Source organism: Strigops habroptila, chromosome Z (assembly GCF_004027225.2).
Source record: "Strigops habroptila isolate Jane chromosome Z, bStrHab1.2.pri, whole genome shotgun sequence".
NCBI classification, from domain to species: domain Eukaryota; kingdom Metazoa; phylum Chordata; class Aves; order Psittaciformes; family Psittacidae; genus Strigops; species Strigops habroptila.
Window position 1 is genome coordinate 39,545,292 of NC_044302.2, and position 288,358 is coordinate 39,833,649.

The 288,358-nt window shown below is 38.1% G+C and overlaps 1 protein-coding gene across 4 annotated transcripts; it reads right to left on the bottom strand.

Annotated features, from left to right (window-relative positions):
• Positions 1–83,091: 83,091 nt before the first annotated feature.
• PRR16 (proline rich 16) lies at positions 83,092–231,070 on the bottom strand. Of its 4 annotated transcripts, none has more exons than XM_030470433.1 (5): positions 230,834–231,070; positions 126,056–126,928; positions 123,599–123,699; positions 122,920–123,059; positions 83,092–84,941 (listed from the first exon to the last, which is right to left on the bottom strand). In XM_030470433.1, the coding sequence occupies exons 1-2, from the start codon at positions 230,993–230,995 to the stop codon at positions 126,170–126,172; spliced, it is 921 nt and encodes a 306-aa protein (XP_030326293.1). In that variant the 5' UTR covers positions 230,996–231,070; the 3' UTR covers positions 83,092–84,941; positions 122,920–123,059; positions 123,599–123,699; positions 126,056–126,169. The 4 variants fall into 4 exon arrangements, with proteins under 4 accessions (XP_030326293.1, XP_030326292.1, XP_030326295.1 ...); XM_030470432.1 differs by having other exon boundaries at positions 122,906–123,059; XM_030470434.1 differs by lacking the exon at positions 83,092–84,941 and adding an exon at positions 121,628–121,704.
• Between the last annotated feature and the right edge of the window lie 57,288 nt (positions 231,071–288,358).

Below are 288,358 nucleotides of genomic sequence, written 5' to 3' on the forward strand. Positions count from 1 at the left end.
CTGAACAGTGACTTGGAAGATGCTCTGATTAAAATGCATGACTGTTTAAGGCAAAGCTTATGTGCTTTGCTAAGTTTATAAAGATGTAGGACAGTGGAAGTTTCATGTATCCCATACATGGACACAAATTTCACATATAAGTAGTATTTATCACTCTGCAACCCTTAGACAACACCACCAGCAAACTTAAGGTAAAACAGATGCAGGTCACTCTGTTACATTGTCAATAGTGGCAGCAGAAGTAAGAGCAATATCAGAGGTCTTTTCTGATGACAACTGGTTGTTTCCCTGAATACAGTTGTTTTATCAAGTGATACTGCCACATTCTTCTGCTCCAGCTGGCCATTAATTCTGCCTTGTCTTTCCTTGCAGAATTTTTTCCTCTGGACACTGGTTGCAGTCTTTCCATAGATGATCTGTTTCAATGAAACAGTAAAACCATCTCTATTTTCCAGAAAGGCACACACAAGAATATTGGGTTTAAATTTTATTTTACTAATAATTTCATTTTACTAATAGTATTATGTATTTATTTAATATTTTTTACATCGTGTCTCTGTAGAAATGTAAATAGTGAGAGGTGCCCTCACCACACCATGCACCTAAACTCACTTTTATTTTCTTTGTTCTTAATGTATTAATGTAGTACTACTGAAGTCCTTAACTTAAGACATTAAGGCAAATCCAACAAGCACACATGATTCAGCAGTTGTATTAGAATATGCTCAACACAAAATTGAACTAATTACTTTATGTTCTAAATCTATCCTCCTAAACCATAACACCTTCAGTATTGCTTCTTAATTGAAAGAGAGATTTCTGTCAGTATTGGTTTCTGCACTGTTTTGCTATGACCAAAGTATGATATCAAACTTAAATACACTGCAACTACATAGTGCCAACTTGTGATCCAGGAATGGCACTAAAACAGAGTATGACTTTTGATAGTACTGGGCACTTGCAGAACACAGAAGTGTGCAAACATTCTCATAACTGTCTTCTGAGTTAGGTAAATATTGTTTGACAGAGCTAAGATTCAATATCAAGATATCTTTCATTACATTAATTTCTGCATGTTTACATATTTTCCTGTCAATCTCTAGCACTGTTTTGTGAACCCTTAAAAATAAACTTATCTCCTGAGAAGATGATTAACTCATGGAAATACTCTTGAATTTAATTTGAGAGTTGCTCATGGGAAAATATACTTCAGAGATATCATGTCTTGACTTACTAGGTGCTTAATAATGAGATTTAAAATAAGAAGTGAAAGTAGTTTCAGGCATGAATGAAGAGTCAGCATATTATAGTAATAGAACACTGAAGATGTTGTTTTCTAAAGTGTGCCTCCCACTTTCCCCCATGTCTGTGATTTTTATTCTACCTCTTTGCTCATTCTTCCCTTCCCTCGCCTTCCCCTCTCATTCCATGCTTATTTTGTAAGTTGTCACTGAAGGCTGAAATAAATTTATATTCCCAGGGACATTTCTCTGGGTTTGAAGTGTAAGCGCTGCTGAAACAGTCTGGAAAAAAAAGTAAAAAAGAAACCAAATTTTCATGTCTTGATTCATCTTTTGAAGACGCAGCTTCAAGACCATTTTATTAAAAAGAAACCAATGGATATACATGAATTTTTACAAACTTCTGTATCCATTTGTACATCTGAAATCTGTGTTGATTTACAGCATTTACCAAGATCCAAGCTAATTACCTTAGGAAGGAACTGATAGACCTGTCAATGATATAGTGAATGACGCTTGAATTTTTCAGGGATGTGAAGTATGAGTTATGGTTTCGAACATATTGACAGCCTCAGATAACAGAAAATAAATGGTTAAAAGTGTAATAAATGCAGCTATATGGAAAAGTTTCTTTTTTTTTCCTGCCAGCATTCATTAAACCTCTACTGGGAAAAAGCATTTTCTTGCCCATTTGGTCTTTGGCTTTCCGAAACTGCTAACAAGTGTAAGTGAAAAGGTTGTGTTGGCATCCATTAATTCTGCAAAGATCTATAGCGTGATTTTTCTCCTTTCTACAAGCCAGTGAGGAATTTAGCAAATGTTGGGATGTAGTACGCTCCATTAAAGTTGAACAGTGAACAAATTAACGTCTCCTGATGATCTTTGCTACTTTAATGGAAGATGTGTAAGGCTGCAGTTTTATTTCTTTTTCTAAATAGGTCCTTACAAAAAAAAATACATATTTCATATATATATTTTCACATAATTCCTACATTCCTTCTGCACCCTCTGCCATATTTTATACAGGCAGTACAAAAATATGTGGAAAAAATCAAGAACATGTTTATTTCTGTCCCCATATAGCAACCTACCATTAGTGTGTTGCATAAAAATAAAATTATAGAAAAGGAATTGAGAGAAAAAAAATATCATTATATATATACACACAAATGCCATAGTGCATTCACAGAAAATTATTGAAGATAAAAAAGACCTGAAATAGCTTTTTACTGATGGTATTTTGAAACATTTAGTGCCAGAAAGTGTGGCAAACCTGAAAAATGAAGTAACAATATCAGCTTTCCCCTGTTTGAATGTGTGTATATATACACACACACACACACACACACATACACACACATATACACACTAGGAGGAAATAATATGTTCAAAGACCAATCTTAAGTAAATCATATACTAGTTAGTAACAGCTTATGGCATCAAAATATGACCACTGATTCCAGCTGCCATGCATCTATGACAATAAGCAGAATTAATGATGAGTTAAAAAAAAAATAACACACATCTATAACAAGACTAAGAAATGCCATATTTTTTACATCAGCAAGACTAGATTTACTTTGCAAGAGTGATCTACAGTTATAAATCTCTAACAGTGTGGAAAAAAAATAATTAGGAAAGCATTTGACATTATAGTGGCAGCTTGTGGTGAGAGAAAATTATTCCTATTTTTCACCTAAAAACATTACTCAGTGATGGCGCTCAGAAAGAAAGGGCTTGCAGCAAGCTCAAATGGAATTGAAATCTTATTCCTTTCACTTTTCTATGCTGAGAGAGAGATTGTTCAGGAGGAAACCACAAGGGGAGGTAACACCAACAACAGCAAAAATGCATCCTGAGCTGTTTTGTCAATAGCATAAAAACATGTATAGAAACAAATCCTGGTAACTTTTCATTTTAGGCTTAATAATTATTTTTTTTAAGAGAACAAACTTATTACATTATATCAAAATTTAGCCACTTTCTTTTCGTTTTCTGTTTTTGTATTTCTTTTTTGGTTTTGTGGTTTTCGTTTGGTTGTTTTTTTGGGTTGCTTTTTTCTTAATAAATTTTTGGCTTCAGATTAACAAGTCGCGAAAAGACTAAGGCATTCAAACAGACAAGTGTGTCATGAAGGTCTGGAGATACATTGCCCATTTTTTATAAGAGAACAGAAGCAATAATTCGGTATAACTTCTGAGTACAGAAAATTCAATAATCAGAATCGTTAAAATAACTCAGTGGAAAAAATATGCAACTCAGTCTAATTAGAAGCACAAAGCAAGATTTTTATTCTTTAAAATTGTAAATGGCCAAGTACAATAGAAGAAATAATTTTTAAACATGCCAGAATATTTAATAGATACATCAAGGTTTATTTATTTATTTATTTTTAAACAGGGTGATGATCCTGCAGTATGAGAGAATGGGAACATGCTTCCTTTATCAGGGAAGAGGATATTAATAAGGTCAACACCATAATTCTGCTCTCTACCCCTCCAATTCAGCTATTTAAAGAAGTCTTAAACTAAGAAAATTACAGGACCCTGAAGTAGTGCTACCATGTCATCCTCGTTTAGGAAGGATGAAGTTGTAACTAACCTTACGCAAATTAATTTGACATTTCCTGTAAAGCCTGAGCAAAAAGGCAGGTGAAGGAAAGATGACAGAAAGTTGTTACTGGATTCAACTGAGGGCTTCAAGAACAAAGGCGCTGCAAATGTCAATCTACAAACACAGAAAACAAGTTTGCCATACAAATGTGATACTACCAACCAGATATGAAATGCAAATAAGGCAAAATTAATTTACCTAGCTTCTACCTAGCTAGTAAATCACTGTAAAAGCTAGCTTTAAAGAAATTGCTAGTGTGAGAACTGTTTGCTAGTCAGTAAGGGGATTTCAGTATTTGGACTGGGGAAGACAGCTCTTACGTGATTGCAAGATGAAACAACATTTCTCAGATAATTTGAAGAGCACACCAGTGTGTAAGCATAACTCAGACATAACCAAATTAGTGTTTGCCAACTGTGCTTTAGAGCATGAGAAAAAAGCTATTTAGAGAAATAGCTCTATGTGTTCCTTGCAGCAGCGATATACTGGTTTTCTATTATGATTGAAATTCACATGTTAAATTTGATTGCTGCTCTTTCTACTACAATTTTGCCACTGCAACAATGACCTATGTCAGGTCTTTCAAAAGAAGATGAGTGCAAGCTTACCAACTGCAATTCGAAATAACCAACCCACAGAGGAAGTTAATTTACATGCATTGCCAGTGAGAGGTGGCTTTATTCCCAGACACACAGCATATGCAAAAAAGGTAAGACAGAAAAGCAGACAAACTCCTACGTAATTTCAGAATGTATATTCCCTAGCAGAATGTTCATGTTGCTTAACTGAGGCATTAGCTCACTTTCAGCCAACGTGTGTACAAATCACAGACCTTTCACTTGAACTTTTCCTGTATTCACATATTGTTGTGTTTGCCAGCAATGGTATTCATGCACCCAAACAATGAGGTAGATTTGAAGACTAATCTGTCTGAAAAGTTTCTTTTTTTCTGTTATCAACTTAGTTTATGACAAATCAATTCCCCTTCAAACTCACACAGCAGCTTCATGAGCTTCTTTCAGTGGCAACATACAGCTATGTCAGTATAAAACAACTACGGAACATCAGAAGCCTGATCCCTCTTAATAATAAAAGAAAAGTAAAACTAATTAAGAGCTGACCTCCCTCTATGGACTGTGATATAGAAAATAGTCTGGGTTCCTAAAATGGGTGCCCTCCCATAGACTACATGAATGAGTCTCACTTTCCATGCAAACATCTCTCCCTCTCTTTTTTGTATTCTGAGTGCTTGGCTTCCAAAAGAAGGTAAGCACTGGTCATACCACTATTTCATTTAAAAGTTAATTTCTACTTCCAATTTTTTTGGGAAAAAAAAAAAAATCATTCCGATTTATCTGGATGTCATATTATTTTTGAATTATAAGAGTGAATCAACAGGTGTACAAATTTTGCAGGTGTTCATTACCCTGTAAAAATTGGAGAGTTTAAGATTCTTTGTTCAACAATGAAATCATAATTGTGGTATAAGAATGACTTTAAAAAAGTCCTGTTTGTTCTCTCCTACTCATTAATTCTGTCAAAAAAGCTGACACAGTTTTTCCCAATTTATGTTGTGTGTAGGAGGTCAAGTTAGGCTGATTTAATAATTTTTATTTCCGCTACCAAAACATATAACAATTTCCTGTGCTGTTTCAAAGAATTTCCAGATAAATGTATCAGTCTTTCTTTACTTTATATACAAAGACAATTCTTCCAATGTTTCTCCTTTCTTTCCTTCACTCTTTGCCTAATACCTTACAATTTTCTGGTAAGACTAAGCCTTCTAGAGCAACTTACTGTAGAGGACTTTCTAATATTCGTTTAGCTTTTCCACATCTTTTAGCTGTTGTGCCAAACTACTCCCATATAAACAGTGGTTTGGCATTACACTGACTTGCAAAAACCAAGAAAGACAAGTGCAGTTAAATTTTTTAATTAATTTATGAGATGCTTTAAAATGGGGTATTTTTTTTTAAGTAATTTGGCTTTGAAGTAGCTCAATTCTAATGAAGGAATCTTGTTGGCAGACATTATTACTTTCACTTGGCACCTTCTGAAGATAAAAAAGTAGTTTAAGTGTCTAAAAGGTATAGTAGTAGTTCACTTCCTTGTATATACACTCAGGTTACTCAGCTCCAAGGCCTATCATTCTGCTCTTCATCAGTTAATAAAAGGTTAATAGTTCATTAGGCTCAATTGATTCTTTTTGCAGATGTCCTTATGCACAGGAGAAGCATTTAAGACATATTACAACAGCTTCCAGTCAAGCACACCTATGTCATAACAGCTAGTTAGTTCTCATGTTGCTATCCATGTCGTTTTCCATCCTGATCAAAGAAGGGTGTTAGCCCAGTGCTAAATAAATCCTTACTGACCTTGTAATGTACACATTCCTCCTCTTTTTAAGAGGTTAAGAGACTCTACCGCAGGACTAATTTGAGCTAGGTTAACTTTTGGGGGTTTTTAAGAGCTAGATCCTTACTTCTATCCCAGACTGCTTTGGAGAACAGGTCTAGGTAATATGCAAACATGTGCACAGAAAGCAGTGTGTATCAACATGACATGAAAAACTTCTGAACGAAGACCAATGATATCCAAACAGCATCGTTTACTCACAGCAGCATTATCAGTAGGTCAAAACTACTGTTAGACTATACCCTGATGTCCTGGGTTCAGCAGTAACAATCATTTTTATCCTTCTTAGTAGCTGGTGCAGTGCTGTGTTTTTGACTTTAGTCTGAGAACAATGCTGATAACACACCAATGTTTTTAGTTGTTGCTAAGTAATGCTTACTCTGATCAAGGACTTTTAGTCTCATGATCTGCTAGTAGGGAGGGGCACAAGAAGCCAGGAGGAAGCAGAGACAGGACACCTGACCCAAACTACCCAAAGGGGTATTCCATACCACAGCACGTCATGCCCAGTATATAGACCGGGGTTGTTACCCGGAAGGCCAGATCACTGCTCGGGTCGGGCTGGGTATCGGTCGGCGGGTGGTGAGCAATTGTATCCTCTCCCTTGTTATTTCACTAATCATTATTATCATTGGTGGTAGCAGTAGTGGTTTTGTATTATACCTTAGTTACTGGACTGTTCTTATCTCAACCCGTGGGAGTTAGTTACATTCTTTTGATTCTCCTCCTCATCCCCCCGAGAGGGGCTGGGGAGAAGGTGGCAGGGAGTGAGTGAGCGGCTGCATGGTTCTGAGTTACTATCTGGGCTTAAACCACGACACCTGATTTCAGAGTAACTTAATCATTTGGCCTTTATTTTAAAATTATTGTTAAATACTGAAATAAATCTTATTCATCTTTCAGTGCCAAAATTCATGAGGTAAGAAAAATAACTTCCCTTAGGCAGGACTTTTTTTTTTTCTCCTAAGATTGAAGACTAGAGCAGAAAACAGAGGGTAAAGTTGACAAATCTTTAAGTACTCATCTTTGCAACTCTATTGGTATTTTCTCTTGTTGGTCAAGACTAAAGTAAAATCTAAAAATAGGTTTTCTCTGAAAAAAAATACGTAAAATGCAGATGCATTGTCTTTTAAATCATTCCTAAACTAAATAATCCCTGACACTACTGCACATCACGTCATAAATTCAGCTTCTACACCTAGGATGTTCCAAGTCCACTCAAAAGGCAGTTCCTTGAAACTGGCATGCTAGAATATTAAAATCTAGAAGGTAGAAAAAAAGAATTGAAATCCTAATTCTCTTCTAGAATGTGTTGCATCAGAGACCACAAGTACCAATCTGAGTGGATTGCATGTGAAATACCTCATAGGTAACTTAAATAAATTGAAAAACTTATTTTCAATATGACAAACTAACTGTGGTGGTTTTTATTTTCAATAGTATGCCTTGTATCACTCATATTTCACCCAAATAAACAGGGGAAATGAATGAGAGATCAAATATAGACCACTTGTGGTAGACCAAAGCCCTGTCAAACTGCCAGATGTAAGTGTATGAGTTCTCGACCAGCAGGTAAATAGACCAGGGAGCCCAAGAGAAGAGACTGGGCATCATCACGTTGTTTTTGCCTCCTCATTTCTCTGCAGTCTCTCTATCTTGTCCTTAATACATGATGGGCAAATGACTAAATCCTGCTCCTGAATGTTAGCCACATATATCATAGAAGCAAAATAAACAGCTATTTCCTGAAACAGCAAGAATAAATACAAGCTATAAGCAGTACTAACACTGTAAATCCAATATTCCTAAAAAAACTCCTCCAACAACACTTCAACTTTCAGTGAAAGGAGCATATCATACATTTGTTCTAAAGACAATATGCTTTGTGATACCTTGAATTATTCCTACCTCTTGAACAAATTATAAATTGTTTGCTAACTCTAATATATGATGTCTTATTTGGATACAGTCTTTTGATCACAGATTCACTCAGTTTAATACACTTCAGATTTGAAGGAGTTTGATTGGGTCTCAGCTGATTACTGATTACCTTATCCAAAACTTTAAGAAAACATGTAGAAAGTGAAGAATTTCTGATTTACTGCGGAAAGTCGCACACCAGCTGTCTGCTGATGAAGTAGGAGAAAAAACAGACAGCACTTGGAGAAAGGGAAAGGTCAAACTCAGTGTTTATTTCAGAAAAGAATCTCTTTGGGACACACATATAATCATTGAATCATAAAATAGTTTAGGTTGGAAGGGACCTTCGAAGGTCATCTAGTCCAAACCCCTGCAACAAGCAGGGCCATCTTCAACTAGATCAGGATGCTCAGAGCCACATCCAGCCTGGCCTTGAATGTCTCCATTGATGGCACATCCACCACCTCTCTGGGCAACCTCTGCCAGTATTTTACCACTCTTATTGGAAAATTTTTTTCCTTACTGACGAGACGGACAATATCGGAGTCCAAGCAACTCTGCAAGAGTTATAGTTGAAGACTTTTATTTGAATCATCTGCTCCAATATATATCCTTAAGCCCTATTATCACACGCCTTAAGCATAGCTGGTTGATTACATTTGCTTTCCATGCGCCATTCACGCGCTCTAAGCTAATACATGATTGGTTGGCTAGCTATACTGCATTACCGCCCAGTTCCTGGTTATCGCAACTGTCCATTCTGGTTTTGTTCTTGCTTCGTTGCTTATCTTCCTCATTCCACATCCTTATCTTCCTCATTCCATGTCTTCAAGTGTCTTTAGATGCACTTCAGGGTCAGGCCTACGTGACTTCTGTCAAGTACACAACTCTTGCACAGGGTCTACTCCATTTCCATATAAGCATGCCCATTTTCTTCTAGAAAGGATCCCACACCTTACATCCAGCCCACATTTCCCCTCTTCTAGATTAAAACCATCACCTTGTCCTATCACAACAGGCCCTGCTGAAAAGTCTTTCCCCATCTTTCTTATAAGGCCCTTTAAAGAACATGCCTTTTAAGGCATTGTGCTGTTGAATCCCAGCAAATATATCAGGATTTTGCCATATTTTGAACATCACCCTGACACTGTGAAATAATACTTTAGGGATATATGCTTTTTTTTTTATGTTTTCAAACACAATTTTAGAAATTCCGTCACTAGCAACAGTAATAATTCAATATAGAACCACTGAGTACATTAGCATAGCATCCAAAAAGTTCATAATATTTCTATATATGAGAAATGGCTGAAAGAATTGAAGTCATTTAGTCTGAAGAAGAGAAGGCTCAAGGGAGACCTTATCACTCTCTACGGCTACGTGAAAGGAGGATGGGAGGTGGCTGATCTTTTTTCCCAAGTAACAAGGGCTAGATGTAACAGCCTCAAGCTGTGCCAGGGGAGGTTTAGATTGGATATTAGGAAAAAATTCTGCACCAAGAGGGTAGTTAGGCATTGGAACAGGCTGCCCAGGAAAGTGGTGGAATCGCCGTCTCTGGAAGTGTTCAGAAACTGTGTAGATGAGGCCCTTAGTGACGTGATTTAGTCGTGGACTTGGCAGTCCTGAGATAATGGTTGGATGTGATGATCTTAAAGGTCTTTTCCAACCTAGTTGATTCTATGATTCTATGATATCTACAAATGCAAAATATATGCATAATTAAGATGAAAGTACTGTCTTCACAGTTATGTATTATAACAATATCATTTGAAGTATTTCAATGACTTAACATGGGCACAACTTAGCAGGACTCAGTAAACGGAATAGAATAAAGAGGTCCTTCTTTATGAAAGTCAGGTCTGCATGTTGTTTTCATATAATTCACCAGTCTATTATTATTTGTTAGATTATTGCTTTCATTCCAACATTATAATTTTTTGGGCCAATTTTAATGGTAATATTTCCTTTATAATCCTTTATCCCCTTTATGGAACCAATTGCTGGGATTTTTCCTGTAGTAAACTCACTGGCTAGTCAAAGCCAGGGGAAAAGTTGAGGGAAGGAGGTGTGGCTCGGAAACACAACTATTTCTTATGCCTGCAGCTGAAACAACAAATCTTGGGCCAGCTGGCGCAGACATCGGGTAGACACTTAATAGAAAAGTTTCTGAACCCTTAAGAGCAAGAAGAATATTAGCTGAAGCAGAAGGGGTTAAGTTCAACTTCATGATATGTCAATGAACTAAGGACACCGTCATATCACACTTGGACACTCCTCAACTATGAAACATTCAGAGAAAAATACAAAATGTAAGGAGTAAGGAAAAGAGAGGAGTATTTTATTCTCAAGAAAACTTTGCTATTCATCACAAAAAATACTAGAGTAGTGCAGTTACCAGACTCCGAGAAAAAAAATTTAACTGTCACTGGAAGTAGGTAGCTGTGAACAGGCTAATAACAACTGGGAAGGTAGCTGAACCCAGGAGATCACAGCATGTTTACCCATGCAAAAATAATTGTCACCAGACAAGTAGTTTGTTTTCACTCCAAACATCCTTCTCCATTAATATATAAGATTTCTTTCAAAACAACTTGGAAGTTGGCATCAATGAATATTCAACCTTGAGAACAAAATGAATCACAATAGTTTTTCCAGCCCACCATTCAAGTAAAAAAAATTACAAAACACTTCATGTTTTTTAACACAGATGAATGTGCAATGGCTTGTAAACTATCTCTCAGTAAAGTATCTGTCTTCTTTCAGATAAGGTCAGGATTTTATTAAAAATGTGGAACACATGAGTTTATTGCCTTACAGAACTTTACAAAAGAAAGTTAGCTGCTGGTCATTTATCACACTATAAGAGTTGTGGATCCTTTTATCATCAGTTCAGAGAAGATTTCTCTGTTTCATTTCAGTGGTAGGAAAAAAAAGGTTACTAAAAAAAAACCCCACAGAAGTTGGCTAATAGAATTTTGCTTTAGGAACAGGGAAAAATAAAGCGATCTTTAGTGAAAATAGTTTTGTTGGTTTATTGAAGTGTCAGGTACTGATGAATTAAGGGGTTTTATTAAAGATTTTATTTTTTCACCTACTATGAAAATATAAAGAAAATAACACTCTGCTCCTGTGTCCCAACTGCAAGATCAGTTAGCAAGCCATGAATTTACTGTCTGTTTTCTATGCTGTCTAGGGTCAGTACTGTAGGTTAGAGTCTGTCAGTTCATACTTCAGCTGATTTTCTAAGTTAAGTTGAGAAAAAAAGTTGCACAGAAGCCCATTTTAAGCACATACTCCACTTCTCACATTGTAATTTGCTGAGAAACACATCTAAAAAAACCCTCATCATCTTCATAACAGCATAACAACTGAAGCACATAGGTTAGAAGCATATACCAGACACATTTCATGTTAAAACTCCTGTTATCACTTCATATAAAAATCCATTTGTTAATTTTGCTGACTTTGCTAGTTTGATTTAATTCTTTTCTTCCCCCCTTATCACAGTACAGAGAATGGCATATTTTCAATGTGGAATAGATTTTCTTGGCAAAGCAAAATAAATTCCACATTCTGTCAACACTTTCCAAATTTTCCCCATTTCCATACCACTGCCTATTTTATTTGTTCATTATTTTTGGCTCTCCACCACAGCACAAGGACAGAAGCAGTTTCAGATCCTTCAAGAGTGTATTTACTTAAAAACCTAATGATTGAGGACACAATTCTCCTCCTCTAGCACAATGGTTTACATTTTTACCTGTGCTGAGATTTTCTCTGCTCTTCCTGTTAGATATTCTGTATAGAAATCCCACAATGCACTGCACAGTGATTATAGGACTGATCTTGGCTGTGTGTTAGAAACTGCTTAAAAATGAAGTAAGAATGCAGATTCTTATGAATAAAACAAAAATTCAATACATGTAATTTCTCAGGGAATAAAAGTACCCTAGCAGAATGGTTGAAGGAGGAGATCTAATATTACATCTGAATATTACAGTTCTTATCTACACTCTAATTAAAACAAAAAAACCACTAATTCTCTTATTCATAGGTTATTAGTTTTGGTATTAAGACAATTCTCTCTCCTGACATTTTCTTAAACCTCAAAAAAAATACTAGGAAGGGTTAATTTCAAATCACTGTCTTACAGTAAAGGGTGAAGTAGAATTCACAAACTCTCCCATTGAAAGATAAATTGAGCCATGTGGGAGATCACCTGGCTTTAGGATGAGCATGGAAAGCCAAGAATATGCAGTGGGTGCATTAAGCACTGTCTATACAGATCAGTTGCATCCAGAAATCCAATGTGTGAAAACAAATTCACCAATAAACATACTTATCTGCACAAATCATCTATGATTTGTCAGATTGTCCTATACAATTTGTCTGGGATAGAAAGTAGCAATGGCAAAAAAAAACCATTAGAAACATCTGAATAAACGTGGCAATGGAAAAGTGTGATGTCATTCTGGTTCTGAGTAATAAGAAACACCTTGGGTTTTCAAAGCCATCTTTGATAAGAGAAGTATAACAATGACTGTCTAATACAATGAAACCCTAAGAAAGTCATGAAATGTCTTTTCAAGAGCTTGAGATAACTGCTGAGACTATGCACATGAGAAAATACACAGTGTGTAAGTTTACACTGGCATTTTAGTTTAGGAATAATTCCAAGAACTGCAAAACCTTCACATCATTTTCACATCGTTATCTCCATAGTTTGTGATCTGTGTTTAGTTAAAATCCTTTGTAGCAAGCAAAAAGAACCAAAATAAATGAGAGCACTTGTTACTGTATCGATACAATACAGTATCCAATTTACTAGTAAACAATGGAGATGATAGCTAGCAAAAAACCCTCTTTCTATCTGTATGTCAATTACTGCATTTTTAAAAAAGGAGAGACAAAAACGATGACAACATTTATTCTTTTCTTTCCTTTTGACTTTTAATAATCAAAGTGAAACTTTCCTTACTTCCTGTATTGGAGAAATGTTATTTTAACTAGTTTTCTGGTGTCAAAAAATAAATCATGGGTTATTAGAGAAAGTCTGTAAATATCCCAGTCCAGATAAATACATTTACATTGTATTGTTTCTAGAGCTATCTAATTGTTATCTAATGTTATCAGAATTTTTTTAGCTTCATATACCTTTAGGATGTGGATTCAAGAATAGAACCAAATATTAATTTAATATTAATAAAACATAGGCCAAGAAAATCCATACAAATGAAGATGAGAATTTGAATTCAATTAATAGTATTTTTCGCAGAAAAAGCTGCATGTCCTGGCCCAACTACACTTGAAGGAAAAAAAAAAAAAAAGACTAAAAAAAAAAAAAGACTAAAAAATCTTAATTTTTGAAGTTCAATTGCTAAAAGAGAAAAATCAAATAACTAACTCAAAGTACTCCAGTTAAAATCCTTATGAAAGAGAACCTCACCAATTAGCTAACAAACTAAAAATATGAGAGATAAGGGAAATCTAATATTCTGTGACTATTCAAGGTCTCTTATTTAAACATTAATTTTAGCATTTATTCACATCCCTAAAAGGAAACATATATTTAAGTGTTTTGGGTTTGTCTTCTTTAATTCAGTGTATAGATGGGGGAGGGGGAGGAGGGGAATTGAAAAATCCTAAAAGTTCTTTTGAAAATTACTTAAGACATCCTAAACTATGCTTACAACTGCTAAGATGGAAATGATAAGATGTAAATACAACTATTAAACAATATAGCTGAGGAAACATCTTCCTTATCACTCCTGCTATATAGATGATAGTTTTGATGCTGACATTTGCAACTTCCAGCCACTTCATCAGAAGTTGTTGCTCCTCAGAGCTGGATAACTAAGCACAAAAATAAATGAACCAGTTTCAAATTAACCCTATTGAACCAAGAGAAAATGCAATTTACTGTAGTAAGAATCCTTTCACTTTTCTGATTTCGCATTATATCCAGTGCCCTACATCTGCAACTAGATGACACTTTTTATTCACATCATTTTAATTCACATTGTTGAGGCTTCATTTAGATCAACTTCATGATATTTCAACAGCTTTGTCCTTCTGTTTTGATTTCTAAAAACATCTATGGTTCTTCAGTCCTGCAACATGATAATGAATGGAAGTGATAACATTAACTTTAGTATTTTACTAGTCTTGCAAACAATTTCATTTATTTTTCCTAAATTTTTCAATTTTTTCCAAAGATACACCTACTAGCAGACAAATCTTACCTTCCTTTAATGAAAAAATATAATATTAATAGTAGTTAAAATTTACAACAACTATGGTTTTCCAATAAAGATCAAGCGAATGACATGGAAGCCAATAGAGGACAAGAAAAAATATTTTATTAAGCAGTAATCTTTAGCAAGTTTGGAAGATTTTAAAATAACTTTTCACTTTTTTGTAAGTGACTTTTCAGTAAAACAAGACAGTCTTTTTTTAAAAAAAGTAGGAAGATTTTGACTGAAGAAAGGCATCTCTTTCAAGCAGATGCTTAGCTCCAAAAAGGAAAGAAATTATCATTTTTCATTCAAAAATTCTAACCTTGCAAGAAGAAATAAGTGGTTATATGCTCACTCTTGCGTAAGTAGCAATTTGTCTAAATTTATAATAATGGTTAATAAAGCATCATAAAGATGAACCAACTCATTTAAATAAGGATTTGGAAAATAATGTTTTAATCAGAAATAATTAGCATTCAAAGCCCACTGTCAAGTGGCAGAAACCACAATATTTTGCCACCTCCCCTCTGCAATTCGTGGCAAAATATATATTGATTTTAAAAAATACAGTGAAAGATAAGAATCATACCAGCATATTCAGCATATAATTAACAATTACCAAAGTACAAGAACAGAACTATGCATAATATATAGAACTGTAGTTTCTGTACATATTTATTATCATCACTGGTCTCAACCCTTAGTAAGCCTATGATCTGTGCTGAAAAGGACGTTAAATAAGAGCATATTTACAAAACACACCAAACAATCACTCTTATTGCACATAAAGCAACTTCACAGATTCCCTCAAGAGAATCAGTAATGATGGTTCATTGACAACTGGTGACATTAGGCGTCATGGAAAAACAATAAAATACTGATTGATGGTCTCCTGGAAACCCTAACTTCCCTGTAAAATCTTATTTGTCACTGCAAACCGTGTAATCCAAGGTCTTTATTTATGTGCTACATATTGTCTAAGGAGCAAAAATTTTTTTTCATTGCAAAAATACTTTCTTTGTATTAGCTTTCTGGCCTACTTTGTTATTCATTAGATACTATACCAAACAGCATTCACTGTAAAGTTTTACAAGTAGAAGACAACAAATCACAATCTGCAAGCTAGAGCAACAATTCTGCTGGAAAACACAACTTTGAAAGTGTATTTATTCCTGTATTGCTACATATCTGAATCACTTGTCAATAGAATTGTATAACCTTCACTTTGTTAAGGAAGTATCACCCTTACACAGTTGCTTTAAAAAAGCCACTGCATGACTGTCTTGCCAGTTACTGGTTTCTATCAGCTCAAATCTTATGTTAGCTTTGTAAGTTCCCTTCCATTTAATTAACGGTTGTTTCTTCTCGCATTAAGTGATGGTTTCCCTGCCTATACTGCTGGGCATTTGTGGCGTAAAGATTGATAGTAACTTGATCTCTACAAAGACAGTGAGCAAACCCTGAAGTTGCTCTCCACCAAAGACTTTCAAACACATGCGTGATATAGTGAACTGCAACTTACAGTGACCATCTGTCTGTAAATCCCAAGTGAATTCATTGTAAACATGAACTATTCTTTCTCCTTTTGCATTGGTATAAAGTACCCCAGAAAGCACAAAAGGACACCAATCAACCAGGTAACCCAATGGACAAGCTAATGATGGCTATTTCTAAATGTTGGATGAAGAAGCATCAAGAAGATATTTCCTCCTCTCATTCCTCAGCTGGCTACACAACTAGAGTTTTCATTCCAACAGGTATTTTCTTGTCTGTTTTCATCTTCTTCAGTTACACAAGATAGTTGTATTAAAACACACGTGCAAAGTTTAGCTACCTATTTGTCATGTATGGTGTGAGAGAACAGGCAACAATTACACCATAGCATTAATATAAGCTATCTAATATAATTCAGAAATAAGGCCTTAATATTTATGTTTTAGAAAGTTTAAGAATTCACGTAAGTTACTCTGGATCATGATAAATAACACTCAAAGTGAAGTAATGGATCCACCAGAACAAGAGGAGGGAATCCTCATCTTCCACAGTTGCTTACAAGCATTCTTGCTAGTGAGGATGTTAGAGCTGAAGTATGGGCAGAAATTCAAAAGTTTCTCTTTCCAGAAGCATTTCCATAGTGTCTGCAGTATTTTAGAATAAGTGGCTCTTACCATGTGTCTACAGGGGTATAAATGCAATATTCCTACCACTCTGCTCTTACAGGGAAAAAGTTGGGGCACAGTAATATTGAAAAATATGCTGTCAGCAGAATTAATAGAACAACGCTTATAGAAGTTATTCCTAAGGATTTATAGTCTTTGTCACTTACCATCTTGCTTCTGTTTGTTGATAGAAGCCTATTTCTCCTATTCTCTAACATTTATCAGATACAAATGACATGACACCTAAGGGCCATGTACAAAACAAGAATTAGAAAAGAAAGAATAATAAAAAAGAGAAAACCTTTTAATACATTATCTTTCAAAAATATCTACATTACTTAAAATAGAAAGTTTTACTGGATAATAACTAAGAACAAAATAGGAAGAACTGCATATGAGATCTACTTCTCACCATCATGGCATTAATTTCAATAAAATTTCTTCATTTGTTATAAAAAAATTAAACTTCAAACTGTTAAACTAACATAACTGTTAAACTAGCATAAATTTTTAAAAGAAAAAATCTGTTTCTTATCACTCCTTCATTTTTTTTTTTTTTTTGTTACTTACCCGTAATCTATTCTGTTGTTTTGCCCATGTGCTTGCTGAACCAGGTGAGTTAATACCTGTTTTAAGAACCAGTGGTGTTCTTAAATCACAATTTACTTTCAACACATTCTCTTTCTCCAGCAGCACACCTACTAGCAATTGCTCTGACAGGATTATTTACTAGATCTATTTAAACCCCTGTAAGTTTACTTTCTCACTGACATGTATTAACTGAGCTCTGAAACAGTAACATCATGTGATATACAGTTTAAAAGCAAAAAAAACCCCAAAAGTTCACAGTTACATAAGAAACATGAATCCATTTCCCTGTAGGTCTCTAATGTACTTCAAGTCATCCACCTCTTGTCAAACAGTTTAATGGATGACTTAGCAAGAACCTAGTGCTAGAATTTTGCTCCAACTTAATTCCTTCTGTATTTGTATAAAAAATTGTTTCAACAAGTTATCCAACTTGAGATTAAAGCATCCATGCAATGCAGCTTCTTTGCACTATATCATAAGATAGCTACTCAATGGAGCAGCCTTTTATTGCCTTATCCAAATTTGGTTTTGTTACTATTTTTCTGAAACTGTTAACTTTCAATTACATTTCACACAATTGACTGAAAATGCAACTTGTATTTAAGGCAATCAAATCATACCACTTTTGCCAGTTTAGGCATCTTTCAAGTCAGCGAACCTATTTAATCATTAGCAACTAGTTGCATAATGCACAGTAGCTCTTCTTCCAGTACTTTCACACATAAGCCAAGATCAGTTAAACGCACAGCTCTGCATTAACTGTCTTTCAGCTTCAGATCCAGGCGAGAAATTCTTCCAGTTACCACTTTATTGCAAGAAATGGACTCTTTGTGATTTAAATGGAGGTGTAGCTGCAAATGGAACAAAGCTCTCAAAAAATAGCTTTGAAGAAAACTAACCAGAGTACAAATTTCCTCAAGACCCAGACTTTTTTAGAGCATATTTGTAATATCTGAGCTGGTGCAGCTGAAAATGCAAAAGCTTTCAAAGGAAACAAGTTATACCTGTCCCCTGGCCTGGAACCATCAAATTCACAGAGAGTCATAAATGAATTTTAACTAACTTTCTTATCGAAGAAAATAGAAGTGAAGTGCATAAGTTAAGGCATATAATACCAAAGCAACTGTATATAAATTACGAAGAAGGTCACCTATCTGAAAGTAATTGCTTCAATGACCTGCTCAGTTTGTCACAATTACTGTGAAGCTAAATTACTCTTTGAAGTTGTTCTACATGTGTCTTTCTAGCCACAAGAAGTCAAGATATCCAGATTTAAAACACATGTTCTGCCCCACAGGTTTTTTTGAAAACTATTGTCACTGGGTACTTAACTGTTACAAACTCAAAGTTTAGAAGAAAAAAAAGTCTTCAGGAAAAAGGATATAGTCCATACCATTCTGTACTATCACTGTATTCAAAGATTTCCAAATTGGGCTGTCTTAAAATTCTTTTTTAGATGTAGCAAGGGAATAAAATTTCTCATGATTTGTCCTAACTGAAAGATCTCTAGTTCAACATGTTTGTTTCTTTACCTGGATCTTAAGATCAGATTCATTCCACTGTTACTCCACAGAATGCCATACTTGAATTTTTCTATTATTATTTTTTTTGTTAATATCATTTTAAAATAATAATTAATTATTGATTAGTTAATTTTTTGTACTTGTTAATATGTCTGATTCTCATAGTATTTTGAATAAAGTTAAAGCATTCAGTACTACCTAAGCCGCAGCTATGTGACCACCTGGGAACTAGAGAGAACATAGTAACATTGAGTGCAACTGTGAAAGTGAAAATTGGCCGATAATCATGGTCAGAAAGGAAGGAAAGAAGAGAAAGAAAGTTCTTATTTGCAGTACACAAATTCACAAATAGGCAATATATGCAGGACAAATTATAAGACTTCAAATGAATTTAACAAAGATTTTAAAATAATTGCACATATTCAGATAAACTCTTTACAGGGTTCACAGAGAAGAAAACGTATTTCAGCATCAAATGCTAATTAAAAGAAGTGTATACTTTGGGGTAATGAAAGCAAAACAGGAGTATCAAAAGGATACATTATCCTTTTCAAAATTCTATCATCTGAATTCCAAAAGAATTAATTCTGCTATATTCCTTTTTAAACTCTTTGCTTTCTGTTCAGTTTTAGAAAACTTAACAGATGCTTCAATGATCTGCTGTACACATTTGACTCAGAAAAGATGAATTGAAGATGCAAAGAGTTTTACATTGAAGACACAAATAGTTTTACATTAAAGACAGTCCAATGACATCCACCGCATTCCATTCCCTCCCTGTGGTGGGCTCAATCCTGTCTCTGCCCCTGTGATCAAGCTCTCTCCACCTTCCTTCTGCCACCACCACGCTCATCTGACCACGCAGGGAAATTAGCCAAGGAGCTAAACTAAAAGGAAATTAACCCCATCAAAACCACTGACTCATTCAATGCTGATTTAGCTCATTTAAATGCTCTGGTTGAACACCACCAGCTGCATAAGGAAAGCATTACAAAAGCAGAGTCCTGTCGGGGGCAGGCAGTCCTTTAGCTGACATTTGAACCTGTACCCTGAGTAAGACCATTGCTGGGGCTACTGCAACACATGTGGGATAAATTAAGAAGTTGTGCACTTTGTAAATCATCTTTTCAAGCCAAACCCCATGGCTCAGTGAAGTACAAAAAGGTCCTGAAAATACCCAGATATATATATCTTAGAAGGAAGCAAGTCCTATTACAATTTGTCCTTTCTTTAGTACATAAATTTTATCTTTTGAAATGTGTTTTTAAGTCAAAAAATGAAAACACACAACAAAGGGGAATACTTTCTTTTTCAAATTTTTAAGTCAACTTGTAAGTAAAGCTGTTATTTACAAAAACATTACAGTATCACCTTATTTCTTGTGTTTAATGCGTGCATCCCTCACAAAGAGGTTGCTATTCCAAAGTATGAACTATACTAAAATGAAAGAAGGAAAATGGAATAATGACTGCTGCTCTTACTCCCTCTCCACTGTTATTAGTAATACTAGGTGGCAGGTTTCTGATTAAAGAACCTTACTTCAGTTCTGTTGTTTTAGTTGAGTTGCCCAGTTACATTTTGAGACTATAATAAGTCTACTTCTGAAAGCAATGGTGTCTTGCAGAAAACAAAAATATTATGATCTCCACATGAGTTCACTTATAAGTTTAATTACAGATTAATTACAGTTTTAACCTTCCCTTATATTGGAGTTACTCAAACAAATGAGGAAAAAAATACGAGCAATGAGGCAATACAGTTCTGGCATTTTTTTCCTTTTATTAAAAATAAGTGTATTATAAATATTTTCTTCCTTTTTTTTTTTTGAGATTTAGTGTCAAGTAGACATTAAAATTTTGGTTTTAAGGCTGCCCAAGAAAATCTGTTTCATGTAATAATAACGATAAAGGTAGGATATTCATAATGTTCTGACATTAACATCCAATAATTAGTTACACACCTTTAGCACATGAATTCTAATTAATTTAAAATAGTCTCTGTCAGTTTTTATGCTACGTGACTGAGGACTGCATATCAAAATGAACTTGAGTAAGGTTCATCATGTTCAAATTAATGTTTTGCTCTGCTTTCTGCAGAAAAAAAGTTCTGTCAAGGGAGAAAAATCACAAAACCTCTATGCACACACACACAAAGGCAAAGGAGAAATCCACATCATTGCCAGTTATGTCTCCCATCAGTTTCAAGTCGCTGCTGATCATGAAAATGACAGCAAATATGACAGTGAATGGCAGTAGTATGGAAATGATGAGAGGTAAAGCAGTCTGTTAAGGGAAGTTTTGTCCCAGAAGTGCTAATTTTATATTTTGTTTTTCTATGTGAACTTGCCTCCAAATACATACACTTCTCTGTGTGTTTTGCACTGCATAAAAGATTAAAAAAAAAAAAAGGCACGAGAGAAACACAAGAGTAAAGGGCAAGTACAGCCTTCTGCCATGAAATTTGGAGTGTAACACAGCACAGAGCAAGTGGCAGCAATGATTTTATATGGAGATTTGATGTTTCTCTGTAGTCTGTTCTACTTTTCCTTCATTAATCCCTCTCAACAATATGCTAATGAAGACGGGGTCACTGGTTTTGTGAAGTGTCATTTAAACTGTTTTAATGAGCTCCACACCAAAAATGCATAATGTTTTTCCATCCCGTCTATATCTTTACAGTGTTTATTTTATTTATTACATATTGCCTAAATTGGATGGAATATCTCTGTCAAAAAGAAGAGACCATTTGTTTTAAATGATGCCAAATTTACTTTGGACAGCATAACATAAACTATACACAGAAAAAAATAATTGTTAGAAAGTAACACAAATAATAAAGTTATATCTGTCGGCAGAGAAATTTAACCCCACCTCATTCCCTCATCACCACGATGTGGGATGGAGGGAAGCTATTATACAATAACTTACTCAGGATATTTAGGACCAGAGAGAGCTACAGCAAGAACACACAGAAGAGGCACAGAGAGTATTCCAGGCACTTAACTGGTAGCAAGGGAGTTCTGAATTATCTGCTCCCAAAACTATTTCTAAGCTTGTTTGCTCCTGAAATCAGTATAATGAGAGTTTAAAGTAGGCCATCAACAATCCTGAGAGCAGTTACTAAAGCAAATAAACTCTCCATCCTGCCCAAATGTCCCTATTACCAGGATAGAAAGTCAAGGAGAAGCCACTTAAATCACTGATAATTTCTGTACAGGGGCACAATAGAAAGCATTGAGGTTTACTTCCATTCAATCTGAAGCTAGAGTTTAACATTTAGGACACTTCTCAGCATTCAGGGAACGCGAAGCCCACAACACAGCTTTTACCATGGGGGCCATCCAAGTTGATATCTTGGATCTACCATTAGGTCCTTCCGCATTCGTATTTAAAAAGAGAGACCCAGGACTTGCTTGGTTCCTTAGAACAACAGGAGAGTTGGAGAGGAGGTCCATGTTCAGAATCACAAAGAGGTGGATTCTGGGAGTCTTTAGCCAGGGAGCCAGGGCCCAGAGATGGGTGGCTTTAGAGTGAAATTCTGCTCACCAATTTAGCAGTGAATCTTCATATAGCTTTCACTTCAGCTTATTGGATAGGGGAACGTATTATGCCTTTGGAGCAAAATATGTAAACAATGGGATCTATACTGCTGAATTTGAATGTTTTCAAGTTCAAAGTCTGGGCCATGTTGCTTAGCATTATTTTCCTTTTTCAAGAAAAAAATATTTAGAAAGAACCCTTGTATATAGAAAATACTTTTCCCTGTGGCTGTACATTACCTACTTTCGCAAAGCCAGCTTGTTCTTTTCATGAGAGGTATTTATTTTTTTTACATTTCCATACAAGCTTGTTTCTTGCGCAGCTGTTGCTAATGCTATCACCCTCTTTCACTGAAAATGGGTGATGAAGTGTTCTCCAAAGCTCCTTAGTACTACAGCCGCTATCCTCCAAAGACAAAAAATTGCATTTACACTACAGGCAAGACTTATGCTCCTGCTATGCTAATAGCCTCTCTTACTGTATTTCAAAGTATACCAGCATGTTCATAACTAAGTAACATCAAAGGATAATTTTAATATTTACAGAATCAGAGCTTGACATAGCAGATCTCTTCTTGTCCCTTGGAGATTTTAAGAAAGATACACAAAAGAAGGACCAAAGCTCAGGATCATGCACACGTAGGGGCTGCCATTACATAAAATAAGATAGTTTATTTATCCATTTAACTCCAAACAAAAGAAGAAAGTAGACCCAGCCTCTCCCTGACCCCCACCCCAATAACCATCCATTAAACTTTCTTGCTATTTCTCACCTTCATTGCTTGTACTTTGTCATAATCTTCTCCCTGCTATATCCTCACCCCAGCCTGTCCCTCTGAAACACCACCAACTGCTGCATGTGAGCCCTTGGCCATAGGCAGCTAATTGCTTCTAGCTATCTGCTGAGCCCGTGCAAAGGGAGAGGTTAGGGTGCTAGGTGCCCATTACAGGAGTGTCAGTGCTTTCTGTCATATTGTGCGGAGACTTGTTTCTTTTGCTGTTTTCTCGATGCTTAGAGTGATTCTGGCATATAAAAATACTGGAAGTCCTCACTTGTATATTTATCTTAATAACTTGTTGCTACATAATTATTGTTAGATTTTAAAGCTTCTTCACCTATGTATCAGTGTAGCTCAATAGCCTTTAGCTATTAAAACAGAGATCACAGAAAACAAACCTACCATTAGTGGCTTTATGATATTAGGCATAACCTTCAGCACAATAAAGGAGATAACAGTAAAAAAAGCTCAGAGATGATATTTCAAGAGGAAGAGAAAAATGACCTGAACAATAACAAGACTGAACTGCATTAGAAATTTGTAAAGAACAAAGTCAACCATAGAAAACATTAAAATTTTTGAAAATAAATATTTTATATTTCAGAATATTTAGTAACCTGAAAAGTTTGATTAGGACTGAAATATTATATGTAACTTTATTCTGAATACTTAGCTGATAGGTAATGTTATAGAGTCCTGTATCTCCTTATTCATGGATAACTAATATTACTTAGACCATAATTAAGGAAATGTTTGCCTAGCAGCCCAAAAATGTTTTAGAGGATTTTTGCTTTAGAGCATTTTTGCTACATTTTTAGAGCACTTTTCTACATACTTTTTCCTGTACTTTGCAGTCAGCAGCATTGATGCAAATCAGCTGTATTAAAAATGTAATTAACAAAACCATCTGCATGTGTAAACAAGATTTACTAAATCATATTTGTGTTAGTTAGAATTATAATATTACATCTTTAATTCCAACAATTTTTCTACGTACCATTTTTGTGTGGTAAGACACGTACAGTTCAGGGTTTTTTTCCAGGTTCTTCCATTTATCTATCACTCTAATCTGAAGAGTGTTATATTAAATGACAAAACAGCTGTTTTTCCTTAGCCTCACCACTGTCATTTATTAGCCTTTATGATAATAAAAGCCACAAGAAATATCTGAATTCCTAAACATAATAGCAGAACAAAAACTATACCATTAAAAAAAAAAACAACCAAAAAAACCAACAAACTTGCGTTATTGTGTTTTTCTTCTCTATTAATTTTTAGAAGATGTTAATGATGCCACACCTTTATCGGAAGATAACAAATTCTGTTTCAAAATTATTTTCACCAATTTCAGGGCAGCCACTGAGTGAAAGGGATCTTAGGAGTGAGCCTGATATCTAGAAAAGTAGCGGACAAGAGTATTTTATCCACATTGTTCAGACAAGAAAACAGCATGCCTATAAAACTTTTAAAAGACAATAATGTTATCTGAATACTGAATTCCTTTCTTTCCATGTTAGGATGAGAACTTCAAAAGCTGTGTTTGGTGACAGAAAAGTAAGTAAAGAGACTAGTTTGCCTGTAGACAAACTGGAACTCAGCCATAGGATTCAATCATGAAATCAAGTTGGAGTATTTTATACATATGCATATTTTAGTCATTAGATGGAAAAACTTCATTTCCAAGGTCCTTAAATTAAACATTTTAATATTTTCTTATCCATTAATTACATTTTAGTATTTTCTTATCCATTTTCTGATGTAACTTTTTGAATTATGAATCCAAGACTGAATGACAATATAATAACATGTTGGTCTTCTCCAGAGGGTCATTCACAAACCTTACCTTTCGGAATAGCAAAGAATGGAAAGAGATTCCTGCTGATTCTGGGAATTCATCTGGATACAGTTTATATTAGTGCACACGGCAGTTTCACAGATTTTCAGATTTGTATTTAGCAATTCCTGGAGTTTGGGGTGCAGCAGAAGTTTCAGTGTGGAAGACTCTATTATTATTGGCAGTTGGCCAGGAAAGCATAGCCTTACTTTCTAGCCTCTTGGATGATTCCACTGTGGTAAATCCACTGGCCATGAAGACTGTGAGGCTGTATAAATTGTGGTTTCTGGAAACTACTCAAAGACGTGTTCTAACAGCAGATGCTATCTGATAAGAAGTGATATGCTGGTCTGAAAGCTAGAAGTTTTCCCCAGTATTTCCGGTTCAAACAAGGAACTGATTCTGTATCACACAGTTGACATTGTTTTTTAGAGCAATCAGGATGAGTAGATTGGTTCCATTACTATTACTGGCAGTATTGGATTGACCCAGTAGATTATCAAATATACAAAGCTTACATGGAGAACTAGAAATTCTGTTTGAATAGTCTTGGTTTCAAGACAAATCAGAAAGGACAAGGTATACCTTACTGTTATAATCTTCCTTAGATATTTGCTGTTGGGCAGTGTTTGAAACAGGATACTGACTAGCTGGAGCCTGCCCATCTTCTCTCAAGTCACGGTTTGGTTGCCTTGCCTATATTTTTGTCTCTACTGTATCACCAAGAACATTTTTAGAAACTGAGATTCAGAACAATCTTTTACAGAAATGTCAGAATGTAAATCAGTAGTAATGGTAAGAAGCTCTTTGAGTCAATTTAGTTTGAATTTCAATGAGATTTGTATTTATTCCTTTACATTTGTAGTAGAACCTGACATACCAATACTTAGGTTAGAGCCTTCTTAAATACCAAATTTCTGTCCTCCAGAGTTGTCCACATAGTTTTCTGTACTCAATTTTTTAATGTGTTTTCCCTCTTCCTCCTGAAACATTCTGCAAAATCTTAAGTCAACAAATTGAACATTGGACTCACAAGAGAGCAGAGAATATGGTCACTTAAGTGTCAGGATATACAGTATAACAACAGGAATACCATAGCATAATTTGGAGTCAACTGATGTCTCAATTGCATTCCTTCTGGAAGTCAGTGCCAGCTACCTTACTTCCTAATTCCAAATATCCCTAATTTAGAGAAAATTTGTTTTTAAATATTGTTTTATAGCTGAGAGAAAATATAGAATTTCAGTACTACACACCTCAAATAATTCTCTTCTTGTCTCTTGTGATGCTGCTTAAGCAGTTAGCATGTTTCTCTTCCAGAGGGGAATGTATTTACAAAATGTTTAGGAAATTCAGCAACTGACATCAGTCAATTTGCAAAAAGGAAGCTGAAATAATAAATAAAGTTATAAATCACGCATATGTGCAGAGCTATTCATGGTCCATGAAAACAATTTCAATTATCAGAAAACTAGGTCTGGTATTAGTCAGAGGAAGTTAGAAAATAAGGTTCAGAGGTGCGTCCTGTGTTTGTGACTGGCCTCTAAATGCACTGCCTAAGGGCTGTGCATCACCAGCTAGCTAGCCAAAATTGATTTTTAAATGGAGAGCAAATGGTAATAGAGTGCTGCTCCAAAAACTGTGAAGAAAACCTGACATGCAGTATTAGCACTGGGAGGTGAACTGAGAGACATCTAGCTTTGAAGAAAGCAGGTAAACACCTCCTTTACACAGACTCTGCTTTAATCATGTTTTTTAATCATACTTAACCCTGTGTGGGGAAAAAAAAAGAAAAGGAGAAAAGGATTAAGTTTACAGTAGTATGACATTTTGCTCCTGGAGATAAAATGTAATTAAAGGACATATACCTACATGTCTGCAATCAGAAATTGTAGTCTCTCATCCTACTGCACATCTGTGCCTTTCTCATTCATCCACTGTGCTTGTAGTCAAGACTCTAAATATATAATATCCTGAATAATAGTGCAGTCTTGATACTTATGAAGAAAGGAAAAACCTCCCATCAAAAAACTGGTTGTCACTTTCGAGGTATATAATTTTAAGATACATGACATTATAACACTTTTCAGTTTTACAGACTGAAAATTATACGTAAATATTAAAATATTTATTGTGTAAAAGTAGAATATCATGCTGTTATAAATATTTGTTGTACTTATTTGAATCCTAATTTTGGTTTATAAATATGCGTTACTCAGTGCTCACTGCATCATGAAACCATCATGTAGGAATTTCTCTTGTGCATTACATAGCTTATCATAGAGATATGTTACACAAATCTTCAATGTTCATAAAGACAAGAAAGAATAACCACTCTTCATGTAAATAATCTAGAATTTATTCTTTCTAGGTTTTAATTCTGTAATATTTACAAGGCACAGAAACCCCAGTATTGGCGCTACATATGACTGAAGTACACAGCTGTGCGTAACAGTATCCCTCAGACAATCCTGAGCCTCTCCAAACCTCTATCCCAAAAGGTCCCCAATTCTCCAAAGCATAGTCTCTCCTTCCTCTACACATTTATTGCCCTGTATCTTCCTGTTTTCACCACACGTTAAAAAAAAAAAAATCCCAATTAGCTCTTCCTAGCGTTTTCATTCTATTTCGTTATGGGTCTTGAATTCGCACATTTTAACGGTACTCTTCTTACTTTAGTTTTCAGAGTTCTGACCAAGTTGTCAGGAAAAACATTCATAACCAGGTTCTGCACCCGGGCAGCGATACCTTGCCACAGTGCAACAGCCCAGGTGGGTTTACCTCTGTGTTGCCAGTTGCTCTGCTTCCATTGGTGCAACCACCTCCACAGGGCATTTGCCACCATCCATGAGGCAGTATAGAGATAAAGTACTGGCCATTTCTCTCATTCAGCAATGTCCAAGGCCAGCTGGATGGCTTTCACCTCTGCAAACTGATTCGATTCACTCTCTCCTTCAGCAGTTACTACAACTTGTTGCAAGGGACTCCACACAGCTGCCTTCCATCTCCAATGCTTTCCCACAATACAGCAGGACCCATCAGTAAACAAGGCATATTGCTTTTCACCCTCTGACAGTTCATTTTATGGTGGGGACTCTTCAGCACACATCACCTCCTCCTCTGGTGAAATTCCAAAATCTTTAAAATTCTCAAATGCCATTGTAAGTAGCCTGAGGGAGAGAGGTGGAGAAGGTGCGGGATAGGTTGGCCCTCCAAGAAGGAAAAGAAAGAGGTCTATTGACTTCTTATGAATAATTTGCATTAAATGGCTCTCAAAATATAGAAGTGATGCCAATGCTGAGAATATATACCAGATCAGTTTTGTGATCAATAATTCTATCAATTCTCAGCAAGTATCACAAGCTGCTATCATAAAGTACAACAAAACAAGAACCTGAGCCCAGGTCCCAAAGCTGATAAACACTAAAACAGCAAATACTGACTGCAAGTAAGGTGTGACATAACAAAACTCTGAGACCAAGTGCAACAACTCCGAGAGCAAATAAATCAACATTGTGATCAGTAAATATTAATCCAATACAATGAATGCTTATAACAAATTTGTTTTGACACACTCTGCTCAGATCTGTTATTATCTCAAACCTTCATGCCCCACATTGGGCACCAAAAATGACTGTTGTGGTTTAACCCAAGCCAGTAACTCAGCACCAAGCAGTCAGAAAGAATGTAAACCCCATGGGTTGAGATAAGAACAGTTCAATAACTAAAGTACAATATAATACTATTGCTACGAATAATAATGATATTGGAAATAACAAGAGAAGAGAGTATAAAACTAAAAGGGAAAAGAGAATATGAGTCAATAAACACAAGTGATGCACAATAAAACTGCTCACCACCCACCGACTGATACCCAGCCAGATGCGAGGAGCGATCTGTCCCTTCCAGGTAACTCCCCCCAGTTTATATACTGGGCATGACGCGCTGTGGTATGGAATACCCCTTTGGCTAGTTTTGGTCAGGTGTCCTGTCTCTGCTCCCTTCTGGCTTCTTGTGTCCCTCCTCACCCCTCCTCACTGACAGAGCATGAGAGACTGAAAAGTCCTTGATCAGGGTTAAGCGCTACTGAGCAACAACTAAAACATCGGTATGTTATCAGCACTGTTCTCAGACTAAAGCCAAAACACAGCACTGCACCAGCTACTGGGAAGGAGAAAAAACAACTGTTAAAGCTGAAACCAGGACAGCATGCTTCCAGAAGACAGAAGACACAAAATTTATTACATTTTTTCTAGGATCTCCAAGAAGTCTGGCTTGATCAATAGGCTGGAAGGCTGTGAAGCTTCCAGCAAGTCTCACGTCCTAACCAGGGTTCTCAACTCATCTGCCTCATAGTACTTTTTTCTTTTCAGAAGAACGTGTTTTGGTTATTAAATCTTCCGAAGGAAACATAGATATTTCTTTTTCTTCATTTGAAGCATTTTTTTTCTCTAATGGATTTTCTAAAGAATGGAGATTAAAGCTTTTGGTAAAAAATTATTATTTCTTATTTTGGCGGGAAAATACCTTTATTCTTAGAGTGTAAAATATATGCCCCTTTAGTTTTACTGTTCTTGTTAAATAAGTAAAAGATTGCATCCATTATGTTATACTAGGCTTTATCCTATATAACGTTGATATGGCTATGTAAACTGTACTTTTGCAGAATTAACAGCATGTACTTTTAGAAAGAAAAATTAACCATACCTTCAGCAGGAAACAAAGTGTTCCATTGTTCAGCTCTGTGCATGGTTATGTAGACCCTATATATATATGCTTCATATGTTTTATATGTGTATGTATTATATATACAAATATATAAAATACAGATATACAGGGTTCAATATAGTTCTCTAAAACTCTATATGCATGAATAGTTACAGTCTATGTTGTTTCTTATTATTACGATCCATGTAAAATACTGCAGACAGCAATGCACTTCATAGCATATAACCTCAATATAACTGCCTAATTGAAGTTTTACTTTTTAGGCATTTTAATAGAATAAGAAAAACTTGTGTTTCCTGAGTGACTTCTATGTCTGAAATACAAAATATCTTGCTGGCACAAATGTGAGTTGTATCATGGAAATGGTCTAAGGTGACTTATTTTAAAGCTACTAATTTCAAGGAGGAGTTTTGGTTATGCCTAGATTTTAAACAGTGCCTTTAATTGAAAATATGCTCCTATATTTCTTAAATATTCAGAGAAAACTCTTTGTATATGAAAATCAAGAAGCACTTTGCCACTTTTCCCAGTTATTGTACTGGAATGCAATTTCAGAAACTAGTGCGGATGATATTCCTGTTCCTTTCCAGAATCTGATCTTATTGGTTAAGTAACCTTTGCTTTTTTTTTCAATTATGACTGTGTCCAACATGGTATGTGCTGTGGAAGTAAACTGCTATTAGGCTGATCCATTAGTCTATCTTGTATTTTTGAAAAAGAAAAGTATTTCTTCATTTACAATATTTTGTCACAAAATATGTCAGATCTTTAAAGTGCTAGAAAGAAAGCAACAATTATACTACAACTACCAGCCTTCCATTCTTTAAGCAGCTCAGATGGTTTCTAATTTCTGGGGTTAGGAATGCTGCTTTTAGTAAATTTGTTCTCCAAGTCACCTTACATGCTGCAAATAGAGTAAGCAGATGTTGCTTATTTTTCTGATATCAGAGTCAGTCAGAACGCGCTCAGAGGTACTAGTCTCAAGTGAATAAAACAGCCTCTGTGATATTGCTTTTTAAAGACTAGTAGTATTTGTTTGGAACAAGAAGATATATTCTAATTCTCTTGACTAGGAAAGCCTAGAAATGCAGACTATTCATCACAGCCAGAAAAAAGCATAATCTCCACAGCAGGGATGAAGCGCAGCTGATATACTGATGCCTGTCCATAGGTGCAGGTGAACTGCCCTTTAGCTATTTGACATACCTATTGTAGGAATAATGAACTATCAGTACTTGAAAGAAGTATCTGAAAAGAACAGCTACTGCCAGGCCAAAGATAATTTTGCTGTAATAAACGTTTTGGAAGGTGAGACAAAATGTTTTGGAAGTTGGATTGAAGCACTGTCTTCAACTTTTCCTTTTTCTGTCTCTTTAAATTTGGAGAAGTAGCTGCAGAAATAATTTTCTTTAAAAGAGTCTATCAGTACTGTTTATACAGATGACGATGTTAGCTACTGCACATTCAGTAAAGTTACTTCAAATTTACATTTTTCATATTTTGTAAGTTGCCCAAGTTTTCCTCCTGTCTTCCCAGAAAGTTACAGTGTGGAAATTTGTGTACCAATAATTTGTTCCTAAGAGCTTCCCACAACAATTTGTGAAGTAACTATTTGAGAGTTTTGAATTTGGAGGCAGATCTTCTTTTCCTAGATAGGTTTCTTTAATGAATATTATGCCAGATATATAAGGTAATTTTGAAATGACAAGTCATGAAGAGTACCATAAAACATACCCATTTCTGCCTTATTCTTACCACATAGATTTCTAGTACTTTCACAAGCCAAGGTCTTTTTTATTTCAGGTTGAAAGGAGAATTTATACATGCAGTTTCATAAAGAAGAGAGAGGAGTTATAAAACTTCTCCAAACTACTTCCAGGAGTTTTCCTGCTTGTTTGTATGTACATTTTTAAATTGTAATGTGTCACGAAAAATATCAAAATGATTCAGTAGTAGGGTGTTTAGCTGATATTTCTGCTTTCCTTATTTATTCAGTGGATAAATATCTCCAGGGGTGATGTTCTGTTTATCCTCCAGGGGCTTGATCTGCTCGGTTATATTTTATTATTACTACTTTTATGATGAAATCTAACCAGTTCTGTACTGGAGACAGAATTTATGCAAGTTTCCGTAATTTTTGCCTAAAGTGCTTCCAAAGGGATACAGAAAGGTTTGCGGAGTCTACTGAAAGATAGAAATAAAATAATAATTTTTGAGGTGTAGCATCTTTCCAATTTTCAATCTTAATCTCAGTTTTCTGGGGAAGAACAAAGTTCATTGTAGTATGCTTGTGAGGTTAAATACAAAAAAACCAAAAAAGTCTGGTGGTATGTCACAACAGCAAAGATGTAATTCTACTTTTTTTTGTGCTTAGCTTCCAGTCTTCCTTTTTCTGTGACAACCTGCAAGATAGTAAGCCATGGGCAACAAATGGGGTATCCATTTGTGTAGCTTATATGGCTAAGCACACTTTGAGGAAAATGTGATGAATCACATATCTTGTGCTTACTAGCAATGTAAATGTTTCCTTAAGAAACAAAAAATTTTATTGTGTATCATTGTGTGACCTGGCATGTGAATTACTTCAATGTTTGTTTGACTTTTTTAAGGCATTCGTAGTGCCAGCTCTGGTGAAATGCTTTTAATGGTATTCTATGTCTCATGGTGAAATAATTGGAGCTGTTATAAAATGTAACTCATTTTCCATCAAAATTCAGTAAACAAACAAATAAGTGGTTTCCAAAAACTATTTCTCATATTGAATTTATTTGCTTTTTTTTTTTTAGCAAATAATACAGAAGAATACAAGAGAAGTTTCTCAATCAAGTATTACTAAGGGTAACATCTGTTTAAAACATATTCGTGATTTTTCTATTCAATTGAGTAGTCCTGCTTATAAGTTAATTTTAAGCAGCTTTTGTAAAAAGTAGGGAGATATGTGCACTGCCTGTATCTATAGGTGTCTAATTCCACGTGTCTTTGATTCCTTCAAATTATTTTCAAATCCATTATTCAATATCAGCCCAGTTTTATAAAGCTGTAAAATCAAAGACATTGTGTTTCAACAATTTCCATGAAAACTAACAACTGGGTAGAAGAGTGAAATCTAATTTAGAGACTCAAGCCCTTTATTAAATATTAGAAAATCTAGAAAACTGTTCAAAAATAAGTCTCAGTAGTCTTAACCATGAATTAGTATTTTATAAAATAGCTGATCAAAAAAGGGAGCAAAATTAATAATTACTTAAATTTTGCAACTTCCACAACTTCTGTTATGGAAATTGCATAGCCCTGTTTATCTATGCAAACTCAGAGAACTCTCTATCATATCTTCAAACTGAAAATTTCAGATTCAGAAATTCAGAAATTTCTCTGAAGAGTATTTTAAGTAAACGAGATGGCCAAACCCCCCTAAAAATACCTTGCATTAAACCACTATAAAACCTGTAATTACATAATTCTTCCACTCTAAGAGAAGAACATTATTTGCAATCATCTACCACAGGTGACATGAAACTGCAAAAAAAGGACTCCAAGTGACTCTCAGATTTTAATTTAAAACAAACAAATAAAAAGGTTTTCCTATTTGTAAGATAATCATAAAGTGGCATCATTTGCTTTACGATTTACAATCATTTATTTAGAAAGAAATTACATGCTGTGAAAGATTAAATCTTAAATTTTAGGCAGGAAAAGGGACTATGAGCTTCATAACCTCAGCAATGGAAAAAGTAATGTGGAATTCTATGCTCACTAGAGAAAGTAATGAAAGCTTGGACTGCTTTGCACATGAGAATATATTTTATCATAAACACTGAAGTAGTGGATAATAAAATGATTTTTCCTTCTGTATCAGATGTGTGATGGGATATATTTACAAAGTGAAAAAAAAGAGTCTGGGATACATAAAGTTCATAGTAGAAAGATATGAGAACAAGTAAAAGAACATTATTGTGGGTGATTTCAGCAATCAGTTTTACTCTAAGGTACAAATCTGGCAAAGGAGATTAAATGTAATAGTAGACTTTAGTATATTATTAGACTGCCTAATTATAAAAAAATGCCAGACAAATTAAGTCCTTGAACTAATACTCAGTAGCCACAAGAAAGCATATCTGATAGAACTTGAGGGTAAATAATCAGCAGTTTTATCAACCTTAGGAACAACATAGAAGCAAAACTGAAAATACCATAAAAACATAAAATATGCAGCCCTGTCTATTGACAGACCTCAGAAAGTTTCTTACTAATATGAAATAACCATGTACTTCTAAAATAAAAGAAAATAAAAGAGAAAACTGGTATTTATGCCCTCGTGCTAACCACTGACTAACCACACTGCTACTACTCACGCCTTATTGCCTCATTGGAGGGTTCATTGGGAGTTGAGATTCTACAAGTACAGAGAAGAAAAAAATAATATGCTGGTGTTGAATGAAGACTGCATTGAGCAGAAGAAAGCTAAACCACACAGTCACAACAGCTTTTCCATCTAATAGAGAAGAATGAAGAAAGAACCAGGATCAGGAAACAGCAGAGAAGTTTCAGTGATTTGTACAATGATTGAAGTTAATGTGGAGTTTAGAGCCTAGTGACAGTAACAATGTGCTTGCAGCCTTCTCGGTTTCATCTCAGTAGAATTTTCTCTGTCCTGCCAGGATAAGAGTGAGATACTGATTTAAAATAAATTAGAATTTAAAACTGGCCACTAGAAGTTGTAAATCAACAGGGGAAAAAAATGGACATGGGACAGATTCTGCATATGTGACATTCTGTCTTTATTCTATGTACTAATTTTGACAGTATGCATGATCCTTTTCTTCATATTAAGTTTCTCTCAAATCATGTGGACTTTTTAGGTTTGTTCGTACCTTAGATTCAACCCCGGTATGCCAAAATCTCTTGGGAGGTATCAGCATTGTGTCAGCATTATGTCAGCATTGTTCGCTGTGATTAGCATGTTTCAGTGGCATTGAAAAAATAGCCTACAGCTTGTGACTTGCTGCACTTCTTTTTCTTTAAGACATCGAATTTGATGTATAAATATGATAGAAAACCAAACAAAACAAAAAGCAAAACACAAACAGAAAGGCTCTATTTTTTCAGGGAATACGAGCTGAGAGGTGAGACACTTGAATGCAAGTCTCTGGTCCAATTAGTATTTAGTTACTATATACAAAGTGGAATAGAATCCAGAATAGTACCATGTTAACAAAATTGGTGGAGTAATTTATCCCAAAATACCACCTAGTATTATCTGATTATCAGTATTATCTGATTATTACAGCCCCCCCCCTTTTTTTTTTTTCTGACTGGACACAGATGTGGGGTAAAAATAGGTCTCAGGTATACTGAGTAGCGTCTGCTGTACACTGAGCAGCTCTCTTAATCCATAGGCAAAGTAGCTCTTCCTTTTCCTTGAACTTTTTTCTGAATAATGCTTAAACCTGGCCTGTCATTCCCCTTTCCTTTTTACTTTGTTTTCCTGCTTTTGCATTTGACAAAATGTTGTAACTAGAATTAAAGTATTTTATTCAGAATAAGTGAAAATTTCACCTTCATTAAGGAAGAATTCTTAAAACACTTTTTGGTTTTCTCCTGCAGGAGAAATGGAGTGTGATTCATGAGAGTTTGGCCTGAAAGAAGCTCCAATCCCACATTTTCAGTTCAGGCCTGATTATTCTTACAGGTCATTCAAAGACGTTAGCTCAAAGTCATCTGAACCACTAAACACTGTATATATAGTATGGTCTAGATGAAAAAGAAGTCTGGATGAGGACATTAAACTGACTATGGGAAAAGAAGCAAGTACTCAAAACTGAAGAGTCCTCCAGCCAGAAAAGCCATTTGTAGAATATGTTGTGAACAGCATCTACTCTTCATTCTTTTACCTGTGTGTTACATTACCATCGCAAATGGTAACACCAGTCTACATCCTTTCACCTTGTTGCTGCTAAAAAATACTTCCTCCAAACATTTAGTTTGACCTTTCTTCTCCTCCTTATTTGAAGCACAGCTGCGCAAAAATGAAAAGAAAAAGGCTTGATTAAGGTTACAACTTGTTCTTGTATTGTAATGACATTTACAATTACTATAATTTGCTTCTTTTGAGAAAATTTAACCTTTAAAAATAGGAAAATCAAACTGACTAGGGCAATGAGGAGAGAAAAAAAAAAAAGAAACAGAGCTAAAAGGAAGTGTACAGTAAAATGTCATTCCCTTCAGGCAAGATCTATTCAGAACCATAATTTTTTTAGGCAGAAAAATGAGAATAGTAAAGTCTAATGGTAATAATAGTAGACTGGATGTGTGAACTTGCATACTCACAATCAAGAAAAACATGTCAGAAACTGCACAGTTAGTAAGCAAACAGCCATGTACACAATGATTCCTATTTCTAAGATTTATCACATAGAATTTGATTACACAAGTTCTCATAAGAATAATATGTGAAGATACATACAAAGGATAAACATATACACACAATGATTTCAGTCAGTAAAGAACCACATCATGAATAGAACCACTGGATTTTAAAGAAAAATAACATGAACACTGACAAAACCTGACAGACTAAGCCTTATTCCTTAATATATTAAAATAAATATGATTTAAAATATGATTTGCAATGATACAGTTTGCAGAACAGTCAAATCCTTTTTTCTCCCACTTTTTAGCAAAGAGGTGGCTTCTGTGAGAAGCTGCTGGAAGCTTCCTCCATGTCCAACGGAGCTAGTCCCAGCTGGCTCCAAGACGGACTATATTATAAAACTTGTCAAATTTCTTTATTTTTTTTTCTGCTAGGTGGCTTACTCTTCAGTTATCTGGAAGACATGAATAATATCTTCAGCTGCTGACTTAGAGGCATCTTTTGCCTGGGCAGTCTGGTCAGCCTGGTCAGCCTGTTACTTCCAAGATATTTTTATTTAAAGATAGCTGTATGTCACTGCTCAGAATAGAATAAGCATATGTGCATAATCTAATGTAACATGTAATATAAATTTTAATCTTCAAATGTTAAGTACTCCTTCTGTAATTCTGAATCTCTAGATCTCATACCCATGTGTTTCAAAGTGCTTTCTGTTTCATTTTCTATTTAATATTTCCTTATTAATAGCACTAAATCTATCCACCTAGGGATTTTCAACTTCTCTTCTTCCCCACCCCATACATTTAGACAGCTATCTATTTACATATTAGTCCTTATTAATGTTTCAAGCACTGTGGAGAAATATGAGTCTTCTCTAGAAAAACTACACTGTATAAAATTTTCCCTTTTAGGCTATCAGAGGTAGAGAGTCATTTACCATGCCCTGTGCTTAAGTTTGGAAACCAATCTTAGAAGGCAATACATCAAAAAGTTAATACTACTGATATTCCTAACTCTTTTCAGAAACGGTAAAAGAAATCCACCTAAAGTGTTCTTCATTGTATATAACACAGCAGTCAACTTAGATGGACTTGGGAAAAATGCCCCACTGTGTTTATTCCAATGAGAAAGAAGCAGAGATTCAAAATGTGACATCAAATACAAATACGCAAAACTTGTTAATTTTGGTAGTTTTTAACTGTCTGGGAAATCCTCTAGAATGGTGTTTAATATTGTTATTATAAATTGAACTAAAATACAGGAGCTCAGAAAATAACAATGTAAGATTAAACCTCAGTAAGTGAAGCTTCTGTTTAGGAATCTCTTTCTAAAAATTCTAATTTCAAATTACTGTTTTCAGGTCAGATCAATTTTACTTTAGATATTCACCACTTTCTCACTGAAGACATCTGAATTTTTTAATTGAAATTGTGGAAGACACAAAGGTGGGATGTTTTATTTTCCTTTTTCCTTCTCATCGTTCTTCTTTCTTCATTTTGAAGTTCCCCTCTCTCATTGATTAAAACTGTGTGAAAGCTTGGTGAGAAAGTATAATTTACATACTTTCATGTTTGCCCTAAAAAGTTACAGCCAATAAGTAATAGTTTACATTGTCACAAAAAAGGGGTGTGCAGAAGAGCCATCACACCAACACTTTGACATGTGAATTTCTGGTCTCCTGGAACATGGAAACAATGCATGTATATGATCAAAAGAATTTCATATTTGCATGCTATTTTGTGGTACAGGTCTTGAGAAGATGTCTTAATAAGATTTCAGACCATGTATGCCTTGCTCCTTGAAAATGTGTATTTATATAAACTGTCCGAATATAGAAAAATATAAGCCTAAATAAAATTGTAATGTGAACTGAAGCTCTTTTTGAGCACTTTGAATTATTTCTTACTAGTTTTTCACATTGTATTATTTTGTTTATTAGAAAATAAATTAAATAACCACTCCCTGGAAATTCTGATGAAGACCTTTGCTATGAATCGTATTTGGCTATGACAAGGTATAAATATGTCTCAGACACATTTAGGCAAGTCTGAAGAGATCAGCCAGTATTTCATGGCATACTGATCACTTATCTTGTCCTACAGAACTTTTTAAACCATTTTATCCAGTAATTTCTGAATGCATTAATTCATTATACTCTTAAATGCAGTATTTCATTGCTGGCAAGTGCTTTTTATTAGTTATTGCATATGCTGTATATCTGTCTAAGTTTCTCACTTATTCTCTGCCAGGGACATAGTAGTTTGTATCAATAGAATGCTTTAACTGAAAGGAAAACTTGCAAAAGGAAAGCATAATCATTGAATTAAATTTGCTCACAGAAAGAACAGCTTCACCCTCCTGTTTCAAGAAGCTGAGATTGATATTATTGTTGTATCTCTAAGTCATTATTACAAAAAATGCAGTTGCAAGGCTAATGAACTACAATCTCAGAGATAAACTAGACTGAGGTAGGCTTTCATCACTTCTTTCAAAGTTTATTAGTGTTACATAAATGAAATTTTATTTTAATAAGAAAAAAAATCTCATGCAAATGCAGCATTACAGTGGTGACAATTTGTGAATGTAATTCTAGTGTTAATTAGTGTTATTTAGTGTTAACTAGTGTTAGTCAGTGTTAACTTGGGCTGGGTCCCAAACCCCTCTTTCTTCCTTCAGTTATCCAAATATTCACCCTCTCCAAGCTAACCCACTAAATTAAATTAGAAGTGTCACCGAACCTCAGCTAACATGCTGAGCTGGCTGCTCAGCTCTCAGCCTTAGTAATACATTAATTACTTTTCCAGGAAGCAGTTACCTTGAAAATCCATCACCTCCAATGCGCTGAAATTGCTAGGACTGTAATTAAATCCACTTGCAAATACAGAAATTCCCAAATATATACTTATCAAAGAAGTCCTAAAACACCATTTTGAGAGAAGCAATGCATACATCACAATTTCATCCTTTTCAAAGCAATAACATGCCAAAATTTGATATTTTAGTCATAAAATAATGACAGATTCTGACCAATATTTACATTCGTAAGTATATGAGTCGATTCTAAATTTGGAGCAAATATCAAAAAAGTAAGTAAAGAATACCAAAATGTTGAATAAACAATCCAAGACAGTGGCTTTTGTATTTCAGCTTAATGCCACCCCTAAAATCATGATAAACAGTTGGTGGGCAGATACATTGAATAGTCACAAATTTTTGTGGAATTTCTGAATAAAAAATAGGTGTTTGACTACGTGACTGACACCAAGAAAATAGAATATTTTTTTATTGGTTCTAAGTATTCATTAGTCTTTTGTAATTTTGCCTCCTATATTCCACAAATATCTCTGGTATAACTTCATGTTCTAATAAAGAAGAAACTCCAGTGAGGGTGGCCAGGTACTCCATTGTTTAATATCTTTGGTCAGTACCACAAAAGGAATCACAGGTTTCTGTTTGCATCATAAAGAATGGCTAATGGATGCTCTCCTGGGTTCTTCGAGCTCCAGACATAAATGAATACTGGAATCTTAAAATAGAACATCTTGAAATAAATCTCATTCATTGCCTGCCAGACTGAAAGTAGAATTGTTTCACAGAGTAGCTAGCAGAATCTGCTTCTAGAAAATATCAAAAGTTTGGTCTAGGAAAAGTAATATAAAAAGATATTTACTTTTATACATTTTTTATTCTGGTTTTGTATATCTAATTTTTGTTTTAAACTGCATGACTTCACCTGGTATGTTGTTTATACACACAGAATTGCTCACCACCTCACATTCTTGAATCTGCCATTACTTAGTATTTATAAGCAATGTCAGCATGTGCCAACACATTTATAACTAACATTACTGAAAATAAAGGAAGAAACAGACATAACTGAAACCCACACTATTGGATTATTCATTACAGCTGTATCTACTTTGTAAAGAACTGCTGTGACAAAACAGTTGTGCTGTCGAAGGTTATGAAAGCAGCATAACCACCTTGCCTGGATTCATGTGTCTGCTTCTCCATGTGCCACTATGCTTTTCTGTATGTACATCTGTTGTGGCTTAACCCTGGCTGGCAGCTAAGCCCCACACAGCCAGTCTTACACTCACCCAGTGGTATGGGGGAGAGAATCAGAAGGGTAAAAGTGAGAAAATTTGTGGGTTGAAATAAAGACAGTTTAAAGGGTAAAGCAAAAGCCACACATGTAAACAAAACAAAACAAGGAATTCATTCACCACTTTCTATCGACAGGTGTTCAGTCATGTCCAGGAAAACAGGGTTTCATCAGAGCTAGCAATTACTTGGAAAGATAAACACTATCACTCCAAACACCAACACTCCAAACACCCCCTCTTTCCTTCCCCCCTTCGTTATTCTTCCCCAGCTTTCTTTGCTGACCATGACACCTTGGCAGTTTGTGTAACCAGTTCTGGGCAATACATTGTTGTTTAGCTGTTGGGAAGCTGATGCTGCTGCATTTTGGACCACATTCCTCCACATGGCTATCATTCAGATCTTTGGAGACCTTGTTGTCATCCAGGTCACTGTAGGTAACTTTCAGCACCACTAGTTCTCCTAGATACTGGAAGCTTTTCTCAGTGCTGGTCCACTTCCCTTGGTAATTCATGAAGTCATCCTTGAATTGATATTTTGCCTTCCTGATTAACAGGAGCTGCCTCCAGAGACTGCAAGTTGTTGTGCCTTTCTAATTTCTCTGTCAATTCCCTGGTCCCTAGAGAGGGATCCCAGATGTTGGGCTTCCTTACATTCTAATTTCTGACTCTTGTCCCCACAGTCCCAGCACTGGAGCAGCCGGGCACAATCTGCTCACCTGGCTGGCAGCTGAAATAATTCTGCATGTCTTCAAGGTTCTTTCAAAGTCAGCAGTTTCCTCCTATTGGGTTATTTCTCTCACTTCTTCCTCCCATTTCTTTGCTGAAGGACTGGCTTCCTGTTTAAATTTTTCCTCCTCCTACTCCCTTAGCAAGTGATGATATAGACCCATTAACCTTCATGTCCAGTGCTTCTTTTTCACTACTGGAGTGATTACTGTAGTTGGGGTTTGCTCCCTGTCTCAACTGACTTGTTCTTGTAATTTGGATCCCTCTCCCAGTCATGCCATCCTCAGAGGTGATCTGGGTCCCTCTCTTAACCACAGTGCTCCAATAGTACTGAACTGTCGCTCAACAGGCACAGGCCAAGCCTCAGAACAGTGCTAGAAGCTTCTGTTTTTCACTGGGGTAGGCAAGGCACCCTTCTATCGGGAGGTGCATAAAATCACAAGGATTACTTGCCTGTTCAGGTATAAAATCACAGACTATAGGAGGTGGTAAATGCCCTAAGTATCTACCCAAACACTTCCACACCCTACCACCCAGGGTCCAACCGCATCAAGGCATGTTTCACCTCTCCCAAGTTGTCTCCTCTTATACCAGGATGACACCAGATTCCACAAAACTGACAATAAGCTGACAGTGTTAGTAGTATTAAATAGCTCACATAAGAGTGAACTACAGCCTTGGGAGCCTGCACAGCAAAACTACCCACACTAATTTTGGTTGAGAAGTGTATTGTCACCTCCTCTCCAAAGCATAGCTGCTCCAGCACAGTAAAGGCAGTCAGGGCAAAGCACATAGCCGTTGTTCGTATTAACATGTTTCCTAGCTCAGTAAAATAAAGAGGTGAGCAGTACAGCAAATAAACAACCTGAACAGAAACCTGTCAATTAATACAAGCCTCATATTGGTTGCCAAAAAAAGACTGTGGTGGATTGACCTTAGCAGGCCACCAGGCTACCGCCAAGCCACTCTCCCACTCCCTTTTGTTAGCAGGACAGGGGGGAGGAAACAAGATTAAAATCATGTGATTCAAGATATGGACAATTTAAGGAAGAAAAGCAAAAGCTGCAAGTGGAAGAAAAGCAAAGGAACAAGATTTATTCTCAACTTTCTACCAGCAAGCAATGCCCAGCCACTACCTGAATTGTTATAATTGTTAATATACCATGGCATATAGTAAGTTATTCTTGATATAATGTAGAAACTTTTGACAACTTTAATAATTATTTCCTACTGCCTACATGACATGTACAACATATTTCTCTTGAGCTGAATTTTCTTTTAACAATTGCCGTGGTTTGAGCCCAGCCGGTAACTCAGAACCACGCAGCCACTCACTCACTCCCCTCCTTCTTCATCCCCCCACTCCCGGAGGGATGGGGAGGAGAATCGGAAGAATGTAACTCCCACGGGTTGAGATAAGAGCAGTCCCGCAACTAAGGTATAATATAAAACCACTACTGCTACCACCAATGATAATAATGATAAGGGAAATAACAAGGGGAGAAGATACAATTGCTCACCACCTGCTGACCGATACCCAGCCCGACCCGAGCAGTGCTCTGGGCCTTCCTGGTAACTCCCCCTGGTTTATATACTGGGCATGACGTGTTGTGGTATGGAATACCCCTTTGGGTAGTTTGGGTCAGGTGTCCTGTCTCTGCTTCCTCCCGGCTTCCCCTCCTCTCTGGCAAAGCAGGAGACTGAGAAAGTCCTTGGTCGGAATAAACATTACTTAGCAACAACTAAAAACATCGGTGTTATCAGCGTTGTTCCCAGGCTGAAAGTTAAAAAACACAGCACTGCATCAGCTACTAAGAAGGAGAAAAATGACTGCTATAGCTGAACCCAGGACAGTATCCACACCTTATTCCATACCATTCATGTCATGCTCAGATCCCACATCTCTCAACACACCATCGCCCCTGTCACATATATACACATATATATACACCCACACCCACACACACAAAGAAAGATATCATTCTCCTAGTCCATGGACCAATCCCTATAAAATTGCTGAATTCATCCAGTCCATGATGTCAGGCTCCGTCTCTTGTAACAGTCTTTCAGGGTAGGAGGGACGGTGTGTAGTGTTGGGTTGTTGTCTGCTGATGACACTGTCAAACTCGTCTGGTCACTGCTGAGCTCGTCTGGTTTCCTCAAAATTCATTCTTTGTTGAGGTGACGATCAGAGGGAAGTCAGGGTCAGTTGCTGGTGACCTGAAGATATCTAGCGGGTGGGCTATAAAAGTGTTATAGAGCAGGTAACAGCAGAGAATTGAGTTCATTGGCTGTTTTCCCCCAAAATCAAATCCCCTTGAGGTACACAACGGATGTCCCCATCCATTAGACTGCACTGGCCATATGGGGCTATTAAAGGGTGAGCGGGTCCTGCTGATGTCTCCTTGGCTCTCCGGTCTACGAATCAGCTTATGGATGGGAATCAGGGAGTCTCTGTTGGTGCGATATTGCTGCTGGTGCACTGTTGTGGTCACAATTGGCACTTGTTGTTCTTCGACCTTCAGCAACCCCACAACAGAAGGATCCTCTGAGAGTCTGGGCAAGGTGGACAGCTGCTTAATTTCCTCTGTTTCCAAGGCAGCGATACCAAAAGCCCATCTATACCCTCTTGGGTCTCTGAAGTACCCTCTCCTGAGATAGTCTATGCCAAGGATGCATGGAGTCCCTGGACCAGTCACAATGGGGTGCTTTTGCCACTTCCTCCAAGTCAGGCTGATTTCAGCTTCCAGCATAGTTAACGCTTGGGATCCTCCTGTCACTCCAGAAATAGAAATGGGTTTCACCCCTTGACGCCTTGATGGCATCAGGGTACACTGTGCACCGGTATCTACTAGAGCCTTATATTTCTGTGGGACTGATGTGCCAGGCCATCTGATCCACACAGTCCAGTAAACCCGATTATCCCTCTCCTCCACCTGGCTGGAGGCAGGGCCCCTCTAATAGTGATCACAAGATTGTCCTCTCATGTCTTGTAAAAAGGGATTAGTATTCCTCATCACAGGAGCTGGAGTAAAATCAGCTCTTCCACTCCATCTGGGAAACTGCTCACCTGACACTGGAGCAGCAGCTTTCATGGGAGGATCATCCTTGACCATTGTTCTCCTCTTCAGTTCACGCACCCGTTGCTCCAGAACTGAGGTAGGTTTTCCATCCCACTTTCTCATGTCTTCTCCGTGATCCCGCAGGTAAAACCATAGGGTGGCTCGTGGCGTGTACCTCCTATATTTTCTTTCTCGAGCAGTAGAGAACCTTCTGTTAATAGTTGAGACATGGGCTGGTAGACGTGGGGAGCTGGATAGATCGGATAAATCGTCTCTCAACTGTTTGAACTCCTGCGACAGTTTTTCCACAGCTGAAATGATGGAAGGGGTGACATTTTCTTCAAACTCTTGGAGTTGACGAATAAGGTAATTCACTGTTGGGGATATTCCGTCATTGCAGGTCATTGATGCCAGTGTGTGGGCATACGATGGTGGTGCATTCCATGTAAGTTTCCGCCACATGGGTCATGTACATTCAACTTCATCTGGATCTGCGGATGTGTTCCCGGCACCCAGCCTACGATAGATCATCTCTAGAATGGCTGATTCCCTCAGGGACTGGATACCTTTCTCTATCGTGGTCCAGTTGGCTGAGCAACTCGTAATATCATCTCTGTAGGGAAACCTTTCCTTCACAGCTGCCAGGAGCTGCCTCCAAAGGCTGAGGGCTCGCTTCTCTCTTGCAATCGCTTTGTCAGTCCCTCCTTCCCTCACAAGTGATCCCAGCTGCTTGGCTTCCCTACCTTCTAGTTCGTGACCGTGGGCCCCATTGTCCCAGCATCGGAGCAACCAGGTGACAATGTGCTCCCCTGGAAGACAGGGGAAAACTTTTCGCATATTCCGCAGGTCAATTGAGGTCCGGGTTCGAGAAGTCACCTGTTCTTCTTCCGCTTCCTCTTCCTCTGATCCACATAGTAGTAACTCTTGTTCAGGTCCTGTTCCGTGTAGTAATGGCGTTGGGTTTTCACCTTTCTTCACTTCACGGGTTGCTCTGTGTGCCTCTCGTTTGCTTTTGCTTACAGGGGCAACAGATATTGCCACAAATTGGCCGTTTGGTTTAGCTGCAGTGGCTGTCACTGTGGTTGGAGTGGCTGCAGCATCTACCACTAGGATTGGAGTGGCTGCAGTGTCTGTTGCTGGGGTTGGTGCAGCTGTTGTGCTTGGGAGTTGAGTAACACCAACAGCTGCATTGTCTGTTACTGGCGGGGTTTGAGTATCTGCTGTACTTGTCACTGGCGTTGGTGTAGCTGCGGTGCTTGGAGTAGCCACATTGTTGCTGTCGGAGTTTGTGTAGCTGCTCTGCTTGTTACTGGGGTTGGTGTAGCTGCTGTATTTGAAGTTGGAGTAGTTGCGTTGTCTGTTGTGGTCAGGGTTTGAGTAGCTGCTGTGCTTGTAGTTGGAGTAGCTGCGTTGTCTGTTGCTTTGCCATCAGGTCCTGAGACATTTTTTTCACTTTGAAGGTTAGTGTCGATCAGGGCTCTGTAGGCATAGGCCAAGCCCCAGCACATTGCCATGATTTATCCCTCTCTGGTATAAACAGGACGACAGCACACCTCGTTTAAGCGTTTTACTAATTTTTCCAGTTGTTGCACTTGTTCAGTGTTGAACATGTTCAGTGATGAAGTTCCAAAGCACTTGAGGGACCCATTGACCTAGATACTATCCCAAAGTATAGAGGTGATGGCCACACTGGAAGCGCAAGCCAGACCAGTTTCATGATCAATGAGTCTGTTGTATTACAAGTCATTACCATGAAGTACAGTGAAACAAGAACCTTAGCCCAGGCCCCCCAGCCGATAAACACTAAAACGGCAAACACTGTGTATAAGTAAGCTACAACATGCTGAAACTCTGAGTTCAAGTGCAACAACTCTGAGAGCCAATAAATCACCATTGTGACGAGTAGTAACAATGAATGCTTATCACAAATATGATTAGACACACTCTGGTCAGATCTGTCGTTATCTCAACCCTTCGTGTCCCACGTTGGGCACCACAAAGAACTGTTGTGATTTGAGCCTGGACGGTAACTCGGAACCATGCAGCCGCTCACTCACTCCCCTCCTTCTTCCTCCCCCAGCTCCCTGAGGGATGGGGAGGAGAATCGGAAGAACGTAGCTCCCACGGGTTGAGATAAGAACAGTCCCGCAACTAAGGTATAATACAAAACCACTACTGCTACCACCAATGATAATAATGATAAGGGAAATAACAAGGGGAGAGGATACAATTGCTCACCACCCACCCACCAATACCCAGCCTGGCCCGAGAAGTGATCCGGGCCTTCCAGGTAACTTCCCCTGGTTTATATACTGGGCATGACGTGCTGTGGTATGGAATACCCCTTTGGCTAATTTGGGTCAGGTGTCCTGTCTCTGCTTCCTCCCGGCTTCCCCTCCTCCCTGGCAAAGCAGGAGACTGAGAAAGTCCTTGGTCAGAGTAAACATTACTTAGCAACTGAAAACATCTGTGTTATCAGTGTTGTTCCCAGGCTGAAAATTAAAAAACACAGCACTGCAGCAGCTACTAAGAAGGAGAAAAAATGACTGCTATAGCTGAACCCAGGACATGCAGTCAGTGTTGTCCCCTGCTACTTTGCATAAGCCATGTCAAAACTTAGACACCTTGTCTATTATGGATTTTGTCACCTTTTCTAAAATGCCAGCACCATTTGCTCTGCTCTTTGGTAATTTGCCTGGGAAATGTGTCTTCCATTAGCCATTTCTGTATGTTGAAATGCACATTATTTTTTCACTTTCTTATGGAAAAAGAAGCTTGCAATTTATGGAAGCGGACGAAGACATTATTGTATTTATTAGTGCAAATCTCAGGAGATATCATATTGCATTCTAATGGTTGTGCAAATTGAGCTAGTGTCATCAGTTTTTACAGGGGAGATAAAACAAGTTAACAGCTACACTCATGTTCTAGCTGACCTCTTTGCTTTCTTCCAATTTTTCTGGAATCTCATATTTGATACTTGGTTATTTGTGTCTCACGCTTCTGTTTGGTATACCTTTGAGAAAAAAATAAAAGAAATAAAATCGTAGCTTCTGTCTACAAACAAATGTTTTGAACAGGAAGATCTATGTCAGTTAGTGCAAATTTCCAGTCAACAGATTTAACATTTCAGTGTGGTCTCATGTGTGCCTGGAGCATAATAAAATCAAATTATGTTACTTCTGCTTTTAGATATCTCCTCTCAAAAAGCTGCAGGCATGAGGCTTCTAGAGCATAATCAGTACTTAACACCCAGCTGTGGAAGCTGTTTGTTTATCTATCACCACTGCAAGTGCACAGTCAGGTCCTTACTAGGCATCTTGAACACCCACTACAGTTAGATAGCTGAAATACAGCTACACCAAGTTTGGTATCCACAGATTCTAAGCATTTTGGTGAGTTCAATAACCTAAACCAATCTTTGCACTCATTTTGCTCTGTGTGAACTCCCCAGGAATGTTCAGAGTGAAGAGACTGCTTATCAGTCTATTTAGCATAGCACTTTACACAAAAAGGAGAAAATGCAAATAAAACCAAATCAAATAAGATAAGGAATTGGCTGGCTGGTCACACTCAGAGATTTGTGGTCAACTGCTCGATGTCTGAGTGGAGACCAGTGATAATTAGTGTTCCTCAGAGGTCGGTATTGGGGCTGATCTTTTCAACATCTTTGTCAGTGATGTGGACAGTGGGACTGAGTGCTCCTTCAGCAAGTTTGCTGAAGACAATAAGCTGTGTGATTTGGTTGACACGCTGGAGGAAAGGGATGCCATCCGGAGGGACCTTGACATGCTTGAGATGTAGGTCAATGCCAGCCTCATGAAGTTCAACCAAGCCACGTGCAAGGTCCTGCACCTGGGGCAGAGCAATCCCAAACACAACTACAAGCTGAAAGAAGACTGGGTTGAGAGCAGCCCTGAGGCGAAGGACTTGAGCTGATTGATGATAAGCTCAACATGAGCCATCTTCAGTGTGTGCTCACAGTCCAGAAACCAACCACGTGCTGGGCTGCATCCAAAAGAGTGTGACCAGCAGTTTAGGGAGGTGATTCTCCCCATCTACTTCACTCTCATGAGACTCCACCTGCAGTCCTGGACTCTGGGGCCCCCAACACAAGGGGACATGGACCTGCTTGAGTGAGTCCAGAGGAGGACCACAAAGATGCTCAGAGGGCTGGAGCACCTCTGTTACGGAGACAGGCTGAGAGAGTTGGGCTTATTCAGCCTGGAGGAGAAAAGGCTCCAGGGAGACCTTATTTCAGCCTTTCAGTACCTAAAGGGTGCCTACAAGGAATCTGGAAAGGAACTTTTTACAAGGGTGTGTAGTGACAGGACAAAGGGGAATAGTTTTAAACTGAAAGAGGGGAGATTGATTGAGATTAGATATTGGGAAGAAATCATTCACTATGAGGGTAGTGAGACACTGGCACAGGTTGCCTGGAGAAGTTGTGGATGCCTCATCCCTGGCAGTGTTCAAGGCCAGTCTGGATGGGACTTTGAGCACCCTGGTCTAGTGGAAGGCGTCCCTGCCTGTGGCAGGAGGGGTGGAACTAGATGATCTTGAAGATCCCTTCCAATCCAAACCGTTCTATGATTCTATGATTCTATGATATTCCATACACAGCATACTTTGAAATAATAAACATGAAGTCCTCTTACTCTGCTGTTCTTATGCAATTGCTTTCAGACTAGAACTTGCACTTTAAATAATAAGGTTCATGTGCATAAATCCCGAATTTCTTTGAAATGTGCTTCTAACAAACCATTGTCCTTTTCCATGTAGCTCTGCAAGAATAAAAGCCTAGAGTCAGCCTCAGGGCCTCTCTGAATAAACAGCTTTTATTCAGCCTCAGGGATTGTGAAATGTAATAGGTGTTTTAGTGAAAGGCAAATATCAGTAGCCCACTTCTCTTTACTTCAGTTTGCAAACACTAATGTGTTGGGCGGAGAAGAGATTCAGAGCAGCCCTGCAGAGAAGGACTTGGGGGTGTTGGTTGATGAGAAACTTCACATGAGCCGGCTTCAGTGTGCGCTTGCAGCCCAGACAGCCAACCGTATCCTGGGCTGCATCAAAGGAAGCGTGACCAGCAGGTCAAAGGAGGTGATCCTGCCCCTCTACTCTGCTCTCGTGAGACCTCACTTGGAGTATTGTGTACAGTTCTGGTGTCCTCAACATAAAAAGGACATGGAGCTGTTGGAGCAAGTCTAGAGGAGGGCCACAAGGATGATAAGGAGGCTCAAGCACTTCCCATATGAAGACAGGCTGAGAAAGTTGGGGCTGTTCAGCCTGGAGAAGAGAAGGCTGCGTGGAGACCTCATAGCAGCCTTCCAGTATCTGAACGGGGTCTACAAGGATGCTGGGGAGGGACTCTTCCTTAGGGACTGTAGTGGTAGGACAAAGGGTAATGGGTTCAAACTTAAACAGGGGAAGTTTAGATTAGGTATAAGGAAGAAGTTCTTTACAGTGAGGGCGGTGAGGCACTGGAAGGGTTGCCCAGGGAGGTTGTGAATGCTCCATCCGTGGCAGTGTTCAAGGCCAGATTGGATGGAGTCTTGGGTGACATGGTTTAGTGTGTGGTGTCCCTGCCCATGGCAGGGGGGTTGGAACAAGATGATCTTAAGGTCCTTTCCAACCCTAACTATTCTATGATTCTATGATTCTATGTGAACTGATTGGCATTGGGAGTCTTCATTTCCCCTTTGTGATTCCTTTAATATGTTTTTCTGTTAAGCTTCTTATGATGGAGCATTTGACCTGTTTCCTCCAAGAGGATAGACATGGCCAGATTAATCAGAACAGAACACAGATATCACCAGGGCTCTTTACTGACCCAGCAGCTGAGATGTCTGCAGAACTCTGTGACTTAACTCTGAGACCTATGCCTGTTTACATTCTCTGCTCAAGTCCTTCCACACCTGTATGTTCAGGACTGAACTACAATTCTGCCCTTACCCAGCAAGGTACTTCAGCCCCAGTGAAATCACACAGTAATAAGAGGAGAATTAATATGTATTTTTCCATTGTATTTACTTACTGAATTTTGCTTACTATCCTCATTACTATGAACACTGGCATTAAGCAACACAAAATGCACCCTATGAAACTATGTCCACTTTTTGTATTTTTACTTACATTAACTTTGGAGTTTTCATGTCTGCTACAAACCTAATGAAACTCAGTGTTCTGTATTTTATCTCTGGTCTGGTGAGTGAACTGTGTTGTATAAATTTTTTGCTAAATAAATGTTACTGTGGAGAACTGATCATTATTATAGTAATGCACCTCACAGACTTACACTGAAGCAAGAAGATTTCTTCTGTCTGTTCTGCAGCCTTAGGAATGGCCCTTTTTTTCCTTACCAAAATGATGAATGTACAGAAAAAGGCTGGGCCACATTAATGGAGATTTCTGAACTAATGTGTTAAATCTATTGAAAATATAATGTTCTCTCCCCTTATATGAAAAGCTAAATCACAATAAATGGACTAGAATACACTAGATTTTCTCTTAGGAAGCTCTACTTCTCAACAGACCAAGAAAATAGAGGCAGTTCCTTTCCTTTCTATCTCTCTAAACCAGAACCTGTAAAAATACATACAGCACTGCTGTATTTTGAGTCTAGTCTTTGCCAACTTATCTAGATGAGATTCTGGCTTGTATGAGTGGGCAAGTAGACTAAATGGCAGAATGCAGGCTGTTTGGCTATTTAGGAGACTCAATTTATGTCTTACATTGATGAGCAACATAAAATTCCTCATTAGCTTGAGTTCTTTTTGGAAAGGAGAACCTCACACCCAAGAAGTTTTGCAAATTCACAATAACGAATAAAAATGGCATACGTGCATTAGAAATTTCTGCACAACTGCTGAGGTTTCATCAGAGTTTCCTTTCCTTCTCTCTCATGTACAATTTTCCAAGTAAAATTCCAGAATTAACTGCTCTGGGCTAAAACCTGAGCTCCCCAACTCAGTATAAACAAGAAAGGAGATCTGTTCAAAGTTTCCACATAATTCTAACCACTTCACAAAAACAAATTAAATTGAAAGCTTTACAGAATAACAAAGTGTCCAAGGTTTGAGTGTGTGTCATTTTCACTTCTACTGCTAGTACAATTGAAGTTTTGTTAGTGCTATGAATGGATGTTCTCAACACTTTTGCTTGTGTTATCTAACTTCTTTGCCAAGAGAATTTCAGCCTGTGAAGATCGAGGGTATAATGCATTTGTTAATTTTAGTGAAGAAAATCAGAAGACATATATGCAATGGCAAACTGAGCTTTAGATACTACGTTTATGATTAAACTAGCCTCAGTTCGGCATCCGCAGGAGATATGCCATGCCATTCAGAAATTACAAGTGGCTGACATCAAGCAAAAATTATCTACAGTCTGTATAGTGTGCAATGGCTGTAATTGTGTTAGAAGATTTTACAGGCACAAAAATTGTCAAGATAATCTATTTGAAAACATATTTCTGTATACCAAGCTGTGAAGAAAAAGAAAAAATAAAAAGACGAAATAATTGAGAATTTTTCATCCACCATTTTCTAGCCATTATGGAATTAGTGTGTAATCTACAGTAAGAATGCATTACAGCATAAGAAAACTGGAAGTTTACAGTGTAATGCTTTTCCAGATGTGTTGTTTAGATTCAGATTTTTTTGAGTCTTACAATACGCTTTAATTTAAATATTTCAGTGAAAATTTGGCACAACTCAAGATTTGAGAATCTGCGCCTTAACACCTTTAAAAAAATACTTTTTTCCCCATTTGTTTTCTTATTTCTTTTGTAAAAGTAAATCCCCTTCTGCAATACAAGGTTATGAAGACGTCACCAAACTGATTTTAATACAATTTAGCTGTTTACAGATAATAACAGGATAGACTAGAAAAGAGCATATGCCCTTGCATGCAGCGCAAACCAAATATGCAGAGGAGTTTTCATACTCCATACCCAGGACTTATGTATGTGTATGTGAAAGGCAGAGAGAGGATGGGCAATAAGTCGAAGAAGAGGTCTAAGCTAATCTTTTCCTTTTTAACATGAATCATTACCACCAGGTAATTCAGTGACTCAGTTCCTGCTCTGTATTCTGTAGAACTGTGATAGCACTGTTTTTTTTTTTTTTTTTTTTTTACTATTTCTCACCACTCTCATCCCAATTTACTAGTTTTTAATGCCAGTTTTCTTAAGATAAATGCTTGGGAGATGATTAAATGCACAGCAAATAGTATGGCCAAATATGAAGGTTAAGATTTCAGCTTATTTTAATTGCACTCAGGATTTGAATTTTAATTCAACTTGCTGGTGCTGATGATGTTCCTGTATGGGGGGAAAGAAAAGGAGTTTGTTGCATTGTTAGGTGTGTACAGCTCCAAAAAACATATTAAACCAATATTTATTTACCTCTACCTTCTGTGCAGACAGAATTTCAAGAGGCTGCATCTCCTAACAAACTCAGAAAACACTCCTAGTGGTATGACTTCTTTCGGATTTCTATTGTTTAAAGCCAAAAAATTCTTCTTACAGCTGAGTTAATTTACAGACATACACACTTTAATCCACTGCTTTCAGTGTATTTAGTATATTTAAAGAATACAAGATATAACACAAGACACTGATTATACACTTGAGAAGCACCAGAATATCTCATTTACTTTGCACAAAGCAGTCTCTTTTCCCATGCCAGTAGAGTTCAGTGTGAGAAGAGATGAAATTGCTGTGAGCAGCATACTTTTTATTGATTTGGATAAAACTTTTCCATGTAGATACATGAACATGAGTATGTACGTTTTTCTCAGGTTCAACTCATGTAAATCTTACTCACTTTTGAGATAACTTTTTAGAAGTTAGGAGACAATACCATGTTCTTAAGTGCTATATCACAGATGGTAGACTAGATAAGATATTTAAGGGGAGTTCTTAATTTGTGGAAGACCTTTTTGTATATATCAGCTGACATTGCAATTATATTACAGTAGATTTTGTAAATTACTCTATTAAAATAAACGTTAGATCCTCTCCCAGTAGACTGTCATGAATAATGTCATTCACAGTGCTTGTAGCTCTACAGACATATATGACAGTGCTGAGATTAACATTAAATTTGCTTAGATACAATGATTATTTAAAATTATATTCACCATAAGACAACCAAAAGAGGGCAGTTACAGAGGTTGATTAAGAGGGAGAAGAGATATTTTTCTAGAAATAACTATTTTTTTTTTTTCCTACAGTGTGCATTTGGCCTATTACTTTCTGGGCGAGATGATCCTTCCAGCAAGTAATATTTATTTTTAATTTTTATTTTTTATTCTCACATAATTTATTCAGTCATGAGAGAAATAAGCTGTGCTTCCTATTCACTTGTTCTGACTACACAAAATGTATACTTCCTCATAACATTTGTGATGGCCAGAAAAAATGATGAACAAGGATAAACATTAAAGCTGGAATGCCCTGTCACAAATTTGATTCAAAGAGCTTAATCCCTTTTCAAAGCATTAATGATGACACTAAATAAACCTGGATGCAGAAAAATGTCTTTCAATCAAATCTGTAGATTACTGGAAACTGAACAGACTTGTAAATATCAAAGAGAACAAAAACAACAACAACAACAACAAACTACCAATGAAGAAATTAGCAAAAAGGAGAACCACAGGCAGAAGATCAGAAAAATGTTAGGATATAAAAAGGAAGACAGCTTTCTGGGACATCAGAATCAGTCCCCTGATATTGAATCGTTACATATAATCTACTAAATAAATGTTATTCATTATCCATTATCTTGTTATACTTGTACATTATCCCAGGCTGTTCCAGCTTTTTATACATCACATTCTTTTATTCTGAATTCTTGCAGCTGGTAGTCAATAAGAAGGACATGAAAAAGGTAGTGTCTAGGCAGAAAATTAGATTCATTTTCATAGAAACGTGAAACCAGAGGAGCTCAACATAACTTAAACACAAAAAAGAACTCACAGAGCTCTCTTTTAATAGTTTGTTGCTACTGTTTAACCTGCCTTATTAATGTGAGAATCTAAATGATTTTATGCATCAAAATTTGTTGCCAAGTTGAAAGGAGTGAAGAGAAATACTATAGGTAAGAGAAAAGCTCATTTAAATATATTTAAGATACTAATCTCTCAGCATGAAAGCAAGAGAGCACCAACATGTATAGAAGCAGGTAGTTTGGGAATTAACTAAAGTATAGTTAAAGGATGAGCAGTCAGATCCATAAGAAGTTTGCACATAAACCCCAATCATGATAAATACTACTACTTAGGGAACATTCAAGAGTTAAAATATGCAAAAACTTAAATTGCAAGTTCAATTTCAACATAGCTTGAGTGTACACATGTAACCCATAACATATACTGCAACAATCTTTTCAATTGAGCATGGATTTCAATTCTGATTATCTGTAAATTTGCTTGATCTCAAATGAATATAATTAAGTCATCAGAACTACATTTTAGAATTGTTGGGCTTGGTTTGGCTAAAGAGCTGAAAATTGCACAAAGCTCCAAGAAATATGTTCAGCCAATCCACCTACCCAAAGAACTGCTTTTAGTTTGACACTGTGCAGTTTCCTATACTGGAGTAGCTCTCCATTCCCTATCTGTGATGAGAATTTAGATTTTTTTTCTAGGAAAACTGAATATACAGCTGCTTCCAGTAATTTTAACCCTAAGAAGAAATCTTCTACCCCTGTTTTTTCACTCACAAGCATGATACACCTGTGAAATTCTGTTAAAAAATGCTGCGTACTTAAGTGGCTAAGGCAAAACCAGATGTGTTCCTCAAAGTGCTAACATTGGAGGTATTTCTGCAAGAATAACTTGTGGTCTGAGTAGTGGTTTTTTCAGGTAAAACATACCAATATGGTTATTCACGCATTTCTTGAAGATACGAATCTCAAGATACAGTGTTTCTTAAGATAAATAGAAACGTCGTTCCTAAAAATTATGTGAGATTTTTCTTTCATGTTGTATTTTATCAAAGGAAGGCTAGTAGATTCCACAGCTTTGGTTACTCTGTACTATCACATACTAATGTATGAAGGGATAAAAATTTATGCATACGTCGGGTTTCCTGGTGTTCACTTACATGTTATTTTTTAATCAGTTCCAGTGCTGGATTTTACTTCCCCTCTCACTACAAAAACAAAGCAAGAGGCAGCCTTCTGAAAAAGATTATATACCAAAAATCCCAGCAGCTAGAAGATCTACCAGTACCATCCCCTTGAAGTCAGCTTTCCAAAACACCATGGCAGTGCTTAGCTGGTCCCAGACCATGGAAAGCGAGAAATGCAGAAGAGCAAATATGGCTGTACCTGCAACCCACGCAACATGAGGGACTCCAAACAGCTGGCCAGCAATAGATCATGGGGCCTAAAAAATGTAGCCCCTCTCTCTCCGCACCGAGGAAAGCCTTTTTCTCCCATTATGATATGGCCTGGCTGTGTGCCACCCCCTACTAGGGCCCACAGGGTGCCTTCTGGGTGGGGATGGGATGGTGGGCTGCAGGTTGTGGTACCCAAGCTGACCCATGTCCTGGCAAACAGAAAATTGAGGATGTTCTGGGGCCCAGATGGCATTATCTCATTGGTGCTTGCTGGTCTTGTACCATCCAGTGCATCACTCACTGTGTGGCTGGCAATCCTGTTCATTTCTGTCTGGCATAAACAACTGAAGCCTGGCTTTCAAAGAGGCTCTGGTCCTGCAAAAAAATGTGTTCAGGCTTTCAAAAGAAATTAGACGTTATTTGCTGGACAGTGTTGGGTGAATGTTGATTAGTTCAGTGATGAAACCAAAGCTGGAGTCTTTGGAAAGCTTAATAATCCATTACTGAGTTGTTATTGTTTTTTTAAAGAAGTCTGGTTTGTACCTTAACTGTAAGTTGTACTATATTTTGATTTTTTAATTTTTTTTCAGAAAGCTTGGACAGAACTAACAGAAGATCATCTGTCAGTTCAGTGGTTATCTTTTTGAAAATTAATCAACCTTTGATTTATTCAATATTAATCTAAACCTGTGTTGTAGCCAGAAATTGTGTAAACCTTCAATGGTTTTATTCATAATATATGCTCAGCTACATTTTACCATCTCGTCAGACTTAACTAGTGTTCTAAATAATACTGAGATATAAAACTGTTGGAAACCAAACATAAGGAAAGTACTGAGAAGGATGGGCTGAGGCAGGAGTATGTTAAATAAATAAAAGGCAAAGTGTGTGAGAGAATTACATGTTACAATAACAGCTGGAAAAGAAAGGAAAATTAATTCCATGCTGATATAATGTTCTGTTCCATGTTCTGTTGACTGCTATTAACAGAGGTTAAGCTGTTGCACGGACAAAGTCAAAACCCTCATTGCTGGAAAAGTGGAAAGAATAGGTATAAAATGTGGAGTAAGGTGAAAGGAAGAGCCAAAAAAAAGATTAGTTAGCTACTTTTTCAGGATTCCTTTAAAATATTTTGTAATTTGCTCAATTTAACAAATTATTTGCAAAATTTTTTGGTTGTTTCCAGTCAATTTGGGATTGTAAATGTATCATAGAACATGGATAAACAATTTATTTTCCTAATTAAAAAGCCATTTTTGCTCAGTGATAATTTTCAGTAATGGTGGACATGTGAAAGCAGTTCTTCCATTTGAAAGAGGCAGTTTTTTGTGTATATCTTAGTTTCGTTCTTGAAAATTATAAGTATGGAAACAGAATTTAAAGGAACTCCTTCCCAATTCGATAAGTTAAAATTATGAAAGAACCTCTACTGAAATGGTAAATATTTATCACAGGCTTTTGTAGAGGGTAGCCATTTTAAAACAGTTTATAGAAAGTAAAAGCTTGTAAATTCTGAAGTGAAACTTTTTTTCTAAGCTTTCTAAACACACAAAGCTTTTTCTTTGCTAATTTCTGTCTCAGTTTTGAAGCTTGGTAATTTCTTAAGAGCTGCACAGTTGCACTAAGACCTGTAGATATTCCAGAAAATGAGAATTCTAATAAAAACTAAGAAATGCATGTCTTTATTATAAAAAATTAACATGAAAATTTAAAATATAGCTATTGAAAAATGTAGCTGTATGTTTAGGATGTTGTTCCTCTTACCTGGTTCAATTTTTTCCTCAAGTACCTTCTGTTTGTAATGGTGTCAGTAAATAAAACTGTTGTGTGCTTCTGAATATCATTGCCTAATAATTCAACAACTGAAAAACTGGATCCCATGTATCTCTCTGCCTAAAAGGTAGGATAACCCTTCAGAGACTGTTCCTTCTGGTTTCCACATCTCTGAAATGAGACATCTGCTTTTCAGTTTCTTCTTGAGAAAGAAATCCATGACCCTCCCCCAGGACTGTATTCATTGGTGTCTCTGGATTATTTTTACCTGATTTTCAGCTGTAATACATTGCAATGCCCAGGTATGTGGCATTTCCAAAAGTTTTCCCTGAAAATGCTGTGAATGGTTTTAGAATTTGGAGTCACAGTAACAACTTTTTAAAATTGTGACTATTGGCCAAAAGGTGCACACTTCTCTGAGAAAGGATTTTAAGCGAGTTTTATATGTAAACTATCTTGCTTACACCTGCTGTTTTAGTCCATTATTTATGTAAATGTGAATTGATACTTTTGCCTCGACTATTTTGCAAGCCAAGTGATGGACCACTTGCTGCAGATTTGGTGCTTGATCTTGCAGAACCCCAAACTCACAAATCCACATGGATCAAAGCATTGCCATTTGAGATCAGATCTAGACTCAGGAAATGAACATTAACCCACAAATTACACCTGAACTAATAATGCCCAAGTCTCAACAGGGCTCCAGAACTGTAACATCTCTGTACCATGTCTGGGTTTAACCTAGATTACGCCTGACAGTTCAGTGCTTCTGCTTTATGTTGCCGTGTGCTTTCCAGGCTAGGGTTAGGACAGATGAAGTCTGTAACCCACACAATCCCTCACTGACATTGTGTTGACAGTTTGTCTAGGCTTCATAAATCTTTCTCCTGTATCTTAGGTTAGACGACCATTTCTGCGCTGTTAATCTCTTTTATTTCATCCTTTGCTTGTATATTTCCTTTAATGACTACCTGAGTAGAAAATAACCCACCAAAATGAACATGCACACAGAAGCAGGCATCATCTTTATTAAAATAAAACAAATACTCCCCTGTCTGTCATCCACAAATTTACCATTGTCATCATGCCTTCCCATTGATCAAATTAATTCACGTTTATGGTAAAGAGGCCTCAATTTTTAAGGAGCCAGAGGTATTTTTTCCAGTTTTCCACCTTTCTCAGTGAGGGAAGCTGATGCAGATGTCAGTCATGACAGAAAGACATAAACTACCCCTGTAACAGAATGTGTCGCTCATTCAAAAATCAGCAACATCTTGACCTTCTAAGGCAACAGCATTCCTTGCAGGTACCAGTACATCCAGACTTGACAGTTGTGACTGTACAGACCAGGCAATTCTTAGTAGGCTGAAGTTCAGCTGCATTTTGAGAGCCAAACTCTCTATTTAACACTGTGGAGAAATTCATTTGCATATTTCTATTGTACTACTTATACGCCTGGAAGCAATACTTGCTTGCAATGCACAGTTTTCTTCTGGCACTTCTATTTCATGCTGCACAACTTTATTTTCTCACAGACCACTGACAGATACTGAACGATAAAAAGTGTTCATTTCAAATGTTGAGTTACTTCAATAACATAGATCAAAGAATTTTCAGTTAAACATAGTTTTGGCAGCAAATTAGCTCAGGCACATATTTCCTGTGGAACATGTTGGCATCTAATTTGAGACAAGCCAGTGACACTCTGACTTTGACATCTGGGAAACATTCCTGGTATCTGATCTGAAAGAGTTTCCTAGAGCTGCAAAGACTTTGAGATGGCAAAGGGTTCCTCAATACGTTGGTATTGCAACATTGTGATTAATTGCCTTCAAATATCTAATATAACATAAAGATGTGACAGGACAGCATTCATCATATCTTCCTTTTTCTCTCCCCCCTTGGAACTAACCATGTTATCTGTAACCCTGAATCTTGCACTAGTGGCTACTTGATGTCTAGGGGTGATACAGCCCTACTTATTTGGTCAGAATGCTTTTTTTATGCCTCATATATTGCTGTCAATTAATATGTGAAAAGCTCTTGCAGAACTTGGTATATTTTATTTTGCTGCACCTCTCTAGCTAGTTGTAACTCAGAGAATATAGCCCACTTTCTTAGGGATTGTGTATTTATCTATCAGATAAATGTAGCTTTCAAGTCCAACATGATTTATGGAAAATTGTGTTTATAATGAATAGTCCTGCTAGAGAAAAATAGATTACCTTTTGTTACACAAAACCCTATCAGTTTATCTCTGTGGTCCTCAGTGTTATTCCAAGTATAATTTAGGATAATTTGGGGAATGATCCTTTGTATAACTCAATACCTCTATATTGATCTCAAGTCACTGTTTACAAATGCTCATGACATTAAAATATACTTCAGAAAAAGGAAAATTACCATATAAATAACTTCCAGTCCTAATTCCTTTTCCTATTTTCTACCTACCCAGGCTCTTTCTTGTGATATTTTCATACAAGAAATCATATGAAATTTACATTTTATTATTATTTTAATGTGAACTGATTTTATGCAACTTGACTAAAAGAATAGAAACAGGTAATGAAATAGGCTGGTAATGATGTTCTCACTGAAGAGTCAAGTCTGCTTTCATTTCCATCTGAGCACTGCAGTGTTTTCATATGGAAGTTTAAAAAGTGTACAATAGCATCACATAATTTTGGCAATTGTTTTTTGGTTTTGGGTTTTTTTTTGCTTATAAGACAAAAGAATTTGACTTGTGTGCTGGGATTTTCTCTACTTAATGTTGAACTCTAGTGACTTCAGTGAATAGCTACTGTAAATTAAAAAATGTGGCTTAGCTTAATTTATATTGATAAAAACATACTGGTATTCTGCCATCTTAATTTCCTTTGGGATACACTGTTCAAACCATAGTCACACTGCAACCTTCAAAGTTTGGAATGCTAGCAAACAGTCTGATTCCTAGGTAAAGAAACCAGCAATGAGTAGTTTCCAAAGGATGCCTATCATTTTTCTCCTTACTTCCACCTCCTTCTCTACCTGCCTGCAAGGTGGCTGCAGCATGGATTGTGTCTCAGCTGTGTCCTGGGACTTAGCTGAGCTGTACCTTTGACCAGCGACACAAATATCACATTTCCCTCTCTAGGGGCTTTGGAAGCTTCACATCATTGAGCCCTTTGCTTTATGTCAGATTTGGGTGATGGTGGGCAAGAGTTCAAAAAGTGAGACATGGAGGCAGGTAATAGAATTTCATAGGCCTTGTTTCCTCAGGGGCCTATGCAGGAAACCAAATGAAGAGCACAAAGTTCAAATAAAATAAACCAACATGTGTAATCTTATAATCTGTATGTGAAAGCTGATTCAGTGGAGGCAGATTTTAAATAATAGCTGAAGAATATGAACTATATGTGTATTTTTCTCTCAAGGTTTCAACGAAAAAACAAAAACTATACTCACTTAATCTACACAGATTAACATGTCATTTAGAGGGCCAGACCTGTGTTTTTCTGAATTAGTGCTGGCTGATTTTTAATCTATGGTGTTTTAGGCAGAGATTTAACAGACGGTTTGGATTTTATCTAATCTGTCATGGCTGGCTGTTATATTGAAAACAACTCAAAACCTGAAATAAACACATCTGGATTAAGAAGATCAAACATTCAATAACATAATCTGAACTAATGCCTGCTCTTGCTTGGTTTGCTGAAAAATGGAAAAATAATGGGAATATGGGGTCTTTGATTACAAAGTCAGGACCAGCTACTTGATTCACTATGACAACATCTGCAAGCCAAGCTTCTTTGTCCTCTGCCCTTTCCCTCCCTACGTCACATACAGCATATCATCTAGTACAATAAGAAAGCAATTCAGAGCTCTCAATAGGATGACTAGTCTCATTTTATTGGTTTACCGGCAATATGCTTGGTCCTAAAGCAAGACCAAGAAATACCAGCATTGCTTTTACTTCATTCCTGATGAACTGCAAATTTTGAAATATATTTTAGGTTGTATTAAGACGTAAAGTAGTCACAAAACCAATAATTCACTAAAATACACTTGCTAATAAATAAGGAAGGAAATCAAATTATCTTTTTAGCCATTAACATTATTTTAAACCCCATGGAATCATTATGAGCTTCATTCACAGTTTTAAAAGTATGAACTGAAATGGTTAACTTCCAACACTTTGGTTTAGTCTTCTTGTAAGTGGATGAAGTTGTACATTGCTCTGTCCTGAAGCAGCAGAAAATCTAGAAAAATTGAATTTAGGTGCAGTGTTCCAACTCCTTGTCATAAAGAACAATTGCATTCTACAGGTACTCAAACTTTGGGATGAACATTATTCCAGGAGACATAGTGACCACACAGATTCCAAAGAAACAAAACTGTTTTGGCTGAAAATATACTGTGATCAGTGCTCATTGGCCGAAAGGGTGAAAAGCTGCAGCCATATTTTATATAGCCAGCAAAGCTGCTGCATGTTTACATGCAAAATAAACAGCATAACAACCAGCAGAGCTAAAATTGGGGTGCAGAAGTTCCTTGTTCCAGGAATAGTAGTTGATGCTGTACCTGGGAAAATCTCTAACAACTACAGAATTAGAAGTCAACAAGAACTCTTTCCAAAGCATACTCATAACCTGGTAGAAATGGTGTGTATTGGGATGAACCATTCATCATTTTAGCATCTTTGATGGCTATTACATAGTGAACCAGGTGATTTATTTCTTTAAGCATTTTGGAATAACCTGTTTTGAAGATTATGTATTCCAGGAGAAAAGAAGCATTTAAACACTTTCATTTTGGTGGAATAGACCATTTCATAAAGAACAGACCAAAATGTATGTGCTGAACATTTTTTTTAAGTAAGAAAGGTAAAGTTCGTGTACTATAAATATGGTAGTGGTGAACTGCAATGGCTATTTTGACCTTCCAGATCCCAAGAGGCTGAGTACTTGATGGACACTCCTTCTCCTATTTGCATCTTCAAAATGTTAAATTTTTAACATGAAAAAGAATATTAATCAAGTATTCTATGTTGCTTAAGCTATCTTATAATGCAGTTCAGCAGCTGAAATCCAGGAAGCATGCCAGTGTTTTATAATGAGATAACATTGCAAAAAAACATAGGAAATACTCTATGGATCACTTCTTTGAGACATTTCGAAACTAGTACACTGTCTGAAAACACGAGCTGATTTTCATGCTCTTATGCCATAGCAACTGTCTCTGCCTCTTTTCTTATTATATAACATATACAAGGTATCATGCGGTTATACAAAGTGTCTTGGCTGCAGACTGAGATGACAGATTTTATTATAGCTCCATTGTACACTTACTACAAAGTCACCAATATATTATACTTTTTTTTTTTTTCCCTCTGTAGAGGGATATGATTTTGCAGTTCTATTAATAATCACTTAGAGAAATTAAGGGCTCAAAGCCAAGGAAAAGATAACTATTGTTATTACACCAAAAGATTTATGTAAGAACATAATGGGGTTTTAACATGAAATATGCACTTTTTAACAGAAAGATGATGATGTCCGAGGTTAGTGGAGTAGTGCATTTAAGAAATACCTTGCAGCTGCACACAATATTAATTCAGTATTAATGGCACTGTCAAACTGCTTGAAAACACTTGATTAAAAAAAAAGGAATAGAAAAGAAAAAACCCACCACCCTTTAAACAATTTGCGTGGCATGTTTTTGACTGAGACAAGAGGTGCATAAGCCTTTTAGAACTCTTTGTTAATAGCTGTCTATGGTTTATGTGTAGTCAGTGCAGATTCTGGTCAGAAGTAGTCTTTTCTTACCAACTTTATTCAGTACAGGTTCAAGATGTTTTGGTATCCATTGTCACTAAAATACCACTGACATTCAGGTCAGTGAAGCCATTTTGATTACAGTCTTTTTAGTTCTGATAGCCAGCAAGAAAAATACCTATCTGGGATCTATGCTGCTGGGAATTGTTGAAGGCACTTGTAATAATTTGTAAATTATTACAATAGTTAAATAAACTAAAAATAAATTAAATATTTAAATAAACTAACTAAATAAACTAAAGTAAATAACTTTGTAATAACTTGTAAATATTTGTTCTAATAAAATAGAACATGCATGCACTCAACAATCAAGGTGGTGCATTATTTGGGGCTCTAGTGGACTGACTCCTGCTTCCAAATCTCCCAATAATCATGGAAATGTCACTGATCCAAAAAAGCAAATGTTCTTCTCTCTCATATTCAACCTAGACATGGGCATCACTGCCAGGGTATGGTAATTTTAAAAAAGGCAAAATCAGGAGGTGACTTTGAAAGTCTTCCAGAGACAAATCCAAGAGATCCACAAGATTGCCAGCGTTCATTTAAGTGGACAGACAGACAAGAACTCATTTCTACCTAGGCTGTAAATTAACTTCCCAACCTGACTCGTATGCCCAAGTGTGTAGCAGGTATACTACATGCTGTAACTTGGCTGTTAGTAAGTAGCTGCTATCTTGATGAAGTTGAGGAAAATGTATCCTTGCTTAAAGCTTTTCATTAGATTAAGTTCAGCAATAACCCAGGACTCAAATTTTATTACTTTGGAGATATTTTTTACACAAAGGACCTAGAGAAAGAAAAGGCTTTTTCTTACAAGGAACTGATTACATAGAATCAAAGCAATCAAAGAATCAAAGAATGGAGGACAATAACTATTTTTTTCATGGGTAATTTGTAAATATGCAAAACTTTTAAGTTCTATGCAAAACAAAGTGAATTTGCAAAATAACTGATAGCAATAATTATGTACTTCATACTTGCCAAGACCTACACCAGAGAAGAATCTTAGTATTTTAAGCCACATTCCAATATGACTTAATAAAATTAATCTTGATAATATTATTATCCAAATAATTTCATGTACTATGAAGTAATTTTGACAGTAGACTGACAAGCTCTGGAATAGTGAGATTTTTTTTTTTTCCTATTTACACCAAGAGCCTGATGTTCAGCAAACCAGAGTACAGGGTTCTGTCAAATTTAAACTGTTACCTGTGAACCCAAATGCATATAGTTTCTGAAGATAAAACATGCTGCTTAGTGACCCTATATTGCTGAAGGGGTTTTGTGTGCATTTGGAACAGCTGAAGCCAAATTACTTTTACAGCTGTGATAAAACATTGAGCGCTTTCTAAAGAATAATGTAAAGGAACATTCAGCAGTATAAATACAACACTGTTAAAGCCAGAGAGATTTTTCTTTGATCCAGTATTTCCTTATGCTCTTTTTATATCTAGGCATCTGAGATACACAGTGTATCTTATTTAAGCTTCTATAATTAAGACAGATGGAGTCAGTGCTTGCTCAATAACCATCTCCTTTGTTGCAGGGTGGTTTAAAATGCTGGGGTTTGGTTCTCTGGGGGTTTTTTTCAGGTTAAGGAAGTAGTAGCGATCAGTGCAAGTGTCTTAAAAAATCAGTGATGCTGATTGCTATTCCTCTGATATCACTCTCATTTGGCACGTAAAAATAGAGCCTTAGTGTCATATTACAAGAATAATAACATCTGGCATCTAGCTGTCATTGTAGAAAAGCTGAATATGAGAAAGCGATTAGTACTGATTTATTTCCAAGCAATAAGCCAGCTTCATAAATAAAATTCAATGTATTTTACCTTCTGTATGTATGTAGCCCAACTGAGTAGAAACCAGCAGTCTGATTCCCATATTAGGTACATGCATTGTGAAATCAGATGTGCCTATTTAGGCCCAATACCAAACTAAACTAAGGAATAATTACGAAGTTAGAAAAATAACCTAAGCCTTTAAACAAACACTGGGGCTCAAGGAGCTTTTCAATAAGAAATAAATATGATTATAAAATTGTAGAATCAACTAGGTTGGAAAACACCTTTAAGATCATCAAGACCAACTGTTACCCCAGAATTGCCAAGACTACCACTAAACCATGTCACTAAGGGCCTTGTCTACACTGTTTTTGAGCACTTCCAGGATCAGCGGTTCTACCACTTCCCTGGGCAGCCTGTTCCAATGCCTTTCAGTGATGAAATTCTTCTTAATATCCAGTCTAAATCTCCCTGACACATTTTGAGGTCATTTCCCCTTGTCCTGCCACTTGTTACTTGGAGAAGAAACCAGCCACCTCCTCTCTCCATCCTCTTTTCAGGTACTTGTAGAGAGTGATAAGGTCTCCCCTGAGCCTTCTCTTCTCCAGACTAAACGCCTCAGTTCCCTCATCTGTTCCTCAGCAGACTTGTGCTCCAGACCCTTCACCAGCTTTGGTGCCCTTCTCTGGACCCGCTCCAGCACCTAAATGTCTCTCCTGTAGTGAGGGGCGCAGAACTGAACACAGTGATCAGGGTGCAGCCTCACCAGTGCCAAGTATAGGCGGATGATCATTTCCCTGGCCCTGCCGGCCACACTGTTTCTGGTACAAGCCAGGATGCTATTGGCCTTTTCAGCTGACTGGGTGCAAGCTGGCTCATGTTCAGCCAACACTCCCACTCAGCTTGGTGTCATCTGCAAATTTACTGAGGGTGCACTCAATCCCCTCATCTAGATGGTCAATAAGATATTAAACAATGCTGGCCCTAATACCAAGCTCTGGGGGACAGCACTAGTGACTGGTTGCCAACTAGATGTGACACCATCCACCACCTATGTTTGAGCTCAGCCATCCAGCCAGTATTTTACCCAGTGAAGAATACACATATCTAAGGCCATGAGAACCCAGTTTCTCCAGGAGAACACTGTGGAAGACAGTGCTGAATGCTTTACTGAAATCCAAATAGACAATGTCTGCAGCCATCGGTTGTTCGATTTTTTTTTTTTCTGGTGGAACTGAGATTCAACAAAAGTTCTGTTTGTGAAAACAGGCTTGCCTTCCCCTCCTGCCTCTGCATTAGCATTCTTACTTAAATTAATAAATTTAAGTACTTTTCCCACATGGCCATAAATCAGTGTTGCAGAATATGGCCTTCCTATTCTGTTCCTGGATGTTGTTATTGCTCTTCCATTTAGTTTCTTCCATGTACACACCTGTGTGTATTGAGTCAAAGACTTTATATCCAGAGTATTTGAAGCCATGAATATTCTCATATTTGGCTTAATTTTGCATTTACTTATTCTTTTAGATCTGCCCTAAATAAAGGCTGTTAACAAACTGACCCACCCAGCAAGCTTACCAAACACAAGTAAAACTCACACACAGTGAATGCTTTGTGACAGCACTGAGCTTTCATAATTCTGAAAGTATGAGGAGTACTTATTTCAGTAAGGGAACTTGGACCAAGGGGAACAGATATTTAACAGTTATTTGCATGTATTCTTTGAGACTTCCATATTCTGGACACTTAGCCCATTGTACTGTCAGTGCTTATAATACCCAGCTCATTGCTGCGTGGTTCATTTGATACACTGGAGGGAAGGGATGCCATCCGGAGGGACCTTGACACACTTGAGAGGTGGGCCAATGACAACCTCATGAAGTTCAACCAAGCCAAGTGCAAGGCCCTGCACCTGGGTCGGGGCAATCCCAGGCACAGTTACAGGTTGCGTGGAGAAGAGATTCAGAGCAGCCCTGCAGAGAAGGACTTGGAGGTGTTGGTCGATGAGAAACTGAACATGAGCCAGCTTCAGCGTGCACTCACGGTTCAGGAAACAACCAAATCCTGGGCTGCATCAAAAGAAGCATGATCAGCAGGTCGAAGGAGGTGATCCTGCCCCTCTCCTCTGCTCTTGTGAGACCCCACTTGGAGTACTGTGTGCAGTTCTGGTGTCTGCAACATAAGAAGGACATGGAGCTGTTGGAGAAAGTCCATGAGGATGATAAGGAGGCTGGAGCACCTCCTGTATGAAGACAGGATGAGGAAGTCGGGAAGGAAGCCTGAAGAAGAGAAGGCTGCATGGAGACCTCATAGCAGCCTTCCAGTATCTAAAGGGGCCCTACAGGGATGCCAGAGAGGGGCTCTTCATTAGGGACTGTAGTGATAGGATGAGGGGTAATGGGTTCAAACTTAAACAGGGGAAGTTTAGGTTAGATATAAGTAAGAAGTTCTTTACTGTGAGGGTGGTGAGGCACTGGAACAGGTTGCCAAAGAAATGGTAGATGCTCCATTCCTGGCAGTGTTCAAGGCCAGATTGGACAGAGTCTTGGGTGACATAGACTAGTGTGACGTGTCCCTGCCCATGGAAGGAGGGTTGGAACTAGATGATATTAAGGTCCTTGCCAACCCAAACCATTCTATGATTCTATGATTCTATGGTTCTATGATTGCAGGTATCTATGATACATATGTTATGAGTAGATCTATTTTCATCAGGAGAGCAGAATGCTGCTACATAAATAAGGACCATGTTTCAAAAATGTAGTCAAAATTTACCATACTACATACACCTAAAAGACTGTTCAGCATAAAATTCTGCCTCCGGAGAGCAGATGTTACTGGGCAGGAAATCCTCTGTAATCTCTTTTTCTTTCAGAAAGATTTGTTTTGTACAAAGTGAAGCTGTCTCAAACATTTCCTATCTACTAAGAAATAAACAACTCCTTACTGCCTGGTCACTTTTCTCAAAAGGAAAGAAAAAAAGTTGAAATCAGGTTTTCTACATCCTGGATATAGCCATAGAAGTTGTGTATTTTCTTTTCAAGAAATATTCTGTTTAGTTCTTGCTAGAAGAGAGTCTTCAAGAAAATGTCTCTATTTTCAGGAAAATGTTTGGGCATTGGTAAGACACTCCTTCAACCAGTATATTGTACGTGAATCTGCAGGGTCCATGGCTGGCAAATAATCTGAATAAAGCCACCTCATTCGTTAAGAGAAGAATGTGAAAGTAAATACGTATGTGGATAAATGTGTAAATATGTATGTGGATGTAAGTATGTGGACCGAATACACAAAACCGTACAAGTTAAATGGCAGAAAAATCATCAGCTGAATTAAACAGTAAGGAAGGAATTAGAGGCTTTAGACATGAAGAAGGAATCAGCCTGAAAAGAAGTATAGAGAAGCAAGAAGGTACCTAACCATAGGGAGATACCTTGGAGTGGAAATTGCAGCAATCAAAAACTCCATATGTACCTGGAGTTCATATAATGTCACCCCTACACAAGGCATGCTCCTGAGTGGAGTATTTCTGTTAGATTGTACCTCATTGTGTGTTCTATCTTCAATGGTCCCATTCTGAACCAGACATCTTCTATATCCTGCATTCATTCATTAAGATATACATTTTTTCTCAGACTCAACCAGAGAGGTTTCTTTCTATGTCTATGCAAGACCCTAGCTACTATATATGTCATTTTCAATAATGACCTCATATTTATCATCCTGAAATGCTGTTAAATAGCTTGCCTTTGCCCAGAGCTTTATTTCTCCCAAATGATTTATCAGTTTCCCTGAGGTTTTTGGATTCTGGTATGTGAGACATAGGAAAATATGTTCTGGACAAACTGGATATGGATTTAGAGGTGCAGGAATTTTTTGTATATGGAATATGAGCTCTATTTGTGTATTCAACCTTCTATTAGATTCTGAAAATTTACTGAAGTGCTATTTAAGACACGTCCCTTCCATATGCATAATTACTACCTATCAGAATGTTAACACTTTCTGGACTGATTCTTTATATTGAAAGTGCATTAAACTATGACGCTTGGAAACCCAGTCTCCAGTTTTATTCCGTGTGCTGTAGGAATGATGTTAGAGCTGTGTTTAACTGTTGAGGGCACAGTATTTGTCCATATAGAGGCCTTCTACTTTCATCTCTCTTTTAATTTTCTTTGTTCTTTCATACTTCAAATAGCTTCAGAACATTCTGTGAATACGTGTCCAGAATCACCACCTTTTCTATGCAGGAGAAAAAATGAGTGGTAGTGATGTGCCTGTAGTGATAATAGTATGGTATGAGACAGGTACTTCAAAGGATCATTCTTTACAAAAAGCAAGATGAAAACTAGTGCTCTTGCAGTGGTCTTAAGCTGGATGTTTTGCAGTTACTTCTCAGAAGCTCCAAAGGAACTTATCTTTCAGGAAGACACAGATCAATTATACTTTTAATGAAGGATCCAAGAAACAGTGCTGAAACTTTGCAACTCAGCTGCCATTCTCCTGGGTTTTTTGAAGGCTCTGGGGAGACCTTTGGGCACAGTTTAGAAACTAGGGCTGGGAGAGTCTGAGGGGAAAAAAAAAAGAGGTGCATCTTCTAAGGAACTCTAATTTAGCAGGCACTATTCTTTCTGCTAGATCTACGGCAATCAGTAAAATGGGGGCAAGTTACCACAGCCATTCACAAGTATATAATAGCACAGATTTCTAAGAATCAGAACACTGATCTAGGTGGGTCAGTGAGGGAATTTAGTAAAGGCCAGTCAAGCAAGTAAGTTGTTACTCCCTGTGCTTGCTTTAAAGGATGTTACAGTACTTACATGAGACTAGCATTTTGCCATTTACAGTGAAAGCAGAATTTTCTTTACATGTTCAAAAACCAAATTTTCATATTCATTTTGTTTGCCACTTACAACAATTTAGCAGCACTTTAGCAGTGCTAAAAAATGCCTTTCTGTGTGCTTTGCTTATGACATTAGCTCCAAAAAGTATCCTTATCAAAGAAATAACTATTATGGATTCCAAGGAGTAAACATCAAGGTACTCAGTGCTTCACAGTTATACTGAAACTATCAGCTTTAAATGATATTGAGCATATTCTGTCTTCAGATGATCATAATTTATATATGAGCACTCTTTGAGAAGTATTAATTCCTGGAACTGCAGTCTCATGAAGGCTCAATAAACACCCTTAGGCAAGTTATTTAACATATTAAATGATGTTATTTAACATAATGTCTGGATTGGATATTGGAAATGGACAAAAAAAAAATCATGTTATATTCTAAAGGAAAGTAATCCTAAATTTTGTACTTTATAACATTATTGAGTCATTACTGTTGCCTGAAGAATACTACTTACTGCAGTACGTATCATGTTTAATACTTTATTTTGATACTTCTTGTCATTCGATTCTTCAGCAAGATATTAAATAAAATAAATTGCCCTTGGCAGGATGACAATTAAGATAAATGTCAAAACCGCTTCATCGAAAATTAAAAAAAAAAAAAAAAAAAAAAATTAAAACATGCAAGCTCTGAGGCTGCATCTTTGTGGATCCAAATACCATATTATCTAAAAATTTCAAACATTAGAATTGTATTTTTGTGCAACTTTTACTCTAGCACAAAATATGTTCTTACAAATATACATCTCCTTAAAAAGATTAAATACCAGTATAATAAAAACTGGCATAATGTTATCTTGGTGTCCAGCTATTAATGGGCAAGTAGATGATTCAAAATGGTTGAGCAAATAAAGCTTTTTTTGTTTAAAAAAGAAAATTAAATTATGGATTAAGTTAAAAAGGAAATTAAAAAATGGATAAATGCAAAAAAGAAACTCTGATTAATACCAAACAAGAAATAATAGACAAGAACTTATGTGGATAAAGCTGGCCACTAACATTTGCTGATCCAGGTGTTTTTTGTACCTGAAAATTTAAGATTTCAGCAAAATAAAACACTTTCAATATATCTGTACCAGATAATTGAAAGAGATTTGAGATATCAGAATAAATACTAATTGAAAAAGAAATCCCTAACAATAGTAATAATAATAGTAATAGTCATAGTCATAGTCATAGTAATATAATAATAATATGCCTCTGGTAAACTGATAGTTTCTATTAAGACAAAGTAGTACATGAATGTCCTGGTCTCGAATGGGATAGAGTTGATTTTCTTCCTAGTAGCAAGTACAGTTCTGTGTTTTGGCTTCAGTCTGAGAACAACGCTGATAACACACCGATGTTTTAGTTGTTGCTCAGCAGCACTTACCCTGATCAAGGACTTTTCAGTCTCTCATGGTCTGCCAGTGAGGAGGGGCACAAAAAGCTGGGAGGGAGCAGAGACAAGACACTTGACCCAAACCAGCCAAAGGGATATTCCACACCACAGCACGTCATGCCCAGTATATAAACTGGGGGGAGTTACCTGTAAGTGATGGATCGCTATTCAGGTTGGGTTGGGCATCAGTGGATGGTGGTAAATTGTATTGTGCATCACTTGTGTTTATTGTTGTTTTCTTTTTCTTTTTAGTTTTATATTCTCTCCCCTTGTTATTTCCCTTATCATTATTAGTAGTAGTATTACATTGTACTTTAGTTATTAAACTGTCCTTATCTCATCTCGTGGGGTTTATATTCTTTCAATTCTCCTCCCCATCCTGCCCGGAGCTGGAGGGAGAAAAGCGGGGGTGAGTGAGCAGCTGCGTGGTGCCGAGTTACCGGCTGGGCTTAAACCACGACATTGAACACACAGCAGGAGAACATCAGGTGATGTCTGTAATCTTTATCCTTCTATATCTATGTAATAAGTACACTTGTATCAAAGACATGAGTCCAGGGGGTACAAGAACAGAATATATTACCTCTGCAGTTCATGCATCTGAAAGTCCCTATTTTCTTTATGTTTCTGCCTGAAGCCCAATCTTTCAGTCGTTAGAGACACCATTAAATTGCATTTCCTGTTTCAATCAAAATTAAAATATCATCCCTCAAGGATTATATTGAGGCCTATTTCATACTAATGGGACTCTGAGAAGATTCTGAAGATCAGTTTTACTTAGAAATGTTCACACTTAAATTGCGTATTCTGAGCAAATACATCCGTCTGTGTCTCTGCTTTGTCAATATAATTCCCCCCCCAAAAAAATATGCTAGTTGCTAGGGTAAGTTCTAGATAGAAGACCTGTTAAATATTAATGCAGGCATGTAGAGATGGTAATCTAGCAAAATTTCTTGGACTTTAATGAATATCAGAAGCTATGAAGTTGTTATTTTCTATTTATCTGGGTAAAATAAACTTTTTTTTCTCTTTACCATCAGTGTGGTTTCTGATTATATCAAATATGACAAGACTATAACAATATATGATTTTTTCCTCTATGTCTTACAAAAGCCCTGGCAAAAGCCAGCTTATGTGTTACCTTTACGGTTTTTGTTCAGTGAATCTTGCTACAAATTACTAAATTATTTTTAAACATGACTATGAATCATTAGTTAAAACTTATTTCAGTAATCTTCTTGAATAAAAAAGGATTCATCTTATGTAGCTTCAGTTAACTTAAAGTTAAGTGTCTGATCTAAATTAGCTTCCCATATGTTCATGCTTCATGCCAGTGGAAGGGTGTATATCCAGAAGATAGTTCTAATTATCACATAATATATCTCAAATAATGAGAAAGAAACATTATTTGTTCTCAGCCCTTTTCCCACTCACATTTCATGGAGATCCTCCGAAGAACCAGTGATCCTAGTTCTTTAATTTAGGAGCCAGCCTGCATGTAACCAAACAGATATTAATTACTGCATTTGCTGTTGACTAGAACAAAACAATAACAGTGAGGAGAGAAAGTCTTATTTTCATTTAAGTAAATCCTTTTGCATTATACCATCAACAGAAAGTAGAATTGAAGTAAGAACAAATTGTCTTTATACCTGTCGCAGGATATACCTATTTTCATCCTGCAAGGTATCCAGATTAAGTGGAAGTGATAACCTAGACCCAAGTAATTGAATTTTTTTCTGCCCTTCATTTTGTCCACACAAATAATCACCTACATTCATATGTATATGGGCTGAGCACTAATGAATTAAAAGCAAACTGAGATAACGTGTTGCCTGTATGACAGACTATTTTGTTTCATGTCTTCACTCAGCAAAACAGGCAATACTCAATGTTTGCAAATTTCACATTCATTCAAGATTTTCTACAGTGTTCTGATTATAGCTTTTATATAATTTATAAAATCTGACAACCAAATATTTTTGGCTTGAGTCATCCTGTTGTGTTAGGTAGCCTTTTCGGTAATATTCATGTGTGCCATAATAAGCCCAACACAGCTGTCTGAAAGCCTGATAAGTACATTCAAAGGGCAACTTTCCTATTTACTCTTGGGCTTTCACCCACCTTCTTTTACCATGTTACTCACTCCCAGTTGATTACTAAGTCAGTAATATTCAAATTTCCAGACTCATGTCCCATTTGACAACTTCCTTTCCATTTACAGTAAGGTCACCTAGGTTACTCTTCTGTCTCTGTGCTTGAACAACCATGCATAAATCTTTCCTGACAGATTATTCTTCAAGACCTCTAAAGATGAAGACTGTGAGACACATTCCAATGCTTTACTGTCCTAAGCTCTCTCCTCACATCCATCTTGAACAGGTCTCCATGCCATGTGGCAATTACTTGTCCTCTTCAGTTCCATAGGGTTGCTGCTTCCAGTAGACTGAACTGGCTGTCTTCACGAAGTACATGGTTAAAGACTGCTGAGGGAAGGTAGGCAGTAAAGAAGAAGAAGGAGATGTATATTATATAAAAAGGATCTTTGATTGAGCAGAGACGTGGTGTGAAATCAAGGAGGTGTCTGTGGAAACTCTCTGGGTCTAGGTCAAAGAGGGTGCAACACTGTTAATGTTGTGACAGCCCACATGACTAAGATAACGTCTCTGAGGTTGTTTACAATTAGCAGGAATCCTGTGATCACAACCATTGGTCCATATGGAGTATTTTGACCACCTGAACATCTGCTGAACAGGCAATACAATTTTTAAAGTCCTGCTAGAAGAGTCTAGAGGGCACTTATGATTTCTTAATGCAAATGCTACAGGGGCCGGTCAGTGAAATACTCTATCTATCTGAGCTGCTGCTCAACAAGGAAGAAATAGTTTTGAATGTGATCACAGACATCAGTTTGGGTTGTAGTGACCAGGAGAAGACTGAGATATAGAGAGGTTGTGCTGTCCCATTCCTGGTAGCGCTTAAGGCCAGGTTGGACAGGACTTTGAGCAACCTGGTCTATGGGAAGGCGTCCCTTTCTGTGGCAAGGGGGTTGGAACTAGATGACCTTTACGGTCCCTTCCAATCCAAACCATTCTGTGATTCTATGATTCGGAGAAAGGCTGAGGAGGTAAACCATGGGCTTGGACTCTGGACTTCGGCACAGCATATTTTGACTTATTTCGAATATTGTTGGGGTAATGCCCTTGGAATCTCCTGCAAAAGAGGCACACAGAATAGCTAGCTGACTTCTAAAGAAAACTTAGTTGGAGCTCAGGAGCAAACCACGCCTTCATGCATGAAGACCAGGAATTTAAACCAAAGGCCGGAATGTTCAGACAGAGAACTTCTTAAAGAAATGCTAGAAGAAATCATATAGAAAGTGAAAACATGGATAGGAAACAAAGGAAGACTATAAAAGCATTGCTCATGCTATTAAGGATAAAAATCACAAAGACCAAAATCTGATTAGAGCTAAAAGTAATTAGGGACATAAGTAACAAGAAGGGTCCTTACAAGTATGCTAATGTGAGACGCAAGTTTTCAGAACATAAATGCTTGCTAAATGAGAGAGACAATTGTCTGACAGACTATATTGAAAAAGCTGAATTATTTAATTCTTTTTTTCCCTTCAGTCTTTGCAGGCAAAGCCTACTTTTTAACTTTTGCTGGTATCAGCCTGGATTTGGAAGGAGACAAAAAGGAGATCAACAAGTTAAGGACAACTTAAAGTAGTTGGACTTTCTCAAGTACAGGATACTACAGCAAATTCACCTGAAAGTGTGAAGGAGCTGGCTGAAGTGAGCACAAGGCTACTATCATCTTTTAAAATCTCAGTAATCAAGAAAGGTCCTCAACAACTGGAAAAAAGTCAGACATTACATTAATCTTAAGAAGGAAGGAAAATCAGGCCTTTAAACCAGGCCAGCCTCACCTTAGACACTGGAAAGATAGCATTCATTTGGAATGCATTTTGGAACACATGGAAAACAAGGCAGTCATCAAGAACAATACACACAGATTTACCAATGGCTAACCATGGTCCATGAGTGTTAATGACTTCCATGATGACACATGGGATCAGTACTTGTGTCCCTTGATCAGGGACAACAGAAGGCAAAGTTGACAAATTTCTGGATGATGTTTTGTTAATAGGCATGATTGACATAATCAATGAAAAAAATTCAAGCCAGCAGGATCTTGGAAAATGAAGTTTAACAGGCAGAAGGGCCAAGCTCTCTACTTTGGGTGGAACAGCTGTGGCTGATGGGAACTGACTAGCTGAGCAGCAGCCAGGCTGAAAGTACTTGCAGGTGATGGTTGACCACAAGGCCAGCAACATCCTTGTGCCCTGAGATAGATGAACTTTGTAGAATGCACAGCAGAGGACTACTAAAGCACATGACTGAAATGGAAAGGTTGTTGGAGAGCTGAATTGTTTTTAGTCTGGCAAAGTTAAAGCCAAGTGCTACACTTGAGGAAGCAGAGCTAAACTCTTTGCAGAAGTAACAGACAATACAAAAGCGACTACACAGGGGATAGCCTTGAAGCGCAAGCTAGGCAGATCAGGCTGTGCATATGGAAAAATTTCTTCACAGTGCACCACTACACCAGGATATCCATAGAAAGTGTGGACACATCTTCAGAGAAGGTTATGAAGACAAAGTTTTGGTTGATCACCTCCATAGGGAAACTGCAACAGTTTTTATCCAGAAATCCCTTCTAAGCAGCATTTCTATCATTCCTTGGATTCTCTGAGGACACAGCTATCCTAACTGCAAAAGTCTGAAAGTTTAAAGGCAAAGTGATATATATTCCATATTTTACCATTTATTAATTCATATTTTGCACACCTCAGTTCCAGGAACCTAATATTCAGTGTGACCTTTGCTGCTACTTTTCTCTATGTCACAATTAAGCCCTTTTAGCTATGGATCTTACAATGCATTTTCAGAAAAAGAAAAAGGAAATTTTCTACTTTTTATTTTCTTTTTACTTTTATAAAGGCCTCCCTTCTGCTACACTACATCTTATTAGTGTTTACTCTCTTCTCTGCATACGATAAAAAATCTGAAGAAATTTAAATCTTAATTAGAACTTTGTTTTAATGTGAGCCCTCTACACTGTCAGAAAAGTAATAATTTTGCAAACATGAAACAGATTAGTTATATAGTGGTGATTTCATTCAGTTCAATTCATTCCATTCAAAACAACACATTGCAAGTTCAAATGGAACAAAACCGTAACCAGGCATATGGAAACACTTCTCATCCATTGCCAAGATATTCTAAACTATATTTTTCTTAGAAAAAAGCCTGTTTAAACAGCCTACAGCAAAGACAGTGCCTTTAGTCAGGTTTTCCACACGAATACCAAGTATTTACTTTTCTATAAGATAGAATCAGTCTAAGCTACATTAAACGAGGTCTGTTAACACAAGACCAATCTGCGATATCTGCTTCCCAGAGAAAAGCAAAGGGCATATGATCAACAGGCAACAAATTCCAACAGATGAATTAAGTTAGTATTACAATGTCCCAGATTACAACTGTAGTTTGAAAACAGAGGAAAGAACAAACCGGAGGCCTCTGTTAGCAATAGGAATGCAGATCACCTTACAGTTGAACTGGAAAAAAAGCAAGCATTTGTTCTAAGAATAGATAGATGAAAAACAGTGTTAAAACAAAATCTATTGTCTTATTTCAGCAATAGCACCACATCTGTAACAGTGATGTATACAAGAACAGTCAGTATTGTACTTACTAAATTATAATAAATAGAAATTTTTACTGATGTTCCCAGTTGCAACATTTTAAAAACATTTTACTCTATGAAAAAAATCCTATGATACTATTATTTTTGCATAAGATATTCATTGCTATTGCAAAATCTCCTTAAATGGAAACAAATAATAGGCCAAATAAAGTACATTCTTTTACAATCTGCATTACAGATAGATTTTGGTTCATGTTAGACTCTTATCTGGTCTATCCTTTCAAAACTAATTTCAGAAGTTTTAAATTCTACTGATTAGGTCTTCTGGTAATATTCATTTTAATTGTGAATAACAAATTCAAGTGCCTAAGTAAGGTTTTCACTACAAATAATAGGTTTGTCATATGCTCAACTGTGGTTAGTTAAAAACTCTCTAGTTATTCAAATGCAGGAAATTCAAAAGGAGTTTGTCCAATCAGTGTGGGTCTCAAGTAAATTAACAGCTCCTCAATTTTAATTATTCATATGGCTTCCATTCACAACTTACACTGCAACTGTTTTTATCAGTACAGTATTAATTCACTGAAGCTTTTTCAGTTTGATTACATCTTTTTTTTTTTTTTCTCCAGATGAGGATCAGAAGAGGACATAGTATCAAAAAAGTTAATTATCATGGCCTACTACACATCTAATGACTGATATAGGGATAATGACTTATTTTCTCCGTTGCTTTCCTAATAATTAACTGCATACTTGCATTTTTGTGATGTCCTAAGCACAGGACTGATATTTTCATTGAAATATTGAACCACTAAATATCAAGCTAAGTGAAGTATGTGAAATAAAAATGGGTTTTCATACAGATCAGTTTACATTCACATTCACTGAATTTCATTTGCAATTTTAATAACACTTCATTCAGGCCACTCATATTTAATACCTTTAAAACTTAGTATGATCAGCAAATTCCCAAATATCTATACTCTGCTTTTCCAGGATATTCATACGTTCACATGTATTTCGAGAAGCACGGATAACAGTACACGTCCAATGAAACTTCAATCGTGGCCTCTTTCCACTGTGAAAACTGACCATGAAAAATCACCCTTTTCTCCCATATTGTAACATTTTTTAAAATTAATGCAGGAACTTTCCTCTTAGCCAGCTGCCCTGTTTCCTCTGTTTTCTTTTAGCTGGCTGCACCATTTCCTGTAGTGTTTGATGACATTGACACTGTTAAATACCTTCTAGTTCTTTAAAAAAAAAAGTATTAAGATAGTTTCAACTGATTTGCCCAGTACTGACTTAATGGTCTCTACTCTTCTTTCAACTTCCATCAAATTCACTTTAAAATTGTCAACATAATTTGCAGTTTCACATCTCAAAAGCTATCAAAATAGTTTTAAACAGTGAATTTCACACCACCATTACCATTTTGACTATTTCATCCCTGAGTGCCTTTAAAACTGTTAGCTGTATGCCATCTGGTCTTGATATTTTCTTAATTTTATTTTGTACCACCTCATACTGACGAAGCATGACTTCAGATGAGTTCCCCCATAGGGAAAAATTCATGTCTGAGAATCTACCAAACTCTTCTGCAGCAAAAGCACGATTAAAATGTTAAGCCAATTTTGCTCCTATAACTTCTAAGTGCTTCTGTTTTCCTTTATTATTTTTTGGCATTACAGGCTCTGACAGACTTCTCGCTGCTGCAATTATTTTGGTTAAGAAACTTCTTATCTATCTTGCAATTGGTTTGATTTGTCTTCCTGTGGATTTTTTATTTATTTCTATTTCAGAAGTTTGCAATCCTTACATTTTTTTAAAAAATTTTCAACTATCTGAAGGATATCTTCTGGCCCTCAGCAGTCCCGAACACCCTGCTGCTTAGCCATGCAGGTTCCCTTTTGCCCTTTCTCAAGGCTAAGCAGGATGTATTTGCTCTGTGCCTTCAATAAAGTACCAAATAGTGTCTGTGCCATCTGCCATGGCCTAACTCTCTGTGATTCCTTCCAGACACTTCCTTACAGGGGTCCTTGTTGTAATTGTCTTTTCTGAATTTGAACACAACTGTGGGGAGATTTTTTTGGCTTCTGCAGTCCTGCAAGGATATAGAATCTAGCGAAACATGCAGCTGAAGTATTTTGAACCACATCCACCTGCCTTTTGCTTCTTTCTCATGGGATCTGCAACTACCCAGTCCATGAAAATCGGTAATTTAGCCTCAGCAGCCCTCTAAAGAAACTTATTGTAAGGTATGTAAGTGTCGCTATCAACCTGGTTTCCTCTGTAACACTCAGTTTTCTTCCAACTCATTCCTACAGTTTTGCCCCAGTAACTGTGTCATCTAAAACCACATACTCAAATACCTTTTTCCCAAGTTTAGCTAACTTGTGATTTCAATTTAACTGTCAACTCTTCATTACATTCCTCTGTATTTGCAAGGTCTCCTTGATTTGTCTTACAGATGAATGTTCTCCTTACACTGTTTTTACAGCTACAGATGAAAATACTCCCTTTCAGCTGCTCTATAACTCAAGGAAGTTCACTGCAGAGATCCCAGTCTGCTGCACCAATGCTGTTAAACTCTTGTTTTTGACAATTGTTAAATAAATCACTCTTAAACCAACAGAAGGATAATGGTATTTAAAAGCAGTCAACATAAACTGACATTTTCCTCCCGGCCACTCCATAACTTATCATAGAATCACAGAATAGTTTGGTTTGGAAGGGACCTTTAGAGATCATCTAGTCAAGCCCCCCTGCAATAAACAGGGTCATCTTCAACTGATTCAGGTTACTCAGAGCCCTGTCGAACCTGACCTTTAATCTTTCTAGCAATGGGGCACATAGCACCTTTCAGGGCAACGTCTTCCAGTGTTTCACCACCCTCATTGTAAAAAATTTCTTCCTTATATCTAGTCTGAATCTGTCCTCCTTTAGTTTAAAACTGTTACTCCTTGTCCTATTGCTACAGGCCCTCCTAAAAAGTCTCTCCCCATTTAAGTACTGAAAGGCCCCAAGAAGGTCTGCCCAGAACCTCCTCCATGTTGAACAAGCCCAACTCTTCCAGCCTTTCCTCATAGAAGAGGTGTTCCAATCCTCTGAGCATTTTTGTGGCCCTCCTCTGGACCCACTCCAATATGTCCAGGTCTTTCCTGAACTAAGGACTCCACAGCTGGATGCAGTACTCCGGATGTGGTCTCACCAGTGCAGAGTAGAGGGGCAGAATCACCTCCCTTGACCTGCTGGCCACAGTTCCTCTAGTGCAGCCCAGGATATGATTAGCCTTCTGGGCTGTGAGCATACATTGGCAGCTTTTCACCCACCAGTTTGCCCAAGTCTTTCTCCACAAAGCTGCTCTCAATTCTTTCATCCCACAGCCTGTATGGATACTGGGGGTTGCCCCAACCTAGGTGCAGGAACTTGTACTTGGCCTTGTTGAACCTCATGATGTTCAATAAGGTCTACTTCTTGAGGTTTTCCATGTCCCTCTGGATGTCACCCCATTCCTCAGGTATGCCAACTGCACCACTCAGCTTGGTGTAGTTTGCAAACTTGCTGAGGGTGCACTTGATCACACTGTCTATGTCATTGTCAAAGATATTCAACAGTACTGATGCCAGTAGGGACCCCTGGGGGACACCATCTGTCACTGATACCATCAGGTCATTGAGCTGTTGGCCACTGCACTCTGGATGTGACCATCCAACCAATTCTTTATCTATCAAACAGTCCATCCATCAAGTCCAAATCCTTTCAATTTAGAGAGAAGGACTTTTGGGGGACTCTGTCAGAGGCCTTACATAAGTTCAGATAGATGACATCTGTAGCCCTTCCCGTGTCCACTGAGGTAGTCACCCCGTCCTAGAGAGGTCGGTCAGGCAAGAATTACCCTCGGTGAAGCCATGCTGGCTATCTCCAATCACCTCTCTGTCCTCCATATGCCTTATCATAGCTTCCAAGTGGATGTGTTCCATGATCTTCCCAGGCACAGAGGTGAGGCTGACAGGTCAGTTCCCAAGGTCTTCCTGTGATTTATGACATGAAGCCCACAGCTTCTTTTCCAGCATCCTTTACATTTTGCCTTAGAAGCCACGGTCTCCTCTTCTTCTGCCACAGACATCCAGAGGGTCTATTTCCCCTGAATCTCCTTGACTGCTGGCTAGCAGACAGCCCTGATGCTGGATGATATGTGCTACCTGACAGTCAGCAGGCACATTCCAGTACAACTGTCCTCCAACAGCCTCTGGTTCTGTCAGATGCTGAGTAACAGCCTCCTACCTATGGCAGGAATCCCAGGGCAGGGCCATGGCTGCCTTCCTCCCATCCTCCCCCAGGCAACACCCTCCCACATCAAAACTGGCATGGTTATCTTGTGGACAGGTTTTATTTACAAGATTATTGGAGAGGCTTGCTACAGACCAAGCACATATCCCATCAGAGAGAAAAATCTGTCCCTTGGGATATTCATGCCATGTGAGACTTTGGGGATTGTATCAGGAGCAAGGCACTTCTGTAAAATTCTGGTGATCACCAGATATTTGCAACCTTTTGCTTCCACTTTACAAAATAGATAATTTAATGTATCCCTATTTTTCTCATGAATGAAGGCAGTCCATGTCTTTAAAAAAATTCAAGTGCTGAAAGAATGTGTTGTAGAGACACCCAGAACTGTCAGCTTTTTGTTTTGTACACCTCATCATTTCAAAATATTGGTTGTTTCAGATAGATTTTCAGATGCCAGATAACGAAATACACTATTTTAGAACCACTTCTGCAGGCACTTCTTATATACACAACATCCATAAACCATAAAGGACCCATCAGCTACCATAATGTCAGCTTAGCTGAAAAAGCTCTGCTGGTATTGTCAAAATGTTTAGCCTAAGATAGTGGAAAAATCACAAAAATTTTGTTGTTTAATAAGATAATCTTATTGTCTCCTCTGTTTTTAAACCTTATGAAAAGAAAATATTTCAGTGCTTGTTATTTGCCAACCATTTGGGAAAGTCCAGTAGAGTTTTATTATCTTGTGTTGAAGTGTTATCTCAGGGGAGTATGCATAGCATACGTACATCAGCTCAATTTATGTCACAATATTGAATACTTACCTAAAGATTTAATTATTTAAATCTGCAGAAATCAAGAAATCTGGATTTACCCCAGTGTCACTGGTAGTAGAATAAGACATGGTACATGCAAGTGTGTATGTGCACATGCACTGAAATTTACTTTCCAGCATGAAGCCCCAGTTAAAGCAGACCTGTAAAGACGGTGATTGATAAGAACCATGAGGGTCCTCTTCCAATTACATTTGTAACTTAAATTAATGCTACATGTTGCTATATGTTTATTATTTTTGCATTACACACATTGTGTAAAATTACTCCAGGGACTATGTCATTATTTTTCAGACTGCTGTATTTTTCTGAAGAAAACTGTGCATTGTTTGGGTGTTTTTTGTACAATAAAAATTTCACACACAATCTCATCTAGAACTCAGCATAGTAGAAAAGTATTTGCAAGTAGTAATGAATTATTTCACTAGATTTTTATTGGGCTATTTTCAAATATAGATGAATGCATTTTGTTCACAAAAATAGGAGCTTTTCCAAATATTATCAGATAATAATGGAAGTGCTCAAATTATCATTCTGAAATTTTCTCATTGTTTTGATAATGTTGTCCCTACTTTAAACAACTCTGAATACTAGTCTCAAAGAGTAAGCTCTCCAATTTTAAAATACAGGTTACCCAACGAGGGAGCAAAACCAAGCCCATGCAAGTTTTGTGTCCAAGTATGTTACTCTAATGACAGAAACAAAATCACAGTTTAAAGACTATAAGCCAACTATAAGCTAAAATGTGTGGGACTACAACACAGCCATCATTCTTTAACAAATACAAAGGTTTCATTTATCCATTGCACCAATGGAAATTGACCACTAACTTTCCTTTAAAAAAGAGTCAAACCATGAGATGATCCCAGGTTTTGCCAGATGAGGGAAGCTAATATTCACTTACTTATTTCACTTTGTGATTTCCTGACAAAAGCTATTTATGGCTTCAGAGTCACAAGCAAAGACAGAGCTCAGGTCTTTCTCCAAGAAATACAACAATATGATAATCTTTTGCAGTAACAGGACTTGTGGCACTTAATCCAGCAAAATTGGCATTTCATTCACCAGCAGGTAAGGGTGCGCATGCATGGACACACACAAACACACACACATACACTATTTACTACATTAGAGCAGAGTAACACATATTCAAGATACCTGCCCTTTACACAGTTAACCTACAGATTAAAAAAGGCTTAAATTTTCCTTTTTTTGCTGTTGAAAGATCATTTTTCTGTTAGTGAGCACTCGATAGGTTCCATAAAGCAATGCAAATAAAGAAAAACCTATTCAGCTTTGTAAATCAGATACATATGACTGGCTTTAAGATGAATATTTTCAGTGAACTGGGAATCGCGTGCTTCACTATTCTCTTAAAATTACACACAGGCTGATGGACTAAGAAAAAAGGAAAAAATATATTTTATTCAAAACAGCTCTAGCATTGAAATATTCAATAGCTTGACAACAAAACACTTCAGTAGATGGATAACAATGAGTATTCTTAACTGTAAACTGTAGATTGTTCTAAGGAACAATCTCTTACTCTGTAGCTTCTCCATTTGTGATCAAATAGTATCACCTTCACGGCCTTTTCAGTATGCTAAAACAAACAAAACCTGAACAAACAGCCCTACACACACATAGAAAAAAACCCAAACCTCAAACCTCAAAAAATGAAACCAGTTTTTGAATAAAAAGAGACAGCTGACAAAGGGTCTCTTCATAATTTGGGAAACCACCATTATTAGACTACATTCTCTTCATGCTTCAGCATCCAAATCTTCATTTGCTAAAACTCACTGATAATAAAAAATCTATCCCATTATATATTTAGATTTCTTCATGTGGATATTAAAATAAACTATGTTCTGAAATTAAGAGTTAAAATACCTCCTCTTGTTTTCCATACATATTTGCCTGTATAAATATACTTCATCGTTTTACAAATTACAGTATTTATATTAAAGCTTTCGGTCAGCAAATCATTACAGCTTAATACGAACAATTCCTGTGTTTTGGTTCTGTCTTTAAATCATTTTTGGAGATAACGAAAACCAGCCAAAATGAGTGACTGCAAATAATACAAACAACAAATTTATTTAGAAAAATAAACTGAAAATGCTGCTTGTCTGTTAGGTATCTCCATGAAGTATAGACAAATGGCTAGAAAAATTTTATGTCAAATACATATTACAAATGATTTCTTTAACAGTAACTGGGACTATAATGTCAATGTTCAATAGGAACATTTTGGATGTATAATTCCATAGACTAAATTTCTTGGTTGCTAATACAATAAAAAATGGATGCTATTACAAAAGATTATATCCCCTTTTTAAATACACCTTATCATGTTGATGCTTTTTCATATATATACATATATATATGTATGTATATGTATGTATTTATTTAAACCTAAGAAAAGACCATAGTCCTTTCTGTGAAGAGATCCCCATAGTGAAAGAAAGCGCAAATGTTTTTCTTCAGTTCTAACTTTCCTTTTGGAGCCCCGGCAAAGTATAGCTTGTTGTGGCCAAAAATCTCCTGGGGCCATCTGTGCAAATGGTGACACACATCATTACCCTGAATGGAAGTGACAGTGCAAATACTAGAAGTGCATTGAGATGCAATCTCTAACAGCCGAACTTCTTCAAAGTTGGGCGGAGGACAGGAGACAGTGTCATTTTAAGCAATTTAACATCACTGATGCCCTGTTCCTGTATGGCTTTGAATATGTACAAGGGATGACAAGGTCTTCTTTCCCTACAGACAGAAACATTCCTCTGTTACAGTAAATGCATTCATTTTCTGCTATTACCTAAGTGCTTCATTTCTCCTTTTGGCTACATACTGAAATATTTGTGGATGCTGGCTGGACCCATGAAAAACTCACTGTTTGTTACTCTGGTTGCTCAGCACAGGACTCAAGTGTCAGGCTTGGAGACAGCAGTTTCTGCAATGGGGCAAGACATTTAGTCCTCTATATTCTCCTTTCCCACTAAATGGAATTTAAGGCTGTGGCTTTTGCCAGGACTCAGCTTGTAGCTGTCAGATCTGAGAAAGCTGATAAAATGCAGATTACACTCATGATCAGTTGTGCTCTGACTTGAAGGGCTTTTCCATTCTCCACAGAGGGTCAGGTTCCTGGTTACTTCTCAGATCTGGCCTGCAAGAAGTCACTATGATGAATCTGATGTGCAAGAAATTAACTGACGTGCCTCCAGGTATAGATATTCCTTCAAGCCTGAAGGTGCTGTTAAAAAGAAGAGAAGACAAAGTTATAAAGATGTTATTTCAAACAGATGAAGTTAACAGTAAACAAAACAGAATTTTAAATGATTGTTTTATTTCTTGTGTGAGCAAATGTTCAAAGACTTATGGTATTTTGAAACTTGTCCCTTTATAGTTGCACCTGGTTATTGATACAAGCCTTGGTTCTGTGCTGGGATAAAGGGATTTAGCTTCAATAATGTCTTTGGAATCACATCGTATTACACCACCTGAGAAAGTGATTGCTACTGGCCTAGGTCTTGGACTATATGAAGATCTTGAAATGATATTTTTTTTTTTATTTTTCATTTTAAGAAGATTAACCTTCTTCACTTACCTAACATAACAATTCAACTTAACAATATGCCTCAAGGCACAAAGTGAAACAAGAACTCCTGAGATTTTAAAAATAAAAAGCTATATATTAAACATTTGAAAAAACCTCCAAGAATTCAAGTCTAATTTAGACAATCTGTATTCTAATCCCTCTTCTCAGATTAAATAGAAAGTGAATTCAGCAGAAGTTTCTCAACTGACACGTAAATTTCCTAATCAATAATACACTAGATGATAGAATTTTGATTTCATTCCTTCACATTCCTTTTTGTTAAACTGCTTTAATTTGAATAAAATAGTCCTAGAGCCAGTGGACGAGAATAATGCTCCAATCTAGTGCTGAGGTTCACTGACTCACTGAATTTCTTAACTTTATTTATCAGACATTAGATAAAGCATCACCAAAAAGAGAGACCTTGGGATACTTACCTGTTGGTAGCTAGGGCACTAACTTGGATTAAATGATTGAATTCACACTTCTTGAGGAAAAGAACGAAAACTTCCTCTTTCAGTGTTGGTGAATTACACCCAGAGCTACATACTGAAAGGGGGAGGAAAATTACTTCTTTGCCATTAGCTTTATGAATCTAGCCCTTCATTCGCACTTCTTTTTGTTTCATATTGACTGGAATTCATCAATTTGATAAAGATTGTCAAGGGGTAGGACTGAATTTCACTTTGGCAGGAGAAAAAAGAGAACCTGAAGGTGGTGTCGTTGACCCTTTTTATTTTTTTCCTGACAACTAAAACAAAATATTACTCAGGGAAACTTAAGTAACATTCAAGATTGTAACAGTGACCCAATGTAACCCAACAGTAGCCCAACAATAACCCAACCCCGCAAACACGGTATAATAAATTACAATAAATTTGTCCTAGAAGTAATTTTTCTTCTTAGCCAACTATTTAGGTCTTGGCTTACATTATTAATGAAAAAGATGAGTATCCTAATTAGCTGTTAGTAGTTTATTTTTTAACTGAGGACAGTCTTCATATCACTAGAAACAGCCCTTTTTCAGCTGTCACAGTTTCTGGCTTCAATTACATCTGGACTAATGATTCGTGTATATTAATACCTCATAAAAAACCATACAAAAAATATGTCATTGCCCTTGAACTCAGCTTAATGTTCATAAAACAGAATGGAGTCCTCTAGCATCTCTCTAATTCAGTCATCAACCCACGTAATTTGGTACATTCCCAGTCATACAACCACATGATATCCACCTTCATTTCATCAACATTCCATCAAAGAAGAAAAGCCCATGTTTCTATATGATGTCTCTACTAAAAAGCACATGTGAAAAATGTGATGCACCTTTCCACATAAATAACGAATTTGTTCAATCTAGAAGATTATGATTAAGCTTCTTCAGTTAAAAATTAGGAAGGTGGCAACGTCTGCAGTAAAAACTGACAAAGCAGTTCCTCTTGTCACTTTCAAAAAAAATCCATAATTACAAATCATTATTGCACAAATGAAGAAGTGAGAGAGAAAATAGGCCAGTTACTGAAAAACAAAAAGTGTCAACTAATTAAAGGTTACTATCCTGATTTGTCTAGTTCTTAATTTTATAGCTTTGACTATTTTGACAGGCTGTCAAATCACTACATTCAAATCACTACATTTAATTAATAATTGAAAAATCCCTCCATTAAACCATACCTTGTCAACATCCTCATAGTGGAAAAAAGTGACCTTACTAGGGAGCTTGAATTTGGACAATTTATGGGAGACCATTTTGTTAATTCACATCCCTTTTCTCTTTCCCTACTTAAATAGCATTATTGGGTCATTCTCTTTCTTCTACAGCATCAGTGTGAAGTTCCAGAAAAAAACAGACTTAGAGAAACTAATGCAATTTTTTTCCCCATTCAAAACCAGATAACTAGTGTTCTAGAATAAAAAATTATATTTTACTTCTCTGACAGTATTGCCCCAACACATCTACTCCTTTTGTTTCCTTCTATTTGCCACAGTTTTCTCAAAAACTGAAAGTGAGTCTAGTCCAATCTAGCATGGCATTCTCCTCCCCATCATGGCCATGACCATAGTGTCACTGCACAGAGTTCTATGCAGAACACTGTGAATGGAAAATATTAAAGGAAAAGGCTACTAATGGGAAGAGCCCTTTCACCTCAGACTTATAGAATGGCTATGCATACATTGGTTAGCATAAATTGAATGACGATTTACAGATTTGGTACAAAACAGGAAAATTATAGGAGGGGACATTTCTCCACTGTTAGCTGAATAAGCAATTAATTTTGTTTTAAAGATACTCAGACACAGATATACTCACATTCAGCTCACAGTATTTAAAGAATAATAAATGCAGTTTGATTCTATAGTGGCATGATAGGAAGAGCATCAAGCAAATTATATAGAAGACATTTATCAACTTGAACTGATGAGTGCAGTGGTGACTGACATTACAGAAAAGGATACTTTAGATGCAACTTTTTATGCTTGGTCTAGTGCCTTTTATTAAAAAAAAAAAAAGAGAAAAAAACTAGGAAAAATGTATTTCACGTTCAATTGAGAAAGAGAGATATGCTTGAAAGAGAGATAAACTATGTAATTTCCACATAATTTTGAGTCTGAGAAAAGCACCTGAAAGACTAGTCTAATTAAAATTTCCATTGTTTGGGCTATTTTAGCACATTTGGATGTATGTTGTCATCAGTCATAAGCACACTAGCTGTCAGAGCTATTAGCTGTACTCACATATTTAAGAGTATAACAAATGTTCCCAAGGAAAAAATAAAATCACATATTAATAAATCCTCCTAAACATAGTGCACATATTTTGTAGATATTGTTTAAATAATAATGACATCTATTTTGGTTACTTAGTTATACCTGAAAGATACAGAAATATTTAAATTCAGATATAGACCATCTTAACTCTATTACCTTGGGTTTATTACTCCTTTCAGACAAGATGCATTACTATGCTAATTCATTCAATAGAAGAAAGAATTATTGCAAGGGAAGGAAATACTTTCGTAGATTTTTTTTTTTTTTTTGCTTGTTGCAATTGTCCAAGAAATCTCCATCATCACTCCTGGTGGTTTTGGGGGGTTTTTTAGGTATAAATTTAAATAACAGATTTCAGAAGACACACAGCTTCAGTCAGAAGCCAGAACCTTCAGATAAAATTGTGTGTTTTATAATTAAAGGAACTCTGCTGAATGTAAAACTGATTTTTTTATCAAGCATTTTATTTCTTCATTAACATTTGAACTATATAAGACAATGTTAATATTTTTGTGTTCTGTGGTATAGCACTGTTGAGATATCTTTCCCTGTAAAACCTGAAATGATCAAATCTAAACAACACAGAATGTTAACAAATCTGCTTCTTTGTAACTCTTCCTTTTTCCTCTGAAGCTTCAGAATACTTATTTATGTACAATAATACCCATCCTACTGTTCAGTCTGTAAATAATTTATTTGCCAATGAGCAAACAAGAATTCCCTGTTATTTACTGGAAGCTTTTCTTTTTCTCAAAGCTTTAGAAGAGATTGTAAATGGCATGAAAAATCAAAATTTCTAAATTTTCAATATCTACATTTTCTATTTTTTCCTTAACACATTGTAATTCATTTAATATGTTGACAGCATATATTAGCTTCTACAGTAGTATTACTCTTATAATCTTGCTAAACTCTCCCATCAACACTTCCCTAATGTGGTTATGAAGTCCTCCGTTGTTCCAGCTTTGATATCTCTAGAGCTTTCTCTAAACCAGTTCTAAATACAGTTCTAGGAAGATAATCCTAAATAGAAATCTGTAAATGATGTTAAAGAGTATATGATGAAAGCATTTATTAAATACACTTTTCCAACTGCACTTCTAGTGCTTAAGTAATGTATTTGTAGAATTTTACTGTCTTTGTGTGTTTACACAACAAAATGAAGACCATCAGAATATTGTCTCTGCAAGCTACATTAGAATAATATTTTTTATAATGAAAAGTTAATGGTAACAGAAGTATGCAATGAATGTCAGGAGCACCATGCTTGTCAGTGTATGAATCTCATAAAATTTCTTGTTAATTGCTCATCAGCTGCTGGCCAAATTGCTGTGGTGCTTGTCTCAATAATGTTCAAAACACCTAAAATTTAAGAGAAATGACAACATGAAATCAAGCCTTTTTTGTTGATAACAGTAGCTTCCAACGCAACTGATGCAGCTGAAATCTAAGCAACCAAAGTTACAAGCCCTATCTTGACACCATGGAAGTCAATAGCCTATATTGGGGGTTGTCATGATGATTGCCAAAATTGCCAAAACTCTGACTACAAAATGCTATTGGCTGAGACAATACATTTCTCTTCACCATTTTCAACCTTTAGAAACATTTTTATCACGTCATTTTTCTTGACACGGCTTTCTTCCTTTTCATTTGCCTTTGCCTTTCTGATCACTCATCCACTCAAATGTTGGAAAACAGCTCTGGCAATATATTAAAGCATTTCTTAACATAGAATTGGAAATACCAAGCGTGAATACATTCTTAGGAAGCCTATTTCTTTTTTCATTAGTTGTTGGATATGTTACGATACATCTTTCATGAAGCAAGTATTCACGAAATATTTTTTCCTTTCATCTCTAGGATACATATTTATTAGCTCCCAGAAAAGCTATTTTCTCAAAAAAATAGCTTTGGACTACACTTTATCTTGTATTTGACTAACATGCACAGAAAAAGCAAGAAATAATCAAGAGGAAATCAGGTTTTTGGGTTTTTTTGTGCTGAAGTATGATATAAAATTCACACTATCTTTCATTTCAAAGGAACAAGGCATGGATCTTCCTAATTATCATTTACAGTTAGGCTTCTGATGTAGGCTTGTGTAAAAAGCAAGGCCAAGTACACTTAAATGATCGCTTATCAATGGCTGTATTAGAATGTATATACATATATGAAAATAGAAACATATATGTGTTTATGCATTATTCATATATCCTACATATGTGTATACATACAATGTACATATATATATGAATTGTCTCTTCTGCTGAGTTGGGTTAGCTGCAGGACAGATCTTGGACAATATCCACAAGGCTGCAACCAGTAAGACTGTAGTTTGCAAGGTCACATCCAAAGCCACAGTTCAAAATGGCCACTGCCAGCAGTAGCTAAGCAACCAATGTGAAAACTAAACTGGGCCTTTCTATACAGAAGTAGTCACACTTCAGCTTATTTATATCCCTAGAAGAGATATGCTAATGATAGAAATTAATTTGATGTACTGACAGCCACTCTAATGTCTGGTGATAGTTCTTGAACAGTAGTTATCAATTGTTTAGCTATGAGGTCTTTGAACACAGAAAGTACTTGGGTATTAGTTTATGAGGGATTACTGAAATAATTAATACCAAGTGTTCAGTGGACAATAATGAAATCATAAAGCCAGCCTGGCATATCAGGCTTTTAAATATATACAGGAATTTTGGGTCCACTTTCTGGTTTGGCTGCAGTTTTCCTTTGAGATCTAAGCAATACTTTTAATCTACATATTACAAGTTAACAGCATTTTATTTGACTCTTCTTTTCATTCTCTACAGATGCCTGCTTCATCTTTTCAAACACTGAACCTACAAGCACAAACACAAAACCAAGAGTTTTGATGCTTATTGAGGACCCTTTATACTCTTGAAACAACAGAAATAAATAAACCATACATTGCTAGTGGTAAACAAAACCTCGCTTCTTGAAGCATCCTTCTGCTGAATATCAGAGGGCTGGGGATATATGGCTAGGTAAACCTGAGGCCTACTGCTATTTTCCCAAACAGAGGATCTGTATCTGAGAGGCAGAGAATGTCCTACAGTGATATGGAAAATAATACGGTGCAAGGAATACATCATTTCAAATTACTCAAGCAATCCAGCAGCCTTGTAGGATTAGACCTACTTACTTCTTACTGTATTTTTTCGGGTGTTAAAGCATAAAAGCAAGAAAATATGTTATATTATTTTAATCTTTCTGTCCTTAGTTCTGCTCTCCTTTTCATGTTGTGTCAAAGAAAATGTCATTAATTAGCTTGAATGCACATCTATGTCAAACGGAGGTAGAACAAAGATTAGGAAAAGAAAGAGATGCAAAAGACAGCTAAGTCCCTAACAGAAGTACCTTTCTGTTTCTAACTATTATTAGCTATTAACACACTTGGAGAGTGGGTTAAAAAGTTCACCTAGTTTACCACAGGCAATGCCATAGCAAGGAAATAATGAAACAAAAATATTAGGTATGAAGTAACCTTGCATTCGCAATGAGTTGCCAAAGAATTTCGCATCCAATATCCATGCTGCAAGTTCCCTGTCAGTAAGGTACCTATTACCTCTGCTTTATTTAAGGATGTTGCCATCATTGTTTTCTTACATTCTAGCTGTTGATGGAAACTAAGAGAGAATGGAAGGTCTGACAGGTGAGAAAAGACACCACTACCCCATACCTAATAAGTGTAACTGTTTTTTCTGTAAAAATTCAGATTTCCTGTGGTTTATTTTTAAATCAGTCAATTTTTAAGGCTGACTATTTATAACTGAAAAAGGGATGACAATACAAATCCCTATGAACCCACAGTCACCGAATAAAAATAATTAATTGAGTATATGGCATAATCTACATGCCAATGGAAAAAACCTTTTATCAGTCAGTGAAAGGGACATTAGTCTCAAGACACATGAAAATTCACACAGAATAATTAATAAATGCTTTAAAGGACTTACATCTGCTATTATTTAAACTGTTTATGTTTCATTTTTTAGAGTTTAGAGGTTTTTGTATAATTACATGTCTTACGGTGACACGTGAATGGTTTGAAAATTGTTCTCCCCAGAGTACATCTTCCAGTTGACAGGTGCAACCTTTTTCATTCAGCTGGGAGCTACGAAGAATGGATGACAAGTGAGCTGGCAGCCCTCCACTTGCTTATTTTTTTAAAAGAAGAAAGTATATGTGTAAAAGAAGCCATGCTGGAGACAATGTAAATATCAATATTTCTGCCCTTTTCTTTTTTTTTTTTACATTTACTGATCTTTCATCCATTTCAAATGACTCAAGCAAGCCAGCAGCCTTGTAGGATTAGACTTACTTTGCTAGCCAAAAGGACTTAGAAGACATCAGAAAAAATCTGCAAATACTTTGGCAGTGCCTTTCTGCAGGTTTGCCTGTTGAGGGATGAAATAATTTATAATTCTAGCTGACAACATGTGTTTCGTTACAAGTGCTTGCAGTATTTACTTTTTTCTTTATCATTTGGCACCAATATTTTGCTACTCAATAAAAAAACAAACAAAAAAATTCACTGTCAGCAGATATGTGGAGATTACTGAAATTACATTATCTCGTTCTCCCTAAACATGCCAATGTGACTAAAGGCTCACAATGATTCACTACTATTCTGGTTAGTCAACATACTCAAATTCAAATTTTTTTTCTTGACAAAATAAAAGGGTTTTCTGTGATGTTTCGGAACACTGGGAGATTCTGTCTTTGTAGCTAGGAATTTTTAGCTGCTAAAAATTATTGAGTAGCTCACAGCTGAATCTTGGGCAGAAGCCTGTAGGTGTGAGAAGCCCTGAGGACATGCAGCAATGGGACAGTGTTTACTACAAGTGTCCCCATTTCAGCAGCCTACTTGAAGACATCCTGACCATCTGTTGTAGCCCTTTTCCCCCACTAGGCACAACAGAAAGGGTTGTACCTAGTGCTTGAGATTTCATGCACTGTGAAGGAAAAATACTGAAACTTCTGCACATTAACTTACCAAGACTTAACCAGCTACACTCTTGAGCTCCTGACAAAATCATGATGGTATCAGGAAGAAATTGAATGGAAAGAGCAACAGCTATTCTAAAAATGAATGTATTCTTAGATTGGAAGGTGAACAAAGCCCCACAGCTAAGCATCAGTATATTACCTAGCATTTTCATGTGCTTTGTACTTTCAGCAACAATATGCATGAAAGAGATCAACCCAACAAGACATTTACATTGAAGATGTATGAAAGAATCTCATTATGGAAAGCATTATGCATTTTCTGGAATGTTCAAATGCAATTAATGTGAACCTTGCTAAAGAGCTCTGAATTGTGATGTGGTACATACACTACTAGAAGGTACTTGCTTTCTAGATTACATAAGTAAGCACAGGAAGCTTAATTTCTCTCAATTGTTAGCACAGACATCCCAATCAAAATCTACACATGTGAAAAATATAGTAAAGAACTACTTCAAGGGCATAGGTAGCAGTATGTGGTGATATCCCACAAAAAAAGGAGACTATTATATAGGGAACAACATATCCCAGTTTCAGATCTCTTTCCTTTTTATAGAAAAAATTAAAAGCCATAAAGCATCTCTGCCTTAGATCTTTCATAATATCCACCAAATATGCTTAAAAACTCGGCAAACAACGAACAAAAAACTCCTGGGTGGTTTTCTTTTTTGTGTGTGTTTGTTTTGGTTTTCTGGTTTTGTTTCTGTTTTTTTGTTTTTTGTTTTTTGGTTTTTTTTTTTTTTGGTGGGGTTTTTTTTGTTGATTGGTGGGGGGGGTAGGTTTTTTCTTTCTCAATATTAACACTTGCAAACCTCAAGACCTTTGCCAGTGCAGACTGCCTTGCTGACTGAAAATCTCTGGCCATTCCTGCTTCAACACAAATATCCATGCTCATCTGGCTTTGGAGTGATTTGTTTAACAAAAAGATATTCAAACCAACAAATGCAGCTCAGAATTCAAATACAGCACATTAAACTCTCCTGCTAATGCTATTCAGGAAAAGGTTACAAGCAAAATATGCAACCCAGTGCTTTGCACATTAAGCACAGGCCTCAAATACAGTGTTTATCTGGCCAATAAAATACCACAAACTATTAGGCCAGCAATATTGTGAGCTGTTCACCAAAGAGTTTAGCTATTTTGATGGGCTGCCTTGAAGTTGAAAACAAGAATAAAACCTCTTGATCTATTTATCTAAATGAGTTATTCACATATGTAAGAAAGCCTGCAGCAAAATCCTGATTCCAATCAGAGCAGCAGTGCATGCTCTGGGCTACATGGATTAGAATTATGTTTGAAGCACTGAAGCTATGTGTGCCTGCTGAGGTGGCTAAAGCCCTCTACAATGTTGTTCTCCAAGGCACAGTTATAAGAGAGCTTGCAGCTCTTTAGTTAAGTCACAGATGGCCCTCTGTACATTTGAAACATCTCTTCAAGCATTTCCTTCTCTGCATGGGACAGAAGGCCAAAATCACTGTTATTGCTTCTTCAGGTAGGGTAGACTTTCTATATCTCATGACACACAGCAAAGACACTCGTCTTTATTTTCTGTAATCGATGCATCCAAAACCAGTTTGTTCTTGCTGAACTGGTCAAAATTATTAAAGTACTTAATCTTGAACAAGTATTGCCAAATCTTATCAAGTCTATGGTTACAGTTACAGTTATATGGATAAATTTGAGATTTTCTGAATTTATTTTGTACACTATTGTTTAAATTTTACCCTATATTCTCTTAACTTTCAGTTCCTGGTGTTTGAAACCAAGTTAATTCTCACTTACACATAATCCCAATGCCTAACACAAGTCTATGTTTGCTGTTGTGACCTTGCAGGGGAATGTGACCTCGTCTCTTGAAGTCATGGGAAATCATCACTGTTTTGATGTTTCTGCAGATGCTCTGAGAGATATCTGTGTATCCCCAATGACTTCTTCAGTGTCCCTCTTTTCTTGGGTTTTTCCAACCTAAACAATTCTATGATTCTATCATTCTATGGAATGGGAAGTGTAAGAGTGAGTAGCAATACAAGAAAAAAACCTGAAAAAGACATGTGGCTCCAGAAGCAATGTGGGCCAGGAAGAGTCAGGAGGACAATAAACAGCCACCTATCTGTCAGAAAGATAAAAAATAAAAAAATAAAAAAATAGCCCTGAGAAGCAGATCACTTTTGTTTTCTCATAATTACACTTTCTTCCTGTGTTCGTTTTTTTCCTTTTAATACTAAGTTATCCAAAGAGAAGGACTAGTGCTAGTTTAGACAGTCAATACTGCCAAGCCCACTAGCCACATATCAGCAGTTCAAAACACAAAGTTACTTAAGGTGTGGCAAATTTCAGGAAAAGGACAATTTCCCAACACATATGACAGTGCTGTACCAAATATGACAATGAGACAAAGTAAATGTATTTAGTGAAAAGCAGCAATTTGTTCACTATAACAAAAATAGATAAAGGAATTTAGACAGTGGGTTCTCAGTTCCCCTAAGGCAACTGAGTAAGCCAGATGTAAGAAAACAAAAAATGCAATACCTAAAATTTAAGTAAATTTATTCATCAAAACATAAATTCATTTTTTTATCAACATTTCTGATTTTTTTTTTTTTAGAGACCAGACATAATTTTAGACATCATTGAGTAGAGCCTGGTAAAGACAGCATGCAACTTGTGTTATGAGTTGTGTGACAAAGCAATGTACCCAAAAGCAAAAAAGGATGGAAAGCCCACTGAATCTGTAATTTGGATCATTCCTTTGCAAATAGTTGAAAATCAACTCTGCTCCAGTCATAATGAACCCTGATTTATTTTAATGGATTTGGGGTTTGTTGGGGTCTATTTTGTGCAATGAATTGTACTTCGGACAGCAAATGAAGACGTGAAGTACTTATTAGAAATTCTTAGCTGATTAAAATAACAATGAAAAATATAATGGCTTTGCATTTCCCTTGCAAACCCAACAGCTAGAAGTTTGGACTGATGAAACTTTCCTTTACAATTCATATTGAAAAATGTATTAATCCTTAATGTCAGTTCTCCTTTTTAAAGTTATTTAAGAGCCTCTTAACTCTTAATACCTAAAAGAGCCTCTAAGCAAGAGCAGCAGAAAAGCTTTTAAGACTGGAACAGCTTATTTTTCTTTCCAATACTTACATCACTAAATGCATCACTAAATGCAAAGATGTTAAATTGTTAAATTTAGCTTTGTAAACTGTTTTACCTGTGTCATAGTGGTTTTCCAATAACAAAACAAGAAAACAGAAAACCAGGAAAAAATATAACAAGCTCTTAGCATGTGGCTATGTAACTCACTGCACTAATCACAACTGTAAGTCAGTGATCAGCTGAAAGCTCATTGATGGTGTAACAAAATCTTCACAGTATACCAAGTCACACCTGCAAAGTATATTATGGACAAATGAAAAGCTGACAGCTCACTTCTGAAAAACCTTTTTCTACAACACCAGCCTCCATTTTGAGTGAAGTCTTACCACTCCTCCCACCAACACAGAGTATGTGCTGAATGATAAATTGCTAGCTGCATCCTCCTGCAATCTTCTATTAAAAATCTCAGTATAACTGTGAACTTATTTTACTTCAAGAACCAAATTCTAGACTATTTTAGGGAATGCCTAAACATATTCCAGCTGAAAGATGCTCAGCTGCCTTTGTTGCTGCAAAGAGCATCAGGTAACTGACTCAATCAAGAGAATATGGTTTTCCTTAAAGAGTTAGGGAGATAAGAAGGGGGAAAGTTAAAAAGATTCAGGAGACTTCACCTCTGCTTTGTGGCTTGGGAAAAGTCAGCTTCTAGTTTGGGACCTGAGATGGAAGGACAAGAGGACAGAACAAAGTAAGGGTTTTGCTCGCAGTTTTTGGTATTTGTGGCTGTTGAGAAAGGGGAAAGCTGGCACACAGCATGACCTATCTTGTAGTTCAATCTATCCTTCAGGTTTAGAATACAGTAGATAAAAAAGGGATACTCTGTCTTCTTAGTGTGGTGCTTATTGCTTTTCTAAAACACAACAATCATCCCAGCTCTCTCTCCTCTCTCAAAGCACCTTCTTCTACCAAAGTCTCCAAGTAGCTGGATCTGCAGCTGTGAGCAGCTGAAGCCATACTGCTCCATACAGAAACACAGCATGCTGTGAGTTCAAAGTGCCTCAGGCAGAGAGAGCAACTCGATTTGGACTGCTCTTATTTCTAGCTACAGAGGGCAAAAGAAAGGCAGTCTAAAATCATTATCTCCTTCTCCAGCTATTTGTAAATCTAGCACATCTGTCCCATGCTTTATTTATGAGTGAATGAAAAACAATTGGATTTGTGTCAGCTAGAATATGTAAATGCTGAAAGGAATGACAGATTTCAATTTTTCATTTTGGCCATACAAATACACTGTCCACATTTCACTTTTAGTGTGAGTCAAGATACACTGGCTTTCCTTCCAGAGCTAGACAGGATGGATATAAATGAATAATTTGGGCCCTGCTGGCTTGCATTGTTTGAAATAATGCAGCCTAGTGGCCACCTCAGACGGTAATAATAGTGGAAAGGAAAACTGCTACCTTTCCTTTTCTTATTGATGACTTGGGCTCTAAGACCAGTACTGTGTTAGCTATATTTCTCATGTTTCTAATGTTAATAGGAATATAGCACTAGATCTACACATAGCAGCCAAAAAAGCGAGCCTTCTATCTTGCCTGTGGGCTAGGTCAAACTAGCCCACAGACTGTAAGTCTCAGTGGTATACACTAGTTAAAAAAGAGAATTATCTTGTATGCAAGGATTTTCTACAGCAGAGATTAGAGAAGAATAATTCTTTCCGTGTATCATCCTCCCTCCTTTGCCCCATGAATAGCTCCCATAAAAAGGAAAGTTCAAAAAGTGTGAATTGATTAAGAGTTAGCTGAACATTCTAGTAACTGATAAGAATGCATCAGCAGTAACCAAAATGTGGTTTGTGCTTTAGAGGTTTTAGTTGAAATACAAGTCTTCTGCTGTTCAGATAGTAATTCTTTAATAAATCTATGTGTAGAAGCAATTAGTAATAACTGTATTTTATTGTAGCTGTCAAATAGTAGCGGTACAAAAGCTATGTGGGATGATGGTGTCTCAGATTTTTTCTTTTTTTCCCCTTTAAAAATAGGCAATCAGAAAAAAGTAACATAAAAGCTTTTGGAGGAAGATCAATATGCTCTCGATCTTGTTCAAGACAATAACACAAAGTTCTCCCTCAGAAATTTCATTTCTTCTGTGACACTTACTAGTGCTAAATTGATGGGTTTTGATGGCAGATACAGAGGTAAAATATGTATTAATCATATAATTTAATCTTTTGTACTGCTGAATCAGTTATGCTCTATGTGGCTTATATCAGGTTCACTTGCATCTTTCAAACAAGACATAAAACAGCAATTATGTGAAAGGCCACTGCACTTATCTTTTGTTTGTTCCACTATATTATTTACGGTGATGTCTCACATTAGGTAGACATCTGCCCACCTACATAAACCCTGCACCTTGGCTGGCAATATAGCCTGGACAACAAGCAGATTACCTACATCAGCAAAAAAGCTAAACTATATGTAAGCTGTGCACATAACTCCATGGCCAAGACAGTGGTGACTTGTCTCATAGACACCCAAGAGTGTGTATACACCCACCACTGCTGGGTAGGCACACAATGGCTGGTTGGAGTGCAGCGTTCCCACCCCAAAAGCATCCTGTATCATACCTGCCTGTGTAAGTCTCAGCTCCTGCGAGGGCAGGCAGACTTATGGCCAAGGTGTATTACATGCTTTTACCTGGGAAAATGATCATCTGAAAAACCCCAGCATATAGCAACGAGTAGTGATTTGTCATTTTATTTCTCGTAGTACTCACTTCCATCAAGACATTGTTTAACAGAGGTGAAATATATTGTTGTCACATGATGCTTCCTATTCTGCTTTGCGAAAAATGCAAATTTACACTTCATGGAAATGAACATCGATTCTCATCAAACCCTGCAAACCTTTCTTTTCAGCTACTGTTCCGTAACTACTTCAAGTGACCAAGTAGGCACTCCAGTATTTCTGATCTTTTCCTTAAAAGTAATTCAGACACTGTTATCCATGTAGAGATGGACCTATAAGACTTTTTTCACCATCGCTGTGTACTTTAATATTTCCACATGAATTTATGATCCTCATGTTGGAATGGCTTACTCTAAACCTAAGTATTTATGTCTTCATTGACACCTACTATGTGTGAACTTGCTACACAGACAATCTCAGAGGTGATAACCACAGAACACACTGTTCCAGTTATGCAAACCATAAATTTAGGTAATGCTAAAAAGATATTAAATTTCTTTTAACAAATCGAAATTTTACTTTTTATTTTGCTGGTTATCCAGGTTCCTAGCACTTATAATAGTTACTCAACTGTCCTTTCTTCAATTTCTTTATCATACTAATTGTGTTTTTTACATGCCTGGTCAGTTACCTGGTCTCGCACTGTTCACTGCTGATTGACTGTTCCAATGAAGCTCCAGAGGAAAGAGTATGCTCCCTATCTATTACATACCTGCACTTCCTTCCTACGGTTCTACTCAGTAATGACTTACAAAATTAATACGTTCATCAGTTACATAGACAATAATTCACTTTCTCTATTTTCTGACATATCCTTTCTCTTGCTTATGGACTGTCAAGGGTCTCTGGAAATGACATTTGGACTCTCCTCAAGCATCCTCCTGCAGCTACAGCCCTGTGCAGGGCGAGCAGCTGATACGCACTGAGAAACTTGTTTTACTTAAGCATGTAAGATCTATTACTGTTGCTGAAAAAACCTACAGTTTTCTATAGCACAATTATTACAATATTATGAACTTACAGTGTTTCTCACGTATCAGTTTTATCTTAAAGCAATAATAGATTTTCAGAAGAAAATTAGCAGAATATTCTGTTTTCTTCTTTTATAAAATACATGCCCGGCTGAAATTTAAACAACAAAAAGAAAAAGAGATACTGTTATGTCCAAGTATAATTCCTGTATTCCTGGTGTTACCGAATTCAAATATGTATTTCACACACCTAATACTATTTAAAAATATTATTTCCAACTTTGGTCGTTTGCTTGGTTTTCTTGATTTCCACACCCCCCACACCCCCCCCCCCTTTTTATTCTGGGGCATGCACAGAAATCCATTTCTTTTCTAAAATGCAAAGTTCATCAGCTGTAACAATGAAATTCTGTGTTTATGGCACAGCATTATTCCAGAAATCATGTAAACCAGTGATACTACTTAATGACTATACATCATTAACCACCTCAAGGTGTATTTTGAACTCGGCCATCACATTTTGTACTCACTGCACAAATCACAGAGGGCCAAAACTTGCTAAATAATTTATTTATAGAATACCTAAACACAAATAACTGTAAAGCTGTGAAATAGATGCTCTGATATTTAACCCAGGGTTTAGATAAGAAATGCTTAGGTTACTTTAAATTTCAGCATTTTAAGCTTAATTTCTAGAGCTTCAACTAAATTATTGAGATTAATTATAACAAGTTTCACAGTACTTTTAAGAGGTGTATTTTTCTTTATCCTATACTCATTTAAATAAAACCTCTTGAATGCATAACTAACAATTATATTGACACATTTTAAAGATAATATGAAGATAATGTAAGACTTTTCAAAACAAACATAAATATGATTATATTTGCTTAAGCCCTCTACCTGCATTGAGTATCAAAAGAGCCACTAGTTACCTTGAAACTTTCCAGTAATTGTATTTCTGTATTGTATACTTTTTACTTTACTGATAAAAATTTCTGTAAAAAATAATTTTCAGCTAGTTGAGTGCCAGCTGATGATGAGAATTTGTAGATAACAAGATTTTTACTATCAGAAGGAATATATGGGCATGCCAACATGTCTATAGTCCTCTATAAATGTTACCATTTGTGACCATCAGTATAGGAACAGCAAAAATAGTTCACATTTACATAATAGGCATTTTCTTAACAATTTTGGTTTTGTTGGTTGTTTTTTGGGGTGGTTTTTTGTTTGTTTGTTTGTTTGCTTGGGGTTTTGTTTGTTATTGGGTTTTTTTTCCTAATTATGCAATTCTGATCGTGGGCGCAGGGGTGAAATTGGTTTGTACTTACCCCAAATGCCTACATTTTATACAGATGGTGTCATGTTACACATTATACCATGCTGCTGTTTTAACGATGTTCTGGGCTATGAACCACATGTTTCTCTACGTTAGAGACACATGGAGGGCAGGTAATGTGTCACCTGTAACTAGCTCTTAGCTGAAAATAAATACTTTATTTTAGATGATTTTCTTAGTCATTAACATTCTGGAAGTTTTCCTCTCATAGTTTTATCGATAAGAACTTAGAAACATGGATTATCTGAAGTTTATCTCTGCTATAGAGTTAATTCACTCCTGTGACTTGCGCCTAAATTCACCCTCAGTAACCCTCCAAATCACTGCTTATATCGTTTTCTACCTGACCTGACTGGTTCTCAGGGGAAGGAAAGCCTATGTGCATTTCCCATTCCTATCGGTGATCCTGCAGTGTGCAAACCTCTAAATCATTTACATGCTGACAGGTGAAAAGTCAGCCTAAAACTTATTCTGAAGAAAAATGCACAGTAAGTTTCTTGTTCAGGATCCAAGCATACATCCTAAGAGTTTTCTGGGCCCCACAGAAGTGAATGCAGCAGCCATATAAATGATGCACAGTACTTTCACAGCAATTTCTAATACAAAGTATTTCAACACAAAATTCTCTGTTGAACTTCCCAACACAACTTGTGGAGAGAAATCTTGGGTACCTTTGAGACTTCAAGAGTGTTCGTTCACCTGCGGGAAGGAGCTGAAGAACTGGCCCCAGTGGCACTCATTTGTTCCATCTCCTGTGGTGGTGGCATGTAAGAGGCAATTGCTTATCTGAGCACTATCTATCTTTCCCAAATCCCAGCCTTCAGTTCCACTGAGCTAGGACAGTCGAGATGCAGTAAGGTGACCATAACAGAGCTATTACCATTAAATTATATACATGATATCAGAATTGTCTGTAATACTACTTCCAAGGTACAAAAAAGAAAGCTCTCCACAGCAAAATGAAACCTTTGCACATTCAAAAGCTAGAGCAAAGCTGCTTTACACTGAAGAGAAATTTGTAACTGTTGGGAAACTAAAATACATCGGACAAAAAGTCTGCTTGGGCCAAATTGTATTTTGATTTGCATCATAAGTATTTAGGACAGAATTAACATTGATCATACAAATAAAAAAAATTTTCAGGGAATCTAGAGTTAATATCCAGAACAAGAATTCTTATTGCTGAATACTTTTAAAGAAAGCAAACTATTTACACGGTCCCAATACACAATATAGTATATGAAAATGTCACATTATGACTTCAGTTTTGTTTTTCTAGGAAGGTATAAGGTATCAGCTAACTGAAAGTTCAATCTCTGCAACTCATTTTCCATGCAAAGTAATTTTAACTAGACTATGCCAAATATTCAATAAAAAGCAACCACTTCTGGTAAAACTGAGCAATGATGGAACATTGCTTTGTCAAATTGAAGAATGGGAAAAAAGAAAGGGATAAAAGAAAGAAAAAAAAGCAATATTTCATTTGAACTTTATTTCTAGACTTATCTGAAATTTCACAAAAGTTATTAGGATTTCAAGTAGTGAAGTGATACAAAATCACTGTCTTGGAAGGGTCATTTGAAGTGTACCCAGTCCTATCTAACTGCATGGCACAGATGGCTAGAAACAACAAAAGTACAAAAATTCAAACTTGAAATGCCTGGAGTTAGTGACTACTGAATCCTGGAGATGCCTTTAATTAATAAAAGCTGCAGCCTTGCAACCTTATATATTTCGGGGTTTGTAGATATGCAAAGTTAATTTGTAGGGCTGAGTCTCTTTGCCCAGCTGACATTCACAGTTGATTGTGATCCAGAAACAAGCATCCTTGTACCTAATTTCCCTAGATTTTCATAGTAAAAACTGTCCAGATCGGGTCTGCTCAAAACGAATTAACTGTCCTTTTTTTTCTGTTTGAAACGCATCCAGAGAAGGCACAGAGAAGAGAGAGTGAAGGGAGAGAAGAGAGGAAGGAAGAGATGAAATGGTATTTTAAATGTTAAAATATCCTTCTAGTAGTGAGAAAAGCAATGATCATTTCCCTCCTCTGACTGGCTTTTAACCCCAGTCTTCTGTTTAGAGACAACCACGATTCCCAATTACAAATTACTCTGAGATCTTCCCCCATTGCTTTTGATGCAACGATGTAATTTTTTAAGAAAATAATGCATGAGTCATTGAGCAAGACAGAGTATGACTGCAGTTAATGACTCACTACAGACAATGGGAGGATTCTGACGAAAAAGAATTATAAACAAAGAGACACATTTTATATGAACTCAGACTTTGCTCTGTGCTCATTTCTATCCTAATACTGTGCTACCCAAAAGGATTTTGACTGACTACCCTAGGGCATTAACTACAGAAATTATATGCAAAAATTCTGACTCAGGACCTGAAATGGGATGCAGTTTTCAGGCAGTTCTGCCAGGATTTTCCTTAAACTGAATATGCTTCAAACACCAAAAGGTCATTCAATTTTTAATGTTAGGTTTCTGTAGAGCCCTTGAAATAAGGTAACAATTGGAAATGGAAACTTGGATCTGTTGTGTGAGAATGGATCAAAATGAAAATAGGTTTGATCAAATGTTCCATTGGCCGGGAAGTCCCTCCAGGCCTGCTTTACACTTAGCACTTTTTTCATGGCTTCCTACAAATCAATAATATTAAAAAAAACCCCACTTTTTTGTTTTTTATACAGCTTCCTTATTGCCAGCACTAAATGTTCTCAACCCATTCCAAAATTTCCATCCTACATGCCCAATCATATTATTCTGCAGCACTCCCTGCTCTTCTCTCAGGAGGCATAGTCTACCCTCACTACCTGCTGTATCTGTAGTACCTACGCAGTGCCCAAAAACTAAAAAGAAAAGAAGTGCAGGCGGAACAGTTATACCAGCTGTCACACAGACACATAAGATGCCCTAGCACAGGCACTGTAATTTATCCCATGAAAGAAAACAGGACAAAACAGCAGTCTCATTATGGTGTCAAGCCCAAATTGTCTGTATCACCGCCTCCAGTTTTGTATTCTTCATGACTGTTTCTACTGGTAATTTTTTTAGTATTTGCAAGACACAAGGAAGGTAAGTATTCCTTTTAAATACCTGACTTTTTGGTATATAGCAATATATGACAGCAATATTTCTCAGTAAGATACTCTTCCAGGATCTACTGACCACGAATAAATAACTAGATAGATAGATGGATATAGATAGATGGATATAGATAGATATAGATAGATAGATAGATACATACATACATACATATATAGTAAGATAGATAACAGAAACATACGCCTATAGATGGGCGCAATAAAGAATGCCGCAGAGTATTTCCCTCACAGGTTTCTCTGGTTACGTTTTTCAGGTAACTGAACCCCTGAAAAAAAGGGTCCAGATTAGGTAAGCAATCAGAAACTAAGTTCCATGTCAATCAAGTTACTGCAGTTAAGAGAATTTGGAAGCAATCGAGTGCCGAGATTTCACATAATTTCCACCTATTTGCATTCATCTGTATGTGTAAAGAGCCTGAGCTGCTGTCTATAGTCATTTAATCACCCCAATTCAGAACCTTTCATCTAGTCTGAACATTTTATGAGCTGGCTTTGGGATTATTTTATGCACTTGTGATTTTCTCTCTGCAAGGCAAATGAGAGTACAAAGTAAATTAATACTTTCATGAAAAATTATCCTACAAGATCTGCCGTTACTATAGAAATTACACTAATTTTGATCTGTAAAAAGGACACACTTCATCACTGGCTTGCTTCATCACCTGTGACATTCAAGTCAACAATGCCTGCCAGTGCTACCGGAATTCAGTGGCAATATTGGCAAAGTAATTCTACGTGTCCAGCACCTCTGAAAAACATTAAGTTGCTATTGAAACAAATGGACTCAGAGGTAACTAACTGAAATGTAACTGTGTACTTCAAGTGTTCCACAAGTTGCTAACATAGGCAGAAGCACACCTCTTTTTGTTTTGTTTGGTATTGTTTGGTTTTGTTTTGTTTTGTTTTTTTTCCTAAATGGACAGAACTTTTTCTCAACCCTTCCTTATTGATATGAAAAAATAACACTTTATGCAAATTTTATTAGTAAACTCAGAAAGGAAATATTTCTTATACGCAAAAAATAATCCAAGCAACCAAATTACTTCTTATGTAGCACAAATCTCTGAAAAACCACCTCCAGTCACTAACTCAGCACACTACTGAATGGATTCAATGGGCCAGAACACCAACAGCCAGTACACTGACAATATCAGCAAATAGGAGTGACAGAAGGCATGTTTGTATGCTTGTGTGTTAAGGAATGGAAAGGCATAATTATGCTCAAAGACATTATTATGTGATAACTCAAGGAAGCAAGTGAATGTTAAATTATAATGCCACTGATAGTGTCATTAACTAAATCTAATGAATGTTCTGAAGATTATACTCTCTGTTTCAACTACAAACAACAGTGATATATGGTACAAATGACACAGCAAAACAGTGTTTTCATTTCAATTCACAAAGCAACAAAATTAAGAATGTGGTGGTGGCAAGACTGAATCGACCATGGAAAGCATTCAGTGAACAGCCTGAAGGCATAGACTCAGAGCAGATATCTATACAGCAGGAAAAAGAATGGTACTAAACATGACTTCAGACAATACTTGTTAACAGAGACTGAAACACAAATTTATGAGGGAAATTCGGACACACAGAAACATACACTTTGTGTTCTTGCTATTTTTTAACTAATTCAAGAAAATTAACACCAAATCATTCAGAACCACTGCATACATGAGAGAGTTCTAATACAGCTTTCTGCAGATTGCTAAATCTGAAACAGCCCATGGCATACACATGCATCATCAATACCTATCTTTTACACTACATTACTCTCTGAGCAAAACCAGGCTTAATACATGGCTTAGAAAATATATATTAACAACCTCAAACATATCTTCTGGAAAGAATTTCATAACTAAACTAGGCATAATTATTAGTATCTTTCCATTAGTGAAACTTTACTGCTGAAATAGGCAGTAACTTTGTAAACCAATTTCTTCAGATAATTTTAGTTACCTCCAACCAGCTCATTAACAAAATCACAGAAAAACTGAAGCTGGAAGGAGTAAGTGGAGCCCAACCCAAAGCAGAGCTTACTTTACAGTTAGACCAGGTTGTTCTGGACCTTGTCCCAAAGAAATTTGAATGTTTTCAGGGATGGATACATCACAGTACTTTGAGCATCTGCTTCCAGTGCTTACCTGCACTCAGCATAAGAAACATTCCTGAATACCTCTGTTTTCTGATGCTAGAACACATAACTGTTCAAATTTCTCAAATTCTGGAAGTATTCAGGTTGGATGGTCTTTGAGCAACCTGATCTACTGGAAGATGTCCCTGCCAATGGTAGAAAGTTTGGAAAGAGATGATCTTCGAGGTCCCAAACCATTCTATGATTCTATGATATTTGGATATCATTAAGGCAGTAGTTATAAAATAAAAGAAATAATCTAAAAAGGAATCTGAACCTAAGACTTCATTTGTCCACTGTCTTCTGAAAAGGGATTTTGAACAGCATAATGAGGATTCTCTACTGTTTCTTTGAAGGTTTCCACACATGCCTACAGTCAACCAAGTGGTCAAGAGTTTCTCCATATGTGAACCTGATGTTTTTCTTTAAAAAATATTTTTTTACAGAAACATGATTTCAGTGTTATTTGCTGTTGAAGAATATGCAATAAAAGGAAGCCTTTTCAGAACAGAGTATCATTATTCACAACAGATTTCTTAATTTATTGCTATGAAAAAATGCTGAAGGCTCTTATGCTCATTTTCTTCCACTCTTCAAAAAAAAAAAAATGCCTATGATAGTAAGTAGCCTGCCTATTCGTTTCCTTCGCTATTTATGCTAAAATTTTTGCATGGCTCTTGATTGAACTTATGCTGTACCTGCGAGTACACACAGCTCAGAGAGACAAAATTTTAGCCTTTCAATCATTCCTGGTTTCTACCTACATGCTTTCTCTTACCACAGCTCACTATGCCATTTTGCTGTTCCTTACCCTTTACTTAAATCTTTTTCTTCCTTAGATTATGAATTTCAACATAATTTATATCTAGGGAAAAAAAAAAAAAGCTTGAGCAGAAGTAATCTTTACAAGCATAAGCATCTAGCATGGTACAAATATATTTTCTTTACAATATTATTTTCTAGCAAATTGAATATAATTTTCAGTAAAACAGATCTCTGCAGAATTCATGTGAGAATACAGGAAGAAAAATTGTTTAAGGAAACATTTCTTTGGAGATGTTAGTAAATTACAAAAAGAAAAATCTATTAATTAGCTCTGTGAAATGCAAAATTATTCCTGGGTCTTTTAAACAGGTATTTGGCACAGAAAGGATTCTAGATGCTGTACCAAGTCCAATTTCAGGCTGTCTGTGCAAAATAAAGGTATCAAGTGGAGTTACATTCCTGAAATATATGCAGTTTTGTAATTTCCAACATATCTTTTATTTTTGCCATGAGCATTTGTAAACATATCTGTGTTCTAAGAGTAGACACTTTGGTGTCTTGATAAAGCAGTATACTCTTTTGATACTTTTGATAAAGCAGTATCATCAAGTTCATGAATTTATCAAAAATGTCTTAACCTTCCCAGGTAAGCTGGGACAGATACTACCTTTTATTAATTTATACTTGGGATTAACCTTAGAAATTTCTTGGCTAACTCTATTCGCTGTGTGGTGGAATACAGGTGTGCAGCAGCTTTCTGTGATTCTACAGGATGCTTGGAAGCTTCCATGTTTCAAACTTAAGAAATATGATGCGGCTTAAAGAGCTTTCTTTAACCAGGAAAAGCTGATTTACCCTGACAGCTTTGTTTAGCAATTCTTTCTGTTTAAATAGACAATGTAGCAAAAATTTTACTATGCAGATTTCAACGTGTTGTCTCGAATATGTTGAAATATGAGGCATTTGAATGTAACTAATTTCAATAAATACTTATTACTTAAGTAATTTAAAACCTTACCACACCGTTCCCCAACTGGACAATTTAGCCCCCTTTTCCTAAGTATTACACCAGCTGTTTGACAGAGCCTGTAACATGAATGCCTCCATTTTCAAAAGATGATTTCATATAACAATAGTTCTTAAGAAGCAATGTTTTTATAACTGTGCACAGAGGTAAAATTCATCACAAAGAGACTGGAATAAACTGTTTATGTTCTCCTGTGAATTAACCTGTGAATTAACCTTTTAAAAGACACTATCAATATTTTTTTTTTTTTTTTTTTTTTTTGGTGAGCCTACATCTAATGATGAGGTTCAACAAGGCCAAGCGCAAAGTCCTGCACCTGGGCTGGGGCAACCCCCAATAACAATACAGGCTGAGGGATGAAGACATTGGGAGTAGCCCTGAGAAGGATTTGGAGGACTGGATCGATGAAAAAATGGACATGTGCAGGCAACGTGCACTTGCAGCCCAGAAAGCCAACCTATGAATCAAAAGGAGCGTGACCAGCAGGTCAAAGGAGGTGATTCTGCCCCTCAACTCCGCTCTTGTGAGACCCCAACTGGAGTATGGCATCCAGTTCTGGGGCCCTCAACAGAAGAAGGATGTGGACCTGTTGGTGTAGGTCCAGAGGAGGGCCAAGTAGGTGATCAGAAGGCTGGAGCACCTCTCCCATGAAGACAGGCTGAGAGAGAGAGAAGTTTCTGGGGAGGCCTTATAGCAGCCTTCCAGCCCCTAACGGGGGCCTACAAGAAATCTGGAGGGGGACTTTTTATAAGAGCGAGTAGCAGTAAGACAAGGAGTAACAGTTTTAAACTGAAATAGAGTAAGTTTAAATTAGATATTAGGAAGAAATTCTTTACTGTGAGGATAGTGAGACGCTGGAATAGGTTACCCAGAGAAGTTGTGAATGCCCCATCCTTGGAAGTTTTCCAGGCCAGACTGGATGGGGCTTTTAGCCACCTGGTCCAGTTGAAGATATCCCTGCTCATTGCAGAGGGTTTGGACTAGATGACCTTTAATGGTCCCTTCCAACTTAAACTATTCTATGATTCTGTAATCTGACTGATACAGAAATTTGAAGAATATACTAAACAGGTTTCAGTATTACACCTCAGTGTGGCAGTGAATAAAAAGAACTCTTAAGGATATCAGCCTTCACCCACACAGATCTTTTTGATTTGAAGCAGCTACCGAGAGATATCAGCCTCCTCCTCCCCACTCCTCTCTCTCACTCTTCCCCTCTTCTTGTCCCCTTGTGTTTTTCATCAACTGCTTTGCCCAGCAGCTACTCCACAAGTGCATGATTCTAAAAATTCTTTTTGACATCTGTTTCCAATTCATCTTTTTTCATGCCCTTTTCTAGCTCCATATCCTATCATGAGTACAGTAGGCCCAATTCAGCCCTGATAAAACTAATTTAGCCACTAGCTCTAGGGCTGGTTTTGGTCTTGTCTGTTCAGAGGGTTAATTTTTGTCTAAGCTATTTAGAATGGCATTTCGATGCAGTTCCCTCTTAACTGTCATGTTCTATAAGATGCATCTGTACTTGTATAATTTTCATTTACTTATAGGACCACCTCTATGGCTTTTACGAAATGTTACCTATTTCATGCTGCGCTTCTTTTATTTGAAATCCCAGGAATGCTCTTAGGTTTCCTGTGGTTATGTATGTTAGTCAGAAAAGTTCGTAAGAAAAACTTCCTGTTCAGCCACAAAGACTTCCAGGCATTATATGAATTTAAAAAAGAACCAACAGTAGCAATGGTGTGGAACCAAATGTTCCCTGTCCACCCCTTACACACCCAATATAAGCCCAACAAATATTAAATACTTTGTCATCTCATGCCATGTGGCCTTCAGGAAAAGATATGTTCTGAAGAAGCCACTTAGACATCACCCCTAAAACTGATCTAAGCTAGGATTTCAGACAGTGGTGATGCAGTCACAGTATTTTCTAGGTGGGCTTGCTATTCTTGCATCCTTCTTTCACCCTGTCTTCTTCACCTCTACTTTACCCTCCACTTTCCAATTCAGTGGGGTCCCTCCTTTCATTGACTCCTACTGTTGCCTATTCATCCTGTCCAAAGCTTTCTCCTTTTCAGCCCTGCAACGTCATGGCATGACTTTGACAACAGCCATTTGGCCAGCATAATGTCTGTTTCTTCCACACTGTTTCTGTGCTGAAAATTCAGGTTAGGGCCTTTGAAAGGAGGAAATAACTTCCTGTTCTGTGCAGTACTTGTTGCAATCAGCAGCTCCTCAACAAATGTAATCCTCAGCAATGCCCCAGGTGCAGACAGCTGATGCTTGACATGTTGACAAGTATTAAAGAGACCCATATCACAACTGACCAATAACAGCATAAACTTGTAGTTAGTTGCTACCACACTGTTATGTACAGATATGCACACTCAAAAATGCTTATAAATGTTTTTAAATTTTTCATGTTTGAAACAGTAGCAAGCTCTTCCATTGAAGCTGGAGCTTTGGCTTTTATAAATAAATTATTAAAGCAGCATTCGAAAATGATATGCCGGGAAAGAAGTCTCATATTTTAAAACCTTGACCAAAAAACATTTTTTTTTCTACTTTACTTTTTCTAGGAAAAACTAGTATTTTGTTAGCTACATTTAAATATAAACATGAGCAGGACAATTGCTGAGGGAGAGAAAATACATTTAAAATTTCAGCACTATGCCAAAATACTTGCTACTGAACATGTTGAAAAAGCTTCTAATGTAAAATGAATGTTGTACCTGTACAGTTTGGGCAGCCAGAAAACTCTCTGTCAGTAAGCAAAAATGATGAAAAGTGAGTAGGCAAACATTCTTATTTTTTTATAATTCAAGTCACTTTAAGCTCTTTTGTTCAGAAAGGCATGAATAAATAACGAGCAATGACCAAAAAGTCCTCCAAAGAAAAGAGGCCAAACTTTTCACTGCTCTATATCACACAAAACAGACGCTAAGTGACAAAAACAAGTTACTGCAGCAAATTGGATCCAAACCAAGAAACTGAGGAGTAAAGTGAATCATTAAATCTCATGTGCTTGTGGCACATGAGCTGCTCAGTTCACCCAACAGCTGCGTTTCTCTCCTTTTCTGTTCCTCCTTGGGAAATAGGGTAGGAGAAATGTATTTCTCATCACCCCTTCCCTGCACTTTTCTCATCATCCCTTTGTATCTCACTGCTGATATTGCTTTTAAGTGGATCCAATTTACCCAGGAATGAATTCTCCTGTGGTCATGTTGCCATTTACTACCAGTCTTCAAAAAAAAACCAGCTGTGAGAAGACGATATTCGCTATTAATCTCTCCACCCACATACTAAGTCTACAATGGTTAGCTACAGCAACAATATTGTACTGCTTATAAACTTAGTTAATCCTGTAGTATCTGCTCCATCAAACAGCAACTGTATTAAACTGCAATCAAAAATTACAAGGTTCATTTGCTTATATTCAGTGCAATTTTTGAGGTTTCTTTACAGTAAAACAACCCAAACTACAAACTAACCTCATGTATTGCCTGGTGATTGTCAGTCAGCCCTAAGCTGAAAAATTTTAAAGCAAATTGGAGCTGGGACAGCCTGCGGGGTTCCCTCCTGTGACCCTGAGCAACAGGCTCCCAGTGGCACCTCGGCAGGGCCAAGAGCCCGGTCACAGCCTGGCCCTGGCCAGGGGCTTCTCCTGCTGCACCACGAGCAGCCAGGGGCTGGTTACCTGAGGGCAGCGCTGCCTGTGCTCTCAGCCTGGAGGAGTCCAGCGGAGCCCTTTCCCCCTACGGCCGAGGGAAACCCCCTCAGCACAGGACTTGGACACTCCTGCAAGCCATGCTCGCCGCCCAGGGCTCCTGTGAGCAGAGGATGTCAGCCAAAGTCTTGCTGCGTCATGAAGTCCTTGCAGCCATCTTCTGCTCTGTTTGTCCTGTTCAAAAGGTGTAGCGGCTGGACCAGTGATCATAGGAAACACCCTGTCCTGCCTCACACCTCTTCCTGAGCAATAGCCATGACCCAGGCTCCTGCAGGAGAGAGCTGCCAGTGCCTTTAGAATGTGGAAGGCTGCTACACTTCAGAAACTCCAATGTGAGTTTCTCTTTTCTTCCCGCCACTAACACACAATATCCTTTTCATGCACATACATAACAATTTACTCAAAGTACTGTAATAAAAGATTTTCCAAATTAGAACAATACTTAGTAATACCACAGGAAAAGGAATGTTCCAGTACTTATGACTGGTTTCCAAGTTTCGGCAAAACCCAAGCTTGTCTCCAAGCAGTCTGCAAGTCGGACATGCTCTTGAAATACTACTCTTTGTTTTTAAAAGTCAGGTCACCACAGGAAAACAGAAAAGTATTCAGGATCATATTCAGTTGTTTACACAGCTTTCAAATGTATAAATTACAAATTAGGAATCATCATAGCTGAACCTCCTTCAGGAGGTGTGATTACTGAAAAGCTTTTAAATCTGTCACAGTGATGCACTTTAATTTCTCAGCAACATATTATGGCTGAGGTTGCAGAATTATCATTAATAGATTTATCATAACAATGAATTTATTATAAAAAAAAATCATGAAAATAAATTCCTAATCAAAAATTGGCTTATTGGCCTACACAAGCATTCCCGTTGAGACTTGGAATCAATGTTATCAATCGGGTACTATCTCAATGCAGGTAAAAGCATAATAAGCTGTTGGGAGGAGTCTCACAATTTGTTTTTATGAACCATGATCTTTTCTGTCAAAATACATGGGAGCACTGAATCTTTATCAGACGAGTCTCTTGCCCAACCTGTTCAGTAATTATTGATATTATACATGTTTATAAAAATTTCAGTGGATTTATTGGTCTGTTGATTGCTACTCTTTTTGTAGTCCAATTTTCCACTAATCTTTCAATTGTCAGTTTCTCAGCAGGAGACAATGTGAGAATTACTGATGTATTTAAAAATGCCTTAACATGATGTGTTGTATATCATAAAGAAACCAAAACTACTGCAGATTTTTTTTTTCTCTCTTTTCTTTCTCTCTCCTCCCCCCCCCGCCTTTTTTTTTTTCCCTGGTTGGTTTCAGTTGGAAAAAGCCCCAAAGGAAAGATTAAAAAAAACCCCGAAACTCAAAAAACCCCGAAATATTTCCTCCTTATACTTGGTAGGACAAAAAGAAAAGAAAAATCCCCAATAAGTCCCTAGCAGAAAAAAGTTTGACTACTATCTTATTAATCAAGTATGAGTGGTGCTGTATCTGTTGCTAAAAATCCATTTGTTTTTCATGCATATCTACAGGCATTATGTTTTAGAAAACAAACATCCACAAGAAGCTCTTCGTTAGGTATTCATTATTTTACTGGTATTACGACAACTTGGTGCAGAAATGTTATAAATTTCTCAGAATTAGCATGCTTGCTTACTTAAAGCTGATGAAAAAACATATTTTATTAGAAGGATTACTGAAATCACATCAAAACACAACTCAAGTTCCTATTTCAGTTATATTTTTCTCCTCAGTTACACTGGTGAAGCCCAACCACCTCTTTGAAATATATAATGGTATGTATATACGAAAATATTTCTCCTGCATCCTTACATGCTTTTTAGATACTAGTTAAGCCAAGACTAAAACCAGCACCCATGTGGCAAGGTTGATTTTTTTCCTTCATTTAATGGTAATATGAAATAGAAGCAGACAGCTTTAGATATCTATTTTTATTTTAAAAGTTCATTAGATCTGCTGTTGGAAAACTTATTTCCAAGCATTCATGAATAAGCTTCCTCCTAAACATTTTATTTGCTAAGTTAAAGCAACTCAGAAAATCTTAACTTCCAGGAAAGCTTTAAGAGTATGAAATAACGCTTTTTTCCTCCCTGAATTTTTAATTGGCATTATTTTTTCTGAATATAAATTATAAGGAAAGGCTGTTTTTCACTAACAGTCTCAGTATATCTCAGCACTCTTAGACACCAAAACCACTCTACCTCTCTCCCTCTTTCCCTTTCGCCCTCCTCAACTGGACAAGGAAGAACAAACATAATGAAAGGTTCCTGAGTCGAAGTAAGGGTAGGGAGAGATGAGTCCTTCCCACGGGCTACAGTTCTTCATGAACTGCTCCAGCATGAGCCTCTTCCACGGGATGCAGCCCTTCAGGAACAGGCTGCTCCAGTGTAGGTTCCTGTGAGGTCCCAAGTCCTGCAGCAAACCAGCTCCAGAGCGGGTTGCTCTCTCCATGGGGCCACAGCTCCTGCCAGGACACTGCTCCAGTGTAGGCTGTCCACAGAGTCACAGCCTCCTTTGGGCATTCCCCTGCTCTGGCACAGCATCCTCCATGGGCTGCACGTGGAATCTGCTCCACCGTGGACCTCCATGGGGTACAGAGGGACAGCCTGCTTCACCATGGTCTGCACCATGGGCTGCAGGGGAATCTCAGCTGTGGCTTCAGAAGCACCTCCTTCCCCTCTTCCATCACTGACCTCAGTGTCTGCAAACTTGTTTTTCTCACAAATTCTCACCCCTCTCTCCAGCTGCAACTGCAGAGTTTTGGTTCCCCCACTTTTTTAAATATGTTATCCTGGCGATGCTACCATCATCACTGATGGGCTCGGCCTTAGCCAGCGACAGGTCTGTTCTTTGCTGCTGGCATTGGCTCTGGCACAGGAGAACTAGCAAGGACAGTAAGTCTTTATGAATCATTGCTTCAATATACAGCCACTAAAGCAAGCAAGTCTAACCCAGGTGGCCAAGCATGTGGCCTGGCCCGTACTTTACCATGCTAAAACCTAAGTGAATCAAAGAGAAGACCTCTGTACTAAATGCTTTATTTGAAAGGCTGTTACAGAGAATGCTTGCCATCTGCAAATCACAGAATCACAGAATCACAGAATGGTTCAGGTTGGAAGGAACCTTCAAAGGTCATCTAGTCCAACCCCCTGCAGTGAGCAGGGACAGCTTCCACTAGATCAGATTGCCCAGAACCACATCCAGCCTGGCCTTGAATGACTCCAGGATGGTGCATCCATCACCTCTCTGGGCAACCTGTGTCAGTATTCTATCACCCTCATTTTAAAGAACTTTTTCCTCACGTCCAGCCTGAATCTCCCTCTTTTAGTTTAAAACCATCACCCCTCGTCCTGTCACAACAGGGTCTGCTAAAAAGTCTGTCCCCATCTTTCTTATAGGCCCCCTTTAAGAACTGAAAAGCTGCTATCAGGTCTCCTGGAGTCTTCTCTTCCCCAGGCTGAACAACCCCAACCCTTTCCAAGCCTTTCCTCATAGCAGAAGTGCTCCATCCCTCTGATCATTTTTGTGGCCTCCTCTGGACCCTCTCCAACAGGTCCATGTCTTTCCTGTACTGAGGACCCCAGAGCTGGATGCAGGACTCCAGGTTTAATAACCGCCTGCTGTAGTAGCCACTCAGCACATATTTTTTATAGAATATCTGAAGTTGGAAGGGACCTATAAGGATCATCAAGTCCAACTCTCTGTTCCTTGCAGGACTGCCTAAAACTAGACCATATGACTAAAAGCATCATCCAGCCCTTCAAAAACTCTGACAGGCCTCTGACAGGGGTTGTGACTACTTCCATGGGGAGCCTGTTCCAGTCACCAAATATCCAGTCATCCTCTCAGTGAAGAACCTTCTCCTAATTTTCCTTCCTACAACATATCTTTGCTCCAAAGCCTACAGACTTCTTTGCATAACAGCTAAAACACTCCTGTGCTTATATTAATGTATTAACTTTGATGTTGTGATGGCTGTAATTTATTAATAACTCTCCTAGTAAAAGGTACTCTGAACTAGCAAAGACAGTAAAATACTGGAAATGTACACTCACTGGAAGAAGTATTTGTTATCTAACCAAAGAGTTACACTATCAGCTACCATACTATCATTACAGAAAGGCATCACTGTGGACATACCATACTCATGTAAGATGGCACCAACTATCTTTGCATGATCATGTAAAAGATCCCGAAGAGGAACCATTCACACCTGTTTAGGGACATGAGGCAGGGTGACATTTATACTATGTCATCAGAAGTTCATTTCTTCATGTCCCTGCACCAAGCTGACCCTTCCTGCACTCTTATCTTTCAAAGTTCTTAATCACAATTTAACTGCCTCTCCTGTCATCACACATCAAGTAAAAGTGCTGATGTGACTAAATACTTTTAGCAGCATCTAATCAAGTCCCTGCTTTCTGAAGCATGAGAATTTGCATCCCATCCTTAGGGACATGCATAGGCCAGGGGGCCAGGATCATAAAATCACAGAATGGCTTGGGTTGGAAGGGACCTTTAAAGGTCTTCCAGTCCAACCCCTCTGCAATGAGTAGGGACATCTTCAACTGCTCAGAGCCCCATTCAACATGACCTTGACAAGTTACAGCAATGGCGCATCTAGCACCTCTCAGGGCAACCTCTTCCAGTGTTTCACCTCCTCAATTGTAAAAAATTCCCTACCTATATCTTATCTGAATCTGTCCTCCTTTAGTTTAGAACCATTACCCCTTGTCCTATTGCTACAGGCTGGCTAAAAAGTCTGTCCCCATTTTTCTTAAAAGTCCACTTTAAGTATTGAAAGGCTGCAGTAAAGTCTCCCTGCAGCCTCTTCTTCTCCAGGCTGAACAACTCCAACTCTATCTGTCTTCACAGGAGAGGTGCTCCAGCCCTCTGATCAGTTTTGTGGCCCTCCTCTGGACCTGCTCCAACAGATCTATGTCTTTCTTAAACTCCAGAGCTGGATGCAGTACTCCAAGTGGGGGCTTGCCAATGCAGAGTAGGGGGGCAGGATCACCTCCTTTGGCCTGCTTCTTTTGATGTAGCTCAGGATATGGCTGGCTTTCTGGGCTGCAAGTGCACACTGCTGGCTCATTCTGGCTCTTCATCCACCAGTAACCCCAAGTCCTTCTCCACAGGGGTGCTCTCAATTCTTTCATCTCCCAGCATGGACTGGTACTGCGGATTGCCCTGACCCAGGTACAGGACCTTGCACTTGCCCTTGTTGAACTTCATGAGGTTCATATGGGCCCACTTCTCAAGTTTGTCCAGGCCCCTCTGGATGGCATCCCATCCCTCTGGCTTGCTAACTGCACCACTCAGCTTGGTGTAGTTTGTAAACTTGTTGAGGGTGCACTTGATCCCACTGTCTACGTCATTATTGAAAATATTGAACAGTACTGATTCCAATATGGATTGATAGCCACAGTCCAGTCATGGTATGCATCCCACCAAGCACTTCAGCTGGGCTGTCCCTTGTTGTGAGTGTTGCTCTTTTAAAAGGAACACTCCTTAATCTCTCTGAGGTATTTCACCGGTATTCTTTGTTGGTTCCTATTATCTCAGGAGCCACTGTCTCACCTCTATAAGACTTTAAGTGTGCTCCAGTGTACCCAGCAAGTCTCAGAGCAACAGCCTCAGGGCCTTCTCTAGGACCCCATCCTTCTTACTTTGGTGTGCCATTCCATGGCTTTTCTGGGGCAAGCTTAATATTATCCTCCTCCCCTTCAAGTCTAGTTTAAAGCTCTGTCAATCAGTGCCACTAAGACAGGAACAAAGACCCTCTTACCCCTTTGAGAAAGATAGATCCCATCTAACACCAGTAGGCCTGGTGCTGTGTAGACCATCCCATTACCAAAAAAACCTCAAATTCAGATGGTGACATGAGCCATGGAGCCACATATTAATGGACTGGGTCTGTCCATTTCTTCCAACATCACCGCCTGCAACTAGAAGGATAGAGGAAAAACTCTCAAGAAGACCTACAGCAAGATGAGGTTTAATAATGGACTCCTGTCGTGGTTTAAGCCCAGCCGGTAACTCAGAACCATGCAGCTGCTCGCTCATTCCTCCCCCCCTTCTTTCTCCCCCTAATCCTGGAGGGATGGGGAGGAGAATGGGAAGAATGTAACTCCCACGGGTTGAGATAAGAACTGTCCAGTAACTAAGGTATAATACAAAACCACTACTGCTACCACCAATAATAATAATGATAAGGGAAATAACACGGGGAGAGGATATAATTGTTCACCACCCGCCGACCGATACCCAGCCTGATGCAAGCAGTGATCCGAGCCTTCTGGGTAACTCCCCCAGTTTCTATACTGGGCATGACGTGCTGTGGTATGGAATACCCCTTTGGGTAGTTTGGGTCAGGTGTCCTGTCTTTGCTTTCTCTCGGCTTCCCCTCCTCCCTGGCAGAGCAGGAGACTAAGAAAGTCCTTGGTCGGAATAAACATTACCTAGCAACAACCAAAAACATCGGTGTTATCAGTGTTGTTCCCAGGCTGAAAGTCAAAAACACAGCACTGCACCAGCTACTAAGAAGGAGAAAAAACGACTGTTGTAGCTGAACCCAGGACAAGTCCTAAGAAGTCTTGTTCCTTTTATGAGAAGCTTGGTCGTGTCCAAGGTGAGATATGAAAAAAGCAGATAGAATCTGTCAGTGCCTGGGATGCTCTTCCAAGACTTGCCACTTCAGCTGGGGAAGAACAGGCAGTTGGTAGCACCTGGAGTACCCAGCAATGGTAGCCTGGTAGACACCCAGAAACACAGACTAATTCAACTGAAATGTCACCAGGCTTGCACCCCTGCACCAGACCAAGGCTGTACAGATGCAAAGCTGCCTGCTAGATGCACATCAACTATAAATGATCAAGAAACATGAGGTAAATGAACAACACCTATCCCACCAGGGAAGTCAAGCTGTAGCACTCACTTTCAGCTCCTCCATGTACAGGGTTGACACCCACATGCATGTCTACCTCTACCATCTACTTTGCAGTAAAACACAAACCTTTGTATTTTTAACACATTACTATTGCGAAGCTAGAGTAAAATGTGTATTCTGAACAGTTCATAATATGTTTTTATGTTGGTTTTATGTTTTCTTCCCACTTCACCTATTCAGCAGCACTGATTAATCTGTCTGTCCTCCAAACCATTTGATTTTGCCCCAATACCAATGAAAACTGAGCTTTAAAAATCATTCTATATATAGCTAGATGTGAGAAATCTTTAATTTATCTCTTTGGCATCCTTTTATTCCTTTAGGTCCCTTTAAACTGAAAATTTATTTTGTTGGCGTACTGCACCCTATACAGTCTGTTCAGTTTTAATACTTTCTTGTTCCTAAGTCAGCTAATATAAAATTAACTTGATGGCGTCAGATATTTCCTGAATATAGCTTAGTAAATTCTCTAGAGGCAGAGACTGTCATTACCCATTTGTATCATGAGTATTACACACTTAGAGGTTAAAACTTGGAGAAGTAGATACCTTACTGAATGAAAGAAACTCAGTATTTTTATCCTTGCATTTTAAAATAGCAGAGTTATGTTATTTTAAATACTTGATTCCTAGTTTCCATTCAAGGGAATTTCTAAGATGTTAAGCCTTATCAGTGAATATACCATTAAAATCGTTTCAGGAAAGAAGTGTTTTATTTCAGTCTTTTCATAGATTTACTACTATGATCTACAAAACAGACCTCCTGAGTTACCAAGGCTCAGGATATTGAGGATAAAATACCTTTGGAGGGAGGTTGAGAGCCCAAGGGAACCTCAGCCTTTTAGTCTTCAGGCAAAGATCAGTCTAGGCGGCCAGCCCCATTTGACAAGAAACTACATATATTTCTCATGGAAAGCTTTTGATGTTGCTTGAAGAGATGATAAAAAATGCCCACTCTTTTCTCTCCTCCAATATTCAAGCATGAAGGACAGTATCAGAATCTTTATTCTGAATATCTGGAAGGAAAAGCACTGAACGTAATGCTACAAATAATTTCATCTGCATCAGACACGTCAAGGAGCCCTTCCAATGTGTGAAACACAACACCTTTAGTTTGTGATAACCATAGACACTTCAGTTTCAATAACCTGCTTAAAAGTAAACTCAGTGATAGCATAGGGAATCTGGCTGTCCGCTATCATTCAATGCATGACAGCACATGGAACGTAAATGGTTTTCTCTCTTGTCCAATTCTTAGCAGTCACTGTTCATGATAAGCATGTTTCCAGTTAAAAGTGAACTGAAAGTATCTGAATATCCTTTATAAGCATTTTTATTGTCACACCTAATAAATTTTTGTAATATTGATCCAAATTAAGTAAAGCTAAACAAAGAAGCAAACTTTATCCCATTCTAACACTACTGTGCATTTGTGGAGAAAGAAAGGGAGGAGAAGGAAAGGAGAAGATAATGAAGGTTACAAAAAGCCAAACTTCCAAACTACCCAAATACCATATAATTCTGGTAGAATTAAACCTTATGCTGAGCAAGTTGTGTGGCTTGTGTTTTCTGTAATGCACTGAGGCACTGTCCTCTTACTACACTGACCTGCAGACATGACTGGCTATGTGTCCTGGGTTCAGCTACAGCAGTCGTTTTTCTCCTTCTTAGTAGCTGGTGCAGTGCTGTGTTTTTTAACTTTCAGCCTGGGAACAACGCTGATAACACCAATGTTTTCAGTTGTTGCTACGTAATGTTTACTCTGACCAAGGACTTTCTCAGTCTCATGCTCTGCCAGGGAGGAGAGGAAGCTGGGCAGAAAGAGAGACAGGAGACCTGACCCAAACTACCCAAAGGGGTGTTCCATACCACAGCAGGTTATGCCCAGTATATAAACCGGGGGAAGTTACCCGGAAGGCCCAGAGCACTGCTCAGGTCAGGCTGGGTTTCGGTCAGCGGGTGGTGAGCAACTGTATCCTCTCCCCTTGTTATTTCCCTTATCATTATTATCATTGGTGGTAGCAGTAGTGGTTTTGTATTATACCTTAGTTACGGGACTGCTCTTATCTCAACCCGTGGGAGTTACATTCTTTTGATTCTCCTCCCCATCCCTCCAGGAGCAGGGGGAAGAAGAAGGTGCGGAGTGAGCGAGCGGCTGTGTGATTCCGAGTTACCGGCAGGGCTCAAACCATGACAGTTCTTTGTGGCACCCAACATGGGGCACGAAGGGTCAAGGTAACGACAGATCTGATAAGGGAAATAACAAGGGGAGAGGATACAATTGCTCACCACCCGCCAACCGATACCCAGCCCGACCCAAGCAGTGATCTGGGCCTTCCAGGTAACTCCCCCTGGTTTATATACTGGGCATGACGTGCTGTGGTATGGAATACCCCTTTGGGTAGTTTGGGTCAGGTGTCCTGTCTCTGTTTCTTCCCGGCTTCCCCTCCTCCCTGGCAAAGCATGAGACTGAGAAAGTCCTTGGTCGGAGTAAACATTACTTAGCAACAACTGAAAACATCGGTGTTATCAGCTCAAACCACAACACTGTGCAAGGGATATAATGTCCCTTATATCTGATTTAGTATCACATCTAGAAATTCTGCTGTGCTAGGAATACAGTCTCTCTAGGAAGAAGTCTGTCATTGCCTCCCAGTGCTCCTCCTGGGCAGTGATGTCATTCATCATATCTTCTTCCATGCTGTATCTAAAGGACAAGTGTCAGAAATATTAAGTCCTACTAAGTCATTAGAATCTCCTTTTAAATTTATCATTTCCCTGTCCCACAGGACAGGATGTAAAGCACTTAACCACTGTTCCTTTATTTACTATTTACTAGAAAAATTTTATGTTTTCTATGCATTCATTAATAGGTTCTACATTCACATAACAGCTAATAATAAAACTTCCCTCCTGCTAATTCTGAAAGTCCTACTGAATGGCATACAGCTTTCTGTATTTCTCTACCTTCAACTCTAAGCACTAGAACTTACTTTTAATGAAGATATCACCCATTTTTTTCAGTTACATCCTAAACAACAAAAGTGACTTTTATTCCTTTATTTAGTCAGCGAGCTAAAAAAGAGAGAAGCATTTCAAATACTTTCCTGTCTAAGTAACTGTAGTACAAGTTAAGGTATCAGCAAATTTATTTATGAACATTCTTCAAAACCTCTGTATTTTAAAACTTCGGTGTAAATGGAGGTGGCTTTCAAATACAGATGAATTTTGCTGTTTTCAGCATGGACAGAATGGCCTGACTCTACTTTTTGTGATTCTGCCTGTGCTATACCCACTGTTCCCACTGTGATAGAGTCATTTTACAAGCATATGTGCGTTTCATGCTATAAATAAAAAAAAAAAAAAAGCCCCTATTTCTTACAGATACAGAAAGACCCATACTGTCTCATAACACAAAATAAAAGAAGGAAAGCAAGCAAAACAAAATTCACTTTATCTGTTCATTTTTTGGTACTGATCCAACTGGACTGGTGTAACACTGTATGAGGAAGCTGGTCCACATGGATATAGATAAACATTGAAGCTGTCTTCAGTTCATATCCTTCATACATTTCATCAGTAAAGAGACGTATTACTGTCCAATGCGAAAGAAGTGCATTTTCATCTGTAATAATTACCACATAGTAGAATAAGCGCCTTTCTTCACGCTTCTTGTTATACACCATTGAGAAATAACTGATAGTTTTCTCGTAAGAGTAAATACATGATATTGTGAGAATCAGCAAGGTTGTTTGTTTTGATTTTTTTTTTGCTTTGTATTACCTTCAATCAATAATTATTTCCTTATATCAAATATTTGCAAATCTAACATTTACCAAAGTGGATGTCACTGTGGAATCTTTTTTATAAACAAGGACATAACTGGAACATACAGACATACAAAGTACCATTTATGTAGTACCAGAAAGATTCTGTAACCAATCCGTTTGCAGTGGGTGTAAGGAAAGTACACTGGCTTTGTTTCAAACGTCAGCTTCCACTGATGTTGGCTGTAGTTCATCTTACTGACTGCTAAACACAAATGTTTTGTCTCATACAGATCTGTAGCAAAAAATTAAAATTGTAAGGTTGGGCCATGTAATCACATCAAAACTGTGAAACTAAAGGAAAACAATCATCCATTAAAATTACAGTATGTTAGTTACTCCTTGGTGACAGAAGATAACATAATTTGTAGTTCCAGTACACAATCACAACTGTATTTGCAAAAAATAAACCCCAAAACATTCTGTAGATATTAGACATGTATAGTGAAAGATTTTATCATGATGTTTGGTTTTTCACATTCTAATTTATCCAGGAACGAGACTGACATGCACTAATAACTTTTACTTAGCAAAATCAACATTGAACTGGAAAGGAAACAAACACTTCTATGAAAAATTCTGCCACTGGCTTTTTTCTTGCTTTCTTATGCTTAAAGCATTGAAAATTAGGTTAAAAGTAATAATAATAATCCTATGTAAAGAAAAACAAACTCTGAGTTTAATGTAGTCATCATCATGCAAGCACTGCTGAAGAATATACTTAAACAAATTTGTTCAAAGTTCTTAAAGTTCTTTTTTTTTTTTTTAATTTACCTGTTACATTTCCTGCCTCATGTAAATTGTTTCTTCCATTACTGCTTGCGAAATTGCAGAAGTCAGCCAAAAGATCAGGGAAACAACCTCAAGGGACAGATCTGAGTTGAGAAAACTCATATAAAGATATAATTTCTTATTATGAACATAATTTATTACCAACAGTGAGGCAGACTGTGCCGGGTTCCTTAAATAGTCATATACACGAAATATTTTAAGACGAAAAAAAAACCCCTCCTGAGAATATATAGTAATTTCTGGAGGTCTGCTCTCTAGCTTCCCCAAGCAAGGCAGCAAAATGGTCCTGGTCTTACCCACTGTTCAAAGCATGCTGTTGCTTGCTACCAGTGGTAGTTTATGTTCTACTTCTTTTACTGGATTAGAACTGACTTTTTTCCATCTATCTGTAAAAAATATTTTTACACAGTCCTGCAATAACTTTTTTTGCAAAAAAGTCCTGCAACATATGAAACATTCTAGGTTCTTCTTGGTCATACCTGCATGAGAGATTTTCACCTCATTTTTATAACCTGACGGGAGACTGATTGATTATCTCAACAGTAAGAAAACTGCCCCAAAATTTCCACAGATTCAGCATCACAAAACACTGGGCAACCTAAACATTGTCCCACCTGCTTACATTGCTAAAATATTGCAGCCCAGCTGATGGATACAGTGAAGGTGCAATTTCTTAACAAAACCCTCCAAGCATGTAGTAACATGGGGACTTCGTCATACATGAATAAATGTGAAAAAACAGAGAACAGTAGGAGACTTGCACAGGTTGACATATACTGTCAATCTGTGCAATGGACTGGAGACAACTCTCCTGCACTAGGATACCTGATCAAGTCCATTTATCCCAGCAGCTCCAGTCTTAGCTAAGAAGAGAGGTCTTTGACCAACATGAGGTAGCCATATGTCAAATCATTTGAGATTAGGCATGAAAGCTAACTTACATGTGCTCCCCAGAGCTATCCCAAGACTACTACAGATACTTGGGCAAAATTATGACTGAGAAACTTGCTCTCTTGGGCTTTTCTCCACCACAAAACAGGCCAGTGAGATAAAATCCCTACTAGTTTTTCCCATTTAAAACTATCACCATGTAACTGCTATCAAAGATGGGTCTGAACTGTAGTTTGCATGCCCTGCGCTGCAGCATGCTGAGCCAGTAAAAATCAATCAATGCTGCTGCTGCTGCTTCAGTCAGATTAAATGTACTATATAAATGTACTACAATGTGTATACAGTGAAATGGCTGGAAGACTGGTTTTCAGCTTAATACGTATTATTGCATGTAAACTGAAATTTACATTAAAAATCTGTTTTGTCTGTTTTGCCATAAAGCACATTTTACATTTCAGCTGAAAAAAGCATCTTTTATATAGCATGTGCTGTTGGCTATTTGAGATTAATTTGGCACAACTTTTGTAAATAACAGATTTATTATCAGATTTTCTTCACTGATCGAATGGTTTTTAACTTTAGGTCCCAACAATTCTCTTTGTGAGAATAAAATAATGTTCTTTCATAAAATAATTAAAAACATTGAGAACTTCTTTCAAGTAGTAAGAATATTAATTGGGTTCACCATCAAAATGTGATAACATGTAAAATATCTTGTTTTGCATGTTAATGCTTCGTAATTGCACAGAGCTTTTCAACTTCAAAGCTCTTTACATAAATTAAGTGGATGTCCCTGAAGGCCTTAAGCAAAATTTTCTTTGCCGTCAAATAAGAGATCTGCACCAGAAAAAAGCCTTGTGAAAAATTTAGAACTGAGCTTCACTGGTTTAATCTATTGCCATCTCATGTGAGATAAAATATTACTACCATTTTGCAGACGGAACAATGGAAATGGGAGAGGGGGGAACCTAATGGGACTATCCCTTTTCATCTGAAAACTCTGTACTTCACCTTGGCTGTGGCACAATTTAGCAGGTGAGAAGCAAAATGCAAGATAATGCAGTTTTTCAAAGCCATGTCAACATACCTTTCAATTATTTATTTACTTCCCCATCAAAGATCAAGCTGCCTGAAAGTCCGATGATTACCTCCTATTGCACTGCTCCACACACAATGCTTTAGATCAAGCAGTCAGGCAGAGAAAAACGCATTTGCTAGAATTCAGTCAAAACCTGTTATCTGGTACTCCACTTTGCTTCATCAAATGACCCTTGAAAATGTACTTGTTAGAACCAGGAAGTTTCCCAAAACCCAGGAGCAATGGTTATTCCCTTATGTCTGATAGATCGAAATCTATCATGAACCATCACTCAGTATTTTCAGACTGAACTTTCTTTTCACTGTCTTTTAAACCACACTACACAAATGAAACTGAAATAGATGTTTGCAACCTATAAGCTAAAGCATAAATATTTTTTTCACCATCCTTTGCCATAACATCATTTTTTTGTGAGCACAAGATCAACAAGTACTTCTCTTTGTACTTACCATGTGATTTTTATGCCACTTCACTTGGGTCTTTTTATTGCTCAAGTAGAAAGTGCTCATTACCTATTTATGTTTATATATAGGAAAAGAGAGAGTTATTTCAAGTGGCATACATCACACTGTTGTTGTGGTTGATTTCCTCAGGATGGTTTTCTGGGGTTTTGGTGCAGTTTGTGGAGGCACAGTTGCAGGTCTCGGAGGAGGAAAGCTATTACTGGGACTTAATCCCAGCCCTCCATTTTCCAGAGGAAATGGAGGCAGTGGAGGCGGTGGAGGTGGCAGAGGAGGGCACTGGTGTGGCAGCTTTCCCACAGCACGGGCAGGGTCGCTGTGCAAGTGCACCTCCCTGTTTTTAACGTTATACCGAACATCACAATCAGGGCAATAGCCGTGATACTGCACTTTTTCACTAAATCGTACTCGTTCCCTTGCTCCAGGCTGAGGACACCGCTCTTTCTCAGGTCTGTGCATCAGAGGCTGCATTGCAACTTTCTCCAAATTACTGGTTGGTATACAGCATATATCTCCATTTGGGATGCGGCTGGGCCCAACTGGCAAGCCCCCGTTTCGCAGCAGGGTACCATTAGTCTTGACAGGGTTGGCTGAAGGAGGCAGCCTCGGAGGCTCGTCGCACTTGACGGGTGTCAGTCGTGGTGGAGGAGGAGGCGGATTCGGCTTCCTCAGCACGGTGAGGATAGCAGAGGGGTGTGTGGGTGGCTTGAGGAGCGGCGTGCTGCCCCGCAGCTTGACTTTCTCTAAGCTAGAAGCTGTTGTGCTGCTGGAGCTGCTGTTGAGCGTGTCCGTTTTGGAACTGTCTGTCATCTCATCCTCCAGCTGTAGGTCAGACGTCAGCGTGTCAATCTGGTCAACCACCTGCACAACAGTCAGAGCAAAAATGGTGAGAAAAGCTTGCCCAGTGAAGGCATACAAAAAAACAAAAACAAAAGCACACTCCACTATGAGTTTTGTCCTTCCCAGTAAAAAAGCAGCCACATTTTTTTTGACCATTGTTTCTTTTTTCTTGCCAACATAATAAAATAACAATGAAAACAAAAATAAGAATAGGGCTGGATAGTTTGCTAGCTTATCACCTGAATACAAAAGAAAGATAATGTTAAGAACTCTGGAATGAAATTCCATTTCTTTCCCTCTAGGGTTTACTCGGCAATATCATTGTAAGTGAACTGTAATCCTTCAGTATTATGCTTTGCCTTCTAGCCCAGGAGGAGACTGAATTATTTAACTTTAGCTTCTACGTGACAGCGTCTGAATCCAAATCTTTTGCAGAGTATCTTTTAGCTCTCACCTTTCACACAGTCTATATTTAAATATACATCCTACAATTTTGTTTGGTACACTCTTTCTTGAAGATTTTTTAGCATAAATAAGGTATTGAGAAGCAACTTCTCTCTTGTATTAGACTGCATTATCTCCTTTTATGAATATTTTCCTTAAGATCTGAAATCTGAAGCAATCCTGAAATAGCATTTGCTGCAAGAAAAAAGTAGCTTGGTTTCCAAAGTTACAAGCATTTATTAACGCATGCACTTTATTATCAAGATTTCCTCTACCTCCCATATTCCCATTTGCAGTTTCTACAATGTTAGATCTCTTCTAGTCTTCCAGACTCCTTTTTCTACTCAATTTTTTATAGGATATGCAACCACTGGTAGCTTTACTGGGTAGCAAAAATATGTAGTGCAACAATTACAAGCCCTTCCTGAAAACTGCATTTCACTTAGTACCTACTTGAACACTATACACACCACAAGAAGTAAGACACATTTAAAAACTGATCTTTATCCTTTATGTCCTCACAGGATATACATAAAGTAATCAGTAGCTGAAAAGTTACTAGCTAACTTCTTTGGTGCATGAATAAAAAGCTTGTGCCATTGCTTGGTGTTCTTAGGGGAGATCTGTGACATTCTGCAGGGAGAGCTGGACGGGTTGGTTACCTGAGTAGATCTGAAATGAAACTAGATGCCTCCAGTTGTGTCACTGAGTCAATCCTTACTCTTCCAAGACTTTCATTTCTACTTCCTGCTTTCAATAATTTGATCCTAATATTACTGATTTCTAAGAAAGCCGATTTTTGAGGAGTATAAGCCATATGTTAACTGAAAAAAAAGTGACATTAGTTACTGGAGGCAGCAACTCTATTCAGTCAAACCAGTAACTCACTTCTGTGGTAAAACATAAGCAAAATCACCATAGAATTAAAGACCACTTTAGCTTCCACTACTCATAGTATAGCTAAGAGTTGTGTAATCTACAATTCATAAAAACTCATATTCAACAATTCAGTTTAGTGTCTTCCTTCTCCTAACTACAGCAAACATGCAGATAACCATGATCCAGAAAGAGAGCTTCCAAACATCTTCGAAAAAAATCTATAATACTTTTTCTATCCAAGACCAAAAGGACTACTTATTTATTCACTATTCAAAGCCCAATGTCATGTTGCATTTCAGTTTCTATTTTAGCATTTTGATTTTTCTCTGATAAAGAAAAATTATACCCTTAAATGACAGATATTAATTCCTGCAAATAATCAGCATTTTAAATATTAGTCTAGAAGTTGAAAGGTACAGTTGAACTCTGGTAACTGCCAGATCCCAAACACCTCCTCCAGGGTAGAGTACAAGTAATCTTGGAAATACTCTTGGCAGATAAATCACACCTTTACTAAGACAATGCAAAATTCATAGCAAGAACAAGAGTTTTCAGGAGAAAGAATTCACAATATCACCTTACTTTACCAAGTAAAGTAGGGTTGTTTTTATGGGAAACCAAGGTAGCAAGAACTTCTCTAAATGAACAGTGAATCTAAAGGAACAAAGTAAAACCACTCACGTTCTGGGCTCTAAGCCTGAAATTCATGCACCCCTCTGCAAGTTTTATATATATATTTGCATAAATATAAGGATCTGCCTACATATGGCCTAAATATACTATTGATGGCCCTCCTGGAATCCAATATACGATCTTTTAATGAACTATAAGAACTATAGAATGGACTCATACATCATAAACAAAATAAACTCCTTGGCATGCAAGGAAACAAAAAACAGCTGCAGGCAAGAGAGAAAGGAAGCATATCTGTAAGGATACTCAACATAGGAGCACTGGATAGCTTGTACAAATGTCAGTACATTGGTCTATGTTACAGTATTAGATAATACTAAGTGATAATATTTGGTTGATTCACACAGTTTAATAAGAGCTATTTTAAAATGCCAAGAACAAAAAATGGTTTCTTTTGCAATTGGTTTATTGCCACAAAACCTATTTTTATTTTTTCTTAATTTTCTACCATGAATGCCCCCTCATACAAGACCTTAAATGCTAATATAGCACAAGTGAGAAAAAGACAGCCATGGCCCATTGATGTGGTTATTGTACAATTAGCTATGGATAAACCTAATGGAGATAATTCAAATAATATACTAAATCTTCCTTACATTAATAAAATTCACTCACAATTTCCAATACCAAATTCCAATACAAAAGAAAATAAAATAACAAAAATGCATTTTAATATTATTTTAAGCCATATACAGAATTCTCATAACTTTATGTATTTTTTTGTTGGTTTTTTTTTTTTTTTCTGCAGAACCACTCACAAATGATGGCTTCTTTGCTTTAGGCCTCACGTACAACAAAGATCGTCCCTGTTTCACACTGTACAAAATAAATGTACTCCATACAATGTAATTCTAGAGAAACAATACTTTATTTTGAAAAGGATCCACTGAAGGTGATATTCCAGTGGTTCTGTGAAGGTACAGCTGTAATTATGCAGCACACATGTCATAAAATGGCAGACCTTGATGGTGAGAAAATTAGCATCCATTTAAACTGCCCTTCAGACAGTGCAAAAATTTTCTTAGAGTAACAGGAAAGTCTGTTATTAACCGTCCTTGAATTTAAATGATTACCAAGTTTATCTCTTGCCCTCTGGGAAATGCTTAGTAGACATCGGAATTTTTTTGTCACTTACCCATATGTAGAACATAAAACGAGCATGAAATGGCTCCGACATATTAAGTTTATTTGTCCAGATTCATTCCCACCACAAGTTGTGATTTTGTTTTCTATTATAACAGGGAACTGGTGACTAACACAGGGAAACTGAAGTAGTTAAAAAAAAAAAAAAAAAAAAAGTGGGTTCAAAAAATAGCTTCCATTTCATGATAAGGAAATGCTATGGAAGTAAGAGAGAGAATACTAAGGAAAAAAACGCTGCTCCAGTTGTACAGAATCTGTCCATTTTTCAGTTTTGGAATATAACAGGACTTGACTCACATGCACAGGCATGGGGGAGACATCCTTTTATAGCCTGAGGAGCTCCTTAGCCATTAACCAGATTTGAGCTTTGCACAGATGCCTACTTCTCTCCTGCCAGCAACACCCTGAGCCTTCAAGCTCTGTAGGATCTGGTGTGACACCCCCGCATGAACCAGGATAACAGCTCATTCCTACCTCCTTTCTGGGTTGTTACTGGACAACAGTATTAGATGCCCAGTGGTGATAGAGTTGGACTTCTCTACCTGAACCCAGTAATTATTCAAAGTCTGTTAACACATGTACAGCCCCAAAACATTTTATCCTGAAATCTAAATAATTCAACAAAGCAAATCTCTTCTTATAGCATCACCTTAGCCTTAGGAATATGTATGAAGCTTTTACATGTTTGTTTGTTTGTTTTTTATTATTTGCTAAGTAATCAGGGGTACTTTCCTCTTACCAGCAAAATCCAACCCTTTAGAGAATGCCATAGATATTTAAGATGTTTTACAGACTAGCAAAATAACACATTTCTCTCTGCTTCAAGAGCTTTTAGGTTTGGATTAGACACAGAAAACTAAAGAATGAGAATAAAATTAGGCCAAAAGGAAAATGACAGATCTGTGTTTAAATCTGATATTTGTCCTTAATTTTGTTACATAATTTTAATGTTAATTTTTTGCTAAATAAATGCTACAAATGGTATCCACCAAAGAATTAAAAATGAAAACAAACAAATAAATAATAAATGGTTAGAAGCTCATCAAAGAGTACATGTGGAAGATAAAATTCCACACTCCAGAAAGGACACAAATGAAGTAAAGTACCTACGCTGGAACTGACCATAGCGAAGAAGAAAAGCAGACACAAATTAACCAAGCACTCCTTCATGCTGTCAGCTTGCGAGGTAGGAGTTACCAGGAGTAGGCAGTGAGGCAAGATCACTAGAGCGCAAAATAAAACAGTGATTGCACTCTGGATACACTTTAGCAGTACAGCGTACAAGCTGAAGAAGCCAAAGCGAATCAGTGGATGAATATTGCAAATATGAGTCCTGAGAACGAAAGAATAGTGTAAAGAAAGCTAAAGGGAAGAACACGTAGCCATGCACAGGCAGTTGGAAACAAGGCAGTAAGGTACGGATGCTCAGCGAATATATAAACCACTAGCTGCATGCAATCCATCACAGATGATTGTTGTGGAGTTGTTGGGTTTTTTTTAACTTGAATAAAGAAGCAATTTTTTTTCAGAAAGAAAAGTAATATAAAGATTCATGAACTTTTAAGTTCATAAAACTTCACAGTTGTAGTTTTTCCTAGGATGTCCAGCTATTTTTACTGTTTTGTATGTTCCTCAAAGTTTTGCATGGATTTATGAGTAAGATTTATTTTTTAAAATTACTTGCTCCTGCACAGGCTAGTATCTCTCAAAAAACCTCCATAAGCAAAATGCAAATGGCACTTAGCTTTGATATAATTTCTGAGATGGAATAGCTACAATGCAAATATAGCTGTTTGTGTTGCACCACAGCAGTGTGCAGCTGTAAGATTTGATTTAACAGTTTGCTGGAAGTTTTCTAGAAAACAAATACTTACAGACAGATACTGATCTTGATTTTAAATCAACCAAAATCAAGTCAGGTTATGAGACTAGCATAAGTTTTGATTTCTTACTTTGAACTAAAAAATTACTGTGGAAAGAAACAAAATTAAGTTGTTTTTTAACAACTTTTCACTCAACAAAGGAACAAAATTAATTACAAATAAGTGCAATCGAAATGTCTTAAGTTCATTACTTTTGAAGCAATTTCAAACACTTGCAAAGTTTGACATAGATAAATTTTGCAATGTACATGCAAAAATTAACTATGTGACAAGCCAGAAGAAGAAACGGGATTAACAACAAAACAGCAATCAGGTCTACCACAAGGAGGCTACTCTTCCCTTTAAGTAAGGAACTGGCAAACATGCTATGTCAGTAGCTCTAATATCTTACGATTGCATCTCTAATCCTAGAAGAAATTGTTCACTTGCTATAATTACTTCAGGAGTCTTTAAGACAAGCTGTCAAACTATTTACCTTCCTGTCATTTTACCCCATATTTTCTGTAGAGTTACTAGTCCTTTGTTGACAAAAATAAGCATTCAATATAACTAAGGACACAAATGAAGCTTTTTCCTCACCAAGTCTTTGCCTGTAAATCCTGAACCACTGCAGAGCTAACAACAAATGAAAGGGACATCCCTATTAACAGTGACAGAGCCACTATTTCCCTCTACAGTTTAAGCTGCATAACATCAGAATATGACCCTGTTCTCAGGTTCTTATATTCCAGCTTCAGACATCCATGGTCATACCTTTTGCATGTGCTACAGCTAAATTCTCCACACTACCCTCCCCTCCTCCCAGGAGGCTAGTATCTTTTGCATGTGCCACAGCTAAATTCTCTACACTCCCCTCCCCTTCTCTCTCCCTTCCAGGGCAAGGAGAAATGGAACCTAATTTAGACTAGAAACATGTTTACAAAGTTGTGTGAGCCAAAAAATTGCAATAAGAAAACAAAAGAAGAGCTGTACTACGAGAGACAAATGGTCTACTTAGAACAATATTGTGAATAATCACAAAAACCAGGTGCCCAGGCAAGAACACAAGAATAGAAAAGCCCTGCAGAAATATTACTGTAGCATCTTATCCCAGCCTCAAATGATTTCTAACTCAAGGACTCATCAGACTTTGCATTAAGTAAATCTTGACATATTAATCTACCATGAATCCATATAAGCTTTTAGCATCCACAATATCCTGCAGTTTCCCACCTTCATCATATGGATATACCACCTACTCCTCTTTCAGCTTGAGAAAAAACACAGAAGCTTTTATAGACGAAGTGCTTCATAGACTTGCATAATTCTTAAGCTGCAGGTGTTTTGTAAAACCACAGCTATTCAAGCTGTCTCAGTCTTGGAATTTGTTTGTTTGTTTTTTACGCAAATATATGATAAATGTCTGTAGAACAAAGACTAACCTTACATAAGGGAACAAAGACTCAAATAGCTGACTAGATTCAGCAGTTCCTCTGCCACAACTAGGAACTTATAATAAAAGTTTTACAGTGTATCCAGCAGCATCTTCATGGCTGAAGTTTTATTAATAAATAATCATGTCTATTTATGCTAAGACATTCTAGCGCAGCATTGGGGATGAATCCAATATTCGAGTTAATATACACTTCCAGGCAGATTCAAAGTTCAGCTTTCAGGAGATTACTTTTACAGTAGCATATCAGACAGCTCAGTCACCCACCTTGCAGCACCAGAAAATGGCAAGGTTAGTGTGGGGCCTGTCGGTGTTAAGGTATCCAAAAGATCAGCATCACGCTAAGCAAACTTACATACATCCTAACTCGATAAATAAACAAAAAAACCCACCTCATGCAGTTGTTGTTGCCAAAAGACAGTTTTTGTTAAAGAATACTTTAGGAACCTCAGCAAACCAGCATTACCTTCTGAAGTATATTATACAGTTGCTGAGCCAACCTTACCTTCTGTAAAATAAATGAATTCAGAAATACATCGTTTTCAGTGACAGGCTTTACTAAACTCTACTCTGACATTTGGAGGTATACCGAACACCAAGCTAGGCTGGATGTAAACATATAAATGGAAATTTAATAATATGATGTACTCTTGGGAATCTAACAAGGCCATGAAAGCTCATCATTCCGACCTAGCATTTCAGGGAAAGCAAACTGGGAAGCTCACATTCAAAATATGAAAAGAAAAAGGCTTCTTCTCCAACAAGCAATAAAAACAAAAGTAAATAGAAAAGGCAGCAAGCTACTCTCTGTGTTCTCCTTTAAGAACGTAACGACCATGGTAATTCCTCTGTGTATCCTTTTGGATGAAGTCTGCTGGAGACACTGCTTAGATCAGAGAAAGAGATGAAGGCAGGTATATGGCAGGTATTCATACCATGAAGAATTGTACAATTATAGTTCCTGTCACACACACAAGAACCCTGATAAAATTATGATAAATAAATGGAAACTTAGAGAAAATAAAGTAAAAAAACCCCAACTGAACAAATCCCTTTCTAGACAAACAAGTTCAAAGTGTATTTGTAACAACAAAATAGCTGTTCTAAAATACTAACTGAAATAAGTCAGCATTCCTTATGAATGGTAACAGAATTTTCACACTTCTATTGAAATACTCTCTGCATCTCATATTTAGCAATATAGGAAAGTAATTAATTTCACAAAAGTAAATTAATTAATCTGGTATTTAATCTGGTTTTATGTCACATCTAGAGACAGAGAGACGATACTTCTCATCTCTGGCAAGGGATTGCAATGATTTTACAAGTAGCTCATAACGCAGGCTGAAAGACAAACTGCAACTCAGACTCCACACTAAAAAATAAGTCTCATCCTGAGTTATCGGTCATGCCTTTCCTTTGCTCCCCTCTCTTGTCCATAATGATGCAGTCACCAAAACTGCAGAAGCAGCAAATCAAGCCATGTGTTTGAAATAACAAGTACAATGTATATCTCTATGCGCAGCAGGAGAGTTGTTCAAGGGCAGAGTCCAAGAGCAGCAACCCAATCTGGCACTCTTGTCCTGAACATCAACAAAAGACTCAAAGCTAGAAAAAAGGGCTTTTAAGTACTGGAGAAACGAATGAGGACTACATAATAAAATATAAAGAAAGCTTAATTTCATATGACTCACAAAGAAATTGCAACTTAACGGGAAATCAGCAATTTTCCCTTTATTGTTATACTGATGTCAATTATACTTTTGGGAGGTTTTAGTTTTTTGTTTTTTGCCCTTTTTTTTTTTTTGGTAGTCTTCAGGTTTGGCAGTGAGATATAGCCTGGGAGACTATTTAAGCTCATGAAAGTAATGGAAAAAATGCTATTTTTCTTTTTTGGGGACACTGAAATCTATTGTTGATCTTATCTCACTATAATAAGGAGAGTGTACAACTACTTTATTAATTGGCTTTTGTACATTTTTTCCTAAATTCGTGGAATTATAAATTACATTTATGGAAACACAAAGACTGCAGACTCTATTTTTATGCTATTAGATAAGAAAAGAAAAAAATATTGAAAAGAATGAAGCTGGACATGGTAAATATGTATTTGGTCAACTATTTTTGCATATAATTTTTTAATTCATTGGCACAAACCAGGAAATTTAAAAGACAAATTGTTAATCAGCATTCAATGCTTAAATGCGTACCTAAACACAAGTAAAAAGGCTTCCCTGTAAAAAAAAAATCAAGACATTTAATGTGGAACCTTTGCGTACATGTTTAAGTAACACTCCTTAGCAGTGGACTTCTTTCGTTTAACATAAAGAAGCCAGAGAATATTAGAGCTGTGAGACTGTGGTATGTCTTCTGAATCAAATGAATCTTTCTAAATCAACATTTCAGAAGCTGCTGCTTACTATTGCTCTTCTCTCTCAAAACAGGTAACAAAATCAAAAATGGCTGCATGCTGATATGCATGTGCATTCTCATTGTTGCTAGTGTCTTCTGAATAAATATGCTGTAAAACAGCTGAAAATGCATCATCATACAATGCTAGCGATTTTAGTCCCTACATAACAACCTTTGCTATAAACATTGGTTCATAATTACTAAAAATACAGTGATTTGCCTAATCAGACATCATACTAATTTAAATGAATGCTAAATATTTGTCTAAGCTCTTAACTATTAATGTCAACAGCATGAAGAAGTTCCTTAAAGTACGTGCATCCCCAAACTACAAAGCTCACCATGAAGACTGGAAGTTACCCTGTACAATTAGAAAAAAATGTCCCACTAATCATATAAATAGCTTCTTAGGTACAGTCTTCAGATACATTAAAACAGCTGTTGGGGAAAAAAAAAAAGCCCTCAAAGCATTATAGACCTGAGAAAGAATTTAAAATATTTAGCACATCCAAAAGAATTATCTGAGAAGCTGGTAAACAACTCTAGTGCAATTTATGCTAACTCCAGTCTTAAACACTGGATATATTTCTCTAATTTTAAATAAATCACCTCACTATGCAGAGTACTAATCATCATCCTTCCTTTTCCTCTGACAGTACAAAAAAGATTTCAGAAAAAAATGTTTAACGTCTTTTTGTTCAGCAATCAGAAAGACGTTTCCCAAGAACAGCCAATATATCTTTTTGGAGACCACATGTTGGGCTGATGGATTTTTTGATTGAAAGGATTTTATCAGTGAAATACTACTCTGAGTCTAGATGGCCTCCATATTTTAATATTTCAGGACCATTTCTGTTACAGCTCCAAAGCCACATTTAAACCCAAATGAAATGTGCAATGAATTTACATTAATCTGGAAGTACTAATTTCAAGCCTGCTGGACACTTATTAAAATAAAGTTTCAACAGAGCTGAACAGAATTGGAGGATTTAGCTTAATAGACACATTTCTAACCAGTCCTTTTAGCTTCAAAACATGACCCAAAATTGCACAATCCATTAAGTTTCATTCTAATTAAAAGTTTGAATAAATCCAAAGTTCAAAGCAAAATTTAGGTTAATTGATAGCATTGTCTGCTTTTTAAAGTGAAAAAATACTAAGGCAGTAGGCTTTTTTTCCTTCAGATATGCCTGTAATACTCCTTCTGTTGATGTGGTTTCACTTCTGTTTAGGCATTAGGTTAACTATTTGCCTGGCTAAAACCAGTGTTATTGACAATGATGATTGATTGTTATTAAAAGGCTATATAACTCCTTCAGCTGACAGTCCTTAAAATGAGCAAGCTGCCTTCTCCCCCTTCCTCTCCTAGTGAGCTGCTGGCAACATCTGGAAGTAAGCGTGCTGTAGACACTGCTCCAAGCATGAGAGAAAAAAAAAGATGGTGTAATACTTATCATAGTGAAGGCTTCTTAGGACTCAATTTGACTTTTTCCCATCTGGATGTACTGGGCCGAATACATAACAGGAGATAGCCCATGGTGAGCTTACACCACTAATAAATAATAGCAATGAATCAGCCAAACTTAACTAAGGTAAAGTAATTGCTATGGACCATACAGGTTTGAAATGAATACTTGGTTGCCTTTTAATTATTAGTTGCTCCAAGTTAAATTACTTCTGCTCACACTGCATCACAACATATTTATGGAATTTAATTAAAAGTCATGGAATATGCTACTTTAATATTTATGGATAACATTTTTTTCAGTTTCCTTTAAGCAAAATGCTACATGTGCACAAGGGAAATACAAAAATAAGGAGTTTTATCTCATCCTTGGTTCTAGATACATTATACATGTCAAAATGCTAGAAGAGTCTATTGAGTCTCAGCTCTCCATTGCTTTGGCCTGATTCAATATGCTAATAACAACATAATGAAGTAAAAACTTCTGTTCCCTTAGTTAGATACCTAAATCTGATCCCTTAAACTCATCAGCACAGCTTTATATGTATTTCAAACAGTGAATAAGAGAAAACTGCAGGTCTTACACATTCAAAAAAAAAAGAAAAAAGGTTGTTTTGGGTTTTTTTTTCTTTATAAATAATTAAATGATTTAGCAATAATTATGGTATTCACATTAGCATAATATGCATACTACCAAGACAGATGTTTAAAAGAATTCAACGTAATGTTACATGTTTACATAGGTGGTTGATCACTCTATAGTTACAGCTGAATTTAATAAAGATCACTTATTTCAGAGCTTGGAGAAAGCTTTCTATCTGCCTTCAAGTAAAACAAACAAACAAACAAAAACAAATACCATAAATTAAGGATGCATGGGCAGTAAAGGTGGAGGAGCAGAGTTTGCAGATGTTTGCAGTGAGACATAGTCTGTTTGCTGAACCTTAAAAATGCTTATCTAACATCTTTAAGATGTCTTTAAGATTTAGGAAGTCTTCTGTTTTCAAATCTAGTATTTCTACTATTAATCACCCCAACAGAAAAAATCAGGAAATCTGTACCTCATATACTTGCAGCAGTTTTGAGGGGAGTAACTGTTTCAGAGTAAAAGTAAATGAATAGTTGAATTACAGCAGGAAACTGGAGTAGCAGACTAGACTACGTTGATGCAAAGAATTGAAAATTATTTCCAACTAGATTTGCAAAACCAAGTGGTTTACGGGTTTGGGAGAAACCCCCTGCCTCGGTCACTCAGGGTAGAGAACTGCAGTCAAGATTCAGCACAGCTACCGCAAATTTCCAGCCAAAGATAAAGTCAAAATGATTCAATCCTTGAGACAAACTGTTGATACTTAGCCTTTGAAGCTTTGTTCTAGTTTTTGGCTTAGTTTAGTTAGCATGCTGATTAAAAAAGCCACGGAAAATTTACTTTAAAGTTATGTATATTAATAATTATTTCTATACTGACTATGACAATACAAGGAAAATCTGATCCAAACCTCATGGAAAGAAAAAAAAAAAAAAAAAGGCAGTTTTCTATGTTTGCTGGACCCTTCTTTCATATTGTCTTCTGGAATTTATAAAACATTAACACTTTTTCCTCTCTCTTTTTTTTTTTAATACATATATAATATGCAAGCAGCACAATTTATGCTCACGGTAATTACACAACCCCTGAAGTGCTAAATCATTTCTTTGATTGCCGCCCACATTACTAATCCATTCTGAAGAGTCCTCACATCCAGTCCTTGTAATTCCCAATCCCTTTCTGATAATTGCACTACTTGTGGCAGCAGGAATGAAATACTTTGTACCTATTATGTTGAAGTGGTCCTTAGATGTAAAGAGGGAAATTTTTCCAGTGCTCCTGGCAGGATGCACAGAGAAGCACTAGGAAGACAGATCAAGTGCCTGCTTCTGCTGCTCATCTACAGAGGTCATCTTGGTTTGCTTTATTTCGAATAAAAATGCTGTCCTACTATTCAACAGAACATGGCTGGTGAGAAGAAAAGGCGTTACGTACAGTAGATCTTTGGTATATGCACTGATATTTTACCATAAATCTTATCTGCTGGTGCTGTATACAACATAGTAAGATAGCACTAAACAAATAATCATTTTGTTGTCTGGGATATTAGTAGAATTAAAATTATATAAGTAAGCTTTATAGCTATAATTTATATTTTAAGACTGAGACCTAGGATTTTAAAGCAAGGATTTGCCCTTTTAGCAAAGCAAATATAAGCTGCAAATGTAGATACTTGGGGTTCAGGCTGAAAAAACAGGTCTGTATACTAAAGAGCATATATGTCTACTACAAGAAAGTGCTGCAAACTCTGTGGAAGATATCAGCTATACTTAAAGCAATACTGAAATGCCTAAAGAAAAACTAAGTAGTGGAAATTAAAGTTTTAAACGAAAATTATTGAAAATTCTATGGACTTGCAATTAGGTTTTAAAAATGCATGAGAGGTTATTAGTTTTTGTTAAAACAATTATGTTTATTTAAGTTAAAATTGTAAGATCTGCCACATTAGGCAGCTCAAAAAGACAGAACTCTTTATTCACAGGTAGGTTGTATCTTCCTAGTAGGAGATAAGATGTTTCTTTTGAACTAGATGTAACCTATTAAAGACAAGAATTCAGGGAAAAGGAAAATTTAACATTAAATAACATTTAAATTTATTTTAAATTATCTTTTAGAGACTATAACTTTGTACATTTAAATTACTACTAGCTAATACTTTATTGGTACAACATTAGTACTAGGTACTAAATACTGCTATTTAATATCAGTGTCTGACTTCATTGTATATTTCTGCGCACCCTGACTCTGACACACCCCAACTACCTTCTTGAAGGAAAGTAATAGAAAGAATGTCAGGAGATAAAAAAACACAACTCACACACACAAACAAGGATCATAGTTTTTCTACTATTCTTAACATCAGAGCAGTTAAGACAAAAGCACTTCTGTAGAACATGACATTGTTAAATGTTTAAGTTTTCGTCAACCTTCTCTCTTAGATGCATTATTATACAAATATTATATGCATATTTTATGCCTGCTATCAAATATTTATAATTTATCTGGTTAAGCTGGTGATCAGTGTATTTTGTTTGTTCTTTTCACTAGGTTAGTAACAAAGGCTGAATTACATTTTCAGCCTAACAGTTATGATAGTAGCCAATTTTCATTGATAAAACCATTTAAAAAAGAAGTGTCTGCCGATGATTCCTCCCCCTATGATTACAGCAGGTAGTTTTGTTGCTCTTGATTTTACACTGTTAAGTATTTTTAAGGTCAAAATTTTTCCCCTTCTCCAGATCAAGAAGTGTAAAACCAACAAAATCTTGATCCATTAAAATACTACTCATATCTGCCTAATTTCTCAATAATAAGATTTAAAACACTTGTCCCAGATCCCATATTTCAAGGAGAAAACAATACTACTTTATTTCCCCCTCCCTTTTTTTTTTTAATCTAAATAAATATATTCATTAAATGAGAGATTAAATACACCCATATGTGAGGTAAGAGCTGAAGTACAAACAGAGACAGAGCCTACAAAACCTGCTACAAAAGAGAATATAGGGTGAGAAGACGCTACATGAAGTAACAGCAAAACAGCAGAGTAAAATGTCCTAGCAGTTAAACCATGTTATCTTTAGTACTGAAAGCTAAAACTTTCCAATCAAGTTTCAGAAGAATTTCAGGCTTCAGCTGTTTTAGGATTACACATCTCGAAATCTCCATGCTTTGAGGGAAGAGGATGGCAAAATATCAGACTGCAAAAAAAGTCTGCAGTTTGAAAATATCATTACACTTTTCATATTTTCTATTGATCTCCCAGGCTACTTCTGGGAGAAGTAGCTACAGCTTCATTACTGTCTGGATTGGTGCTCCAAGTTTCCATGCAGCACAAGCAAGTTATACAGCAAGTTAATAAAGGGAGACACAGTGATTTGTATCAAAATCACTCAGACTTTCTGAAGCTATCATGTCTCTACATACACTTCATTGTCCATATGCAAGGTTACCTAAATTGTACACTATGAATTCTCTGGCCCTGTTTGTTCCTAGATCTTATAAAAACTGCGAACACTCCCTGTTACCCATGACAAAACTAGGAGTAATACAAACATAACTTTTGACATAAAATTATCCACAACTTCACCATTGAGTACACTTTTCCTTACATCTTAAACAACACAATCTCACTCATCTGAGCATGCACGGCCCTTTTCAGACATAACTGAGCTTCTTGTACTGAGTTTCAAGACACACTGATGAGACCCACTGGCTACACGCACACAGATAATGCAGCTCTAACTTAATCAGCTGTTTTAAAGTCATCATATGTCCTGGGTTCAGTTATAGCAGTCATTTTTCTCCTTCTTAGTAGCTGGTACAGTGCTGTGTTTTTTACTTTCAGCCTGGGAACAACGCTGATAATACCGATGATTTTAGTTGTTGCCAAGTAATGTTTACTCTGATCAAGGACTTTCTCAGTCTCATGCTCTGCCAGGGAGGAGGGGAAGCCGGGAGGAAACAGAGACAGGACACCTGACCCAAACTACCCAAAGAGGTATTCCATACCACAGCACATCATGCCCAGTATATAAACTGGGAGAGTTAAACGGAAGGCCCAGATTGCTGCTTGGGTCGGGCTGGGTATCGGTCGGCAGATGATGAGCAATTGTATCCTCTCCCCTTGTTATTTTCCCTTATCATTATTATTACTGGTGGTAGCAGTAGTGGTTTTGTATTATATTTTAGTTACTGGACTGCTCTTATCTCAACCCATGGGAGTTACATTCTTTTGATTCTCCTCCCCATCCCTCTGGGAGCAGGGGGAGGAAGAAGAGGGGGAAGTGAGCGAGCGGCTGCGTGGTTCCGAGTTAGCGGCTGGGCTCAAATGACAACATCATAGAAAACACTACTTCTTCCCATAAAGGACTATCAGAATTTGTAGTGAGCACAAAAACAAACACCAGTATGGTGTCTCAGAGACTAGCAGAAATAATGATATGCTACACAAACATGCATTCACCTCAAAGTGGATATTACATTGAATATTATAAAATACATACATATGCTGCATCTATATATACAAACAGTCACAGCAGAAAGGTAATGAAGCAAATGAAGTATAAGAATTGCTCAGCATATTCATAAGCTTGCATTGTGTGGGCTCCTTTATGCACAGGAACATAGGAATTAAAAATTTCTAGCACCTATGATGTAAAAAATTATAAACCCCAAGAACCAAGGTAGTTTAATGTGCCATAAAAAAAAAAAATGCTGGAGTGCTACTTCCAAATGAGAAAAACATTTTCTGTTTGTATTAAAAATAAACATAAAAAGCAACTGCAAACTAGGTGCCAAGAAGCATCAGCTGCCGGTTTTTTCACTTAGACCTTTAAGTAGGCCTGGATAGGCATCAAAAAAGCAGTGAGTACAAGACTGATTTTTAGGGGTTTTCTATTTCTTTTTTTTTTTTATGATAAAAGTGGTTGAGGTAAGTGATAAGGATGTTCCTTCTCTAGTAAGACTGTGAATATTCAGGTCTTTCAGAGGCTTAGCAAGGACAAAGTACAGATATGTTCACATATCTAGTTGCAGTTTTTAGGACTTCTAGATTTGTAAGGATAAATGACGTTAATAGGCAGAATAGAGTCCTGACAGTTAAAAGACTGAATCTTTTAAGCATTGCGACTGTAGCGTGATTTCTGTCAAAGGGTACACCTGCATTACAGATATTAAGGAATTAGTTCCCCTCTTAATTAAATCAATATGTTTTCTATTTACAGACATCAGATTCTGATTCTACAGATAAAACTTGGTTTCTCACAATCAGTAAGTATAATCTGAAATGGTAGCCCTGTTATCTAAAGAAAAAGAGAAAGAGAATAAAGAAAACATCAAGATGATATAAAGGAGGCAATAAAGGAGGGAAATTCATGAGCTAAGTTATTGTGGACATACACAACATGTTCATTCATGCTAAAAGTTTTTACTGATGGAGTGGAAGAGAAAATAGCAGAGCATAAGAGTCTGAATTTTTAACTCACTGGGCTGTAGTAAAGGGTAAATTCTAATCGGGAAAAAACCCCAATACTACAGTTCTTTCCATTGCTACTAAAAGCAGAGTTACTTTTAATCCTCCTCTCTAAGGGCAGACTTTAGATAAGAGAAATCATGAACATACAGATAAATAAATCCAGGTTGTTTAAATTAATCTTCTAAAGAATACAGATTTACAGGCTGCAATTATTTGTTGTATTCATAATAAACCAGGAGAGTTGACTGAAAGCTATACAACAGACTTTAAAAAAAACGCCAACCCTCAGCTTAGCTAGACACCCAAATGCACCTCACTCTGAGACTAATGTGTTTACTTACAAAAAGAAGCAAGCAGTAATATCTTTATAAGACCATCTGATGGCTGGAACAAAGCCCTCTGGCTTTCAAACATAAAGGATTCTTACTAAAAAAAAAAAAAGAATTTTAGGCTTTACTTCTTTATAGCCTTCTGCCCAGTTCAATACAGCTACTTCTTTCTCTCAATACAAATCAAAGCTTTGAAAAACAAAGAGGAAAAAAACCCGATTGGCTCATCCAAATTCTTTACTAAAACCAGACATTATGCTCCAATTTCTCATTTTGTGCATTACACCAAAAAAGGAGGTGAAAATGAATTCATGTGATCTCAGAAGTCAGGGGAGGAACCATTTATTTTTATTATGAAAAAATGAAGACATAGCTATCTTCAACCCACGAACTATGAAATATCTTCATCAAAGCAGCAACATTCAATTAAAATCAAATTAAATTCTATTTTTTGTTGACTCACATTGCCTTGCCAAACCTTTTGCAACCTGTTATTTGCAACTGTCCATTACACTGATCACTTTTATCACACTACTTTAATCCTCCACCTTGCTTTGATTAAATATGCACAAAATTAAACACAGTTTTCATTATCTCAGTATGTGACATTTCAGACACCTGTTTGCTCTTCAGATCGTTCACTATTATCTTTTGCCAAACAATTTTCCTGTAGACATGGGTTCAGTATAAGATATTTAACATCTGAGCCAAAGTGAAAGTAAAACCATGTTAGTTCAAAGTATAACTGACATTTACATTGGTCAACTTTTAATGCAGCTATATCTAAACTGAATAAAAAAATCACTTCATTAGTATGCAGTAATAAAAGAAAATTGATTCTTTTTCCATTGAGCTCCTGTTCTGGTCACTGGCACAAGCTCCTGTGTTCAAGTTCATAAAATCTGAACCCAGAGACTTGCTAATCGCTGCAGTTGCCAAGACATTGGTACTCCAGACTGCACCATTGCGAGGCATCAAAGTAACTGCCCAGGTAATATAAAACAAGCCATTAAAAATTTCATATTTTAGTAAGTACCATGCCTGCGCAACATCCACATAGCAAGTACAAGTGTGAGAACAATTCAGGTTTCTTAAAGCTTAGTAATCATTAGTAGTACCCAGCTCTTAGAAGAAACATGCTGACTGTCCTGATACTGCTTTATGCTTCAAAACTACACAAGTAATGACCTTCCAAGTAGTTGGCATATCACTCAATGGCAGATAATATTCTTGTTCTCTAATAGACAGTCAGAAGAATATGCATCTTTGCATGAAGGTGTGTAGCATCCTTGCTTTTCTTGGATGTCTGATACCTAGAAACATTGAAACAGAATGATCAAAGGGATAAAACTCTTGCACAGTGATTACAGCCACATGAAAGTAATGACACTATACAAATCACCCAGTTAACAATACATCCATGTAATCTCTATTTCACTTTTGCCAGTACATTACCAACAAGATGATAGAAGGAAGACTCAGAAGAGCAGAACTTCAACAAGACATGTTAATTTTTAAATATAACTTAAAAACTCTCCTGAGGACCTTGGGAAGCCACTATAGTCAGCAATAGAAAAATCTCTTCAAAATCTGAATGTAAAGGAGGAGTGAAGCATACTGAGCAGCCCTCACAGACCAAAGCCTCCACTTTACCTTATTATTATTATGCTCTTGTACCAGCACTACTTTCATCTGTCAGGTAGCACCATGAGCAGTGCAAGGGCCGTGCCTGAGCACTCTCCCTGTGCCTGCCCTGCAGCCAACAGTGCAACATCACCCATTGCATTTCAGACCAGCTGCACACTATGAAGTTTTGCTGGCCTAACAAACATTAGCCAGACCTTGAGACAAGTCTCAGTCTCCCTCACTTCTTCTCCCAGCAAAACCATGTATCAAGCAGCACCATGCCCCTGAAAGGGAGCTCTTATTGCCTTGTGGTCTCTTCTGCACAGGGTGTGCAGCCATGCCTGCGGAAAAGCCTCCTCCGTTAGCCTGTGCTGTGACTGCACTAGAAAAGTCTCTGCTGCCATCAAGACTTGCAGACTTCTGATTTACATTTTCTGACCACTGGAAGCCCCAGCTCTGGCCACCATCCTGTGTTTACATTAGTTGTTCTGAGGTACCTGTTAGATGCCGATATCCCTTATCAACTGGTACTCTACTGAGGAACAACACTGCAGCTTTTTTTGCATCACTGGTCTGTCAGGTGTGGGGACAGAACAGTGAACAAAATGTTACTTTGTCCTTTAAAACCCCATAGCATGAGCTCAGGATTTGTTCTAAGGGAGGATTCTGTGAACATGTTTTTTACTAACTTCTGAATCTTAACCTGTAGAAAAGAATTTGGCTGCCTTGAACAACGGAACTGCCTAAGGGTAAGAAAAACTCTAAAAACATGGTCAGTACTGAAAAATAATGTCTTCTAATTTGATTTTCTTGAATGCCCCAAAAATTACATTTTATCAAAACGTAAGTGTATAGGTTTGAATAGTCATCAAAGAATTTGAATAATTACAGTTTATATTATTTTATAAAATAACTCCTTACTTTCTTGAAGTATGGATGTATTTCCATTATCTTGGTTTACTGGGTTCACATTCAGTATCCTGTCTGATTTCTTTTCATCAGCTATATTTGCACTAACTACTGTTTCTGATAAGATGTTAATTTTTTGATTGACCACATGAACTTCACAAAAAAAAAACCAACAAAACACCCCCCCCCAAAAAAATCCAAAACAAAAACCAAACAACAAACCACACCACAAAATATTTCTTCTTTCTTGTAATTGCTTGTAGTTCTTCCTACTATTGCATAACTTTGAGGGGTTTTAAGCTTATAGTAAATGTAATGAGAATATAGTGTGCTGGGAGTGATATTATGTTACAGAAAGCAAACTAGTAAATGCATTTTAGGGAGATTTTCTGTAGCTAAAAAAGATGGCTCTAGAAAGTTGGCTGGGTTATTTAAAAGGTTTTATATAATACATTACTTGGATTATTTTTATTCACCTTCAAAGAGTGAGTACCTGCCCATAAAAAGTCACTGAATTATGCACATTCACACATCAGTGAAAATATTTCTTTTATCAGTATATTTATTAGAGAATGAGAAAAAAAATGATCAATGTAATATTGTACTTCTACTCCCAGAAATAATGGCCTAGTACTACTATATTTAAAAATACTATGATCTGGGTTTATTTCTCTGCAAAGCTTCTTATGCATCAGAGAAGATTTACATAAACAAGACTAAAGAGTACTCAGAACAGTAATTACCATTTCCTTTGAGAGGGAGATATAACCAAACACGAGTTAACTTTTTAATATATTTCACTGGTCAAACGGCATTTGTGAGATGACTGAAAATGAAAGGCAATTCACAGGAACATCAGAGTGCTGGCACAAGGCTTATAGCCCATTTCACCAAAAGGTCTCATGGGTGAGGAAGTGTTGACTGGCTGTGAATGTCCTGGGACATGGTCAAATCCTGGGAATTTTAAGTGCTCTCAAATTCAACAAAAGTGGAAAATTTACGTTATTTAGTCTTTACTGAATGCATTGCCTCATCTCAAAAACATTAACATGCACCATATTTCTCCTGTGTATGACAAATGCACTTGGTCTTAAAACAGGCTTCTTTTCCAATTTATATTAATATTTTATATATATATACATATATATATACATGTATACTTTATTATGAACATTCACATAGACATACATATATACAAACACATAAAGTATTCTGTTAATTTCATGCAAGTACTTGCAAAATAAGTCTACAGGAACATAAAATGCCAATAACAAAGAATGAAACATACAGAAAAATTTAGTTGGTGGCAGTGGTGGGGAATGCATGGACTCCCAGAAATTACTTTATTAATGAAGAATGAAACAAAACCCACTCTTTTGAAGATGCACACTCTTTTCAGAGTATAGTACACATATAATGTGCACAATGAGGCAACACATTAAATCATTTGATATCACCTAAATTGTGGTTAGAAATTAACAGCTTCTGAAAAGTCTTTAAATTATTAAAGCACCAAATAGATCTAAAATCCCCTTATATAAGGCCCCTTAGGTCTGATTCCCAGATCTCGCCTGTAAGTACCCAGGCAGCTGGAGAAACACAAGGAAAGAATCAGCAGATTTGGAGAGAACAATGTGGTGAGGGGGACATTAAAGTGGCTGGAGCAGCGGTTGCTCTGGGAAGAACACCCAGTCTTTCACACATGCTACCTGTACTACCTGCAGAGGTTCTCCAAGCATACACTGAAGCAGACACCACCACAAATGTAAATAATCACCAGAAAAAAAAAAATCCCATTGTGCCTTTCAAATCTTAACAGAAATGGAGTGAGGTGGGAGGAATCAGGTACTGTGAAGAGAAGAGGAATGTGGACAGTCCCAGATCAGGAAACAGGAAAACAGGAATGAAGACCCCTGCTCTAGAGAACAGCTAACAGAAAGTTTTCTGTGTTTCTCTATGTTCATCTTATGATACAGATAATTTTAAAAGTGTATGCAGCAAGGTTAGCTGAGGGGAATGCTTGTAAAAAGCACAGCAAATTGGGGCATCTAAAAAATAAGCTTGACAAGCATTAACAAGATCTTATGCAATAATATCACAAATGACTTAATAAGCCTGATTTCCATAGGCTGAGGTCAAAGTTCAGTGTTGATTATTATATGACTACTTTTATGGTAACCGCATAAATTACTGCAATTCTATATTTAGATCAGTACACTAATTCACAAAGAGACAGTTATTCATTCATAAATACTTGTGATTATAGATGACCTATTTACTCATGAAAGTTTATGAAAAGAAAATCCAAGTTCAGCTCTAGAAATACTAAGAATATCAGCACATAAATTTTCCTATAAATATTCATCTTGCAAACCCAGAATAAAATTTCTTTGTTCCTCAGAATCAATGGTAGATTATTGCGCACCATGAGAAAGACAACTCAGACTAATCTTCCAATTACTGTTGGTGTTCCTTATTGCTACTTCCAGCTAGAATAACAGGCTGCAACATCAATTTGTTCGAGAACAGCTAAGGTTTACACTAAGACACATGTCCACACAAAACTGCTTAGCACAGTATGGCAGGTCTTCCTGGCAGAAATTTGCTGAGGGTGGAAACTACCTTTACCACTTTTCTTTTTTTTTTCCCCCCTCTTCTTTTCCCCTCTTTTTTACCCATAGGAACATTCAACAATGCCTGGAATCTTCCCAGAACAGGTTAAGAAAATGACAACTAAAAGTTCAACAGTGGTTACGTCATAAAAGGCACCACATTGCTTCTATTATTTTCTTCAGAAAGATTTCAAAATCAGAATCAGAGGAACACCCCCCACAACTTTTTGTTTTGAAATTAATATGCTCACTATTGCAGCAGCTATTTTCAAAAAGCCTCTATGTGTTACAGAGAACATTAGATCCCTGAATGCTTCAGTATGACTGCACCAAGCTGAAACACACACTTTTACCCCTTTTCTCTTTTATTTTCTTCTCCCTCTTCTACCACCAAAGAAGACATGTTAGAAATACAGCAGGGAGGCTCCAGCACAGGACAAGCAAATCCCTAAATTGAATGAGCTAACCAGGTAAAGAAGTTCAACTGCAACAAGAATTTAGTTACTGGCAGCAGGAAGCCAGTGAACAAATCCAAAAGGTACCGTTCTTGGCCTGATGTGCTCAGTTCTGGCCCCCCATCCCAAAGATGACACAGTGCAACTAGAAAAGGTAGCTAGAAGGGCAACAAAGGCAATGCAATGGTTTTTACACAGGGGGGAAAAAACAAACAAACAAACAAAAAAACCCCATACACAAAATAAAAAACAGAGCCAACCCAAACAGACTAAGGTGGGGAAGGCAATAGCTGAAGGAAGATAATAATCAAATCATAAACTGCTATTTACCAACACCGTAGTATGACAGACTAATCTTTTTCCTACTCACCACTACTAAGGTAAAGATTAGTCACTCATTCTCACAATGCAGGACATAAGGAACATTAAATGAAACTATCCAGATGTAATTTCAAGACACAGTATAACTGGAAGACTTGTCTTAGCTAAAATCAGTCATTCTTTTATATTTCCTACACTCGTCTGCAGTTCAGAAAATCCTTTAAGAAAGTGGAATTACAACTTGAATGTTTTCAACAGACTACATGTTCTCCTCCAGTAAATGGGTTTTAGGGGGAAAAAAAAAAAAGACACATACAGCATTAGGATTTAAGGAAACTGTTAGGTTTCCCTTTTTACTTCTAACCATGCACCATGCCCTGCCCCCACACACAAGCCAAAGCTTGATCTAAGAGTGGCAGAGTCACATTGTTCTCCTACGTGAAAAAATGTAAAAACATCCAATCAAAGGGATTAATGAAACACGAGAGGGAACATAGCTGCAGGTAACTAGGATGAATCTTTTCCAGATTACATTCTTTGGCATTTTCCACAGAAAGAAAAAATAAACAGCATTGTCAAGAGATAAGACAATGTTAGGACCCTTACTAATTTAACTGATCTGTCCAGCAGCCCCTGACAGCAATTGTCCTTCAGAACATGCACTTAGAGATAGATGTCCATCAGGATAAATGGAAGAACAGGTTTGGTTATACATTTTAGATGTTACAATTGAAGAATCAAATACATCTGCATGAAAAGAAAATCTACCAACTGATACTCTACTTTTTTTTAGACTTGATGAGATACAAACAGCTCAATGGGATGAACTTACATGCCATTTCAGTTCATCTGCAATACCAGCACATTCCGAAAAACATCTTATTATGTAAATAAAAAAAAAAAAAGTTATTCAGATGCAAGAAGAGCACTACTTATAGTAGATTTGCTTTGTTTATTATAACGTTCACTCATGTAAATTAAGTCACATCTTAAGAGAATACAATTATTCTGGGTTAACACAGGTTGGTGAACATATGCTTCTATTTTTTGTACACTTTTGTTTGGCTGCATTCAGAATAAGTGACTTTCTAGCATGAAATACTAATTTTCTTGTTGGGGGATTTTGTTGGTTCGTTGGTTGGTTGGTTTGGTTTTTTTGTTGTTGGTTTTGGTTTTGGTTTTGGTGGGGTTTGTTTTGTTTTGTTGTTTGTTTGTTGGGGTTTTTTTGGGTTTGTTTTTTTTTTTTCTAATGGAAATGAGGAAATGGAAGGAATAAAATAGTAAAAGAAGTGTTTTACTTGAAAATCAAGCAAGTTGTTAAATACTGAACACCAAATTTAAGATATAAATACTTCTGTACATGCTGCTTTCAGAAAGGTATTTGCTAATTTACTTTAATCCCTATGCACTTTCAGGTTTCTAATTTTTCATGTCTCTTGGGGAAGTCTTTAAATACTAACATGGGCCTCAGAACAACCGAACACTGGAAATCTAAATCCAAAGCACTGTGCACATTGCACTCAGATGACTCTTCCCTAATGAAGGGAAATACTAAAAAATAAAATATTCTGGTTGAATGAAGACAAATCAGTCCAATATTTGAGACTCTTTAATTCTGCACAGTACACCCTTTGCCTGAAATTTAACTGAGTTCAGACAATAACAATCCAGATTGTTTTACTCAGTGTTGACCTCTATTCCAAGGCAATGCAAACACAGAACCTTTTACTTAACACTCTCATCTCTGCTGATATGTCATAATTAGATAAACCCACCCCATCATATTAATCTTAAAGCATCAGCTGTTTACCCACTTCTTTCAAAGCAATACCAATTACTTCTTCTTACGCAAAGAAACTAAAATAACACCTGCAAGTGTATTAACAGCCACTGCTTTTATGAGGGTGGGCAAACGCAGCATTCTAGTTCCCTTGCAGATTAGATTCCAAGAAATAATCAACCGACTATTCCATTAGTAATACTAGTATTTTTGATGGAGCTCATGCACCTAAAGCAAGAAGGAAGAGGCCTTAAATATTTTAGCTTTGACTGAAACAAATGTTAGGGCAGAACAGTTGAAATGAGGAAAAAAGATTTACTTAGAAATATTGAAAGGCAATATTGTAGTAGGGACAATTTTAAAAAGAAAACACATGAAGGCATCATATACAATATTGTGCTTACCCTTTGTGATCATGTATTTCCTGTATCTAAAAATACACACTGAAATACAGTACGTATAACCCTGAGTAAATATCTTCGGATTTTGATTCACATGCAAAATGATACACATCAAGCTCCAAAAGTGTTATTGAAAATACGTTCTTGCATACATATTGCATAAGATATTTTTGGAAATCCATGTGGTTTCGCACTGAACCAACAGCAACTACAAACCAGAGCCAGTTTCTGCTGTGCAAGGGAAAGTTGGCAATCCAGCAGCATCTTCTGCCGTCTCAATCTTATAAACCACACTGGATTTACTGGATATACCACCACACCTGTCACACTGGAACTTACAGAACAGTTTTAGAGAACAGTAAATAACTATTCCCTTGTTAGATTTTATGACGGAAAGAATGTCGATGCTCTATTTGCCTATTTCCTAATGCATCTAAATGAAAAAGTAAAAATAGCAAAGATATGTAATGATGAAGTGCCTAGGGAAGATCAAGAGAGCATCCAGCCCAGTTTACTCCTCTATATTTTTCACTGCTGGCATTTTTAAATGCTGGGAGTCTACAGGTTGAGGATGCAAGGACTAACAATTTATAGAGATCATAATGGGGCCTGGGATCGTGTGAGACTACTAGAAAACTGCTATTTTATAAAACTTGATGAAACAGAAGTTGATGACATGAAAAGATAAAGACACTGTAAGCATCCCAGGTGTATGCCACACTTTTGCTGAAAGGGCAATAATTTTCTAGACTTCATCTTACAGCTGGTGAGTTTCAAGGTACCATTTCCACCAACTGTATTTCCATAAACACAATTTCTGTACTTCTTCCGCTTCTCCTTTACGCAGCAGAGGGTAAAATGTTTTCCTTCTGAAACTTTATCTATGTGCCTTTGGCAAGAGGAAGAGAAGAAAAATAGTGAACTTGATTGCAATTTCCTTTTACCCTGAATTCACATCTGCTAAGCCTTAAGATTCTTCTTACCATTCTGATTTATGCATTTTCTTGCCTAACATCTTCTGAATTAGTAAACACTTTCAAACCAGCTTTTAAGAAAAAAAATATGCATCTCCTTTAACTGCCATAATTGAGTAATGCTATCTTCTGGGAAACTTCTCCATGAAAGGAAGAACAAGGTGCCTTGGCCCCAGTTACAGGAATTGTCCCTAAAGATGATCTAGATTACAAGGCAATCAGATAAAAAATACTCAGATTTTTAACTGTGAAGTCCCTCTGCCTCATTTTGATGTTTCTTTAACACTGCACTTACTTAATAAACTTGAGGCTGGTATTTTGACCATCATGATGTGTAGTAGGAAAAACATGACGTTCAGTAATATGAAGAATCATAGAATCATAGAATCATAGAATCGTAAGGGTTGGAAAGGACCTTAAGATCATCTAGTTCCAACCCCCCTGCCATGGGCAGGGACACCTTGCCCTAAACCATGTGGCCCAAGGCTCTGTCCAACCTGGCCTTGAACACCGCCAGGGATGGAGCATCCACAACCTCCCTGGGCAACCCATTCCAGTGCTTCACCACCCTCACTGTAAAGAACTTCTTCCTTATATCTAATCTAAACTTCCTCTGTTTAAGTTTGAACCCATTACCCTTTGTCCTACCACTACAGTCCCTAAGGAAGAGTCCCTCCCCAGCATCCTTGTAGACCCCCTTCAGATACTGGAAGGCTGCTATGAGGTCACCACGCAGCCTTCTCTTCTCCAGGCTGAACAGCCCCAACTTTCTCAGCCTGTCTTCATATGGGAGGTGCTCCAGCCCTCTTATCATCCTCGTGGCCCTCCTCTGGACTCGCTCCAACAGCTCCATGTCCTTTTTATGTTGAGGACACCAGAACTGTACGCAGTACTCCAAGTGGGGTCTCACAAGAGCAGAGTAGAGGGGCAGGATCACCTCCTTTGACCTGCTGGTCACGCTTCTTTTGATGCAGCCCAGGATACGGTTGGCTTTCTGGGCTGCAAGCGCACACTGCCGGCTCATGTTAAGCTTTTCGTCAACCAACACCCCCAAGTCCTTTTCTGCAGGGCTGCTCTGAATCTCTTCTCTGCCCAGCCTGTAGCAGTGCCTGGGGTTGCCCCGACCCAGGTGTAGGACCTTGCACTTGGCTTGGTTAAACTTCATAAGGTTGGCATCGGCCCACCTCACAAGCGTGTCAAGGTCCCTCTGGATGGCATCCCTTCCCTCCAGCGTTATCAACCGAACCACACAGCTTGGTGTCATCGGCAAACTTGCTGAGGGCACACTCAATCCCACTGTCCATGTCACCGACAAAGATGTTGAACAGGACCGGTCCCAGCACCGATCCCTGAGGGACACCACTCGTTACAGGTTTCTAACTGGACATCGAGCCATTTACCACAACTCTTTGCGTGTGGCCATCGAGCCAGTTTTTTATCCACCGAGTGGTCCATCTATCAAATTGATGTCTCTCCAATTTAGAGACAAGGATGTCATGTGGGACAGTGTCGAATGCTTTGCACAAGTCCAGGTAGATGACATCAATTGCTCTGCCGCTGTCCATCAGTTCCGTGGCTCCATCATAGAAGGCCACCAAATTGGTCAGGCAGGATTTCCCCTTAGTGAAGCCATGTTGGCTGTCACCAACCACCTCATTGTTTTTCATGTGCCTTAGCATGTTTTCCAGGAGAAACTGTTCCAAGATTTTGCCAGGCACAGAGGTGAGACTGACTGGTCTGTAGTTCCCCGGGTCTTCCACCTTCCCCTTCTTGAAAATGGGGGTTATATTACCCTTCTTCCAGTCATTGGGAACTTCACCTGACTGCCAGGATTTTTCGAATATGATGGACAGTGGCTTAGCAACTGAAGTATTCAAACAAATACAATAGATAACTTCCAAGAGTACAATCTTTGCTTAGATGGACCGATTGAATTTATGAGCATCTTCGTCCTTATTCACATCATGTTGATTGTAAGATAACAAATGTGATGCCTGAATGGCTGAAACCTCCCAAGAAAGAGCTAGTCTTTCCCTATTGTCCTAGTTTGCCTGAAGCATTGCTTTCCTTGCATAAGATGGCAAGATCTTTTTTATTTTTATTTTTTTTTAATCTTTTAAAAAGAATGTACTCAAACTCAGGTTTTGAAAATATCGACTGGAAAGTAAACTAAAGAGCCTCACAAGAGCGCAGCCTCTTCTCAGAAGCAGGCTGTGCATTCAGAAATGTGGATAAAGGATTACCAGACTAAACAGGAGCGCAAAAATGAGTAGTTGGTATTTCGAGTATATTAAACACTACAACTATGGTACAAAAGCAAGAATTCTTAGCTTATATTACAATCAACAATCTCTATATGCCATTGTAAAATTACCCAATTAATTTCTCATGCATGGAAATAAAATGCCCTATGAATCTCTTTACTGAGAAGGTATTTCTAATTAAAAAATTTCTAGTGATATTAGTGAGTGCACATATTTGTAAATGGGAGCTGATAGCAACTATGTATGATTTATTATTTGGCATTATGTATTATTTAACCTCCACAGAGAGGTCAGCTATTCCAGTTTCTGGAATTAAAGGCATGAACTTCTCATCAAATAACACTAAAGAACTTTAATTTCTCCTCATAGCTGTAGGCTACCCTAACAAATGGATTTAGAAGAGTAGAACCTAATTTCAGCCAGATGCCACAGGAAAATAGGCTGCAATATAAATTCAGATTATTTACTGTTTGCTAATGTTTTATTTTACCTGAATGGGGAAGCTTATTTGCAAGACACAATAGCTCTTCCCTCAGCTCATAGCCACTGGGCATCTGTACTGGGGTAGAATAACTGACATTTCCTCTCATCCAGCAACCTGTTACTTAGTTACCCTTCTGAGAAAGGAGTCTTTAAATTCTAAAACCTTCTTGGCCTGCACAGCAGTCAACATTGTGACCAACGCAATGAATATTCTCGTAGATATACAGAAGATTCATAGAATTTAGCAGCTTTTTGTGCAATCTGTGAAACTTCAAAGAGAGAACACGAAAACTCAGTGCATCTAACCAAGTTCACAGACTGACAAATAGAGAAAGTCCCAAAATTACAGTTGTCAAATTTTGCAAAGATACCTTCATAATTACTGCTCATGATAAAACACAAAGTGACGCATGCAGTCAAAAAGCAAGCGTAAGAAGACGGGAGAGATTTTGAAATTCCAGGTACAGGGTCTTAAACACCTTTTTGCAAGGTGAAATGAAATAACAGTACCAGTCCTAGCCTCCTAGGAGGCAAAGACAACTGGGAAGTTTTATCTTCAGAGTGCCTGCAGGAGGTGTGCACTGGTGGACCACCTGCACCACAGAAGTCAGCATCCCAGACAGCATCAGAGCTGAGAAGAAAGAGATGGACTGAACCTCCTCCAAGCCTTGTGGCTTTGCAGGCTTGAATTCTCCCAACGTACCAAAGAGGAGCAGGCAAAGCCCAAGATTATCCAGGTGGGAGTCCCGTGAGGAAGGGGGCTGAAACCTCATGACTTCTGGCATCAGGTGGCTAAGAGGCTGTAAAGCAGCTTTGCAGAAAAGGTGGTCCTGGTGGCCACCAAGCAGACTATGACCATGGCCAAGCAGTGTGCTCTTACAGCTAAGAAAGCCAGCAGTCTCCTGGGAGGAGATCTTTTCCCTCTATTCAGCACTGGTGAGATACATTTGTAGTTCAGGGCGCCGTCCTGGGCTCCCCTACAAGACAGTAGTTCTTACTGTGGGATTTTGTTTTGCTTTGCTTAACTGTTACTGCAAAGGATGCACATGAACATGGAAGGAAATGCTGCCTGGTTGAACAGTGACTTGGCAAACGAAATTCTAAGTGTTCCAGCTGTAAGAACAGAACGTAGTTATAAAAAATAATTCTGTTATAAATGCTTTCTTGTTCTAAACCAAGTTTTAATACTGTTATTAACAGTGAATGTTTGAGAAGCAATGCTGGTAAACGTAAGGACTGCCATATAAGTTTTGATTGAACATACTGTGCTGCAAACACTGCTGAAAGCAAAGTGTCTTATGGCATTTTGTGTACATCCTTCGTTTGTATACATTGCAGTAAGGTGGAAGTGAACTAGATCCGGTGTGCCATTTCACACATGATCCTAACCAGCTGTGATACTCACAAGAGGAAAGCTCAGCAAAGATAGAAGGGGACAAGCCTACCAAAACCAAAAGTTTTGTTTATACGATAGTGAGAAGAGATGGAGTCACCAGAAGAAAGGCTGGAGATGTTAAGGCATGGCTGGCTGAGTCTTGCTACAGAAACAAATCAGAAAAATATGATGTTATGGCAGTGGCTACCTCTCTGAGCAATTGAAAGGAAAACACTGACAGCATTTTGTACAAATAAACAATATCCAAAAGATCTTTAATCTCATAACAAAGGTGGATTAATCTAATTTTATTAAAATGTCACTTTTCTAGACGTACACTATTGGCTGCCATTGGGGGCAGGTTCTTGAGCTGCATATAGCCTTACTCAGTACAGCTGTTATATATCAATTTAGAATCCATCAAATTTGGATAACATCTGGATTACAATTTTGGATAAAAAGGGACTCATTGACAGACCTTGTAACAAGAACTCACCTCCTTCCACTACATATCACACCCTCTAGATTCTGATGATGTTTGAAGTGCATCTGAAAGGCATCTTTAGAGTGCTGAAGTATTCAGCATCATAAACCTAATCCTACTTTAACCAACTAAAACTGACAATTGTCATTCTGATGGACCAGAAGAAGCTTTTCTTTCAGATTGCCTAGAAAGGTTTTGGTATTGGACTATACATTTCTTGGACCTAACAAAATTTCTACATTTGTTTCTTTTTTTTTTTTTTTAATGATTGTTAGATTCATTTTCATTACAAAATAACCTAGTTTTATTGTTTTATTTAAGACCATGTCTATATAAATAAACAAAACAAATTTAAGACCACAAGACAATGCAGAACCCAAGAGACAATCAACCCAATTCCAGAAATGCTGGAAGGGGTCTAAATTCTGTCACAGACACAAATCTGACTCCGACATTCCCTTCCATCTGATGAATGAAGTAAGTAAAAAAACCCCAAAAAAAGAAACCAAAGCAAAAAAAAATAACAACCCCCTAAATTTTCTCTAACATCAATTCTATTTCATTTAGCTTAATAACAAGACAGAGCAACTAGAGATGAGGTTTCCTATTTCTTTTTTTTAATTTTACTTATTTGTCTTCTGTGGTCTGGCACAGAAACATAATGCAGCCTGTAAGTTTAATTAAGCATTAATACGAAGGCCATAAATTATCTCTCAGCCCTGTGCATTCGAAGTCCATGTATGTGTTCAGAATTAAAGAGAAAAAAATCTCTAGAAGCCTGGGAGTATAATTGTAGACTCACATTTTAAGATGATTGAAGCATCTTCTGCAACTGTGTGCTTGTACTCATATTCCTCAAAATGATCACATTCTTTCAATATTGGAATTTAAATCTTTATTGTATTATTTTCATAGCATAGGGACTCCTTCATGCCTGGAATATATCTGCAAGTTTTTAACACATGACCAATATCCTTATCAGCAGATAATATAAAAACATATTTCAGACATACTGTCTTCTTTGGAGAATGGTTTAATTTTGACCTTTCCAGAAAGCATTCAACCAGATTCCTATTATATGTTTTTCTGAAAGACTATTATCTTAATAACCCTAACTTAAAATCAACAGCCATAGAAAAAACTCCATTCTGTTTCAGCTACCAGACCACTTTAATACAAAAAATTGTAAATTTTTTTTTTTTTTTTTTTTTTTTTTTTTTTTTTTTTTGAGAGAGAGAGAGAAAAGGAACAGGCTATGATAAAAAGTCTCACCAAGGCTACTTCCCCTCATGAAAAAATGAAGAGGACCTACGAATCACAGAACCTATAAGCAGTTTTAGTCCTAACTATTATAGGAAGTGAAAAATTTTACTAGAATTTGTCCACCTTCCTTTGTTAAAGATCCTCACCAATGATCAGTTAAAAACAAATTCTAAGTAAACTAAATTTTAATTTAAATTTACTACTTGTTTGAGGCTGATTGCATCATTCCTTAGATGTTTTTCACTGTAATAAATGAGGTTTTAAAAATCTAGGTATCCCCTGCTCTTTGGGCCCCTGCTCCACCTTTGCTGTAAAATTTCTTTTCCTAACAATCAGAATTTCCCTTCTTGCAATTTGCCTATTGTCCCTGATCCTTTTGTTAAGCACCTTGGAGAAGAGCATGGCTCCTCTTCCTTCCAAACCACCCATTAGGTAGCAGAAGACACTCACCAGGCACGCCCCATCTGCCCTTAGCATTCTCCTGTGCCTGAAAGAGGAGCACGTTTCCACTCCATGCCCCATGCAATCACTCAGAAATTGGAAAGCTTTCTGGGCTTTGTCCAGTTTGTTGAAGTCTTTCTTGTATTTGGGCACCAAAACGGACACAAGGAGCCCAGACGCGGTCTGACACGCACTGCAGCACAACTACTAACCAAATCTAGCTTCAGCAGCGGTTGAAAAATCAGCTTGCCTTCAGATAGCTGGCTATGATTGGAACCCAGCATTAAGTTGAAAAAACAGTTACAACTGATGTATATTACCAGGAGTAATTTGATAGACTGAGAGAGGAGACTGGGAATGATGCCAGTGGTTGATTTTGAGAAAAATAAATCATGTATATAAAGGAGTGCTAATACAAAGACTCTTCCTCAAGCACACCTGCCAAACTGAATTTATCAAAGTAGTAGTTGTCAAGGAAAAAAAACAAAGAACAACAGTAAACACCAAGTGCAGGAGAACCAATGTGATTTAGAGAGGCAGTCAGCTTTAGCCTCTCTCAGGTACAAGAGACGTGATTGCAAAAGCAGAATTCATACAGCTTCAAATTGCTTTTGGGAGCAGAGACCTCTGAGAATGCTGCTGACCAAACGCAAGACCTTCAGATGCATTATAAAGCCAAAAAACATTTAAAATGTTCAGCAGCTTTCATGGTTTTACTAGATATTGTTTGTAGCAAGATTGGCCAGCATTTGGGTTATATGATTCAAATGCTGCATAACTAAGCAACAATCCTTTAATTGTCACGTGCTCAGTACCTTTGAGCACATCACAATACTGTACAGGTGGAGTTAAGGTGATGTTTTAAGAAATACTGCAGTTTGCAAAGACATACAGTGAGGTTCACCTATACAACAAATGAACTCAAAATCAAGGATTAACTTTCTTTGCATAGATGCATGTCACGGTAATGCATCATTCTAAGGGCAGCAGAGCCATAAAAGGATTTTAAAGAGAAATTCCTGGATAGCAAAGACACATCAGTACACTGGTACTCTGTTCATGATTTTTAGTGCTATTATTTGATTGTTTCATTTTTCAAAAGCATTGGGTTTTTTTTGTTTGTGTTTATAACAGCATGATTTCCTGGGTTCAGTACATTCTGGAGATTTTCAGAAACTAAACCATTAACAATTCACATCAATAATGTATTGAGTAAAAAAATATCTTGGTGATACACTGGTTCATGTGCTATAATTTACAGTAAAAATTCTTTTGAGAAGTTGATACTTACTACTGGATTATCAAAGTACAATTTTGTACTGCCATAGACAAAACTCTTCTAACAGCATGATAATATCCATCTGTTCTTTTTACACTTAAAAAGAGTTCTTGAGGACAAAAATAAATCTTTTATTTCAGGAAACCAGAGCTCACTAGGTGTGGTGAATGTTGAAAACTTTTTGACAGTTAGTGTTCATTAGTTACAATCTTAAACAATAAGCATTGTTGAATTACCAAAAAAAAAAAAAAAAGTCAGTAGAAAAATATTTTCCATACATTTCAACTATGAATTCATGCAAGTCACTGACAGCTCCTCTATTTGTGAGTGTTCTGATTTTCCAAAAATTATAAAAGGGATACTTCTCCTTTCACTGTCTTTCTCTTTAATACATTTTATATTTATGGTTAAAAAAGATGTATTAGTGTTCATCGTTCAAATAATACATAGCTTTGACTAGACCAGCTTCAATATGAGCCCTGAGAGTTAGTCTGAATTTCTTTTTCCTGATTGTCAGACACATTGTGTAAGGTCTCTAACCATTTATATTCCCAGGAAAAAAGTTCGTTTGAAATACAGCATATGGTTTTCAGACAGATTCTATTAATATAACCTCACAGGATTCTGGTATGCAGCACAAAATTAGGTAATTTCAGCAAGAAGCAGGATGCAGCAGGTCAGCAACAAAAATTTCTGGATTCAAAATAAGAACTTCTACTTGTGGAACTCAAGCAAATACTGCAATATAAAATGATTGTGAGTGAGGTATCATACATAATTCTGAGTTTTCAACTGCGATATACTTCTTCCCTTATGCTTTCCATTAGAAATATGCCCTATCAATTACAACCCCTCACAAAAGGTCAGCTTCTCCCACACCATTGTGATTCTCTGATTCAGTATCTTCTGTCCTAAAAAGCACATACTTCATTTTCAGCTGATATAAGCCAAAATGTGAAATGCAGAGTTTTCAAGGTAATTACATTTCCAAAAACATTTTGACTTTTCATGGAAACTAGAATATTATCCCACTTTAGCTTTTCAAAGTCTTCCTTAGTAGGTGCTGATGTGAGAGCAGGAAGTTTATGATTGCCTTGGCATCTTCATGTTCCCGCTCTTCTGATTTATCATTTTCTGTCATTCCAAATATACTGATATTGAGACACTCAAGAAAAAAGACTTATATCATGAATATAGGATAGACTCAAAACTTATTTCAGTAATATCGAGTGATCTGGTGTTTTCACTGAATTCTTTTAAACCTCTAACCCAGCAATCCCTAATTTGGAGAACTGTTACGGTTAACCCTATCACTTAAAACAGTCTGTAGACAAATATACTTGGGTTTAAATTACATTTAAAGATCTTTAGGAAAACTGTTACCCATGTTCTCAGATCTCACAGCACTTAAATAACTAATTTTTATCGAATCTAATATATGGTTCCCAAAGCTTATAACCAAGTTGTCACATTTATATTAAACTTTAGATAATTAACAATGACAGAAAGTGGTAAGAGAACACACAGGAATTCCTGAGAAAGGCTAAGAGTTATCAGTCTTTACCTTCAGAGGCAGTATTTCTCTTATAGGAAGGTTAGCAAGGCTTTTTATTACCTGAATTTAGTCAAGGAACCATTAAGTGCTATTACTGTCTGCTTTCCTTGAAATAAATTGCATATTTATAGCCAGCATCTCAGAAACCAAAACATTATCTATCTAATCATGCACAAAATGTTAGCTTCAGTATTATTCAGCTTTTTTAAAAATGTTCTCCAACATTGCACCCATATTAATATTTTCAGAAAGTGTTTATAAATAAAATAAACCCTTTTAAAACAAATATGTTGAGTTCTGAGTCTGTTCTGTTTCTACTGAAGAAAATCATGAGTCTAAACAGCAAACCCCATAACACTGGTGTCTCAAAAGCACTGAAAAGTCAAAACAGTGGTGTTCAGAATGTAGAAACTCATAATGAATCACCTGGAAGACTTTAGTAATTCATCCCATTGGTACATGAAGGAGTCAAGAGACTTTAGACTTCCCTCCACAAGCAAAACACGTATGGAGAACAGTATTACTGCATTTCACTAATATAATTTGGTTTATGAATTAGATTCTTTAAACCCATACTCAACATCCTGTGTCCCCATAAAAGACTCCATGTATTTGGATTTCATAATTGTCTTGTTATATAATTGTCTAACCTGGTGGGGAGACAAACTAAGAGTCAATTCACAAGACACCAGCTAACCTAGGGAATACGGACACAACAAAACTGAGGGTTCTGGGTTAGTCTCTTTTAGATATATGAAAAGTGTGAGTTTTATATTTAAGTGGTACCAACTGTCTTGTATAAGTACGTCTGCCCCATTTACACTTGGGCTAAAATGTGACTCCTTTAGAGCAGTCTGGTTAGCTGATTCTCATCTGTAGGTAAAGAAGAAACACATGGCTCACTCTCCCTTCCTCCCCCAGCCCATGGTGATAAGCTCTTTCCCATAACATCTCTTAATTGATCCACTGTTACATTGTAAATACAGGTTTAATGTACTATTGAATACAAAGCTGTCCTACAATAACAGAGATCCTCCCCGCCAAGAAATGTCCTATTTCACTGAAAGCATGGTTTCACTGGAAGGCTTTAGGAGAACGGCAATTTTAACAGTAAGCCTTATGTGCTCAAGGACACTATGTTTAAGTGGCTGTATTCGCTTGAGAAAGAAAGTTCTGGTCTTCCCAGTGAAAAAAAATGAGAAAACGAAACTCAGGGCTAGAGATACAGTAGGAGGAAAACAATTCACAACTTCTGTATATTGCGGATGGTGAAATAAGATTCAAATTCCATCACGTGTAGAAACCCTGGTTATGAAGGATAGGTAAAAAAACTCAACAAAACAGCAACATCCTGAGAGTTTGTAATCAGCATTAAGAAAACAAATGAAATTTATTGCTTGAGAATGTAACAATTTCAAGAGTACATATGCATATAAAAAATGGTAAACAGTATTTTATGAAGCACTGCTTTTGTTCCTGTGAAACCATTATCTACTCTGAAGTTCAGGGATCCTTGCAACAAAGGTGGTTTTGCTCTTTTGTATCAAATGAACTTAGCATAAGAAACATAGAAGATTTCCCAGTTATTCAACAGGAATTTCCTGCTCATTCCTATGCCATCTCTAATCTTTCCAAGGCCTTTGGTTCACCTTTCCCACAAAGTCATAGTAGCATCTATATATTTCAGTACATAAAGAAAAATTAAGCCTATAATTACACAAGACACACTTAAGATTACTTTCACTAGAGACTAAGTAATTTAATTTTGGTTTAACACACTTGTGAAAAGACTGCTGCTGAAAGTAAGTTACAAAAAAAATCTGTAAGGAAGATAAAGATGCTGAAAATCACCATGAATGAAGGCATTCACATAAACCCATCATCAATACTTTTAAGTTCTCTAGGGTATTAAAAAGACAGGGCTCCCTAGGTTTAGAAAATGTAGGGCTAATATGAGTATGACACTTGAGGGTTTGCTTACAACTGCAAGGCTTTCTCTGTGCAATCTGCACACAGTACAAGAGACTTATTGCAGGACATAACTCTTTTCAAAATCCCAGAAACATTGATCATAGTAAACTTTTCAACACAGCAGGAAACTCTTCTGCTCTGGGTCCATTTTCTCTAAAGAAGAGCACCCATAAAGATCACGGTTGGACTTATTTGCAGTTTCAGACAAACTAAGAAGTAAAACCAAAGAAATCCCACAAAGTTCTAATATTAAGCTTCAATTATAAGAATGCAAATAGTGTGACAAAATAATACGTAAATGCAATCTTCACCTACATTTTTGCAGCATGAAGATACCCAACCTTCTCATATCTAAGGTCCAGCAGACATGGACTGGTCACCAGATACATGATTTTGTCTGCTCTGCTGTCCTGCCTTCATGCATTTCTAATCTGTGTTTAGTTTTCTATTCTTTACCCTGCTTTTGTCTTGGTGCCCTGCTTTTAAGCCAGCACTAGTAAAGCTTTTTAAATCTTTTTATATCTACTTCTTTTTATATCATAGGATGTTGCTTCTTGTTTAATAAAAACATAACTTTGCTGATGCGTATCTCCTCTGTCTATTGTGTTTGAAGTTTGGTAACAAGCTGGAAAATGGCAGAATTTTTGACCCCTTCTGTTATTACTCACCTCCATCATGTCTTTCAATTGCTTTACAGTTGGTTTTCATACTAATTTAAAAGATCTTCTGACTGCTGAGAACTCCTTACTACTGTTACACAAATTAGTGTTATACAAATTACTCATCATATGAAACATGCATTGTATATGGTTTGTATTGTTGCTCTGTAGCTTTGTGACTATGGTATCACCATTCCTTGCAATAGATTTCATACTGACTCTGAAAGGCTTTGGGACTTGTCAGGCTTTGTCTAAGTATGTCTAGACTTGTGCAGAGATTTATTTTAGCCGGTTCAGGTGTAAAAGCCTAGATGCATACTATTGTTTTACTTATAGTCACATTTGTATAATCACATGGTATAACCAGAATTTTTCATAGCTAGTAGTAACAAGCAGTTAGACTGCATAGAATTAAATACTTACAACCCTGTCATAATGATGTCACATGCAGAAAAAAAGCACAGTGTGACAAGAGCAGCCTCAAAAGTGGGGACACAAGATGAAGATGAAGTGCAGAGGAGTATGGGCACTATATAGGACTGGGTAAGAGATCCTATGGACAGTGGAGATCCTATGGCTGTAAGCAAGTTAGAGACTGATGAAAATAAGCCTCATGTAAAGTGTGGAAGACTCCTGAGGGAGGAAGAAGGTACTAATAACATCATGTTTCCCTTGGGAAAGAGGAGGAAGAAATGTGCACCATCAACACCATACCCATCCTGGCACATGACAAGCGTGCTGACTGCTTGCTTATAGTATCACCACACATCCAGAACTGAAGCCAACCACTACAGGGACCACCAACCTTCTGATGACAGAAATTGAGCATAAGACCAAGGGAAAGGGCAGACAGGAAGAAGGGTGTCTGTAAGAATTTCAACACTATTGTTAAAAAGATTGTATGTTGATTGTGCTGGCCGCTGCAGACCTCAAAGTTCATTTCTTCTACTGTACTGCAGACTCAGCTTTGGTGATTTTGAATAGGGTAATCGCAAAGACAACTTTTGAAGATTCTGTGTGAAGTCATTCTCTTGATACATGGTTCCAAAATCTTTAAACTTGGGAAGAACTTTGTATCATTTCTGACAGATGTAAATCTGTTGGGGTTTAAATAAAACTGGCAGCTAGCCTGGTAAATTACGACATGAAATTTGACCACAGTTCAGGTTCTCAGTTGTAAAGACTAGAGCAGAGACACTATTGCTCTTGGCCAGTCTTGCTAAAAACCTCTCCAAATTGTTGCATTGTGTGAGGAAGAAAAGAGGACCTGCCTGAAAATTAATTTTGAGGCTGTCAGTCACAATACTAAATGCTAGCTTGTCAATGCCAAGTTTAAAGCTGCATTTTGTAAAAGGTTTTCACTAATCATCTGACAGCTGCAAAAGTAAGGAGGAAGCCCTATGCCAGCTAAGAACTACCCTGAAGTAACAATCTAAACATAATGCGATCCTTGAGAAAGGAAAAGATTATAAAATACTGGGAGTGAGATATTTTCCTATCCAAAACGTATCTAAAAGATGACAGAGCAAATCCTTGCTGGAAAAGGTAGCAAACTTACAAAATTTTTTTACAGTATAAAACATGGAATCACTAACAAGGAACTCATCCAGAATGGCTACTATCCAGCCAGTCTATACAGCCATACAAAATGTATGAGTACTCTCATGAACAACCAACAATTCAGTCCCATTGATAGACTAGATAATGGAAATAATATGAAGGGACTATCTGAGGACACACACCCATCAACTGATGTGTCCAAAGCTGTCTGGAAATAGAAAAACAGTAACAGTTGAAGTAGGGCCTTGCTCCCCCACCATGTAAACCTGGCAGCAATTGTAACTTTTGAACACAGTTCTCCATCCATGCATTTCAAATGTCTGTAGCAGGTAGTCACCAGTTCGCAGATAATACCTACCTACATACAAAGCAAGAAAACTTACCTTCAGGATATTACTACAGGCAGTCTAAGCCAACTTTCTCTTTAAAAAGCAAAGGCTGGGAGTATGCTCTCAAGAGTCAAAATAGGTCACTTTCTTCCACATGTACTTCTTAGGCTACAATTGAGAGAGGTTCTTGGGCAGGCTTCTGCAGCTAGGAATAGCTGCATGTCTGTGAACATGAGCCAGTACAAACACTGCCAGTCTTGAAATCAGGCACATGAAACGAGGCCGGGGCTAAAATACAGTGCAATAAGCTTTATTCTTCATCAGAAGAGCTGCAGAAGAGCTGGTAAAAACAGGAAAGCACATTACAATACAGAGATGCAAAGGTAAGGAAGCAACAGCAGCTTGTTACCAAGAGCAAAACAACCTGTCCATGTGAAATTCATAGAATCGGAATGGTTTGGGTTGGAAGAGACCTTAAAGATCATCTAGTTCCAACCCTCCTGCCATGAGCAGGGGCACCGTCCAGTAGACCAGGTTACTCAAAGTCCCATCCAGTCTGGCCTTGAACACTTCCAGGGATGGGGCAGCCACAACTTCTTTAGGCAACCTATTCTAATGTTTCACCACCCTCACAGTAAAGAATTTCTTCCTCATACCTAATCAAAATCTACCTTCTGCCAGATTAAAGCCATTCTCCCTTGTCCTGTCACTACATGCCCTCATAAAAAGTCCCTCTCCAGATTTCTTGTAGGCCCCCTTAATTACTGAAAGGCTGCAATAAAGTCTCCCTGGAGCCTTCTCTTCTCCAGGCTGAACAAGCCCAACTCTCTCAGCCTGTCTTCATAGGAGAGGTGCTCCAGACCCCTCATCATTTTCATGGCCTCCTCTGGATGTGCTCCAACAGGTCCACATCTCTCTTGTGTTGGGGGCCTGCCATGGTTTAAGCCCCAAAGCTAAACGCAGAACTGCAGGTGGGGTCTCGCGAGACCTTTTGATGCAGCCCAGCATATGGTTGGTTTCTGGGCTGCAAGCGCACACTAACAGCTCATGTTGAGCTTCTCACTGACCAACATCCCTAAGTCGTTCTCTTCAGGGCTGCTCTCAACCCAGGCTTTGTTCAGCCTGTAGTTGTGCTTGCAATTGCCGCAACCCATGTGCAGGAGCTTGCACTTGCCCTCATTGAACTTCATGAGGCTGGCATTGCCCCACCTCTCAAGCCTGTCAAGGTTCCTCTGGATGCCATCCCTTCCCTCCAGCATGTTGACCACACCACACAGCTTGGTGTCATCAGCAAACTTGCTGAGGGTGCATCAATCCCACTGTCCATGCTACTGACAAAGATATTAAACAGCACCAGTCCCAGTACCAACCCCTGAGGGACACTACGTGTATCTAGTCTCCACTTGGACATCTGAGTGCGGCCATCCATCCAATTCCTTATCCACCAAGTGGTCCATCCATCAAATCCATTCCTCTCCAATTTAGAGACAAGGATGTTGGGTGGGACAGTGTCAAATGCTTTGCACAAACCCATGTAGATGATGTCAGTACTCTTCCTTTATCCACCAGTGTTGTGGCCCCATCATGGAAGGCCTCCAAATTTGTGAGGCACAATCCGCCCTTAGCGAAGCCATGTTGGCTGTCACCAATCACACCCTTATTGTCCATGTGCCTTAGCATAGTTTCCAGGAGGATCTGCTCCATGATCATGGCAGGCAGCAAGACTGAGACTGACTGGTCTGTAGTTCCCCAGGTCTTCCTTTTTTCCCTTTATAAAAATGGGGGTTATATTTCCCCTTTTCCAGTCAGCAGGAACTTCACTGGACTGCCACAACTTCTCAAATATGATGGATAATTCTAGACTTTCTGGGGACACAAACACTGTTATAAAATAAGCTCCTCCCCAGCACCAGGGAGACCTGAAGCTAAACATTTTAATCACTGTTCATTAAGAAGCTGGACAAAACCGCACTTAAGGAAAATGAAAAAGCCAATCATCTGCCCTTCAGGGTATTCTTCTCTGCAGTTACTGCTTCAAATGAAGCTCACAGGGATGTACCCAATCCAGCTTAAAGTTGCTAACAAGGTCTCCACGGCAACACACAGCTCACCCTTTGTGAACCATCTCCATGGTTAACAAATCAGTTACATAAAACTTGGGTGGGTTTTGTTCCTGCAGTGCTCTCTGTGCTGGTATGGCGACACTTCTTGTGGCAGCCTCACATGGTTAGTACCATCCAGTGCCCTGCTGCACCTCCTGCATTTGCAAGCTCCCCTAGCCTTCCTCTTACATTCTGAGGCCTCACACAACAGAAACCATTGCCTGGCCCCAGCAGTGAGCTTCAGCTTCACCTGGAGAATAAGGTCACAGAAAAAGCAAAAACCATAATGCTTCACTGCATTGGAAGCATTGCCGCACACGGAGAGAACAAGAGATGTATTTTTCCAGATACAGACATAATGTAACTGCAGTCCCTCTCTCCTTGTGTCATTTGCTTAACACCTGCTTCTCACACGAGTCAACACATCAGTCTCCTTTGTCAGCTGGAGAAAATGCAAGTGGTGTAGCTTAGACAAGAATAATGTTTTACATTGTTTCATACAGACACAGACCCTCTTCTAAAAAAGAGCTATTTAATTTGTATGCAACAAACAGCTTAATCGTAATTCCAAAATCAACTTAGGACACAGTATTTTCCAAAAAAGAACTGCAACAGTTATACGGGAAATATTACTTGAAAAAACACTCGGAACAGCGTGCATGCTGCAGATGCAACGAAACATCCCCATTTTAAAGATGACTGAGAGGGTCAGATAAAGCATACATAACATTCTAAGGAGAAGCTACTTGTGGAATTTGTTCTTTTACACTGAGGAGAGACATTTCCTGACTTGTTTTCTAGCAAAAGCAGTACAATTTGCTTCAAATGCCCAAGAGATTAACTCAGCCTTCCACAATTTCTTAAGGAAATTTACATTAAGCATTATCATTCCTCATGCCTTCTTTCAATTACAGCCAGTTCTTTTCAAGGTAGTATGACAGAATCTCCAGTTAAAGAACTGAGAACTGAAAGCAATCAGAACAGCCACAGCTTGTCAGTTAGCTGGTCTTCAGAAAATAATTAATCTGAAATTACATTAACTCTTTTCAGGTAAGCAGACATGTTTGGTGCATGATAAACAGCACTCATTAATTAATCTGTAAAATTTTTTCTCAATAATAGTGCTTGGTTTCAGAGCTGAATGAAATTTGGAATTTACCTTTTTTCTGAAATTAGAAAAAAAAAAAATCTTCAGTCCATCTCAGAAAAACTATAGTTTCTGCTAATTTCTTGGAAGCTAATTTATGTATTTTTGTAAGACCATCAAGCAATTTTAGTTCAGTGGCTCAAACAAGAGACAAAGTAAAGGCATGAAGCTGAAACACTGAAGCCAGACCTCTTAACTAGCTAACTGTGAGCCCAGAAACCCTTCAATTTAATTGTAAGCTTTTTGGTCTGATCCTTATAGTCCACAGGCTAAGAATGTAGACTGCTGCAGCAGAGGTTATCAGACAGCTCTTACTCAGGAATCACCACTGACATCAAGTTGCTAAATGTGCCGGTGCCAGCTTCCACTTTCTGTTAAAGTAACTTCTGAAGCATTAAGTATCAATTTGGATACTGGCTGTACAGAAAACTATCTTTCATCTGGAAAACAGTCTAATTCTATTGGTTACATTTTCATTTCAAGGATGGAATATAAACTAAGCATTTTAAGTCGCATATAAACTAAGTATTTTAACAACAAACTGGATCCTTACTTTAAAAGCTCAATTAGCCAAGAAACATCAGACTTGTGTAGCTGAATACACATGTAATCATGCAGTTGCATTCATGACTTTCTCTACAGGTGTAAGAACTCTCAGGTGTTTGATGCCTGTCCTGTAATTTCTCATTCTGGTTTGGGTTTTGCGTTGTTTTCATCCTTAACACAAAATATCAGCATCCAAGTATTTGGATATTTGGGATATTTTTTTATCCAAAAAAATTTCAGCATAAACTGAAGTGACAAAATAAAGTATAAAACTGCTGGCTTGGTAAGTAGTAGTTATTGCCAAAAGTGGTGGGCAACCACATATAATGCATAATTTATTTCTGCTGAGAAACGTCTGACCCCAGTGTCTTGCCTCTCAGGAATTGTAACTTAACCTTTCTCGACTAGAAATAAATAATACGGCAACATAGAGCTGTCCACTGCACTTTGCTGTATTTTCTTTTGTTCCCCTTCTGTAAGGATGCAACTGTAAACATGCTGTTAGTAGCAAACAAGAGGCAGCAAATAGAAAGCTGAGGAACCGGGAAGAATGAAGAACTGTAGTCCTAGCAGGAGTATGTGAATCCCAGATCACTGTAGGTGAGTATGTTCGACCTCCTGAGTTGGTTGAAGCTTTCAGGATGGCCAGAGCAGCGTTCTATAGCACACTAGAAACTTGTTACCTGCGTAAATTAGGCAGAGTGACAGTAACAAATGAGATTATTAGAATGTCTGGAAACTGATACAGAAGGATAGAGAATGTTCAAGAAGGAAAAGCAGGAAATGAGGGAAAAGCAACAAGGCATCATCTTATGCTACCCAAGTCTTAAGAGAAAAGGAAAAGACTGCTGTCAAGCAGTGACTTGCAGTCAGCCCAGCAAGAGGGAAGCCATCACAGAAAGCACTTTTCTTGAGCCACAAAGACAACTATCTAGACTGTGGGACTTGGTTCTAATTATTTAACAACATCTTCTGAAAAAGAATATAGCAGTGCATGATGCATATCCAGCATCTTCCTGGAGTATTTTGATACAAAAGACTGAAAATAAACGCTAGAATTGCTTTGCTAGATTTAACTCTGAATTAAAACGCAGGAGCTGGACAAAATGTAAATGGCAGCTTACACAACAGGGAATACGTTCTTCTTGGGAACAGAAATAACTTCATCTGAGAAACCTGACAGAACTTTGAAACTAGATCTGGGTAGAACAGGAGGTTAGACTGAACACTGAACAGTCTCCATATGCCTTTTGTTTGTTTATTTGGGGGTTTTGTTGGGTTGGGTTGGGTTTATTTTTTGTCATTGTTGTTTATTTGGCTTGTTTGGTTATTCCCCCCCCAACCCCCAGACGTTTTGGTTTGTTTATTGGGGGTTTGGTGTTTTGTAGGTTTTTTTCTTTTTTTTGGGGGGGGGGGGGAGTAAAGCATAAAGACAATAATCTTCAGCAAATACACTTCTATAAACTCAAAGAATTGATAAGCAACATCCCATGGTAAGAGCAGATTAAGGAAAAAAATATTCTTAATGTCTCAATTCCAGTGCAAGGCGTCTGCTTACAAAGGAAATCAAATTCAGGTGGAAGTCAAAAAAACCCTGTTAAAATGTGAACAACAGATCAAATTATTATAGATAATTATGAAAAAGGTACAAATAGAAGCGTATGGATAAGATCACATAAGCCAAATATTAAAAATAAAAAATAAATAAATAAAATTGCACAACTGGCATGTAGCATACAGTAAATACAATGAAAAAATAATTCCTGGAGAACACTAACATACAGAAGACCTATTAGTCAATAGTAAAAAAAAAAAGTAAAAAAAAAAAAAGGAATGTGTGACCCTTAGAAGGCTAACATACTTCATTCTTAATAAACGTAATTAAACAAACAAACAAAACCCCAAGAAGTAAGAATCAAATTTAGACTAGCTAAAGAGTCTGAAGTGTACTTAGCTGAACTACAGGTTTTCCAGTTATCTGATGAAAAGTCATTCTAGAACATTTAAGGAATTGCCTGCACTAAAGACATAGCCCTTTAATAACTGTTTTGAAAAGCTGCGATCCAAGATGACTAGGAGGGGACAAAAACAGTATCTGCCTTTAAGAATATACAGAACAGCGACCCAAGGAATTCATGAAAACCCCTCAATTCCTGAAAAACTACTGGAAGAAACAGTCAAATTGACTACTTGTAAACACAGACAAAACAAGGAGATGAGTAATAGCCGATGCTGTCTTGTCAAGAACAAACCATGTCAAAACAGTCTAATTTGCTTCTGTGACAGGGTACCAGGTATAACGGATGGGAAAGACACAAGGATACCATAACTCATGGCTTCTTCCTCATGTGTCATTCCGCTAAACTAGTTAGGAAAACACAATCTGCAACAAATACAGCTAAGTTTCATTGCTTTCCCCCCTGTGCCATTTTGGGATTTGACTAATAAAGGAACATAAAAATAAACATTTTGATTGCTAAGAAAGAGGGAGACTGGGATATCTCCAGTATCCAAAAGAAAAATTCTCCAAAAGAAAAATCCGGGTAATGCAAATTGCATGACACTGCCACAGGTGCTGCAAATACACCCAGTTTTACAGAATTTGTGCATGACTTTTTTCCCTCACAATGCAGCAAGGTCATGAATACCCACTTAACACTGACCCTGTAAGCCCCTGAGTTATGCCTCCCCATTATTCTAGGTCTTCAGGGGAAGCCTTCCATTTCTGAGGATGAAGCCCAACGAGGTATAAGACATGAAGGGCTTCTCCATGTCAGAAACACAGTCACAATCTTAATGCCTTACAAAATCCTTTCCACTCACTCCTGTTGCCTCACAAACTGAAGTATAGAATAAACCTCAATATAAGCCAGAGAGACCTGGGAAAATGACCCTTGCACCCCACCAGTGCTCCAAAGCATGTTGCCAAAGGGAAGCTTGACTGCAGGTATTTGCATTCTCCAAACCATCTCGTACAGGGATCCAACTACACTACACTACACCTGCAAAACTCAGTGGAACACAGAGCCAAACCAGCAACTGACAATGAGTCATTGTCAAACTGGAAAAATTGACCAAGTAAGACTGTTCAGGTATGTGGCTTACGTCTGCTGCCATTCTGCATTTTTACTAACAACTTTGAGAAAGTATCCTTTTTAAATTTGCAGACCCTAGCAATTGGTTATTTTGTAAGAGAGGATTAAAATTCAAATCACAAGCTTGAGACAGGATTTGAAATAGATAACATGCAAGCCAACTATGTGCTACTTCTAGATAAGAATATAATAGGCTGGTCAAATACAAGATGGGGGAAACACAGCTAAATCTGATGAAAAGATCTTGGATACACAGGAAATCATGTCTTAGTCATTACAACGGTTTTTTACAAAAGCAAAAAACCCACAACCAAAAAAAAAAAACCCTCCAAACCCTCTCCAAAATCCTCAGCACACCAGAAAAAGTTTCCAACAGAGTGTCTCCACTAACAATGCAAAAGACTTCATCAAAACTACAGTGCCTCAATGGAGTCCACTCTTTTTAAAATTCTTTCCCAGTTTCTAATGCTAGCCAGGTCACAAATACCTATTATAAGCTATTCGTCACCATTTCCTGAAGTAATGAAGCTCCACCTGGGACACCCACCACAAGCACACATACACAGACTCAAAAATTGCCTTCAGCAATTATAATACATTAAAGTGTATTATAGACATTTAGCAAAGGATAAATATTTGTATTTCATGGAAGGTATCACTGGACCAAAACTAGGACTGAATGTAGTGTACAGCTACTAGGAAATATATGCAGGAATATAGTGCCTCTTTATTTATGATCAGTATGTATATATTTTATTTTTTTTTATTTCTATTTACACTGTAGGATGCATACAGAAGACGCATCTGACAACCTGTAGATATTTACAGAAACAACCACCTCAGTTACCTCACAGCCTAACCAACTTTTAGGTGCAATCTGCTTTCATCAGTGCTTGAAGATACTACATCATTAAATAATACAAGTTTTGACATATGACCATGCTGTATCAGAGAAAGATTCTTCTCCACTGTATATTCACTATTTCTGACACATAATAAGTCAAACTAACTAAAATAGTTCCCTAGAATACTGTGATAGACTGTCTTTTGTTGAGATTACTTTACCCTGGCATACAGATTAAAGACGTAAAACAATTTCTGTGTTAATCCTCAAAAACTGTTGTCTCCTGAAAACACCTCATAGACACTTTGAATCCTGGTGCAAATTTCAAGGCAGGGAAATGTTCACATTTTGTTTTATCTGAACTAGTTAAGTGCATATTTACATTGTCTATATGCAGAGGGCTTTAGAAGATTCACTGAAAAAAAAAAAAAATCAAAACAATCCAGGAGACTTTTGGCTAAATTCAGAGACAGTAGGAGATGGAGCACCAGATGTGTAGCAGGGCAGATGGGCAGAAAGAGCTTACTTAGAGGGTCACTGGATACACAAGATCACAGCAGGACAGCTGAAAGAGTTTGCATTGAAAAGACAGAAGTGTGCTGCACAGACTGAAACAGTAAAATAAAACCTATTTTTCATTTGGCTGACCTTGTTCTAATTTGAAACAGAAGGGGACAGGATCCTCCCTCCAAGTATGGGTGTGCCATGAGCTGCTGTGTAGCTGGCATACGCCCACAGCGTCAAAATCCACTGCCCCAGTCATATCACGCTCAGTTCAGACAACGGTTCAGCAGAGAACAAATTGCTGCCACTAAGTACCTTTATATAGAGTGCAGTCACAGTGCTTTGCCGAACACTCCTGTGCACATAAAGAAGCAAGGGGTCTGATGCCAGAATTGATTAATATAAACAGCAAGTCTGTATTGTAGGGTCCTTCTTCCAGAACTCAAAAAGCAAGCTTCAGACACCACACCTGAAACTAATCTTTCTGTTTTTAGTGCTGATGTTGTGCTTACTAATTCTGCAGGAAACAGGGAATAACACTTTAGATGCTGCTACTTCTCTCCATCCCTGTCCCAGATTCAGAACAGGAAAGGAGATAATCCAAGATTTTGTAGATAAGAAACTAACTTTACTTAGGCACTTGCATCAGCTGTAATTTTGTTTGAATAAAAGAAGTGAATGGATGAAAAAGCACATTCCATGTCAGCATCTCAGAAACAGAACAGTTTCCTCGCCTGTCTGTGTACATAATCTCCACAATGACATTAGCAGAATATTACATTCTCAAAGCCAGCAAAGACTGACATCCTTAAAAAAACAAACCCATATAACTTCTGAGATTGCTACAGTGAACAAGAATTATTCCCAGAACAAAGTTATTAAACTTAGAAACTAAAATCATGCTTATTTAAACAGTTTTTTAGATTTCTATATGACCATTTTTTCTAACTCTCTTGCAATCAGCAACTACATGCTGTCTCAAATAATTTTGTTTTATGTGGAGCGCTATTCTTTATTTGTGTCTTTTCTTCATTTGTGACCTTTTCTCATTTACAAGATGGAAAAAAAATATGGAAATTTAATGACAAAACTAGGTTGTCCTGATGTGAGCTGACTGCAGTCCTTTCATAGACTGCAATCAGCTCACATTATTTTGATATATAAATCTGCTAAAGAAAGTGTTGAGTTTTTTTAATTAGTGAAAAATGAAACAAGCATGGGTTAGGAAAGGTCAAAATGAAGCATCTACTGGACATTCATCCTCCTGGTGTGCTGTCTGCATACTACATTATGTTAAAAGATTAAAGAATATCTACAGCTAATAGTAGTTTAACATAGCAATGAGGAAGGAAAGAATTTTTATTCCTTCTCAGAAAAGAAATATGGCACTTCTGCCCCAGCTGTAGAATTTCAAAAGTGGGATGAGTGTCAGAATAGGACCTAATTCAGAAGAATGCCTCTTGCATTTTCTTACCTCTGAAAAGTGCATGACTGACAGATTCAGAAACAATATCCTCTTTCTGCCAAATACAAGTTTGACACAGACAGATGTGCCCTAGAAATTTCACTGCCAATGTACTTCAATCCTTACCTATAGAGAGGCCAATTCAGCCTTTAATCTGCAATTCTTTGTGATCTCCATTACAATTGCCAAAAGGGGAACAAATGTGTACCAAAAAAGAACCAATTCTCACATGCAGCCACCTGTCTACAACAGATCAAACAAAAATCATTAGGCTGTTTCACTAAAGCACCAGATAACAATTTCCAATCAGTAGTAATCTAGATGTCACCCAAACTACCAATCCTTTATGTTGAATGCTCAGTCACTAAGCCCAGTAAAATTGTAATCTTTGTCACCATCTTCTTTACACTTTTCTGATGCACACTTCTCTTTTTTCTTTTCTACAGATCTCTCTACTACCAGTCTTTCATATTCCTATGCAGTACAAGAGATCAAAACATTCAAGAACAGTTTTCCAAAGCTGCTGCAAGATGTTCCTGCAAAGAAAACTGGAGTGTAGAGGAGCTCTATACATCAAAGAAGTAGAGAAAAGTTATCAGCCTAAAACGCAGCAAAGACGACTCCATTAAGAAAACCTTTGTAATGGTAAGGGCAGTGGAACAGCAGACCTGCTAGCTGGGAATTTTCTGTAACGTACATCATTCGAGAAATTCATAAAAGACAAGATTCTGATCCAACCTTAGAGCACAGAAAGGGGAAAGGATCATCTCTTAATTTCCCTTTTGATTTCAGGATTGGAAAAATAAATTATTTAATTATTTGGGCAGAATCAATCTGATAAAATCAGTTTAGAGTAATGAAAAGTTCTTTTTTTTTAATGAAAGTACAATTTTGCATCTTACTAGTTGTGCTATACATTTTAATGTTTTGTGGGTATGCGTGTGTACTACAAATGCTGGAACAAGTGTATCTCACAAATTTGAGCACATCTACTTTCGGTAGATACAGCTTGATATTGATAAATATGCAGACCTGCAACATCTTAAAGGTACTAAGAATAAGCAGCGCAGTAACAGATACTTCTCTTTAACAACACAAAAAGAAATGCTTTGCTGTTTCAATAATCCTTAAAAATCAAAGACCTGCAACCCAGTGGAGTCTTGTGCATTACTATCACACATCACCACTCTGGCCAAAATTCTCAAGCTTTCTTCAGTTTTATACTTTCAGGCATAAAAGATGCAACAGACTAGGTAGATGGACAGGTAGATAGCTGTAGTCTTGTCTATTCTTAACACTGGAGTAGTGCAGATTAGTCTCAACCATTTGTCCTGTAATCCTGCAGAGCAGAACGGAACACATAACTCCTGATCTACTGGATCAGGAGTTTCTACCTACCCTCCACCCCAACATTTTCCATAAACCTGCTCTTATTTCCCAGTACCATTTGGGAGTTTTGCACTGACAGCAAGCTCTACCAAGCAGTACTATCTGGCCTCCAGCTCAATGCAAAAGGGAGACTGGTGATATAAACAAAGAATGGCACAAACATCTCATCAGAGGCTGGTCAGCTGTGTGTGCTAGGAAATTTTATATCAAGTATGAACATAAGCAGTCAGCACTGAAAATATCTGCAGTAGCTGAGAGGTAACACCAAATGGTGGCTGAACTCTGCTGCGGTTTACCTTTCCATTCCTTCCTCCTTTCTCTATGTTCCGAAATAAAACCTCCCACTAGCAGAAAGCAATTATCACTGTTATTTTTAGATACCACCTCCCAATACTTCCTGATATTTTCTATAACAAAGTGATACCTCTGTTGTTTATGAAAGGAAGCACTCACACTAGGAAGGAGTTGGGCATCCAACATGTGATCAGAGTCAAGATTAAAGCACACTCGGCTCAAAAGCATTTTCTCCTGACCAGTTTAGCTGCCCTGTCCTGTCTGTTGACTGCTGCAATTCGTAGTTAAATGTACCTAAATCTGAATTGTTATCCAACAAGCTTAAGCACTCAGGTCTGCAGTGTCTTCAGTGTCGCAGCAGCTTCCTACCTACACTATGTAGCAGTGCAGAGCACAGACATCCTGGCATTGCACACATACAAGCCCTGCTTCTTCACACGTGATAGAAGCTGAGGTTCATCTGACCAGCAACAGTCAGATGAACACAGATTTTTTCCAGACCTCATACAGTATCCATGGTGAGTGTGGATCTCTACACCTGTGACATCTTTAGTGGCTATATCCTTACTCATTGAAGTTGCATCTATACCACATCTGCAAAGATGAATGCTCACATGCATATGCAGAACATGTCAGAGACAGTAAAATGTGAAAAAAAAACCCAAAACCCCAACTTTAAACTTTTATTTAAAACTCACAAACAGTGGAATGTGTTTACATGGGCATATAACCAAATAGAAAAGAGATCAATTTTCTAAAGAAAAAATGAGAAGTTTATGGCCAGTGTAAAATTCATTGTCAAAATTAACTGAGCTGCCTTTTCAAACCATAGTCTGAAGCCATTTTTTCCCTTCTACCATCAGTCAAATGACAGATAATACCAATGCTCCTTGAACAGAACCAGGTTAATCAAAAGGTTAATCAAAAGCACCCAAAAAACAATAAAAGTGAATCATGACATCAAGTATACAGAGAGAAATACAGATTAGTGCACATAAATCTCTCCCTGCCTCTTTTGTCAGATCGAGAATCTGAAATTATTTCTTTTAAAAGGTAGAAATCAAAGCATCTTCCATCTTCCAAATATTAAGTATTTTCTATCTATGAAAACAGAAGCCTAAATTCTAAATAATATTTTCCCACTAAGTTTTATTGTAATAAAACTTACTGGTGTTAATTTGAGCAAAATATGAAACATCTTTTTTTCCCAATTTTAAATCTTACTTAATAGAGACCACTAGGAAGCCCATAGCTGTTGAAGGTTTTACTGACCAGTGACAATTTGCTCAACCAGGTTGAAGAAAGGCAGTGATAGACAGCAGTTTTCCCTCCCGTGCTAAAAATAAAGAGCCAAATTCCTGCTCTCCAAGCTTAAGCAAGGAGATTTTCTCCTCAGGTTTCTTCCCTTCTCAGCCAAGCTTCCTTCAGCTGTTTCAATCTCCTTTAGCTAGTCTAGCAGGAAGAGTAAATATGTCTGCCGGTATACATAACTATTCTGGTATGGCTAACTAACCTGGGCATCTATGTTGTTCAAGCTAAGGCCGCACCTCAGACTTATACATGCATTATATGCATTTTCTCGTAGATGTTCCGCATTTAGAACTAGAAAGGCTTTAATGAAGCACCAACAAATACCTTGACACTGATATTTTTTTCTCTTTAATATTTATTCTTCCCAATTTATATTCTTAAGTACTCTGCACCCAATCACGCGGACTGGAAGCTGGCCAGAAGACCCACAGGTTTTGAAAATGACTGTGAAACGTGGATAAGATCATTTATCCCACAAATTGTGTCTATTATCAGACTCCAGCAGTTGATAAAAGATTAGAAATTTCCTCCTTTTGTTCACTCTGTGAAAGTTGCTAGCTTGCTTTCCAGGAGGGAGTGGTGGGGAGGATTAAATATGTTTTTTGTATTAAATTCAGACTTCTCAGCAAATGCAAGAAAAAATATCCATTTTAACCACCTTGAATGAAAATTAAGGTTTCCGAGAGAAAAGGAGAGTCTCAGAGAAAACAGGTAGGAAAACATGAGACACCTTTGTGAATAGTGTTACACAAACGACAGCAAAACTTTTGTTTCACTTTTCATAAAGTTAAAATTCCATATAGGAAGCAGATGGCCGTCTATCTGTGATGGATCTCCATCACAGACTTGACTTACCTATAGATATCGGCCATTCACTGGCAAAAGTGACATCCCTAAGGATGAAATCAGAACTGAAATGGATACCCTAGCAAAAACATAAAAAAGCAGCCAAGAAAAACTATTTCTAATTTTGTAATCCAATATATGTTTTAGACTAGCGTTATCTCCTCCACGTCATGATTATTTCTGACTGCCCTTTGTTGGTGTTCTGTTTTGGCACCTCCAGAGAACTGTATTTTGCCCCAGTTCTTCTCAAGCCCATGCTTGCTGCCTGTGACCACCTGATGGAGCTGCAGTTCAGCCGATTCCTGCTAGGAATGCAGAATCGGCTTGGGTTTAGCCAGCAGCTCACATGCTGGCTTCATCCGTACTTGACTTCCGTGTGGGGAAGAGACTCTGAATGAGTGAGGGCTCCCATAATTTTGTAAGATCTTTTCAACGCTGTTATATAGGACTTCTCTTCTGCTATATAGAAAGGGAAGTTCACAGTTTTAAAAGAAAACTGTATTTTATACCTTCAAGAAGAATAAGAACTTTCTCACATTGTCAGACTTCTCCCACATAAGCTTTTCCAGTTTCATCTTAAAGTTTTCACATTAAAGTTTTCACACGATACTACATTCTCAATGTCTAGTTAGGTTGCTTAGAAAAATCTGATCACCATCCTACAAATGTCTTGCAATTTACTATAATTTAAACATTAATTTTTCATATGAATGATCTGAAATGATCTGAAACAGACCAAATTACTGTATCTTTTCAGTTACATTTAGATGTATCTTTGAGTATCTAGCTATCTATCTGATGAATCAGACTAGATATTCTGATTGCTAAACTCAGTTCAACAGTCATAAATCATTAGTAAAATACAGTGCACTAATTTTTGAAAAACACTTAATCTTCTACATAATGTCCATACCTGTAGAAGAATAACATGAAGAAATTATCTCAGTTACTAGCAATGAATCCCTTGTTAGCACAGCTGAATTCCTGCCAGTTGTCTCCCAAATGAATTATGGTTCTTAAAATACAGTAAGTACATGGTCTGGTTGTGATAACGGTGTATTATTTTTAAAATTACAAATTATTTTCAACCAGAAAATGTGTAAGGTTACTCTTTTATTCCACAACATTTATTAAAAAAAAATGCCTTTGATTTGCAGACTCTTAGGAACAGGAGTAATAGGATGGTAAAATTAAATAAATTGATTTGTTTTACTTTAATGCCCTCGGTGTGTGTACAAAACCCCAGAACGGCCTTGAGAAAGCAGCAATTAAAAAATCTATATTAAACTCATGGAAATCAGTTAAAGGTGCAAAGATACGACATGGTGACATTTCTTTAAATGTTCATTACATTTGTTCACTGACAAGTGCAAAATACTCACTTATTCTAACAAAAAAAGGTTCTCAACTCTTAGTTCTTTTCATAAACCAGCAGTTCATGCTTTAACCATTTTAAAATAACAATTTTACACATTTTATGAAGAATTGAAGTTTGCAAAAAAAAAAAAAGGGGTTTTATTTGTTTGCTTTACAACACCTACATAGAATCATAGAATCATAGAATGGTTAGGACTGGAAAAGACCTTAAGATCATCTAGTTCCAACCCCCCTGCCATGGGCAGGGCCACCAGACACTAGACGATGTCACCCGAGACTCCATCCAGCCTGGCCTTGAACACTGCCAGGGATGGAGCATTTACCACTTCTTTGGGCAACCTGTCCCAGTGCCTCACCACCCTCACAGTAAAGAACTTCTTCCTTGTATCTAACCTGAATTTCCCCTGTAAGTTTAAACTCATTACCCCTCATTCTACCGCTACAGCCCCTGATGAAGAGTCCCTGTCCAGCAGCCTTGTAGACCCCCTTCGGATACAATTAGTCCTAAATGCTATCAACAAAGTTAGCCATCTATCAAAAGAAAATTGGCCTTTCTTCAGTAAATCACAGTGATAGCTTCAATCCGCTGGTGTATTTGTCCTTAACAGATTCAAAACAAAACTCACCACCTCTGTTCCCTTTAGGTGTCTCTCAACAGGAATTTTTCCCCTCAAGCATTACTGTCTTGCACATCACTTCCACAGACTTTCAGTCAGCCCTCCCTGAAATTAGGAAGATCTGTCTGTCCTTTGTCCACATCTCCTAGAGCAGATGAACTGGTTGTCATTATCAGCAAGTTTGTGGAGTGAAACAACAGCCCTACCCCATCACAGCAAACTTCCCACAAACTCTATTAAACAAAAGGCCATTACAATGTTATGTGTTGTGATGCCATGTGTTGACAGCTCCTTTTCCAGCCTCTCATCTAGCTGCTGACAGGATGAAAAGTAACAAGTTAAAATAGAACAGGGCTGCCTTGTACCTCATGGTCAGAAGTGTGTGAGATCTCCAAGTGAGTCACCAGGGCAGATACAGTTACATCATGTAACTGCTCTTTAGGTCTTGCAATCTATTTAATTTATGGAACAGAAACAGACTTTCTCATCTTAGGAAATTAAAAAAGAGCATATTTATATGAAAAAGACCATATTTAAGACAGGTTTCAATTTGGTAAAAAGGAGTCAAACCCTAACTTCAGCGGCAACTCGACCTCATGAGTTTCGCCCTCTTCTGAAGTTTCATGAGGATAAGAGAGTTGCTTATTGGCTTTCAACCAGCTCTGCAGACTCAAGTGCAGGAAAATCCACTATTTAAAACCTGCCTTGCACAAACTATATTTCCTCCTTGCCAGCAGTGCTTTGTGTCCATAAGGCCACAGCCTGTTGTTACACAAAACAGAACGGGCCATCTTTCCTATTTGTCTCTGCATCACAAATAATACCAAGAGAGCCTAAGAGGACAAGGGCATTCACCACTTCACATATGCAAGCCAAGATTAAGATCTACAGCAACCTAGGTTGCACACTGAGAATAACAAGCTTTTGGAAGAAGTGCAGTACCTATATGCCTGGCTGCAGCTATGAATTTCAGAGCCCATGCTCTGGGCCTAATTTTGCTTTTGTTTTCAAGATGTTTTATAGCCTGCACACATCTTGAAATCAGGAAATGAATGAGTTTGTATTTGGTGTTCATGCATTTCATTTCTGCTAACCTTCTTTTAATTATGCCCATTGCCTATTCGCTGGCAATGACCAATCCGAAAAAGCAATCTAGATAGGTATAAACAGCAATCAGCTAACATAGTATTGCATTACACCCTCTACCTCTTCTGTCAGTGATATTTGCCAGTCAAGAAACCTCTAAATCATCAACTTTCTTGTTTCTGAGATGTATGACATCTGTTAGAGCATCTGTTCATGCTAGGGCTCTATCAGCTGAGCACATGGAAGCCAAAAAGGTTTTCAAAGAAATTTATGTTGCTTTTCATTTGCTCCTGGGCAATGGGTCAGTTCTCCTATCCAAAACAAATTCTCTATGGTGAAACAATTCAGCTCTTGATCAGGGAAGAATGGGTTGAGTTAAAGTACTGTAGACTTTTAGATATGCTTTCCTAATCCCTTGAATATTATGAGGACACAATAACTTTTTTATGACTTCCCTAGACTTTAAGTTGAACAGCATATTTGAATTCTTGGCTTCTACGGATGTATTTCTCATCTCTTGTGCTCCAATACCTGGTGCCGCTATGCTGTCTGTTTTTGGGAGCCCCACATGAGAGTAAAAATCAATGAGCCCATCTGCCATTCAGAGCAGAATTTGCACTGTTCAAAGGTGTTTGTCTGCTTCATGGGAGGGAGACAGCTAAAAGCAGAACTGAGACCTGTGAAATTTAGGTAAACCCTGTACCTGCAATAGAGAAACCTTGCCTAGATCGCCAAAACTCCAAGAACAGCCTAATGGCTTCAGAGAGCTTCAGATCAGTCATCTTACCTTTATTTCTCACAACAAAATATGGGTACCTATTTCATACAACAGAAGTTTCTGTGGAAAGAAGTAAATTAAGTACATTCTTATGGATAGGAGGGTGAGGTGAGTAGCAGTTTAAGTTATTAATTTATTAATTTATTACTGTGTTCAGCAACACAAATCATCTTAACACCTCATAGGCATTTTCACAAGAAATATTTGGAAGTATAACAATATTCTGCCAGTTCAGATAGTCATAAAGGAATTGGAAGATGCTGACTCTTTTTACTTCCCCACCACATATGCTCAACAGCCAGAGCAGGCTGTCCCATGCATATAGGTGTCCTTCAGAGGGTTAACAGCTCCCCAGCCTTTAAAGCCAGTATACATCCTTGTGATGCTGACCCCAACTGACCTAAGGGATATCCCACACCATATGGTGTCATGAGCAGCATATGAAGCTGGGGAAGAAGAAGGAAGCGGGGTATGTTCATAGTGATGGCGTTTGTCTTCCCAAGTAACCATTACACATGATGGAGTGCTGCTGTCCTGGTGATGGCTGAACACCTGCCTGCCCATGGGAAGTGGTGAATGAATTCCTTGTTTTACTTTGATTGTGCGCACAGCTTCTGCTTTGCCTATGAAACTGCCTTTATCTTGATCCATGAGTTTTCTCACTTTTACACTTCCGATTCTCTTCCCCATCCCACCAGGGGAGGAGGCTAAGAGAGCAAGGCTTAAGTAGCTGGCTGGGGTTAAAGCACGTCAACCTTGTTCCCTCTGCTGTGGAACTGAAATACAGCCAACGTGCTCACCATGACCTCAAACCCCAGACATATTCCTGAATCACACTGTTTAGAAATATATGTACATGCTGATTCAGATGCTCATCTAGGTGCTGATCCACAGCAGAACTCATGCTGAACCAGCCACAGACAACAGTGCCTACACCACATCTGAAAATTCACTGATGTTTTCTTCAGACCCTGAAGCTACTGAGATGCCCAGGTACAACAAAAGTCACACATAACCCCAGAATCAGCAGATGCCCATAAACCATACAAACCACTGTTTTGGCTTTTATGGCTTCATATGGTGGCATATAAACCAGTGAAATGCCTACCTCCAACTTATCATTTGTATCAAACAGCTTCCTAATTTCCCATAACAAGTGAATATATATATTACAGAGGTTTAGTCAAAACATCCCCCTACCATCGTCTCTAAATCTTTGTGTGTACTATACCAGTAAATTTCTCAGGCTTTGCTGTCTGTGACAGATGCTTTCTAGATTTCAGACATGAAGTTTCTTGTGAAAAGTTTATCCTTATAAAGGATCACAAAAGTTTGCTCAAAGCACATGACAAAGCACACCCATAAACAGAGATTTAATTAATCCATCTGCTTTTTTTCTATTTTTTTAATTTTTCTATTTTTTGCGAACTTTTTTTCTTTAAACTGCTCAAGAAACTCAAGTCTTAAGATTTAAATTGTTACAACATTGCCTTAAAAAAGCCATGTATGCTAATGCAAGCCTGACATTTTCAAATAACACAGAAACTATCTTCTACGGTATTACTTTGTGCAATCAGTATTTTAAATATCTTTTGAATTTTGTATCTGCAAGAGGCGATAAGCACAAATGGCAGCACTTAGATTCTTTTTTTCCAAACAGCACCTATAATCAGTTACATAGATGTCGATACATTATCTAACCTAAAAGTGCAATTTGCTAATTACAGGAGTAAATGGAATGGTTTTCATTTAAACCATGTGGCTTCAACACCTAGCTTCTCTAAAGTACAGGGCTTACAAATACTAACAGAAATTTAACTTTTCCTTAGCCCTCCCCTCATTTTATTGTGCTTAAGTACTGCAGCAGTTTGAAATAATCTTAATAAGTTATTTGCCAATTATTTTTGTTAGTCTCTTACTCAGTATAAAAACTTTACTTTTTGCAAAATAAAATACATTTCTTAATAGATGATATACACTTATTTAATGGTTGCAAAATACCAAACCGATTATTTATCTGTTGGTTTTTTTCAGTTACTTACAGAGGCTTTGCTTGTAGACAATAATTTTTCAATCATCCTGTAGATTTTTTTCCCCCATGGACACAAAACACATGCTCAACAGGAACCGACAAAATAAAACCTATCTATCTTCAGACCACTAACATGATGGTTCATCTACTATGTTCCTTCATACCAATGTGCACAGATATGAGGGACCCTTAAATCACAGATTCATGGCACAATGGACTACATCAGCTTGTGTCAATTCCTACTTAAATTGCTTTAATCAGGATTACAAACACTGGAAAAGCATCAGAGTCTCAAAATAACCCATTATGTTCTATTTTGCAAAATAAACATTTTCATAAATGGTAATATGCAGTGTGATATGAACACACTTTATGTTTCACTGTCACTCTCCAAACAGAGATCCATAAATGATCCATATTATTTTTCTCTGTCCACAGTTTAGCTTACATCTTGAAGCATTTTTATTTTAAGACACAGTAAAATGATATGACTTCTTAAAGAAATTATCAGGATGCATGGACGAATTCAAGATTTTCTTATGAGATACAAATGAGGCTCTCAAATAATGAAATCTTTTGAATGTGATTTCCTGCATTCTTCCATTAGAAGAGTATGGGCCAAAAGGCTTATGCTTTTGGCACAAGCCTTTTGAATGCTTATGACAGTACGCTTTGCACAACATGCAATATGTATGATGTTTTTATAAATTATCTGGACATAGGAATTGAACGCACATAAAATAACTTGCCAGTAACACTAAAGTAGGAAGAGCTGTGGACTTCCTCGAGAGTGGAAGGTCCTTACAGAGATAGACTATGGAGCTGAGCAATCACCAACCTCATGAAATTTAGCAAGAGCAAATGCTGATTCTCTGCCTGGTACAGGGTAATCCTGATTTTAAATACAAATGGGGGGATGAGAGGCTGGAAAGCAGCCCCACAGAAAGAGATCTGGCGATCCGGGCTGATGGCAAGTTGAAAATGAGTTGACAGTGTGGCTCAAAAGCCAAGAAGGCCAACCGTGTTCTGGGGTGCATCAAGCACAGCATAGCCAGCCGGTCGAGAGAGGTGGTTGTCCCACTCTGCACTGCACTGGTGCAGCCCCACCTCAAGTACTGTGGGTGACCCCATCACAGCAGCTTCCTCCCAGGGGTCAGCGAGGAGGAGGTGCTGATCTCCTTTCTCTGGTGACCAGCAACGGGACACGAGGAAATGGAATGAAGCTGCATGAGAGGAAGCTCAGATTCAACATGGTAAAACTTCTTCACAGGAACAGGCTCCCCAGGGTAGTTGTCATGGCACCAAGCCTGTCAAAGTTCAAGGAGTGTCTGGATGATGCTCTTAGTCATGTGGCTTAGCTTTAGGCAGCCCTGCAAGGAGCAGGGAGTTGGACTCAATGATATTTATGGGTCTCTTCCAACCTGAGATACTCTATGAACAACTATTGCTATAAATATGTATATTAAATAATTTTAAGGTACAATATGCTTGTTTGTTTTTACTTAAAGCAGTCACAAACACGAAAATTACCTGAAAATAACTCGAGAGGGGCCTTCAGTTTACAGAATTTTAAATAAGTTTAAAAAATTTATCTTTTTTTGGACTACATTTTACTTCCTCATCTAAACATCATAGTTATGTTAAAAAAATATGGAAATACTGAAATGGAATATGAAAATGGAAAATGGAAATACTGAACCTAGTTTATGAACATGTAACAGAGTTTGGCAGACCAGACACACCAATCTGCATTTAAATAATGTCACATTTACTACACTATCTGGGAATGCTAGTACAAGATGAGATAGGTGACTGCATTACATATAAAATTAAAATATGCATTTGTGTGTCTTTAATGCGTACTGCAGTAAAATTCAAAATAGTGCATCACTTTGATCTTAATATCAATAAAATAAAGAACAAAAGGTAGTTTGGGATGGTGATTCTCATGGTCTAAATTTAGAAATATCTTCTGCATGTTAAATCATTCAAAATTCCAATTTTAACTCTGGAAATTAAATCAAATAGTAGTAAAGCCTCTATTCAACAGGAGAAAAAATTAAACCATTAAAATTTGCCATTACTATAATACAACATTCCAATTTTTTATTTTCAAGTCTTGCATTTAACTTATCCTTTGAATCCAACTCCACTAGGGTTCTGTGATCTGTTTAATGACTCTACAAAGCTTTGAACACAGAAAAATCTAATGTAAGTAATGGGCATTATTATCTTGCTGGAACTAGAGAAAAGGTAGTCACCTTCCATAAGAATAAACACCGCAACAATTTAAATGTATTAGTATTTAATATTCTGAGTAAAGATCTTAATATTCAGAAGAAGCACCGCATCAAACAAAACATCTAAAGATTCAAATGAACAAGAAAGACAAATGAGCAAAGGCTATTTTAGTATTTTTCTTGCTAGCTTTTGAAGCACGGAGATAGTAGCTTCTTAACTGGCTCTTACAGGTTTCATAGTTTACTGAGATACTTTATTATAGAGACTTGGCACTGGAGAGAGAGTTAAAAAAAAGAAACAAACACTGTGGTTTGGGCCCATGAGCAGGCCTGGCTCCCTAACAGATCTCTGTTAAAGCAACTCCATGTTTCTTCTACTCTTTTTTATTTTTGTCACTAAGCTCTCTGACCCTGGTACTGCACCTTTCTGATTAACCAGCTGTAAATCAGAGCATGCAAAGCAGAAATCACAAGTTACTGCTTTAAAAACAAACAAGCAAAAGAGCAAAAAACCCAGCTACAGAAAGCAGAAGAGCTTGAATAATCACAAAAGGGAAAAATTGAAGAGAGGCTGCAGAAACGAGTGATTTCCACACTGCCTACTTCCCATTTTCTAGAGTGAAAACTAAAGCTGAGATTTTTGACATCAGCCAAGTCTAGCTCTCTGACTAGATAACAAATTCTGTAAGAAGCCAAATTCAAGAACTACTCCAGTTCATTCACATTTTCACAGCATTGGGGAAAAGGCATTTTCTTTTATATAAAGTTATATAAGCTATAAATACTCTCATGGCAGTTCTCAACATCTGAGATCTCAACAAAAGGCATCAACAACTTCTATCCTTTCGCTACTAGTGAATGATAGCTTACTTTAGACGAGAGGTTAGCTCCTGGTAGAAAAGCACTGGTTTGTCAGGAGTCAGGTACACATAAATGTTACCTCAGATGTTGTGGCTGCTGCCCAGGTTATCAGCTGGAAAGCTGTAAGACTGCCAAATCTGAGGTCTTTATTTTCTGTTGATACTTTCAATAACTCAAGCTGCGTGGAAACTTTCTAGTGACACCCTCTCAAAACTCCAACAGACTTCAGCGACTCTTACAGAAACAACGATCTTGAATAAGAGGGTTTTATTTAGGATACGTGATTTTCATTACGATAGATTTTCTTATCAGCTAGAGATAATGCTGTGCTGGTAAAGGATGTACAACATCTATTGCTTAAATCCAGTGCTTTGAGCACCTGAAATATAAATCTTCAGTGCACCTCTAGGAAAGACTGTTCTTCAGCAATGACTTGGATACCAAGTTTGAACCAGTGGACAGTGAAGGCCAACCGCATCTTGGGATGTATGAAGGGAAGGATGGCCAATAAATCAAAGGATAGGATTTCCCCACCTCTACTCATTAGACCACATACAGAAACTGTGTCCAGTCTGGGGCCTCCCACCATGAGGAAAACATCAATAAACTACAGTAAGCTCAGCAGAAAGGCACTTTCATATACAGTAAGGTCCACCATGCAATAGCCAGTCTAAGCTATCTTACCTGATACTAGTAAGTCTGTTATTTTCTTTTTCCTTTTGAAAAGCAGTCTAATATTGGACATGATGTTCCAAATGAGTAATTTCTAACATATCACTTTCACATTTTTTAGTTTCAAACCACCTCTTAACACACCTAAGAATCCTACCTAGTTTGTCAACTCCTGTTGCTAGATGTAGTTAATGCTCAGATCAAGCTGTGATGTTTTCACTGCAGGGAACAGTGACTCTGTAAGTATTGCAATTATATCATCAGTATCACCACAGAGAATGATGCATGCACAGAAGTGGATGTCAATGCAGAATGAAATGCCTTTGTTGAATAAATTTAATGCATTAGGTCCAGTTAATAACGGTCTGGGTTTGGTAATATAAATACTGGATTTTCATTATTGTTGCCAGACTATGTTTTTCATTTACAATGTAGGCCACATAGATAACCAGCAGGAATTGGGGCACAACAGGCTGGACCCCTCTGGAGGGGTCTCAGACCCCAACAGGATGAAACCCTGAGCAACCAGGTCTGACCCTAAAGCTGACTCTACTGTGAGCAGCTACTTGCACAAAGGACGTCCCAAGCTTCTTCCCCAATCCAGTTATCGTGTATTTGTGATTACTGTTTCAGTGCTGGCAAGAGAGAGAAGCTTCCTTAACACCTTTTCATGCCTCGAGTAGTAGGAAGAACAACATGACAATAACGTCTATTACAAATAATGAATTTCCACTGTATACCATGATGTCCAGACTGATTTTATTTTACCCATTTAATAAATGCTATCCTCAAATCAGATATACTTACATAATCTTCGAGTTACATCTAGTATGTGACAACATGCTTCAAAAATAAAAAAAAAAAAGAAAAAAGTCTTACAATGGTATTGACTTGGTCTTGAGATAATTTATAGAAAGCCTTTGTAGAGGTGTGGAAAAGAGAAAAACAAACAAACAAACAAAAACCGAAGAAAACAAAACAAAAAAAAAAACCCCACACACCAAAAAACAAAAAGAAAAAAAATCTAAAGGGGATTCTACAAAAAAGACTGATCTATTTTCATCAAGTGTTGCACCAAAAATATCTTCAGAAAGGCTGTTGGCTAGATGAAAGTAATCAAGTATTAAAAAGAACAGAATACAGCAGTTAGGAAGGAAACATACAAGTGGTTTGAATTATGATTACCCCTGGCATGACGTTAATTAATTCTCATACAAACATCAGAGTAACATTTTGCAGTTTTTTATGTAAACATCAGCTTTCAAAGTGTATGCCTTTCTTCCTGTATGCAAGTACCTTCCACTTTTAATACCAGCTTTCATCCTTCTTGAACTCAGGTTTTCTAAAGGTCACAACTCCCTATTATCAAATATAAATAGAACTTCTATTACACTTTGTGGAGCAGAAAAATAATGGAACTAGCACTAGTGTGCTATTAATTCTCAAAACATTTGAGACGTTTATCTCAATAAATATATCTTTCATATCCAGCTTTATATATCCAGGTTTACAGCCATGCAATGCAGTCTAATACAGTTATGCATTAGTATCTTTTTGTCTATTATAATTATTTTGCGTTAGTATTTTGAATGTCACACCCTGTATATACAGCTCATAAGGTGCATAAACATACTCCCCTTTTCCTGGTGGGTTTGAGGTGCTTAGGTAGTGCACAATCAACTTAGTTTTATGCCTCAATATAATTACTAATAAATTATTTGCACAAGTTTCTTTCTGACAAAAACAAAAAAACTAACAAGCTACGGAAATAAAATTACTTCAGGCAGAACTTAGTGCCTTATGCATACGTGTGCATGCATAATCATGTGACATGACGTAAAGATTTTACCTGAATAAATTTCATGTAGATGATTTTATACAAATATAAAATTTATCAGTTACTAACACAGCCCAATAATTTATCTCACTGTTTTGTTTGTATAACATTTCTGAGACAAAGTCCTGCAAATCTTTACTAATTGATTTGTAAGACAATACCATGTCTGCATATATGGAGTAATTATACAAACTATATATTCCATACACGTTACATGGGCAATTCTGTTCACTGAGGCTTGGTTTATGATTATTTTGGGGTAATAAGTACCATCCAAACTTTGTTGTATTTAGAGTAAATATGGAAAAGTAATTAATGATATAATTTAGGAACACTACTACTGGTAAATGAGGACTGTCTGCTCTGCAAGCTATAGCTCTATATGCTGTGCTAGGTTGTGTAACTGCTGTGCTACTGGGCGTGCTACTACTGCTGTCCCAGATACAAACAGATAGAGTTGCAAGCGGACAAGAATTTCTTTCCGCTGAACGTCCACCTTTTTAATACACATATGGAACACAAGCCATTAAAGTAAGAGAATCACTCTAAGATGTGAAAAGATATCTGACGCACTTCCTTAATAAACTGGGCTGATATACATTAATATTCATCTAAATTGATACCTGTCTTGGAAAAGGTATCATTAAGAGAAAAGGTGCAATTGAGTAGTATCTATTTTAAGTATTATTTTAGTAAATCACAGTCAAAACAGAACACTGGTAAAGCAGGTCATCTAAATGATAACTATATTTTTTAGACTAGCCTGACATGACCCACTTTCTGTACCTAAATCAATCTCATGATCAAGCTGCGGCATGGGTAATCCATTCAGATATCTGCTTCAGCATCCCAAAAAGGTATAAAGTGAGCCATCTGGGGAAGGACAGGTGGCCAAATGCATATTTAAACTAAGAAAAGTGATGTAAGGGTTAAAGGAAATTAGATTATAAACAAGAAGGTCATTAGCAAAACCACTATCTGCTGAAGACAAAGGATAAGTGAGAAAGCTGAAAAATACTAGACCTGTTCTTTTTTTAATTTATCTTCTACCACTGCTAAGTGGAATAATGCTGGCAATGTGGATCTTTATGAAACAGCAAAGTTACTCTCGGGAAGATGAATCGACACAAAGAAAATATATTGTAGAAGAGATGTCTAAAAAGAGATGTCTGTGGTACAGGTAGGTGTGAAACTGCCCACATGGCATGTTTGTATTTCATTTTCTTTTAGCCACATTTTCATTTTTTCATTTGCCACAAAGACCGAGCCCAGAGCATGCATCATACAGCCATGCCTGAATTGGGCTGCACTCCCATCAGATACATAATTTTCTCAACTCCTACCTAACTCAGTGGGCTGAGTGCTTTCAGTCTCAGCAAACTATGCTTTAGTGCAGTACAGAGAATGTAAGACATGGTTATCTTGTACCCAAGACTGCAAAACACTCCTTAAATCAGCAGCGTCGAAGAGATCCATTCCAAAGAGCTGCTTTGGAAAACTCCCTGAAGGCTCCAAAGCAAGCCAACAAAACACGCTAAGTGATGCACCATCACGTAACTGCCTGCTCTGTCCTGGATTTGGTTTGACCTTGTTCCTGTGGTGCCTGAATCACAGTTAACATGTCATAAGAGACTCGGCTTTCTGAGTCTCTAGCCCCACATGAGACAACCTGAAGTAAAGGCAAGGTGGAAATACAAGTATCACTAAAAGTCTTCCGTGAGGTTTGACATGAAGCAAACTCATTGCAGAAAAGCCTGGTTTAGGCAGGAAGCTCTGCTCTCTGTAAGTTCTTTCATCCGCTGCTGGCTTTGAAGATACTCATGGGTTAAGGCTGTGGAAGCTGCGTCAAGAATCCAGCACTTTGCACATATTGGAATGCTGAAGTTGTTTTTCAGTCACTTCCTCACTTCCCCTCCCTTTTATTTTAAGATATAAAGATAGAAAACTCCAACAGAGAACAGGACTCCAAGGTCTGAGGTATTCAACCCCAGCTTCAACTTAAACAAAAAAGCCCACGTAAAAAGGATTTAAAAATAAGTTTCATATCAACAAAATGACACTCGTCAGGGGGCAATTCTATTTTGTGAGCTTTGAATATATTCTATGTAATCTAATTTTAGATTTGCAACAGAGTGGGTCTTTTCACTTCAAGAGGCATTCACATCTTTGAAAGCAAATTAAGTTATGCTTGTTTGCCAAGCTTCCCACTGTCTTGCCTTATAAAAAACAAATGGGACTGAATACTTCACTAAAAATGCTCGATACTTCATCTTTTCACACAAATACTCCAACAAAATATTTTTATTTACAGATCTTTCTAAAGAATGTAGCATGCCAAACAAGACATAGAACATAAAAAAAAGAGTAATGAAATTAATTCACAAATATATCTGCTGAGTAAGAAGGGTAGTAAGTACCGGAATTTATCTCCAAAGTTGGGCTTGTATTATGGGTGTCAAACAAATCCTGAACAGAAAAAATTTAAAGTATTTTGCAAATGGCATTTTGGTTTGCCTATTTATATTACCAAACCACTAAACTGAAACTATGCAATCTGTCCAGAAAAAACAAACAGCACTTTACTTATTTACAGATCTTAACTCCCATTAAAAACAAACAAACAAATGAACAAACAAACAAACAAATAAATAAATAAAAATAAATCTCTATTATGAAGTCTATATACATTTTAGAGCCAGGATAGAAAAATGCTGGCTGAAGAAGCAAAGCAAAGCTTGAGGTAAGGAAGCTTCAACAGTGAATTCTGCTTCTGGTTATCTTCTGATAAGCATATGTAGGTTACAAAAGAACCCAAAGAAAGTCCTGTCTCTTCCTAAACATATCTTTTAATAAACTGCATTTTGAATACTAACCTTCTTCCTCCTGCCTTCCAATCTTGAAATAGAGAAAAATTGAAGGGGAAATATTGCATGGCTTAAAATGGGTGGCGCAGAATGAATGACACTGTCAGCATAGACAAGTCCCAGGGTTTCCCACAAAAAAGCTTTCCATGAAACTTTATAGGATCGTCTAGAATGTGCAGTGCTATAAAAAACCAAAATAAATAAACCTCTTTTCTCCCAGGACATTCTACCTTCTCACCTTAAAAATTCAGTATAACCTTTCCCAACTACACCTGCACTAACTTTTCACTGTTTTAAGACAGCTGCAGGTTTGCTATATACCAAGCTAGCTTCTTGTTGCTAGATCCAATTGAAATCTGAAAATGGCTCAAAACTATTCACGTTAGCATTTCTGTACAAAAGAAAAAGCAGTTGGACACAAAAATATTATTGGTTATGCTAATAGACCAGACAACTGTTTTACTTAGAAGAGCGCATAAACCTTTCTTGCAGATACCCAGACAATGAGGTACTAGTGTACAGGAGATCCACTCCATGAACAAGTTGTGAACAGAAAATGTATGGGCCTCTCACACAGCCTATTCCGCATTAGAATTCACATGTATTGGCATGGTTTTCAATTTGCATTAACATGTATGCTGACAGTAAGAGTGTTTTCTCCATTAAAATGTTAATTACCCAGTGTTGAAATTGTTACAAATAATGATTTAATAAGCTCCCAGTTTTGACAGCCTTAGTGTCCTCCTTGCCAGATGATTAAAATCAACCAAATTTCACTCCATTTATTTCACTTGCAAAACAGAAAATTGAAACTGGGAGGTGAGGGAGTGGGTTGTTTAATGTGAGTCTTTTAGAATAAACTTTTAAAGTAAGACACAAGGAATGACAAAGGAAAATCTTAGAATCTAACTGGCATGCATAATGGTATTTTCCAAAGTAGAATTTTGCTCTCATACCATGAACTGAAATATCTATTTTCTCACTGAGTCAGTTGCTCTAAACAACTGACTTGCTGTGCAAAAGTAAGCTTTGTTACTTTTGTGAGGCATTTTGCCAGTGTATCAGGTTTACATGTCAAGGTTTTGGTAACAAAACCTGGATGCAGGGGTGACTTCTGTGAGAAGACATCAGAAGTTGCTCCCGTGTTGGAGACAGCCAGTTCCAGCCAGTTTAAAGATGGACCCACCATTGGTCAAAGCTGAGCCTGTCAGCAAAATTGGTAGTGCCTCTGTGATAACATACTTAAAAAGGGGTAAAAAACATAACAGCACAACAGCAACTGGGGGGGAAGGGTAAGAAAATGTGACAGAAACAGCCCTACCAGACACCAAGTTTGGTGACGAAGGAAGGGAGGAGATGCTCCAGGTGACATAGCAGAGATTCTACTATAGCTCAAGAAGATGACCATGATGAAGCAAGTTTTCCCTCTGCAGCCCGTGGAGGACCACACCAGAGCAGATATCCATCCTGCTACCCTTGAAGGACACCACCAGAGCAGGTGGATGTGCTCTGAAGGAATCTGTGACCCTGTGGAGAGCCCATGCAGAAGCAGTTTTTCTGGCAGGAATGTCTGTTCTGCCTGTTCCTGAATGACTGTGTGCTGTGGAAAGGACCCACGCTGGAGCAATTCATGAAAAACTGCAGCCCATGGGAAGGACCCAACATTGGAAAAGTTTGTGAAGGACTGTATCCCATGAGAGGAACAACACACTGGAGCAAGGGATGTGTGAGGAGGAAGAAGCAGCAGTGTTACAATCTGATCACAGGCAGGAGGTAGTAGAGTCAGGCTTGAAGACGAGCCTGGGATAAAGGGGCAGGTGGAAGCTGGTTTTAGTATTGTTTTTATTACTCATTATCACACTCTATTATTAGCTGGCAACAAATTATATTAATTTTCCTCAAAATGAGCCTGTTTTGCCCATGAAGGTAACTGATGAGTGAACTCCCTTTCATCACCTCAACCCATGAACTTTCCACTGTATTTTCTCCCCCTGTCCTGTAGAGACAGGAAGCTATAGAGCCATTTGGTGGGCACCTAACAGACAGCTAAGGTTGACCAACCACAATCAGGGATTAAAAACGCCATTTAGGAAGGATGTTGAGATGATTCTTGTTTCACTTCCAACATGCAGTGAACCCAAAAGTGGCAAACTTGTCCCCACAGAAAGCCATCCCCATCACCCAGGCCCACAGCCTTTGGGACCAATGGACCCCCTCAGTTCTTCCCTCTAGCATAAACTCTACAAGAAGATGGATTTGCTTGCAGACTATACAGACTTCAGGACTCTTTTGAACTCTAAATATCTGCCAATTTTCGATTTGACAGGTTATGTCCAGTGAACAGGTAAAGTCCTGCAAATTAAAAGTTTAAGATACATTAGTCTCTTCATTTCTCATGATCAAATGGAGGTTGTTAAAGATTACCTTAACTGTGGAGACCAGTGGTGTCCCTAAGGGGACTGATCCTGTTCAACATCTTTGTCAGCGACACGGACAGTGGGATTGATGCAGCCTCAGCAAGTTTGCTGATGACACCAAGCTGTGTGGTGCTGTCGACATGCTGGAGGGAAGGGATGCTATCCACATGGACCCTGACATACTTGAAAGGTGGGCCAATGCCAACCTCATGAAGTTCAATGAGGCCAAGTGCAAGCTCCTGCACATGGGCCCGAGCAATTCCAAACACAACTACAGGATGGAAGGAGACTGGATTTAGAGCAGCCCTGGGGAGAAGGACTTGAGGGCTTGGCTGAAGAAAAGCTCAACACGAGCCAGCTTCAGTGTGTGCTTGAAGCCCAGAAACCAATCATGTGCTGGGCTGTATCAACAGGAGCATGACCTGCAGGTCAAAGGAGGTGATTCTGCCCCTCTACTCTGCTCTCCTGAGACCCCATCTGCAGTTCTGCATTCAGTTCTGGGGCCCCCAACACAAGAAGGATGTGGATCTGTTGGATCGAGTCCAGAGTAGAGCCTTGCAGACGATCAGAGGGCTGGAGCACCTCTACTATGAAGACAGGATGAGAGAGTTGGGCTTGTTCAGCCTGGAGAAGGCTCAGGGGAGACCTTAGAGCAGTTTCCACTACCTAAAAGGGGCCTACCTAAAGGTGGCCTACAAGAAATCTGGAGAGGTACTTTTTACAAGGGCAGGTGGTGACAGGACAAGGGGGAATGGCTTTACACTGAAAGAAGGTGGATTTAGTTATTAAGATATTCTTTTTGATGATGGTGGTGAGGCACTGGCACAGGTCGCCCAGGGGAGCTGTAACTGCCCTGTCCCTGGAAGTGTTTGGGGCTTTGAATAACCCGGTCTAGTGGAAGGTGTCCCTGCTCATGGCAGGGGGGTTGGAACTAGATGATCTTAAAGGTCCCTTCCAATCCAAACCACTCTATAATTCTATCTAGGTCCTCTAATTTTATACCTTTTTAAATCTATATTAAACTAAAGGTCATTCTCTGAAGTGAGATGAGCAAGTTTATTTTGTGGTGTTTGGGGTTGTATTTTTGAAAAGGAAACAGGTTTTGCTAAAATACCATGAGAATGACAACAATGTCATGACAACTCACTGAAAGCCACCTTGAATCTCCCAAACCTTAAAAAAAAACACCCGAGAACAAAACCAGTCTCCAGGCATTCAGGCATTAAAATACCTTTTCTTTCTCCATACCTTTGGTCAAATAGGCCAGGACACTAGCCCTAAAATGCTTATTAACCTAAGAACAAATAATTTCTTCTCCAAAACAACTATTAACATTTCTATCTCAGAAACTACCACCATCATATATGACAAAATTAAAAAAAAAAAAAAAAAAGGGAAGGCAAATTACATATAGCTGGCACTTAAAAGTACTGAGTATATGGGAGATGCCTCCCTTTTACTTTATAGGAAATTGAAGGTATTCAGCATCCCTGACAGAAGGTCAAGGGAAGGAAATGAAGAAATAAAAATAATGTTCAGAAAATAAACCCTTTTTAATTATGGCTGCTATCCTTTTCTTCTCTAACCTTCTAAATCAAGCACCGAACAACTGCAATACTCTGCAAATAGATTAAACAGTAAAGCACACATGGATAGCACAGACAAATGTCCTTCAGCTTCTATCTGCTAACCTACCTCTAGTTATATTTCTGAAAGGAAATGTATAAGTATGCACTTTTCTCTTCACTACCATCCGGCTCACACATACTTTATAACATATGATATCCTGGGCTGCCTCAAAAAGAGCGTGGCCATCAGGTCAAGTGAGGCGATTCTCCCCCTCTACTCCACTCTTGTGAGACCACACTTGCAGTACTGCATTCAGTTCTGGGGTCCTTAGCACAAAAAAGACATGGACCTGTTGGAGCAGGTACAGAGGAGGGCCACAAAAATGATCAGAAAGCTGAAGCACGTCTACTATGAAGACAGGCTGAGAGAGTTGGGCTTGTTCAGCCTGGAGTCTACAACTAGAAGGCTCCGCAGAGACCTTTTAACAGTCTTCCAATACCTAAATAAGGCTACAAGAAGTCTGGAGAGGGATTTCTTACAAGGGCATGTAGTGATAGGACAAGGAGGAGTGGTTTTACACTGAAACAGGGTAGATTTAGATATTAAGATGTTCTTTTCGATGAGGGTGGTGAGGCACTGGCACAGGTTGCCCAGAGAAGCTGTGGCTGCCCCATCCCTGGAAGTGCTCAAGGCGAGACTGGATGGGGCTTTGTTCTTCTACTGGTCTAGCAGAAGGTGCCCATGGCAGGAGGGTTGGAACCAGATGATCCTCAAGGTCTCTTCCAATCCAAACCATTCTGTGAAAAATTTCTTCACAGAGAGGGTGATCAGGAAGTGGAACAGGCTGCCCAGGGCATTGGTGGAGTCACCATCCCTGGTGAGTGTTCAAAAACTGTGTAGATGAGCCCCTTAGTGACATGGTTTAGTCGTGGTCTTGGCAATCCTGGGGTAATGGTTGGACTTTATGATCTTAAAGGTCTTTTCCAACCTAGTTGATTCAATGATTCTATGTTTCTGCTCACCTTCTATAGAGTGAGTTTGGAAATCTTGCTCCTGGAGTGCTAAAGACATTTGCATAAGGATCTCTGCCTCAAGATAAATGCTTTCAACTATCAGAATAACATAGCTTTTTTTGAATAATGAGAAAGTAGAGCGTTTTTCGGAATTATATTTTTTAAAGTACTTACATGAAATTTAGCACAGAAAAAATAATTATATTTTAACAGAAAAAAAGGGAACTCAGTGATCACCAACACGTTCCCATTATCTTGTTACCGGAACTTGCAACTGATGGGATTCAACCACCTCAACATGCCAGAGGTGGATTCACCAATCCCATAAAGAAAAAATTAATGTTACTCAGCACTGCCAGTCATGTTAAAAAAAAAAAAAAAAAAAAAAAAAAAAGTTGCATTCAGGAAATTGCATAAGCACTCCCAAGAGATTTTGCCTTTCCCAAGTTGCCCAATTGATATGCAGATGTGAAAGAAAACAAGGATAGAAGTAAGGAGGTGATAAGCCTAAGATGGTAGTTTAAATGAGTAAGATAGGTAGCTTTTATGAGTGTTTATCTACATTATCTGAAAATAAATTACATACTTGCAGACGGTACCTAACCTGAGCTTTCAAACACTACTCATTACAACATTAAAGTTGTCAAAGCACACCAGCAAGCTGAAAGGTACTTCCTGAACAAATGTTTCTCCTCTGCTTACACAGAAGATGGAAGGAAGGGTAATTGAGAAACCATGAGATGCCAGCCATGTGATAACATGTATTAATTCTAGACAAGGAAAGGGAGGCTTACCTCTGCAAAAACAGTTGGACCAGTAAAATCACTAAAGTTATTTTCAAAGCTGTGCCTGCATTTTAGTCATGTTCCTCCATTTCCCCCTTCTTTTTCTATCCCCGCCTCAACCTAGATGAAACCTTTGGGGGAAAAATATCCATTTTTCACACATATGTTCTGCACAGAGCCAAAATAAAACCTTGAAAAAGAACAATCACACTTCAAAACCCCTGAAAAATAAATATTTCTAGGTGACACATTTTTATAGGTTTATGGGTTTTAATAGGGTTCTTAAAGATATTTTTCTTCAGGTGTCACTGGCTTGACATGTTGCTGGTGCTTATTTCACAGAAGCAAATTAAGCTGGCTATAACCATGCTGAGAAGTCACAGAGAGCTCAGAAAGGAGCATGTTCATAAGAGTGAAGAGCAACTGCCTGAACTTTCTGAGCTGCCAATTACCAAACAAGCAGCAACACAGCCAAAAAAACAGCTGAGAAACAGTATGCAATTACTTTTATCTTCCCAAATCAAAAGTTAGTGACAATAGTACCTTATACCTCAATTTAAGTTAGGTACCTTTTCCAGGTCATTTATAGAAGATTGGCTAAACACTGGCCCAAGTGCATCCTGTTTTATTTATACATTTCTAGATTTCTAAAGCTGACATTCAGCACTTGCAGTATTTAAGTCAAAGAACTCGTCTGCAGTATGAGTCTAAGATTTATCCTTAATAACTCTGATTCTATTTAAAGCTTCAAGGCAACTATTAGCCAATAATACACTAGAACTCCTTAAAAATTGGTAGGCAGCTGGCAGCTTCACTAACAAAAGATATGCTTACAGAACAAGAATCACATCCATTGAAAGAGGTGACTCTTAATTTTTTCGATGACTCACACGCCTGTTAGGATATTAACTCACTTTGAATTATTTGAGAAAGGATTATGAAATAATATTAAGCCAATTTCTTTTAATTCCCCTAACTACTGAATAACACATTTAAATTCTAGCACAGAATGTAAATTGAACTGAAAAAGATTTCTAACATAGGATCTCTTGTTAAGCCATGTCTTTAAGTTTCCTGCTGTTCTTCCTCTGTAATTGAATGGCAACTAAGAAATATTATATGATTATACACTTTAAAGATATAATTAGAAAATGCTACTGAGTGATATGTAATAAAAAAATTTTTTTTTTTAAATTAATGCTAGTAAAGTTTAAGCACATGAATTTAAAAAAAAAAAAAAAAAAAAAAAAAAAAGCCCAAGCAAAATTTCATTTAAAATATGCACTCCTCTCAAGATCAAATGATGACAAATGTTATCAGACAGACTGGTTGAGGCTGGAAGTGAACTTTAGAAGTCATCTGGACTAAAACCCCTGCTCATTTGTCGCCTGTGCCCACTGCCTCATGGAAGGAAGAGAAATTTTATACATTTACACTGTATGATCTGCAAAATAAGGTCATATGCCAGATATAGAATAGTGTTGGTTACTGAATTGATGCTGTATCTCTTTAGGTCTTCTTCCCAGCAGTTTGGTTTTTTTATCTTGGTAGATTTGAAGACTCTTTTTGTCCCTCCTCATCTCCCTCTTCCATCCTGAACTGAAAGTATCTTGCTAAAATAATAATGTATCACTTACTCTGAAGTTACGCTGTTACATATCAGTCTACCATTAGTGGTCTCTTGTATTAGAATCTTACCTTAGTTTCCACTTTTGATTGTGATATTAAAAGCAGAAAGCCAATAAAAATGATATTGAATACTAAGGACAAGAGTACAGGCTATGCTTTGAAACATGAAAATAGATTTTACAGGTTCTGACTGCATTAAAGTTTCCCTCTTTGAACACTTTGAGGCCTTGAAAAAACTTCAAAATGCTCCAAATTTCTTTCCGGTATAAATTAGCCTTCAGATAAACTCACTCTTACCAAGTTAAATACAGAAATCAACTCATTATAGACACCACTTTTCTATGCTTTTATCACTGTCTTCTCATCTCACCAGACAAGTGTTCAGCAGCACAACCGCAGTAAACTAATATAACTCAATGTAGTTACATGCTTAAACATTTATAAAATGATCAAATATTTCTATTTCACTATATAGAACAAATTCTGATTTCTGTTTTATTTTTGACTTTCAAAAAGTTTATTAGTTGGAGAAGAACAGCCATAACAATGGAAACTTTTTTTTTTCCCCTTCACCTGATCACTGGTTGAAAACAACCTCCAAAGACAGGACCTTATTTAAAAATTTACTGTTTGCCACGTCTCTATTAACCACCTTTTTTTTCTTTAAGTAGAAACTGAATAAGAGGAGAGAGAGAAGCCATTCTAAAAGCATGCGTTTTTCTTGCTCTGCCCTTAAAGCTGGTTTTCTTGGCATTAGCTTCCAGGAACTCGCTTTTCTTTTCTCAGCTTTTTTCTGATGACAAGTCATGTTGTGACAAGTCATATCAGGCTGCATCAGTCATGCAGCAAATACACTGAAATGCTGAAAAACACTTTTCCCCTCAAAGCCGTACTTAAGCAGTAAGGAGTTTAAAAGACACTTCGTAGGGAAAAAAATCAGGCCTGCCTGGTCTAGGGAAGAAAAAAGAAGTTGCAGGATTAATGGCCATTTTAACCCCTACATTAATTCTGGTTATTCACTGGAGCAGAGCATAATTTCTGATGCTTGTTCATGAAGGAAATTTCAGTCTGCTTTTTTTGTTTCGGTTTGGTTTTTTTTAAGTCTTCGAATAAAGAGGAGATGCCTCAAAACCAATACGCAAAAGGCAAAAGCAATAGATTTGAGCAACAGATCTGTGTACACACAGGAGTGAACCCAGAAGACATACAGTTCTGCACATCATATACTTTAAAATATCTCTCCCACTAGCTGACTAAAAGTAATGCACCACTGCAGCCACAAAGCAGAGCTTTCAGAGCTCCGCTAGTGAAGGCCTCCTCAAAATAACAACAAAAAAAATCAAGCATGCAATTAACGTACAAGATACTTCTAAAACATGGAGAACTATGATCAAACAATAACAGTCGTTATACAGGCAAGACAGCAATGATGTGTTAGAAGAGTTTTATAAAATTAGGATCAGTAAAATACAGTCTTCCTGAAATGGATATCACATAGAACCTAACACACACTTGGGAAGGAAGAAAGCAGGAGAATTAAGGGAGCTTGCACCTCCAGAAACTTTAAGTGATGCAATACTCATTCCCATGATGCATGACATGATCACAGCTGCACGTTCTCCTCTTACCCCACCTGATCGGGTCCAGTCTGATAACTTCATCCTAATGGCACTGCTTTGAAATCCTTAAAAAGATCCTGACAGAAGCTGTTCAGTTCCCCTTCCTCAAAAAAAAAAAAAAAAAACAACCCTTCACAGCCTGTTGGAATTGTTTATTGGCAAGCCAGGGGTGCTTCCAAGATCAGCAGCCATAAAACCTCGAGTGTAGCACTACACTAGAAGAGGAACTGATAAGATCAGTGCAAAAATGTGCTAGTTCCCCCAACACATGGGATATCTTTACCTCTCAATAAATGGCTGAAAACCACCCCAAACCAATCTAGAAATCAGGCCCTCAAAATTCACAATAATACCTTAAAAAAAAAATAGCTTTTTTCAACAGTGCACATGAATATATTTACTTACAGCTTTTTATACCCTTTAGGCCTTTGCAGCAAATGCACTACTGCGATGATGACAACTAGAAATATTGAAATACTGGGCATTCACCCACCATGAAAGGGGTGCCAGGAATGCCAGCATTTGGCACTGGTTTTGGAGATGTTAAGAAAACCAGACAAACAGGAATCACAAAACGTGGTATTGCAGCGGGGGCTTGCAAATCAAAGCAATACTGAAAGGGAGCTGGCATGTTTGGGGATAGCATTGCTTTGCAAAAAACAGAGCAGGGCTGGTTTTGAGAGAGGAGAAACTACTTATAACAACTTTCTGTAGTTTACAGTCTTGTGGTGGGTAAAGAGTGGGGAAAAAGAAAGAGGCAGTGATGTCATCTGTCAACTAAGATTTCTGATTTCACAAGAGAAGGCTGTAATTAACTGGGAGCAGGTGAGCCATGAATACCACTTCCAGCATCCAGTTCTTGCTGTGTTGTAATCACGTGTTCTAGGAGAGAAGTTTTGCTGACACTGACAAATACAGGCTGCCATTCCTCAAGACAAGAGTGATTACTGATGGAGAAAGGGCAGCTGCAGAAGAAGGTAACTACTCCATGATCTGTAACATCCATGTATTGTGCCCAACCCTCTTGCTCATACAGCTGCTGAACAGTTTTTATAATCATTACAGGCCGAAATACACTGTTATGATCTGATGGTAAAAGTCTTATGAAAAACATCAGTGACTGCTGAGGTACCAGGTAGCCACCAGCAACTGTACAGATTATTGCAACATCCTTTTCCCAGGCTTTGAGACAAATAAACTTGTCCCATCCAGAACTATACAGAACGTTGTTACAAGGATGACTAACTTAACAAGTCTTTTTGAAAGAGGTTCAATTCTACTGGAGCACCTCTTCAAGCATCATGTATTTTATTTTCCCTCCAGCCTTGCAGCAGAAACAGCAGTAGCAAAGCATCCATGATTAACCCACAGTGCTAAATTTTAAAATGAGACTTCTCCAACAGTATCCCACAGAGGTTGGGTGGGTATTTCTGCATAAAACCAGCATCTTCCCCCTATCTCGTCCTACAGAATATGGGTAAAGCCATAGCTGAGCTAATCATATTGACTAACACTGTTTTCCTGTGATTTCAGTTAATACTCACCCATTGATTTTTGTCTTACCCTTACATCATAAACCACTGGGGATATTATTCAACAGTACCTGATACAGTATGGTCCCAACAAATAACTGAATAATATGAATCCTTCTGAATTACAAAGTACTTGTGGAAGCAACCTGTGGATTTCTTTCCCCTCGTTACCCAACTACTGACTGAGCCTACTCCTTTTTCCAGCCTGAGGTATTTTATTCTAAGCAGCAATGCAAATACTTGCACAAAACCTAGGAAGCCTGGCAGCAGGCTGTGGCTGTCCCTGAAGCAAAATTAGACAGCTGTGTACAGACTCTCTGAGCTGCTGTTTTCAGTTTTGCGTTTTCCTCCTGAAGTAAAATATTTCACTTACCAAACTTAAAAAACCCAAGTCCATTTCATTTTATTCTCCTCATCCCACCCTGCAATATTTCTACACTTCAGATCTGTGCTTCCTCCAAGGACATCCTATAGCATCTACCAGCTCACAAGATAAACACATTCAATGAATTGAAAAATATGCATTTGTTCAAGATAAAAATACTTTGAGTCTATATCTCACGTGAAGGGACTTCAGGAGTCACACATAAAGGTTCTGTAATTGCCGTTTCTTATCTATTGCTAAAATTTCAGCATTGTACATTTCTGACTTTGCCATAGGTTCCCCCCACCTCTGCTAACCCAGATACTTGTCCCTTAACAATGCTGATGTTAGAGGTCTTTAGACTCAGTCAATTATCAATCAAATCCATTCTGGGTCACAAAAATAATTTAAAAATCACCTTCTTGGAAACAAGTGTGACAAGAATGATTTAATATTGCTTCTCTTTCCTTTATGGTAAGCTGTCCGCTCTCTTATAAAGACTTTGAACAGGATATTGTTCAGGAGATTCACTTTAACAGCTTGTTACTAACAGACGTGTTAAAATAGCAGTTTTGTACTAATAACCACAATCTTCCACCTCTGGAGACTGGATTACATTTCAGGGAAGTCGGAATAAGCTTCATACCCTAACAAAGTCTCTTAGCTCCCAGGGTAAATGCCATCAAGGTGCATTGACAATTCAGTGCTCTTACTGAATGTCAGAACTGCAAATTGCTTCTGCAAGGAAATCTGAAATGTCCCTGTGAAGCTGCAACAGAGCATTCACCCAAATGTGCCCCTCCCCTATGGCAACCTAAACCCAAATGCCCTCTTGGACTTGAAAGCAGCATTAACACTTACGATGTCTAATGCACTTTAGTCAACAAACCATTTATCATTATATCACTTTTCAAGAAAGAAAATACAGAAGAATGATCAACTTTGCCATAACACTAACACAGTTGGAGGGGGCAGGAAAAAGTCTTGGATCACATGAAAAAGGAACCTGCCAGGTATCACTCTTGTAGGCTGACCACACATCAAACTTGCACTATTCAGCTACTCAGCTATCAGGCTTTCCATTGGAAAACAAAAGCAAAGGAAAAATCCTAAAGCCACCATATTGCTTTGAATTAGGCCCAAAATACTTTATAATCATGCAAACAGATTTTCAGAGCTGCAACAAAGACTTTGCACTACATTTTGCCTTCAGCATCTGGGTTTCCTATTTAAAAGAAGTCACCTATTAATCAAAGGTATGCTCCATTTCTGTTGCACATTCTGTTTATCTTCTGGAACAAGCTTTGGTGCTGGGTGCAGGTGCCCATGGACTGGCAGGGGGCTGCAGGAGCTGCCCTGCACCAGGCACAGCCGTTCCAGCCAGCTCAAACTGATTCGCCACAGGGCACAGCTGAGCCCCATGGCTAAGATGGTGGGGCCTCTCTAAGAAGAAAGGGTAAAAACCCTATACAGCAGTTGTGGGAGAGAAGACTGAGAAATCTGGGAGTGAAGCAGCCCTGCAGGCACCAAGGTCAGTGGAGGAAGAGGGGAGGAGATGCTCCAGGCACTGGAGCAGAGGTTCCTCTGCAGCTTGTGATGCCAATCATGGAGGTCTACGGTGGAGAAGATATCCCCCTGCAGCCCATGGAGGACCCCACACCAGAGCAGGGTCCTGGAAAGAGCTGCAGCCTATGGAGGAGCCCATGGAGGAGCAGGTTTTCTGGCGGGACCTGTGATCCATGGGGACCCATGCTGGAGCAGTTGAAGAATTGCAGCCCATGGGAGAGACCCTATACTGGAGCAGGGGAAGAACGTGAGGAGGAAGGAACAGCAGAGATGAAGCATTAGGAATTGACTGCAACCCCCAATTCCCTATCCCCCTGCACCAGCTTCGGGGAGCAGGCAGAACAGTAAGGAGTTAAGTTGAGCTTGGGAAGAAAGGAGAGGTGAGGGGAAGGTGGTCTACCTTTTGCCTTTGTTTCTCATCATTCTACTCTATCTTTAATTAGAAATAAATTAATTTCCCCAAGTCAAGACTGTTTTGCCCATTACCTTAACTGCTGAGTTGTCTCCCTGTCCTCATTTGGCCCACAGGCTTTTTCATCTTTCTTATCATGTTGAAGAGGGAGAATGCTAGAACAGCTCTGGGTGTGGGGCTGGCAGGTACCCAAGGTCAACCCACCAAAGCTGATTTTCCTTTGCTACCAAGTAGTTTTGCTGTTATCATAACAATTACATCTGAAAGAACCCCCACAGGGAAAAAATAAAACTCAATAGCATTCTTAGCATTTTAATGTTTATAGAATAAATTATTATTTTAAAAGGGAAAATATTCCATACAGCATGGACTCAAGTAGTTTTAGTGTTTCTTTAAAACTGAACTGGCATTAAAAAAAATCAGAAACCTCTAAAGCCATTACAATTCTCGTATCTCAGGCAAGAGCCAAAAAAAGAGTAAGAATAGAATCTAAATCATCCAGGCGGTTATATGGTCACTAGCGACAAACTTCTTCAGCTCCTAATGAAATAAAATTAGAAAGATTAAATAATTAAGTGTCTTTTAAAGCAAAGTACACAAGTAAATACCTCTTCACAAAACTTCTGCTTATCATCAAAACCAGAGAAACCCAGATTTTGAACCATCAAATATGACATCTGACTGTAAAACAATTTTACCTTTTTAATTATTTTCTCCTGCAAATATTTGAAATTATAATTAAGAAACAAAGAAGCAGGCAAACAAAAAAAAAAAAAATCCCTCACAAAAAAACCAGAACACAAAGCAGATACCTAAGAAATTTATACTAATAAAAAACAGGAGAATGCAGTCTCTCTATTAGCACAAACCCAGCCAATTCTAGCACCACCATTACTCTTGTCTTAGACTTAGCACCACTTGTTCAGCCTTTCCCATGCTGGTAGAGTATAGTCAGCTTTTCCGGACTTAAGATGTAGGTAACTGTGTCAATTACTGAAACACTTACTTTGATTTTACCTATAAGCTTAGAATTCTGCATGTGACAAACTGCAGCATTTCACCATTATCAGAAGTAATTCCTGCTAAGAACCATAAGCTGTTTCATATCTTCATTTGAATTAAGGATGAACTGCCTTTGAATCCTGCTTCAAATGAATGACAAACTCATTTCTGAAACAGGGAGGGCTATGGTACAGAATAAAGACTGTTCTGCACTTCCAGTGTTTCCTACCGTAGAAGAGAATCCTACTTTCCAAACACCCATCACAAAATCCTTTGTGTTCTAATGGCAAATTAACATCTAAAGTCTTAAATAAGAAACTGTATATAGCAAATTTCCTGGTGTACTCCTGCTCCCTACAAACACTGCAGAAGTGGTAGAACAGCGCCATCAGCAGATCTGATAACAGACAGGAGGATGGCTCTAACATTTATTGAGGTCCATGAATTGAGAGCCTGGAACTGAAGGGAGTACCTTGGACAACATCCAACTGCAGACAGTGATCAGACAGTCAGGATTTTGTTCTGATGAATGAACTTCTACATGTATCAGCATTCTGCAACATTCCGTTAATGAATTAAGAATTATAAGAAAAGACAACTGCTGAAGTCAATCCCCTTATTGCTCCCTGCTAGCCATTTAGCCCAACAGCCAGATGTTAATGGGAATTCCACATTAAGTTATAAGATGTAGAGTGACTTATAAGGAGTGCTATTGCTTGTTCTCAATGTTAGTTGGATTTCTGGCATCTACCTGTTTTGACAGGTGTTGGTTGTTTCCTGTTCCATGTTTCATGTTTACCCAGTCTTGGAAAATGGTACTTTTTACATTTAATCGTATTCCCAACAGTCTTGCACAGGTTATTTGCACCATCTGTAGTAGTTTCTGCCACTAGGAGATGAGGAAATCAGCCAACCTGGTTACAGCCAATGCTGAGGGTAGCTTCACACAGATGATGTTCCGGCCATCCTCCATCTATTCCAACTGTTAAGAGCATTCTCCTTTCCCTGGAAGTCTCTTCTTGCAGTGTTACTTCTGCCCCTTCTTACTATTCATTTGTCTGTGACTGTATAAAATACTAACTTGCAAAATGAGTAAAATACTTCAATGCAAGCTGATTAAAATACCATCATTCTGGAAAAGAGTTCAGAAACTGCAACAAACCTTGTAACTTGCAGTTTTATTTACTTATGTTTCCGGAGAACAACGAGATTTCTCATCATGATTAAAACCATAAGGAGACACAGTTTTAAAGCCCCTGAAATGTGTGAAAGAACGCCACATGAAGTATTATAAGCAAGGTTTGTGATGCTGACTTCCATCACCAAGCCGCAAGGGCAATGGGAAGAGATGGCTTGGAAAGGAAAGGCGATTCTGGAAAGAGGAGGAATTTTTTTTTTTTTTTTTTTTTGTTAATGACAAGCATAAAGAAAGGGAGAAAGAAACAGATGGGAACTATTAATGCAAGTCATCTGAATAGCTCTAAAGAAGAGAATGACCATATACTACATTATAAACACATTATCCTTACAAACACACTAACACTGAAAAGATCTTTTTAACAGGTCTCTCAGCAAACATTGCTTCAAACAGGTTTAGCAATTGCTAATGTTAAAAATATTTTTTAAATTAAAACACATTTCTTACTCTGTAATCATTTTATGTCATGACGTAATTTATAATTTTAGGTGTATAGGTTGAAGTCATTACATATAACACACTTTAATAACAAAATCATAGAATCGTTCAGATTGGAAAAGCCCTTTTTTGTTTAGATTGTCCGACCATTAAACCAGCACTGCCATGTCCACCACTAAACCATGTCTCTAAGTGAATAATACATCAAAGAGAAACATTTGCTCCCCTTTGTATTTTTATTAGTGGTTAAATAATTACTCCAGTAAATGCTTAAAGAACTACAAAAAAGTTTTCTCCAAATCCTGGTCACCTTTCAAACAGGACTAGTTTTTTCAGAGGGGTATTTTAGAGCCAAATGCAGGACAAAAGCGCTTGTAGGATCCACACACACCTGAGTGAACTTTGCACCAATTCCCTGTCACCTTTCGAACAGGACAAGTTTTTTCAGAGGGGTAGTTCACAGCCAAATGCAGGACAAAATGCATGTAGGATCTACACACACCTGATAAACTACCAGAATTTGCACAACACAAACCCTCATTCCCTTTTAAATCTGAAGGTCTTGTCCTTCAAAGAATCTCCTACAGCTGAAGACCTGCTATTTCACCCTGTAGCGAACGGGAATATTGAAACCACAGTGGAGTTCGCAGCCAAAAACATTAGAGTTCGGCCTACCTTATTACCACAGAGAAGACATGGCATATTGGTTTACAAAGTATCACAAAAGATGAGCGTTACATTAAAACTCAATGAACTCTAATGAACCCTTAACAGAAAGGTGATGTAAGACGATGCCACACACTCATCTTTTAATATGATTTAAAGTTTATCATCTTAAATGGATCTTGTTTTTCCTTGCGCACAGCACTTTCTTCTTTTTATTTTGAGCACAACATGAATACATAATGAGAGAAAGAGCCATAGAAAGAGTAAATCTTGGAAACCTTTAGAAACAGACACTGGCAAATTTAGTGCAGTAAATTCTAGCACTCCTGTATGTTTATTCAGTGCAGTCATAAAGCTTCATTTCAAAAGCTCTAAGTAGAGTGGACAGTCCCTACAGATGTGGCTGCTCTGTAACACATTGTGTAAAAACACAACACATTTGAACAAGACAAAGCAATGTGTTAATGTGTTATTTGTATAAACTCTCTTCAATGAGGGTGTAGGTTCTAAATGGTATCATTTAAAAAGCAGATAGGGACTGTATAAAGCTACAGAATACCATCTTGCACGTGCTGTAATGCTGCCATTTATCTGCAAGACAGATCTGATGGATGCTGTAAGAGCAAACTTTCAAGCTCTTGAAGGAAAAAAAAAATTGCAATAATTATCCGTAAAAGCTTAGTGGAAAATTTTCTTCCATTGGTTCTATTAAAAAGTAATTAGTACCTGTGCAGCTGCCAAAAATTGGCAATTAACATTGCTACACAGGAGAACACTGGCACTTAATCTGGCTAGTGATCTAAAGGAACCCTCTACCGCACTAATGCTATCTGTCTCTCCATCTATCTTAGGTACTTACATGGCCCCTATTATCATAATATATAGGCATTTTACAATCTTCAGTGCAGTTATTTTTACAACACCCTGGTGAGGTCAGGGAAATGCAGTCAAACCAAGCGCACAGATGTGGAGCTGAGTTTAGGCTATACTGTTACACAGCATTCCATTTTCAAAATCCCTTGTCAGGAGGTATTTCCTGACTTGCACTATACTTGTGCACTATACTTGTAATAAAACCTATAACTAGGTAAACTAAGGAATAATTAACTTAAGGGTTTCATTTAAAACATAAAATCCATTTCAGATACTAAAATGGTTTTCAAGAAGAATTTACTGCAGCCCAACTTTAAAGCCTGAACCAGGGCTTAGTTTGAATGTTGCTGCAACAACAATCCCCAGTTCCCTGAATTCAAAACTAATTCTCACTCAGCTACTGAAACAGCAAGGATGATCTTTCTAGTACCTGAACAGATGCATATTCAGTAGAAGGACAGCAAGAGCTGAGCAAGAAGGCTGACCAGGAACACACTGACCTTCAACACTGCTGCAATGATCATCTGCACAGGTGATGGGAAGATCCAAAAGAAACTACATTAAAAACAACAGATAAGACAGAGACTGTACTTGTGCATGGCTGCGCATGAAGAACAGACAGCCGCAGTACACTTAAATCAAAATTGTGCTAAACTCTGCTTTCCTTAAAAACCCTAACCTAAAAAAACACAAGCTATATAAAAATCAACAAAAGACCAATATCAACTTTTTCAGTTTCAAGGCATATGATGATTTAGGCATAATTTTAGCTGCATGTAACCTAGTGATTTGTCACTTCTAAATAGAAGAAAAACATTAAAAAAAAAAAATATCCCCTTTCCTGTCTCTCCAAGTGGTGATGAGCCTTTCAAGATATGTGAAATGAAATACATCACCGACTTTGGGTTTATGCTGCAACACAATTCAGAAATGAAAAATATTTTGGAGCAGTAGCTAAACAGCGTCTTCCCTGAAGGTGTATTATGCTAGAAGCTGTACTGCCTTTATAATAAGAAATAAACTACACAATATCCAGTGAAAAAAATAAGGGAACACCAGGGATAGAAAGAGTGAGTGTTGTAAAAGATTCATATCTTCCTTTTCTATGTCCTTTTACTACATAAAAAGTACACTACAAGAAAGTTAAATGTGCCATGGAAATGAAGTAGAGTGTATTACATAGCTCACCTATGGGAAGAATTTCCTTTTTCCAATATGCTTAGTTTTTTATGGATTTCAATTTACAATATTAAAAAAGCTTCTACCCTAGTTCCTTGATGGCTTTGCTTAACTAAAATTCCAATGTAAAAAATGTAACCAGTCTTTTTTTTCACAGTACATATTATAATGAAGAGAAAGCAAATTCCACTTTTTTTATTAAAAAAAAAAAAAAAATCAACAACAGCAAAAAAATAAACAACTTTCTTTTGAAAATTACCAAGATCATCCATAATTAGGGAATAAAAGATTCCCTTTGAGTGTCATAGTATCTTTAAAGGTGATTATTACTCAAGCTAACATGGTAAACAGAGAGCACGTTTCTTCAAGAGCATGACTAATTTTTTAATTTTTAAGATAATTTACATTATCTTTCAGCAATGAAATAAAACAGGACTGAAATTTAAACCAGGACTGTAGGAGAGAAAATAATGTATCAGTAGTACATAATGTTGATTTAATAACACTATGCAATTCAGATCGTAAGTAGAAGTATTTCCATAGACTGATTAGATTCCACAGATCCCAAAATACCTTTTGAATAGCTAGCTGCTTATACCTGACTCCTTTGTGATCTTGTACATGAGCACTACCACACCCTTTTGCAAAAGTTTCTGCAAAAGAGATTCTGAGAACACAGAATAATTAAAATACAAGGTGGAAATCTCCTCCCAAAAACCCAGTCAGCTTTTTGGCGGTATATTCTCCTTTACTGCATACAGATTTTGATAGCACTTCTGCTGAAAACAATTGACAGATAAACACACTATTACACTTCTTCATCATTCAGTTAGATAATTTCAGCCAGCTGTTGATTCATTTTGCATAAACCATCTTAGAACTTACCATTTTTAGTGCCCTCATTTTAGTCAGGGATTTGCTTTTAGACATTGGTTTCAATATATATGATACAGTTTTCCTAGACCGCTTAAATTAATATGAACTTTGCATCCCCTTAGTGTCCTTTCTACCAAACTCTAAAGCAGTAAAAAAGCAAACCCAAATAGGGGAAAAGATCATCTCCATCATTTGGCACTATACTGATAGTTGAGTTATGTAGACCATTGTAATACCACTGGTACACAAAGAAACAGAATTGACAGCCATGATATGAAGGACCTGAGAGACCAATGGACCTTTTACTAGAGGATTTCACACATTTAGAGATGAAGGTGGGAGAGAATCCGAGATTCTGGGAGCCTTTTCACTCAGCACTCTGACGAAAAGGGACCTCAATGCAGGGATTCTGCTCAAATTTGACATCTTCTTCCCAGAGCCCTCAAACATACGTATCTCTGGTCACAGCCTTACCATCACATCAGTTTTTCATTTATGGTCATTTTCGCACTCCCCTCTGCCAACCTTTCCTTAAGCAAAGGTAAACTGTACATGCAGATCATGTGCATTGCAACATTCTCACTCCAGTTTACCCTCAACTTGTTACTCTACCTCCCTCTTTCATTTCAGGTATGCATCTCCCTACCGAGTTAGCTCAGCAGAGTGGAATGATTTACGCTGGGAGTGGATGAAAAAAAAAAACAAACCCTCATTTAAAAGTTGGTGTCCTGGACTCAGACTTGTTACAGCAACTCAGAGAGGGCATTTTCATCTCCTGGTCATGTGCTACAGGCTTCCATGATAAAGAAAATATTGCTCTGAAGTAGATCAGCCACTTTAAGTCTAAAATAAAGTTGGGGATTTTTATAAATAATGCGGGGATGATGTAGATCTCAGCATTGAAAATTTCTGTCTCAACTGGCCTAAAAAAAAAAAGTTATAGACAATTGAAGATGGTATTTTATAATGGGATGCACCTGGCAATCTAGTGATATGTGACACTATCTGTAACATTATGTTTGTCTGGAAAGCCAAAAAAAGCAAAATTAAATGAAACAAAACCAAGTAAACTCTTCTGAATGGCCTTTTATGATCTTGAAAACGAACCCAGCCATTCTGGACATTAGTATACAGCATGTTACAGCAAATTAGTCCTTCAGACATCATTTTATTTCACTGATAGAGTAGGTTATTAACAACATGCAAAGTCAAATGCTTAATGCCACTCCCTCATAAAAGAACACCCCTGAAATTGCTATCTTCAGCTGCTATTACTCTTGCTTTTAATTGGGTATCATGATATAACATTTCCCAAAGCCTGAAAATCTACTGACTGAAGAGAGGGGAGGGGAAAAAAACTGCTAGAGAGGACACTCCAGTTCCAACAGAACGTTACTCTTTCGCCACAGTTTCACAACAAATGAAAGCTAACCCTCAAGGAAGACAGGAAACACCGAGAAAGTTCACTCCTCTGCTGAGAGAATTAAGGGATTGCCACAACAAAAATCAGGACAGAACAACTAATGGTAGTTAATTAGAAGCATTGCCTTATCTTAGAACAAGGACAGATGTAAGTGATGTAAATAGACTTTGTTTCCTGTAAGGTATCAGAGAGGAAGAGGAAAAGATATCTTGAAGTATGCTTTTTGAAAATAATAGTGTTCTGAGAAAACAGGCAGAGAAAAAGCAGAACCGTAGCATAAGCTTCCTTAATCAAACGCAAGACAAAAATACTATGATGTTCTAGCATTTAAAGAACAAAATATTAACAAAAAAATCCTAAAATAGATAGAAACATGTGCAAGTCTATAAATAACAACAGGAGACTATAACTGTGGAAAAGTCACAGCAGACATACTCCTTCATGAAAGTAAGAGCCAAAAGGAAGCTTTTATAGGGGGACGGGGAATAAAAAATAGCAAGATTACATTTCAGTAAAAATCCCTCCTGAAGTGGTATTCCTAACATTTCAGATTTGCTTGCCAGACCACATAGACATTAATCAGACTCTGAAGACCAACATCGGTTTCCTTCACTTTTCATCTTGCCTTCTGCAGCTTGTCTCTTTGCAGTCTTAACTTCTGCCATTTAGATTATTGAAACAATAACTTAATAACACTAGAGTGGTGTAACCAGTGTTTCATAAAAATATTTGGTAACTATTAGTCTTTGAATCCACTGGGCCAACTAAACCCACAGAGTCTACTTCGTTGTCCAGTGAACTATGCATGCACTGGCATTTGCACTTCCTATCTCCTACTAATTAGAGTATGTTCAGTAACACATGCAGCTATGCTACCGTTAACGGTAATACATAAGTATTCTAATGAAACCAGACACCTCCTCCTCAATTAGGCACTGCTTCAGTAAGTGATTATACCACTGCAGACCTTTCAGGCCTTGTAGAAAGAGCAATCACAGAAAGGCTTATATTGGATATTAGGAAAAATTTCTTTACTGAAAGGGTTGTCAAGCCTTGGAACTGGTTGTCCAGGGAAGTGGTAAGGTCACTTCCAGAAGTGATTTGGTGAGAAACTACCTCAAGGAGCACACAGAAATAAACAGTCAACCAAGACTTCATGAAAATAAAGAGTATACAGTAAAGAAGAATATAGTGTTAAAGAGATAATTAGAAACCTGAATTAGACTTTGCAACAGATATTAAGTAGTGAAAGATTTTTCAAATTTGCTGAAGAAAAAGAGTATGGATACCAGTATACTTTAAAGACAGGTGGCCCTCAAATTTTAATTTGTATTAGCTTTCAAGAGAGCTGGTTGAACTACTTGTCCTTCTTCCTATAATGAATGTCAGTCATGCCTACCTAGCAGCAAGATGGACTATGGAAATTAAACTCCAGGCATCAACGGCAGAAAAGAAAGTCCAGAAACTAAATGCACCAAGGTGAGCAGCATGGGACAAGCTCAGCTGTGCTGCTCTAAAAATGCTGACATAGTTATCTCCAGGGACAGTAGCAAGACTTTTTAATCTTGACAGTCAAATGAGATCCCAGGTGATGGAAAAGAAGTATTATATTACATCTATATTTAAATGTAAGGATGGCAGCTACAGGCTGATAAATCTAAAATGAAACCCCTTAACTTTTGAAGTGTCTTTGAGAAAGAAATAAAGACAATAACTAAAATTGACTAAACTATGATAATCAAGCTACATAAAAATGGCCATACTGGATAAAATCAAACCTTTATTTAGCCTATCATCTTGTCTCCAACAGTGATCAAAAACAGATGCTGAAGAGCACAATGAGTAGTCTCCTTAAGCACTCTCCCAGGCTACAAACACCTCAGGCCAAGGATTTTCCTGAGACATGTGCTTCACTCTATGCATTTGGTTAGCTTCCAGGCTTTTCTATGCATTTAGAGCTCACTCTCTTTAATTTTGTCCACTGTCATCTTCAGCACATGAAAATTCGTATTCTCCACAATGTAGAGTGGCAAGATATTCCATAACTTAAGTGCATACTGTTTGAAAAGCCACCTCCAGGTGGATTGCTGAATACTTTACAGTTAACTGGTTTTCCAGATATGCAAAAAGCAGTAGACTTGGGTCAGGAGGAAAGAGCAATGAAACTCCTTTGGCTGATGTCAGTCGATATTTTTATTAATTACCCTGTCACAAATGTAAATGCTCTAAGAAATCTGCTGATCCAGCACAGATAGGAAGTAATACACAGGGGATGAAGTAAACCTCACAAATGCTTAGAAGTCGAATAAAATTCCTATTGTGCAATGTGCAAGATCATAACCATGAGGACAAACTAAATAGTTTTGTGTTACAGGCTGGAATTCACTAATTCACAGACCTGTGGAAAAGACCCTCTGTGTACAAGGTGATCACAGCTGTCAGGTGCGAATCTGACACCAAAATGGAAATGCAATGTCAGGATGTAGCAAAAAAGATAAGCATCACTGTGCAAAGCAATAGTTAGACCCCACCTACAGTATAGTACACATTTCTATGATGATTAACTCAATCAAAATAGAGATAGAAAAGCTCTGTTTCATCAAATGGAGAGTCTATAAAATTAATAAAAAGAGTGAGATTTTCTTTAGTAATGTACGAACAAATACAAGCAGAGGAAGAAATATTCAAGAGCTACCTGAGCTCCATGGGAACACTAGCAAAAATGCTGTGGATGTTAAAAAAAAAAAAAAAAAAAAGTTAAAAAATTCCAAGGTGGTAAATCAATTGTTATAAAAATACTATTCTAACAGGAAAAGCAGGAAGAAAATAACAACAGAAGAAATCGATATATTTAAAATGGAGCTAAACTCAGAAAGAAACGTGTGATCTGCCTCTAACAGAAGGGTCCTGCATTCAGAGACATAGTTCACTCTTTCCAGTTGTCTATTCTTAAATAGAACACAGACTGCCATACAGAAAAGTCATGACATTTCAGATATCATAAACTGAGTTTATAGCTGGAATGCCTTTACTCCAATTATATCTTCCTTTGCTAATTGGCAAAACTGTCAGTCAAAGCAGGTTTTTTTCACCATCAACATCCTTCCTTTTACTTCCTTTCTTTCTTCTTGCATTTTCTCCAAGTTTTTAATTCTACGTCATCAGTTCCAGCGCCTGAGGTTTCAGCAAGAATTAAAAAAAGGAATCACAATTAATTCTTATTCCTACTTTTTATAGTTACGATTTCCTTCATACCTGTAGTGAAAATTACCAATCTCGTTACATAAGGCAAAGATAAGCAGCAGAGGCCCAAGAGCAGTCTGTAAATCAAGATGATAACACTGTGTCAACATTCATACAAAATGCATTCGTTGGAGAATATCAACACAGAACCTTCCTAAAGATGAAACTGTTAAATTCTTGCTGAATGTAATGCAACACATCTGTCTTCTCATTTAGGAGACCATTCACTTCGAAGATTTCTTTCCCGATAACATACACACTGCAATGACAGAGGACAACACTACTATCTCACGCTGCAGATACTTCTACTTAGCCTGTGAGTCTCTACAGAGCTTTTACAGTTTCATTATTCCTCAGATGTGGTTTAGAAAACACTAAGGTAATCTGTTCCCCTTCGATGTCCTTAAAGAAAATCATTCCTTCAGAGTAATCTTTCTCCAGAGCTAGAAACAGGATGTGCTCCCTAAAAAAATAAAGGAGGCTGAGAAATAACAGATTAACATTGGAGAAGTACTTTGCCTGTACAAAACAGGCAGTTATTAAAACAAGGAGTTGATTTTCAGAAAATTAAGGTTCAATAATGTGCCAAATGCTCTCTAAGCCTTACCACTCTTTCAAAAGATAGCTATAAAAGAAACAGAAAACATTTGAAAAGCTGGCACATAACACCAGGACATTACTGTTACACCATGAGATGTAACTGTCAGAAGTGGTAAAAACCAAATGTGAAGCATGCTTCTATTCAGCAAATGATCCACAAGACCTACAGAAACATAGATCTTTCCTTCTCATAATAGATTATTATTAAATACATCTGATTCCATAGTACAAAGAATCAAGTCAAGGTGGTTTGCATTTTCCCGAAAAAGAGTTCATCCAGAGGGTTATTTGTTAGCTTTTTCTTGTAGTATTTTATTTTATGCTCTTCGTTGACTAATATCTGTTAGGCATTCAATTTCAGAAATAATTTATATTCTACGACACAATATAAGTTTGCAGCAACTACCAAATTATGGGGAAAATAACCGAGTATATTTTATATAACTAAGTATATTAATATTCTGCTGGTAGTATTACACAGGTGGCCCCTATTTCTAAGGTTGTGTACACTGAATAAACTTTGATTTTGGTAACGTCTTTTAAATTCCTAAGAAACTTGAAGTACAGATTTACAATGCTAGCCAAGTGTTCATCTCTTAGAAATAGTACACAGCCATTCTTCATGATACAGTCAGGTTTTCTAATAGGATGCACCTAACATTAAACATAAAATTCTAATGTTAATCAATCTTAGATTCCAATTCTCTGGTATGCAATGAACTTAAGCTTTAGATAAAAGAATTGGAATCTCATCATTGCAATTCATTCACATTACTCTCTATACAAGTACTGGGGCCCTAATTTCTCCTGAAATGAAAAACATCAATCACATGAATCAGATACCAACTTCACACACACACACACCTCAAATATCCAGAGGACAAAAAGCCAGTTAATACAAAATGGCACAGCTCTGTCAAAATCCAACCAAGTTTATCTAGTGTACACTACCTGAGAAATGGGGGGGAGAGGGGGGAAATCATCCAAGCCACTATTTTAATTATATTACAGAGTCCTCAGTTCCGCTATATCCTTCAAACCTCCCTCAAAGACAAATCTGAATATTTTTAATGTATCATTTTTCATTTCTGTTCTTCCCATTTTAATTTGAAGAAATGGAATATGTAAACTCTGCAGTAAATAAAAAGTTCTCACTCCTCTGCAGCAGACTTTTTCCCAGTTCAGCATCCTCAGCACCTGAAGTACTATGACTTTTTGTTGTGTAACTCATCTATCCATCCATTCATCCATCCATCCATCCATCCATTCCTACCTTAAAGATTACTATGTGTAATGATATTGGCTTAGAGGTTGGGGGGTTTTCTGCAGCAATATGGTCTCACGTATCTTTGTAGTACACTATAATTTCCATGATACCCATTAAATTAATTTAAAGTCTCAGCCTAGCCAAATATCTTGATGGTTAGATAGTATCACATCAGCAAAGGCTCTGCTTGCAAAGGTTTAAGACAGCTAATGACAACAATTAACTAAAGTGTTTGCATATGATTTAAAATGCTTACAATCCAACCATTCAAATTCTATGATTTTTTTTTTTAATAGATAGACTTAAATAACCACCATCTGAAAACCAAGCACATGCAAATCAACTGTCAACAGGTAACAGCAAAAACTAGCAATCACAACCTCCTCATTCTGTTGCTTCAACATAAACCATCCAGTCTTGTCAAACACCAGTTTGCTATAAGCCTTACAGGTTCACCATGCCATCTGTACTTTGCTTTCAAGAAACAAAAGTTATTACTTCAGGAGAGCTACATATGCTTGTATAGTTTCCCAGTCTAAATAAATGATGCAAACTACTAGACACTGTGACCACAGATATTTCTTTATCCAAATGCCACAGCTTTACAGAACCTTAAAACCATCCCATAGAATTAACTACATGGAATTAAAGTCAAAAAAACCTAAACTGTACCACTCTGGTTATCACAGATAAATCTTAGCAGCACTAGCAGTGATCACCTGCTGTCATAAACTTATCTCATTCAAATGGTCTCTGCAATCATCAGTATAAACACCTGGAGAATAAAATACACTCTAGTAGGGAACTGAAAATCATTTATTTACGAGAGAAGCACTGTAGTATTTTGAGAAAAGTTGGAGTGAACCTTCCAAATGCTGAACTGGAAAGACTGAAAAAAATGTTAAGATAACCTATCATAGATTTCAAACGAAAAGCTTTTGCTTGTAATACAACCCAGATAACTTTGGAATCCAAAAAACACAGGTTTCAGCTGCTTTACTGCATTGGAAATTGAGCTAGAAAAAAAATACTAACAATGCTTCCAGATCCTACACAGAAGAATCTCCTATTAGCATGCAAAAGATGCATGAGAAAAACAATTGTGTTGCTAAGATGAATGCCACCTGAAATTCTTAAAACCAGTCTTAAAATTATGATGCTGACTTTTCTGATTCAACATTCAAGAATGGAGACACAAGCACTCTCCTGTTTAACAACCCTGATGTTGTTTTGACAGCCACTAACAGTGAGGTAGATAAAGATGCAGAAGCACCAGAAACTCTTATGAAGGAAAAGAGGAAAAGGGTTAAGCAAAGAAACAAAAAGCCTCATAGAAATGGACGGATTAGCATCATACAACAGAAGATGAGAAATCAAAATGAAAACTGCAGAAGACATCTGCAGAGGCTGGAGCACAGGGGCAAATTAATCTGAGTGGTTCACAAAGTTAAATTGAGTAATTACATTGGGTTCGCCTGGACAATTTCATTTAGAGGTGGGGAAAAGGATATATCATAGTTTTATGGAGAAATGTTAAAGAGGAGTCCCATTCCTGTAAAAGCACAAGGAGCTGTAGCCCTCCCTTCCCATCACCACTGCTGTCACATACCTGCTCCAGTGGCTGCACTCGCTTACAAACACCAGCTGCACGTGCTTGGTGTACGCATCTCTTTTATTTATATAGGGAGTTTACTGCAAATCTGTTATTTATTCTTCTATCTGAAAGTAAGTAAAATCTAGATTCAGATCACAGGCAGTGGGAAGTCCACATCATTTATTATTGCAACTTTAATGAAAGAGTAGATAGTATGTTTTTCAGCTAATTCAAAATGTTTATATTAAGAAATATTTATTGAGGGAAACTGATGTTTGTAACATAGCATGTTTACTGAAACCTGATTTTTTGACACCACATCTAGATTACGGTGCACAGTTCTCAGCTCCCCAGTACAAGACAAATACAAACATACAGGAACTAGTCCAACAAAAGGTTGGGAAGATGACTAAGGGTTTGGAGCATCTGTTATATGAGGAGCAATTGAGAGAGCTGTATTGTTTAGGCTGGAAAATAGAAGGCTCACAGGAATCTTACCATAATGCGAATAAATATTTAATTGCAAGGGGTAAGAAGATAAAGCCAGAGTCTTCTCAGCGGTGCTAAATGAGAGGACAACAGACAATAGGCACAAAATAAATTGCAGGAAATTCTTAAATACAAGATAAAACATATTGTACAGGTGATTCAACACTGGAATAGGTAGTCTAAATATGTTGTGGAGTCACCACCCGTGAAGATATTTAAGAACAATATCCTAAGCGACCTGCTCTACCTGACTCCTGAATGGGTTGGACAAGTTCCAAGGGTTTTTACAATCTCCATCTGTCTGATTCTCTATTTAAAAATACATATATTTGTTCTAATGATTTGTCCAATAACTACTGAACTTTCAGTAGTTAGCTGGACAATTACACTCTTATCAGTATGTGCCCTTACAAGAATTCAGAGAACACTGAAAAAGTCTGCTTCTTGTTTTAACAAAAAGGCAAGAAAAAGCATCAGGCACATCATTTAAAAAAAAAAAAAAAAGTTTCAATTACAAAGCATGCAAAGAAAAAATTATACATGGGATTTGTTATGCTGCAGTAAAGACAAAACATACTGACTTTGATTTTTTCACATTAATTTTATACAGAAAGAAACTGTTACATGGGTATAAACCAATAAATTATAATGAAGAAGCAAGCCCAAACTGTTCAACGTTAATGTTTTCTGTTTGTTTTTAAAATCTGCATCTTTCAGGCCACATACGCTGCCTGCTTTAGAACAGTGCCATTTCCAGTAAAGTATGAAATGTTACTAGATACCAAAATTTTTAATACTTTAAGCACTTACAGAATCATAGAATCATAGAATAGTTAGGGTTGGAAAGGACCTTAAGACTTATCTTACTTTCTGTTGATGAATGGTAAGTCCAAACCTAGGGTTTGGGCTTTTTTTTTTTTTTTCCCTAAGTCCTGGAGCCCCACGCAGATGGTCTCGCTTTAAGAAAATAATAAACTTCTCACACTATTTTCAGAAGTATTAAATTATCTTCTTCTCTTACAACACAAACGATTGCAATGCAGGTAAGGAATGTCTTACTCTGCTTCCTCCTTGAAGCTGCTTACTGAAAGAACCATAAACAGACTATAATAAAGAGAAGCAACCAAGCCTAGTGGAAGGTGCCCCTGCCCGTGGCAGGGGGGTTGGAACTAGGTGATTTCTAAAGTCCCTTCAGACCCAAACCATTCTGTTATTTTATGAAGAACATAATACCTTCATGGGTAAAAGACTAAAATAATTACTGCAGATTTATTAAAAAAAAAAAAAAGAAAAATAACAGAAGGTGTTTTAAAATTGCAGTATTTTTCAGATTACTGAGGAATAATCTACAATGAAATCTGGAAATGATTCAACGTCAGTGTTCTCAGACTTCATAATGCAATGTGGCACATGCTGCATGAGACAATGGATGAGTACATTAACCTTTAAAGACATATGAACATACTTTTTGCACAAGTGACAACTGACAGTACTACTCCTGTTTGGAGGCAGTTGCTCCTCATTATTCCCATCAGATGCAGCGCAATAATTTTAAGCCAAACCAGAATGCTAGTGGCCCAGCCACCAAGCCCTCCCACCACAGTCACTCAACATACACAACCTGATACAGGGCAGCTGTAGTGAAAGATCTGCTAGAAGAATTTCTCAGCCCTTCCACAGCAAAAGCAGGCTCTGTTTTGCTTCTTCCCCTGAGTACAATAAGAAAGGGCATTTCGCAGCACTGCAGGTTGCTGCAGTAAGAACGACCAGAGTCAATGATACACAGAGCTGAACATGAACTGTGAGAGAAGGAGGCATGTATATGCTGCAGCCTTTATCGTACATTCATGGCTAACATATTAAAGATTCAGTAAAACAGATCATATGCATTCTATGTGGAAATTTGAGTGAAAGGCAACTTCAAAACCTTTACCTCAAGAAAAAAATGTACATTAGTTGCTATTTACTGCATCTATTAAAAAAAAAAAAAAACCCACAAAACTAAACTACAAACAAAACAAAACAAACAGAAAAAAAAATCAACCAAAACACCAAACCTAAACAAAAAGTGCAAATACTAGCAGATTAAAACAAAGCCTTTAGCATGCGTGGGTAACTAAGATAGTGTTAACCTGCATGATTAAGTGACAGTCACTGGTTACGTGGGCAAGGACAGCAGTCCCTATGCAAAATAAGCTGCTTCATTCTGTCTGCCTCACAGCAATAACCTCTACTAAAGAAAAAATGGGAACACTTGAGTAGGGTATAAAGGATATGTGTGAGGTCACTAACAATTCAGTTTACCTGCCTTTCAAGGAACAGATATAATATATAGAGAAGACTATAAGCCACCAATATTTTGCAGCTCTAAAAGAAATGAAAACTAGAACAGGACAGCGATGCTCCTCACAAAGGTATTGTGAAATAGGCACTGGTATGGGAAGGTATTCTTCAAACACGGACATTTGCACCTCTATCGCACTTCCCCCAAGAGGAGAGGGGAAGTACATAGAGTTGCGTACAAATTGATTGTGAGAAGTAATGTGGCTGGAAGTTTTTGACTGGAGGCAGGAAGGCTATTCCAGAACTTTGTCCAATGTCAGTAATGGGAACAGAACCATTGTTTCATTTCCAGAGGAAACTGGCAAAACTCTGCAAAATTTCAATGATGGTGCTCAACCAACTCATTGATTTCATATGACACATTCATACATACACATGGCAGCAACCGATTCCTCTGAATTCTGAAGCTTCGATACAAATTAAGCATCCCAAAACTAACTTCCGTCACTATTACACTTACTTTTGTTCCTACCGAAGTCAATGGAAAAATCTGACTGCAACAGGCTGAAGTTCCTGCCTCACTACTTTTGTTTTCTGTATCACAGTCAGTAGTGCACAAACTGTGTAAAGTTCAAACGGTAGCATGAAGATACGTATTTTCACTGTGGTTCTGTTTTTATTTGAAAACTGAAGTTATATATGCTCTATTTAGCTCATGGTTGCACAATACACACTACTATCAGGAGCTTAGTATTGCATAAAAGGAATGAAGTAGCTGACATGAGTGTTTATAAAAACAAAATAGCTAGCATAAATTGACAGTGTGCATCTCTGTCAAGCCTCTGGATATTAACAAGCAATGCTCTCTACATACACTAGTTATTCTTTTTATTGTGTTAAACAATAAAATTACTAACGCTTGGTAGTTTTGATTACAAATCAGGTGTGGAGCAACCTTACTTCGTCATATACCAACATTTAAATGTTCCTGACAACCATAACACATAGGGTTTTTTAAGGTTCACAGTCACCTTTTAGCTCTATTAGCTTTATCGACACTACATTTTATATTAAGACATTTGCACTTTTTTGTTCTGTGTAACTGCATAAATGCTTCATAGATCACAACAAATAAAAGGAAAATTATTATTCAGTTACCTGCAATGACTATATATGGCTGTTTGGACCCCTGGGCAGATCGCAATGAAGTTGCTGTGCAGTGCTTCTCTTACATAATGAATCATACTCTGCACTTACAACGAACACCCAAGTACCGTTCATGATTGCATTTGTCACTAAGGACTGCAATAAGAAATCAAAAAAAAGCCTGCTGCTGGAGAGATTAGCAAGTTCTGCAATGGCCAGTGCTGTTAGTCATACAACACCTTGACCACAGGTGCCTGACCTAGACCACAGCCCCATCTACTGCAATAAAAATCACAAGAAAGCTTCAGTCCCTGTCACATCTCACCGACCAGATCTTCATTTACAGAGACTGTATCCTCCGAAGCAAGACTCCATGAGGAACACAGTATCCAGAATCCATACATAAGAAGGGCATCTGCATTTACTGGATTTCTAACAGTAGGAGCACATACGCTCAAAAACATCTTTCTTCAACCGCCACCACCTACCAAAAGGAGCAGCAGATCCTTGACGTCTGGAGAGAGCCCAAAAAGAAGAGGCAGGGATCAGCAGGAGAAGGAATGGATTAAAACATTTTGCTATCGTTTTACCTACCCTTAGGTTTCTATATAGTATATTCTATACCTATGCTGTAATACCTTTTCCCCTGGCCTTCACGCACCAGTATGAACCCAAAACATATTTTGTACTGGTGTTTGTATTGCTGCCTGCACATCAGATTGATTGTTGCTGCTCTTACTGTCTTCATACATAGAAACTGCAGCTTCCTAGCTTCTGGATTAACAGGCAAGAACCTGAAGTGCCATTCGGATCATTAGCTAAATACAAAACCAAAAACAGAATGGAAAAAATTGGTGTTGAAAATGTAATATGCTCCTGCAGGCCTCATCTAGAGATGAAGACAATGGAACACATGACCACCCTCTGCTTAAAATAATGATGACTGGCCTGGTTACGGAATCAGGCCATCTACCCCACAACAAACTTTGTTGTGGTGCTTAGAGGGAGGGGGTCAGCATCTGCTAGCTCCATTATCACTTAGAAAACATTATTTGTTAAGTCATGCCCAAATTTTATAGATTACATCTTCATGGAAAATAAATGCATCAGTTATATGAGAGAGGATTATTCACTCATTCTGTCAGCAAGACATTTTTGGAGTATTTAAACCAGAGGAAGTAGAATAGGAAACATAGGAAATTCACTGATGCATGTGCAATGCCTATGAGGGCTTCTATTTCTCCTGCACCTCCCTTTTCAGTCATTCTAAACACTGGCAATAGCTACACAGCTACCTCCTTTTGATAAATGGTGAAGTGTATTTAGCTAATTATAAGCTATGCAAATGTTTTGAACATATCTTCCAGGAATTCGTTCTGCATGATGAATTTTTATTACTATAAAAAGTATTTATCAAATGATTTAGTTAAGTATTTCCTTAATGTAAACAAGTGCAAGGCTACAGAAATGTGCAACATTATCATAAAATGTGAAAGCAGGTAAGTCTTAAAAATGATAGTATCAGTTTTAAGATGATCTCTGTGCCCTGCTGTGCCCACGTACACCCCGTACAATCCCTTCTGAAGTCATCAGAGGATTACGGCTACATCACACATTTTGCATGACACAAAACAGTTTAATTAACACACATCTTCTGGTTTCCAGTAGTGTTCATCATCACATTGTTTAAGTACTAGACAGATAAGTATCATCTGCAAAGCAAGACTTAAAAATAACCATCTTTCTAGACAGACTCCAGAAAAAAAAAGGTCTTTTATCCAATCCTGTGGAAGAAAATCAAAGGTTAAAGCTTCATCAATTTAATTTTGAAATAGTCTGGACTAAAGGAACAGTCAGTGTTACTCCATCTTCCGGCACCCCTTCGATTTTTCTTTGGAGTATTCATCAAATAACAGCCACTCAATCCATTTAAAATCCATTTCTTCCAGCACAAAAACACATCCCGCTGTTGGTACACACCCACCTGGTGTTTCTTTTCAGCAAGGAGATAAAAGGGGCCAAGTCTCTCCTAAGTTAACTGCACCCTAGAGAAGACTAGCCACACAGGAGATCAGACACTGGAGTTGGCACCACTCCATCCTAACATGTTCCCCAGTCACCCCCCTCCAACTCCATCCTCAGCCTTTTGTGGTTGCTTACCCTAAGGAGTCCAGACCAATGAATAAGGAACAAAAAAAAAAAAAAACCACCACCCAAAGAACAAACAAACAAACAAAAAAAAAAAAAAAACAACCACCCAGATGTTCCACTTCTGAGACACAGTAACTCCTAACATGTACTTGTTTTAATCCACATAATTTAATCATGTGTTTTTACAGAAAATTTATAAGCTTCATGATTTCTGCATCTGGATTTAACACCCCATCCTCCTCTCCCTCCACTTCTTCACTTCTTCCTTCCCCCCTTTTAAAAACAAAAAATATTAAAGCATCAATTAAGAAAACCTTTGGAACAAAAGCAGAGGCAAACACATTAATGTCAGTAAACTGTAACAAGCTAAATGTAATAAGACGTACAAGTCTTGTACAGCCATACTCCTTACTGTTATAGAACAGTTCACTTTGAAGCAATGAAACTATCTTTCAATTTGATGGTACTTTGAATATAAAACCTTAGAAAAGAAGACTGAAAGACACTAGGAGAGCACATCCAGGCTATCTCAACACATTAAGTATAATCTAATAAATAATTAAATATTTTATATTTAAGGGTAACAAATGGAGAGGCATAAACAGGAGACAAAAAAGGTGTTCTACAAATGCCATTATTTTCAATATCACAGCTATTACTGTAACTGCACAAAAAAAGACCCTCCATGCCCTACCACTGTAGCAGAATTGAAGCCTTTTTTAACAGTAATAAAAAGAATGAAAGGTTGTTTTCAGAATACTGTATTTAAAAAAAAAAAAAGGGGGAAAAAGGAATGAACAGCAGAAGAGTTTGTAGCACAACAGCTGAGCTCCAGCAAACATACAGTGAAATAAAAGGGTAGTCACAACATTTCCAGAAGAACACAATGTGTACTGAAAATAGAATGCAAACTTACATCCTCTTGTTTATCGCTCTGCCTGGTCTTACAATAAGGAACCACAATGAAGCACAGGTATACTTCTGTGTATAATGCACCAGAACTATAGACCAAATTCTTACACACTTTAATGAAACATCTGCCAATGCTTTCTAACACCTACAAACAAACTATAAAAGAGACTGATTACTGGCTTCTAGTGTCTTCAATTAACACACTTTCACATAAAAAGGTATACATTGCATATGTCAATGTCAAGAGATCTTGTACAGATTTAGTCGATACTACAAAAGGTAGACAGCTGGAGGTACTCATATGGTAAACTTCTGCAGATGTTTCAAAATAAATGTCTTAGAAAGTGTATTTAACACATGATATTGCAAGCAAGCAGATGACTGCATATACGACCCTTGTTTGTCGAAGTATCGTAGCTATCATCTTTGTCAGACAGATTTAGAGAAAAGCATTACTCAAGCTCGTGTGCTGTTATGAACAAAATTTAACTATCCTTTTTATAAAAATATATTCATTTTCTTTAAAGAGGTGCTCTTGGCAATCCTTCCACCCTTCAACAGGTACACAGTACTTAATAGAGCTATAGCATCATGTCTCTACAACTTCCTTTTTACATTTCACTTTACTTGGGAAGAACAGTTTCACACAAGCCACTTTCCCATGAAACAGAGGTAAATCCAGTTCTCTCTTACAGATGCAGTCAACCAGAACAGACAATTTGCTTAGATAAAACATGCCACAGTAAAGGATGGCATATGACCTCTACCTACAGTGATCTTGCTTGCTCACTAGCAGAAAGCTAGGAATGATTCTTTGCAGAGAATGATTTACATCCATGGGACAGATCACAGTACATCCTCTCCAGGTCCTGAAAATGTGCTTCTGTAGCCACAGGAGCCAGTTTGCTCTATCAATCTCTAAAATGTTGAAAGAACTGCCTTACAAATAATGTTTATTTCCACTTCAAATGACCTCAAAAAATTACAAAGCACAGACAGCAGCACGTTAAGGAAAAGAAAAATTATAGATATATTTTCAAAAAAAAAAAAAGGAGAAATGTGGAATTGTGGGTGAGAAAGAAGTCCAACAGCTGTGATTAGTGAGCCGTGTGTTTATACATCTTTCAACATTATACGAAGCACTGGGTGAATTTCAGACTGCCCCAGATGGCAAAAGTCTGTTGAATGAAACTTGTTGACAATGTTGTTAAAAAAAAAAACTAATATTTGATAGCAAAACAACACAGCCTGTTATAAATGTCAAATACGGGATTATAAAGCAATGTACAGGGATTCTGGACTTGAATTTCGGCGCATAACCCAACCATCTGTCGACCAGTTGTGTAGCAAAACCAAGATAACGTGGAAATCTCAAAGAGGTCAGCCAAATTCTCTTCCTTCAGCTACAGCGTTTCCCTGCTTACGAACATGCCCGCGGTAATCGCACTCTGCCTGCAGATTAACCCAGGGGAAATGACACTCGCCACCGGCAGAAGGAAGATTGCAAAGGCAACCTTGTCAGATAGCGAAGATAAACGGGGTGCTCAGCTCACGGTGAAGCAGCCTGCAAGAGGCAGAGGAAGACTTCGCCGCGCCGGTACTGCCGAGCCGGGCAGGGACCCTTCGCCCAGGGCGGCGGGTGCGGGGAGTCCGGTTCCCCCCAGCCCTCAGCGGTCGGCAGATCCGAGCTGGGCTGCTGCCTGGGGCAGACTATGGGGCTGCACCCTGCACCCGAAAAGTTAAACCCACCGGAGCGGGGTGGAGCCGCTCCTGACGCCTCTCCCACAGCCGGGATGCCGGCCCGGCGCAGCCGGGGATCGGGCAGTGTTGCGGTTCCCGCGTCTCCCCCAGACACCCTCCTTGCCCAGCGGGGACCCCGCAGGAGAGGTACTCGCGGCCTCCTGGGAAAAATAAATAAAATAAATGATAATGTGAAAAAAAACCCAAACGACTCCGAGGAGTGCTCCGAGGGCGGAAAGTCCCCGGAAAGAGCCGTCTCGTAGCCGGGCCGGGAGCACGACCGACCCCGGAGGCGCAGCGCACCGCACCCGGGACACAGGGCTCCAGTCCCACCGCCGCGTCCCGCTCTGGACAGCCGGCACAGCCTCCCGCCGCGGAGCACGGCTCCGTGCCAAGCCTGGACACTAGTTGCTCTATCCGCGGTGGAGAAGTGGTGAAAAGAGCCCTGGGGCGGCAGCGGAGCCCCGGGGCATCAGGGCCCCGGCCGAAGGGTGCTCCCCCGCATGGGGCAGACCGGGGGTCCGCCGCGCAGCCCTCCGCTTCTCACCTCCTTAAGTTCCTTGGCCACGTCTTTCAGGTCCCCCAAGACTAATTCCAAATCCTCCACGATGATCTTGATCTGCTCCTTCACCTTGGTTTTGGAGGCTGCAGGCGGCCCCTCGGACGGCGACGAGGAGGACGATGCGGTCCCCTTGGACTGGGCGGACATCCTTCGGGGCAGCCCGGCGCGGCCAGGGGAGCACGCAGGTCAGGCGAGCGCGGCGGCTGCCGGCCGCCCGACCCCGTCCCTCCGGCTCCTGAAGCTGCTGCAGCCGCTGCTGCTGCCGCCGCCGCCTGCCCGCCCGCGCATCCCGCGCCGGGGGCGCCGAGCCGCGCCGCGCTCCGCCGGGCGGCCGCGCTGTGCAGCTGCCATCGGCTCCCGGGAGCGGCGCTGGGCCCGGCTGCAGCCCGCCGTGCGCCGCGCCTGCGCCCCGCCCCGCCCGCGCCGTTGCCCGCTCGGGCCCCGGCCCCGGCTCCGACGCCGGCAGGGGAGATGGGCTGAGGGAGGAGCGACAGCCACCCCGCCACCCGCAGCATCGCCCTGCAGCGCTGACCGGGGAGCGGGAGGCACGGTGGCTCCTCCGGAAGAGGTGCGCTGCGCCCCTGCAAGATAGCCCGCAGGGCGAGGGCATGGCGCCGCGTCTCCCCGGGACACCCCCGGGGTATCCCCGGGCACGGCGGCCTACTGCACCAGCTCTCCTGGGGAAGTGTATGTACCCGTCAAATCAGTCCCCTAAAAGGAAATCGGTTTCAGTGGCTGGCTCATTGCAAAATTCCTGCCAAAGGAGGCAACAATGCCTGTTTCTGCTGGAAAAAAAAAAAAAAAAAAAGGAAAAGTCATATTTGGGAGGTGACACTTGCACACCTCTGCACTGTGAAGTAACCTTTCTGGCTGGTCTGGGGTGCGCCCTGCTCTCTTTGCTGCTGCAAGGAAGCTATAGAAAGGTGTTTTGTAAATACCACCGAATTGGTAAAAGGCACTTGCATGTCTCTGCCTACCCCTGCAGACTGCCCTGCAAACTCTCAGTAGACCCTATTCAAGTTGTGCATCTGATCAGATAGAAATAAAAATGCACGTGAGCCAGAATAGCTTTTACAAGCTATTTTGCTACCTGGCTTTTTCCCTGAGGCACGGGCCTGTGCTGCATTTTGAACACACACTTTCCCTAGCGTTACTCAGAGATCGATCTATGGGCCAAAAGAAAGAGATTGCTAGATATCATTCACCTCTGTGGTTTTTCATCTTACTGCAAAAAAGTGGCAAGTTCAGGTAAACAGAATTCTTAGAGGTATTTCTATTTCCCACTAGCTATGAAGTGCAAGAAGAGGGCATGCAGACAAGCCCTGCTTAGAGGATCACGCTGCATGGTTGGAACTGGCTTTTGATGCTTTAAATGTTTCTGAGAGATTTGGCAGCCTGAGATGTTTTAACCTAGCTAAAGCAGGAGGGGAAAACAGAACATTTCTCAGAGTGGTGTGTCTGCACATGGTAAATATCTCACTTGGTGACAGAGAGTTTTGTCTCTGGGAATGCTATGGAACTGGGATATAAATAGACAAGGGCTGACAGCACCTCTTACTGTCTTGGGTTAAGTGTAATTATCTTTGCACATTTTACCACTATAAAATGTGTGGTGTTTGGCTGAAATAATTTGTTAGTGGGCATATATTGTATTTTTTCCTCCCCAAGTGTCTCCAAATTTCGTGTTTTTTTAAACGGTTTGAAGGAGGGCATGTTCAAGAAGAGCCCATGACTTTCCTCTTGACTTCCCTCAAGTCTCATGGTAGACTTTTTTCATCTCGCCAAAGCAACAGTTCTTCCAACACTGACTTTTAAAAGCATTCCTGCTGGTTATTTTTGCTTAACTGTTTCTGTATGAGCAACAACATCATATGATTTTTGGAGCTAGCTAAGTAATAGTCTGAATTTCCAAACTGCAGTCACCACTAAATTAGGAAGAAAGCAACCCACAAGTTGTTAAGTTTTAATTAATATGTTCCTCAATGGCATTGTATGAACAGAAAAAAAAAAAAAAGAAACAATTTATGAAGAGCTACCAGTGAAATTGTCCATGCAGAAGCCAGCACATATCCAGTTTATAACTAGAGAAAAAAAAGTCTGTTTTCTGACACCGGTTGAGAATACTGTGTAACAGTATACTGTACATACCTATACATAACATAGCTTAAATAGGTAAAGGATGGTTTCTACTACATTTCTGTAGAAATCATCAACATGGTCACAAAATTACTACCAGATTTGCTACAGACCCCCTACGAATACTGTCTAGCCTAATTGAGCATTCATGATTAGACATATTTTCCAACACAATTGCTTACTTTCTTATTGCATGAAGCCTTGACACCTCTCACTTACTTTAAGAAGGGAAAACTGATTCCTGTTTTACCTCATCAGTTAGTTTGAAGTCATAGAAGTACTGCCCATAATCCTGTGGTTATCTGATTTCCTTAATCCTGCAACTGCATTTGGAGAATTTACAGACTTTTGAAGATGTAAATAGTGTCCACTTCACCAATCCCTCCACTTTTATAGTGACATTCTTCTAAGTGCTGTGCAGGATTATGTAGTGGCTGATATTTTGTAATCAACCAAATATCTACTGCTTATCCCTGAAAAAAACCTGACAGCTCTTCTGGGTCTGAGTAAAGTTCATTGTGCTTTTGGTCTTGAATGCAATTTTATGCCTTTAAAAAATGAGCTATACCTTGCTAAACCATGTCTGAGTTAACTAATAGGTAGTGTCCCATGGCGCATAGCAAAGTTATCTACTAGTTGTTCTATTGCTTTTGCTTCTGTCTCTACAAGTAAACGGTATTTATCAGTGTTTTATCAGTTTATTCTTTTTGAAGCCTTTCCATCTGTACCTTCACCAAGACCAAAGTGGCTAATCAGGGAAAAGAAGGGTAACTAACTCCTTACTGGAAATCTGACTTCTGTAGACTAAGAAGATGCAGAGGATGCACAAGAAGTCTCCCCAGAAATCTTGGGGGATAAAGTTATTTTAGAAGTAAAAGCTTAAATGTCTTCAAAGTGCAGTTCACTGATCTGCCAGTAATACCTTTGAATCCAGAAAAAAGCACCGAAACAAAAACACAACACACATTAAATGAATACTTAGTGAAGCAATGTGGTGCTCAACCATACCATTGCCAGCTGTGATCTCATTAAAGATCATAAGTTGACTAAGGCTTGGCCTGATCAGTAATTGGAAAGGACATATCTCAGAAAATCTCTCAAGATGCTGCAAAATTTTGTTTTGGTGATTCAGCAGATGGCACTTTTTCTTTTGGAAAAAAATATCCTGTATTCAGTCCAGTGTTACAAACAGAATGAACTGAACACACACACACATACAGACCGTGGTGATTTTAGCATGCTGTTTTATTTATACTATTTATTATATGTGTGGAGTCACAAAGAGAGTTGGAAACTGTGCAGGAAATGATTGAGTGATCATAAAACGTACGTGAATAACAGAAATAATTTTTCATGAGAATCAGCCAGACCAGTCATGTCAGAAATACAGAAATGTAATTACTTTTACATTTAGTCACTTCTCCCTTATTAAAAATAAAATAATATTTTTTAAAAAGCCCCAAGTGCTTACCTACTGGGAAGGGGCTGATACAGTTACCATAAAACTTTCATATATATTCTTGAATGAGAATGGAAACCAAATGAGCACTTTTACAAATTGTATATGTAGAACTACATCCCACTTTCCACGAGTCGTTAGTATTCCAGATAGATTAATTAAAAATTAATTTGCTGTTGCCTGTTGAATGTGTTTTGTTTGGGATTTGAGTTATTTATCAAAGGTAAAAGTTGAGCAAAGTCTTCTGGGCCAAATAAAACATTTTTAATCTGAATGTTCTGATTGTTTTTAAAGATTTTCAAACTTTCCAAACAGAATTCAAGAATTTTAAAAGCAAGCAGATTCCTAGCTCAACTGACTAATTCTGGGAATGGTTAAATATAACCTTATTTTCCCTCCCTCTTTTGAATTTGTCCCTAAAGGAAATATTCCACATACAAGATAGGGAAGCACTAAACCAGTGAACCTGTATTTTTCATCCCAAATTAAATTGTGGAAGAAAGCTTAATTCAATTGCTGCAGCTTTGCGTATTGGACACTTACTAAATAAAATACCCATTTAAATCTTCAAAATTAATCATAAGTTAAATTAAAACAATAGGTTAAGCTATAGTACACTTCTATAACTAACTTCTATTTTGTGTACTTGTTAAACACAGGTTTTCATCTTGTAATTTTTCGAACCTAAAAGAATAGTGGGCTAATCTCTTTCCAAAATGTTCCCATGTTTAACTGAATATAGTGTTCTTTTCTGAATTCCTAAACAACTATTTAACAGTTATGCTGACGAAGTCACACCTGCTGCTTACACTCCAAACTATAGAATTGTGGTTCCTTTGGGCAGAGGCTGAAAGACTCTTCAGTTAAAGGGAAAAATTAAAAGTGCTTTCTGAAGCGTGGTATATGTATTAAATGACATTATGTTAGTTCACTTATTTAAAAACAAGAAGTTATTCCCTTAAAAAGAAACCCAGGAACTCACAAAATAAACTACATACTTGTGAATTAAGTTGGTTGTTTCCAAACAGTAATTAGCAAACATAATGAAAGTCAGGATTAAGGCAAGGTCACCTTTTGCACTAAGTTCTTGTCTTACTTCTCCCACGTTTTTCTTCTTGATACTGATTTAAAATCATATAGCAAAATACTATACATGTATAGTAATAATTTGTACTTGCTTTGACTCAAGTACACAATCCACACGTCTCGCAAGGATTTACGTATTGGTAAAAATGGTACAGGGCTGATTATTTGTAGAGCAGAACTCTAAGCATGAAGCTAAGCTTTTAAGAAACTGAAGAGAGAGCTTAGAGTATGTTATTCTGCTTTAGAAGTAAAAGTAGAGCAGAATTTTATGGAATCCAAATCTGTGTTAATTGTGTGTTTGTTTCTAGTGTGTATAATCAGGATGGCAATGAAAGTTACTTTTCCTACCTGGTAAATCCTTTGTTGAGTGATGTTGTGGAACGAAATTACTTAGTTAATTTGACCCAACTTAAAAAAATATGCAAAAATTTCTCTATTAAATATGAATAAAATGTCTCTCATGCATAAAATATGTTCAGTCCATCAGCCTGCTCAGGATAGAGTGTCACATTAGTTAACACAGTTAAAAAATAATCTCTATAATATCTCTGTATTGGAATCTCAACTCCCAAGATTTATTACCACTTCACAGGGAAATAAGAAATACTACCTACCTGGAAGATAAATTTGCTGAAACCAACTTCTCTTTGAACCACTTGTGTTCTCTCAGTCTTCTTTGGTGAGCAAATGAACCATCCACCGTCTGGGATATTCCCCAAGCACTAAATTGCAGTGGGCCTTTTTTCCTGTCTAATTGTAACTAGTGATATTTCTCCAAAAATGCCAAAAGCATTTCTGCAAACTAGCCCCTCAGTACCTAGGGAAAGAAGTGGAGCATCTTACTAAAATATATGAGTATCAGTTATACATGTGACTTCTTTAAATTCAATAGAGTCAGTTTTCAGTGTAAAATTCAAGAGTACAGCCTATGGATTTAGTAAGACAGGATGATAAAACCAAATTCAGTCAAAATACAAATACCTAGAGGTGATGTGATAATATGAATTTTGTCCAAGTTATGTGAGCTTTGTCCATTCATATTGTACAGTGGCTTCTAACATTGTGTAAATAATTGTGTATGCAATGCTTTGACTTAGTAATGATGCACTGAATAGGCAAGCAAAAAAAAAAAAATCATTTTAATGTATGAAAACAAAATAATCTATTATTTTAATGTATGGAAAAGAATAATATATGCGTACACATCATTGAAAGATTCAGAAAGGTATTTGCTCTCAAAGTAAAAAGTTCAATGTCCACTTTTTTGACGGAAAGAAGTAACAAAAATGGCTGTCAGTATAAATCAATAGAATAATATATATGACAAAAAATAATAGGAAATGGGTCAGGGAAGGAAAAACATGATTATACCACCCTTATTGCATCTCTCTTGAAATGTTTTTGAAGTATAGGAATAATATGAGATAAATTTATTCTTTTCTTTCCTCTGCTCAATACATTCTGCCTAATTGCTTTTCCTCTTCAAAATTAAAAAGCATGCTTGTGGAGAAGGTGGCGAGACTGAAAGGAGATTGGTGGCTGAATATTTCTGCAGTAAACCTAAAGCAGTAGTTTATATTAGTAATTCCTTGTGCTTGTTTTCCAAACTCATTTACTGGAAGTTACATACTTAATCTAATTTTACCAAGATTACTCTTTCGTTTACTGGTTAGCTGCTGGCTAACAAATTGGTGCCTTTTTTGTCCCTAAGGAGCTATTGGTTGGTGTCAGATGCAAAGTATTTCCTGTGGAGGAATATCCCTTTGCTGCTGGCACTCACTTCAGTAGTATGTTATTGCAAACATCTGGAGAACACAAGAAAAACACTGTCTGGATTCTTTCCTAAAGCACCTCAATCAGAATAATCTGAGAGAGAAAATGCTGATTAAATGAGTAACCCAAACATGGAAAATGACAAGAGTACAGTATCAAGAATACAAAGTAAAAAATGCAATTCCTTAATTTGCAGGCCTACAGTGGATTTACAGAGCCTCTATCTCAAAGCCTACTCTAGCTACTGAAATTAAAATACTATTTTTTCTGTGTCATACACTGTAAAGAGAAGGTGAACATTCACGCATTCGAGGCTTTCATTTTAGATGGATAAATTATCTATTGACAGACAGTGAATCTCTGCCACTTCTTCCCCTACTGTCCAGATTCAAATTACATTAAAAGCCATGATACAAACTAAGAGAAAGCAGCCAGAAGCATAAAAAGGAAGGATCCATTACTCACCGATGAACATAGGACTGGATTGTGTGAGTGCCACGTAGTCCCTTGAGATGCTGAGTGTTCTCCAAGCAATGGTGTGAGAACACACAGGTTCTGCTCATGTCTCAATGAACTTGACCCATAACATTACAGACACAAGCACCCAGGGGCACTAGTCAGAATCTTCCAAACTTCCAAGAAAAAAATTCCCATATTCCACTCCTAAATTCATATAATTATAATTGAAAATATGTGATCTTTCCATTATTCAGTGTTCATTGATTATTATATAATCAGTGTCATTTATTATTAATTTGGACACCAATGCTTTTCCAATACGCTTTTTTTTTTTTTTGCCTTTTTTTTTTTTAAACAATATTTTCTATGAAACAATCTCCTTGAAAATTCCCACAGTCAATTTACCTGGAATCAGTTACACGATTTCTAGCAGTCTCTCAGGACCTGTGACCTGTCTTTAAAATGTCAGTTGCACAGTGACACATACCAGTACATACATTTATCTAATGCTGCTTTGAGTAAGCGTTCTAGATACTTTCAAGGAAGTAGCATTTTCAGTAGATATTCAAATGTCTCATCCACCAGTCCTTCAAACAAAGTGGCTGTTCTGCTTACCCCAGCTTGAAATTTGTTGCAGAGAATTTGCAATTCTCTGCAGCTGTGCTGGGAAAACTCACAACTCCCCTTCTCCTAGGTAAGACCTATTACTAACAGAAATCTTCAGAATCAAGTGTGTGCCATTTGCTTCTTTGGTAATTACTACCTGTCAATTTTTAGCTACTGGTTCAGAAAAAGGAGCTGTAGAGCCTATGCGGTCTGGATTGCTATCCCAACAGAAAGGTACAAAACCAACACAGTGATAGAGCTTTAACTTTTTCATGATCTTGAATATCTGTTTTCATTCAAAACAGTGGAGTAGTTTCTGATCTTTTTAGCAAGCATCTGGAAAAATCAGTAACACTCAGCAAAAGGAAGTTCTGCCTTACTCTTTTTTATGGTTTTGTTGTCGTTCTTTGGTTGGTTGGTTGGGGTTTTTTATCAGGATATAATGTTGCAAAAGCTTAGGAAGAGAATCCAGATCAGACTGAATCTTTCCATTCAAATCCAGGCTGGTTGTTTGACAAGCTAAACCATTAAACACTCAGTAGGTAACATGTAGAGAGAAAACCAGGCCAGTTCTGCTTTCAGAAAAGCCCCCATAATTAAATTTAGTTAACTAACATGCCTGACTAATATTACCTGAAGGCCTAACCCACAATCTACAAACCTCCTTTAAAAGTGAGACAGTTTGGTCTAAACCTCCGTAAAAATGTTTTGTGACCCCTCTTCAGTATGTTCAATCTTATCTTTTAGCAGAAAGATGTAACTTCTCTCTAAAAAAGTCAGATCACAGGAAGACTCTGTATCTTAATTTCTGGGAATGTGCTTTGTTTTTACGCTACTGTCATTTGGTTCTGTGGTAATTCAATACCACACACCGGTTACTGGGCTAAAAGGACCTTATATCTTACCCAATGCACAAATACTTCTGTTCCTGAGGTTTCAACCCAGTCACTCTAAAATCATATTGGTGAATACCTCTATCCAGCCAATAATTATACCTAAATTACTTTTGATACAGGAGTCAAGTACCATATTTAGTAAATTGCCATATAAATCCCCTATGATTTTTTTTATTTTTTTTTAGCTTTGAAAATGCTAGATTTCATTAGCATTGAATATTCTTGCTTTAGGTCTTACACAGAATGACTCTACTCTGAAAAGAACTTTAAAAAACATTAGCGCAGTGAATGAAAAGAAATTCCTGCATACCATTTACAGTCTGAAAGGTGGGGAAAATTCTAGGTTTTGTCCCTTGCTTTAAAATATGCATTATTTTGTATAGCAACAGCACACCTAGGCTGCTCTGGTATCTAGAGATTAGTAAAGGAAGAACAATCTGAATTTTCTTTGGCTCTTGCTATTGCTTGGGCACTTAATATTTGAAGATACCTTGTTTGTGTCATTAGCACTATTTTGAAGTTTCTTACATTAACTCAGATTTCATCTAGAGATAAAATGGAAAGGATCAGAAGGCTTAATATAAACATGTTCATTTGTGTTTCTGTGATAATTTCCATTATTTTTTCTGTACTTGAAAAATAATGCATCAGTAGTGTGCCTAACAAACACAATAAACCTCATTTAGTATAATTCACCCTTGTAAATTTGTGACTTTAACAACCTTGTCAGTATTTGAATTTAAAAAATCAGTCAAACAAACAAACAACAAGGGAAGAACTACAGAGGATTCTAGAAACATCTTAAAACTCTAGGCTCAATTTTGCAAATTGTTTGGAGGAAAGTGTTGATTAAAGTTTCCATAAATATTTTACAGCACTGACCTTCTGCTTTGGAAATTGCTTAAACTAGAGGCACAGAAATAAAATACAATCCTAAACCTGTGTAATCTGCTAAAATGGATAATCAAGCCAACAGTTTAGCCAGTTTACAGTTACTTTGGCCTGCCTTAGCCCACTGCTGAGATCAACTTTTCTTTTTCTGTGGAATTCAGGGGAGTTGTTTTCTTGCTTTAACAGGTGCTGGAATCTAAATTCCATTCCTAAATTTCCATGTGATTATGCCTTCTCTTAAATTCACATGTAAATCCAAGTTTTACAGAAATTGCTGGACTAATTAATTGCATTTGTGATTTTCGGATTGTCTTGGTTTTGGCTGGGATAAAGTTAATTTTCTTCCTAGTAGCTGTTGCAGTGCTGTGTTTTGGTTTAGTCTGAGAAGAATGCTGGTAACACACTGATATTTTAGTTGTTGCTCAGTAGTGCTTACCCTGATCAAGGACTTTTCAGTCCGTCATGTTCTGCCAGTGAGGAGGGGCACAAGAAGCCAGGAGGGAGCAGAGGCAGGACACCTGACCCAAACTAGCCAAAGGGGTATTCCATACCATAGCACGTCATGCCCAGTATATAAGCCGAGGCAAGTTGTCTAGAGGGGACCGATCGCTGCTCGGGTCAGGATGGGCTGAGCATCGGTCAGTGGGTGTTGAGCATTTGTATTGTGCATCACTTGTTTTTTCTCAAGGGATGGGCTTTATTCCTTCCTCTCTATTTCCTATTATTATTAGTATTATTAGTATTGAATTATTATATTTTGGTTTTATTTCAATTTTTAAACTGTTCTTATCTCAACACATGGATTTTTAACATGTTTCCAATTCTCCTCTCCATCCCACTGGGTAGTTAGAGGGGGTGAATGAGTGGCTGCATGGTACTTATTTGCCAGCTGGGCTTAAACCACAACAGGGATCCAAACACTTAGTGGTTTCTTAATCATTTGCTACTGTAAAAAACATGTAATCTAAGTACAAAGGAGGGATTTCTTTAAAAAGATGGGGTTTATATGCTCAGTTCTGTTTGTATAGTAGACAAAGGGTGACCTAAGGTCTCAAGGTCCATCAGGTGAAGTCTCCTTTCTCCAGATTTGTAGAAGGAGGATACTTAGATACTGCTTTGTTCTCACAGAGCACCCCTAAGTCAAAACAGAAGTTCTTTTGCTGTTGTGCAGGTCACGTAAGAGAGTTAATTTGTGAGTTAATTTGTCTATGTAATTTCAATCAGTAGAGTGAGAAACAGAAACTTGTGACTTTTGCTTTGTTTAAGATTCTTGACATTTACATCTATTTTCTGCAATGGAAAGATGTAATTATTGTGGATGTTCATTGAAGAAGTGGGGAAAAATTCATCCCCATTTCCAGGATCCTCTCCAATGATCATTTATTCTGAAGTGTTGAAATTTTTATCAAACCTTGGCTTTTATGTGATGCCTTTTGAAGTTGGTAGACTCCAGTTACAGGAGGTCTGTTGCTGCAGTGCAGCACTTTATTATAGCTGAAAAGTTTTTTTCATGTCACAGATTCTGACTTTGCGCTCACCAAGCTAAGGGGTAAAAGATGAATATAAGCTGTTCAACAATCAGAGGTAAATATAAAAAAAATGATCTCTTTGATTTGGCACTGCCATTGACAGGACTTCATATGCACACAGATACAAATGCAAGAATCTCAAATCATAGTATAAAAAGGTTCTGTACAGAATTAACTGCCATGCTTCTCTTATGTAGCATTTGGAGTAAGGTCACTCAGTTTTGTTTTATTGCAGCACTGCCAAATCAGACATTAGAAGGCTTGGTAGCTCAGTTTCTGTTTAGTTTTTTCGTACAAAAGATACACATGATAAGCCATGAGATTCAGGGTTTTAAGTTCTTATTGTTGCTTTTACTTAGTACTTGTTAAAATATTTACTTTCATAACTGTGTTTTAATCATTGGGCTACTTCCTTCTCCTGTGGCAGTTACAGGGATTAGAGCCCAGATTTTGCACTCATAGCAAGAAGTTCTGATTTATAAGATCAAACTCACACAAGATCTGAATGCCTGTTTAACTGATGTTTACAAATTGGAAACTGATATTTCTAAAGTTTCAAGAAAGCCCAAAAACCTATTAGTCCCTCAACCTGTTGAAAATGGCCCTATGGACTTATGAATGGACCTTGTCACACAGAAACCTGTGTGTACTGAATTCACTGAGACAGACAAGGAAGTTTAGGTTAGATATAAGGAAGTTCTTTACTGTGAGGGTGGTGAGGCACTGGAACAGGTTGCCCAAGGAAGGTGTGAATGCTCCATCCCTGGCAGTGTTCAAGGCCAGGTTAGGTGGAGTCTTGGGTGATGTGGTCTAGTGTCTGGTGTCCCTGTTCATGGCAGGGGGGTTGGAACTAGATGAACTTAAGGTTGTTTCCAACCCTAACAATTCTATGATTCTGTGATCAACTTCAGCATGCACTGAGGCCTTAGGCTGTCTTAGGCCACCAGAGAAGAGATAGTCTTCTGTTGTTACGTACAGATATGATGTACTTAAAGGCTTCTGAGGATCCTTAAGAACAGATATTTAGATTCCTAGGTTTTGCAAATACAGATCTTTGAGAGTCAATAGGCTCATATTTGGGTGGCATCTGACAAAAGGTCTGTGTGTGGAAATAAGTGGAAGTGAGTACTTACATTTTTGTTAATCTCTTTTCCCTTAGCTTCAGTGGTTAAAATTTCTGTTGGACTTAAAATTTGCAAGCTATGCAAAAGCTCAAAATTTGTTTTGCAACAATTCATCATCAGTAGGATAAAGCTAACATGTCTCATGATGGTCTGGAATCATCTTTAAAAAATTGTTTTATTCTTAAAACTTTAAAATAAATGCAACTGTAAACAGTCTATATTTTTATCATTTGTTAAACATTTCAAATATTATTGCCACACTCTGATGGGTTCAAAAGTTGAGAGTAATAGTGTCTAAAGTGAGAAGAAAGTCTGTCAATCCAGTCAGTATTCTTAAATATTTGGTTGACACTCTTAATACTAAGTGATAGGAAACATATGAGGACATAAACAAATAGACATCACTCATTCCGTTTTGGCTAAGACCGGACTCTGTTCCATTCTTACACTTCTGCTTCTCCTACATACAAAACAGTGACTTGAGAGGAAAGTGTTGGCTCAGTTGTGTGGCAAGATGGGTTGCTTGGAACTTTCAGTACCCTGGCATGTAATTCCTTGAAATATGTCCAAAGTACTCATGTTTTGTTCCAGCTGGCATGTAACATACTTCTGCCACAGTCAAGACCTGAAAAGGTTTACTCAGGAAAAAAATTTCTTGCATCAGGCACAGAGTCACTCTTTTTTTTTTCTAGCTGTTACGATAGTATTACTGTCTCCCAAAATTGTTGTATTTGTCCGGTTTTGTTCCTTTTGACTTGATTCTCATTCAGATGGAATTTTCAGTCCTTAAGGAGAATGATAAAACTTGAGGTTGTATATGTCCATACATGTAATCTTTTATTTTTTTGAGACTTTTTGTATATTATTGGAAGTTGATACAAGGTAACACATCAAGAAAAAAAAATTAAGATTGATTACAGGAATAAATTTTAAATTATAATAAAAATTGAATTCATATAACCACAATGACTAAGCATAATCTTTAACAGCTTTATTGAATAAGAGCATATACTTTAAATCAATATTATTGGCAATCTATGAATGTATGATATCAAACATTGAATAATATACAGAACCGTTTTTTGACAATGAGGAGCAGGTCATTGTCCTGTTCTTCAGGCTATAAAATCACACTACTGTCTCCTCCTTTTGACCTTAAGAGTCTTGTATTTTTTTCCTGCTCAATGTCGCACCTTCCTCCTCTGATTCCTTGGAGTACTGTGTACAGTTCTGGTGTCCTCAACATAAAAAGGACATGGAGCTGTTGGAGCGAGTCCAGAGGAGGGCCACGAGGATGATAAGAGGGCTGGAGCACCTCCCATATGAAGACAGGCTGAGAGAGTTGGGGCTGTTCAGCCTGGAGAAGAGAAGGCTGCGTGGTGACCTAATAGCAGCCTTCCAGTATCTGAAGGGGGTCTACAAGGATGCTGGGGAGGGACTCTTCCTTAGGGACTGTAGTGGTAGGACAAGGGGTAATGGGTTCAAACTTAAACAGGGGAAGTTTAGACTAGATATAAGGAAGAAGTTCTTTACAGTGAGGGTGGTGAAGCACTGGAATGGGTTGCCCAGGGAGGTTGTGGATGCTCCATCCCTGGCGGTGTTCAAGGCCAGGTTGGACAGAGCCTTGAGCCACGTGGTTTAGGGCAAGGTGTCCCTGCCCATGGCAGGGGGGTTGGAACTAGATGATCTTAGGGTCCTTTCCAACCCTTACGATTCTATGATTCTATGATTCTATGATTCTATGATTCTATGACATTTCCATATGAGGCAAAAGGTGTATATGTGAGTTTAGGTAGGAAGATTTTATGGTTTTCAGCATCTTGAGTGAATTCTCTGATCACTCAGAGTCAAAACATGCAACAGCTAACCATGTCTAGCAATGTTTTAAGTCCTAATAATCCTGCGTTTGTCTTGGAGTGGTTCTTTAGCAGATAGGAGCTCCTGTTAGTTATTCTCATGGGATACAGCCTTGTCCTTGGTATTTCCTTTTGGTTAGCCCTAAGCTGTTCTTCTGGGAGCATGGTTCTCTGTGAAACCCATAAGAGACCCCCTGCAACTCACAATGACTTCTGGTCTCCCTTCCACAGGTCATACACATTGGAGTTGATGTCAGAATGCTCAGACTTTCTTAATTCTCATTTTTCTCAGGAGTTAGACGTATGCTTAGCAGCATCATTGGATAAGTCTATTCTGTCACAGAGATAGAAGCTTGAGGACAAACAACAGAATAGTTTTCTGACCTGTGCTCTGCCCACTATGCATACCAACGTATACTCAGATGAGAAGAGATCATGGATGTCTTTGGAATCTGTCTTGATGGAGCAAAGTTGCCTTAAAGTCCATAGAACTGAAACTCCATGAATATATTAAAGTGTATAAGCTGTTGGCTGTCATACACAGATCAAGTTTCAGGTCTACTGAATTAGATTATGGAGAGGCCTTCAGAAAACATCTGGTTTTGCACATTTGCCTGACTTCCTAATGTTAAAGTTAATTAGACCCTTCGTTGATAGACATACCTGGAAATTTCTGATATGATGATGATGTCTGAAGAGACCTGAATCTGCATCTTTGTGGAGAATTCATTTCTCAAGGAGGTCAGTGGTCCTCAAGCTTGCTTCCATTTCAAGCCACAGAGTCTCTCATGGATAAATTTGTGGGCCACGCAGACAGTAAACCGTATGCTCTGAGGATACAGCTCAAGTGTGCTGCACGTGAGGAATCAGTGATGCACAGCATGTACAATATATTCAACGCTTCTCAGTCAACTTATACAAACATTTACTTCATTTTTGTATGTCTTTGCACATGGCAAAGATCCTCAATAACTGCCTGGTATACATAGGAAAAATGGGGCTGCCTGTTCTTGGTCTCTTCCTTTCATAAATATGAGCTGTAGGCAGATTGCAAATCAGAGAAAATGTTCTGCTTCTGGTAGCTCGTTTTCATCTGCCATCTTGTATCAGGTTTCATGAATCCTTTCCCACGATAATTATTGTTGTGTGCTATAATGATTGCAATATTGTCAGTTAGATTGTACCTGCAGTCTGGTATGGATGTTCACATAGTACTTCTCTCTTACAGGAAAGCATTAATAGTATTAACTAATCATGTCTCCCTTGCTCTCTTTTTGTAGGGACTGCAGACCTTGTACCACCTTAACTTTGTTGGCCTATTCTTCTGTAAGAGATCTATCAGTCACAGTGTTGTGGCACCTAATTTAGTTAATATTTTGGGCAAGCCCAACAATGGCAAGGTAAAACAGTCAATAGACATGAGTTTGCATTGCTGAGTGGAGGGATAGACCCATAGTCTCCGAGAGAGAGCAGCTGGAGATGAGCTGCTGCCAAAGGAGTTCTTCCAACTGCAGTTTGCTCCTATCCACACAGGGATGGCAAACAAATTCTATGTACCATTGTGCAGGTGGACCCGGCATAGCACTGATCTTTGAAACTGTGGAAATCATACTGTGCTTTTCATCTTTTCTGTTCAAACTGTTTGAACACTTAATTATAGTTGTTATCTAGAAAGAATATGGAGGACTAAGAATCCACATGTGTATGATGATAAAAGCATTTATTTACAAAGAAGCCTCCACCACTCATTTCTAATCTTAGGAATATTATTCTTAACTAATCAGGACTTGAACACAGGTCTTGTCTTTTACACAGTCAATTGCCGTAGCCACTAAGTTGCACACAAGTGATTTAAGCAAGTATATTTAAGCCATACCCAAGATTTAAAGACACAAAAATGAAGAAAATTTAGTTAAACAGATCTTCAGATGAGAGGATCGAAAGGCTTGTACCTCATTCTGTGTTTCTGCAAGCAACAACTAGAAGGTTGCAGGGAAGCCCTAGGGGCCTCTGATGGAGATCTGTTGGGGTACCTTGGCACTTTGGGGCTTGAAGCAGGAGAGGATGCCACAGACCCTGATGTGAGTGCTGAGAAGGGGAGAGAAAAAGACTCTATTGCGAGGTCTGATAGAGTTGCTTTGGGAAAGCAATTACTGCCATTTCTTGAGCTGGAAGTGGTAGGGCTGTGGATCACTTTAAGCTAAGAATACATAGCAAATAAGATTGCTCCCGCTTCCCTGCCGTTAATGTCCTCCATTCATTATCATACTGATTTTAGAGAAGGAACCCTGCCTGTTTATACCATACAAAATTAGACCCATTTCAGCTAGGGATTTGAGAACATAACTGCTGTAAACTCTTTTAAAACCCAGCACAAGTATCATTCACTCAAGAAATTGAAAGACCTGGGTTCTAGCACCTGCCTCAGAAGGACAGATTGGGTTTAAGTTTCTTCAGGCAGAGAGACGGTTTTAATGAAACAGGCTTCTCATATCTCTGGGTGAATGAAAGTGGGATAAGTATCTTACATATATGTCTTTCTTCCAGATTCCTATTTGAGAGAAGTGTTGCCTGGAGCAAAGAACTGAATTTATACAGAGAAATGGAAATGAAGATGAAAAATACCTCCCGGTTTAGCAAATCAGCTGTTGAGGACCAGCCTCTAAAATGCTTACCTGTCACTAAATATTGAATAGGGAGTTTGAACACTGAATCCAAGCCAGTGGTTTCTACAGCAGAGTTAGGAGACTTCTGTAAATTTTTGCGATGCTGAGGTTAAATTGTTTTTTCAGACTTACACCTGAGCTGCCACTTCATACTTAAACAAGCTTTTTTTTAGATAAAACCTTTCTTTTTATGTCGAGAGTCTTGATTTCAGCTATATCACCAAAAGTGTACTTACAGAAATGAAATCTTTACTAAGCAGATTTTAAACAGTTAAATTTAAAACATGTTAAAAAAGATAATACTGAAAACATTAGTAGGTCTTTACAACAATACTGAAATAGCTGTGTCATGCCATAGAAGCCAATTGAATAAATCTTTTTAATTCTTGAATTAACAAGGCAAGATATTTTACATTTGAAAGACAAAGGTTATCCACTTCCTTAGGTTAAAGTATTTTAACCAGTATTATGTAAAATAGTTATGTTAGTTGAATTAAGCTTCAACAAACTGAATATATTCCTTGTAAACACATATTACCAGCACATGTATTTCAATAAATAAGGATTGCATCCTCTTGTCACAAAACAGTAGGTTCCAACAACTCCAGCTTTCCTAAATCACATTTACAATGACTGAAGCCATCTAATTTGCACAAAAGAGCAGTGGAAAATTAATTTAAGAACACATTTGGCTTCACATATGTTTGCAATAAAACTGTTGTTTTAAATGTCTTAATTAGAACAGTTCATCATAGTTACTTGAAACTAGCATAATGGCATTGTTGTGACCACAAAAGTCAGAGAGGGAGTGAAAGGACAGGGAGTGGAAGGAAGAGAGCAAGTGTTTTAAAATTCTTGAAGAGTTCAACAGTTTCGGAAAAAAAACCCCAGGCAACTCAACTTCACTCACACATCCCTGTGTGTGAACACACATATGTGTTTTCTTAAGGGGACAATTGCAAATTTGTTTTCAGCAATGTATTTCATTTCTTCAGTAAACTGTACTTACAAAATCTTGTTTAAACTATGTTACGTATCTCCAGTGGCACCACATAGGACAAAAGGAAAATATACAGCCAACTGCCTTGGCTTTTCCTCCACAGGAGTTTCAACTTCGAGCTTTAGTTACCAACAGTGCTCCTCAGAAGTCCTTCCAACACATTGTGGAAGAAAGGTTGGTGAAAACATCATGGTATAACAAACACGCTAAGCAGAAGTTTCTGGAATTCAAATCAAAGTCATATACTGTTACTTCTGCTGGTGTCCCCAGAGCAGGTTTCTCTTTACAACTGCCTTTGAATCCAGTCTCTGACCCCCATCCTCTCTTAGGTTCAGTATTAGCCAGCAGCTTTCCTAGCGAAGAATATGCCAGCCATAATTTACTTTCCCCAGAAGCTCACTAACCTTTATTCAAATGCTTTATCTCATATGTTCCTCTTTCAGGTAATTTTCCATAATACCAGCATTGATATAGCCACAGCACAGAGCCCTGCTGCTTCAGACAGACTGATTTAGACTTACCCCTTCCATTATAGCTCGCTCTCTTCTTTTAAAGTAACTCCAGAATATTAATTTTATTCGTCTCAACTTATGAACAAGAAAAAATATGTTTATATTTTCCTTGCTCTTACTCAGACTGAGAGGATAACTGTCACTAGCTAATTTTTCAGAAGTCACAACTCCCGCCTTCCCAGACCATTATTACTGTATTCTGTCAAGACTTATCCTTTCAAACACGCTGTCACATCACTGGCTTCACATACAAAATTTCTGTGTTTGTTTTCACAGTGCTTTGTGTTCCTTAGAAATCAAATACACTGAGCATGATGTGGAAGTTTAATCACACTAGTGAACAGGCATCCAAATAATGGGTGTACCTCAAAGCATCTTAAACATTAAGGAATATACAATAACATGTATTACTGGGGCAGTTTTAAAAGATATCTAGATATTTAAAAGCAAATTGATGTCTCGAGAGGAAGTCATATACATTGAGAAAATTAATGAACATTGCAGGAAATGAAAGATAGAGATGTAAATATCTTTTAGAATCTCAGTAGAAGAGGGAGAATGAAGAATGGGAGTTTCTCCCATTTCATTATCGAAGTTTCATAATGAAGAAATGTCCTGCAACTCAAGAGAATTCAAAGCTATGAATCTTTGTTATTTTCTGTAACTCCCTTTATTGCCAGAAATCAAAAGCAGATTCTGTCCTCCTTTCCCCTCCAATTTTAGTATCTTTGAAGTAGGTTCACAATCTGTTTGTTTTAAGATGTCTTCAGTGTCACACCAATTAGTCAGGTAGGCAGATTTAGAGCTGGGAGAAAGCAAAGACTTGCTTATCACTGAGAATAAAATTCTCCATGCTTCCCTGCCATACCAGACACACTTTACCTACTTTCCCTGTAAATGATAAAAAAAAAAAGAGTGGAATCTTTCTTGGGATAGGCTAGAAATTGACAGAAAATTCCCATTAAAACACAAGTTTCTTCCGTTATGCTTCCACAGTGGGGAATTTAATGCTTTGAGACTTTATATGGATGAATTTTCCTCCTTAAATCTAGGTTTTTCAGGTTTTCTGTATCATACAAATATTTACTGTAATCCATATTCTGATTTTATTTTTCTAGGAGTGTAAGAATACCAAATAGTATATGAAAGTCACCAATCTGGAGCCACAGGTAGAAGTCATTAGTAAAATACAAACACTTGAAATGAAACAGGAAACAAATAGATTAGGAAAAAAACAGTCCATATCAACAACAGTCTTCCTCCCTTTTTTTATGAGAAACTGAAACTTTTATGATCCTATCTGCCTTAGACACTCACTAAAAAAATTGAAGTTTTTTTGTATCATCCTCAGAATCAGCAGTGAGTTTGAATCACAGATGGAGTGAAGTAGAGAACTCTTGTCTCTTAGTTGCATATGTCTTTGCTCAAACAGAAATTACAGTTATCAAGTCTGTAGTATGGCTTTTTTCCCATCAGCAAAATCTTTAGAATTAAACACTTCTGTGCTGAGAAAAGACTGTTGTACTGTTCCATTCTTTCTTCTCCCCTTTAGTCTAAATTCCATTTAAAAAATCCTTCTGAACCTGGAAGGTTACTCTGATTTTTATAGCCTCTGGAGAGAGAAGGAATTATATTAGAATTTAAGCAATGGAGAGCACTGGCAAGATTAAATCTAATCTAAAAGGATGAAGCTCAGGAAAAAAATAATTACAACATACAAAAAAAAAAAACCCTCACAAAAAACGAAGAACCAAAACCCAACAAAACAATAACAAACCACCCACCACCACCAATTTTCAGGATAAAGTTTTAGTTCTCACATTCTCAAAAGCAGCTGTGCTTTCAAGAGAATGCCAATTTTTTTGTCTTGAAGGAATCTGTGTGACTCCAAGTGAAGTATTTGTTTCTTCATTTCTTCTTTGGAGTAGAAAACACACAACTCTTGCTCAATTGGTAGGTATGAAAAAGTCAAACAGCAGCAGTCTGTTACGAAAGAGATGATGTCAGATGGAAATCAGTGGTCATTTATTCTTGAGCCTCAGAAGTAGGGAATTTATAGTAAAAATTTACGTATCGGCAAGTTGTATAATAATTGTATAACAATAAGAATTTATAACAATAAAATTGTAAAATGATGTCTTCCATCATTATTTTTCCCACCACATCTACCCCTGTTGCTGCAAGTGTTCCAAGCAATGGAGTTGGTTAAAAAGATGAACTTTTCTGAGGAGGTTTTTATATCAGCTTAATGTGCGTTTCAAGCATGTGAATCTTTGGCAGGACACTAATGATTACTCGGAAAAAAGTGAATAATTGCAGTAATGAGGACTGTTTGTACATTTAGATTATAAACTGGCTATTCTATTGCCCCAAATTCATATATGCACATATTGACTAGGCTGGGAAAAAATTTGATCTTTCCAAGTCTGGTACTTTTTACTCGATGCTGACCTAAGAGACAGTGTATTAGCATGCTTTCTTTGCCCATAAGTTAGGTAAGTTTCAGCAGTGCAGGTCCATTAACTAGAGAGGAGGCTTCACTGATCTGAAGGATGTTGGTCCTTTCTCCTTGTGTAATATGCTGTCTTTGAGATTCAGGTGTGTCCTGGATTCAGCTATAGCAGTCATTTTTCTCCTCCTTAGTAGCTGGTGCAGTGCTGTGTTTTTGACTTTCAGCCTGGGAATAACGCTGATAACACCGATGATTTTAGTTGTTGCTAGGTAGTGTTTATTCCGACCAAGGACTTTCTCATTCTCATGCTCTGCCAGGGAGGAGGGGAAGCCGGGAGGAAGCAGAGACAGGACACCTGACCCAAACTAGCCAAAGGGGTATTCCATACCACAGCACGTCATGCCCAGTATAAAAACCGGTGGGAGTTACCCGGAAGGTCCAGATCACTGCTTGGGTTGGGCCGGGTATCGGTTGGCGGGTGGTGAGCAATTGTATCCTCTCCCCTTGTTGTTTCACTAATCATTATTTTATTGCTGGTATCAATAGTGGTTTTGTATTATACCTTAGTTATCGGACTGTTCTTATCTCAACCCGTGGGAGTTACATTCTTTCGATTCTCCTCCCCATCCCTCTGGGAGCAGGGGAAGGAAGAAGGCGGGGAGTGAGCAAGCGGCTGCGTAGTTCTGAGTTACTAGCTGGGCTTAAACCACATAAAGATGAAAAGAGGTGGAAACATGATATGACACTAACACTCCAGATGTCTGCCTAGCTGAATAATAAACTGACATAAATATACAGAAACTTTTTGAATTTTGACATAGATGTCACATAGAAATGCTTAAAGGTGTGGATAGATTCTATCCACTTCAATTATAAAAGAATATTTTTAAGTTGTCATGCGGTAAGTAACATGTTGACCTAGTATTCAGACATCCTTTTGTTATTACATGCTATTAGACTTGTTGAAATATACATTGAGATATACTAGGAAATTGATCTTAATGAAGAATAGTAGTAATTTAAAATGGAAAACATCAGTGGGGAACTTTTGTTTGTAGTGTTTGGGGTGTGGTTTTTTGGCAAGAAAAATGTATTGAAGTGCCGAAATTGCAGATAAGCCATGGAACTGAATTTTCATATCTTTCATAATGGGCTCTGAATTCTATTTATTTATATTGTTTTTTTCTTTTTCTCTTGTAGAATATACCATTGGCTTTTAGCCAGGAAGCTCAGCTCCTCTAAGAGAGTGCTTGGGCACTTGTTGCTGAAGTAGATGATAAGCTCCAAGTCGCTTCTGATTGAGCGTAGGAAGAGAACATGCTCAATTCATTATGATCATCTGTGGTGAGCTAAAAAACAACTTAGCATCTTAGTAAAATAACAGAAAAGGCACCAAATTAATCTTAGGTCAAATAAGTACTCTGCAGAGGAATGAAGGCCTTATAGTAGACATGTGATAGTAGACTACTTCTTGCTTCTGTATAGTTTTTGTTAACTATTTTGTTTCCAGACAGAATTAAAAAAAAAAAAATAGAAGATAAATCTAAAAGAAAGATATTTTGGACAGACAGCTACAGTTACAGCTACCAAGAATAAAATCTTGTGGAGAGAGATAAATATGTTTGGAGCAGAGTGAAATTCAAATTCTTTTAAGTAAAATAAGATTTCACCTGTGAAATTATATGAAATATTTATTTATTTATTTAAATCAGGATATGAGAGACTTAAAATTAATATCTCTTCTGGGGGCAATGTAATGTATCTCATAGTTTAGTAGACTTAGACAAGATACGCTATAAGGTTATTTGTTTGAAAAATCCAAGTACATTTCAACGACTTCCAATTCTTTCATATCAAGGCTTTTATTTGCCTTCCTGGAGGATGTTTATGGGGAAAGAAGGGAGATATAGTTTCCCTTGTAAGTCTAACAGAAAAAAAAATGTGCAATATGAAGTAATAAGTTTGTCTTTAGTCATAGTAAGAAAACGTTGGCATTGAAAAGCTTGGTGCTCTGCCTAGAATTACACATGACATGGAACCAGCTTCATCCTTTCATAATCCAAAACTCAGATGCAATGACATTTGCCAGGTATGGAAACCATCATACTCCTGTTTGGTTTCCATAAAAATGTCTAAAATTCACTGATTTTTCCAGAGCACATTATAATATCTCTCAGATGCCTGTGGTCTGAGAGGTGCATGTGAAAGGTATATACATTGGTATCACTGGTCATGGAAGTCATTAAACAAAGAAACAAAATCAACTTCCAGTTTCTGGGATTTGACAGTGAACAATTTAGGAGTAAACAATCATTTCTATCACATTAGGAGAGTGTTCAGAATATATTGGGAGCGTCCTGCTGGGAAAACTTGGAAACTGAAACATGAGATGATTGAATCTGCAAAATGCAAACTGGTAAAGGGCATGGTTTCTGAATAGCAAGGTATTCAGAATTGGAGTAGTCTGCCTAAGAAAGCTTATTAAATGCTGATTATACAACATTTCTGGAGCACACTCTGTAGGCACGAAATTAAATTAAGCACATTGTTTTACGGGTTTGCCAGGAATTGTCTACAGTCCTCTCCAGTGCAATCATCAGAGGCAGAGACAGCATTTCAGGTAGCGCAAACACCGACCAAAGAGAAGTCCTCTAATGTCTAATTCAGAGGTTTGAGAATAAGTTTTTGCAATAATAAAAATTCTACTGCTTAGCTTTTAATCTAATATGTTTTCACTGGCATCCCCATTAGCCAATTCACTGACTGTACTAATCAAAGAATCCTAATTTTAAATACATCTAATTGCTTTATCCTCTCATTTGTGAAACAACATGACGTTAAGATATCTACAATTTCTTTTTCTCTTCTGCTGGATTTTCCGTAGCGATTTTGCTAATAATTTTTTTTACTTTCCTGACTATTTTACTTCCCTTCTGCTTACTGCAAATGTGTTTTATTGAAAGAAATCTTTATAAATGCTTGAAATGTCCTCTGTAATTCTACACTCACTGCTTCCTTCTGGTCTTCTGTCTTTTAACTTTTTTATGACTCCCCATGTTTCCCCTTTCCAGAATGTTTGTGTTACTTAAAAACCTTCTGCTTATTGCTAATACTGACTTTTTATACCCTCTAACCATGTTGGCCTCTGTTTCCCCATTTCCTGTTTAAGTCTGAAAAGAATGAATTTCTATTATAACCTCTACAAAAGTATTCCTGTATTTTCCAGTGTTCTCGTGGTGACTTCACAGACATTAAAGGATTCAGCAGTTAGTGTTCTTGGCATGAAAAATATCTTTCTTTTTTTTTTCTTTCTTTTTTTTTTCATTTCCCTAAGTATATCTTCATCTTCACTGTTATAAATCTGTATTATCTTATGTGTAGCTGTCATGATCATTTGGTCACAACATCCAGTAAATGCTCCTAGAACTCAAATTCAATAATTATTTTAGATTATTTATTGGAATTGGAAGAATACAAACTGGTATCATTTAAGAGACTGGAAAATGTATCTAAATAAACAACTACAAATATTTATTTCCTTTGGTAATAGTGAAATTATTACAATAATAAACTTTTCAGTTGTCCTTAACTGTAAGAATTTCAATAAATCATCATTATTCCAATTTTTAAAATGTGGACTTTTTGTTAGCGCTATTTTTCTTACCCTGCAATCAATCCATATGTTTCTACAGTTAGATATTACTTAAAGCAATGAAAAGAGAAAAATGTTCTTCATGGTGGCAACCTGCCAAGCCCATGTGGATTATATATGCTTGCTGCAAGTCCCAGCTGAGGAGTTAATCATGGTTTCTGACTCTCTAGGGCAGCTAATTACCAGTGTCTGCTCACTCGTTACACATATATGGAGTCAGAATATCATCTTAGCTTTTAGCTTAGTAAAACTTTTTTGACACCTATTTTACCCCTGTCAGGTTCTGAGGCTTAAGCCCTCAAATGTGGAAGATGCTGTATTTTAAGGATCAAAAGAAATATGGGTCAGTTTCCTGATGAAATTGGTAAACTTGTCACACATAGTGTCTTTTTATTTAAAAAGAAAACCTCATTACTGTTTGAGAAATCTCATTACGGTTACATTATTCTTACCTCTCTGTTCTTTGTATGGGTATCTGTTAAAGCAGTTGTTAGAGAGACCGTAATTGACTGGGGGATTCAGGGAGTTTTTGGGTGCTATAGTTCACATGTTACTCATTTTTGATATTCATTTAACATAAATACTAGGATTAATTTTTAGTTAAAATTTGAGTCATCATGTTGGGATATTTTAAAATTCCAATAAATTATTTAGACAGGAAATATAATCATCGCAAAGCATCCTGACTGTTTCTTAGTTTGTTTCAGCAATTTTCACTTCAGGGGCCCAAGAAAGGCCACTGTCCCCAGATTGCTGCACCATTACTATCTTACACAGAGGGCTTGGGAAATCTTCCAGTTCAATTTGTAACTGGACAACTTCAGCAACCACTTTTAGTAATCTTGTGGACCAGGCACCATCACCATAACAGATCAGTGTTTCTTGTGCCACTCCTACAAAAAGCTGGAATTCCTAATGTTTCTAAAAGGTGTTCAGAAGCAGACTTATTCCATAGCATTTTTAAGGAAGAGGGAAAGAGGGGCAAATATGTGTAGACATTTTTCCACAACCACTTCCCAAAACTCAGAACTAGAAAACCAAAGACATAAATATAGTCTTGACAAAAACACTCTGAGTACACTCTCCATGCATAAGCACATCACTAATACTGGGAAATGAAATCAGCCTCTCTGAAATGACAACTCTGAGACATTCTGAGATGATGGTGTGAAAGAAGCAGCTTTGATGGAAAAATAAATTTATATATATAACAAATATAGTATGGTTCTGTGCCATGTGGCTGCATTTGCATGATAAAACCTCAATTATTGTATTAATAAAGATGTATCTTTAATGAGTAGATGTTCCTGTTGTGATTGCACAGTGCCAAAAAGTTTACTGCTTGTATTTGGTTTCCTTTGTTTGAAACAAAACCCACAGTAATTTCAATAGTTTGGAGCAATAGCGTCACAAACCCCAAATGGCCATGTATTAAATTTTCTATTATAAGCAAGAAGCACTTGTTCTGCATATTCGGACAATAGCTTAAAGTCAAAAAAATCTCACCTCTCTCTAGTATCCAAAAAAAAAAAAAAAAAAAAAGAGGGAGAGAAAGAAATGCAAGAGGACATTTGAGAAAGCAGCTAAACAAGTCTCCTAACATGGAAAGAGAAAAGCCAAGGAGGCAGAGGAGAGTGACAATCCACATACAACAATGGGGTCCTAAAGCTTCAGAGAGAAAATAATCTTGGAAGAAATACAGACAATTCTGTAGTCTCTCTACAAATAACAGTATCTACATATATTTTGAGAACAATACAGATGCCACAGATCCATCACCCAATAGCATCAGATCAATGTCATTATCAGTGGAACTGAGACACTGTAACATGTGGACTAATCCTGGCATAGACATTAACATGCTATTGGGGAGCAACAACAAAGTGTCAGTGACAAAATTTTTTATATCTAAGTGTCAACGCCTAGTTGGAACACTCCTGAAGCATCTTCTTTCAGATATGTTTGGCTCATAGTCACCTGCTTGAAATATATTGGTCATTGACTAAAAGGCTTGTAAAACAGTATTCCTCAGAGGATGACTCTCCCACATGGCAAAAAAAGCTGAGGGGTTGAAGAAAAATTTTTAGGTAGGGACAACTTCCTCTTGATCAAAACTTACCTCCCTGTCTCATTAAACTTGTCAAGATTGAAGAGCTCAGCAATCCTTCCTATGGTATCAAATCAGTGAAATGGAAATATTTTCCTAAAAAGTTTTAACCTTTAATGAAGCCTGCTGTTCTCTATCTTAATGTGCTGGATGATCCTGCTCTTTAAACAGTCAGAGCATTAACAAGGCAGCTCAGGAGAAAGGCCACGCAGTCATTACTACAACTCACAACAACCATGGCATTAGTCTTCACCAATGCTAGTACTCTGGGAGAGGAAAAAGATAAAAAAATAAAACCCATGATTATCAATATTATGCATATCGGAGGCCAGGCTTGAACAGCTGTAAGGGAACTTTGCATTACTCTTAGGCTGATCACCCAGAAAACTATTTGCTCTAGTAATTTTTTGGTATTTTCAAAGTTCTTGAGAAGTAGAAGATTTGGAGTTAAGAAAAATGGGAAAACATTTCAAGAGTTCAAAGTATCAGGAGAAATGTGAGCCCATTAGCGTATTTTCACTCTTTCCTTTTCTGTCTTCAAAAAGGATAGAATCATAGAATCATAGAATCATAGAATCGTAAGGGTTGGAAAGGACCTTAAGATCATCTAGTTCCAACCCCCCTGCCATGGGCAGGGACACCTTGCCCTAAACCATGTGGCTCAAGGCTCTGTCCAACCTGGCCTTGAAGACCGCCAGGGATGGAGCATCCACAACCTCCCTGGGCAACCCATTCCAGTGCTTCACCACCCTCACTGTAAAGAACTTCTTCCTTATATCTAATCTAAACTTCCTCTGTTTAAGTTTGAACCCATTACCCCTTGTCCTACCACTACAGTCCCTAAGGAAGAGTCCCTCCCCAGCATCCTTGTAGACCCCCTTCAGATACTGGAAGGCTGCTATGAGGTCACCACGCAGCCTTCTCTTCTCCAGGCTGAACAGCCCCAACTTTCTCAGCCTGTCTTCATATGGGAGGTGCTCCAGCCCTCTTATCATCCTCGTGGCCCTCCTCTGGACTCGCTCCAACAGCTCCATGTCCTTTTTATGTTGAGGACACCAGAACTGTACGCAGTACTCCAAGTGGGGTCTCACAAGAGCAGAGTAGAGGGGCAGGATCACCTCCTTCGACCTGCTGGTCACGCTTCTTTTGATGCAGCCCAGGATACGGTTGGCTTTCTGGGCTGCAAGCGCACACTGCCGGCTCATGTTAAGCTTTTCGTCAACCAACACCCCCAAGTCCTTTTCTGCAGGGCTGCTCTGAATCTCTTCTCTGCCCAGCCTGTAGCAGTGCCTGGGGTTGCCCCGACCCAGGTGTAGGACCTTGCACTTGGCTTGGTTAAACTTCATAAGGTTGGCATCGGCCCACCTCACAAGGGTGTCAAGGTCCCCCTGGATGGCATCCCTTCCCTCCAGCGTATCAACCGAACCACACAGCTTGGTGTCATCGGCAAACTTGCTGAGGGCGCACTCAATCCCACTGTCCATGTCACCGACAAAGATGTTGAACAGGACCGGTCCCAACACCGATCCCTGAGGGACACCACTCGTTACAGGTTTCCAACTGGACATCGAGCCATTTACCACAACTCTTTGCGTGCAGCCATCGAGCCAGTTTTTTATCCACCGAGTGGTCCATCTATCAAATTGATGTCTCTCCAATTTAGAGACAAGGATGTCATGCGGGACAGTGTCGAATGCTTTGCACAAGTCCAGGTAGATGACATCAACTGCTCTGCCGCTGTCCATCAGTTCCGTGGCTCCATCATAGAAGGCCACCAAATTGGTCAGGCAGGATTTCCCCTTAGTGAAGCCATGTTGGCTGTCACCAACCACCTCATTGTTTTTCATGTGCCTTAGCATGTTTTCCAGGAGAAACTGTTCCAAGATTTTGCCAGGCACAGAGGTGAGACTGACTGGTCTGTAGTTCCCCGGGTCTTCCACCTTCCCCTTCTTGAAAATGGGGGTTATATTACCCTTCTTCCAGTCATTGGGAACTTCACCTGACTGCCAGGATTTTTCGAATATGATGGACAGTGGCTTAGCAACTTCATTCGCCAGCTCCTTCAGGACCCGTGGATGGATTTCATCAGGCCCCATGGACTTGTGCACGTTCAGGTTCTTAAGATGGTCTCGAACCTGATCCTCTCCTACAGTGGGCCTAAGGTCTTCGTTCTCACAGTCCCTGCATTTGCTTTCCAAGACTTGGGTTGTGTGGTCAGAGCATTTGCTGGTGAAGACTGAGGCAAAGAAGTCATTAAGAACCTCAGCCTTCTCCAAATCCATGGTAGCCAGTTCTCCTGATAGCTTCTGGAGAGGGCCTACATTGTCCCTAGCCTGTCTTTTATTTGCTACGTATCTATAGAATCCTTTCCTGTTATCTTTTACATCCCTTGCCAAACTTAATTCTAGCTGGGCCTTAGCTTTCCTAACCTGGTCCCTAGCTTCTCGGGCAATGCTCCTGTATTCTTCCCAGGCCGCCTGTCCTTGCTTCCACCTTCTATAAGCTTCTTTTTTCCCTCTAAGTTTCCTCAGCAGCTCCTTGTCCATCCATGGAGGTCTCCTGGCCCTCCTGCTGCACTTTCTTCTAGTCGGGATGCAACACTCTTGAGCACGTAGCAGGTGATCCTTGAATATCAGCCAGCAGTCTTGGGCCCCCCTGCCCTCTAGGACTGTATCCCATGAAACCTTACTAAGGAGGTTCCTGAAGAGGTCAAAGTCTGCTTTCTTGAAGTCCAGGGCAGTGAGCTTGCTGCACGCTCTTCTCACCGTCCTGAGGATCTCAAACTCAACCATCTCATGATCACTAGAGCCAAGGCTGCCCTGGAGCGTTACATTTCCAACCAGTCCCTCCCTGTTGGTGAGCACAAGGTCCAGCATGGCACCTCTCCTCGTCGGCTCCTCTACTGCTTGAAAGAGGAAGTTGTCTTCCACACAATTAAGGAACCTCCTGGATTGCTTGTGCCGGGCCGTACCGTCCCTCCAACAGATGTCAGGATGGTTGAAGTCCCCCATGAGGACCAGGGCCTGCGAGCGTGAGGCTGCTCCTATCTGTCTGTAGAGCGCTTCATCCACAGAGTCCTCTTGATCAGGCGGCCTGTAACAGATCCCCACCGTAATGTCCCCCGTTGCTGTTTTCCCTTTGATCCTGACCCACAAACACTCTGTTACCTCATCACCCATCCCCAGACAGAGTTCCATACTCTCTAGCCTATCACTGACATAGATAGCAACGCCCCCTCCCCGTCTGCCTGGCCTGTCTTTTCTAAACAGCCTGTAACCTTCCATTCCGACATTCCAGTCATAGGAGCCATCCCACCATGTTTCTGTGATACCAATGACATCATATTCCCGTAACCTTGCACACATCTCTAATTCCTCTTGCTTGTTCCCCATACTACGGGCGTTTGTATAGAGGCACCTTAGCCGAGCTCCAAATGAAGCCGACTCAATGGCTGGGGCAGCTGGAACATCTCTACATCTCTCCAAGCACTTATTACAGGTGCTGGCAACTGACCAGGAATGTTGGGATGGATCAATGCTCCCCTCCCCCAACACATCTAGTTTAAAGCTTTCTTGACCAGCCTGGCAAGCCTCTTACCAAAACAGCTCTTCCCCTTCTTTGTCAGACCAGCTCCACCAGCCTCCAGTAGATGTGGCCTCCCAAATGGAGCCCCATGTTCTAAATAGCCAAACCCCTGACTATGGCACCAGCTTTCTAACCATTTATTAACCTGCCAGACACGCCTAGCTTTTTTAAGGTCCTCCCCTTTGCCCTGGAGAATCGATGAAAAAACTACCTGAGCTCCAGAGCCCCTAACCACCTCTCCCAGGGCTCTGTAGTCCTTCTTGATGTCCTCCAGGCAACTGCTGTCTATATCTCTAGCACCCACATGGACGACTAGAAGGGGGTAATAGTCAGCAGGACTTACTAGAGCAGGCAGCCTCTCAGCAACATCCCTGATCCGAGCCCCCGGCAGGCAACACACCTCCCTCGAGACTGGATCAGGCCGGCAGATGAGCGCCTCTGTGCCTTTCAAAGTAGAGTCCCCTACTACTATGACCCTCCTCTTTTTCCTGGAGGCACCAGTAGTGATCCTCTTTACTGGTGCATCAGCAGGGTGCTCATTAGGTGTGGTGGGTGCTTTCTCATTAGCCTCCTGCAGAACCGCGAAGCGGTTCTGGGTGGGGACATCAGATTTAGGAGGAAGCCCCTTGTCGTTAATTGTCCTCTTCCTCCTTTTTTTGTTCGTTTTTCCCGTGACTAATTCCCAGCTTCCTGGGTTGCTGCCCTCCTTCTTTCCTATATGAGCAATGCTGGACGTTTGCAGCCCCTGCGCAGTTTGAGCCTGGAGCAAGCAGCCCAGCTTCCTCTCAGCTTCCCTGGCATCTTTTAGCTCTCCAACAGCCTCCCGCAGCTCAGCCACCTGCTGCAGGAGGACCTCCACCAGAGCGCACCGAGTGCAGCCCTGTCCATCGCGCACCCCCGCCTCACGAGACCAGTCGAGGCACTTTCTACAGTCCGAGGTCTGCGCCGCAGCCTCCCCTCTCATCGGCTCTGTCTGGGTGCCTACGCTGGCCACCGCCGGGGCAGAGCTCCCAGAGCGGGCCCTGGTCCTAAGGCGAGTGCTCACCATCCCGCTCGCTGCCCGCTCGCCCTGCCTGCGCGAACTGCCGTGCCACACCCTGTTTGCCCGCCCTGGTCGCTCGCGCTCCCTGGGATGGGTTTTACCCACTGAGGGCTGGTGCCGTCACTCCTGGCGCCGCCCCCTGTGAGTCAGCTGCTCGCGTCAGCTGAGCTGCCGGCTCCTGGGCAAGTCCTGTCGAGGACTTGAGGCTCCCTCGGTCGCTCTTGCCGCTCCGAACTGAGGCTCCTGGACGCTGTGCTTCCTCCCGCTCCGGTGATAAGGCGTCCTCTCTGGAGATACTCACCTCGGCAATTGATCGTTAGTGGTCGATGATGGCCCTTTTGAATCTGCCACCGTCACTCCTGGCGCCGCCCCCTGCGAGTCAGCTGCTCGCGTCAGCTGAGCTGCCGGCTCCTGGGCAAGTCCTGTCGAGGACTTGAGGCTCCCTCGGTCGCTCTTGCCGCTCCGAACTGAGGCTCCTGGACGCTGTGCTTCCCCCCGCTCCGGTGATAAGGCGTCCTCTCTGGAGATACTCACCTCGGCAATGGATGGACAGGAATGCTTATCTACAGCCTGTAACTCTAAACTCTGTACACATGTTATATCAGACCTAAGTTTTAGGTCTCATATAATAAACTTGGAAGAAGTAATTAGGCCCTTCCTTAACCATTCATAGCTGAAGTTCAGCATGTAACTCCCTGCCCCCGCACTGCAGACATTTATACATGACACAGTATCAGTCTTATTGTTCAATAATATAAGAATCATCTTATATTTCTAAATATTTAAAAAATATTTAAAAAATATTTAAAAAATATTTAAAAAACTGGCTCGATGGCCGCACGCAAAGAGTTGTGGTAAATGGCTCGATGTCCAGTTGGAAACCTGTAACGAGTGGTGTCCCTCAGGGATCGGTGTTGGGACCGGTCCTGTTCAACATCTTTGTCGGCGACAGGGACAGTGGGATTGAGTGCGCCCCCGGCAAGTTTGCTGACGACACCAAGCTGTGTGGTTCGGTTGATACGCTGGAGGGAAGGGATGCCATCCAGAGGGACCTTGACAAGCTTGTGAGGTGGGCCGATGCCAACCTTATGAAGTTTAACCAAGCTAAGTGTAAGGTCCTACACCTGGGTCAGGGCAATCCCAGGCACTGCTACAGGTTGGGCGGAGAAGAGATTCAGAGCAGCCCTGTGGAGAAGGACTTGGGGGTGTTGGTTGACGAAAAGCTTAACATGAGCCGGCAGTGTGCGCTTGCAGCCCAGAAAGCCAACCGTATCCTGGGCTGCATCAAAAGAAGCGTGACCAGCAGGTCGAAGGAGGTGATCCTGCCCCTCTACTCTGCTCTTGTGAGACCTCACTTGGAGTACTGTGTACAGTTCTGGTGTCCTCAACATAAAAAGGACATGGAGCTGTTGGAGCGAGTCCAGAGGAGGGCCACGAGGATGATAAGAGGGCTGGAGCACCTCCCATATGAAGACAGGCTGAGAGAGTTGGGGCTGTTCAGCCTGGAGAAGAGAAGGCTGCGTGGTGACCTCATAGCAGCCTTCCAGTATCTGAAGGGGGTCTACAAGGATGCTGGGGAAGGACTCTTCCTTGGGGACTGTAGTGGTAGGACAAGGGGTAATGGGTTCAAACTTAAACAGGGGAAGTTTAGATTAGATATAAGGAAGAAGTTCTTTACAGTGAGGGTGGTGAAGCACTGGAATGGGTTGCCCAGGGAGGTTGTGAATGCTCCATCCCTGGTGGTGTTCAAGGCCAGGTTGGACAGAGCCTTGGGCCACATGATTTAGGGCAAGGTGTCCCTGCCCATGGCAGGGGGGTTGGAACTAGATGATCTTAAGGTCCTTTCCAACCCTTACGATTCTATGATTCTATGATTCTATGATAATGAGACACAAACATTTCCTGAAACACTGAAAGTAGTATGTGACTTTTTCTGGAGTTTTGCTGTAGGGTGAGGTACAAATAACTGGAAACTAGCACTTAGAGCAAGGCGATTTTATTTTGTATCATCATGTTTTCATACTTGCCTTCAGGCTGCATGTATTCTTTTTAGCGCTCTTGGTTTTGACTTGCTGCACACATATTTTTAACTGCACTGCTCTACAAATGCAGTTAGATTCTTTGTTCTACAGCATAGTGCCAGGGTGGTGCAATTAAGTACGTTCTTCCACTTGCAAATGCTTCAAAGTCAAGACAGAAGTATCAGTAATGTAATGTTCTTGGAACTGGATAATGGGGGGAAAGCCAAACAAGGCACCATATTACAGGGACTGTGATTTTGAATTCATAAATATTCAGGTGTTCCTGAACTCATTTTGTTTCCTCAGCTATGTCAGAGTAACCTGTTAATTTGAAGTGGGTCTTAATGTGCACGGTAAAAGAGGAGTGGCTCATTTACATAAATAGCAGTCAACTAAGGAGAAAAAATACATTTTTCTCAAAAGCTACAATTATTAGAAAAAATTATTATTTATTTCTAGAAGAAGAAATGCTTATTCTTACAAAACCAATCTTCACTATATTCTTTTAAAGGTTGCTGTTGTTACAAATATTGTTTGGATTGTGGTAGTATTGTAGATGTTTCTACTGTTATCTGGCAATTTTATTACTATCACAACAAAGCACGGTGTTAGAAGGGATTATTTGAATTGCTTTTTGCACTCAGCTTGTTTCCAAAGCGGGAGCATTGGAGAAAGCAGAGATATGCTAGAAAGAGGGATGATAGGAACTGCTATTATGAGTGAAGTAAAAGTGAGTCTATGAAAGTGATAGTTGATGAAAATGGAAAGGGAAAATGGGCTCAAAAGTTTAAAAGACCAGATAAAGCTAGTGAAATAGGTATAGATTACAGGGTGAAAAAACAAAAAAGCTAAGAAATTACTTCTTGTGGCAAAATTCTGACTCATACAAGCAAAGCCACAGAAAAGGGTGCTGCATAATCTGAAATATAATATGATAAAAGTCTGGAGGAGAGTTTCAGCCATATGGCTACTTGGGAAAGAAATATCCATAACACCCACATCTAAAGTTATTATACTCACAAACACATCAGGACTTTAAGCGCATTCCAAATTTGAAAATTTAGAAATTGAAGAGGAATACTGCAAACAGATTACAGATCTGTGTGATAGGCTGGATGGCAGTACTGTCAGTGCCAATCAAGAAATAGGGACAGTGAGAGAAACAAATACAGGTTTTAGATTAGATAAGAAGAGAGAGGAGAACGGAAGCTGATCTGTGAGTTGTCGTAGAGATATTGACTAACTTCAGGCTTATAGATTAGATCAGATTTAGAGAGAAAAATAGCAGAAATTGACTGAAGAACCATTGCATTGCCTTCTGATACTGTATAGGTGCAAGGAATAGGTAGAAAAAGTGGTGATGAATTGGTAGATGATGATACTGTAAGCCAATAAAGGACAAGATCTTACAAGGATAATTTTTGATGAAGATAACAGTAGTTTTGAAAATTGTCAAGAGAGTCTTAAAAAAAAAACAAATCAAGGGAACTCAAAAAACCACAGGGAGCTAAATTGAAGTTCTAAAGTGAAGATAGGAAATCTGACAAAGATCAGTGAGAGTTTTGGATTAACTGGTAGGTGAAAATGCAAAAGAAGTAAAGCAGTTAGGCTATTGTTGAATATTATTTGTACAACATTATTTGTACAAAACTGGAACATTAGCAATGAGATTCCCATTCAGAAGAGTTAAAACATGTAAGTATGATACAGCATACCAACTAACAACTACCACTAAAAATATGCTAACATGGTTGAGCAGAGTTGTAAATACATTTGGTATGACACTATCGCAAGTGAAATGAATGAAGTTAAAAAAAGTAAAGACATATAATCTAAATGTACAAGGGTACTATATAACTCTATTTTGTAGACTATTTTGGTCTTGGAACATTCCTGAGTGGTATACTCGGTAGGAAAAAAATCCCATTAGGTTCAACGTTAGCGATCTGAAAAACTGGTAATTTTGCCCCATAGTCTTCTATTGCTTCTATTGCTGCACCAATATTTTAAGTACTCTGTGCAGTTCTGATTTCTGCATCTCAAGAAGGACATAGGGCAATTAAAATGTACAGAGAGAAAATTAACATGATCAGAGGATGGAACAACTGGGATTCTTCGTTTAGGGCAAAGTGTGATGTGGAATATGATCAAGGCTTACAAAATCATGAAAGCAGATGACATGAGTGACATCCACTGAACTCTACAATAACTAATCAGTGAAAGTAGAAGCAAATCAGTTTAAAGCAGCTAAAACACAGCACTTTTTTTAAACAGCACCTAAATAACTTCTGGAGCTTATTCCTAAATAATGTTGTAGAGGGAGTATCAACAGATTCAAACAGGCATTAGACAAGCTCATGGAAAATGAGTCCATAAGAGATAGTCAGGGCTGTACCTTCCAATATCCATAATGCAACAGCTGTAGGCACTAGCAGAGGCAAGTACTATGGAACATGGAAAATGACTTGGATTGAGAGGTGTTGTTAAAAATCACTTCCCACTGCCACTGGCTGGCTGAACTGCTGTTCTTAGCCAGATGCATACGTCAATAATGTTTTTATTTTTAAACAGTTTCCTTAGAAAGGAAACTTTTATCAAACTAAACACACACACAGACAGATGGTGTCACTGAAATCTATAAACTAACAGATTTTCATAGTGGTAGCTGGGCTTTCTGTACAACTCCAATGTCTTTTCTTTCTGGAATGGTGAGTATCAAAAATACCCATAGCTAATCCTTTAACTTATCTGATTAACACCAGCATTAGCATAACCTGACTCATCTTTTCTGAACTCCTTCTTCATCCTCTTGGCTTGATTTCTAGTGGTTCTGTTTACGGTGGGAGTACGCAAAGTGGTATTAGCAGAATAGGCCTTTGTTAAGATCACCTTCTGTTACAAACTCCTTCCACAGCTCTTACCACACAAAAATGTGATCATCAGGAGTACTTAGACTGCCACATCATTTCTCACTTTATTACATAATTCCCTTCTTAAGCAAAAATGGATGCAGTCATTCCTGAAAGATTTTAAATCTTAACCATTGAAGATACTCAGATAGGGGTTGTTTTCTATTGGGTTTTTGTACTTATTAATTCACAATGTGTTTCCAGCTGGTTTAGTTTGGTGTCATGGTTTGAGCCCAGCCGGTAACTCAGAACCACGCAGCTGCTCACTCACTCCCCCCGACTTCTTCCTCCCCCCGCTCCCAGAGGGATGGGGAGGAGAATCAAAAGAATGTAACTCACACGGGTTGAGATAAGAGCAGTCCCATAACTAAGGTATAATACAAAACCACTACTGCTACCACCAATGATAATAATGATTAATGAAATAACAAGAGGAGAGGATACTATTGCTCACCACCTGCCGACCGATACCCAGCCCGACCCGAGCAGTGATCTGGGCCTTACGGGTAACTCCCCCTGGTTTGCATACTCGGCATGACGTGCTGTGGTATGGAATACCCCTTTGGCCAGTTTGGGTCAGGTGTCCTGTCTCTGCTTCCTCCCGGCTTCCCCTCCTCCCTGGCAAAGCATGAGACTGAGAAAGTCCTTGGTTGGAATAAACATTACTTAGCAACAACTAAAAACATCGGTGTTATCAGCGTTGTTCCCAGGCTGAAAGTTAAAAAATGCAACACTGCACCAGCTACTAAGAAGGAGGAAAATGACTGCTATAGCTGAACCCAGGACATTTGGTTTCTTTGTTTTTTCCAGCAGGACGACAGAACGCAGTTTGAATGCTTGTTGTAAAGAATTTTCTTGTGGCACCTATTTATTCCCCCTTACCTTATTGCTGATAATTTTTGTGAAGGATTCAATGATTAGTTTTCACAATCTTCTTTTCTAGTGATTTGGAAACGGATTTATGGCCTTGATAGTCAAGGCCATAAGTCAGGCCATAGACTTTTACTGATATTTTACAGTTTTACATGCTTATATATAACCTATCATTTGGTTTTAAAACTATGTAGAAAAGAAAACATTAACTCTAGATATATGTAAGTTGATGATGAAAATTCTTATGCAGATATTACTGGTTAACTGGTGAAGGCAGTTATACCTTATTTGAATAAGTTTTCTTTAAAAACATTATAGATATAAAAGAAGAAACGAAAGGAACTAACACACTGTTATATGAAGTGCTATAGCTTAAAATGCTTAAACCCAAAATAACTTTGGACGTTTAAATCTTTTAAATTACACAGAACGTTAAATCACATAGAGCACTCTGTCCCTGCTTCTGGTGTTGTGCATGTGAGGGGCTGGCAATTCTCTAGAGGTCTGTAGAAATGCATGAGTAAAAGGAGGAAAGATTCGCAGCTTTCTGAATTGTAGAAAGAACACCATCTGGACTAATTTGCTTCAGTTTAGCTCAATACTCAAGGAAAAGGCTGAGTGGGAGTATGGTTATGGAGAGGAAAGCTATTGACCTATCACTCATTTGTATATTTTAGGAGTCCTCTAGTATTTTTTAGAAGATTGTCTTCAACAGATTACAGAATATTTGAATAAGGTGGTGCAAAACATTTGTCTCACTGGAAATCAATCCCCAGATTTAAACAAATAACGTACCCATTCGGCTTCTGATTTTGGGCATTGAGAAGAGTTCAGTATGCATGGTGCTGAGTGAATTGCATCAGCTTTTTATCTCATTTGTGTGACTATATTTTGGATCTGTTTGGATCTTGCTACTGTGTCTTTATACAGACTGTGCTTACTACTTTTTACACCATAGCCTGACATTCCCAAACAAAGTATGAAGCCAACCCTTTCTGGACCTAAATAATGGCTGTCCTCGTCCTGTCACTTACCATCTGCTTCCCGTCACTTACCAACAATGCCGTATGTGATACTTCCAGCAGTTCACATGTGCTTCTGCTGTTGATCCTAGCCAAACTAATTTTTTCCTGTGATTCTAGAAATTACCTAATGAATCATCCAATGATAATAGGACACATACACTCACCAGCTATATTTAATATAAATATCTGATAATTTAAGACAAATCTTAAATTAAAATAATCTGGAAATATTCAGATGTTGATTATTGTGACATCAGTTTTGGTTGTTTCTGATTTGTAAAATCCAGTGATAAACTAAAGAAGAAAAATAATTCTCTTTTAAAAGGAAAGTAACATGAATAACTCAGATGAAAATATAGATTCTTGCTAGTATTTCTTATGCCACGGATGAATCTCAGATATTTACAAACATGAATCAATCAAAATATACCTCATGGTTCTGATTTTCCTTCTTTGCCAATAGGAAGAGAACATACTTCCAGGAGTTACGAAAGCTGAATTTACATTAAAAACCTAAATTACAGCAATATCCAGTGAATGGCTAATAAACTTGAATTTATGGATCTCCTTATGATCTTATCATTCTTTGTTCCGTATAAAAAATTCTATTCTTAATTACAGTAAACCAGCTACTTCAATTGCAATCAGATGTCAGACATTGCAACTTTCACTCACATTGAGTGAAAGTATTGAGTATAGTGACAACAATAGTTGATCCAAAAAGGAGTATTGTTGGTAAGAAAAAGACAATGCTTTTGAAGGTATTTGGAACCTTTTATGTTTCTGGACACCTGAACATGTTTAAAAATATATATTCCATAATAATTTATTGCCATGGAACTGTTCGAATTGACTCCCTGATTCCGATCAGTAATAAAACTTGACAAGGCATCCAGGCAGGCTTTGACTAACAATGCTTCATTACCCACTTCCTGTGGGAAAGTAGCCTTTTTGACTGAAAATTAATATCATTTGGTGCAGGAGTAATGTTTAGAGACTGCTTGCGGCCTCAGAGGTGCACTTTAGGACTTTACCCAAAATGTAGCTGTCTACTAAAGTTTCACTTAGCAACTGCCTAGCAGTAGGCATGACTAAATTCAGTAAGAACCTGTTCCTAGTCCTCAGGGCTATTCCTCGCTGCTGAAGGGCTTTGTTGAACTTCAGACTCCTCTCTGATGCCTTCTCCAGCCTGCTGAGGTTCCTTTGAACAGCAGGATGACTATCAGATCTATCATCCCAATTTCTCATTGTCTGCGAATTTGCTTAGGATGCACTTTGCCTCATCATCCAGGTCATTAATGAAGATGATGGCCAATATTATGCATCACAAGTTTTACAGAAATTCACAAAATGAAAACACTGCCTAGGCACAGGGAGGACCAGCAGGCTTTACCAGCTCTGCCAGCCTCCCAGTGGCATGCCCTGTCCCTGACCACGGCCCAGAACTGCTTCTCAGCACCCCCTCCTATTTATGTCAGTCCATACCCCAGTGTTGCTGCAGCAGGGCTGGTATCCAGCTTCCCACAGCCTTTACAGCCATTGGCCCTGCTGAGCCAGTCCCGACCCACAGGCTAATGTCCTGGCACGGCCTTGTCCTGTCCCTGCCCCCATGGCCCTGCTCAAGCATCACAGGCTGTGCCTGACTATAGTTCCTCTTAATGGTCCTGATTCTGACCTCCACCTGCATGCTGACATCCTAACCATACCTGTCGCCATGTCCCTGCCCAGCCGTCACTGAATCTGGTCTTAGCCTTGTCACTATAGACTGGCTCCTCATCTTGTCTTCACCTCTGCTTCATGATTATTGTACTGCATTATGATCTGGACTCCTGCTTGGATCTAGCCAGCACCTCCAGGTCTGTCCTGCTGGCCTCACTCAGGTCCTCACCTCCCTGTCCTCACAAGTGAGCAGCCCCTGCTCTTGCTGCTTCCCAGCAAAAACACAAACTAGTTTTGCAGGAATTTTCCTTCCTAATATTGCTAAAACAGGCAAACTTAATCCATATATAATTCATATATAGGTGGATGCTGCAGCATTTTCTGCTGGTGCATGCAGCCTGTGGAGAGAAAGATTCACAATTCAGTATGTGATTTAAATGGTCATAACTCATTCAAACCAAACCAAATTACTTCCACCATAAGAATTTTTGAAAAAGTGCCATTTTGTGTCAGATTTCCACTTGCAAGACTCAGCTTTTTTTCAGGAGAGTGTTCAAAAATAGGTCAGGTTTTTATATTGCAAAGATCTTATTGTTTCCCCCCACTTACTCTCAGAAACACTCTAAAAGTACTTCCTTATGCTTTTAAAAATGTATTTCCTTAAGCTTTGCCCTGACAGGCAAAGATCAAATAACAGAAGGAAGTATTTAGGAAAGGATTTGGAGCAGAGATCCATAGAAAACTTTATTTTAAATATCAATTATTATTCTGCTGTGTTAAAGGAGACAAAATCTCAATTTGATTCCAATAGGTTTATTTGATTCTTTTGACTGATACTTTTCTTCTCTCCTCTGTTATGCATTTTTTCACCCCAAAAAATTTCCAGAGTTGCTACTATTAAAAAGATTAGCCTATCAGCTAAGGCAAAATAGCAGTCCTATGTCTTTCTGGAGATAAAGCACATTGAAGAGGTCCTTCATACCTTCTTTGCCTTAATCGCTCCTGGAAAGACCAACCTTTGGGAATCCAGGCTTTCTGGAGCAAGGAAGACTTACCCTCAGTGGAAAAGGAGTAAGTTAGAGAACATTTAAAGAAATTGGATACACTTAGGTCTATGGGATGTGTTAAGGTGCATTGACAAGGTCTATGGGACTTGGTGAGGTGCATTGACAATTCATTTCATAGGCCACTCCTGAAATACACAAAAAAGAAGGCGGTTACTGGGAGCAGTCAGCATGGATTTGTGAAGGGGAAAGCCTTTTTAACCAACGTGATAGACTTCTGTGTTAAGACGACAAGCTCAGTGGATGAGGTAGAACAGTGGAGGTTGTTTATCTTGACTTTAGCAAGTCTTTCAACACTGTCTTGTCCAATGCTCTCATGAAGAGACTGGTAAAGTATTGGTCCCATAAGTGGATAGTGATGTGGACTGAAAACTGGCTGAAAACTCAAAGAAGTATGATTAATGGCAATGTATCTCCAGCTGGAGGCCAGTCACTAGCGGTCTAGTCAGGGCATTATAACTGGGGCCAATAATATTTAACATGTTCATTAATGATCCCTATTATGGGACATTGTGCATCTTCAACAAGTCTGCAAATGATATAAAGCTGTGAAGAGTCACTGGCACATTTTATGTGCTGCCATTCAGAGGGACTTCAACAGGTTGGAGACATGCAGGCAGGTGTCTGATGAAGTTCAACAAAGTGACATACATGGACATTCTGGAGCAAGTCCAACAAAGGATCATGGAGGTCTTTGAGTAACTGACATAGAGAGGCAGAGTGAGTTTGGAAGTTCATCATGGAGAAAAGAAGGCTCAGGGGAACCTTAACAGTGGGCATAACTAGCTGGTGTGGGGAACTAAAGATGAAGACAGACTTTTCTCAGTGGTGTCTAGTGTCAGGACAAGGGACGAGGTGTGAACTGAAATGCAAAAGAATGTTTTCAGAAGTAAGAGAAAACATTTCAGTATGAGGGTAATTGAACACTGAATGGGTTAAGCAGGGAGCTTACAAAGTCTTCATCCTTGGAGATACCCAATATCTGAATGGGCATCACCCTGAACTGTCTGCTGTAGCTGACAATCCCCTGTTAGAGCAGGGAGATTGGAACAAACAATCTCAATAGGTTTCTTTCAATCTCAAAAATTCTGTGATCCTGTGTGAATTTGTGATACACCCACAGGCTTCTTCCTGTGTTCTAGAAAAAATAAACCCTGATATCAAAAGTACATTTAAACTTATTGTCTGGGAAGAAAATGTGAAGGATATAGAATGTAAATTATTTTTGGATTGGCTGGTATGATAAGAGTTTCATTCTATCATTCATGATATATGTAAAGATGCACATGAAGCAGATTTTTTAAAGGAAATTCAGAAACATAATTAACTGTTTCATACTTTTTTTTTCTGAATCTGTTATTGTAGATAACTATCTGGGTGGTTAAACAACATTTTGTTTGGTTATTAACTGAAGAAATGCTACATTTTTATTCACATTGACATACATTGCAGCATCAACAGGTGGTTTAAGAACTTTCTTGACCATCAAGAACTCAGTGAAGATTTCCTGAAACACCTTTTCAAGTGCAGAATAATATTCATATCATGAGGTATGTACCCCTCTGAAAATTTCTTGAAAAATTGGGGGCTGCACTTTATTTAAATTTCACATTGAGCATATCAAAGAAATAAATACGAAATTACTACCAAAATACTCTGACTCACCTGCATCAAAATAATTATGTGAAAAATATTTTTAGGCTGCAAAGTCAAATAACTTAAAAAAAAGTCAAAGCAAGTATATTATTTCCTAATGCAAAAATGCTAGTGTAGCTTTGATTCTGCCCTTGCATATCAAGGCTGAACTCTGGATTTTATAAAAGTCCTTTAGGAAGACTGTGTGACGATGTAACTAACGACAGTTTCATAGTGTACATGCGCAGAAGAAAAGAAAAAATAGACTGGGAGAAAAAAATGAGACTATGTAGCAAACCTGGCTTTGAATTGTTTAACTTTTTTCTATTTAATATCATGAACTGTTATGCTTATAAGAAGTTATATTTACCATAATGAAGAAAGGGTTGTGTAAGTGACAATCATTTCATACATCAATCATCACGGTTTGACTCCAGACCTTCAGCAACAAAGTACGGACTCCTACCTGTGTAATTATGAACTTACGGATACACTTACATGAAGTATATTTATTTTTTCCTCCCCTCTCAGTAGAATATTACTGTAAATTACATATCTGTTCAAATGGTAACAATTTTTCAAAAAGTCAGACATTAGAATTTCATGCTGTGTTAAGTGTTCCAAATAAGAGGTAGAAAATTATGAAGTATAGTTTGCTGTAACTCAGTACTAACTAAATGTAGAGATGATTGGTAAGATTTACATTGCTCTCCATGTATGAGGAAGCATATTCTAATGTATTCTAACGTATTCTAACTATGATTCAGGATTTATGCTAGACAATAATTTCCAATCCACAATGTAAAATTTAATTTTAATTGTGTTAAAAGTTTACTGAGAGAATTAGTCATGAGATAGAATAGTAAATGATAGTGGCTCATCAGTTAATTTCATATGATTGGATTGTCTTGTTTAAAGTGGTCTCAGCAATGATTGCTGGCTGACAACAGAAGCAACATGCATTGAGATAAATACTTCCTGTCTGTTTTTAAAGGGAGAAGAAACTGCTTAATTCTAAGAGAACTTTCTTTGATTCAGAAACTTGCATAGGTAGGTAACTGGAAGACATACAATCAGAATATAAACACAAGGTAGAATGGAAGCTTCTCTGTTATATAAATAGATTTACTGTGATTTATGTTGATTCCTAGCAAATATAAAATTACACTTATGGGCTCTCAGAATCAAGGCAGTTGGACATTTGCTAATAACATCAGTATCTTTAGGGTAAGAATTACAACATCTGTCAAAATTTGCAAGGAAAAAAGCAACACCATAAAGCATCTTTTTTTGGTAGAAGATTCACAAAGAAGTAAGAACACAAAGAACAGGTGAAAAGAATCTGAACTGACCACTGAAAAGGAAAAAGTGTGCAGTGGCCATTGGTAATGCATTGTCTCAAGTTACAAAGCTATTTAACATACTTAAATCACTCTTTCACATATATGCCCAACTTTGGCCCTGTCAATCTCCAACAAATTGTGGTAAACTCAGTAATGCTTATCTTTTCTCTTTGCCAAAAACATTGATTTACATGAAGCAGTGGAGGGAAACTCTGCTGCCACATTTCACAGAGAAAGGGAGCTACACATACATCAGTGAGTCATTTGCAAGGGATTCTTCTGAGTTTCCTCTTGATCTACTGGGTTCATCAGCTACACTGAGATTTATTATAATCTCTGAATGATTTCACCACTAGTCTAAGCAACAATAAAAGGAACATGGCAGCTCACCCACAGCAGCACTAAATCTTCCCCCCAGTTGTGGTATAAAACCAGAGCATTTCACTCAGACTCTTTTGCTGGTAGTTATGGCCAATGACCTAATCAAAAGATGAAACCACTTTCCTAAGTTGTACAGTAACATCTGCAATAAAGGGAGGCAATATGAAGATTTTAGTCATGAATAACTAGTTAAGACTCTGCATTTCACAAGTCTAGGCAGATTTCTGCATTGGTATTACTGTATTACTTCTGGGATCTGAGCTAATATTTGGGTGCAAAAAAGCGAGAGCTTTTTTTTCAGTGCTATATAGCACTCTGTAAACGTACTTATTTTTCCTTTCTGCTGAAAACAGTGTGACACCTCTTTTCTAAGGTATTCTTAGGTCACTGCATGAAAAACTATAGAAATCTCTTTTTTATAGTTAGCTATTATAGCAAATATAGCTATATTGATAGTCCAGATAATTATAATATATATTATATATAGGTGTATAACTGTATGATAGCTACAACTGATCTACTGTGCTCCAACACTAGCAATTTTGTACAAATGTGCAAATTTCTGAATGGATGAGGAATTTGGAGCATGCCACTAGTTACCAATTTAGTTGTGCTTAATCTGATACTAATGAAAAGTTGCTATTGTGACCATATGATAAAATTAATTTATATAAAACAAATTACTACTCACATTTGTTTTCCATATCTAAGAGAAAAAAAATCAATTAATATTTCTCTTTCTGTGTATTTATCCCCACTGGCTAAAAAGTCATGTCGGTGGCCCCTAAACTCAGCCCTGAAACTGTCTCTCTAGTTTGTTTCTGGACAAGCAATTTGACTATTTATCATATTGACAGTATAAAATAACATAGCAGTGGCCAAACTACAGCCTGTGGTGTATGGCATCTGCAGTGTAAAGATCTGGCTGCCCCAAAATAAGCATACCACTTTATAGTGTGATGTTTCTAACAGTTTCTCCACAAACTTATTGAGTAGTCCTCTTGTCATCTTTACCCAACCTTCCTTACAACTAGGCATAGTAAATATGGCAAAAGCAAGGGCTTTAAAAGCTAGGTTGCCAGGGCAATGCTCTAGTAACTTCAAGCAGTTCTCATAAATTACCAGGTTTTCAATCAAGAATTCACAAATTATGAAGAACTCCATTGAAACTGTTTAATTTCTAAATCCACTCTTTTATTCTGCAATTTCCTTCTCAGAGCACATGGATTTTCTGGAATATCCCTGTCAGGGTTATTGTGGGAACATAATTAGAAGGAACATTAGAAAAAAGAAGAGGAAAGGATAAAGGATAAACTCTTCATAAAAACCTCTCTAGAATGATTGGGGCTTTTGGTGGGTTGTTGTTTGGGATTTTTCTGTTTATTTGATTGTTTGGTTTTGTTCGGTTTTGTTGTTTTATTTTTTTTTTTTTTAAGCTAGGCACATGGCATTCTCGGGTGTATGCTGGTAAAAAAAAAAAAAAGAGAAAGAACAAACTTTGAAAATGATTAAGACAGATTCTCAGCCAAATCACTCTGATAAGGAAAAACTCTGTCTACACACTTGTACAACCTAAAGGATTTGTCAAATGAACTTGAATAACAAATTTGCAATTGTATTTGACAATGAACTGGCTAAAAATAATGTGATTTTCGTATGGAATCAGTAAGTTTGCTATGCATGTTCTCTGTTTGTTGCATATGTCCTTTACAGGGGAGAAAGAGATACAGAAAACATCCAGTGAAACATGTTGATACAGCAGTAGGATATTTTTAATTGTTATTTGTATGAAAACTAAAAGGAATTTCTATGTGGAATATGAGATATTACAGGCAATTATCATATTTTTAAATCTCCTTTAGTAGATATTTCAGTTATGTATTTGACAAACCACATTTTTCAGACAATTTAATGGGGACTTGAAGACTAATCTAATCTTCTCTTACAATGGTTGTCTGGGTAACAAACAATAGTCTTATACTTCTTGGCAGCAGATCTTTTCGCACTAGTGTTAAAGGCTCTACAGGAATGAGCTAGTTAACATCATATGATATTGATTATTTCTAGATTAAGTTCTCTCAGAAAATAAGTGGTTTGTGGGTTTTTTTTTTTCTATCAATCAAGAAGCACAAACAACAGGTTTTGAACATTCTATAGGCAAATCCACAATTTTGCTACTTTCCTTTCTGACACCTGAAGATCTTAAATATCTACATTCTGCTAATAAAGTTACCCAAGCACCTGTAAATCAGCACCTGTCATTTAACACCAGCCAGTAACTAAGTCCCACGCAGTCACTCACTCATCCTCCCTTCCCTCCTCTCTGGGCAGGATGGGAAGGAGAAACAAAAAACCCATAGGTTGAGACAAGAACAGTTTAAAATAAAGTACAGTATATCACTACTAATAATAATGATAAGAAAAATAAGAAGGAGATAAATATAAAACTAAAAGGAGAAAGAAAAAGAAAACAAACAAAAGTGATGCACAATACAATTGCTCACCACCTGCTAACCAATACCCAGCTCATCCCCCAGCAGCGATCTGTCCCTTCTGGGTAACTCTCCCCAGTTTATATACTGGCCATGATGTGCTGTGGTATGGAATACCCTTTGGCTAGTTTGGGTCAGGTGTCCTGTCTCTGCTCCTTCCTGGCTTCTTGTGCCTCTCCTCACTGGCAGAACACGAGAGACTGGAAAGTCCATGATCAGGGTAAGTACTACTGAGCAACAACTAAAACATCGGTGTGTTATCAGCACTGTTCTCAGACTAAAGCTAAAACACAGCACTGCAACAGCTACTAGGAAGGAAATTAACTCTACCCAAGCCAAAACCAGGACATCAGCTTAGGCCATTTCTTGGAGGTATGTGCTTGCTGATATTACAGTTAGGTACCCAAGGCCAAATAATTTGGATAAAGTATTCAGTGTTCTATATATTTTTCTTCAGTTCATTAATGCAGGATAGTCTTTAGATCACATCACTCATCTACAAACCTAGAGTGCTGTTCCCCATTTTTCCAATATTGGTTAAGTTAGCTACCTAAGATGGAAGAGAAACACCAAAGTTCAAAGCAGACCTGCAGACTGATAAAGAACAGTGAATCCACTTCTTCCACCTTTTAAGAGATTGTGTCTCTCTAGTGTTCCTTTCCTAAATGTTCCATTTTGTATAAAATATCTAGGCACTTAGGGACTGCCACAAGGATATAGTGGCATTTTTTAAATGGTGGTCTATCTGTGAGCCTTATTGTTATTCTCATATCTTTTTTTTTTGTTTGACTGATATTTCATTATTCATGTTAATTATTCTGTATTATTCCTTAAAACTCACAAAACTAGAAGAGTATAGGAAACTTAATTAATGGAGGAAAAAGCTAGAACTGAAAATTTAAGTCTCTCACCTAGAATACTACATGGTAATCAGAGCTTAGGCAAGTCTCACGAAGCCTCATAGCTTCATATGTGGGAAGGTGTTGAAAAAAATTGGGTGATACAACATAGAATAAGAGTACTGTCTAAGTTTAGCATATCCCATTGAACTGTTTTGCCACTTATTCTCAATACAAATCTCAAGAAGCATGAGGACCCAGTATCAATATAAATGCATCATGAATTATATCCTGGCCCAGCACAACTTATATTGACATTCAAAAGAGCAGGGTTAGACAAAAAAAAAGAAAAAAATCCCAAAACAAAAAGCCCCACAACACCAGAATATCAACAAAGATCATTAAAAAAGAAAAAAAGAAAGAAAAAAAAGAAAATACACAACCATTTCTGTGGAAGAAAAAATCTAATTTTTAATGTTTCAAAACCAGTGAATCAAAAATATGGAAAGTGATAGAAAATGGCAGGTTGGCCAGTTTAGCTGAATAGCTGAGTGACTTCTTTGTAACACTTCTTCTGCTATGACTTTTCTGGTCCATCATGGCTCTGGCAAGTACTGATGGGATATAGGTAACACCACTTTCCCAGTTATGCAGATCAACCGGAAGACAGCTATTGCCTCCAGTCACTGTCACCTAGAAGCAAGGTTTCTTTATTTATCTTTATTAGTGGTTACAGGAGACTGAATGTGCCTAATATAAATTATTTCTACCCCAAATGATTTCTCCTTTACATAGGGTGAGTTAGACAGTTTCATTTATATACTGCAACTCTGCAGTACTCAGTAACCCAGAGTGCCTCAGCACTATGCTAACCCTTGTGCAGAGGCACAGGAAGCAGGTACTCCAGCCTCATTGTTCCCTTTCACTTGGAAATCCTAGCTACAGGGAGTATCTTGGGTCTATGACACTATGTTGTCACATAGAATTAGACTGTCATTCACACGCTTGACCACAAGGGCACTAACTGTAAATAAAATGACTCATCTTGATCAGCTTCCATGGAATAAGAATAAAAATAAAGCTAGTCATATTATAGACATAACAAGCTGATACAACGATAGCTCTCTGAAGTTATTACATCTGCTAAAATAGCTAACAAACAACATTTTGTAAGAAGTAGTGAAAATGTCATCTTAAAAAAGGGCATAAACTGAATAAGAGTGCTCTTTTAACTTATGCATTGTAATAGTTTTCCCAATGGAAATACAAGGAAAACCCATTTGAGTTCAAAGACAGACCATTCAGCTCCATAGCCTAAAAGTGGAAATTCTGCAGTAGGTGGATGTTCATACACAAGGGTTCTGCATGTCAAGTCATGTTTTGTACACCTTAAATTATTTGTAGTTCTTATTAGTAGGTAGCTATTTTAGAAAAAGTTAGCAATGTAGGAGAATCCACTCTTTTTGCTGTGCATTTTTAAAGTGAACTACTTGGTGTTTCGACACAAAAATTTGTTTCCCCTAAAATTATAAAGGAGAAGAAGAAATAGAGTTTTCTTTTGATCTTTAAGTGGTTTAATACAAGATCAGGCTGTTAAATGCTTAAACCTAGAGATGTGGAAACAGCCAGAGGTTTGACCTCATTACCTAACAAGAGAGAATCAGGTATCTTTTAAAAATGTGTCTGCAGGGTGAATAATTGCTTGACAGAAGCATATGATCTATTTCAAATGCTGCGTGGTCAGCCAAACTCACATGACCAGTTCAGGTTCTCCGTTTCTATTTTTGATCATGAGGGATTCCCACAGTAGCCAGCCCACTGTGCCTATAGCCAATGAATGCCTATATTACAGAGAGAGTTATTTTCAGATTATAGGATACTTATTTTGAGCTGCTGGGGCTTGAAGGAAAATTCTTCCTTCTGGCTGCTAATGCTGTGACAATGGGAACTAAATGGATTGTGAGTGCCTACATTTCCTGGATGAAATGTGTTTCTAACGAGAAACCAGATCTTCTGGAAAAAGTACTTTCTGTACCGTGATTAAAAAAGAATAAAGGAGGGAAAAGCCTACCAGTAACTGAAACAAAGTTCACATTTAACATTTTCACAAGTCAAAATGATGATTTGTGAAAATCAGTTCAGTCAACCCCCTCCTAATTTTAATAATGCTAATTTCTACCACTTAGAAAATGTAGCTGAGACATTTCACGTTAACTATTGATTTTATTCTCAAAAAGTGTGGTTTTTTTGTTTTGTTGTTCAGAAAGCACTGTTCCACCAGATGTTAGAAACATGGAAGATACATCTGTCTGAACAATTAAAATAGACTTCTATTGACAGTGTAAAGATAAAGACATTTTTATAAGGAAATTTGTACTTGCACTCTGTTTCTGTAACATGCAAGAATTTCTCTCCTTCCCCTTTTTTCTCTCCCTCTAATGCTCTCTCTATCCCTCTCTTGGCTCTGTTAACTTTACAGATATACAGGCAACTAGCTTGAAAGATTTATATCTTTCCATGGCTAAAGTAAAATGCAAGAATTCCCACTTTTTGAGTTTAATTAAAGTTGTCTGCTTGCTAGTTAATCATACTAGCTGCTGTTTGGGTATGGACAGCAGTCTAGATACTCTGCAGCTGTTGATTTAAAGTACAAAAATACATAGAATTTTGAAATAGCCACTTGTAAGACTGTCTAAATGTTTAAGTGAAAAGAGGTTGGTGCTTCAAAGTCACAAGTCACTTAGGTATTTTTTGAAAAATTATCCTCTGTTTCGGGAAAAAAATTTCTAAAGATTTATCCTAAAGATAAGCTTTTAAATGGATAGCAACATAATCCAAATAGTCCTATATTTTGTGAAAACCACATTGGGTTACTGAGGTGACATTTATATCGCAAAATGTAGCTTGAAACAACATTTTATGACCATGTTGTAAATCCTTGGAAGAGAAGAGGTCTCCAAGGAAAAAAAGAACTCTCACACAACAATGGCACAAACAGAATTGGCAGTCATTTTCTGTAGTTTTAGTGAACATCTGGAACTCGTATGTTTATTGTTGAAAACTGCCAAGATCTAAGACCAGAAAGTAGGAGTGGTTTGACTTGTACTGGAGAAGAATGGAACAAATATTAAAGAAATATAGTGAAGTAACACAGCAATGAGGAGTTCTACATAGTTTACAAATATGATTTATTTTTATCTGAACAACTGTTCAAACAAAACACGGTGTAACTACCAACATTGAACTCTTTCAATTATATGACAAGAAGTGTCAGATACACGCAAGTTTGACCATTAGATGGTGTCATTAGGAGATTTTATACATAAAGTATATCGTATTCATTTATGTGGTAAAAACTTATGAATTTTAGATAGAGAAATAATCATTGCATAAGATGATCTTGTATAATATATGAAAAAAAAGGTGATAAGTAATAATTCAGTGTAAAGATTATCTCCTTAGAAGGAAAATCCACTAGGGAGTACATTATATGAGCAAGATTTATCTCTTCATTAATATTGCTCTACATTACTCTGCCACATAGTTGATATGGCAATTTAGAAGCTGTAAGAAGCTGTAAACTAAAAACAACCTCTCCAAATAATACGCCTTGCAATAGGGATGGTCCTAAAACAGTTCTCAACTTGGAAGCAGAAAAAACATCTGGAAAGACTGCCTTCAAATGTTCTCAGCTGATTTCTTGCCAAAGTTGTGTTATGGGACTGAAATGCTTAATTATAGTAGACATGAGATAAAGGTACAATGTCTGGGTTATAATCTGTTTTGAAGTTTGTGTTTCTATTTGGCCTCATCTCTATATTATACTCTTTGAATCAGAAGAAGGAAATCCTTGCCGGCAAAAATCAATTAACCAAGCAAGTTTTCTAAAAAATTGGTACAGCATTCTATGCTGATGATATATTCCAAGACAAGTTCTGCAAACTTCATGTTTGCTCACCTCAGAAACTTTCTAAGAATCTAGGAAATCAACAGACTGGATTAAAGGCTGTAAAAAACCCAAATTTACTGTAGTGTTTCTGCTTTGACGTAAGCAGGTGTCTTGGATACTGTGGCCTTGTAATTGTGCTCTGCACAGAAACAGGACATATCAATCTTGAAAGTTTACACGAGTTTTTTGCAAACTTTCAACAAGTGTGATATTGACAAGGAAAAAGATACAGACAAATAAAGCCAGGCAAATAATTCGTAATGCTATATTTAGCAATGTGTGCTTGGGAAGGGCCCTCATGAGCTAATTGAAACCATGGCAAATATATATGTGTTCTGGGAAACCTTTTTTCCTTATGCTTGAATGAAGTTTTGACAACAAGTAATTTTATTGATTTCAACAAATGTGGTTTATAGTTTCAAAATCAATAAGAGAGTTGGATTCACACAGCTAAGGAACAAAATGTTCTACATTGTATTTCAGAGCAAAAAAAGAAGAGAAAGAGTTCTGCTATGAAAAGCTTTGTTTCTGAATGTCTTTGTATTGCTTTCCCTAATTTGGGGGAAAAAAACGAAAAGAGCTAACTTATTTCTGACTTGAAACTTACATGCCAAGATTAAGTTTGGAGCAAAGAATTTATTACAAGCTTTCAATCCCCCAAATAAGAGGGGACTCTACAGAAAAAAGTCAATGTTACCACAACAATGGTACAAAACAGAATCATCAGCATTTTACAACACTGAACATCTGGAAGTCATGTGTTTATTCCTCCAGTAGGGGAACACACGTATTTTTGTATCTAGCTTTTTTTTTTTCCTCTCATGAAATAAATTATTTCTCTCTTAAAAAAAAAAAAAAAAATAAAAACAACCAAAAAATAAACCAAAAAAACCAAACAAAAAAACCCTATTAAGTCCAAATGACATGTTTCAAATTGAGTATCTCCTTTACAAAAAGCCAATCCTGACTTAAACTTTTCAAATAGTGCTGAATTTACTCCTGGCTTTTGTTTTGCTTTCTGCCCTTTTGATTTCTCCCCATCCTACTGAGGCAGCTAAAGAGACCCCAGAATTTATATCCTCAAGCAGATACACACTTTATCCCAGCAGAGGACTGTAAAACTATAATCATATATCAAAATACAAGTCATACCATTAGGCGTAAGGTGCAGTCCTGCAGTCTGTCTTTCCATTGCTGAGGCTTCCAGGGATAAGGAGAAACCTTTCACAGCTGTTTCAACTGTTAGCTGAAAGCTATATTCCTGTTACTCCTAAAAATAATTACTGTAATTTGTTCATTGCGCCAGATGTTTTTTCCCAAAATCAGAGTTCCACAGAAACAGGAGGATGAAAACAGGTCAAGTAAGCAGAATATACAACCAAAGGACCATGTTATGGTACGCAGAAGGAACAGACATTCACATAATTTCTAGAAACTTAAAATGTTAAGCAGTTTTAGTAATAGCCTCAAGCAAAGCAGCTTTTAGGGGGAATAAAAAAGCATACTTTTAGGTTGCTATAATTAAATGCTTTTTCTAATGATGTCTGTGGTAGTTGGAGGCACACATGTACCAGGGTAAGTATTATTTGAAAATGGGGAGGAATATGTGAAACACCAATTACGTGTTTTGCAAAATTATTACACAAAATGAGGTTGTTCCTTTTATTTGCTTAGAGTCTTCTAGAGAATAATTTGGATAGAAAAGTATGCTGTTAGCCTTCATTCACTTTCTCTTCTGTGATTCCAAAGACTATAATAGAATTATCTCTGATTAATAGTTGTATAAAAGCTAGCTGTTATATGGTATGTAATTCCCAGTGCTATAAATGCAAATGACTAAAGTTGAAACCAAGCCTGGGTGAAGGAAGGATTGCAGCTTATGCTTGTGCAGGTCACTTCCTTCTCCTGCTACAGCTGAGAATGACCATTTCAGAAGGTGACACAGAGCTAAAGGAATTCAACTCTGAGTCTCCCCTGGAAAGAGGAAAGAAGAGAAGGAAGTAACAGCAAAAGGCAAGGCGCCTGAGGGCGAGATAGGTAAAATAAAGATGCAGTTCACAGGGCTAAGTCACAACTATATGTATTTCATCTTTCCAGCATTTGTCTACATGAGATAGAGGGGAAGGCTGCAGTGGGAGAAAGGATGGTAGGCTTAGGTATTGCAAGTAATCAAAAACTACCATGGCATTTTGGACCATCACAGCCATGGTGCATTCAGTGTCAGATGATGATGGCATACTGTCCTGGGTTCAGCTATAGCAGTCATTTTTCTCCTGCTTAGTAGCTGGTGCAGTGCTGTGTTTTTTAACTTTCAGCCTGGGAACAACGCTGATAACACCGATGTTTTTAGTTGTTGCTAAGTAATGTTTATTCCAACCAAGGACTTTCTCAGTCTCATGCTTTGCCAGGGAGGAGGGGAAGCCGGGAGGAAGCAGAGACAGGACACCTGACCCAAACTAGCCAAATGGGTATTCCATACCACAGCACGTCATGCCCAGTATATAAACCGGGGGGAGTTACCCGGAAGGCCCAGATCACTGCTCGGGTCGGGCTGGGTATCGGTCGGCGGGTGGTGAGCAATTGTATCCTCTCCCCTTGTTATTTCACTAATCGTTATTATCATTGGTGGTAGCAGTAGTGGTTCTGTGTTATACCTTAGTTGCGGGACTGCTCTTATCTCAACCCGTGTGAGTTACATTCTTCCCATTCTCCTCCCCATCCCTCCGGGAGCGGGGGGAGGAAGAAGGTGGGGGGGGGGGGGGGGGTAGTGAGCGAGCGGCTGTGTGGTTCTGAGTTACCGGCTGGGCTCAAACCACGACAGTTCTTTTTGGCGCCCAACGTGGGGCTCGAAAGGTTGAGATAACGACAGATCTGACCAGAGTGTGTTTAATCATATTTGTGATAAGCATTCATTGTTACTACTCGTCACAATGGTGATTATTTGGCTCTCAGACGTGTTGCGCTTGATCTCAGAGTTTCAGCATGTTGTACCTTACTTACAGCCACTATTTGCTGTTTTAGCGTTTATCGGCTGGGGGGCCTGGGCTAAGGTTCTTGTTTCACTGTACTTCATGGTAATGACTTGTAATACAATAGACTCGTTGATCATGAAACTGGTCTGGTTTGTGCTTCCAGCGTGGCCATCACCACTATACATTGGGAGGTATATAATGAAATATTTTAGCAATTGCATATCTTTTTTTTTCTCCTCGGGGGGTAAACTTATGAAGGAAGCATTCTCTTTCACCCCCCGTTCCCCCACCAGCCTATTTGCAACAGCAATTGAGAGTTCTGAAGGTTTTAGATGGCCTTTGAGTACCCTTGAAACCTGCCTGCTGATTGTGCTGGGGATCAGCATGTTGGCAAACATACGGAGTGTGTTTTACCCACGGCCATCCCGTCGTAGGAACATCCTATTTCGTTTAATGTCAAAAATTCAGCAGTATCAGGTTCGAATCTGGTCTAGGGTTAGACGACGATATAGGAGGACCACCAAGAGATTTTCCCTGAGGCTGGACAGTCATGAGTGGCAGGGTGTGTGGGATAGTATGGGCAAGTACCTAGGCCAGTGGGCCCCTCCAGTGCTTTGGAACTTCACCACTGAACAAGTGCAACATCCGGAAAAACTAGTAAAACACTTAAACGAGGTGTGCTGTCGTCCTGGTTATACCAGAGAGGGACAAATCATGGCAACGTGCTGGGGCTTGGCCTATGCCTACAGAGCCCTGCTCAACACTATCCAGCACCTTCAAAGGGAAAAAAATGTCTCTGGATCTGATGGCAAAGCAACAGACAACGCAGCTATGCCAACTACAAGCACAGCAGCTACTCAGACCCTGACCACAACAGTCAACACAGCTACTCCAAGTACAGCAGCTACATCAACCCCAGTGACAAGCACAACAGCTACTCAAACACTGACCACAACAGACAACGCAACTACTCCAACTTCAAATACAGCAGTTACACCAACCCCAGTGACAAGCACAACAGCTACTCAAACCCCGACAGCAACAGACAATGTGGCTACTCCAAGCACCACAGCCACACCAACCCCAGTGACAAGCACAGTAGCTACTCAAACCCCGACAGCAACAGACAAAATAGCTACTCCAAGCACCACAGCTACACCAACCCCAGTGACATGCACAGTAGCTATTCAAACCCCGACAGCAACAGACAATATGGCTACTCCAAGCACTGCAGCTACACCAACCCCAGTGACAAGCACAGTAGCTACTCAAACCCCGACAGCAACAGATAATGCAGCTGTTGGTGTTACTCAACTCCCAAGCACAACAGCTGCACCAACCCCAGCAATAGACATTGCAACCACTCCAATCCTAGTGGCAGACACTGCAGCCACTCCAACCACAGTGACAAACACTGCAGCTAAACCAAATGTCCAGTTTGTGACAATGTCTGTTGCCCCTGTAAGCAAAAGCAAACGAAAGGCACAAAGAGCAACCTGCGAAGCGAAGAAAGATGAAGACCCAGTGCCATTACTATATGCAACAGCACCTGAACAAGAGTTACTACTACGTGGGTCAGAGGAAGAGGAAGAAGAAGAAGAGGTCACTTCTCGACCCCGGACCTCAACCGAACTACGGAATATGCGAAAAGATTTCACCCGTCTTCCAGGGGAGCACATTGTCACCTGGTTGCTCCGGTGCTGGGACAATGGGGCCGACGGTCACGAACTAGAAGGTAGGGAAGCCAAGCAGCTGGGATCACTTGCTAAGGAAGAAGGAATTGACAAAGCGATTGCAAGAGAGAAGCGAGCCCTCAGTCTTTGGAGGCGGCTCCTGGCAGCTGTGAAGGAAAGGTTTCCCTACAAAGACGATATTACGAGTCGCTCAGCCAACTGGACCACGATAGAGAAAGGCATCCAGTCCCTGAGGGAATCAGCCATTATAGAGATGATCTATCGTAGGCCGGATTCCAGGAACACATCCGTAGACCCAGATGAAGTCGAATGTACACGACCCATGTGGCGGAAACTTACACGGAGTGCGCCATCATCATATGCCCACACATTGGCATCAATGACCTGGAATGACGGAGTATCACCAACAGTGGATTTCCTGATTCGTCAACTCCGAGAGTTTGAAGACAATCTCACCCCTTCCATCATTTCAGCTGTGGAAAAACTGTCCCAGGAGTTCAAACAATTGAGAGACGATTTATCCGATCTATCCAGCTCTCCACGCGTACCAACCCATGTCTCAGCTATTAACAGAAGGCGCCCTACTGCTCGAGAAAGAAAATATAGGAGGTACACGCCACGGGCCACCCTATGGTTTTACCTGCGGGATCATGGAGAAGACATGAGAAAGTGGGATGGAAAACCTACTTCAGCTCTGGAGCAACGGGTGCGTGAACTGAAGAGGAGAACAATGGTCAAGGATGATCCTCCCAGGAAAGCTGCTGCTCCAGTCTCTGGCGAGCAGTTTCCCAGATGGAGCGAAAGAGCTGATTTTACTCCAGCTCCTGTGATAAGGAATACTAATCCCTTTCTACAAGACAGAAGTGGAGAATTTTGTGATCACTATTAGAGGGGCCCTGCCTCCAGCCAGGTGGAGGAGAGGGATAATCGGGTTTACTGGACTGTGTGGATCAGATGGCCTGGCACATCAGTCCCACAGAAGTATAAGGCTCTAGTAGATACCGGTGCACAGTGTACTCTGATGCCATCAAGGTATCAAGGGGTGAAACCCATTTCTATTTCTGGAGTGACAGGAGGATCCCAAGCGTTAACTATGCTGGAAGCTGAAATCAGCCTGACTGGGAGGAAGTGGCAAAAGCACCCCATTGTAACTGGTCCAGGGGCTCCATGCATCCTTGGCATAGACTATCTCAGGAGAGGGTATTTCAAAGACCCAAAAGGGTATAGATGGGCTTTTGGTATCGCTGCCTTGGAGACAGAGGAAATTAAGCAGCTGTCCACCTTACCCGGTCTCTCAGAGGATCCTTCTGTTGTGGGGTTGCTGAAGGTCGAAGAACAACAAGTGCCAATTGCGACCACAACAGTGCACCGGCGGCAATATCGCACCAACCGAGACTCCTTGATTCCCATCCATAAGCTGATCCGCAGACTGGAGAGCCAAGGAGTGATCAGCAGGACCCGCTCACCCTTTAATAGCCCCATATGGCCAGTGCAAAAGTCTAATGGAGAGTGGAGATTAACAGTAGACTATCGTGGCCTGAACGAAGTCACACCACCATTGAGTGCTGCCGTACCGGACATGTTAGAACTTCAGTATGAACTGGAGTCAAAGGCAGCCAAGTGGTATGCCACAATTGACATTGCCAATGCATTTTTCTCAATCCCTTTGGCAGCAGAATGCAGGCCACAGTTTGCTTTCACTTGGAGGGGCGTCCAGTACACTTGGAACCGACTGCCCCAGGGGTGGAAACACAGCCCTACCATCTGCCATGGATTGATCCAGACTGCACTGGAACAGGGGCAAGCTCCAGAACACCTGCAAT

What these genes read in the sequence shown, in the direction of transcription:
- PRR16 (XM_030470435.1), bottom strand. Translation starts at nt 230,995, where the DNA reads ATGTCCGCCCAGTCCAAGGGGACCGCATCGTCCTCCTCGTCGCCGTCC. An exon ending in TGGCCAAGGAACTTAAGGAG is followed by an intron (nt 126,929 to 230,833) that starts GTGAGAAGCGGA and finishes ACTGTTGTGCAG; the next exon opens with GTGGTTGACCAGATTGACAC.